We start from the raw sequence: 265,235 nt of genomic DNA, 5'->3' as shown, positions 1-265,235 counted from the left end.
TCTGCTTAGAAGTAATTCCACAAATTTGACTCCCAAGTAAGTGTGTTTATAACTGCTAAGGGGACTTTTGCTCTGATCCAGCAGGGCTCTCCTTATTTTCTTTCTCCCAACCCTGGTACCATCTTTAGTTAAAGATGATGATTAAAAGCATTTTTAACCCAAAACAGGGTCCCAGAGCAGCTTACAAATAGTTGTTGTTGTTTAGTTGTTCAGTCGTTTCCGACTCTTCGTGACCCCATGGACCAGAGCACACCAGGCACTCCTGTCTTCCACTGCCTCCCGCAGTTGTCCAACCATCTCGTCCTCTGTTGTTCCCTTCTCCTTGTGCTCTCATTGCAAATAGTAATGATTTGTAACACAACCCCTCCCCTCTGGTTCACAATCTGAAAGACACAACACAAAAGAAAAAGAGACGGGAGGGAGAAGGAAAAAAGTAAGATCAGATATTAGTCTTTGTAGGGACAGGCTAGGATGGAGAGATTTGAAGGTGAAGGGCCAAATGTTCCTGCTGGTCTCTCAGCAGAGCTGATGAGAAGATTCTGCAGTCCCAAAATAATGAGGACATCCCCCCACTTCAATTTTTTTCCATGCCTGATGTACACATGCAACCCAACACATCTGAAGAGATTACCATCATGCATGGAAATTACATGCTGGTCACATGTTAATTACCATATGGAACAAACTTTTGTAATGTGAGTTTCTGTTGCGAAAACGGAATACTGGTGATCATCCCAAGTGTTGGTGTAAAGAATAGAACAAGGAATATAATGCATGCTGTATGCTAAACATGTTTTGACACTAACAACTTCTTAATAAGACTAGGGTCAGGTGTGTATGTGACCAAATTAAGCAAACTCTTTCTCCCCCCCCCCCGATAGAGTAACATGTTATAATGTACAAAATGTCTACTATAGGTTGCAAGTTTATTGAAACTGTTCTTGAACTTGTAGAGCAGGATTTGATCTTTCTTCACAAGTAGTGGAAAGAGATTAGAATAGAGATTTTGGGGGCAGCAGCATTTTAGGGGTGCTCTTGTGATGCCAAAACCCAATGAAATGTTACCAACTTGGACATAAATTGTCCTAACAGTCACAGCTTCCCATATTTAACCTTTTATTGGGTTGCCAGAATCATGCTTGTCATTAATGCCAATCAAATTCCAAGGACCAACATCCCTGACCTGTAATCTTGCTGTGAAATCTGATGTTTATTTAAAATGCATCTCTGGGTTATTTGTGGGGCCTGCCTGGTGTTTTTACATGAGTGGAATGTGTCCTTTTATTTAAAGTGCATCTCTGGGTTATTTATGGGGTATAGGAATTCATTCATATTTTTTTCAAAATATAGTCCGGCCACCCACAAGCTTGAGGGACAGTGGACCGGCCCCCTGCTGAAAAAGTTTGCTGATCCCTGCTCTACACTGTGGGCCAAATGCAGCTCTCCAGTTCCTCATACCATGTTCCTAAACAGACTTGTTCCACACACTTCTGAGATACTTTTGTCTGTTTTCCATGAACTGTGAAGGTTCTTCTTGCTTAACTGGATTGAGAGAGATGGGTAGGAGCATAGAAACCTATGGCTTCTGCACAGCTGAAATGGAGTGCACGGTACAAAGATAAGAGTCACACTTGCTGTTCCACTCTTCTATGCCTCTGACCCTGCTCTATACTAGCATGCAACTCCTGGAAGGTTCCCTACAAGAGAATGTGGATCTTGTGCTGGAGAACACCCCATAAAACTGTGATGTTTCTCCACCCATTGTATAGAGGGCTATTTTTCAAACAACAACAACAACAACAACACTCATTTAAATCATGCTGAGGTCCATCTACCATTATGAGGTCTGAATAGATAACTATGATGTATCCCCAGCTGTTGCCATTGGCCGCAAACTGCTTGTGATGTCACAAGGAGAGGAAGAGATGAAGGGAAAGAGGGGGGCTGGGATCTACAGTTTGTTAAGAGTCCTTAGAGTTGTTAGGAGACCCTTATTCCCCTCATAGATTGATTGTCAAACCGCTCTAAGAATTGTAGGTCTGTGCAGGGAATAAGGGTCCCCTAACAACTCTCAACACCATTAAAATTCTTTGTGGGAAGCCATGACTGTTAAAATAACAGTACTTAAAAATGTACGATGTGGATGTGGTGTCTGAATTTTTGGAGAGATTCTAGCTGTGCTTGATATGGCTTTTCTCCACTTGAGGGCACCATTGATCTAGTTCAATATGTTAAAGTGAGGCATGTCACTGCTTGTACTTTATGCAACTGAGCTTTAAGTGCTTTAACCCATAAATTTCCACTGACTTCAGTAGTTTGTAAGGAGTGATCACTCATTCAAGAATAAATAGTACAATAAAGACCCACTAACAGCAGCAGGATTACATCCTTAAGTAAAATGTACTTAATATTTCAACATGCAATCTTGTATCTGCACAAATACCAAGCCTACTTTGATCTGAGCAATAAACAAATAACAATAATTTGCAATTGCAGATAACAAGAAGTAAGTATCTCCTGTGAGATTGTGTATCTTCTTAGAAAACAAAGGAGCACACTCTGCTTTAGAAGTTCTACAGGTACAATATGTACTGCAAATTCTTCCATAATCCTATATGCACCCTGTGCCATCTATCATGTGTGAACAGCAGGAAGTCAAAGACCAGCACTGGATGAAGTTTTAGATTCAGGGGGGCGGGGGGGGGGTTAAACAGGATGTACATCAGATTTACCCTTCAAAATTTCAGTCTGCAAATGCACCCTAAGTCTTGAAGGTGCAATAGGGTTTTGTTTTTGCAGCTGCAAATTAAAATGGCTTGTCTGGAATTTGTATTTAGCCTTCGTTTCCGCAGGTATTTCCACAAAGGTCTTTGAACAGAGGCATGATTTAGCAGCCTTTTGTAAGTATTGGACAACCACTTCCTTCATCTCTCTTCACAGCTGCATCTGCATGGAAGACACACAGCTCTCACTAAATCCAATTCACAGACACGACAGGCAACTGAGTGTTCGTTTGATGTCACATACAAGGGAATTTTACACAAATCTAATTTGTTTTGCCATGTTGCTTTAATGCAGTGGTTTTGTTTTCCCACTTCATGTTTGAAATGCATGACGGTTTGAATGTCCATTTCTTAAGAACACAGGGATCTACAGAGAATCTTTTACCGACCCTACCAGGAGATGCTGGAGTTTGAGCATGGGACGTTCTGCATGCAAAGCTGATGTCCTGTCACTAGGGATGGCGAGGAAATTCAATTTTGTCTGCATTTTAGTGAGAAACTACCCAATTTTCACTTATTGAACTAAGCGAACTAAAACAACTTTTAAAATTCACATTTCTCTGAATTTTGCAATGCAATTCTTCAACCAGTATTTATAAAAATGCATATATTGGTGGAAATAACATACAAGAATGCATTATATTTGAGAAAATTCCTTGCAAAAATATGTTTATTAGGACATATGAGGACATTAGCGCAAAATGCTGGTGAATTTTCAGGAGGAATTTTTAAAAAATAAATAAATCACAAATTCCTACAGAAATATGAAGAATTAAATTTAATATTTGAAAAATGAGAAACTAAGGGAGACTGAAATTGACAGACAGATTTGCCCATTCTTATCCATTCCCCTTTTTACTGGACCTGATATTCTGGCACACCCACATTATATTTGAAACGTACATTAACAAACAATTCCTTGTTTATTTCATAAAAATTATACACCACGTGATTGTTTTTTTAAAAAATAAGAAGCTCAAAGCCGTTGTTCTTCCTCTCTCTTAAATCTTGCAGAACAAAGCCACTTAAATAACCATGCAACCAGATATCAAAGCTGATCATTGGGGGGGGGGTCCAACCTTTTTTGTGCCAAAAGCAAAGTCCATAAATAGAAGACAGTGTCACTCTGTTCCATGTTCAGTGCTGCCATGGCCTTCTGTCAGGTCTATAAGATGGGCATCAGGCATCAGTTGAGCACCACAGAGCCTGACATTGTGCCTAAATCAGGTCCAGGGATCTTCCTTCTTGTCTTGGTGTGCCTGAAACCACTGATAGTCATGCTGCATTTTCTGTCAACTTAGTAGGGGCCAAAGCTATAATTCACCACCTTCATGACCTTTAATGCTTCTGGACATTCTTTTCTCTCTGATAACTTTTTTTGGAGCGAATTCATGCAGGTTAGCAGACTTTGCCTTTCCTTCTCCCCAAAAGACTCTCAGTTTTATTCTGCAAAGTTGACATTAGTTGCCAGAAGCCTCTCACCGCTTCGTCAGTATGGCCTGGATTGTGAGGAAGTGATCTTTTTATTTCGAGTTTGCAGAGATGAGCCCATTTCTGCTTTTTTTACTTCCTCCGGGTGCTTATGTCTTAATCCAAGACATTACTTGAATGACAAATTCTCTTTCACATACATTTTTCTATCTCTCAAGTCATTCTCCTCTCTGCAGGTGATCTCCTTCAACAGGGGAGCCAAAGCTATGAAGGAGCTTGCCTATACAGTGCTGAGATGGGTATTCTCTACCAGGAAAATTATTTTAAACTGTATTTAACAACTGAGCTTCACCATGGAGAGATTTGGCTAGGCTGGGATAGACTGACCTGAAGATTTCCAGTAAATATTTGTATTTGCACTTCTTATGCCATGGAAATTCTGTGGATAAATCTAGGGAGTATTTGGAGCCACTCAATCAGTCCATGTAACTACTGGTATTTGAAACCTAAAAAACGTCTAAAAATCTGTCTAGAAAACCTATGGTGGTAGCATTGCTTTAGAATCCAAGTTATTTCTGTTCAAGATTGAAGATTCAATTACACAAACATCCTAAGACTGTAATCTTTTGCACGTGTATTTGAGAGTAAGTCCTACTGAACATTGTTGGATGTCTTTTGTGAGTAGACGTGTCTTGGATTGCACTGAGCAATACCTGAGAAACAGTAGAAACATCTCATATTTCACAATTCAAACATGTTACTCCATTCTTCATTAGACTTGCTCCCTGATGGGTTGGAAGTCCTAAAAAAGCTTCCTATCTTCGGGGGAATGTCCAAATGTTGTGGCGGTAGCACCCGCTTTTCTAGATATTCTAAGATCCTTGATACTATTTCTGTTGCCCATTCTCTCCAACTGCACCTTTGACACTGAGCCTACTTACCCAAAATCAAGGATGAGAAATCTGTGGCCCTCCAGATGTTTTAGACTACAAGTCCCATTATTCCTGACCATTGTCCATGATGGCTGAGACTGATGGGGGTTAGAGTCCAAGAACATCTAAAGCAGGCATCCCCAAACTGCGGCCCTCCAGATGTTTTGGCCTACAACTCCCATGATCCCTAGCTAACAGGTCCAGTGGTTAGGGAATATGGGAATTGTAGTCCAAAACATCTGGAGGGCCGAAGTTTGGGGATGCCTGATCTAAAGGGCCACTCTGTTCCCATCCCTAAACAAATAGATCATTAACCCCAAACTTGCAATTTGATAGCAAGTTATATCCCCCTGATTTTGCTCAGCTACCACCTCTTGGCCCACATCTGGGGGCATTGCTGCCTATCATGCCAGAATCTTTACACTCGCCCCAATTGCATAACCATCTCTGCATGCCCAGTGGTGCTTTTAAACTTGTATTTTTCCTTCAGACATCAGCACACTTGATGCTGCATGGAAAGCTGGTTATGAAATTTGGGGAAGTTTCAAATCTGTTTTTCGTTGTTGGTGTATGGGAAGCTACTGATGAATTTTTTTAAAAAAAGGTTTTCAGACATGATAAGGTTATTTTTGGAAAAAATAGTGCTGAAACAACAGTGCTGTTTTTGCTTTCTTTTAAAGGAAGCACGAACGCTACTGGTACCAGATTTAGTTTAGAAAAGAAAAAGAAATTGGCGAAATGAAAATGAAAATATGCATTCCTTTCTACAGCTGACACCCAACAAGATGAAGGCATGCTGGCCTTCATCTTGGTCCTATCCTAGCCAGGAAAGGGGGTTTAATATAAGGGGTTTGATTTGTTTTTCTGTAGTTGAGTTTGTGGCATCACACCCCATGCTGGTTGCTAAAGCTGCCCCAAATTACTTCCAGTATTGCAAGACAAAATGTGCTGGGCAGTTTCACAAAAAAGTAGAACCCTCCTACACCACACAGGGAAGTGTTCTCTTGCCCCACGGCTTTTACAGCACAGCATGCTACCTTTCCCCATCAGCTGACCCAAGAAGGCCTTGTAATTTGCACTCTCCATGTTCTGCTTCAGCTCAAGTAAATCTCCATGCTTATGTGCTTCCTGTGGAGAAATCAGCTGTAGGCTGAAACGTAAGGCATTGAACAGGAGGGATTCTGGCATATGACGCTCCTCACCTTAGTCAAGTGTGCTTGGGTTGTCTCTCCCCTCCTCTCTGTTCTGTTTAATCTGGAAGAACCATCATATTGTGCTTTTTCTGCTATTTGAAAACAGACAGAACTATTAGGACAGATAAGAATGTAAGAAGACCCCGGTTGGATCAGGCTAAAGGCCCATCATAGTCCAACAACTCCTTCTCACAATTAACAGCAGTCTCCCCACTTGTAATGCCAGCAACTGGTTTTCAGAGGCTTCTTCTTCTTCTTCTTCGATCACTCATAGCCAAGTAAGATTGTCTTCCATGAAGACCCGTTTTTACCAGTGAGTCCATAAGTGACTGTGGAGGCCAATTCTGCATCCACACGTCCTTCCACAGTGGGGACATAGGTTTCCGGGTGGGAGCGGATCACGGTGAGGGTTTGCCAAGTGTTCCTTCCTCTTAGCATGTTTCTCCCTTTCGTCCTGAGTTTGAGCGTCTTCAAACACCTTTGGTAAAGGCTGTTCTCCAACTGGAGCACACGCAGGCCAGTGTTTCCCAGTTGTCAGTGTTCACACTACTTTTTTTTTTGGATTTGCCCTGAGACAGTCTTTAAACCTCTTTTGTTGACCACCAGCATTACACTTTTCATTTCTAAGTTCGGAATAGAGTAGTTGCTTTGGAAGACGATCATCAGGCATCTGCACAACATGACCAGTCCAATGAAGTTGATGTTGAAAAATCATTGCTTCGACACTGGTGATCTTTGCTTCTTCCAGTACACTGGCATTAGTTTGCCTGTCTTCCCAATTTATGTGTAAAAAATTTTGGAGACACAATTGATGGAATCTTTCGAGCAGCTGGAGATGGCGTTTATAAGTGGTCCATGTTTCACAAGCATACAGTAAGGTTGGTAGTACAATAGCTTTGTAAACAAGCAATTTGGTTTCCCTGCAAATGTCTGGTCCTCAAACACTCTGCACTTCAATTGGGAGAAAGCTGCACTTGTGGAGCTCAGGTGATGCTGGATTTCGGAATCAGTCAGCCCTTGTGGAAAGATAACTGTCCAGGTAGCAGAAGCGATCAACACTTTCCAACGTTGCACCACTGAGTTGGATTTGTGGCACTCCAGAGGGGTTGTTTTGTGCTTGTTGGTGCAGCACTTTGGTTTTTTGCATGTTGAGTGATAGGGCAAGCTTTTTGTAAGCTTCTGCAAAGATATTTAGGATGGTTTGGAGATCATCCTCCGAGTGTGCACACACTACGTTGTCATCAGCATATTGAAGCTCTATGACGGAAGTTACAGTAACCTTATTCTTTACTTTCAGCCTACTCAGATTAAAGAGCTTTATTCAGAGGTACAATGGATCCAACGCTGGAGGTAGAACAGAGCCATTGTGACTAGTAGCCATGGTAAAGGGACCTCTGACCATTAGGTCTAGTCATGACCGACTCTGGGGTTGCGGCACTCATCTCTGTGGTTTAACCCACAGAGCCACCCGCGTCCCTGGTTAGCCCTGTCCTAAATTCTCCAGCTTTATTGGATGTCCCTGTTGGTGGCCACACAAACTGCAGGGTGCCAACAGCCTCACATTCTTATGTATATAGGAAGATATGTGTAAATTAGTAATGGGAAAGTATTTGTATTGTTGATGTGAGTTGGCAGTGTTTATTCCTTTTGCAACAAAATTTGCAACAAAATACATATTTTTAAAAAGCAATTTTTCTTCATGAGCTCATATAGAGAAGCCAGGTGAAAGCACAGTATGGATCCTTACCTTCACTCATTTAATACCTTTGCTCTTAGATAAGAAAACAGGAAACACCTAACACCTTTATTCTGAAGTGTTTGGGAAGCCAATATGATGTCAGGGCTACCCAACGAGAGAAGAGCATCCCTATTATAATTCCCCATGTATGGCATACTTAGCAAAAGTTTTTTTTATATATCATCCTATCAAAAAGGAAATGCATTCTATTTTAGCCATAGGCAACCACCTGGTGCAAAATCTTCTTCTTCTTTTTGTAGCTATTGTTTTCCAAAGGAAAACTAATTAAGTAAATGGCAGCAACAATTAATTAAAAAAAATGCAGAGGAAGCATCCTGTCATCAAAAACTCCCCCTCCCTGCAACAGCTTTTACAGGAAGGATGGAGAAACCCTTTCTTCTGCATGAGTGCTTGGAAGGGGAAACATCAGCGTCACGTGATCAGAGGTAATTGTATTAAGACACTGGCCTTCAGCTAGTTGTTGGGATCCTAGAAAGAGGAACAGAAGAAGGTGTCCATCTAGCTTAGTATCATCCGCACTTACTGGTGTGAGGTTTCTAATGGGATCTCTACCACCAGCTCTACCTTGGGACATTGGCCTTGAACCAGAGACCTCCGGCATGAAAAACAGATGCTCTGCCACTGATGTGGGTTGGCATAACTGAGTGGTGCCACCAGCATTGAAGAAATAATATTGTAAGATAGAGAGAAAGAAAAAAAAGAGAGCAATAAAATGCAGAGGTGGACAGAACTCATTTCCAGTGCAAGTAGATAAATAGGTACCGCTGTGGCGGCAAGTTAAATGGCGTTTCCGTGCGCTCTGGTTTCCGTCACTGTGTTCCGTTGCACTAGAAGCAGTTTAGTTGTGCTGACCACATGACCCAGAAAGCTGTCCGTGGACAAATGCTGACTCCCTTGGCCTGAAAGAGAGATGAGTGCTGCAACCCCATAGTCACCTTTGACTGGACTTAACCATCCAGGGGTCCTTTACCTTACTTTTCCTAGTAATAGTTGTAAAGAACAGAGAAAGTATTGGTGGTAACATCGATTTGACAATAAAGCCGACCACCTAGAGGCTTGCAGGAAGGACTTTGCTTTTTATTAGAACACCGAGATATTTTATTAGAACACCAACCAGAGCCTAGTGTGAAAGGGAAATAATTTGAATCGAAGAATTCTGAGCCGAGGAACTTGTTTTGAGCACCAGGAGTGAACTGAGTCCACCATCCTTCCACAACAAATGAAACCAAGGTGACCCTAAAGTCCCCGTCCAAGTATTATGAGTTGGAGGCACGATCTTCCACTCCAGCCTGACATACCACCTGCCTAAATTCCCAGTACGGAGGATGGCAACCCTGCCTCCATGGTAATATAAAGTGTGCTGCAAATAAATCAATATTTGCACAAGATACTTTTTTTAATGGAAAAGCTCACTATGCGCACAAAAGCAAGTTGTCTCATACATATTCAGTACCTGGAGTGAAACTTGTTCAATTGGTAGGCAGAGCCCTTGCTCAGCATGTGAGCTGTGGCGGGATTGTTACCTGTGTCTGAGAATATTTTCCCCCAATTTTTGGTATGTGTGTGTGTCCACCCTAAAATACTGAGTTGTAGCTTAAAATGGGGCTGATGGAACTTCCAAGTTAACAGTTAAATAAGTGTACTATGTTGTTCTGGAAGAATGAATACGTTTCTAAAGGTAGCCTTATGGGAGAGAGGCACAAAATGTAGAACACAGAAGGATAGCAAGGAAAACAAGTAGCTCCAGATGTGAGAGACCAACAAGAGGGGCAGCAACTCACTTTGCATTCCTTCCTGCTTCCGAAGAGGGTGATAATGAGATTTTCTGGCAAATACTTGATAGACCCTCATGCTTTTGATTATCAACCACCCACTTGTCTTAACATGTGCATTTTTAGAAAAGATTGGTTTTGTTTCATCTTTTCTTTTCTCCTATACACATATTTTACATGTCAGAATATTTATATACAGCATTTAGTTATGGGTGGTGGTGGTGATAACCACTTTTTTGCCATAATTTTTTAAATTAAATTTTCATAACTCAAAATGGTGATAATGATGGTGATGTTTGCTTAATTAAACCAGCCCCATCCAGAGGGCCAGAATTGCAGGAAGGTGTCAATTCCTAACGGATGTGAATTCTCTTTTCATTTCCAGGCTGTGGGACCAGAGCAGCCATTAATATTCAGGTGCCCAGGGCTTGTTTCTTTTCTTATGTTACGCTTCTTCCTCCACAGAAAAAGCTCTTATGAGTAAGTGTGACAATGGAATGTGGACAGTCTCAACTTGAAAAGCTATGGCCAGTAACTTTCTAGGTGCTGGGGAAGGGTGAGTTGTGAAGGGGCTTTAAAGGTACACAAGTGATGGAGATTTTCAGGATGAGAAGATGACACACAGTTCCACAAGTTAGGTGAGCGGCAAAGTCAGAAGCAAGCAAAGCCAGACGACTGTCAGCATAATGGAAGGAAGTCTTTGGGTAAAGAAAGCATGGCATGGTGTGAGAACCACTTCCGACACAGCTTCTCCCAACTCAGATAAATACGCAGAAGAAGCAAGGCCAGTGACATGTCCCCCTTCCCCCACAAAACAATCATGAGGTTGGGAGGGAGGGGAAAGTTTCATTGGAAACAATGATGTCCCTTGCCCTGCTCATTTAGATCCTTCAAGCACTTCTTACCGGAGGTATAATGGCTGTGCGTTCACACCATATGTTTGAAATCTGAAGCACATTTCTCTCTCTCTCTCTCTCTCTCTCTCTCTCTCTCTCTCTCTCTCTCTCTCTCTCTCTCTCTCTCTCTCTCTCCCCAGATTCTTGAAAACTGTAGTTTGCTAAGGTGCTGGGAAATGCAGCTCTGCAAACTACATTTCCCAGGATTCTTGGGAGGGGAAACTGAGCTTTAACTGTACGGTGCTTATGTAGCTAATGTGTGCAGCCACAGGGAAGTGTGAATCAGCTCTGAAATCTAAAGAGTCCCAGGAAGTTGATTTAATGTTTCAGTGCACTAACACAGGTTGGCTGAAAGACAGGCACAGCCTCAGGATGCTGTTGCCGGCCCGCATGAGGGCAAGGAAGGAAGGAAAGTGGTCGGTTCAAGAGTCTCCTTGACTTTCTGCGGTGGCTCAATTGCAAGGGGTTTAATTCAGTGACGTAATGGAGGGCGGAGTGAAGTGGAGCACAGTGCTGGGACTTTTTTCAGATCATGAATGATGACATCATCTGCCAGACAGCCAAGGCAATTTGTGGATGTTCCTTGCTGGGGCACAGTGAACAAGGTGATAACGAGGCTTTCAGGTTTGTGACATATCAGAGCAGAATACCGTAATTCAGAGAATGAGAAAACAAGAAAGCAAGGTCTGGATACGTCTTTCCTTTGATGGGGTTCCTACTTCATGCTAGCAGCTTAAATGGCAGCACTTCTTTGGAATATTGTTTGCATGATTATCTATTATTATTATTTATTTATATGCTGCCTCTTCCTCAAGAGATTGATAGGATGTTTTTAGGGTGTTTTTACTGCTTATTATTTGCTGCCCTTGGCTCCTTTGGGAAGAAGGACAATATATGTATTTTAACAACAACAACAACAATGAAGAAGAAGAAACTAACTAAAGGTTGCAATTCAGCTGGCTGAAGATCCTTTTGTTAAAGCTCAGTGTGTTTTACAAGTCAAACTAGTGCCTTCAGAAGTAAGAACTACTGAATTGTGCTTACTCCCAAGAAACTATGCATCCTAATAAACTAGGTATTTACACTATGCGTTGCTTTAGTCTTTCTGTGTGTATGACAACTGTAGATCATCACAACTGACTCTCTTTGGGGACATGGCAATCTGGGTTGTCATGATCATATAATAGACTGGAATTCAGTGTAGGGCTAAGTGGGGTACCTGGAAGCAGAATGAGGTCTGCCTGCGCAGCAGGACTTTCCCCCCCTCTCCCCGCTCCCTCCAACCCTCCGGAACAGATTTAGGGGGCAACTGGGGGAAGGAGGGAGGAAAGTCCCATTGCACAAGCGGATCTTAGTTGAATCCCAGCCCCTAAACTCGATCACTTATCACTTGCATCACTTGGTCCATTTCTAGCCTCATAGGTAGCAGGATGAGACACACAGTTTGCATAGGCTTTGGGGTAAATTTTTAAAATTAGGTTTACACCTGAACAAAGAGCTGTCGGCACAAGTGTTACGCTGGCTGTGGGAAGGCTGCTGTAAATAGCATTTTTCTGGGAGTGCTGAAGTCCTTGGCTATAATATATATGGCACTATTCACCACTGCTGTCACATGTGAAGTCCCCGCATGCCGGTGGACACCAGAAATGCCCGAAGAATGTGGAGACTGACTCTGTCGGGGGTAGCCAATGTGTGGTGGCCTCCAGATTCATTGGATTCTAACCCCCATCAGCCATAGGCAGCATAGCACCATGCTGGCTGGGAATGATGAGAAGGCACCGCATTGGTTACTCCCGCTCTACGTAATGGTGTTTTTCCACGACTACATAGCTTTTAGCAGTACCACGATGCAAGAGAAAGACTTCTGTTTTCCTTATTTGCTTAAGAAATCTGAATGGACTTTAAGAGATTTACAGAAGATCTCTTCTGTGCTGCTGGGATCAAGACCCTGCTCTCTAAGGGTGGGTCTGCTTATCTGACGTATCTGCTTATCAGAGCAGTATCTACAGCTGAGCTTGAATGCAGCTATCACACCTTGGGCTGATTTCTGTAGTAGGGCAAGGGTTGTACAAACCTCTTATGCAAGTGTCACTATCATGCATGTGAGCAGTGGTTGTGCAATCCGACGAAAATAAACATCCTGAAAAAGACGTCAACTCATCTTCAGCTTGTTATGTGATCATGCTCACCTAACACCACGTTTGGCAATTGGCGTGAGATTATGCCCGATCAAGATGGGACAGATTTAAGTTTTAAGATCAGGGACAACAGAAAGAGACAGACAGGTGGTCCAGTTTTGACACAACAAAGTGGGTTTGGTGTCAGATTCTTTGGGTAACTCCAGGAGAGTGATTCCTGATTAGAGTGAATGAGGTGATAGCTCACTCCGATTTCTGCTTCCTGATTAGAGTGAATGAGGTGATAGCTCACTCCGATTTCAGCCGATGAGAGGAAATGCTTGCATCCTGAATGCCACCAGTGAAAACATCCTGCTATATTTTCACCTTCAGAAAACCATACAAAAATATTATGTTTTTGCTTTGAATATCTCTTGAATTTGCCAGAAAGCAGGAGCAGAAACCTTTGCCCTAAGAAAACCTTATGAAAATGAATGCTTTCATTTATAAAAGGGAGACCTATTATATTTATTTTATACTTATTTCGTTAACAAATTTTAAAACAGTAAAATCAAGAAAGAGTCGTCACACCCATACTTTGAAACAGAAAAAAGTTAAAATGCTAAAACAGACTTAAATTATTTCAACTTCCTTAGCAAATGATCAATCTGATTGTTGGGGAGTGAGTGATTTGCATTGCCATCAGGATTATTTTTGCTGCTGCTAAAATCAGTGGGGAGTTGGGGGAAGGCAGGGAAATTTGCTAGGTGATGAATGAATTGGCCCTTCTGTAGACTAGGCACCCCTGCATTATAGATATGCATTATGCAAGGGTCACTAGTCCTCAGGGGGACTTGCAAAAAGCTTTAAGAATGACAGATCTGCTATGCTTTATTCCTTATACTGTTTAACAATATCTAATATCCCATTTTGCTTGATATGTGTTTATATGCTTCCTTCTGCAGCAGATTTTCCAAGCCTCCTGCACACGATTTAATTTATTATCTGTGACTTATCTTGTTAAGGCTTGTGTGACATTTAAGAGCACGACTGGTTTGATAAAGCCTTGTCGTGTACTGAGTGATATCGTAAATTTAAGAGCATTGCTTTCATTTTTCCGAAGGGCAATATCTGCAGAAGGAAAGTTGGAAATCAGTTAATAAGGCAGAATGCCTTATTAGACTGCCTCTTGTGAGGTTGGCAAATGGTTCATGTAAATGTTTTTCATAGTGAAAAAGTGCTGAGTTCAAAGCAACAGATTTCAGGATTAAATTGAATACATTCACACGTCTAGATTAAAATGTATGGATTTCCTTTCCAATATCAAGGTATCCCTTAAAAGGGTGTGGCTACGGAGGAGGACAATGAAGCTGTATGTGGAGGAGCCCAAGAAAAATAGTATGCTCCTTTCATGCATTGAAACTAGCTCGCCTTGGCTGGTGCAGCAGAAAGGCAATGTAAAATGGCAAATGTCTGGTACACAAAGTTCTGATATAATGGCTGTCCACAGCAAGCAACCCATAGCAAGTAGCATATGCGACGTTCACACAGTATGCTTGAACATAAAATCTCTGTACAGTGGAACCTCGGTTTGCGACCGCCTCCGTTTACGACGAACTCGGAGAGCGACCGCTGCGGACCCGGAAGTATTTACATCCGGGTTCCGCACGCGCGGACGCGCAGAAGCGATCTGCGCAGCGCAAGTAGAAGCATGCCTTCAGCGAGCGACGGACTCGGGGAGCGACCGGCTCCCCGGAACAGATCATCGTCGTAAACCGAGGTACCACTGTAAAAGGATCTCACACTGGGTTATATCTGGAGTTAGCCATACTTAGAGCAGAGCATCTGAAGTTAATATCTTTTTGTCTAATACTCATATCATGTAACAGATTTATCCTCTAATTTTTTCAGATTTGTTGAGTTATTGAATGGAATCTCCATGGCCTTGGAAGTATTTTTCTCCAGTGTGTTACATCTGAAATGGATGTAGTTTCTGTAAACTGATTGGTTTTCATCTCTGAATGTAGATGGGCCACTGACACAACTCTTCTGTGGATGGGTTGGAATGACTGGCATGGCTTTTCTGTAGTATGGTTGATTGAGCTGCTTCTACAAGCACTTCATCTGCCGGTTTCTCATACTTCTCTACTAGTGTGCTAAAAAGGTCTCTTCACTAGCTTCCTTGTGTTATTCCATTACTCCCAACAATAAGTTATCCGGACAAGGCTATGATGGTTGTTCAACCATGGCAGGAAAAGGTGGTGGTGTCCAATTTTCTGTTTCCCAATAAAAGTATTGTTGATACTCAAATCCTTTTGATTTCTATTCTGCCAGGTTACTTTTGGTTTCTGTTTTTGACCACTGCCCCCCTCATCCTCTCAAAAAACTCAGCCAGTGCCAGCAGCACCAACATCCTCAACTCATCTCAGAGAGCACCCAAGCTCCAATGTGTATATATTGTCACTATTTTTACGGTTTCCAGATCTCGTAACATTTGCAGAAGTGGGATCATTAGGTCAGAACAAGCAGCATTTGTCTGAGCTGCCTGCTGGTCCGGCAAGTCTCCCCTCCAGAAGACTCGAAGTCTGGCAGCTGCATCCAATAGGAGCAATCTCAGAGATCTTTTTCCTAAACCTCTTGTTGGCTAGCTGCGTTTGTGTGTGCCTGTATACATTAAAATAAACAAATACATTTAGGATTCCCAGGGTGGGGGACAAGCTCCCCTGCAGACCCTCATGCTACCAAGGCAGAATTTAAAAAATTTCTTGCTCAGCCCTCCTCAGTTTAATGCTAGGTGAAAATGAAAGATAAAAGCCAGGAGAAAGGTTTAGAATATTTTAATGTTCCATGGGTCCTTTTGTTATTATTATTTTTACTTCTTTTCAAGTTTATATGGGTTTGGGCATCCCATGTGACTTCAGGCAGGATACATATGCTGCCTAACTTCTGCTTCAGCCAAAGAGGCATCCTTCCTGTGAGGAACTGCTTTGGTTTCACTACATGTTACTGATCTAGCAGGACTTCCATTTATGAAACCCCTTCTTTCTGCTTTATCAACCAGATGGTAGTCCCACTGTGTAAGCAGAAATCCTTGCAATGGAGGCATGCATTAGCCAGGTGCCGCTCATACGTACAAACTTACACATACACCATTTCGCCTTGAATAATGGTTAGTAAAAATCAATGGGAGAATTTATTCGTGACTTAACCCTCACAGTTGTAAGTTAAGTCATACTCACAGGAGTAGACCTATTGAAATTAATGGACGTGGCTAACTTAAGTCCATTAGTTTCAATGGGCTTACCTCAAGTAGAACATATTAGTTGTGAATACAACCCATTGATTTAAATGGAAATTAAGTGCAGTTTAGGCTGCAGTATTAACCACGACTACAGAAAAGTAGGTCCTAGTGAATTCAATAGGATTTCCCTATTCCCGTGCTTTCAGGTAAGTATTGTTAGGAGTGGGGCATTAGTCTGATTCCCACCCAAAGTTCAGTTCTACATTTCAAAATGGAAGGAAACAAGAATAACTGCACTGATTGAGCTCAGTTTATGTACAGTAACCCTGCAACTTACACACATTTAACTTGTCCACATTCAGCTTTAAGAGTGTTGCAAAAAATAGAATCATAGAGTTGGAAGAGACCACAAGGGCCATCCAGTCCAATCCCCTGCCAAGCAGGAAACACCATCAAAGCATTCCTGACATATGCCTGTCAAGCCTCTGCTTAAAGACCTCCGAAGAAGGAGACTCCACCACACTCCTTGGTAGCAAATTCCACTGCCGAACAGCTCTTACTGTCAGGAAGTTCTTCCAAATGTTTAGGTGGAATCTTCCCTCTTGTAGCTTGAATCCATTGCTCCATGTCCGCTTCTCTGGAGCAGCAGAAAACAACCTTTCTCCCTCCTCCTTTTATATATTTGAACATGGCTATCATATCACACACACACCCCAACCTTCTCTTCTTCAGGCTAAACATAAATACGTTTAAAAGGGCGGAAAGGAGGCAGGGTTATGGGGAAAATGGCTTTGGCAATCCCACCCACGACGGAACCCAGTGGGTTTTGACTATACAGTGGTACCTTGGTTTAAAAGGGCAATTAAAAACTTGCTTAAAAACTAATAACAGCTTAGTTTATGAAGAACTTGGATTAAGAACACTGCAAAGCTGGAAGCAGGTGTTTTGGTTTGTGAACTTTGCCTTGGAATAAGAACACGTTTCGCTTCCTTTCGAGTGTGTTCCATGTGCAAATTGAGTCCCCTGCTGCTATGGGAAAGCATGCCTTGGTTTAAGAACACTTTGGTTTAAGAACGGACTTCCGGAACGGATTAAGTTTGTAAACCAAGGTAGCACTGTACACAGTTTTGCCTTTTGGCATGATGATGATCCCCAAAACATAAACCCATGTAAGTTGTGTGCTTACCAAATTCAAGATCCAGGAACTCTAGGAAGCCAGTTCATAGAAGTATTTACATTCAGCGGATGAAAGCTTAAAATCATGACATAAATCTAAGACAGCAATATCTCTGTAAATCTCTCTTGCCAGTATGACATGCCAGTTTGGTCATGTGAATTGGCTACATACCTGCCTCTTTCATAAGGTTATATATCTCTCTCTGCAGCCCTGCCCTATTATGCAACTGTAGGTCAAGCTGAAATGGACTGACTTCTAACTGGCCCTGTAGCTCAGCTTGTCTTCACTTTGCACAATAAATTCTCAAGGCCTCTACTTAATGTTTATTCATTAACGTTTATTGAATAACCCTCTAGAACAGTGATACTTTCCCCAAGGGGCACGATGTGAGTCACTCATATAAACATGCAAGTAATTAGGTTATTGTTGGTATTTTAATTGTTCCTTATTTGGTTTTACTGCTTAAAGGCCCTACCTTAATCTGTGCTAGATGCTTCCCCAGCATAGTTCAAAGAAGGTTGCTTGCTGCCCTCAAATAATTGAGAGTTTCATGCAAGTTCATTAATTGAGAGTTTCATGCAAGTTCATACTTGGTGTCTTCTACTAGGCTGCCCAGGCACTTCCAGACTGTCACTATTTTTGGGTTGGATTCAATCACATGCTGAAAAATTCATGTTGTGCAGTTAGTTGACTGGGAGCTCTTGCACAACAGACCTGCTTCCCCCAAAAGGGGCTTCTTTGTGATAAGGAAAGTGTTGGGTCAACATTTGCTTTGATGCAATTTTGTCAAACCTCTTCGAAAACAGATCAGGGTGAATGCTCATTACCGGTATACATCCAGTTGTCTAATCTCGCTGCAAACAAGTCGGGATGAATGCTCAATAAGCTGGTCACTCTGGAACTACTACCCTCAGTTCACCCTCTCCTCCAGAACTGCTTTGCTGGCATGGGTGGAAAAGAGCTATCTGAAAGCTGAGAAGCAAGTGAAGCTAATAGGCTGCGTGGGGGAACCTGCAGCTTTTCACCTGAAAAAAACATGTCCCATTTGCCTATGATCTTTTTACCTGGCAGCTGCATGTAAGAATACATACCATTGCTGTTTCTTGCTTATAGGAGCAGTGATGGCCAAACTTGGCCCTCCAGCTGTTTTTGAACTACAACTCCCATCATCCCTAGCTAACAGGACCAGTGGTCAGGGATGATGGGAATTGTAGTCCCAAAACATCTGGAGGGCCAAGTTTGGCCATCACTGTTGAGGTATTGCAGCCTCTGTGACATTAGCCACCAGCAAATCCCCACCTCCCCCAGTTCTATTAGCATGTCTAGCAAGTAGTAAACTAGGGGTGAGGACCCACTCCAGATGTTGCTAGGCTACAGATCCCATCACCCCTGACCACTGGCCATTGTGGCTAGGGCTTATGGGTGTTGGAGTCCAACAAAATCTGGAGGATCACAGGTTTCCAATGCTTACAAAAACCTTACACTAAGGAAAGGGGCTATGACACCAGGAGGCAAAGGGCCAAGAGCTAATGGCATACAGAGAATAATAATTTAATAATAATAATAATTTATTATTTATACCCCGCCCATCTGGCTGGGTTTCCCCAGCCACTCTGGGCGGCTTCCAACAGAAAAATAAAATACAATCTATTAAACATTAAAAGCCTCCCTAAACAGGGCTGCCTTCAGATGTCTTCTAACAATCTGGTAGTTGTTTTTCTCTTTGACATCTGCTGGGAGGGCATTCCACAGGGCGGGCGCCACTACCGAGAAGGCCCTCTGCCTAGTTCCCTGCAACTTGGCTTCTCGCAACGAGGGAACCGCCAGAAGGCCCTCGGAGCTGGACCTCAGTGTCCGGGCAGAACGATGGGGGTGGAGATGCTCCTTCAGGTATACTGGACCGAGGCCATTTAGGGCTTTAAAAGGTCAACACCAACACTTTGAATTGTTCTTGGAAACGTACTGGGAGCCATTGTAGGTTTTCAAGACCGGTGTTATGTGGTCTCGGCGGCCGGTCCCAGTCACTAGGCTACTGCCACATTCTGGATTAGTTGTAGTTTCTGGGTCACCTTCAAAGGTGCAGCAATGGGCACAGCGATTCAAATTCCATATATCTGGGGCTCATTTTTCTAGTGTTTTTATAAAACAGTGTGCTGGTTCGTTATGTTCAAAAATGATACGCTTCTGATCTGATAACTTGGTCCAATGAAATTTATGGTTTTCCTGATTCAGATTTGTAACAGACAGAACGGCCACTTTGTAGAATGGCTCTCAAACAACTGCTCTTTCAAAAGCAGTATTTTCAGTGGAATAAGTTATTTGGCAACCACTCCCCCCCCCCTATAAGAACGTAGAGCAATTCTGGAAAACTGAAACGAGAGCTGCACGGCATGATGACAATATTTTCATTGGATACGTTTTCTTGAAATTCTTCATAGTCTCGTCAAAAGACACTCGTCCTATAAAAGGCTTTGCTTTATCACTCTCACTCTCTGGCAGCACTGCGGCAACCCTAAAAATGTACAAAACGTCGGTTTTAACACAGCAAACAGAAGTGAAAACAAGCTGACTTGCCAGTTGCAATGAACTGTGCACTTCAACAGCAGAGCATGATCCTGGCTGCAGACACTTTCACAGCTGAAAACCTCATGTTGGCAAATTAAACATTTTCCCTTTTAAAGCGAAATACCTTTTGCGCAAGCTATAAAATTCCCAGACTAAAGAAAGGATTAAGTGGGTCCTTAAGTTAAATTTATTGTATTTAAGGGGAGGGGGGAATCATTCTTACAGCTTTGAGGAATGTAGATTAACTAGGGGAACTATGGGGAACGTTCACCAGGTTAATAATGGACATTTGAAAACATTGATGATGCTTATGATTATTATTTTTTTAAACGCAGACCATAAATAAATGTACAGACAGAAACCTGCCTCTGTGTGTGCTTCTTCCTCAGGTTCAAATTCACCAAGTTCCTATGCTGTTGCTACCCTAAGAACCCTTCCTCATAAACAACTACAATATGCAAGTTCTTTGCTCCCACATTTTATGTAGATCAAAGACATAACAGGATGCGGGAGGAAGGCACTTGCCACTTAGTAGTCACATTGAAGCAGCAATTTTGTCAAGTGTCCAGCTTGTTATCCCTGCATGTGAAGGAGCAGTAGCCAACGCGTACACTTCTACACAGCTCTCCAAAGGTGCAAGAGAGCCCTGTTCCACTTTGCATCTGGTCACCCTGCAAGTGTAAAGGAGGCACTAAGAAAAGGATCCCCAAACTTCTTGGGATCTGCCCCGTCTCTGCTGTAACTACTGTCCTCTTTCACTTGCTTTCAGTTGCTCAGTTTCCCACTTCTCAGCATAAACAGAATGTGGAGGGGGTTGCGGGAGGGGGTGCTGCATTTACAGTGGTACCTCTGCTTAAGAACTTAATTCATTCCGGAGGTCCGTTCTTAACCTGAAACTGTTCTTAACCTGAGACACCACTTTAGCTAATGGGGCCTCCTGCTGCTGCCACGCCACCGGAACACGATTTCTGTTCTCATCCTGAAGCAAAGTTCTTAACCCGAAGTGCTATTTCTGGGTTAGTGGAGTCTGTAACCTGAAGCGTTTGTAACCTGAGGTACCACTGTATACCCTTCCTAGTTCCATGCTCTTATGTAAAGTGAGCAACCCACGGAGACCTGATTTTGCATCCCCACAGTGAGCATGAAGCTCACTGACCTTGGCCCAATCAATATCTCTCAGTTTAACCTATCTCACAGGGCCTTCTCGGTAGTGGCGCCTGCCCTGTGGAACGCCCTCCCATCAGATGTCAAGGAAATAAACAACTATCTGACTTTTAGAAGACATCTGAAGGCAGCCCTGTTTAGGGAGGTTTTTAAGGTTTGAAGTTTTATTCTGTTTTTAATGTTCTGTTGAAAGCCGCCTAGAGTGGCTGGGGAAACCCAGCCAGATGGACAGGGTAGAAATATATTATTATTATTATTATTATTATTATTATTATTAATATTATTATTATTAAAAATGGGGTCGCACAATGTACAGTGGTACCTCGTCTAGCATCCGCCTCATCGAGCGCCCATTCCATCAAACATCTGGGGCAAACCCGGAAGTACCGGAACGGGTTACTTCCGGGTTCGCAGCTCACGCATGCGCAGACGCACCACTTTGGCCAGCGACCGGGGCTCCGGAACAGATCCTGGTCGCAAAACGGGGTACTACTGTATGTCACCCTCAGGTCCTTGGAGAAAGAGTTAGATAGAGAAAAAGGACAGTGCAACTACTTTTCCACGGAAACTTACACTTAAGGACTTTTTATTTTGTACGTTAATATAAATTCCAGAATGAAAGCATACTTTTGCTGACACTCGACACTTTCAGACATTGATGACAGCACTTCAGCAACATTAATGGATTCCCAAGACGAAACCACCATAGTGCCAGGACACCGCTCCTAATTTTGGAACTGAAAATCATAAAAGGCCTTTTTGGGGAGCTACTCAGCAGCAACGTTAACAGAAAAGGTATCCACAGGAAACGGGTTGCTCAAGAAGCATTGATAGAGTGGCTTTATTCCTGCACCATCATTTCCTAAATTACAAGTTGCATCTCTCCCCCTACCCTACTTTCATACAGGCAAAGCTGATAAGGTAAGCTACATCTGCTTTAGAAGACACAGGATTCTGGTTCAGTAACAGGGTGGAGGTATACTCTGGGGTGAATGGATCTTAGAAACAGAAGCCAAATCTGCAAAGACTCTGTCTGAAATTATGCCTGTTTTGTATTTTAACCCGAGGCAAAGATGAAATGAATTAATTTTGAATGCTGCAGCGTCACTGAGAATGCAACAAAAAGTTTAATGAAATCAATCGCAAAGGAAATGAACAATTACATCAAGAGCCCAATTAGACCTGTTCTTCAGGGTTTACTCATAGCTTTCTCCTACTTGCTTGGGCCTGCCGCCAAAATTCTCTCCCAAGTACCTGACAGGTGCTTACAGTGCAGTAGTAAAGGCAAAATTAAGTGTGGAGACTGAAAAAAACAGGCCCCATCTTCGCTATACGTACATTTAAAGCAGTATCATACCACTTTGAACAGCCATGGCATCCCGCAAAGCATCCTGGGAACTGTAGGAGTCGAGAGTTATTAGGAAACTGCTATTGCCTTGGAAAGCTACTATTACCAATGGAAAGAAGTATTGGCTTGTTTATACCACTCTGGAAATTGTAGCTCTGAGAAGGGAACAGAATCTGGGTAGGGGAATGGAGGCATCACCATCCAAGGGGGCTCTGGAGCTCTGTCTGTTGGTGGAGGGACTGGGTAGCATGGTAATAATAAGTGTGTGCTGCCTCTAACGTGTCTGGCAAAGCAAGAAGCTTGATAGCGGCGCTGGCTCACGCTTGGTGGGGCCCTTAATGGGGAACCTGTGGCCTTCCAGTTGTTAAGAACCTAGGAAGAGCCTGCTGGATCAGGCCAATGGCCCACCTAGACCAGCATCCTGTTCTCACAGTGGCCACCCAGATGCCCCCCACCTGCATAGGACCTGAGCACAAGAGCACTGCCTCCTGTGGCTCCCAGCAACTGGTACGGTATTCAGAAGTGAGGCAGAGCCTCACTGTCATGGCCAGTAGCCATTGCCCAATCCTCTTCTAAAGTCATTTAAGTTGGTGGACATCACTGCCCCCAGTGAAAGCAAGCTCAACTATGCGCGAAGTATTCGCTGTTGGACTCCAACTCCCATCAGCCCCAACCACCACCGCCAAGGGCAGGGGGTGATGGGAGTTGTAGTCAGACTCCAGCACCGTCTTATGACAATGGTGCTGGAGACTCCATCTCCCAACCCCTTCTACCAGCCATAAGAAAATATCTCTTTGATGTGCTGAATCGCTACGCCTGACTTTGTAAAGCAATAACAAACTCCACCTGGGAGCACCTCCAGGAATATTATTTCTGCGTAGCGAGTTCTTGGCACACACCATCGCTGGCTGGCGTACAATTCCGCCGCTTGCGCACACCCACCCGTGGGAACACCCCTGTCGGGAAGGGCTTTTCCCCCACCGCGTGCAGCAAGCCAGGCTGTTTTTTTCGCTGCGCACAATGGGATTCTGCTGCAGGAGCAAGCGCTGCTTCTCACGATGCGTGGGCAGAAACAAACAAAACCCAACAAAACAAGCGCGCACGAGCTCAATCGGGGGTGGGGTGGATGTGGGAATCTCTCCCCGACAGGTTGCATCCAGCAGCCGTTTCCCCGAGGTGGCGAGAGCCGCGACGCCGGAGCAGCAACAGGGCGCTTGATCAAAGCCTAAGTTCACGCAGGGATTTGGAAACGGGCTGGCTGCGCGCAAAGCAGCTCCGGGTGACGCGCGCAGGCCACGCTCGGGAGTCTTCCTCGCTGCCTTTGTTTCTCCCTCGCCGCCTGCCGCAGTCTCCGAACTCCTGTTTTTGCACTTGGGCTTGTCCCGCCAAGGCGCCCCGCCCCGCCTCCTGCCTCGGAGCGCCGCCCTCGCCTCGGGGGCCGGCGTCGCCTGGCCGCGCGACCCCCCACCCCCTCCCGCTGGCTGCCCTCGCCACGCCCCCAGTCCTCGCGCTCTCCCCCTCCCTCTCGGGCGCCGGGACTTCCCTTCCCTGCTCTCGCTCAATTCAGTGCCCCTGGCGCTGCGCTGCGCTTGTCGCCGCCGCTGTCCTCGGCATGTCCCTGAGCGGCGCTCCGGCTGCCAGTGGGAGCTCGTAGGAGGCGGGCTGGGGAAGTCCTCGCCTTGCCGTGCGTTTCGCGTACCTCGGGGATGGAGGGCGCCTGAGCCGGGCGCCGAGCGTGAGGAGAGCGTGTTGTGCAGGGGGCAGCAGCCGGCTCGGAAAGTCAGTCAAGTCAATCGGGCAGGCAGGCGAGGAGGCAGCCACCCCGCCATGGAAGCGCAGCCGGCAGCGGCCCCCGCGGCAGCGGCCCCGGTAGCGGCGGCCCCCGGCCCCGGCGCGGCACCCTCGGAGCCTGCCAAGGATACGGACCGGCAGCTGCGCCTTCGGCTCTGCGTCCTCAACGAGATCCTGGGCACGGAGAGGGACTACGTGTGCACCCTGCGCTTCTTGCAGTCGGTGAGTGGCACGAGCGCGGGCAAGGGCGGGAGGGGGGCATCAGGGGCAGAGGAAAGGTCGCGCCGAGGGGCGTGAGGACGAGGGTCAGCTGAGCGACTGCGGCGCGCCGTGGACGCGCTCGAGCCAAACCGGACGGTTAGGTCGTGGAAAGGGTCGTTTCCACCCTGCGTGAAGCTGGGCTGCGCACGGCGCGGACAGACTTGAGAGGGGTCTCGGGTGAGGATTGGAACTTCGGAGGGTTGAGTTGCTGCCTCGCGTTGCTGCCTCGCGAGTTGGAGGATCAACTCCCTCTGGGTGGGCAGAAGGGATTGGTGGCCCCCCAAAGGAATTGGGAGTGTTCAGTGTTGGCCCCATCCTGTACACCGGCGGCTTGGAGGTGGGGGTAGTGGGTTCAGGCGCGCGCGGAGGGGTGAAACCCAGCTCTGGATTGGTGTGTTGGGTGTGTGTGTGCCGTGCCTTGGACAGTCACATTGCCCGAAGGCAGTACCGTATGTATGCCCCACCGCTCTTGCGCACTGAGATGGGGTTGCATGTTCTGTTTTGAGAAGGAGCTGAGTGTTGGGAACTGTGGTGGATACCGGCATGCAACCAGAGGACGCAGCGGAGCCTTCCTGCGCTAGTGGAAAACGAGTGGATGTTTTTTGCAAGCTGAGCTTGTCAAAGACAGGAGAGCGCTTCCGTCCCGCGGGTTTCCAGAACGTGCAGGAGACGCTCTTTGGAATTGAGGTGGTTGCTTGCTAGCCGTGGGCTTCCCGGTGGTTGACTAGTGGCAACAGCCCATGCTGGGAAAACTGAGCCATGTTGGCAGGCTCTTGGTGTGGTTTTTAAATCCTCCCTTTCAATATCCAAAGGCTTTCAAGATGTTTACACAGATGATCGCTCCTCAGATAGTTCATAAGGTGCCTGAGCTGGCAAAAGAGGGAGCCCTTTGCAAACAACAGTGACCTAGTACTAGTACGATTAATTTTTTTAAAAGAACAAAGTGATAAAATTACTTCCTGTCTTAAGCTTAAGCCTAAGGGTGGCTGTTGTTTTTTGAAGCTTCTATTGACATCATTCACTTGGAAGATGTTGAATAGGATGTTGTGTGCGCTTTATACTTTGCATCTTCTGTATCCCCCCCCCCCCCCAGACAATAATTGGGTCTCTGAGGCCCTTTTGCTTTTAATTTGAAAGTTAATTTTTCTTCTCACTCTTGCAACCTGGCTTCCAGCAGCCTTCCTTGCTTAAGTGTGGTTTCTCCCTCAGATCATGTATCTATTGCTTCATAATAGTAAATATAGATATGTGATTGCCTTGGGAGGCTGTCCACCCATGTGAGGGTAATTAGTTTCCCCATGCAAATTGAAAAAGTTTCAGGAAATGACTTTCCCATCTGGGTAGTTCTCATTTATTTTGCTGCCATGGCACTTGGAACTCATTAGCATTGCACCACACTTCTCCCTTTGCACAAAACACAACCCCTTTGTGGCTAACACTATCCTCCCACTGTTCCAAAGCTCTGAGAAGGAACAGTTGATTGTGAGCATTGCCTGCAAACATCCGCAGTTGTGCTAGCTTTCTTTGCATGGGCTGGGATAGCTTTTCCGTGAGTGCATCATGCCCATTCTGCACTGACATCACACGCTGTTCAGGCTTGAAGAGTCAGTACGCTGGTGTGTTTATGCACAATGGCTACATCTAGATAAGACAATTGTATTGTTTTCTACGTAGGGTTGCCTTTAAACACAGTTGGGAAACTTTAAAGCTGTGCAAGATTTGGCTGCCAGAATTCAACCTCAACGAGGCTTGGCAGTTTGACCAGATTGCACTGATTTGGATCAGTTGCATTTGTTACCCATTTGTTTCATTTTAAGTGCTAATTTTTGGTCTAGGGATGGAGACCCTGTGACCTTCCAGACTCTGTGACCTTCCAGATATCGCAACTCCCATAATCCCTGATCTTTGGGCATCCTGGGCCTGATGGGAGTGGCACTTCAAGAAATCTGAATGCCCTGAGATTCCCCATCCTTGGGTGCCTTAGAACCCAGTGTATTTGAAGAACTACATACCGGTATTTCCATATGAATTTGCCTGGGCTAGAAGTACCACTGAAGCTGATTGGTGCCAGGGAACAGGGCCTGCTCAGTAGTGGCACTACCATTCCCTCTGCTGGGAACTTTGGTTGGCACTGTTTCTTGCAACCAGATGGTTAAGATTTGTTTATTCTGCCAAGGCTTTTGTCAATTGTATTGATATATGTTTAATTTTTAAACTTAAGTGTTTTGTATCCCATTGTTTTGTTTTCAATCTTTTCACTGCAATGCTGTGGGGTAGATATAAAATATTCTGGGTTACATGCAACATACTCGAGGTACACCCACTGAAATCAACGGACTTAAGTAACATCAGGAAATATGCATCTTTTAGAGGGTTATTGTTTATTGGAAGCATTTTTACTCTGCTTTTCAGCAATAATAATGATAATAAAATTTACCAGAGGGGCATGCAAAATAATAAGACAGTCCCTGCCCTCAGGCTGATAGTCTAAAAAGCATGACATGAAAGGAAAAGGGAGTAGGAAAGAGGAGGAGAAAAGTAAATTCAGCCACTGGTACTTCTTTACAGAGTTCTTTAGTGATCATTGCAGACTGTTCTTGCTTCAGGTAATGCGTATAACCATTGTTCACAAGTTCTGCTTTTCACTCCTTAAAACAGAGATGGGGATCTGTGGCCCTCTAGCTGTCGTTGGACTCCAACTCCCATCAGTCCCAGCCAGCATAGCCAGTGGTCAGGGATGATGGGTGTTGTAGTCCAGCAACATCTGAAAGGCCATAGATCCCCCATCGGTGCCCTAAAATGTCACTACACACCTTTACTAGCTAGTAGTCTGAAGACACTACTTCCTCACTTGTCTACCATGGATCGTGCCCTGTGACAAGACGTAGATACTATCACATCATGATACGCTTGGTGCCACCCTGGCAATGTATTTTCAGCATTACCTGCTTGCCACAATCCATTTAATTTCCCAACAACTTTCTCATGTCTCAGTGAAACTGACAGCCTGGTGGTAGGGAAAGGCATGCCGATTTTATAAGTGCATTAGGGTATTACTTTAAAAATTAATATGTGTACATATTAAACTATTAATAAGTATACCTGGTCATAGTACCGTCCTTTCTTATACACATGCATTGCACATGCAATACACAAGCAATACAGGGCCTGCCCTTTCGTTAGTCAGAGTGAGGTAGCTGACTCAGGGTGGAGAATAATAATAATGATGATGATGATAATAATAATAACAATGATAATAATAACAATAATTTATTTATAACCCACCCATCTGGCTGGGTTCCCCAGCCACTCTGGGTGGCTTCCAGCAGAATATTAAAATACAACGATTCATCAAATATTAAAAGCTTCCCTAAACAGGGCTGCCTTCAGATGTCTTTTAAAAGTCCGATAGTTGTTTATTTCTTTGACATCTGGAAGACAGGACCATGTGTGTCAGCCACAGCCTGGTCTGCACTCTCTGAGCTAACCCTCACCCTTGGATGTAGCGGAGGATGCTACCATAACCCATTCCCAATGTTCAGGTAACATTCAACTGCCAGACCAGTCAGCTTTTGTACAGGGAACAGTGGACATGATATGCCCTTTGCTTCAGGCTGCAAAATGTCTTGAGCTGGTCTTGGTAGGGTGGTGGAGAAAATAGCCTTGCTAGGTGGCTGTGGTCATTGAAGAGAAATAAGGTCATGGCACACTATGAAGGAAATAGAAAACAACATCGCAGGAAGGCTGAAAAGCAGTTGTAAGTCCACCTTCTTGCTTGGTAGGGGTGGGGTTGTTGGGATCCCAACTCCCATCAGACCCAGCCAGCATGGAAAATGGCCAGGAATGTTGGGAGTTGTATTCCTACCAACATCTGGAGGGCCACAAGTTCCTACTTTTGCTTTATGGCCTCAGTCAATTTAGAAATGGGGCCAGTACATTTAAAACTGCATTAATGCCATTCACACATGTGCACTAACAGGGAAAGAGTAATGCATTTGATATTGGATGAAGTTGCCCCTTAAGTAGCCCCTTCTGTTTTCCTCAGATTGTTTGTAAGACCACGTCTGCTGAGGGTTACTGTGCAGAAAAGGATTTTCTTCCTCTCTGTCCCCACCACCACGAACTCACTGACATAACAGTTGATTGGAAAATTTATAGTTGCTTTAAGGGCTGACACCAACTTCAGTCCTTCCCTCTCCCTCTCTCTCTCTCTCTCTCTCTCTCTCTCTCTCACACACACACACACACACACACACACACAGAGTATGTAATCTTCCAAACCTCCCAATTACAGAGGCTGCTGGCTTTGTGTTCTTGAAGTTCTGTTTCTGTGGTATGTGCTGCTATAAAAAGCGCATGTCGCTCAACCATCAAGACTGCTGTCCCACCCCAGACAAACCAAACCCAAGTTTTTCTGTCCCAAGTATTGAGTGGTTTTTGTCATCCACAGGCTAGGCTACTGGCTATTGGTTGTTTGCCAGGAATGAGCTGAGCACATTTAACTTTGACATGTCACAGTTTGATAATACTTGTAGGATCATTCCTCTAACTAAGAGGATGCTTCTCATGTTCATCTGTGTGCGTGTGCATGCTAGAACGTCTCAGGAGAGAGTTGTTAAATAACCTGGATATTTATTGGGTCAACAGTACTGAACTACATGGAGCAATGGTCTGATATGGTATAAAGAAAGTTCCTATGTACCTGCGTAGGTATTCTTATGGATATATAATAATGCCACACTTACTACATGAGCCGGCTGATTCACATGTAGAACGACCGTGTCAGAAATCAGTGTCTTGGTTGTTGTACTGATAACTTGCTAACTCTACATGCAGAGGACCAGCTCCTGTGGCAAGTGGGTTTATGCATAATGATGCGCACGCAGAACAGTTTCACAGACAAGTACTGTTGTGCTGGTTTCTGCTCTCAACATCTCACCTTAGCATCCATTCCTGTGAGGCTCCACCTGCAGCCCGAATGGTTCATCTTAAACCTAGGTTATGGTCTCCACAATGGAACGTCTATTCACCGAGGGTTGGAATAAATGACCCTTGGGGATCCCCTTCGGGTGCTATGATTCTTTGATCTCAACTACATTGCTTGACTGTAGCTTGGTGATGTCCCAGTATGCAAGAAGGAGAAACACACACCGTGGAAATGGAATTAACTATGGACTAAGGCAGAGGTTTTTAAATGGTGGCTGCCAGCCTGGCACCCATAAATTTCCATGGGGTTGCAATTGAACCCATGCCAGTAGTAAACATGCCCTGCACCTGGGGGATTTCAGACTGCTCTTAGGGAACTTGGCTTAGGAGGGCTACCATATTGCCTTAAGTGGGAGAAGTACCGGTATGCTAGTTGTGAACAGCCCACAATATCTTGTCATCTTTTGGGAATTGTAGAGGTGGAAGGGACCCTGAGGAGATCAACTCCTTGCAATGCAGGAATATGCAGCTGGCCCATATGGGGATTGAACCTGCAACCTTGGTGTTATCAGCAACATGCTCTAACCAACTTGGCTAACTCCCTGGAGTGTACTAGTGCAGGAACAGGACTGGGGTGTGTGTGCCCCCGCAACACTCCAGTCAAGATCTCTGAGTGTTTTATTTACATAGGGCATGTATTTTGGTAAGCATAGAGTGGACCATTGGAAAAGGACCATTTGTAATTCAAAGCAGCTTCCGGATACCTGCATGCAGCTGTACAAGAGCATCAGTGAGGTCCAAATAGCTATATAGAGTGCCAGACGTTGATAGAGCTCCCTGGATTCAGACTCCACTGAGCCATAAGTCTGTTGGGTGCTCTTAGGCCAGCTGCTGTCTCTCAGCACAACCCCCACATTACAGGGTGGTTGTGTTGATAAAATGTGATAACCGCACGGGTGCCATTTTTGGAAGAAGGCTAGGAGACAAAGGTAATAAATAACTCTACCAAAGCCTTCACTAAGGTGCCCTTCAGATGCTGTTGGGCCACATTGCCCACCGTCCTTGTGCTGGCTGGAGCCGTGGTTCAGTGGCTGGAAGACAGCTGGTTGGGGAACGATGCTCCATTCTACATTACAACTTGGTTGGACATAAACCTTGTGCATGGCTGGATTCTTCCTTCCAGTCCTATTGTACTCAGTTTAAATCTCTTAACGTCAGTGCTTTTTTTCCTGGGGGTACGCAGGGGTACATATACCCCTAAACATTTTGTAAATCTTTGTACTTTTGTCCCATTTACTGTATTTATTTTTCTCAATTTGAACTATAAAATGGTGGTTTTCTTGAGTCAAAATGAGAGTACCTCTAAACTTTTTTTTTAAAGCACTGCTTAATGTAAAGCTCATATATGAACACAGTGCAAGGAAGCTTTTCGTTACTCGTGCAAGATTGCCATCCTTGTGGGAAGTGCAGGCTTTCCGTGCAAATGCTGGTGATGTGCGTCTGGATTTTGTGGTTTGGGCTGGTGCCCCCTTGTTAAATATTTACCATTCAATAATGCTAAAAGAAGCAAACAGCCAAATTCAATGCGTAGTGAGGCAAGAGCTTTGCAGGGGCTTCCGGGCTTCCGTGGTAATGTAAAAGAATCCTCTTCTGTGTTTGATGCTGTAGCCTTGCTTATAAATCAGACTGTGCTACTGGGAGCATTTTTCTTTTCTTTCTTTTTTAAGGAGAGAACTTTCCGTCGAAGACTAGCATGTGGTTATGGAGCAGTTAAGGGAAAGGTTTTCTTTTGTGTGGGCCTAGAGACCTTTCCCCCTGTGCTTGGTGGGGGTTCTCCCCCTCACACACAGAGGCCCCGGTTTTTTTTTTGGTTTTTTTTGGCTTTGTATAAAGGATTCCACAGCCTTTATTTTACTTCTGTGGGTCAAAAGGGGGAGTGAGAGAGGAAGGGCTGGAGGAGAGAGAGCATCTTGGAAATTACAGAATAGGACAATTTTTTTAATGTCCCCCGAAAGCCGCAGTCCTTGTCACAATGCTTTCCTGAGCAGTGCAGTGAAATGCACTTTTGTTTTATTTGCAATACCAAAATATTTGATAGGCTTATTTGCAGAACGATAAACAGTTTACAGTGCTGAGAAAGCAGGTCCGTGTTTTGGACTGTAAAAATTTGAGTTTTGAAAGGCTGCATCGTGGTTTTTATCCTTGACATGTTTCACTGAATGCCTGTTGCTGAATTCTCAGCAACTCGGTGGACGGCATCCAAACAGAAGGATGCATGAGTGAGAAGCAGTTCTGGGTGCTCTTGGGAAGGCAGGGGGTTACTGCTGCTCCCCACCCCGTCCCTGCTACAGTCTTCTCAAGCTGCACTGCCTGTTGTTTCAGAGGGTCTCCTGACTCTTGGAGGAGCTTTTCAGCAGGTGCAAGGCTGCAGTGGAAGGAAGGGTGAGGAAAGCTCCCTATAGGAATGGAAGGGCTCTGTGAATCCTAGCCAGTATGTCAGAAAGGAAATTTTTGTTCTAACAAAAATATTACATATTACTCAGTGCAAGCAGAACCTGCAACAAAAATGCTGCAGTGTGGAGGTGCTCCTGTTCTTGGTGCTAGCCAACCATGCTCTCTTCCTGGATATTCCATTTCTCTCTCTCTCTCTCTCTCTCTCTCTCTCTCAATGTTTTTCAATTCCATATGCCCTAGAATGTTTTTTTGTACCCTTGCCCTCTTTTAAATCTGCTAATATTGGGGTTTCCCAGCCCTGCTGTTAACCTCTCTCTTGTCCATGGATGGTTCAGTTTAGGCTATGTAAGGATAAAGGTAAAGGTACCCCTGACCATTAGGTCCAGTTGCGGACGACTCTGGGGTTGCGGCGCTCATCTTGCTCTATAATAGGCCGAGGGAGTTTGTCTGAATACAGTCATACCTCGGTTTAAGTATGCCTCGGTTTGAGTATTTTCAGTTTAAGTACTCCACGGACCTGTCTGGAACAGATTAATCCACTCCCCATTACTTTCAATGGGAAAGTTCGCTTCAGGTTAAGTACACTTCAGTTTAAGTACTCCACGGACCGTCTGGAATGGATTAATCCACTTTCCATTACTTTCAATGGGAAAGTTTGCTTCAGGTTAAGTACGCTTCAGGTTAAGTACAGACTTCCGGAACCAATTGTGTTTGTAAACCGAGGTACCACTGTACAGCTTCCAGGTCATATAGCCAGCATGACTAAGCCGCTTCTGGTGAACCAGAGCACCGCACGAAAACGCCGTTTACCTTCCCGCCGGAGTGGTACCTATTTATCTACTTGCACTTTGATGTGCTTTTGAACTGCTAGGTGGGCAGGAGCTGGGACCGAGCAATGGGAGCTCACCCCATCGCAGGGATTCAAACCGCCGACCTTCTGATCAGCAAGCCCTAGGCTCTCTGATTTAGACCACAGCGCCACCCGCGTCCCTGCTGAAAGAGATACTTAGATGATATTAGACGTTACATAGGATGTGTGGCTTTTACTGAAAACAACAAGGATACATAGTGCATAAAAATAAGTGCACAATTAGTATATAGGACTTGATAGAAATTATACTTTCAAGCTTATTTTACTGAATTTTTTTAAACCCACACCATTTTTTAAAACACCCCCTCCCAAGCATTGTTAAAATGCTGTGCATGGCTAGGATTGCAGCTTAACAGCCCCATTTTTGCCCTGTTTACTTGGGAGGGGATATTTTGGTTACAGTGGGATCTCCTTCCAAGTAGGCATGTTTAGGATCTCAACCCAAGTGTGTTTTATGTATCCTGGGGCTCAGCATGGATTGCGTTTGAGGTGTGCCAGATAGAAAGTAGAGTGGGCAAGAAAGACAAGCTTTATTGTAATACGGTAGCACATTTGGAAAAGCAGAAAAGGATTTTTCTGCCACCATTCAAGCTGGCTAAGCATTTTTTGCCCTGATTAGTACATGCAGACCCCTTTGTCAGCCCCATTTCTACAAGAAGAGAGGAGATATTACATTCATAAGGATTTCAGCTTAGGCCCCTTTCCTCTATAATACAAAACATGTGTGGGAAGAACTTTATTCTTAAGCCTGAGCATAGCCCTATAGGTGATGCTTCTGATTGAAAAGGTTCCATCAACACACCAAAATCTTTTATACAGTATAGGTTTAAAATACTGAAGGAGAAGCAGCAGCCCAATATGCTGACACAGATAAAGAAATCTGTGAAACAAGGGAAGAGATAAAAAAAGAAAACAAGACAAATGTCTTAATGTCAATGTTAGCGGTGGAATAAGATGCTTTTCAGTTAGACGTGGGATAGTAATTATTGCAATAGAAACATCTGGTGATATCCTAAATCACAAAGCCTAGAGAATGTTATGATCCCCTTACCCCCCCCCCTTTTTTTACAATCAACCAGGATTGAGTTTACCACATTGTTTTAGATTAAGGTTTCTGGATGTCTCTTACATTTTACTGTGATCTTTGCAGCACTCACTGTTTACCTAGGAGGGAGTCCCATTGAACTCGGCAGTACAGTGGTACCTTGGTTTACAACCAAAATCTTTTCCGGAGGTCCGTTTGTAAACCAAAACAGGTTTTAACCCAAGGTGCGCTTTCGCCAATGGGGCCTCCAGTTGTTTTTTTGGTTCGTAATCCAAAAAAAAAAGGGCTGTAATCCAAAAAAAGTTTGCAAACTGGGACACGCACTTCCGGGTTTGACGTGTTTGTAATCCAAAATGTATGCAAACCAGACTGTTTGCAAACCAAGGTACCACTGTAACTACTTTTGAGTTAGACATGTACAGTATAGGATTGTGTTGTCAGGGGCCTTGTTTGCGCGCAATGCTGCCAAAATGTGACTTGTCATGAAAGAGCTTGTCGCTTGTTCCTCACCTCCCTGGCAACTTGCTGTATGTTGACTAGAGAATCCATATTGTGAGGCAACTAATACATATAAATATCAACAACAACAAATAAATAAATAAATAAATAATAGCATCGTTTCCTTAAAAGCTGAGTCGAACAATGCTTAGGGCTAATATCCACAGGAAGAGTGTTATAGTTGTAGCTGCATCATTGTCTAATTACTATGTGGGGAGTCTTTTTGTGGTGGAATCTGCAGTTCTTTCACTACCTATTGTGTAGCACACATGCTGCCATCAGATAAAACAGACATCCCCAAACTTTGGCCCTCCAGATGTTTTGGACTACAATTCCCATCATCCCTGACCACTGGTCCTCTTAGCTAGGGATCATGGGAGTTGTACGCCAAAACATCTGGAGGGCCGCAGTTTGGGGATGCCTTAGATAAAATATACCCACCTCCTTTTGGCGTGTGTGTGTGTGTGTGTGTGTGTGTGTGTGTGTGTATATATATATATATATATATATATATATATATATATATATATATATATATTTCCAGGCACCCTGCTAAATATTTAGCTTCTTGGTATCTGCGACAACATCTGCATGTTTGCATCTCTTTTCAGAAGCTTCACCCGGGTCTGTGATTGGTTCCTGTGGCTGCTAAAAGAAATCTTTGGCCCGGTTGCTTCTGGGCAATGGTTTCCTGGGCCTTGCTCTGCCCTGTGCCTCTTTTTAGGTTCCGGAGGTGCTGATAATAAAGCTTCAGCTTGCCGGGGAAGGTTGAACCATCTGTTTTGTGTAAAAACAAGTTGTTTCTTTTCCTGCAAGGCGGAGGAAGGGAGGGAGGTGGTGAAAGAAAGAGAAGGGCAGACCTAAACGAGCCTTCCTGTTTTCGCGCTGTTGTCGGTCAGATGCATTTGCTTGGCAATTGCCACAAGGTGTCTGTCTGAACGGCAGCTGGGCTGGTGGTGTATTCTCATTCTGAAAGCCGGTGCTTGTTTTCTTAGTTCAAGATGTTTCCTTCTGCAACAGCATCTCCCTCCCTCCCAGCGCTCCCTTGTGTCTAGTGCCATGGGGAAAGAGACACAGCCGAAGGGAGGGTATGTCTCTAGGAAGCAGTTTAGCCGTGGGAGGCCAGTCATACATTTCCCTTGCGGAAAGCAACCTGGATGTAGGAAATGAAGGGAAAAAGCAGGCAATTTACTCCTTTGCATCTTTTTTCAGAAGCTTCTTACTTCTTACTTTTCAGAAGCTCCTTACATCTGATTGCTATTCTTCAATCAGCTCCAAAGCTAATTCATTCCTGCATATGCAGATGATGGCCATGGCTGCATAAGGATCCTATTTGGTTCTTTGAGCAGAAATCCGCAAAAGACTAGGGACGCCACAAACTTATCGGGAAGCAGGCCTCCATGAACATGATGGGGTTAATGTAAGGTTATCAGATGTCCCCGTTTCCCGGGAACAGTCACCGGATTTACAAATCAGTCCCCATACAAAATCCTATCATTCCTGCTGAAGTTGAAAAGAGTCCCCGCATTCACTGAAAAAATCTGGTAACCTCAGGTTAACGTCCAAGTAAACGTGAGTTCCAAGTAAACGCTCATAATTAAACAACGGAATTCGATTCCACCAGAAACAGCGATGCGATGCGAAGAGGATTAGAGAAATTCCTGGAGGATAAGGCTACTAGCTATAATTGCTGCTAGCCACAGTGGCTATACCTCCACTCTCAGAGGCAGCATGACCAGTTGCTGTCAAATCATAGCTTGGGAGGATGTCCTATGGCCACAGTGAGAACAGGATGCTGGACTAAATGGGCCTTTGGCTGGACTCTTATGCTATTTGGAGTGAGCTGCATGCCCAGATATTTTATTTTTAAAGGAGGGTGTGAATGAGGAAGTCAAACGCAAAGCAAGTGTGAGAACTTTATAAAATCTAGCATTTCCCCCTGCCCAAGGCAGACCACCTCTAGTTCCCGGATGATTCCTTCCCCTTGATATTTTCATGCCTTTTATTTTTTGGATTCTCCCTGCAAGGGGAATCATCCTTTGCAGTTCCGAGCACGATGGCTTTAATTTTCCTTTATGCAGCAAATAGTGTCTGTGGGTGTTAATAGCCCTGACCTCTCGAGCCCCATTGAGCTTGCAGAGCTGTGCTTTGGGGACTGATAAGGCCTCCTTAGCTTTATAATAACCACCACAGGCCTAGTTTATGATGCTTTCCATGCTCTTCCATTCACCACATTGGCCCAAAAGGGCATAGGAGTGCTTTGATCATGGAAGGATGTGCAACTTCGGGCTCCTGGGTGGTGTTGCCAAGGGCCTAGGCTAGATTTCCCCCTCCCCACCTGCCAAATGGGGCAGATAATAATCCCTACCTCATGCCGTGTTACGAGCTTTTGTTAATTAAGTTTTTGTAAAAAAAAAAAGTGCTGCAGGTTTCTCAGATTAAAGGGGAGCTGAGTAATGACTGCTCTGTAATAAAGTCGGATCTAACAGCCTCGTCTCGATGGCTATAAAAGCAAAGGCCCGCTTTCGAAAGGGAGATAATGATCAGTGTGATGCGTCCTGTGGTTTTTACGGTCGCCTGCTCAGAGCTGATATTGGGCTGTTCAGCTCGTGCCTCAGGAGACCTCTTGTGTGTACCCTCCCCAAACCACATAGAGTGCCCCCCTCCCCAGTTAAGATTGGAATGAGGGACGCTGAGCTTCAGCTTAATTGTTTTTGTGTTTAACAATGGCAAGGTCGACAGGAGCCATGTTGAGAAATTCTACAATTTTCTCTTGGCAGGGCTGGTCCAGTTCAGACGTTTATTTTGGCAGAAATGCTCACTCCCCCGACTCCCCCACCCCAATACTACAAATCAGTTTGGTCAGTTGTTTTACAGTGATTATGTTACTGTTCTAAATTTGAGTTCTTGTAAGGTTCCTTCAGGTCTACATGGAGCCACGAAAAATAGATAAATATGACTAAAGCACTGAGTTTGAAATGCCTTTCCTTGTCCTAGCTTTCTTGAGAAGAACTGGGGGGGGGAGTATAATTTTGTCTTGAGTGTGCATTTAAGCATTCATTCCAGTATCTCAGTCTTCATGGGAAGAAAGAACCATGCTGCAGTAGAACCAAGGAGGAAACAGATGTTGAGGCCTAGCATCATGACCAAAGAGAAATGAGATGTGATGCCAATATTAAAGTGGAGAGCTGTGATTGGAGATAGTGGGTTGGATCCAGTGTTAGTTCTGCTCAGAGTAGAATCATTGAAATTAATGGACACAACTAACTTATGTTCATTAATTTCAGTACTCAAGTCTTCTTTCAGTTGGATGCAGCTTAGTTAGATACAACCAAATACTGTACATTGTGTTGAGTTTTTCATTATTTATAGCCCCAGTGAAATTGGGTACAGAACAGAGGCAACCTGAGGTTCATCCTTCAATCTTTCGTTTCAGTTTTTTTGTGTGAACTTGAATTAAAAGGGGCACCTTGTATTCTGTATTTTGAATCCTCCTACCTCACATTGCAAGGCTTGAGCTGGTTGCTTGAATTAGACATTCAGGGTCATGTTTGATGGAATTAAACCACTTTACAAACTTAGAAATGGAATCTCAAAGGTGCCAGTAGTTGATACAAAGCCCCTCCTTACCTTCGTTTGGCCAATAAATAAACCAACAAGACCACAATTCATGGTGAAGTTGAACGTTGATCATGAGCACTTGCACCAGTATAGTGTTGTCTCACTTGTTAATTTTCCTTGGTCGTGTTGCTAGACTGCAACATCTGTTTGCTTCTTGCTTGTTTTGCAGCATGGCTGTTTGCTTGGCCTTTTCACTGGCTCAGGTTCAGTTTGAAACAGAGCTCCCCAAAGACTTAATGGTAGAAAAGCCTTTCTCAATCTGGCACCCTCCCAATGTTTTAGACCGCAGCTCCCATCAGCCTAGGTCCAAAACATCTGGGAGTTGCCAGGTTGGGAAAGGCTACTCCAAAATTTGCCTGGGACATAGGTGGCGTTGTGGTCTAAACCCCTGCGCTCTGGTTTCCATCACGGTGTTCCATTGCGCGAGTAGCTGTTTACTCATGCTGGCCACACAAACACCAACTCCCTCGGCCTGAAAAGCGAGATGAGCGCCGCACCCATGGTCGCCTTTAACTGGACTTAACCGTCCAGGGGTCCTTTACCTTTTTTACCTTTACAGGTGACATATAAGAATGAAGACAATTTGTAAGCCCTCCGCCCCTCCACCCCAGTTCCTCCTTTATATCTGATCAGGAGCTCCTCCAATGCCCATTAGGAAGTCTTGAGCTGCTGGAGCAAGCCATTTTCAATAGTAGTCTGCCCTTTGCCATTTGTTCCTGCTGCTGCAGCAGCCTGGCCACCTCTAAGTACCTCAGGAGTGCCAGTTGTCTGAGCATGTGTCATCATCAGCTTTGACTCTGGCAAGGGATTGGTGGAGCAGGGTGTGAGTTTGTGTTTGGTTCTTTTGCAGGCGCTCTGGTGCCTCCTTTGCAGCTGATCTCCTATGCAGAAGCCTTGCAGCAGCTGGAGGGAGTGCAAAGGAAGTGCAAAGACCCACATTGAAGAACCTTTACAGAGTTAAGAGAACAAAAACAGGCAGAAACACTGAAGCAAGGGTGCTGCTGGCTCCTTTCCTAGGGAAAGGATTTGAAAGACTCCTCTGTAGTTTTTGCAGTGGCTTGACAGTTCCTGACAGTTCACTGAAATGCAGTACTCACACACAGTCCTGAATTTAAGTAGCATTTTTAATCTGTTGTAAGCAACGATAAAACCCTCCCTACTGTTGTCACTGAGTGCACTCTGCAGAGTGCAAAACTCGGTGTGTTAAATTGGTTAGCATTGCTGGATGTGGTAAAATGTGGAGGGGAAGCCAGATTTTAATCTTCAGGCTAAAAGAACAGTGTGGAACTGTAGCCTTTCTTTTTGCAGCAATAAAGTATTGACTAATGTGCTCCATTTCAACAGTATTACAGCTTGGCAGACCAATTACATTTAGTTTTAAGTGCATGAATTTCTGTGGGATTCCAAAACAGAGAGATCCAAAGGGTAGAATTTGGTACTGAGTGTGTTCATCTGAACAGAGAGAATGCCAGGGTTTTGGCTTAAAAAAGTAAGAAACTGTGCTGTATGTATGGTCTGTGTGTTCTTTGAGCCCTTCCCTCCATCAGCAGGTGTCACCATTCTCTTTTTCCACACTTTTCTCCTGCATTGTTTTGATTTGCGTTCTGGAATCAAATTACTACAAACATAAATGAAACTTCCAGCCAATCTCAACATTGGCAGGAAAATACACTAATACACAAACTTTCTAACACTAAAATAAGGGCCCACAGCATATAGAAAAACTAAATAATTTGGGTGGTAGCCAATGTTAGCCCTACTTAGAGTAGACTCATGCAGATTAATGATGCAACTTTTTGTATCCAGAGAGCTATCCTAAGACTTCCTCTGTGTTATATAGTGCCCATCTGGTTTTATATAGAATAAAGGTAAAGGACCCCTGACCATTAGGTCCAGTCGTGACCGACTCTGGGGTTGCGCGCTCATCTCGCATTATTGGCCGAGGGAGCCGGCGTATAGCTTCCAGGTCACGTGGCCAGCATGACAAAGCCACTTTTGGCAAACCAGAGCAGCACATGGAAACGCAGTTTACCTTCCCGCTGTAGCGGTTCCTATTTATCTACTTGCATTTTGACGTGCTTTCGAACTGCTAGGTTGGCAGGAGCTGGGACCAAGCAACGGGAGCTCACCCCGTCACAGGGATTCGAACTGCCGACCTTCTGATCAGCAAGCCCTAGGCTCAGTGGTTTAACCACAGCGCCACCTGGGTCCCTTTTTTTATATAGAATAACAACATCTTTATATCCTTAGAGTGCACATTCAAAAAGTACTTACAGATAGGACTTGTGTAACCCTAAAATCATTTACCTGTTCTATACAGTCTCTTTCTCTAATGGCACCCCCCTTTAGGCACAAATACAGAGTTTATGCTTCCATTTCATGAATGTCCTAAAACTTGGGTAGTTGTTCTTACCCACACATTCAGAGCAGGTATGTTAAATGATAGGTGCCATCTATTATTTTACAATATTAAAGGCAAATAAAAGCTTTGGGAAGCCATATGACACCTGTGGGCTTTGGGGAAGGGACCACAACTCACTGGTAGGACACCTGTTTTTCATGCACAAGGTTCCCAGGTTCAGTCCCTGGGATCTCCTGTTAAAGGAGTCAGGGATCAGGTGACCTTAGACTGGCAACCCATTGCCAGTAACATGAGACAACACTGGCCTACAGGAACAGATAATCTGACCTGGTCTAAGGCATATTCTGGGTCCTTTATTAAGTAGGGTCTTCAGGTTCAGCTATCCATAAACCGGGTACTTTGTTTAGTCCCCTTCTTAAGAAGCTTTCAAAATATATCGCCAAATATACAGCTCTCCTCCTTGTCGATTTCCTTTTATTCCCTGAGCATATTTGCAAAGTGTCATTATTTCTTGCTACGAAACCGTTCACTGTCATGATGCTAAAATTTTGGCTGAGGGCTGTTTTCTGGCCTCCTATTGGAGGCCTGTCAGGTTCCTCCACTGCTGCCTTTTTAGCAGTGCAAAATCCAGAGCCTTTTGTTTGGGGCTTTGGATGACAGGAAAGAATGTGCAGTTCATTAGTGCTGGTCATTTACTTCCAACCACTTTTGTATTGGGGTTGGACACTTAATCCGTGTTTGCGCAGCAGTCTTTTCTGTTCTGAGCCCTGAATTGGCTGAGGATCTCTTGACGGATGTAGTCTTCTGGTTGGTACACCTTCAGGACACAAGAGAGGTTTAAAATGCTGGAATGCCACCTCAAGCTTTACACTGTTTCCTCCCCTATGGCGGTCACTGTTCCTTTCCCCCTTCTCTCCCCTTTGCAACTTCTTCCCGTGATTCACGTCTCCTCCCCATCACTTGCAGAGACGTGTGTGCATCTCCAAAACCTGGCTTTTGCTAGTTGAATGTAAACAAGGAGAAAGTCTGGCTTGGGCAAGCTGTGGCTGTTGCATGTCTTGTTGCTAAAAGACTTGATCACAAGGGTGGGGAACCCTTTCCCACCTGAGGGACATATTCTTTCTGGGGCAAACATGGGTGCTACGTTCCAGGGATGGGCAGGACTAGAGGCAAAAGCAGGCAGCTCTTTCTGTAGGCTATATGTGCAGTTTTTTATATGGGCTGGAGATATGAGATAGAGTGGTACCTCGGGTTAAGAACTTAATTCGTTCTGGAGGTCTGTTCTTAACCTGAAACTGTTCTTAACCTGAGGTACCACTTTAGCTAATGGGGCCTCCTGCTGCTGCTGTGCCGTCGCCGCACAATTTCTGTTCTCATCCTGAAGCAAAGTTCTTAACCTGAGGTACTATTTCTAGCAGAGTCAATAACCTGAAGCGTCTGTAATCTGAAGCGTCTGTAACCCGAGGTACCACTGTACAAGCTGATACTGAGCTAGAAGCTGCAGTGGAGTGACTGATGCAAAAGTGAGGGGCGGGGGAACAGCCCCAGGGCTCCCTCCTCTGGGAAATGAGAAGCTTTTCTAAGTAGGAACCAATCCCTCCCACCACACAGGTGATGGCCAGATGTCAAGATGCTGATAGCAGCTGATTGGCAGCTTTTGGGATGGCAAAGAAATAGGGGGTGGACCATTCTGGCCTTTGTACTTGTCCATGTGTGAAAATTGCACGCACCTCTGCAACATTTACAAGCCATTGGGAGGTAGTGCTGGGCTCAGCTTTTAGTTTCTGTATCTCTTGAGCTTCAGAGAAAAGCAAAAGGTCTTCCCAAGGTGACATTGGGAATGCCAGTTCTGTGGAACAACTTGTGTCCACAGCATCACAAGCAGAGTCTTGACTTGTAGATGAGTGTGGGACGGCCTAAGCTGTGGCAGGTTTTGCAATCCTGACCGACAGCCAGAAGCGTGGTTAGGTTGGGGAGGAGGGGGATTAGTCACTTGGCATGCCTATGAATTTGTCTTGTATTGAGTCTGGCCAGTGGCCCATCTTGCTGCAGTGGTTCTTCACAGTGTCTCCGGTGGAGGCCTTTCTGCCCGTGCTACGAGGGATCATTTAACCAGAAATGCCAAGAATAGAACCTGGGACTTTTGGGGATGCTGTTGAGCTTGCATGTGCTTCAGACAGCTGTTTGTCTGTTATAGTGTTTATTAAGAACAGGAAGGTGCACAGGAAGAGACTTCTGTTAAACAAGGCACTTCCCCCTTTCTTGTATGACAGTGAGTCAATTGTGCTGATTTCATGGCCAATGCAGATGCCAGCTGATGTCATGCTTTGGCACAGGAGCTGCTAGGAACAGCCCAGCATGGACATTTCTAGTTTAAAGGGTCAGGTAGCAGATTATGGGTAACATCCCTGCCTGAGGAGAGCTGCTGCCAGTCCAGAGTGGATCATATTGAGATGGGCCAAAGGCGTGACCTGGAATAAGGCAGTTTCCTATGTTTCTATGTTCCAGGTTTGGGGCGCAATGCATCAGCCGCACTGTAACCTGGATGCTGCAGGGCCTGGAGTGGCAATGCATTTCCACAGTCTTACAGAGGCTGTGTGCATGCGCACATGTGCAACCAAAGTGAAGCTTAGAATCTCCAGCTAGAGAAGTTCAAACACAGGTGCCTGAATTGTATGTCAACATATATCTTTCTGTAGGCAAACTTAATAAGAGCTGGTATAATTATTTTATTTATTTATTTATTTATTTATTTATTTATACCCAGCCCTCCCCAGCCAAAGCCGGGCTCAGAGCGGCTAACACCAAATATAAAACAACTGGTTAAAATACAACTCAACAACAGGACTAAATACATCAAAATTAAATATTAAAAATTAAAAATGCAGCCTCATACAAAAGGGAAAAACAGGGGGCCCCAAACTAAGGCCCGGGGGCCGGATGCGGGCCAATCGCCTTCTAAATCCGGCCGGCGGACGGTCCGGGAATCAGCATGTTTTTACATGAGTAGAATGTGTCCTTTCATTTAAAATGCATCTCTGGGTTATTTGTGGGGCATAGGAATTTGTTCATATTTTTTTTAAAAAAATATATAGTCTGGCCCGGCACAAGGTCTGAGGGACAGTGGACCTGCCCCCTGCTGAAAAAGTTTGCTGACCCCTGGGGAAAAAGAAAGGGAGAATGGGGGGGGGGAATCAGGTTGGCTCCAGGCCAAATGCCAGGTGGAACAATTCTGTCTTCTAAGGCTAGAACCCTTAGCACACTTGATTGAGTAGAGCTTATAGGAACATACCGTGTTTCTCACATTTTAAGACATGTCTTATATTTATTTTTACTCCAAAAAAAACACACCATGGTTTATTTTCAGGGGATGTCTTTTTTTTTTGTTAAGCTTTTTAATTTTTTACCGGTATTAAGCTTTCAGAGTTTTGCTGGGTCGGGCTCGGTGCGGCTGCCCTTGCCGGCTCCCGCTGGGTCGGAGCTCTCCCTCTCTGAGATAACTACTGTACGAGCTCTTCTCCTCCTCACCCCCCAGTCGTGACACAGCCGCCGCGCGGGCTTCCTTACCCGGGTTGCAGTGCAGCGGCGAGGGCGGCGTGGCGACGGGCGACGAGGGGGCCGGGGAAGGCTGAAGCAAAGGCTGCGGCGGAGGCAGCGGCGGGTCTTTGGGGCCGCCAGCGCCCGGCGAAGGTGTGGCGGGAGGCGGCAGCATGAGGTAGCGATGCGGAGGGGGTAGGCAGCGCACGCAGAACGAGTGGAGGCACGGCAGCAACAGGTTGAGCCGCGACTCTCCGTCGTCCCGGTCCGCGGGGCCTTGCCAGCTTTCAGCCTCGTTTTCCCCACCCATGGCGACAGGACCGGCCGCGGTGGGCCCTGCTCCCGCCATAGGCTCTTCCATTGTTCGGCGGCGGCGGCCATTTCAGGCGCGAAACGCCTCTCACCCAATGGCCGCTTCTGCTCTCACCCTCCCCCCGGCCTGCTCACGAGCGGAGCCCCGCCCCTTCACGGCCGCTGGGAGGAAGCGACGTCGGTTGCTCGTCGGTGTGATTGGCAGGCTTGGTCGAATTCAAGGTGGGGGATTCATTCAAGAAAGAGCCGGCAAAGACAGCTGCGTGCGCTGTGCCGAGCCCCGACTCAGCGGGAGCCGGCAAGGACAGTAGCGCGCACCGCGCAGAGTCCCGACTGAGCGGGACCCGGGAGAAACAGCAGCGCTCGGCGAGGCGCACGCTGCAAAAGCGCCATGCAGACCTGCTCCCACCACTGCTCCCACTCAGCATGTCTTATTTTTGGGGGATGCCTTATATTTTATTGCCTCCAGAAAATCGTGCCATGTCTTATTTTATAGGGACGTCTTAAAATGTGAGAAACACGGTAGGAGTATAGGAAGCTGCCTTATACTGAATCAGACGTACTGGTCTATCTAGCTCAGTACTGGCTACACTGACTGGAAGTGGTTCTCCAGGGCTTTAGGCAGGAAGTCAGCTCTACATGGAGATGCCAGGGTTTGGACCTGGGACCTTCTGCATATTGAGCAGATGTGCTACCACTGATCTACGACCCTTCAAGGTTCTTGTACTTCCTTCTGAGCTTAGGATTCGTTTGCATGAGTGTGAGCTGTGAGCCAGCAAGTCCTGGGTCCAAACTCTGATTCAGCCATGAATTTATTCAATGATCTTTGACAAACTGTTCTCTTAGCTCCAGCCGCCCCATCTTTGCAATAGGGGAAATATTCTTTACAGGTTTGCCATAAGCATTACTGAGATAACGTATATGAAGTATTCAGAACACCCCTCGAAAAACTATGCAATACAAGTACTGTATTGTCAAGAGCACCTAATATTAAAGCTGAGGCAAGAATTGTGCATGGGTTTTAAACAGAAAGGAAACGCCTGGTCCTTAGCCTAATAACCTTTCCCTTGAACCTTTGTCACAATTCTCTGCTTTGGCATGCCAGCGCTTGTGCTCTGCTTGGCATCTGTCTGCTCCACCTGCTAGAGACGGCGTTTTGTGCTGTTCTCAGTGAGTTCAACAGCTGTTTTACCAGGCAGCTGGAGCAGAATTAGTAGCTTGACTGAGTAGTTAAGCTTTGGAGCTCCCATGCTGGAGACTGGAGTTGCTGTGGCCTCATGTCACCTCTCAGCCGACTAGTTCACACAATAAACAGCACCTCCTTTGCCTCCAGTCTTCTTCCACCCCCTAAAACAGGGATGGGGAGCCTCTGGCCTTTCAGATGTTGTTGGGCTTCATCAGCTCCGGCCAGCATGGCTAGTGGTCAGGGATGATGGGAGTTGCAGTCCAGTGACATGTGGAGGTTCCCCACCTCTTGCTTTAAAACCACATGCAACCATGCTTCCCTTTCTGTGTAAGCTATTCTTGCAGTTTCCCTCTCATCTGAAAAACTAAGAGGTTGTGAATGCATGGAGCTTGTTTCCTCGCCACTTCTTTGGAGGCATTCATTTAAGATGTGCTTTTCTTTTCTTTTTTACTTTGAGGTTCTATCCCTTTCCCTTTGAAAACAGCAATGTAAAATTGTCAGGTTTGTTAAAACGCTGCTCTTTGCCCTAAAGCTTGTGCCACAATTGATTTCTAAAAGCTCTTCTTACGTTCTTCTCTTGATCAAAAATGTCTTTTAGAAAGAATTCAGAGGACGGTGGAGAGAGAAATCCATAAATGAAATCGATAATAGTGGGTAGGCAAATTGCTTTAGTGAAACTTTTCCCCCAGGTTCTTTGGCTTAGTTGAGCTGCCATGGCCAAACTATAGGATGATGATCGCCTGTACACAACTACCTGGCGAGGAATTATTATTTGTGCAATGACCTTTCCTCTCTAACTCTGGCCAGGAAGGAAATCTAGAGCCTGGGCAAGGTAACCCCAGTTAGCATCTTCTTGTCTCTAAAGGCTGGGGCAGCCTGCTGTCCCCACCTTTCCCCTAAGGCACAAGCAGGTAGCATAACTCTTGAGCAGCTTGGAAGGTAGATAGGAAAGGATTGAAGCATAAGGTGGCAGTCATATGTATGGACAATTACCTGATCTTACTTCTGAGTGGACGCTTTTAGGATTGGTACTGTCAAAGAAACACACCGTGCCTGCAAATTTCTCTTGGAGCTTGCCCCCACCTACCTGAATGAAAGTAGCTACGGTATTTATATTTCCATTTCCGCTTTGATTGAATACTTGGGTCCACTTCAGCTGTCATGATTGGAGTATCTTTGCTGGAGAGATGCATGTTCCCAAATGCCATTTGGTTCAATTAATAACCCTTATTCACAATGGTTGTCCCTTGCTCTGGACTATCACAGCACCAAAGAGCATGATAAATGGCACTCACTATATGACAATATAGTGAATTATGAAATATGCATTGAATTATGGTGCTGGAGGAGACTCTTGAGAGTCCCATGGACTGCAAGAAGATCAAACCTATCTATTCTTAAGGAAATCAGCCCTGAGTGCTCCCTGGAAGGACAGATCGTGAAGCTGAGGCTCCAATACTTTGGCCACCTCATGAGAAGAGAAGACTCTCTGGAAAAGACCCTGATGTTGGGAAAGATGAGGGCACAAGGAGAAGGGGGCGACAAAGGACAAGATGGTTGGACAGTGTTCTCGAAGCTATGAACATGAGTTTGACCAAACTGCGGGAGGCAGTGGAAGACAGAAGTGCCTGGCGTGCTCTGTTCCATAGGGTCACGAAGAGTCGGACACAACTAAACGACTAAACAACAACAAATATGACAATATAGTGGAACAGTCTCCCTCGGGAGGCTGTGGACTCTCCTTCCTTGGAGGTTTTTAAGCAGCGGTTGGATGGCCATCTGTCACGGATGCTTTAGCCAAGGTTCCTGCATTACAGGCAGTTGGACTAGATGAGCCTCAGGGTCCCTTCCAACTCTAAGATTGTATGATTCTAAGACACTTTGTTTTTTGTGGCACACACCACTGCGATATGCAGAACCAGGCAGCCTTAACTGGCCTCCTATCCATCCCTGCAGTTAATTGACATTTTGCAATTTCCAGACACCATTTGGGTATGTATCTCTCCTGTAAGGCATAGATATCTGTGCAATGAAATGAAGCACTTTAAAAATATTATCAGAATGTGCTCTTATTCGTTAGTGATGCTCAGAACTGTTTGCAGCTTTTCTGAAGCTTGCATTAACTGGCTTTTTTTTTAAGGGCTTGTGCAAAGTTTGGATCTAGCACCTATACCCACTATGTTTGTTTATGTAAACCACAAATATTATAAGCAACGCTGTATACAAGAGGCAGTTTCAGTCCTAACCGCAGCTTATCTGTATCTTACTGTACAACGCAGAATCTTTATTGCTTAAAGAGCAAAGAAGACGAGAACCCACCACTGATGGTTAGATGTTGCACACTGGAAAATTCTAGCTGTCTAAAGTTTTATCATATGTGTTTCAATTGGGGGGGGGAGGAGAGAAAAGTAATGTTTAAAAATGTCCTAAATGAATAATTCTGTCTGAAGCTGCTATTATGAAACCTTGAACCGTTCATGGTATCTCTTTGATGCTTGTTGCCATGCTTGCAAAGAAGTGAGTTTCGTTGACTCCAGGAAGACCTAGGCTAGCACAGAAGGTTGTCTCCGAAACTAACACCTCCCAGTCTCCTCTTCCTCCTGCAAAAATATGTGAAGGTGATGATGACACCATGTTGTGACTTTCCACTTCTCCAGGAGAAGCAGCGGACAAAGTGAAGTGGGTGGGGAAACTCTTGGTGCATGGAGGTCACAACTTACCAAGTATTTTGGCTGGAAGTTATATGGGGAGCTGAGCAGGAGGTAGGACCTTGCTGTTTTCAGTAAAAGCCACACATCCTATGTAACGTCTAATATCAGCTAAGTATCTCTTGCAGCAGGGATGCGGGTGGCGCTGTGGGTTAAACCACAGAGCCTAGGGCTTGCTGATTAGAAGGTCGGCGGTTCGTTGCTCGGTCCCAGCTCCTGTCAACCTAGCAGTTCGAAATCACATCAAAGTGCAAGTACCTTCCCCTATAGCGGGAAGGTAAACGGCGTTTCCGTGCGCTGCTCTGGTTTGCCAGAAGTGGCTTTGTCATGCTGGCCACATGACCTGGAGGCTGTACGCCGGCTCCCTCGGCCAATAATGCGAAATGAGCGCCGCAACCCCAGAGTTGGTCATGACTGGACCTAATGGTCAGGGGTCCCTTTACCTTTTATCTCTTGCAGCACTAGACATTCTACCCTACATGCCCTGATTGCATTGCCAAAGAGTTGGGTAGAAATGTACAAAATATATCTTTTTACAAGCATGTAGGCTCCCTAGCTTTGCAGTTTGTCTTTCCTCCGCTCAAGGGCTTCCTTCTTTTCTGAACAACTTGCTGGAGAAAAAGTAGTGTATAAATGCAATAAATAAATGACAGTGGTGGTCAAGCCAGAAGCAAATGTGGGCAGAGCAGTGAACATTAATTTTACTGTTGTGCAGTGCACAGCATTTTCCCACACATATACACCCCTTTCTATCTTCCACCCAGACAAGCAGGAAGCATCACTAGAGTTCAATGAGATTTTCTAGCCATGCAAAAACACCGAAGCAAAGCAGGTCTGGTGAGGAGTGTGGCTGCTGAAGGGTGTGTGGCTCAGGGAGAGTCCTGAGGGCCAGATAGAAAGGGCTGGAGGGCCACATTCAGCCCCCTGGGTGTGAGGTTTGCCATCTGTGCTCTGTTGAAATCAAAGGCACTTGATTCTGAGTAAGGACCAGGCTACAGGCTTGATTCAACGTGCAAGTATCACTGGGGAATGTCGAACCTTATACAGTAATGGTAGATCCACATCCAGGAGGACCCCAATCAGGAAACTGAAAAAGAAAAGAAAAGAACTGCCTCTTTAAATAGTCTTTTTCAGTGCATCTGATTCCCCCTGACTTCCCCTTGCAAAGTCCTTGCTCCCGAGTAGCTATCAAAACATAAAGAGCAACTCATTGCAACTACAGGTGAAACTTGGAAAATTAGAATATCGCCGAAAAGTGCATTTATTTCAGTAACACAACTTAAAAGGTGAAACCAATATATGAGATAGATGCATGACATTCAAAGCAAGTTATGTCAAGCCTTTATTTGTTGTAATTGTAATTATTCGTTGTTAGGCAGGTCAATGATCAATGGAATGTAATTAATGAAATGTAATGGCGATGTTTATTTTTGTATTATTGTAACTATTTGTTTTATTACTGTGGAATTTCCAAAAGAAAGCATTTGTAAAAATTAAAAGAAAAATAAAAAAAATAAATTGCATTACTGAACTAAATGCACTTTTCGACGATATTCTAATTTTCTGAGTTTCACTTATATACCCTCCCATGTATTTCTCGGCAACATCTCATCTTTTCCCAGTAGTGTTGGAGAAAAGCCCCCCTCCTCCGGCTCATTTTCTCTTACTCAGCCGTGGGTCCTGAAGAATAACAGTCCTATCATACTTCCCTCCCCACCATATCTTATCAAATTCCTTAACAATATTTCCCAACCATTCAATCCAGTGCAAGTTTGCCCTGTTTCGGTTCCAGTGAAGTCAATGGGAATGAAGATTCTTTCTCAAGCTTCACGCAACACATGATGTTTGGCACATCTCTATAAGTTTCCTGAAGATTCTTGAAAACTGAAAATAGCAGATGTGGGGAATTCCTGTCAGGATTGGGGTGGTGTGGGGTTGTGTGTTGCGGAGAATGCTCACTGCTTCTTCCCCATCGCAGCTGGATCCTGAAAGCTATCTGGTTGGCCACTGGGAGAACAGAAGGCTGGATGATGGGGTTTTGGCCTGATCCAAAATGCTCTGTTGTGTTGCATTCCTGATGGCTATTTCCCATTTGAAGCTGATATTTACAGTAGGATAGCAATTGCAAATACTGTAGCAATGTGTGGTGTGTCCCCCATGATGACCAGGGTGTGGGTGGAAGGGATAAAGCCCCATCCTTAGTCCTGATCAGCCCCCTCCCTAAGCTGTTGTTTGCATTTGTAAAAACATGCATGGAACTTAAAAGTGAGACACTTAGTGTCACGTATATAGCATCAGGACTAGCAAAATGACCCAGGAAGCAGCAGCATACCAAATGAATGAGTTGAATGACACCTTGACATATAGGAACACTCAATCAGATAGGAGATTCCTGGCCACTGAGCAGGAATTAGCAATGTTTTGTCAAAGATAAGCTGCTTTTTAGATTGTTCTTATACTGGTCCTTCAGCTACCATTCAGGATAAAGGCTCTCAAGGCAGCTCATGGAAATAGTAGTAAAATAATAAGGAGCTAATAACACCACAAGGCAATACTATGGAAATTAAATGTTAAAACAATGGCTAAGATTGGCAGCATTAATTATTATTATTTTATTAATCACCTTCTACACATGTGTCTCAAGGAGATACACAATAAAGCCAACACAAAACTGCCTAGATACATTTCAAAAACCAAACAATACAAAATAGATGCTCATGACAGAGGCCCATTTGTCTTGCTATGAAAGCCTGCCCCCATTTTTACATATTAGGAAGGAAAAGTCCATTGAAGAAGAATGTTGCTTGTTGATCGACATTGACTTTCCAAAGTCTCAGTCACGGGCCTAGTTCTCATGGTAGAGTAAGCCAAACTGTGGCTTACTGGGATCACGTAAACATGTAAACTTTCCTATATGCATCAGCTGCAGCCCGGTTATTAATAGCGGCCAGGTGGAAGGGGGACACGCTCCCAACACTCCAAGAGTGGCAAAGTAAATTGTCAGATATGGTAGAGCTGGCTCAGTTAACAGATAACTTAAGGGGAGTTACGAAACAGATGTTTACTAAAAAATGGGACGTGCTTAGGCGATATCTGCAAGAGAGAAATGGACATACTGTAATTTCCATGGCAGCCTTAGAATGATTGGCTTATAAAGTAATATTAGAACCTATAAGAATTGTCGGTATGATCGGATTTAGTGATGTACAAAAGAGATTATAAGAGGACGAAGAGAAAAGTATGTACTTTGCAAAAAAAGAAGAGTTGCGCTATGGGAGGAGACGGGAAGTCAACAGGATAATAATAATGTAAACAAATTTGTTGTCTGTTGTTCAATGATAATTTTGTGTGAGATGACAGTGGATTTATGTATTTTAGTTTGATATATTTGTTCTGTTTGTTTTGTTGTAAAAATTAATAATAATAATAAAAAAACATGTAAACTCCCGGAGAGGAGCTCATTGCCACTCCAAGTCCTTTTTACTGCCATGCTCTGCTGAGCTACCGTGTTTCTCATATTATAAGTCATGTCTTATAATTTTTTTACTCAAGAAAATAAGCCTATGGCTTATTTTCGGGGGGTGTCTTATTATTTTTTAAAAAAATTACAGTATGGTACCGTACCTCCCCTGTTGCGGCTCGGCGCCCGGAACTGGCTGCTGCTGTGCTGCTGTGCGCGTTGTCGGCACTTCAGCAGGGCACGCTGCTGGGTCCTGCCGGGTCGGGGCTTCACGCGGCGCGAGCTGCGGCTCTTGCCGGATCCCGGCTCGGAGCAGCGCGTGCTGCGGCTCTTGCCGGATCCCGGCTCGGAGCAGCGCGCGCTGCGGCTCTTGCTGTGTCCCACTGCCGGGTTGGGGCTTGGAGCAGTGCCAGCGCCAAGCGCCAACCCAGCGGCGGGACCGGCAGCGCGCGCTGCTCCAAGCCCTGACGCGGCGGCGGGACGCAGCAAGAGCCGCAGCACGCTCAAGCTCGGGGCGTTTTTCACTCGCACCTGCTTGGCGCCGAGCTCCCAGCAAGACTCACCGCCGCTGCTGCCTCCGCGCGCAGCAGTTCAAAGCTCCAGTGGGGCAGCCTCTTCACAAAGGAGCTCCGGGAGGGACCAGCGAGTGGCAGCCGCGGCGGCCAATGAAGACTCGGCCGGGAGTTTTTTGTTGTTGTAGCTGCGTCCCGCTGCGTCCCTCTTCTTCCTGTCGCGGCTCGGCGCCCGGAACTGGCTGCTGCTGCGCGCGTTGTCGGCACTTCAGCAGGGCACGCTGCTGGGTCCCGCCGGGTCGGAGCTCCACGCGGCGCGCGCTGAGGCTCTTGCCGGGTCCCGCCGCCGGGTCGGGGCTCGGAGCAGCGTGCGCTGCGGCTCTTGCTTCATCCCGCCGCCGGATCGGGGCTTGGAGCAGCACGCACTGCGGCTCTTGCCAGTCCCGCCGCCGGGTCAGCGCTTGGCGCGGTGCATGCTGCTGGACATTTTGGAGGGGCAGCAGCAGCCGGTTCCGGGCGCTGACAGGCATCTTCCTCTTCCATGGCGCCATCCAGACCTGCTCCCACCACTACGGCTTATTTTTGGGGTATGTCTTATATTTCTTCAACTCAGAAAAATCCTGCCATGGCTTATTTTGTAGGGATGACTTAAAATATGAGAAACACGGTAAGTAAAGGCTTATAGCCTAGGCTAGGGCATCATCCAAACTCAGGCTTGTTGTTAAGCTCTCTCCTTGCTAACCATGAACTGTAACCAAGAACAAACCACAAACAGTCTTTCCCAGCCCTGTACAGTGAGGTCTTGGAGACTCTGGAATATGCAACCTGCACCCAAAGCTTTCGCTGTACTTTTCATGACTTATGTTTAGGTTGGCTTGCAAGCAGTACAGAGGGAAGAGCTAGAGCACAGTTTGCTTTAGCCTTCTGGGACAGAGTTGCTCTGAGCTACTCTGCTTTCTTTCTCAGCCAGTTCACACATAGATGCTCATCACTTTATGACTGCAGTTTCAAGGGGTGAATGAGACACTAAAGATCAAAGACTACAGAGAGCTTTCATATCAAGCGTATAATCCCAAACATACTGAAGACAGTTCAGACATTCAGCTGAGAGCCAGCTGGTGAGGATAAGTCAAGTAATGTACATGGGTGTGTGAACCAGCTATTTGATTTGAGTCCTGAAGTATATTCCATACACAAACAGAAGCATATGAGGCAGCTCAATGGTTCCTGGGTGTTACCTGTCTGCATCTATTACTAAACTCCCATATCTGCTGAATATGTCCTACAAAGAGGTTCAACACCTGTCTTGGTTTTACTGTCTGGGTTTGGGTTGTTTGGCCTTTAGAAACTATGACTGCATGATTAAGCCAGGATACATAATCTGACTGTTTTACAAAGTCACTCTGATGTTTGCTTGGCGAGGCCCTGGGCCCTGCAGTTCCCACAGAAATAAACACACAGACACGAATATGTTGGGTTAATGGGATAAATAAGGCCACAACTTTATTGGTTACAGATGTGAGTGGTTTGGCTTAGGTAATTGGGTGAAGGAGACTACGGTATATCCTGACTCCTGCCCGTCTGCAGGAAGTCTCGAAAGGGTCAACCACCGATAGGGGGAGCCCTATGATATACATCAATTAAGAGCTCCCCCAGGGTCACCGATGGCGTCGTGGCATGACCCTAGCTCATGTCCAGGTTTTGGACAAGAACCACACCCCCGGATCCCTTTAACGGGATACCCTTAGCTTGGAGGGGCAGGTGGAGGCTACAGCCTCCCCACCCATAACAAGGCTTACCCAATGCCAACTTACAAAGTTGTGATGATTGCTCCTTGGTAGGTGAAAACCAAACGGCTGGTGCCAATTTGCCAAGTGGAAAAAATTCCTACTTTGCCCCAACAACCAGGCGGCTGAGATTAGTCATAGCAAGGCCATAGTCAAGCAATGCAAGCAAAGAGGGTGGGCAGGCTGAGAGATCCAATGAAGGAGACGAATGGAGGCTGCTCCTCAGCCGCGCTGCGGTTCAAACGGCAAGTTGCCACGCCCCCCGGCTAACCCGATTGGTCAGCCGGGGGGGGGGAGTGTGATGTGACTGGGAGTCCAGTGACATGGGCAGCATCCCTCCGGCCACTGCCGGGTCACTGGGAGGTCCCGAATCTCCTCCCGCAACGCAGCCCCCTGGAAAAGGGGAGCTGTCTTCTTGCTCATGGCTCGCAGAGGCTCCTTTCCATGCCTCTGCTTATCTCTGAGACCTGCCAGATTTTTACCTAGGCCAGCATTTCCCACTCACGTACATTCAGAACCACTACCCACCTATCTATGAAGAGGTAGTCTGCTGCATCCCTGCATGATTATTTGTTCTGGTTTTGCTTTTTTCAAATGAGCCTCCACTGAGGCAGCAACTGCACCAAATGTGGCATCGAATGGAGGGATGCTGCATAGTTAGGAGGATGCCATCGCATCCTTACATAAACAACTGGAGGCATGCCCAGATCATGCAGAAAAAAGCTCTTCTGAAAGCTGGTTGTTGCTGCTTTCCTAAACTCTATAAGTAAACCTTTGGGGGTTGGGGTGGTGGTGGTGGTGGTGGTGGAATATTTATCAACTGGTATATGCTTAACCGGATGTTGAAGAAACTCAGCAGGGAAATTTACACTTAGGTTGGCTCTGCTCCCATTTGTTTCTTCATTCTTATTTTAAATTTAAATGGCTTGACCTTGAAGCAAGACTATAGAAGGCTGTTTGAATGAGCTTGTCTCCTTGGCTCTGCTCCTATCCTGGAAGGAGGCTGGGTGGAGTTAATCTTTTGCTCAAGGAAGAAACTTTGCATCTTTCTCAAACCATTGCACAATGAAAGCTTTGGTCAGCAAAGCAGGAATCAAAGCTTTACTGGATGCTGTCAGAGGAAGTGAAATTTGCAGCAAGCTTTCGGAAATCTACTTCCTGCAGCAGCCCTTGGAAGTCACAGTGTCCAGGTGGGTCTGGTATGTGGCCATTGAATGAGCATGTGGAACAGCATGTGGCTTCGGGAGGCAGTTTAATTCTGCTGGAAAACAAAACTTTGGGATTTCTTGGACTTGACATGAACTTCAGAGAGCATTACCACTTTGCAAACCACTTTGAGTGCCTTGGCAGGAAACTGGTATATAAATCTAGTGAATGAATAATATGTGCAGCTCTGCAAGCTGGAAAGGCAAAAAGTGGGTGGAATAACCGGTGTGACCTTTCCTTTGGTACAGCAGCCCACATTGGTTTTGTAAACCGTTTTGAGGTTTTGTTACAATCCAGCGGTGCATCAGTTTTGTGAAATAAAATAGATAAATAAATTCCAGCCGTGCAAGTGTTGGAGGTTTGTACACCCCCCAATCTCTTCATCGAAGGAAGAGGCATTGTCTTGTCGTAGCTGAAGGACACGTTCCAGGAAGGCAAAGGCATCTGAGGAGGATGCAGAGCAGGGCCGGTGAGGGAACATGGCCTGCAGGAGAGAAGCCTGAGTGCCTAATTCATCCTCTAGATTCAAACAATGGCTCAACGCCATTGGCGCTGCTCCCATTCATGGAAAATGAAACCAAGGAAATGCGATTGTATGCAGGCAAAGTCTTATTTAGCAGAAGGGGAAGTATAAAGGGTAGCTTTATACATGTCTACTCAGAGGTAAGCCCCACTGGGTTCAACGGGACCTGTTCCCATATATGTGTGTATAGGATTGCAGCCTTAATTCTGACAGCTGTTTGGCAGTCTGTGAGAAACAAATTGGTGGTCTCTGCCAAATTCCCATGGGCTAAGTGTGGATATAACTGTTGGCATTAAATGACAGAGACTTGATTGTGGTTGCAGTAAAGAGGCCAATAAATGATTGGAATACACACACACACACACACTTCTTGGAATGTTACAGGTAGGTAGCCGTGTTGGTCTGAGTTGAAACAAAATTTAAAAATTCCTTCAGCACCTTAAAGACTAACTAAGTTTTTATTTTGGTATGAGCTTTCGTGTGCATGCACACTTCTTCAGATACATTCTTCTTGGTATGGTTTGTCCTGGTTCAGAGTTGTTAAAGCTTGCTTGGACAATAGTGTTGTGTTTTTTTTCCTTCTGCCCCCTATCCGGTCTCAAGAGTTGTTGTTGTTGTTTAGTCGTTTAGTCGTGTCCGACTCTTCGTGACCCCATGGACCAGAGCACGCCAGGCACTCCTGTCTTCCACTGCCTCCTGCAGTTTGGTCAGACTCATGTTGGTAGCTTCAAGAACACTGTCCAACCATCTCGTCCTCTGTCGTCCCCTTCTCCCAACATCAGGGTCTTTTCCAGGGAGTCTTCTCTTCTCATGAGGTGGCCAAAGCATTGTAGCCTCAGATTCAGGATCTGTCCTTCCAGTGAGCACTCAGGGCTGATTTCCTTCAGAATGGATAGGTTTGATCTTCTTGCAGTCCATGGGACTCTCAAGAGCAGGGTCCCCAAGCTAAGGCCCGGGGGCCGGATGCGGCCCAATCGCCTTCTAAATCCGGCCCGCAGATGGTCCAGGAATCAGCATGTTTTTACATGAGCAGAATGTGTCCTTTTATTTAAAATGCATCTCTGGGTTATTTGTGGGGCATAGGAATTTGTTCATTTCCCCCCAAAAAATATAGTCCGCCCCCCCCCTAAGGTCTGAGGGACAGTGGACCGGCCCCCTGTTGATAAACTTTGCTGACCCCTGCTCAAGAGTCTCCTCCAGCACCATAATTCAAAAGCATCAATTCTTCGGCGGTCAGCCTTCTTTATGGTCCAGCTCTCACTTCCATACATTTTCCAATTCCAACTTAGAATGTGAAATGTTGAAGAGAATGCCTGAGGTTTGCTTTCTTTTGCTGGCGTGAGCATCCATTTCCATGCCTGGCCCTGCAAATGGTGCATGCAGCTTTTGCAGAAGTTTGCTGAAGTGAGCATGTTCATTTCTCTGTTGATTTCTCTGTTGCATTCAAAAAATACATTTAGCATGTTTTAATCACACCCTCTCTCCAAGGAATTCAGATACGTGGTTCCCCTTAGCCAATTTTATCCTCACAACGATCCTGTGAGGTAGGAGAGGCTAAGGGTGAATTCATCAAGGGGATTTCAGTATTGTGTTAGTTTTCCTGGTTACAATGCATGCGAAATTTCATTCACAGTGTTGGGATGGCATGGGCATGTCCTCCCCCCCTTTATGCACATGAATCACCCATGAAGAAACTGTATGCTGGAATACCGCCCCAAGTTTCATCACATGGAACAAAATGGTCTCAAAGTGGTCTCTGAACCCTTTTCACAAGAACCTCAGAAATGAACCTAATAGGTTCAGGAAACTTGCAGGTTTAACAAAAATAAAACGAACAACTTACAAATGCCTCTTTGTAGCCCTCCAGTAAGATCTGAAGTGAACTTTTAAGAAAATGGATTATAGCTACTCCCACCCACCCTTTCTTTTTAATGAAGCTTTCCTTCCCTCTGGAAAAGGGTGTTGAAAACATCTTCTTTCCCTTCCACATTTACACATCAATCAATGCCTGCAACCTGTCTGCAGCTCTTCTCTAATCCTGTTACTGTTCTTGATGCAATCCTTTCAATCTTCTCTGCTTCTCTGGGGGATAGGTCTGATTTTAAGAGAGGGACTCAACTGCATAGCCGCATCAAGGTAATTGCTTAAAGTGGAGCCTAGGCACACCTAAGGGAGTTACGGTTAGTTAGTTATTAAATTTATATCTCGCCCTTTCTCCCAAAGGTATCACATCTTGACTGAAGATCTTTGAGTAGGAGACTTTCCATAGCTTAGGTCTCTTCTAGGCACTCGTTTTATTGCAAATTCATGGTGATTTGGGCTCATGATGATACTGGTACTAGCGCAATCACACGCGATCCTGCTTTTATTCCTGTTCGTGCCTGCAGAAATTTTGGAGCGGTCAGATTGCTTCCTCTCCAGTCAGTGCATATATATCCTGTAACTTCCTGCTAAAATCCTGTTAAGTTTTTGTACCGCAAATGTTCTGGTTTGTTTTTGCCCTGCTTTTGTTGTGCTGTAGCCTCTCCGGACTGCAGCAATGGACAGTATTGCGTTAGGGAAGCCATTGCAGAACAAATTAAAGCCAAAGAAATCACTGTTATTGTGTCAAGAAAAATGTTGCAGAGTGCAACACCAGGCTGGAAGTTCCCTTAGTCAAGGATCCTGCTCTCAGTGTCAGAACACAGCTCACAATTATGTGAAATGCTCCTACACAGTACTTTAAATGCAGGATCACATTTTTAAAAAACGCACCCTGTACCTGCTTCTATCTCATAACATATAGAGTGGCTATACAGGTTGGGTTTGTTTTTACCAGATATATTTCACACCAAAATTGGACCTATCCTTGGCTCAGATGATCTAACATGGGTGATTTTACATTTGTTTTATTTAACCGTGTTCATATAACACTTTATCATCAAAATCTCTCAAGTCGTTTACATTAAAATATACATTTAAAGCTACCAGTAATACCAGGTGTAAAAAAATAAAATAATGCTAGCTTGTTCTTTCCACCAAAATTGGCAATTTTTAATTAAAAAAATACATTATAAATAAATCGCTTCTCGGCCTTTTGGTGAAGATTGGGTGTCGTACTGATACATTATAAATAAAGCTCCATATTAGAATGTGCATGTCAAATGCACCTGTCTTGGTCGGCTTGCTTAAATTAGGTGAAAGAGTTTTCATTGGGTGCTGAAAAAAGCAAAAGCTCCTGCCCAATATCAATGGCCATGGAGCTCCAATCTTCAGGTGCTGCTACACTGAAGGATCGATTCCTTAAAGTGTGTGCTGCCTGGGAAAACACTCCAAAACGTGATGTGCTACAGAGTGGGATCAAATAAAAGACTGTGGTGCAGGGAGAAAGGCTGACCCTTTTCTCCTTGCATGCTGCATTCCTTTTGCTGATCGAAGGCTTCCCAGAACAGTTATTTTTAACTAACAAGTTATGATAGGTCATTTAGTTTTTGGTCCTTGGGCCTAGATGTAAGAAACTTCCCTTGGGATTTCGGCATGAGATTGGGGATTGGGATTGGGACATAAGAGATGCCCCAAAGTGACTTTGGCTGCAACCCCGTGTGAAATTACTTGGCAATAACTCCCACTTGGACCACTGGGACTTACCTCCAGGAAACCACAGGTAGGGTTCGGGTTGCACAACTAGCTGGGGAACCATTTTGGCTGAAGGATGGGTACATAAGGCTACAAAGCAAACAATAAATCAATAAGAGCACTCAGACACACTCCTGTGCTGATGATCTCAACCTGCTTCTTTCTCTCTCCTGCTAGGATCTTGTCTGCTGCGACAAATTAGTAATGCTGCTTATCCTCACTGCTCTCTTCAGTGGAAGAAATTTTCATTGGGCGAGGCCAGAATATTTATTTCAAACATTTTTTTTAAAAAAAGACTGTCTCAGATTCTGATGAGAAGCACAACTTTACAGCAAGTTCTCTTACCACATCTTTCTTTAATCAGCACTGAAATGAGATCTTCGTTAGATGGGTATATTCCTACATTCCGGACCTCCCAACTTAGCCAACACACTCTCAACTAGTTTGAAGCAAAACAAGTCAGGAGTGAGGAAACTATAAAGCTGAGAAATAGCTGCTGTTTTAGGCGGGATGATTTCTTTTGGTTTTGGAAAGATACCTAACGTCATACATGTATTTTTTCAACCCGCGGTTCCAGATGCGGTAATACTCGGAAAGGTCAGCTCTGAGATACAAGGCGCCTGAAGTATACCTGCATTTTCCAACAGCTGGATAACCAAACTCTGTTTCTCTCCCCTCCCCGGCCCCGTATTTAACAGAAGAGAGAAAGACAAACTGTTAAAAGGAAGTGTAGTAATATCCTGCTGACAAGCTCATAGTGTTGTTTGCTACCAGGATGAAACTAACGGAACATGGGGTCATAACAAGAGACCCGCTGGATCAGACCAAAGGTTCAGCCAGTCAGGCATCTTGTTTCCTACAGATACCAGCCAGATGCCACGGGAAAACCAGGATACTGCTAGGGATACTGCCCTAGCAGATGCTGTTCAGGGACAAACTAGGAAGCTGCCTTATACCAACTCAGACCATTTGGTCCATCTGACAGGCAGTAGCTGCCCAGAATTTCAGATAGGGGGTCTCTCACAATTGTGGATTTTTGAGGGGATATTTACTGAGACCTTTCATGGAGATATGAACACCTGCGGGCTCCATGTTGGGGACTCCTGCAATAAGGTGTAGGGCCTAGGGAAGTGACTCAAAGGCTTCCTGGGTGAGGTAAGTTTTGAGGAAGGACATAAGTGAACAAGGGAGCTGGTCGCATGGAGTTGCACCAGGAGGCTGTTCCAGTCACAAGGGGCAACAAGGGAAAATGAGTGAAGTCATTTCAGGTTGCTGTAGATTTTTGGGTAGCTGTACACTGGGATGCATTACAATTTGCCTGCAGCCGGTTCCATAATGCATTGCTGCCCTAGTCACTGCCTCAAACCCGCAGTAGATCCCAGAACTGTCCTCTTATTTGAGACTTCTCAACCTGCAAACATATATTCTGTTTAAATTCCTGTTTTTTCTTCTCCAATTTTATGTCTTACCGGTAGGTTCTATAGGAATATCCATCACTAAGGTACCTAATTAATCGGGCCTTTTCCAAACTATTAATATCCATCTCTGCTGGGTTTACATTGTCGCCATAGCTTTAGATGTATAATCCATTGATGTGCAACTCCAACTATGAAAGCAGAGGCCAGTTTCCTGGGCCTGGAATGAATTTGTTGTTGTTTAGTCGCTTAGTCGTGTCCGACTCTTTGTGACCCCATGGACCAGAGCACGCCAGGCACTCCTGTTTTCCACTGCCTCCTGCAGTTTGGTCAAACTCATGTTGGTAGCTTCAAGAACACTGTCCAACCATCTCGTCCTCTGTCGTCCCCTTCTCCTTATGCCCTCCATCTTTCCCAACATCTTTTCAGGGAGTCTTCTCTTCTCATGAGGTGGCCAAAGTATTGCAGCCTCAGCTTCAGGATCTGTCCTTCCAGTGAGCACTCAGGGCTGATTTCCTGAAGAATGGATAGGTTTGATCTTCTTTATGGTCCAGCTCTCACTTCCATACATCACTACTGGGAAAACCATAGCTTTAACTATACGGACCTTTGTCGGCAAGGTGATGTCTCTGCTTTTTAAGATGCTCTCTAGGTTTGTCATTGCTTTTCTCCCAAGAAGCAGGCGTCTTTTAATTTTGTAACTGCTGTCACCATCTGCAGTGATCAAGGAACGAATTATGAAGGGTAACCATGCATACTTTGTCTGGAGCTAATAATATACATGCTGCTACCACTCAGTCACTTCTTACTTACTTTCTAAGGGTCTTGCTCTGCCTGTGCAGGGAAGCTTTGAATCCAATCATGTGCCCCATCCAGAGCTAAGATGTCTCTTAGTTTTGGGCGCACAGAGAAGGGAGTGACTCGGGTGGGGCATGGCCAACACAGTTGGAGAGGTGTTATTGGGTAGAGTGCTGTTCTGCTGAAGCAGCTGATATCCCACCTTTCCTTCAAAGAGATCACGGTGGTGCTTATGGGTCTCCCCCTTCTCATTTTATCCTCACAGTGATCCTGTGACGTAGGCTAGGCTAAGGGACAGTGACTGGTCCCAAGTTGTGCAGTGAGCTTTACAGCTGAGGATGGGATTTGAGTGCTGGTCTCCCAGGTTCTAATCCGACACGGCTAACTACTATACCATGCTTGCATTTTTAAGAGACAGGCTATATAGAAATAATTCCAAGATGAGGAAAGCATATATAACAGCTATTGCATTACCATCGTCTTCATTACTAATCTATCTCCCAACAATCTGACTCCCTGCAGATTCTCACGAGAGCATCTCCAGCCCTCCCAGAGCCAGCGCAAGCAAAGCTGAGAGCTTTAAAAGCTCCTTTCACACCAAGTGAACCCAGCACCAAAGAGCTTTTAAGCTCTTGGTCATACTTGGGACTTGACTTGCGCCACTTCAACCAGCCTGCCCTCAACCACCAATGGTTGAAATTGCATAAGTCAAATCCGTGTCAGATCATTGAATCGTACAATTGTAGAGTTGGAAGGGGTGTCTAGTCCAACCCCCTGCAATGCAGGAATATGCAGCTGTCCCATATGGGGATCGAACCTGCAACCTTGTCATTTATCAGCACCATGCTCTTACCAACTGAGCTATCAGTTCCCTTTTAATATGAGGTATTACTGCATTATAGAATCATAGAATCATAGAGTTGGAAGAGACCACAAGGGCCATCCAGTCCAACCCCCCTGCTGAGCAGGAAACACCATCAAAGCATTCTTGACATATGCCTGTCAAGCCTCTGCTTAAAGACCTCCAAAGAAGGAGACTCCACCACACTCCTTGGTAGCAAATTCCACTGTCGAACAGCTCTTACTGTCAGAAAGGTCTTCCTAATGTTTAGGTGGAATCTTCTTTCTTGAAGTTTGAATCCATTGCTCTGTGTCCGCTTCTCTGGAGCAGCAGAAAACAATCTTTCTCCCTCCTCCATATGACATCCTTTCATATATTTGAACATGGCTATCATATCACCCCTTAACCTTCTCTTCTCCAGGCTAAACATACCCAGCTCCCTAAGCTGTTCCTCATAAGGCATCGTTTCCAGGCCTTTGACCATTTTGGTTGCCCTCTTCTGGACACGTTCATTGTCCCAATTTACAGTTGTTAGTAAAATGCCATGACCTGTCCCACACCACTGGGGCAGAGTGTTTATAAGGAATTCTGGATATGATCTTCACTGCATTTCCCTCAGCTGTCAATTCCATGGGGGGAGGCGAGGTGGCAGATCTGTAGGGCTTACCCTGTAGCTTCAATAGCAAACCATTATTTGTCACCCAATGATATTTCTTCCCCTTCTCCCCTCCCAGCAGTGGCCGAGGATGGGGTGCCCTGATGCATCCTGGTATCACCCATGGACATTCTTTGGACAGGGGTTTGAGGTGTCCCACTGCTCTTTTAACTAGAGGAAAATGAGGAGGCCCAAAGAGCACACAGCAATTTCCCGAAACAAGCAGGAAAACGGCGCTGATGTTGTTGGCAAATCTGAAAGAGGGGAAACAAGGAGGGCAGCCACAAAGACAGAAAACTGCAAAATCCAATAATAACCTAAATCTAACCCTCTTAAATTAATGGGACACCTGCCTTGGTGTTGTTTTTTTTAGAACAAAAACTTGTGGCATTAATAAAACAAATCATCTTGCTAGCACATGTAAAACATCAGCCCTCACCAACCTGGTGCCCCCCAGATGTTTGGGCTACCACCGGCCCCATCTAGCGGCCTGTAATACGTTATTTAGTAATAAAGGGTTGGCTGTGTCTGCTTCATGTGTTGCCACAAAATGCTGCCATATGTTGCCTCTTCCTGTCTTTCACCATATTAATTATGTGGCAAACCACTTTTTTTTTTTGCAGGCTCCCCCTCCCCACTTCCCTTAATCCTTCCATGAGGTCTATAAAGAGCACCACACGGGAGTTGTGCCTGCTCACTTACAGAATCATAGCATTGTTGGAAGGGATCGCAAGGGTCATCCGGTCCCAACCCCCTGCAATGGAGGGATCTTCCTTTGATTTGCTTGGTCCTGCAGTTTAGGGATCACTGAAAACCACAAGCCTTGCAGACTGCTCATCTTGAGTCTCGTAGTTCAACCTGGAATGGCTCAATCATTCCCTCCCCCCCCAGTTTTATAGAGAGGCCCAAGGTGAAACTACCAGTTCCTCCCATCACTTGAAAATTCCCCCACAGCACTTTCGTTGTTGTTGTTTAGTCGTTTAGTCGTGTCCGACTCTTCGTGACCCCATGGACCATAGCACGCCAGACACTTCTGTCTTCCACTGCCTCCCGCAGTTTGGTCAAACTCATGTTGGTAGCTTCGAGAACACTTTCCAACCATCTCGTCCTCTGTTGTCCCCTTCACCTAGTGCCCTCAATCTTTCCCAACATCAGGGTCTTTTCCAGGGAGTCTTCTCTTCTCATGAGGTGGCCAAAGTATTGGAGCCTCAGCTTCAGGATCTGTCCTTCCAGTGAGCACTCAGGGCTGATTTCCTTCAGAATGGATAGGTTTGATCTTCTTGCAGTCCATGGGACTCTCAAGTGTCTCCTCCAGCACTTTTGGGCCATTGTAATGTAGCAGTACTAGAAATTGCCAGGAACAAATCCTTGCTTCCCTGCCGGTGTTTGCTTCAGAATACACCTGTGCCTCCGTTTCATCTTGAAGCCCGGTAATTTCCAGTTTCCACCTATGCGCTGATCTTTTTGGACGATGAATGGCTGCCCGATGGATCAAATGTTGAAAAAGGAGGGTTCTTGGTGAAGGCGGGACCTGAAAAACTGTGTTTCTGCTAAGTAGAAGATGTAGAAGATCTGCACAGCAACAAGATCAGCTGTTGTAGCTCTGTGTTCAAGCATTCTAATCTCTCACGTTATAACCACTGAAGTTGGGAGCCTTTTCTAGTTGTCGCCAGACTCCCAGCTCCTATTAACCTTGACCAGACTGGAAATGATGGGAGTTGGAATCCATCAGCATCTGAGGACCCAAGGCTGAAGATCACTTGCTACGCTGCCTATGCCATTTTAGAATCCTGATCTTCAAGTAGTTCTAAATCAAGAGTGCAACAGGCTGCCCACTGCAGACTCAAAGTTGTGCAGAGCTAAAAAAAATAGTGATTGGGGTGAGGACAGAGCTACTCCTCGCGCTTGCTCTTTATCATGCTGTTCTAATCACATGGGTGAATTAGAATCCCCAAATATGGCTCATCTGTCTGATAAAATCAATTTTTATTACGTTGCAAAATTTCTCAGCCAAAGGACACAAGGTTTTGTGTGTGTTGTTTTTGTTTTTTAATTAATAACCCTGCCTTCTGTCAAGGGAATATGCCATAATTACATTCACATAATTTTGCTCTTATACCAGTTTATATTTTGTGTGTGTGCTTGTAAGATTCCTCTGACTTTGGACCACATGACCGGAGAGATACTACAGATAGATTGAGCAGGGAGTGTGGCGGCTGATTAGTGCTGTTATGGAAAAAGAGAGAGACCCTTTTAATGTTCTTTGGGACTGTCTTTGAAGGGGGATGTGTTGCACACACAGCTAAGTGGGTCACGCTAGCCAGCATTTATTATCTATTCCGTTCTAATTGGTAGTAACAGAGGCCATTTATTTTAGGGAACTGTTGGGTAACTACTAATACAGAAGTGCTTATTTTCCTCCTCTGAACAGGCACTTCTGTTAATGTTGTGTTAGCAGACCATGAGAATGGGTCTACCTTTGCCTCTTGATGCATTTCTTCATATTTCGACATATTGTCCTGCTGCTAGTTCTCATGCACTTCCCATACCTATGTTCTTAACCTGCCTTAATATAATGAGCTGAATTTTGGCTCAGATTAATTTGGGGAGGAGGGGAAGGAGGTGATATATGGACAGCTTGTTAGATCAGATTGTTAGATAGTTTGCCAAAAATGAATCATACTTTTACAATGGAAGTATAATGGCCAGATTCTGTATTGGATTTGGGGACATCATGTATTGACTTTGCAGAGTGGAGCCCCCTGTCCTTCCTCCAGAGTGGAGGGACAGGGTTCAGGATGTGACTTGGGTTGCCCAAACAGTTTGCGGCATGTACTGATATATTGGAGGATATCAGCATACTCTTGAAGGGACAGGTATGTGCTAATGTAATGTGTAGTTTGGCCTTCTGACAGAGACATCCACCAACCCATCCAAGTCTTGTCAGATGAAGAGGGGAAATACTTCACCTGCTGAGAGATCATATATTTCCCTAGATCTTTGTGACCCCTGCACCAGCTGTCTTGCACTCACTACTACATTAGAGAGAGGTTGAACACCTTGAGAATATTAGCTACCATAACTCCATGAGAACTCTCATTTTCCTGCTAGGGACATTTCTTTCTTTCTTTCTTTCTTTCTTTCTTTCTTTCTTTCTTTCTTTCTTTCTTTCTTTCTTTCTTTCTTTCTTTTTCTTTTGCAGTGTTGATACCCACCAGTCCACTTATGTCAGCCACAGGCATTTCCTATAAAAGACCACAACCCTATAATTGGTTGCTAACCAATTACAGGGGGAACATGTTCTCTTTAGAATACTACTTCTTTTTGATTTGATTGATGGATTATATTTTACTTTATTACACAGTCCTTCTTCACTGGCCGGTCGGCTCATGATAATAGTCTGGTAAAAATCAAATTGCAAATCAATGCATACCATAAAGCAGAAATGGGGAGCATGTGTTGACGAACTTTAACTTCCAGCGTCCCTGAGCATTGGCCATGCTGGCTGAGGTTGATGGTAGCTGGAGTCAAAAAACATTTGAAGGGCCATAGGTTTCCCAGCCCTGCCATAAAGTATTATTTTATGGAAAATCAGTGTGATCTAAACATCAGGTGTAGAACTAGACAGGTGTTGGTTCAAATCAGGCTATGGGTTTTACTGAATATTTGGAAAGATTTAGTCTCTGGTTGGTTCCAGTTGATTGATTCAGCGTATCAGTTTTCCAAGTCTGCAATATTATACACATTTGTTGTCGTTTAGTCGTGTCCGACTCTTCGTGACCCCATGGACCATAGCACGCCAGGCACTCCTGTCTTGCACTGCCTCCCGCAGTTTGGTCAAACTCATGTTTGTAGCTTCGAGAACACTGTCCAACCATCTCGTCCTCTGTCCTCCCCTTCTCCTAGTGCCATCAATCTTTCCCAACATCAGGGTCTTTCCCAAGGATTCTTCTCTTCTCATGAGGTGGCCAAAGTATTGGAGCCTCAGCTTCAGGATCTGTCCTTCCAGTGAGCACTCAGGGCTGATTTCCTTCAGAATGGATAGGTTTGATCTTCTTGCAGTCCATGGGACTCTCAAGACTCTCTTCCAGCACCATAATTCAAAAGCATCAATTCTTCGGCGATCAGCCTTCTTTATGGTCCAGCTCTCACTTCCATACATCAATACTGGGAAAACCATGGCTTTAACTATACAGACCTTTGTCGGCAAGGTGATGTCTCTGCTTTTTAAGATGCTGTCTAGGTTTGTCATTGCTGTTCTCCCAAGAAGCAGGCGTCTTTTAATTTCGTGACTGCTGTCACCATCTGCAGTGATCAAGGAGCCCAAGAAAGTAAAATCTCTCACTGCTTCAATTTCTTCCCCTTCTAAGTGTCACAACAGATATAGGTGGAAGGATGGGGACAGAGCTACTCCTCACGCTTGCTCTTTATCATGCTGTTCTAATCACATAGGTGAATTACAATCCCCAAATATGGCTCATCTGTCTGATAAAATCAATTTTTTTTACGTTGCAAAATTTCTCAGCCAACCGACACAAAGTTTTTTTGGTTGTTGTTGTTGTTTAATTAATAACCCTGCCTTCTGTCAAGGGAATATGCCATAATTCCATTCACATAATTTTGCTCTTATACCAGTTTATGTTTTGTGTGTGTGCTTGTAAGATTCCTCTGACTTTGGACCACATGACTGGAGAGATACTGCAGAAATGTTTTAGACTCTGTTTTCCTGGATTTATTAAGCATTAGTTTAGGAGATATTCTGATTGCCTCTGTAAAGGGCTGATTGGTGATTCAGATGCTGAGCCAACATGAGGAGGTTAGATAAAGCATTTGGAAGAATTGCTTGGAAGTGATAGTTTAATTAGGTCAGGCAAGGTGATATAATGGGCTTATTTTGCTTTGGTTGGTACTGATACAAAAGTATTTCTAGCTTATGGTGGGAATTTGCTCTAGGGCCATAAGGCTTTGATTTAATACTCCTGTATTTAGGCATAATTTTATATTCCATGCATTATTAAAAAGCAATTAAAAATAGATGTTTTTCTTGCTGCCATATAAAGGATTTTGTCATGACGCATTTCCACAATGCAGGGAAAGTAATCTGTACTGTAATACTTTGCTCTGTTTACTAGAGGCATACAGAATTCCATGTCCCATCAACTGTTGCTGAGCCATTTGAATGCACATGCCATTGCAGCACAAAATAGGTAGGCTGATTCTCTTTTAGTGACCCAAATACTCCTGGAGTAATATGTTTCATATGTTTCATACAACTTTTAAGTTGGCTCCACAGCTTCTGTGTCTGTGATCATGGTTTGCAAAGCCATCAAACATGGCTCTACTCGGGGGGGGGGGTCCAGGAGCTAAGGAGAGGGGGGATGGACAAATCCAGCTTCAAAATGGGCTACCTTCGACTCGCAACACCCGCAGGATCCACTTGTGGCAGAAGGGGACTTGTGGGGGGAGGGAGGGAAGGTGGACAGAAAATGTTCTTTTTTATGTCTTGTTTTTTGTGTTATTATATAAAACTAATAAAAATTATTTTAAAAAACAAACAAACAAACATGGCTCTACTCCGACAGAAGATAGTCACCTTCCTCCCCTCCCTTTCTCGGGTACCCACAAAGCTACTGTTATGAAGTAGGCATTCTGTGCACTTGCAATTCTATCATATCTTCTAAATCAGGCACCCCCAAACTGCGGCCCTCCAGATGTTTTGGCCTACAACTCCCATGATCCCTAGCTAACAGGACCAGTGGTTGGGGAAGATGGGAATTGTAGTCCAAAACATCTGGAGGGCCGAAGTTTGGGGATGTCTGCTCTAAATGATGAAGTGCTATTTTTTTCCATGCATGCACCATAGCTGATGTGTACTGTATTTCTGCATTAGCAAGTGCAAGTGGAACCTGCAGCTAAATGATGCAGTGCACCCTTGCCTCCTAGCTGGAGTGCTCCAGTCAGCTAGCAGTGTCCCTCTTTCCTTCAGGATACTATAAGCCAGGGGTAGCCAATGTACTGCTCTCCAGATGTTAGCCTGAAATACCCACCAGCCCAAGATAGTAGAGACAATGGTCAGGGATGCTGGGAGTTGTAGTTCAGCAACATCTGGAGGACACCATGTTGGCTAATCCAGCTGTGATCCGTAAGGAGCTCAAGTAGGTCACCCCACTTCATCTTCGTCACTGACCATTTGTTTTTCCCTCCAACTGATGCTCAGTATCCACTGGCTTGTCCACGCCTCTTTGTGTTGTTTTGGAACTTGTTGCTCCCTTAGTTGCTATGTTTATGTAAACACTTTTTAATTATGCAAACTTCAGAGTTCACATTGTTTTTTCCTCCATTTCTGGACCCATCTGAGTGCTATTTGAGTAATTTTTGCACCATTATTTTTCTTCAGCAATTATTTCTTAAATATCAGTGAAAAGAGGGATGCCACCTGGTTAATAATGCCTGATAAATGAACCTGCTGTTTGACAAAAATTCTGCTGTACTTTTACTTTGCTATAGGGCAGGAGTGCAGGACCTTTTTTGTGTCAAGGGCCACATTCCATCAGGAAAAGTTCTCAGGGGCCACATGGCTAAAGTGAGTGGGGGCAGAGCCTAGTGGTGGGCCACCTATTTCTCTCTCTCTCTCTTTCTCACCTAGAACTGTTAGGAGAGAAGTTCTATTTGTGCAGATCAGTCTTTTACTTCTAACCTGAATTGTCACTGGGGAGTCTTATGGGTGGGAGGGGATGAGAGCAGAGGAGGGAAAGGTTATAGGGTTACATTGCAGTAGAATAAAATTAATGAACCAACACTTTGATGTCCACCCAAAGCCTGGCTAGAAGTCCTGCACTCTCAAACTTCCCAGAGCTGGCGGAGATGTTGCCGCAACTGACTATTTATGAGAATAAATAATAGTTCCTGCAAGTGGTCTGCTCATGTGAGTGATGTTTTGTCAGGAGAGCAAGCTCACACAAGATCGCTCCTTCTGCTCCACGAACAGGAAAACCACAAATTGCATTCCCCACCCCCTTACGCACTGTTTTTCCTCCGTCTGATACCCCCACCAACTTTATAAATACATCTGTAGCGCTACCATCAGCCAGCCTTCCTGGATGGGGTTGCAAAGCTGATCCAGATGGTGCCGCTTTCTACAGTCTGTTTCTGAAATCTGCTAGCCTGATATGATCTGGTGCAGCAGATGCCTGGTCATTGGCTTTTGAGAACATCTCACATTTCGGACCTGTGAGTAGTGGCACATTGTCAAATTCACGCTTCTTCAGGGTAGGATTCTCCTTACATCTACTTAGATCGCTTTATTTTCCAGAATTCATTTGCTGATACATTTGCCCACAATAATTTTCAAGTGTTTTCAAAATGATAATCATTGGAATCATTGGAAATAGCAATGAGTAGCTATCCATACATCTCAGAAGCCTATGATTCCAAGAAATTCCCCTGTGCAGTTGGTCAAATTGCATTTTAGTAAGCCTCTTTTTCAATGACAGTATCTTGATATCCCATATTAGGTGTGAGGGATTGCTGTGCTTCTGTTACTCTCCTGTTTAAATTTGCCTAGATGTGCATTCTACCACAGGAGAACGGAGTAGGGGACACAGCCCGCAAAGTTTGTGTGTTTGTTTTAAAACAAAAGGTACCCAAAATGGCAGGCTGGTGCTTTAGAAGAGAGAGGGGTCAGCATTTTTCAAATATATGTCCATGTGTCACATTCCACGAGTTGCATCACAAGTGACATTCTGTTTTCATATAGTCACAGTGCAGCAGTCACAATAGCAATGAACCCATTTGCTGGAGGAAGAATTGCACATTCACAGGTGCAGAATTTCAGAGCTAGGAAAACAGGACATCCCCACAGGAGGAACACAGCCCTGAAGGAAGATGGGCAGATTTTGCACAACAAATAAGAAGGCACTGTGCAGTCAATAAACCGATTGCACCAAAAGGGTTTTGCAAGCTATATAGAGAAACAAATAGGATCTCGATTTTCAGACAGTGTAGCTGTCTTGAATGTCACTTCCAAAATGAAAGTAATTTCTTTAACAATGCATGCACTGGGGCTGGATGTCATTATGTCACTCTGAGATCTCTTCCCCTGGACTCTGTGCCGGCTATCAGCTCACACCATATCCATTTCAGTCTCCTATGCCAACCTCTCTCCAAAGACAACTCGGTGTCTCTTTGCCATTCTCAATATCCCATCCAGCTCTCTTGTTTTGTTCCTGCTGTCACTCTTTTTTATTCTGGAAGAGTGCTTAGTTCACTTGGCAGCTCCTAGCCACCAGGTTTGGCTTTCCTTGATAGAAACGTAGGAAGCTGGCTTATACTAGTGCTGGCTATTTGTTGTTTTCGGCTGGTATCATCTACTCTGACTGGCCGTGACTCTGCAAGGTCTCAGGCAGAGGCTGCCTAAGTCTGTAGATGCCAGAGATCGAATCAGAGACTTTCGGCATGCAAAGCACATACGCTACATAAGAGCATAAGATCCCTTCTGTATCACGCTAAAGAATTATCTACTAGACCAGCATCCTGTTTTCCACAGTGGTCAACCAGAAGCCAACAAGGCGGTGACTCTTTTCCATTGTTGCTCCCCAATGGGCGGCATTCAGAGGGTATGCTGCCTCTGATTCTGAGCCATGGGCCCATTTTTAAAGCATCCTCCACCATCCTATACCAATCCTCACTGCTCTTGGGTCATTCCTTGAGCTTTTGCTTCACTTTCGTCCAGTCTCTTTTAAATTGTAATCCTTGTAGAAAGCAAGCCCCATTAATCCCGATGGGGTGTACTTTTGAGAAAACATCTACAGGATTGCACAACTAAATGGTAATCCTGGGCAGTGAAAAAGGATACATTTGTGAGATCTTTTAATTTATGCAGAAGAAAAAGTCTTGTTTTTTGGGGGGGGCGCGGGGAAGCAGCTTCAAACTTCCATAATTTGGATTCGTACCAAAGAAACAGGATCCCAAGCAAACACTGTAGGGTATTAATAAAAAAATTCCTTCAGTAGCACCTTAAAGACCAACTAAGTTTTTATTTTGGTATGAGCTTTCGTGTGCATGCACACTTCGTCAGATACACTGAAACAGAATCAGTGTTTCAGTGTATCTGACGAAGTGTGCATGCACACGAAAGTTCATACCAAAATAAAAACTTAGTTGGTCTTTAAGGTGCGACTGAATGAATTTTTTTTATTTTGCTTCGACTCAGACCAACACGGCTACCTACCTGTAACTAGAACTGTAGGGTATATTATACTTACTAGTTTGCAGGAACAACTTGTTACCATTGATTAACAAATGCAAGGTCAGTATTTTAGATCATCTGTTATGTGACGGCCGTATGAGGAGAGTAGAGAGACCTTCTTACTGGTATAGTTAACTACCTTTATGACATCATTTATTCAATCCTGTAAACCTGAACCCAGTCTAAGGATCATCGGGAACACAGGCTGTGAGAGGCCGGCCACCAACTTGGATGACTTTAAAAGAGGATTATTTATGGAGGAGTGGGACGCGGGTGGCACTGTGGTCTAAAGCACTGAGCCTCTTGGGCTTGCTGATTGGAAGGATGGCGGTTCGAATCCCTGTGATGGAGTGAGCTCCCGTTGATCTGTCCCAGCTCCTGCCAACCTAGCAGTTTGAAAGCACGTCAGTGCATGTAGATAAATAGAGTTTCTGTGTGCTCTGGTTTCCATCACAGTGTTTCATTGTGGCAGCAGTGGTTTAGTCCTGCTCGCCACATGACCTGGAAAGCTGTCTGTGGACAAATGCCGGCTCTCTCGGCCTAAAATCGAGATGAGCGACGCAACCCCATAGTTGCCTTTGATTGGACTTAACCGTCCAGGTGTTCTTTACCTTTACCTTTTTTATTTATGGAGGATAAGGCTATCAATGGCTTTTATTTAGCCATGGTGGCTATGTTCTACTTCCACTTTCAGAGGCAGTATGCATTGGAAAGTGGGGGCATTTCTCCGGTCCTGCTTGCACATTCCCCATAGACACCTGGTTGGTGACTGTAAGAACAGGGTGTTAGGGTCTTCCAATTTATTGCCAGGAGATTGTGCAGGCTTAAAACATGCTATGAGATGGACAAAAGCTTAAGAAACTGACAGAAGCGAAGGGCAGGATTTTACATACCATAGGTTTTGCATTGAATAATTAATGTTTGCACGCCAGATTTACATGCCAGATTGAAAAATATTAAGATGTTGTGCTCAGTGTAAATATATATCAGAGCTTTGCCGTATTTTTCCGTGTACTGTATTGGACAAGGTTTCTTGACTCAAAAATCATGTCAAAAAACTGGGGTCGTCCAATACACGGATAGTGGCATGGGGAGGGGGGGACAGAAGCGCTGCCAGCCAGTCAGTGGGCGGGAGTGCGGCTTCTGCCGATGCCACAGCAAGTGGGGAGCCATCTGGGGGGTGTTTCCTGCCGACAGCTGCGTGGGGGGGGGGAGAGAAGCTGCGCACCGCCAGCCAGCTCGTTGGCAGCAGCGCAACTTCAACTTCCCCTGATGCTGCTGCACGCGGTGGGCGCTCCCTGGGTCGTTTCCTGCACACGGTTGCATCGGGGGAGGTTGTGCTCCCAACTGGCTGGCTGGCGGGAGCACAACTCCCCCCGATGCCGCTGCACACAGGAAATGATCTAGGGGGTGTTTCCTGTCTGCATCTGCATGAGGGGAGAGGCTCAAAAACTTTGGGCCATCTCCCCTCATTTTCTTAAAATTGAGTCCCCCCAAATGGGTGTGTGTGTGTCTTATACATGGGGGCATCTTACAGTTGGAAAAGTACGGTATACAGTGGACACTGGGGTTGCGAACGTGATCCGTGCGGGAGGCACGTTCGCAACCCACGTCTGCGCACGCGCGGGTTGCGACTCGGCGCTTTTGCACATGCGCAAAGCGCGATTTAGTTCTTCTGCACATGCGCGGCGAAACCTAGAAAGTAACCCGTTCCGGTACTTCCAAGTTCGGCGCAGAGCGCAACCCAAAAAGCCGCAACCTGAAGCGGCTGTAACTCGAGGTATGACCGTATTTTTAAGTTAAGTAGATTCTTCAGGGCAGTATATGCCTCTGCTATAAGTTCCTCCTGAAAGCATATTTTATCTGTATCAAGATCTCAGTCATATATGGTAAATTTGGAAGCAAGGAACATGAGTCAGACAGGAAGAGGCCTTGCGATTTACGACTGTAGCCATATTGCGGGTGGTGTGGAGAGCTCCAGATTGACCAAGTAATTGAGGTGCCTTCCTGGGCTTTACTCCTCCTGAGACTGTCAGTTGCAAATAATGGATTTGCCAAGGAAGGATGCAGGAGAAAAGACAAATGTTACTTCTATGTTTAAAATATTGCTATGCATTATTGTTGGAGGATATATACTGTATATATAATCTGCCTGGTTTATTTCAGTGGGAGAAGAAGAAGAAAAATAACCAGAGAGGATAGATGGTGTTGGAATGTATCCCAGACGTCTGCTTCCTACTATTATTGCTACAATTATGACAATTATTAGTTGCCCTATGCCAAAGCCTCTAGGTGACACACAAGAATAATTCAATCAAAATATCTGCTGTAGTCACGTATAGCTAATAAATGTATGTGCAAACCCACAATCATGACCAAACAAAACTAAAAAAGCTACAGATTCTTCACGGCAGCAGGCAAAAACCCTGACAAATTACCTTCAGGTTAATCACAAACAAGTAAATGATGCCAAATTAATTAAATTAAAGACCCTGGGGGGAAAGAAGGGCCTTCACCAGGCAACACATAGATATTGTTGGTGGTGGGGAACCAGATGAACCTCTTTGGGAGAGCATTTCACAAGCAAGAAGCCATTACAGTACTGAAAAAGGTCCTCTCTTGTTGCCTCTCCCATACTTTAGAAAAAAGGAAGCACCTTTAAAAGGGCCTCTGTGGATGATCTTAGGGTCTGGGTAGGCACATACAGGAACATGTGTTTACTGAAGTTCTAATCCATTTCAAGATTGGCTAAAACCAACACTTTGAATTGGGTCTGGAAATACGCTCGGATCCAGTTCAAGAATGTTCCAGCCTGAATCCTAGTGCTGTGCTTTATGAGAGATGCTCCCCTATATAGTTTTCATTATTTATTATGATTCTTTGCCGGTAGAAGAGCTTTTGTGCACTAGGGAGCATTCAATAGCAAATGTTCCAGGAGCGAGAATTTTTCCAGAATTCCTCGTTTCTTTAGTGACACGTAAAGAGACGCCATGAAATATCTCCTGTAATGCTCTTGGTAGGATAGTCCCACATCAATTTCTGAAAGCTACTTTTCATATCATGATTTCAGCACTCTGGAGTCCATATCACTGTCCAGGAGACGTATTGCCTGAAAGATCTTCTGTTCATCCAGACCAAAGGCAAATCTCATCAGTGGCATAACACCTGCTTTATATGGAAAACACCCCAGGTTCAAAAACCCTGGCATCTCCAGGAAGGCCTGGGAAAGACCCTTGTCTGAGCTGCACAAGACAGCATAAGCCAGCTTGCCACAATGTGGTGTCCTCCAGATATTTTGGACTACAATTTTCAATCATGATCTTTAGCAATGCTGGCTGCAGTTGATGGGAGCTGTAGTCCAAAACAGTTGGAAGGCACCAGGGTGCTGAAAGCTGGTGCAGACAATACTGGCCTATTTTCCTACAAAACGATCCTCGCAATGTTGCATGTGCTGTGTTTTAGGCAATACATCTGCATTTATTTTCCTGTATGGGTGGGAGTATCTTGCAACAGTACTCCTGAAATTGCAATATGAGATGTAGCCCTTTTTAGAAGTTCCCCTGCTTCTTAATGTTCACTTAGCATTCCTTGGGCAACAGTGGAGAGTCTTCCACCTTTCCGAAGGCTCAAAAGGCCTTTCCTTGATCTCTGCTCCTTTGTGCAGAATGCATTGTTGTCTAATTCAAGTCTGAGCTGCCGAGCCACTGAATTACTGTTTGGCACGTAAGCATGCACTGGAGCAATGTTTGATAATTGCATTGTTCCAAATCTCTGCACAGGGGGGGGGGGAGAGCATTCCAGCAGAAGCCCGGAACAAAGTTTTCTGTTCCTTTCTTTTTTCTTTTTTTAGACAAGGGGTTAATTTTCTAAGCCCCAATATGCCTTGTACATATCTACAGTTTCAGCAAATGCAGCTTTTGCCTTAACAAGACAAATTAAATCAATAACAGACATTTGGAGGGGGGCAGGGAGAGAAAGAGGGACAAGGGAGGGGACAAAGAGATTGGAGAGAGAGGATGGGGGACGCTTGCCTCCATGCACAGAGAAAGACAGGGAGTCAAAATGTGGACAGAGGAAGAGCTGTTTGCCTTTCCAAGGAAAGGAAGCCTTCAAGTGAAGATTACTAAGTTCAGCTATACAGGGCAGTTAATACCCATGAACTTGCAATTAAATGCGGAAGTAGCAGACAAGAGGCGAGGTAAAAGAAGATATTGTCAAATGCTCTGTAGCTGAGGATGCAGGCAGAAACTGGGGGAGGCGGGAATCTGCAGAGCTAGAGTCATGAATAAACACTCAGTTTTCCTGGGATTTACTGTTGGTGAGATTTGGGGGTGGGGCAGTTGGAGGACTCTTGTCATTCAGAAACTTGCAGCCCTTTTGTCCTTCCCTGCTGGACAGGGCCACAAAGGGAAGCTTTATTCGGTTTCCATGCTGCCAAGCCGGCCGGCCTTTTTTCTACCAGAGGGGGTTACTTCCCCAGGCCAAACTCTTGAGAGCCTCTGTGAAGTCTGATTGTTGTTTGGCTTGGAAGTGCATTGTCTGCAGCTTGAATTTTTCTTGATCTCTTGCCTAGATAGGCTCAGCTGGTTCTTTTTATTATTTTTTTAAAATTGAAAAATACATGCACAATGTGATGTGGGTTGTTCTCTCCCCTCTCCCCTCCACTGATCCCCCCCAACCCCATTCTCCCCCCACCCCCCATGTGATGGAGACACTTGGAAATAATCAGTCTTGTTTCTTGGCAGGCCTCCTTCAATGTTGTTGTATTTTGATTTAGGTCAGAGGGTGAAAGTTGAGGGTTTCTGCCTCCATTGCAATTGGCTCAACACTGTGTGTGTCCATAGTAACTTCTACTGATGGGGAGTGGGGTGAAATTCTCAAGCATTTTCTTCAGGCTCTGCCTACCAGAACAGATACGTTCATTGTTTTGCCATTGGGCAAAATTGGGCTCAGCTTCTTCTTCTTCTTCTTCTTCTTCTTCTTCTTCTTCTTCTTCTTCTTCTTCTTCTTCTTCTTCTTCTTCTTCTTCTTCTTCTTCTTCGGACAAAGAAAGAATTTTAGATTTATCCTGCATCTTGCAAAACATAATTTGTTCAAATCGGAATGAGAGTGTTAAAAATCTAACATTCAGGGTTATAATTCTCTGCCAACTTTTAAAGTACCTTTTTCTAGGAAATTTAGAAACAGTAGATTTTTCAATTTCTCCCCAACATTAGTATCTATGTGAACAGCTATTAATAATAATATGAAAATTCACCAACATCACCTCGTGTTCTGTAGCATCCTTACAGCACAATCCTTTGCCTGTTTACTCTGAAATAAGTCTCACTGCTATCACCAAAACTGCATGAGATTTGTTGAAGAGGAGCAAAGGCACCATTTCCCTGGATTTATCTCTGGTTTTCATTATCCACTTTATCAGTTTTCCTGCCAAATAACCCCTCTTAACCCTACCCTGTTCCCTTTGTGGGGTGCAGCAGAGGTAGAATTTAGCAGGTGGCTTATTTTCCCTGTGTGCCTTTCGAAATACAACAGGGGAAATCATGATCTGCTGTTTTTGCTTTTGAGGTGGTCAATGTCCTTGTTCCAGAGAGGAGTTGCAGGAAGGAGCTGCCTTATCAATAGGATTTTTGCTGTGACAGTCCCATTTAGGTTACTCATTGCTGAGAAGGAGACTCTTAGCTGCCTGTTAACAATTGTCAGTGAGTTACTTGCATAATGTAAGCTGCTGTCTGTCAGTGTTGCTTACTTGCTTACTTGCTTGTGATGGAGCCAAAGCATGCAATCTGCAGTTAATTTTTTTTATTTTAAAAAAACTAGCTTCCATCATCAAAGCAAGTATACCAAATGGTTAGAAAATTATATTAAAGGAGATGAGTTTTGTTGTTGATTAAATGATGCTGGAGTGTTTGGGGGGAAACCCACTCAGTAGTGGAGTATATGCTTTGAATGTCCAAACCTTGCCAGTCTTTGGCATCGTTAGTTGAAGGAAGCACCTAGCAGGTGATGGGAAAGACCTCTGCCTGAGATTCCAGATAACCACAGCCAGCAAAAGCAAGACAGTACAGTGTTAGATAGTCTGCTTCAAAATGTAATGTAATTGCTAAAGCAAATCACAATGAAGGGTAAGAGGATGGCCGGATAAAGTTAACAGTGTGTGTGTGTGTGTGTGTGTGTGTGTGTGTGTGTGTGTTTATAGTGCAAAGGCAAAAGCATTGAACAGTTTTTGTTGTCGTTTAGTCGTGCCCGACTCTTTGTGACCCCATGGACCAGAGCACGCCAGGCACTCCTGTCTTCCACTGCCTCCCGCAGTTTGGTCAGACTCATGTTAGTAGCTTTGTAAGCCTAGTAAAGTAACTCATCATGCGCTTCGGGATATTGTCAGCAAGTCACACACTGAACTGCATCTTGAGTTGTCCCATTGAGACGCCCTCCCTCCCACGTCACTGGTCAGTCACAGCTGAGCAAGTTGTTATGAAATCAGAGCCTGAAACTCTAGCAAAGAAGGAAGGCATAGTGAAGGAAGGTGACAGCGAATCCACTTCTTTCTCCGAAAAGTGGATATGGAGACTTCCAACCACTTTGTACCAATGAACAACAACAGCAACAACAACAACAAAAAATTATTATTATGTATACCCCGCCCATCTGGCTGAGTTTCCCCAGCCACTCTGGGTGGCTTCCAACAGAACATTAAAATGCAACAATCTATTAAACATTAAAAGCTTCCCTAAACAGGGCTGCCTTCAAATGTCTTTTAAAAGTCTGGAAGTTGTTTTTCTCTTTGACATCAGATGGGAGGGCGTTCCACAGGGCGGGCGCCACTACCAATAAGGCCCTCTGCCTGATTCCCTGTAACTTGGTTTCTTGTAGTGAGGGAACCGCCAGAAGGCCCTCGGCACTGGACCTCAGCGTCTGGGCAGAACAATGGGGGTGGAGACGCTCCTTCAGGTATACTGGACCGAGGCCGTTTAGGGCTTTAAAGGTTTAGGGCACACTTTGAATTGTGCTCGGAAACGTACTGGGAGCCAATACCTGCTGCTGTTGCCTTTTGCCTTTCCTGTGGTCTTCCCAGAAGCATCTGGATGGCAGCTGCTGCTGGAGATGGTGATCTCCAAAGCGCTATTATATTACTTCAACAGTGATGGAGAATCCGGGAACTGTAGTATATTAACTCTGCTGGGAATTGTAGCTCTAAGGCCAGCTTCCTTAAATTGTCAATGACTTTTAAAGTGGTATAGCAGTGGTATAAATGTAATGGTTGACCAGTATGTCAGCATAGAATTTTGATCTGTTTCACTAAGGAAGGCTGCTTTTAACGTTCTTAACTTGCATTGTTGGCCACTCAAGCACCATATCAAGGTGGGCATGGGAAAAGGCCTCCCCAGCCTTTTATAGTCATACCTTGGTTTAAGTACGCCTCGGTTTGAGTACTTTCAATTTAAGTACTCCGCAGACCCATCTGGAACGGATTAATCCACTTTCCATTACTTTCAATGGGAAAGTTCGCTTCAGGTTAAGTACAGACTTCCGGAACCAATTGTGCACTTAAACCGAGGTACCACTGTACTGCTGTTTTTCAAAGGCCACTTTTGTTTTGACGCTGGTGCCAAAGCATTTATGAAGCCATCACAAGTACCCCTGGTGTTTGCTGCAGTCCAGGAGATCTGTCTCGCAAAGGACAGAGTATTATGCCATCCCTTCCAGAGTTCGTAAAGAAAATAAGCTTGTTGGTGGGAAACCTCATAGCTGAATAGTTCCAATATCTCTGCCACTAAATCCATATGTGAACAATGTATACAAGCCAGGGCAATTTTTCAAAGCGGCTTTTATGTTCAGTGGGTTTGCAACAGAATCCACTGTCTCCATAATCTGGTTAGCTGCATAGATCAGTGGTGGGAAACTTCTGGCTCTCCAGATGTTGGGAGTCCAGCTCCCATTAGCCCCAGTCAAGCAGGAACCATGGTCAGGGACTGTGGGTGGGAGAAATCAGTTCGCATTTAACGGCATATTATCTATTTTGTACTTTCTGAAACAATACATGAATTGAAACACAGCCACCCTCCAGATTTTGCAGTGCCTTTCTCCAGCTAAAAAACATGTGCAAAAGTGCATATACTAGGGTAAAGTATGCAAAAAATAATAATAATAAAAATGCACATGCAAGAATATTGGAGCAAATTGCTTTGCAGAAATGTGTATGTTAGAAAAAATTTGCATAAAGAACCGTACATGTTAGGAGAAAATTAAGGGTTAAGCTATATGAGATGCTAAATGCATTTTAAACCCAATATTTGGAATTCCCCTTTTCTTTTTAAAAATAACAGCTGCCAGAGGGACTTGATCCAGACTGAGATTGTGGGGTGGAAGATGGGGTGTTTACCCTTGTACTACTTTCCTTTAAAACCACCCCTCCCAAGCTGCTATTTGTCCCTCCAGTTGCTGCTATTAGCAGCTTGCGTATCCTGCATTGCTTCTCCATATAATTTCTTAATCCAGGTTCCACATTAATCCTGGAAGTAGCCTTATCTAGCCTCCTCCAGGGGCGAATTTGACCTCACTGTGCCTGGGCAGTGACAGGTGGCCGTGCATCCTCAGCAGAAGTGAGGCTATATCGTTTTACCTCCTCCGGTGGCTTATAGAAATTGATAACCGCACATCACATCCTTTGTGCGTCTGATGAATTAATGGCCCCTGTGCTTATTGGCAGGTTTTGCACAATTAGGAGAGTTCTCATTATGCAATCCTGTCACTGTAGAGAAAGCTTGATTGCAGGTTGGTGTTGGTTTTTTGTTTTTTTGTTTAAGAAGTCCTACGTTTGGCATAGCTGCTGTCACTTGAGGCTGTGATGATGCCAGCGTTACCTCCGTTGTGAAGCAAAGTAGTAATTATTTCGTATGGCTTATCTTTGACAGACAACTGTGCAACTGTTCTCTAGGAACACATGCCCTATCCTCCTGCCCTCCTGATTAGGAACTATGCAAATGGTGCTATTTGAAGATCTGGATCAGTCATTCTCAAACTGTATGCTCAACAGTGTGCTGTGAGATGACTGCTAGTATGCCAGGATATACAAACCTATTGGATAAGTAGCATGTTCATTTAATTTTGCAGTTCTGTATTAGGACAGGCACCCCCCCCACACACAACTTAAACACATTCCCCTCTGCGTGACCGAAATCCAAGCTGTGCAAATTTCTCTAACCGGTTAGGTATATTTTGGAGAGATGTTAGGAGATCCCTCACAGAGCTACCATTCCTAGCACCAATAATAAATTACAATTTATTAAATTACAATTCCCAGGATTCTTTGGGGGAAACCATGACTGTTAATGTGGTATCCTATATAATAAAGTCCCTGTGTCTCTGCGTCCAGTCCCTGTGTCCATGTGTCCGCGCTAATGCGCATGTGCCCCACGGACACAGGGACTGGACGAAGAGGCGGGACATACACACGCGTGCTCTCTCCCCCCCCCAACCCTCTGCCTCCCGTTCCCCTGCGGCGGCGGACCAAGATGGCGGCATCGGGCTCCGGGGCCGCGACGGCGGGTCATGTGGCCAGCATGACAAAGCTGCTTCTGGCAAACCAGAGCAGCGCACGGAAACGCCGTTTACCTTCCCGCCGGAGCGGTCCCTATTTATCTACTTGCACTTTGATGTGCTTTCGAACTGCTAGGTGGGCAGGAGCTGAGACCGAGCAACGGGAGCTCACCCCGTTACAGGGATTCGAACCGCCGACCTTTTGATCAGCAAGCCCTAGACTCTGTGGTTTAACCCACAGCATGCATATATATATAAAGCATGGATATGGAGGAAAATGACTAATGTGGGAGGATTGGGGGTGGGGGAGGGTGTGTGTGAGGGAGAAGCAGAGAAGACCAAATGAGCCTTAAGTGGCTTGTGAAAACCATGTTATTTTTTTCACCTTTCTCATTATACAGCTTAAAAACGGGTTGCAGACTGGATATTGTTGGCACATTTTCTTATTTGAAAATTTGATTATTCAAGCCTTTCATGTAAAACCTCTGTGTAGTTCTAATGCTCTAGATTTTAGAGTGACACGCACAGTCTTGTTGAATATAGTCGGATATTTGCTCATCTGCTTTCAAATCATCTGTCTGAAAGGAGACCCCCCCACACCCGCAGCCAGTGCGAATGAATAAAGCAGTACAGATTTTCAGGAAGATTAAGCTGCTGCCTCTTTCAAGGAACCAATTAGTACCAGTCAGAGTTGCTAAACTAGGTTACACAAAAGGTGTTTACTAGTGAACATAACTTGGTTGCAAGGATGCAATGGTGGCTAGATATTGGTGTGTGTTCTGCTGTTGCTGCTGAACTATGCTGTATTTTTACATTTTAGACCATTGCTCTGCCCATCACAGGAAAGGGGTTGATCTATATCTGGTTCGTCTTGCTGGGGCTATTCAGAATGAGAAGGTTTTAAAAAACTGCTTCCAAGTTGCAAAGTTCTTACTGTCTAATGCAGGCACCCCCAAACTGCAGCCCTCCAGACGTTTTTGCCTACAACTCCCATGATCCCTAGCTAACAGGACCAGTGGTCAGGGATGATGGGAATTGTAGTCTCAGAACATCTGGAGGGCCGAAGTTTGGGGATGCCTGGTCTAATGTAACATAAAGAAATCTCTGCTGACCGCATTTGGCATGAAACAGATGCACCAGCCATGCCAATTGAAGAGGAGCCCACTCACCAGACCCAAAATATACAAGAAGGTTTTTAAAAGACAAGGTAGAAAAAACAATTCATCTTCTTTCTTGAGAAGTGGCACAGTGTAATGGCCAAATGCGCGAGGTCCCTGGTTAAAGTTTCACCCTCTGTTATGAACTCACTGAAGTGCCCTTAGCGCAAGCTAATTTGTTCCATCATCTACAATGCAGGGATAATAGTATTGGACTACCTTACAGGGCTGTCGTAAGGATTACTGATATTACTTGCTTGAAGCCCTTGCTTAACCCTCAAAGGTGCTATGTAAAGTTTCTAAACTACATGTTACTACAGCAGATCTGTATTAGAATGCACTTTATAATAGACTGTGCACTAGAATGTAACTTAGCTTTGAAGCGGAAGCAGGGAGATAATTTGGCACAGAGAGGGCAGGGATTGAACCCTTTTGCTGCCCTCAACAACCCGTTCCTCCGGCTCCTTACCTTGTGGCTGGGCTTATTTTCAGCAGGCCTGGAGCCAGTGCTTGGCATGGTTAGACAAATGCTAGGGCTTATCCAGGCTATTGCCAGGTCCTGACATCACCTTTTCCTTTGCTTTTTTGCATGGTGGTTAAGTGTACAGTATAGCAATGTGCTGTCTGAGGGTGCAGCACAACACCCCCACCCCCCGGGCTTCATTTCCCCAGAATGCCCCTGTCCCTGCTACATTATGGCCCAAAATCATTCTGGCATTTCGTACAGGCAACAACCATTTTACGCGTATTCAGTATGTGCGCAGCTGCGCATACGCGTGTCGCCACAGACTAGAAAAAAGGGCAAAATTGGCCCTAAAAGAGTACAGAAAGGGCAAAAGCAGCACGAAAATAGCGCCTAGCAATCCCACAAGCCTTTGCAAATGCAATCTCAGGAGCCATTGCACCGACCATTGAGGCCTGGAGGGAGTGATTGCTACCATTTATGCCCATCTGGTAAGCGATGCTGGTTTTTTAAAAAGGGTTTTCTAGCAGTTTCCGAGGTATAGAGGTTGTTTTTAGTCCAACCCTATGCAGACCTTGGTCTTATCATATTCATAATCCTGCTCATAACCTTCAAAATCTCAATAGTTACTGTGGGACCTGGGTGTATTGGAAATAATCTTTTTCTGTATGTTTATCTCCATATACTCCCATCGTCATCTAAAGCTCATGAACTAGGGAGGTGAGGCTGCTGTCAACTAGGAGCAGGACCTTTTCTGTGGTGGTACCCAACCTATGAAATACCTTGCCTAGCAAGTTCTGTCAGGCCCCATCCCGATGCTACTTCAGGTGGTTGGTGAAGACTGTGCTATTTAAAAAGGCCCTAGATTAATTAATCACACCCACCCACCCACCCACCCGCCACTGGCTAAGTCCTTTGTTACTTTTGCGCCTGTTGGATCTGTTAAACAGGCGGAAAATGGTTAATTTATCAATTTGACTGTATGTTGCAAGTTTTTTTAGGGATTATGTTTGTTTTATTCTGTTTTTATTGCTTGCCTTGAGCATCCTTGCAGGAAGTGGCTGAATAGAAAACTTTAAAATTAAAATATTTATTTGGAAATCAGTCTAAACATAATAAATGCAGCATACCACCAAGTAATTGTGCCTAGGAGGCAGCCTTAGACCCTTAGAGTTGTGTGTGTTTCTAACATGTCGCAGAGGGATTCTTGGTGTATGGGATGAACAGGAATAATCATGCTCTAATGTTTGTCATTTCTGCAGGTGGTATACAAGGGGCAGGGTTATCCTTTAAGATCTGAACTAATAACGTTGAAGCCATTTTTTATACCCGATGTGCATGTGTGCATGTAGGAGTTGTCTGGCTCACTTTCTTAGATCAGCTCTTCCTGTCGCCCATACTGCTGTTGCCACAGGTAGAATTTAATTGCCATCAAATTTCACAGATCTCAGAGCTGCTCCAAGGGTGGGACGGGAGCCAAGGCCCCTGGCTCTCCACCAGGACCTTTGCCCCCCTATTCCTTACATAAGCACACAGCACAAAGCAGAGCAGGTCTAATTGCCGGAGCAGATGTAGCGGCTTGTGCTGTCCTCAAATGTGCTTCTGCTTTTGGGCACTCATGAGTATATTTAAGGCCACGTCTAAAGCTCAGTCGTAAATAGAGGTGTGGCAGCTTCCAAAGCTTTGCAGAACCATTTTCAGGGGAAAGGAATGCCCTTAGTAGTACTATACTGGATACCACCGGCCGTGCCTGCATAATATATGCAAGCCAGAGACAACAACGAATGCTTTGTAATATAGGAAGTGCAATTTTTTAAGTAGATGCCATGGATTTCACAGATTGTGGTGGTTGCCCTCTGTAAGATGCTAAGAGAGGGTCTGTAAGGGGGGAATGTGTAAATTGGCACCTAGGGACCATGTCGGCAATGGCTCTGGGGGTAGTATCCTAGCATAATGTTGTTCCTGCTTATGCCATTCATTTCTTACATCTTTATTCAATTTTTCTTCCTTAGAAACTCAAGGCAACATGCACGGTTCTTCCTCTCTTTCTGTCATCACAGCCACGCTGTGAGTTAGGTTAGGCTGAGAGATAATGACTGACTCAAGATCTCCCATTGATCCAAATGGGCAAGTGACTTGACCCAGTTTAAGGCACCTTCCCTTTCTCTATCCATGGCACTATAGTATCTCTTGGCTAACCAGAAAGGCAGCCACTCAGTTGTTGTTAGGGTGACGGAACCAAGAAGCCACTCTGGGTGAATTTGTGTGCGCAGCACTTTCAGCACCTTTGATCCAAAGCACGATAGTTTTCACCTCCATCCTTTCTGTGGGATGGCATATTGCCCTTCGTGGTTTCCCCAGCTTCCTCTGGAAACAAGTTCCCACGCTCAGCCTGCTGCTGCTAGCTAAAATGGAGAGAAGGTCCAGAAAAGAAATGCTTATGAAATGGATAAGTGAAACATGAGTAAAACAAAATTATGAGATCATGTCGGCAAATGCCAGTGCTGTCTCAAGTGTCTCTACAAGGTTTCTTCATTTTTTTTTAGTAGCACTTGATTTTTGTTTGGGAGGCCATTTCCAAAAACAGTTGAGAATGAATGAAAAAGATAAAACTAGTAACAGACCGCATGGTGGGGTGATCAGAACTCACGGAAACGCCGTTTACCTTCCCGCCGCAGTGGTACCTATTTATCTACTTGCACTGGTGTGCTTTCGAACTGCTAGGTTGGCAGGAGCTGGGACAGAGCAACGGGAGCTCACCCCGTTGCGGAGATTCAAACCACCAACCTTCCGATCGGCAAGCCCAAGAGGCAGCGCCACCAGCATCCCCCCTGGAGGAGCGAGGTAGCAGGAGGTTAGCACCAAAGTGTTTTGGGTGCCATTGGAAGAAGTGGTCTGCAGTGATTCGAAATGGTGGACCAATCTACACTTCTATATAACAATTTATATCTATATCATACCAGTTTAATTGTCCTGCCCTTCTAGGCATCGAGAGCAAGAGATACCTAGTCCCCTTCCCCGTCTCTGAACTGCAGTTTCCTAGGAATAATAATAAAAAAAAAACTTCATGTCTGTAGTGACATTCCCAGAACATATTCCCAGGCCAAGGAATTCAGTGGAAGAACATCTGCTTTGCAAACCTAAGATCCCAGGTTCAATCCCTGGCATCTCCAGGAAAACTGGGAGAGACTCCTGTCTGAAATCCCGGAGAGCTTGTGCCAGTCAGTTAAGGCAATACTGTTGCTAGATAGATCAATGGTATGGCTCAGTATAAAGCAGCTATTTGTTCGCTTTACATACTCTTCCCTGCCACCAATGCAAGCTTCTCTGCTGATGTAATTGCATGCTGGGATAAGGATTCTAAATGGGACTACAGTGAGGGGCAAAGGGTTAAATTATCCTTTGTCACCCCTTGCATTTTGGATACTGCTTGGACTCCCCAAAGCTGGGTTGTTATTGTTTTTAACATTAAAAAACAAAACAAAAACCATGCACCCGTTAATTGCATTAGCACGTTTAATGCCACAACTAGTTTGGTTCTTTCCCTGATTCTCCACCGGCATGATCACGTTGCGTACAAGAGGATTCTGTTCTCTTTACCTCTGTGCAACACCCCTCCTCCTGTTCTGGAACAGGCTTGGCAACAAATCTCTGCTTCTTCTGCTTCTTCTTTAATACATTTAAGTGTTCAAGACTAACCTCATTGTTCAGCTCCGCTTGTAGCCTACTGAGACCTGTGGGCCATCGTCAAGGGCAGCTGCATTTGCTCATTACAAGAACCCTAGTCATTAGTGCATCAATTCAAAGCTCTTAATACAATCCCTAGTTCGCAATTATAAATCAATCTAAATATCTTTTCAAGTGAAACTGCAGCACAACTCGCCTGGGTGTATTCGTCCGGAGGGGATGCTGTGGCTTCCAGTCAATGAATATATTTGCAACAGCTTTTTTTCCTCTGCCCCACCCTCCCCTGCTCTCAAAAAGCACTACAGTACCGTACTCGTTTTTTCAGATTAAACTGTGGCAAGATTGCACATCTTTCCAATTAAGGGTTTTCAGCACTAAATAAAGCAAAACTATGAAATACATGTTTTAACCAGCTGCTTCCTGTGGAATTATTTGATTTCCTTCAGACAACCAATTGACTGAGCAGTCATCCTCATTTGCTTGCAGAAAGCTTATGCAGTGGTTAGACTGTGTCCAGTCTTTATTGAGCATTTGTTTTGATTTGTTTATGGGGAGGTTATACAACAATGAGTGTTTGTCCTGTGTTCATCCTGATTTTCTGGCAGGGTGTTTATACATCTTCCTGGTAGTCACTTGTCCCCTCCACTTTCCAAACCATATACTGTAGTCTAATTCTTATTCTAAAGTGGATTTCTTGTGCTTTAATCCACTTTAATTGCAGAAACCTACATTTATGGTGTGAGTTTTAATCTCTTCTGCAAAACAGTAACCAGTCTGGAGATATTCTTGGTGAGTTTTATATGTAGAAATCTTTCCAGTTAAGTACAGTATATTTATATGCGCTGCGCGTCTTGGGTCTGAGAGAATGAGCAACCCCAAAATTAAAGCACACCAGCACCAACTCTTTTTTAAAGTGTAGGTTTTGTTTATTTTTAGGAACTGAAAAACTGAGCAGCAAAAAATCCCCCCTTTGGCCTGCCCTTGGGCTTTTAAAAGGAGCTTGATCAGCAGCTCTCCAGGACATGGACATAAACAAGCATCATAATCAGCTAAAGACTGCCGACTGAGCTGCTGTTTAAGGCAGAGGAACAAAGCCTGTTAAAAAAAGTTGGCAGCTCCATTGTTTTTCTTTTTTAAAAATATATATGTTATCTCTCCATATAGATTACTTGAGAGACCATTATATATCCTTTGTATAAGAAGTACCGTAGATCATTATTTTCTGACCCCAATATACCCTAAATACAGTTCCTGAAGCCCACTCCACGGTGACTTGGAGCAGAGCTTTCAGTATAGCTGCCCCTGTTCTGTGGAACAGCATTCCTGGTGCTTTCCAGAAACAATTTTCTTTCAACGAGCTTTTTCAGCTGGAGGAAAAAGTCTCTGTCTATATGTTCATTCTGCATTGTTATTTAAGCCTACACTTGTTTTTGTGTTGTTCTTAAAATTATTTAGCTGTTTATAAGGATACGTTTGTAAATTACTTTGGAAGGTGAGTTACAAATTAATAAATAAAACTATAATAATAGGAGTATGTCTTCCAGCTTGGTAGCTACAATATGTTATGCAAAAAGTTTGATGGCGCTTGGTGTTTGATCAATTAGAGTCAACCCAGTGAGATCAATGGATGTATAAGTTATTGATGACTGACTCTTCTCCCTTTGATATTAATGGGTCTACTCTGAGCATGGCTAAGCCTGGATCCAACCCATTATTTCCAGCATTTCTGCCTTACCTTTCCATTTGCAGCACAGCTAAGGCAACTTACAAACCGTAAAAACGTTAAATCAAACTGCAGTGCCCCGACAATAAAAAAGGATCAAAACACAATAACGTCACAATATTTAAAGCAGCAATTAGCAATTAAAAGCCATTTAAGATAAGGAATACCCTGAAAACACCCCCTGGAAAAATAACGGCTTTCAGTGATTGTCTGGAAGCAAGCAGTTGTGGGCATTTGGGTGGCCAAATGTGAAAGTGGAAAAGGTTCCCTATGCATTTAATAATTCGGTGAAAGGGGAAATCTCAGCAGGGGTACCTCACTATGCTGAAATTTCCTGTTCCACACAAGTATTAAAGATGCAGGGACAGCTGGCACAGTGAGATGGTGACACGACCCTCCACACAGCAGAATAGGGGCTGAACACAGGTGAACTGGCAGAGATAATTCAGTGCCCCCCATCAGTGCAGCCCTGCAACGTGGCACTGCCCATTCCTACAGGGGCCCTGTCCTCCTAGCTGCCATTACTTAGGAAGGAAATTTGACTGGTCCTCACCATCTTTCCAGGATGTATGCTCACAGATAAAACAGGTACCGGTAAGAGGAGAGCTAGCGCTGGCTCTCTCTTCACCAGCCGCACAATTGTCACTTCTCTTTTAACTGGAGTGATCCCAGGCTAATGCTTCTGGAAAACGCAAGTGTTTCAGGAACTACTTAGGGCGACCGCTTTCCTCAGGACCTTGAGGACCTGCCACCTGAAATGTTTACACCCACTCCCTATAACATTTCACATTAATTCCAAGGATCTTTTCATTATACTAGGCTGCAGTGATTAAGCCTCTCACATGCATCTTGTCATCTCAAGTGCTGCCTCGTGCCGTTTTGATTAGATTCACCCTGGTAAGCCCTGGTGATGACCTTGAAAAAAGTCGCAAGCAGAGCATTTGCTTACAAATGCAGAGAATTCACAACCGTATTTGTCGGAGTTGATTGGTTTGGCCCTCGCTTCTATGCTTGACCACCATGCTGAAGCTAAGCAGGCCTGGGTCTGGTCAGAGCCTGGATGGGAAACTTCCTGGGAAAGGACCGTATGAATACTGCCTTGAAGTTCCATGATAGAAGAAAGGTGGGTTATAAAAGTGAAAAATAAAATGTAAAGATAAATAATAAAATAACTATCTTGAGCAAACGTTACTGTAGTGGTGATGTATGAGCGGTTTTGTTCACTCAGTCTTGGAAGACATATATGACAAAGCATGACAGGAGGCCAACATTTAAAGCTCTAGTAAGGTAGAAAGTGTTTGTGCTAATCCCTAGTCATAATCTAATTGCTGCGAGTCTTCTAATCCCCCTCCCCCAGAATTCAATTTACAGCTGGCATGCGTGAGGGATGTTATCGGGCCTGAGCTGATGTGAGTGATTGATTCTCCTTTCAAGTTTGCTTCTTTTTTTTGTTGAGATTTATAATACTCCATTCTCTGCTAATAAGCAATGTACAACATGGGAAAAAATTTGATTGATTGAAAATGGATTAAAACCCCCAAATCACAGTAACAGTTTAGAACAAAGCAAAAAAACAAAACAAAAACAAAAACCCTTTTATAGTTAAATCACTAACTATAAAATCAAGCAACTTATAATAAAAACACAGCTGCAGAAATGGTAATAAAATTCAAGCAGTAAAAGATAAGCTACTTTAGAAATCTTTCCCTAGCGCTAACACCACGAGTCTGCCTAGCTTTCTAGTCCATTTACCTTGAGTGAGTAAAAAGAGCCTGCCGACAATCGGACAAGGAATCTCTTGAGAGAAAGTGAATGTATTGGATACTGTATTGGATGAATGGGTTCAAAGCCCACCCTGTCATTATCAGCATCGACAGATGTATTATGAAAAGAGATATGACAGTTGTGTGAACCAGCAGACCAAAAGCTGATTTGTCATTCTTGACCTTCCATGTTTTCCCATTTGGTCTCTGCTGCCATGACTGCAGGGTTGCAGACCTGGGAGAAGAGGCAGGAGTAGATGTAAGTCGAGATGGCAAGGCTCACCCACTTGTGTTCAATGTTGTCTCTGGAAAAGAATAAGCTGACAGCTAGTTCTCAGGGCTTTGAGCTCTTTCTTTTTCTATTACATTTGTCTTCAGCCTGAGTGGCCTTTCTCAAAGTTTTTGAGCGAACATGCAGATAATAATATTTTCTAGCTTTGGGAGACTCTCCTTATGGTTACCGTATTTCAAAAATTGATGTCACTTAAAGCTAATGTTCCTTTGGCAAAAAAGCATTTCTTTCTTTGTCAAGAGGATATGAGCTGCTGGCATTCCCCTAAGCTGGTGGATACTTTGCAGGAGTGGAGAAGTTAGGCTCTATATCCCATTCCTTCACCTGGCAGATCTTTTAAAAAACCGCATAGTCGTCCTCTCCAGTGCTGCAGGAATCTGATTATCTGGATCTCATTGGCTTCTTTGCACACTTACTTTGTAGTAAGCCCTGTTAAACTGAGTGAAACTTGCATCTGAGCAAAGATGCATAATATTTTACTGCTGGAAGTATCTGTCAGTGGTGGAATTGCCCCACTTGGAGACATGTTTGGGGAAGAACTGTAGCTCAGTGCATCTCCAGCATCTCTTGGTCAGCTGAGGACAGGGAAAGCAGGTCTGCATTTTCCTGGGCTCTGTAGGAAGGAAAGTCCTGAATCCTTAATGGTGTTTCATGTGGACACATTAGTCAATAAAACAACACCCCTTCTTTACCAAGTAGTGACTCATATACAGAAGCTGTTGGTGAACCTCTTTCCCATCCCCATCTACCCTAAATCAAAATTCAGTTACCATCAGAGAATACCATAACAAAACACTGAGAAAGGACAGGCAGTATTGATGCAGAAGGGAGTGATAAAGTTTTAAACGTCTGTTGAACTTAAGTGATTGAGGTTTGTACAAGTGATGCCCTAGGATCAGTTGGAGGCAGAATCTGCTTAACCCCCCCCCCCACAAAACCTGGCCCAACTCTATTAATTCAACAAGATGAATAGTCCCTACTTCTTTTATTGCTGAATCATAAAAAGACTGTGCCTCAGTCGTCTACTTTTTATTTTTTTAATTGCAAACATACTACATGTTATTTTCCCTTTCACTCATTTCATTTCATTTCATTTTAAAGAACAGATGTGTTTAAAGCTCAAAACTGTTGCAGGGATTTTTTTGGGGGTATGGGTGGAGGTGGGGTAGAAGGAGAGCCAATTCCATGCACCAATTCTTGGTGACAGCCAATCCATGCACAAACTGCAGCTTTTGATCCAAAACTGCAGAAGTATTTTTGGGGGGTTCTTTTTCTGCAGAACTCGTCCTTGGAAAGGAGAACTCCCAGCCCCCGCCCTGATGCACGCATCTTGCACATTTTATAAAATAAAGGTTTGCTGTGAGATTTGGTTAAAGGGCTCTGACTTTGTATCATCGTCATCATTTTATTATTTTATCCCGTTTCAAGCATTTCTCTGTTTTGCTGGGCTAAGGAACCTCCCTTTGTAGCTCTCGCCATTTCTTGACTAAAGTGCAATTGTAAGCAAAGTTTGCTTTCCTGACATGTTGGTTTCTTTTTGGCGTTATTAAAGCTAAATCAGAGGTTATTTCCCCTCTCTAAGCTCATCAAAGAGATGGTACATTTTCATTTTTTTTAAAAAAAAGTTGTAACTTGACATTGGAGAGAAAAATTAAACTGTTCAGAAGTTATGAAATTCAACCCTTTTTAACATTATGAAAGCTTTATTAAAATATTTTCTTTTTTTGTTAGAGAGGGGATGAACTCTATGAGGCCTGTTTGGCTTCACTACCAACTTCTTACAATTATAAGAGTTAGATCAGGGGTCCCCAGACTTACTGCGCAGTGGGCCGGAGGGCGGGGGAGTGCGCGCCCGTGCGCATGCGCACACGCACACGGGCGGGAAAAATCGCCGAAAATCGCTTGTGTGCATGCGTATGGGCCTCCCCCGACCCGGAAGTGCATCGGAAATGACCTCTTCTGGGTCGGGAGAGGCCCATACGCATGCACACAAAGGATTTTCGGCGATTTTTTGCCGATTTTTAAGATCGCCGCCGCGCCGCGCGCCGTCGCGCGCCGGATTGGGAGGCCGATTGGGCCGCATCCGGCCCGGGGGCCGTAGTTTGGGGACCCCTGAGTTAGATTAATTGTAGCAGTGCTGTTTTAGAAGAGGAATTCTGCCTACTCTCTCACACAGAATAGGGAATGTCTACTCCAAGATGGCGACCACAGTGATATATGCAAGCATTGCTGAAAAACAAAGAATTTCCCCCTTCTAAATTATTTTTCAAAGTCATATTTCAGCCAATTAATTAACTGAACTAATTAATTCAGTGTACTACTACTATGAACCTAATATTGTACAGGTTTAGAAAAACTTCTACTGTCCAATTGTAAAGGTTTTCACACATACAGGCCCAGATGCTTTTGGAAATCCAGTGAGTTAAGAATTATAGACTTGAGTAATGAATATGAATTAGTGGCTTTAGTATCTTTTGTGTTCTCTGGGCCCATAAATCTTGGTTGGCTGTAATGACATTGTCTAGGGTGGGGGGTTTTGCGGGGGGGGGGGGGGGGAGAAGAGTTGAATTGTGTTTCTTCCAGGAATGCACCAAGGCCTGCCAAATCTCCGTCAGTGGTGCAGCTAGCACAGGAGCAAAGCATTAGCTCTTTTTTCTTCAGAATTTTAGAATATGGGAAATTACTTATTTATCTTTAAAATGTACAAGCTGCTTCTCTTTGAGAAATATCTGAAACTATGTACCAATGATAAATACATACAGGACTCAAATAGTCAACTAAAAAAATAAATCACAAACCAAGAACCGAAATACCACAAGAAAAAAGAAAGCCATCAGCCCTGGAGAGGGCCCAAGACCTGAGGCAGGAAATCAAAATGGCCACCCTCCAGGTTCAGTAAATATAGAATCAACAGATTACAGTAGTAGTTGACTATTTATTTTCCCCTGATGGAGTCCCCAGTTGGTGGATTGATGCTGGTTTTTTCCACCCCGCCTAACAGTATGACCTCCTCTGTTCTGTATTTTGAAAAGCCTCCCCCTCAAAAAAAGAGTGTTTAGTTGGTACTGAAATGCTTAAAATGATGGCACCATTTTAATAACTAAAACGGCTGTTGCCCCAACCGAAAAGGCTCTGACCTGTTCCATTGCAATTATCACCTCAGTAAATGAGGAAGGCCTTACACCCTAACCTGAAGGGGAGGTAGGCATATCTTGGAGAATGATAAAATATATTCTTCATCATTGCAGTGCTTTGCCTTTATGAAAAGGGGGACCTGTGATCTCATCATCAGGAGACTTTTTAGGGCTGACATTTTGAAATGGGAAAGGATTTAGGGATGACCCTCTTGCCTGCTTTAAACTTGGCAGCCACCTCCTGGTGACAGTCATGATAGAATCAGTTCAGCAAATACCCAGGGTATGCCACTGCCGAATCATAATGGGGTTGACGGGAATTTGGGTGAGGCTTGGTTCCCAGCAATCATACAAATGAGAAAGGCAACGATAACTAGAGTTGACTGGGGGGGAGAAAACTAAAAACCACACCGTAGCGCCAAAATACAATAAAATTCTAATGTAGTCGAAAATACCCTGTCTGAACAGCCTGGGGGTATTCCAATAACTGATGAGTAATTCGTTTCAAGTGGTTTTGGCATGCGGATTTATGTACTTGGGAGAGATGGTTTCAGGAAGCAATACAAAATAAAGAAACGGGGTCTATAAGTAAGTGATCTTGATTAGAGATATTGGGGGGGGTGCATGAGGAGACACCAAATCCTTGAAATTCTCTGTGCGTTTTAGTCCCAAATTAAAGTCATTGTATACAATTAAAAACAAAAGATTGGCTGTAAACGTGAAGCTCCCTAAAGACTGCTGATTTACTTATTTCTTGCTTAGAGGTATACCTAGCTGCAGGGAAGCTCTATTGCGTTAAGAGGTGTGGCAAAAAAGCATTATTGAAATCTGTCCCTTTTTTCTTCTTGATTTTAAAATCCTAAAATTTGGAGTTTTGCTATTACGTTAACTTATAAGGCCTTTCAGCAGCCTCAGTTGTAAGGGATCGAATAGCAAAGAGCAGCTCCCAGTCTACCTGAAATGTTCAATAATTGACTAAGTAGCGGAAGCGACACGATGAACGCTGTGTAAATTAACACTATGATAATAAGCATCTGGCACTGTCAAAGGGGAAGGAACAGTTACCTCTGCGGTTTGAGGTCAAAGCTGTCTGAGATCGCCAACACTGGCCTAGATCACTCTGCAGGTTTTAAATATTGATCCAGCATTTAATTATTGGTAGAAAGAGAGAACATCCAAGCCAGTGACCAATATTGATAGGAGGACTTCTGTGTTGGATAAACATTGGGGAAGGCAAAAATGAATCCCATTGAGAGTAACTTAAGCATTACAAAAACAAAACAAAACAAAACAAAACTGTATTTAAGAAGAGCCCAGTAATTACTTTGTATAATTGCAGCTGTGCGTAATTATATAATTGGGTGAGCATGTAACAAACGGATGGTGAATTCTTCTACTGAATTATCCTCCAAGGCAAAAAATTAAGTGAGTTCTTTAAAACACTCTTTAAAAATGCTGAAATGTGCATATAGAGATTATACGTGAAAAGCACACATTTTGAATTGTCTGCTCCAAAAATCTGTTTTCGATTCTGCAGCATTTGTTGCTCTCACATTCTCAAACTTACTTCTGCAACTCTTGAGGGCCAGAAACATAAAACAAAAATAGGGCTTTCAGAATTCTAACAAGACTTAACCGACTGCTTAGAAATACCTCTTATTCCTAATAAGTTTCCATGCCAGATTCTGTAATTCTGACGAATGCAATGGTGTTTTGGTTTCTTTTCACAGAATCATAAAATGACAGATGAAATATACTCAGAGTCCTGTAGCGATTTCATGCTCTTTATTGCAGCTTGTAAAACAGTGAATGAAACTTCCCCTAATGTCCGCTATATATACAGTGGAACCTCGGTTTATGAACACCTCGGTTTACGAATTTTCGGTTTACGAACGCCGCGGACCCATCTGGAACGGATTAATTCACTTTCCATTACTTTCAATGGGAAAGTTCGCTTCAGTTTATGAACGCTTCAGTTTATGAACAGACTTCCGGAACCAATTGTGTTCATAAACCGAGGTACCACTGTACATTATTTACACAATGGCCCCCGCGTGATTGGCTAATTCCGGGCTGCTCCTGTAGGCCAATCAGGTTGCGGATTCACTTCCTCCAGAAGCCTGATTGGCTGCTCCTGCAGGCCAATCAGGTCACTGATTCACTTCCACCTGGAGCTGGATTGGGTGGCTCCTGCAGACCAATCAGACTGCTGCATTCTGGATCCTATTGTTCTAGGATTCATCTCAGTACATAACAGCAGAATTGGAAGGGATCCTGCGGGTCATCTATTCCAATCCCCTGCAACATAAAGCCCGATACATAATTCTGCAGAGTGCGGCATAGTGATTTTATTTCTGTTGTAATCCTACAAGATCTGCATAGCCAATCCACACAGGCTATATAGATGGAAGAGGGCTGGGTGAGAGAAAAACAAAAGTGTGCTGTCTCTCCCCCCCCCCCTTGAATGACTATACCGTGTTTCTCATATTATAAGACATGTCTTATATTTATTTTTTCCTCAAAAAAACACACCATGGCTTATTTTCAAGGGATGTCTTATTTTTTTTTCTCCTCCTCCTGCCATGGCCGGCATTGCTGCTGCACCTATCACTATGTCTTATTTTCGGGGTATGGCTTATATTCCTTGAATGCTTAAAAATCCTGCTATGGCTTATTTTATGGGTATGTCTTAAAATATGAGAAACAGGGTATATACACACCAGACACAGAGAGGGATAGCATGACTTTCATTTCCTGTCTTATAGGGACCTTGTTCAATTTCACTTCTGCTATCTAAAGTAGGGAAGTAAAGTGACAAGGCTCTTTGCATACATCTGTACGGTGGAAAGAAAAAAAAAGAGAAGCCTCTTAAATGGGGGGTGGGTTTTGCACAAGAGAACCAAGAATATGTCTTTCACTTTCCGCCCCAATTTTGCCTTAATAATAATAATAATAATAATAATTTATTATTTATACCCCGCCCATCTGGCCGGGTTCCCCCAGCCACTCTGGGCGGCTTCCAAAAAAACAGAAATTCTAAAATACAGAAATCCATCAAACATTAAAAGCTTCCCTAAACAGGGCTGCCTTGAGATGCCTTCTAAAGGTCTGGTAATTGTTCTCTTTGACCTCTAGTGGGAGGGCATTCCACAGGGTGGGTGCCACTACCGAGAAGGCCCTCTGCCTGGTTCCCTGTAACTTGGCTTCTCGTAATGAGGGAAGCGCCAGAAGGCCCTCGGAGCTGGACCTCAGTGTCCGGGCAGAACGATGGGGGTGGAGACGCTCCTTCAGGTATACCGGACCGAGGCCGTTTAGGGCTTTAAAGGTCAACACCAACACTTTGAATTGTGCTCGGAAACGTACTGGGAGCCAATGTAGGTCTTTTAGGACCGGTGTTATGTGATCTCGGCGGCCGCTCCCAGTCACCAGTCTAGCTGCAGCATTCTGGATTAGTTGTAGTTTCCGGGTCACCTTCAAAGGTAGCCCCACGTAGAGCGCATTGCAGTAGTCCAAGCGAGAGATAACTAGAGCATGCACCACTCTGGAGAGACAGTCACTGGGCAGGTAGGGACTCAGCCTGCGTACCAGATGGAGCTGATAAACAGCTGCCCTGGACACGGAGTTGACCTGTGCCTCCATGGACAGCTGTGAGTCTAAAATGACTCCCAGGCTGCGCACCTGGTCTTTCAGGGGCACAGTTACCCCATTCAGGACCAGGGAGTCCTCCACACCCGCCCGCCTCCTGTCCCCCACAAACAGTACTTCTGTCTTGTCAGGATTCAATCTCAATCTGTTAGCCGCCATCCATCCTCCAACCGCCTCCAAGCACTCACACAGGACCTTCACCGCCTTCACTGGTTCTGATTTAAAAGAGAGGTAGAGCTGGGTATCATCAGCATACTGATGGACACCCAGCCCAACCCCCCTGATGATCTCTCCCAGCGGCTGCATATAGATGTTAAAAAGCATGGGGGAGAGGACAGAACCCTGAGGCACCCCACAAGTGAGCGCCCAGGGGTCTGAACACTCATCCCCCACCACCACTTTCTGAACACGGCCCAGGAGGAAGGAGCGGAACCACTGCATGACAGTGCCCCCAGCTCCCAAGCCCTCTAGACGGTCCAGAAGGATGTTATGGTCGATGGTGTCAAAAGCCGCTGAGAGATCCAGCAGAACAAGGAAACAGCTCTTACCTTTGTCCCTAGCCCGCCGGAGATCATCGACCAGTGCGACCAAGGCAGTTTCAGTCCCATGATGAGGCCTGAATCCTGACTGGAAGGGATCCAAATGGTCCGCTTCTTCCAGGCGTGCCTGGAGTTGTTCCGCAACCACTCGCTCAATCACCTTGCCCAAGAATGGAAGATTTGAGACTGGGCGATAGTTGGCCATATTGGCCGGATCTAAAGATTGTTTTTTAAGAAGCGGTTTAATAACCGCCTCTTTCAGCGGGTCTGGGAAGGCTCCCTCATGGAGAGAAGCATTTACCAACCCGCGAAGCCCATCGCCCAGCCCTTCCTGGCTAGCTTTTATAAGCCAGGATGGGCAAGGATCAAGGAGACAGGTGGTTGGTTTCATTCGTCTAAGCAGCCTGTCCACATCCTCGGAGGTAACAGATTGAAATTGATCCCACAAAACTTGACTAGACAGGACTCTAGCACTCCCCCGCCCCGGCCCTGCTCCCACGGTGGAGTCTACCTCTTCCCGAATCTGAGCGACTTTATCTGCAAAAAACTTTGCAAAATCATTGCAGGAGATCATGTGGCCCGTACTGGGCCCGGATGGAGCAGGTGGTTCCGCTAAATTGCGAACCACCTGGAAGAGTCTCCTGCTGCTGTTTTCTGCAGATGCGATGGAGACGGTGAAGAAGGTCCTCTTCGCCGTCGCCATTGCCACTTGGTAGGCTCGAAGTTGAGCTCTAGCCCGTGTCCGGTCTGATTCAGGTAGCCTTCCTACCTAAGAGAATTTAAGTAACGTGGATGGTTTCAATTTCTATTGCAGAATTGGCTGTCATGAAAAATGCTATTTGGGGAAAATATGGAGAAGCTCTTTTCACTCGGAAACTTTTTAATAACCTGCACTTTCTTAAAAGAGAGGGGAGGGGAAGAACAAGTCATGAACTGGCAAAGGCAACAAGGGATGGGAGTTGTTGCATCCCCCATCTCCTGCCATGTTGTGTAGGCGATAACTGGGGAAGTGTCCTCTGCATACTTCTTTAACTGTTAAAGTAAGACACACTCAACCCTGCTTCATATCTGAACAGAGTAGGCATGTGAAAATAAGCACATATTTACCACCATCCCATCCAGCTCAGCCCTGAACATGAGGCCAGGAATATGGAGCTGAGCATATAGCATGCAGGCTATTCACCCTCCTACCCCAGTGTTTATTACTATATGACTCCCCAGGGTCTCAAGTAAAGGTCTTCCCCATAATCTGCAACCAGATCCTTTTAACCGGTGATGCAAGGGATAGAGCCTGGCCCTGGCTGCATGAGAAACAGGTGACTTTCCACTGAGCTAATGTTCCAACAAGAGTTCTAGCCAGTGCTTTTTTCTGGGGGGACGCAGGGGTAGGCATACCCCTAAACGTTTTGTGAATCTTTGTACTTTTGTCCATTTACTTTATTTCTTTCCCCCGATTTGAGCTATAAATTGGTGATTTTATTGAGTCAAAATGAGAGTACCCTAAACATATATATATATATATATATATATATATATATATATATATATATATGTGTGTGTGTGTGTGTGTGTGTATATATATATATATATATATATATATATATATATATATATATATATATATCACACTGGTTATAACATACCTGCATTTTCCACCTTAACCACTGCGCTCTAGAATTACCGGGAGAGATAAAGCAATCGGAGACAGGGAGGTTTCAAAGTAGCAGAAACTGCATGCAGGATGCTGTTATGAAACAGCTTTTGCAGAGTTCATAGGTGGAACGCTGCAGCTAGAACAGGGAGCATTGTGTCATTGTCGCTGTGCATATTCAGTCAAGGCTTCCGACTTGAGAGAAATGGGTCTGGCTATTGTTTTGCTTCCTTGTAAATTTTTTGTTTTCATTCTGTTTCTGCTTTGATATACACATGCATGCACAACTAGGGGAAGATTAATTTTATTCCTCAACTTTAGAGAAAGTCAGATGGAGGGTGGAAGAATTTTCAAAGGGAATATAGTATATTTTTAAAGGGGGAGAAAATAGGGTGGCCTTTTTTGGGGCTTTGAAATGTTCTCCAAGTTTGAAACTTCATAACAGGGTCAGTAAGTGTGATCTTTTTTATTTTTGTTTTTCTCCCTCGGATCCCTATTTATAGCTTTCAGATGTTGGCAGGGTGGAACAAGTTATCTCCTCCAGGACGTTCGTTACAGGTCTGTAACGAGAACCAGTCAAGCCTGCACTGACCTTTAAGATTGTGTGGCATTGCATCGCCTTGCAAACTTCACTCTCTTTAATAAATAAAGAAGCACTATAGGGCTATTTGTGCATCTCGCAAAGAGGGACAAAAGGGTCTACAGTTTAAAGTACTCTTTCTGCTTCAGTTGCTGAAATTCATAAAGGGTGCATGTGGTCATCTTCTGAAAGTGATCATTGCTGTGCCGTGGTTTGGTTTCAGAAGCTTTATATCTGACCAAGAAAGTGGCACTATGCTCCTCAGTGGAAGTAAATGGGAAATGTTTTCTAGCAAATGATTATATATACATATTTGAGACCTTGCATCCAAAGTGTAAGTTACTTGTTTATTATCACGGTGGGTTACAACAATAGAATATAGAGTGACAAATACAGTTAAAACCATTACTATTAGAAAAAAAGTAAAACCGCTCAAAATGGATTGGGACAAATTAAATTCAGCAAAAGAGGTGGGTTCTACAAAACAAAATGCCTTAACTGATACAAACCAGTGTGTTGAAACACACATGCGCACAGAAGAAGGATACTGACAAGCTGGAATGTGTGCAGAGGGGGGCAACCAAAATTATCAAGGATCTGGAAACCAAGCATTGTGAGGAACAGTTGAAGGGGCTGGCTGGGTATGTTTAGCCTGGAAAAGAGGAGATTGAGAGGAGATATGATCGGAGTTTCTCATGGAATAGGGAACAAACTTGTTTTCTCCTGCTCTGGAGTGTAGGACTCGAACCAATAGCTTCAAGTTACAAGAATGGAGATTTTGACTAAACATCAGGAAGAACTTTCTGACAGTAAGAGCTGTTTGACAGTGGAATGGACTCCTTCTGGAGGTTGTGGACTTTCCTTCCTTGGAGGTTTTTAAGCAGAGATTGGTTGACCATCTGTCTTGGATGCTTTAGTTGAGATTCCTGCATTGCAGGGGGTTGGACTAGACAACCCTTGGGGGTTCCTTCCAACTCTACCATTCTATGATTCTGTCATATATGCCTGTAAAGGGATTTATTTTATTAGTTAATTTATATCCTGCCCTTCCTCCCCAAGGAGCAGATATACAATATGAAACAAAAACAATGCAAACAATACCGTATTTAAAACGTTCTAAAAACAATTACAATTAAACAAAAAAACAAAACAAAAAGCAGTTACAGTTATAAATGTAAGAGCAATTTACACTTAAAAACACTTCCATCCAATGATCTCGAGGTTGCCAGGAATGGTATTCATCAGCCACTAAACAGCCGGGTAAACAAAAATATCTTCAAATTCCCCCTGAAATTTGAAAACGATGGAGACAGGCACAACTTAGTAGGGAAGACATTCAACAACTGGGAAACTGCCACTGAAGAGGCCTTGTGTGGGGCGGCTGAAGTGCTCCTCCTGGCCTCTCTTGACAATCTTAGGACTTGCCCTTAGTCACATCCCTCACTGGCCCTGATCTGCACCCTCCTGAAGTGCTTTTGTCTGGCTGAAATGTGTCCAGCGCAGCCTCTTTACCTGCCTGAATGGGGTAAAGGTAAAGGACCCTTGGACGATTAAGTCCAGTCAAAGGTGACTATGGGGTTGTGGCGCTCATCTCGCTTTCAGGCGTTTGTCTACAGACAGCTTTCTGGGTCATGTGGCCAGCATGACTAAACCGCTTCTGCTGCAACGGAACACAGTGACGGAAACCAGAGCACACGGAAATGCCATTTACCTTCCCCGCCACAGCGGTACCTATTTATCTACTTGCACTGCCGTGCTTTCGAACTGCTATGTTGGCAGGAGCTAGGACAGAGCAACGGGAGCTCATCCCATTGCGGGGATTCGAACCACCAACCTTCTGATCGGCAAGCCCAAGAGGCTCAGTGGTTTAGACCACAGTGCCACCCACATCCCCTGAATGAAGTATGGGGAGACAGAGAGAGGCGAGAGAGAAGAGACATCCAGCTTTTGCATGGCTTGAATGTCGCCATCCATTTTATACCTCTGGGCCTCCCAGTCTCTGGCACATAGGCTCAGATTGCCCACAAAGAAGGTCATCCACCTTTGATATACGTGAACAGATAGGCTAGCTTCTGTGCCTGAAATCTGCTGGAATTTATTTATCCCAAAAAATATACATCACTTGATTGTATTAAAACTCCTAAGTAAAACCTCTAATACTTTAACCAATAAGTTCATTGAGCGTTTCATAGGGAAACTTTCCAAAGGAGTTCAGGAATCCACAACAAAACAGAGCAGGTAATGCTGCTTTAGGCTTTACTGTATTCCTTCCCGTCTTGCCTGTCGCGAGGCATAGAATGAAAGATGTGAGCTATAAAATGAGCTCTGCTCTAATTGTCCAGCCTTGGTCCTGCTTCATGCTCACTTTGGGAGGTGGGAGGGCAACCAGCTGGTGGAGAAGGGTCCCTCGAGTGCTGCAGTGCGAGCCAGATGTGCATGCAGCAAGCGGGTTGGGGATAGCATCTTTTTGCTCATTTGTTGCAGCTTCAAAGCATTGTTTATTTCTGCCCTGTTTCCTTTCTGCTTTGGGATGCCAATTTCCAATATCTGGTTTGTGGTCACTCAGTGGTAGATAACGGCAAGCTTTTGTTTGCATATTTGTGGTGTGGTATCTGCTCTGCAGAGCAAAGGCCTGAGTAAGTCTTGCTTTCTGAGATCCCCCACCTTTCCCCAATCTTCTGCCTGCTTCTGTTTAAACTCTTTTGTGAAGACTTTAGGCAGGGCTTCCTTCAATGCTGTGCACCTATTCAACTGAGCCTATATCATCTGTATCACTGTAGCTTATCCTAGATGAGGGTCAGCAACCTAAGGCCCATGGGCCAGAAGCGGCCTGCGGAGGTAGTTTGAACGGCCCACGAGCCGCCCCCGAACTGAGCAGCCTGCTCGTGCGCTGTGCTAAACCGGTGCAGTGCAGCGTGGGGACTCACTTCTGCGGCGCCAGAAATCGCATCTGCGCATGCACAGACATTGAAAATCGCAGACGCGCGCGCTCACGCACTTGCACAATCTGGCCCACAGAGGGATCTCCGTGAGACCGATCCGGCCCAGGCAAGTTAAACCTTGCTGAACCCTGTCCTAGATAACTGTTCAGCTTGTCAAAGGCAGGATGAATAAGCAGAGAGTTGAAATACACCCCCCTTTGAAATTAGGATGGTGTTAGCAATTTGTTATTTTAAGCACCTCCTTAAGTCTTTTTAAAACTATTATTCAGCCAGGCTTTTTAAGCTTAGCATTTTTTTTTGTTATTGTTTATGCTGCTTTTACTGATGGATTTAATGCACTTTCACCGTCTTAACTTTGTATTCTATTTCTTTTCTTTTGTACACTGCCATAATGTTTCTGAATGGTAGATGGCTTATACATTCTTTAAATAAACCAAACCAAACCAATTAGGGTTTGAGTGTGTGTGTCCTCTTGAACAAGGGGCTCCAGCAGCCAGCCTTCAGTGTGTTGTATCTTGCACTAGAGTTCGACCAGGCTAGGTTCTATAGGTCAGTGAGGTCGTGCCCTGTTTGACAAATAGAGGGTGCTGACTTAACTGCATGGTCACCAAGTGTGAAGGTGATCCATAGATGTAGACTTGTAGTTAATTTACAGTAGCTAAGCTGTTCTAAGAACACATGTTTAATCTTTGTTGTAATACCTTCTCTGGTAAGGCACAGTTGCTAATTTATATGACAAAAGAAGGTGCTAATTGAAAGAGAAGGTCACACAAACAAGGAGTAAGTGGCTAGGGATTAATGCTATACTTGGAAAAATACTCATCAAGTGTGGAATTCTTTAGGGACTTGCACCTTCCAGTTTCAACAAAATCTGAGGTCAATTCAACATTTGACCCTCCCAGGTGCCCTGGAGCCCTGAGTAGTGTTGGATAACCTAGTGGAAGGTGGTCAGCTGATCTCCCAAAACAACAGGGATGTCATACCCTATAACAGGGGCCAGCAAACTTTTTCAGGGGGCCGGTCCACTGTCCCTCAGACCTTGTGGGGGGCCAGACTAAATTTTTTTTTGGGGGGGATGAATGAATTCCTATGCCCCACAAATAACCCAGAGATGCATTTTAAATAAACGGACCCATTCTACTCATGTAAAAACACACTGGTTCCCGGACCGGCCGCGGGCTGGATTTAGAAGACGATTGGGCTGGATCCGGCCCCTGGGCCTTAGTTTGCCTACCCATGCCCTATAACATCCTTTCTTCTAGGCTAGTGTGACAGTCTCAGCTTCTAGCCTTCCCTTGTTTTATCTGTCCAATCTGGCATCTGACCACCAGCCTGTTTGTGACCAAACCTGCTGCCTCCATGATCGTTGACTTACCTATGTCACACCTGGATGCTGTGCAACCAGTTAGTTGCAGGCTGGCATGAGCATAGGTGAGCCTGATGGGACCAGGTGTCCTGAAAGTGCTACAAAAGGCTGCCAGTGAGCTACTGGGCCCTAAAAACATTTAAATATCGAAAAGAGCACCTTCCCCAATATTAACCATCTCTGACCCTGTGATCGGCAGGTGAGGCCTTGTTGGTGGTGCTGCCACGGGAGACTGCCTGATTGGCATTGCTTTGTGACAATGCCTTTTAAGTGGCATTTCCCCACTTGTGGAATGCCCTCCCTTGTGGGGTGTGTCTGTCTCCTCTGTTGTTGACTTTGAAGAGGAATTTTAAAGCATTCCTGTAAACCCAGTATTTTGATGGCAGAAAGATGCAGTTTTTGCCAAGTTTCTATCCTTAATTAGATAGCTTTTTAAAATGTTGTGGTATTGATGTGCTTGCCACCCTAGGCTCTTTCAGGAGGAAGGGTGGTATATAAATTGAATAGATAGTAGTAGTAGCAGCAGCAGCAGCAGCAGTAAAAATGAATGGATGGGTATTGGAGTAAAGGAAAGATATGGAGTAGAGAACTTCCAGTTTCTCAGCTAAAATGATCAATCATGACTCAGGTAGCTTTTAGAGGTAAACAGTTCTTCTGTGTCCACCTTAGTCACTCAGGAGATGACAATGGAAAAGTGGATGTAGACATTTCTCCACAGTTCCTGTCCTTGGTTGGTCCTTTGCACTACAGATAAAGTTCTGGTTTTGATCTGAGAGTGCAAATAATTGGTAGATTGCACATTGACTTGCAGTAGTTGCTCACTGGTGGCAGATTTCACTAATCTGTAAGATAGCCAGTACGTTTCCAGTTTAATTGTGGGAAGTGATATTAAACCAATCTACATACTGCTCTCTGAACCTCATAGACCAGGCATGAGGAATATGTGACTCTCTGGATGCAGTTGGACTCTAGCTCACATCAGCACCAGCCAGCTTAGCCAATGGGCAGGGATGATGGGAATTGAAGTCTAACAACATTTTTTAAGATCCCTCCACTCTGTCAGCAGGGAATTAAAAATATCCTTTTCATACCATAAGACTGGGTAAAAAGGAATATTTATTATGCAAAGTGTATTATATCAGAAATAATTAGGACTCCTACACCACAGTTAGAATTCAAACATTAGGATTTCCCAGTAATTACACTGATTTTTTTTTAAGATAAATTGTCTTCCACAGACTGGAATAGATCAAACTTAAAGAACAGAAACACAAAAGCTTTCATTCAACAGACAGCCATGTGCATTTGACCTCAAGTATTGGTGGACAGGGAATATAAAATTCCCCAAAGAATTCCACACTTGCTAAGCATTTTTCAAATTATGACATCAATCCCCAGCCACTTACTCCTTGTACGTGTGGTCTTCCCTTTCAATTAGCACTTTTTTTGGCCTACTGACTAGCAACTGTGCCTTGCAGGAAATGTATTACAGTCGAATGGCTTTCCTAGAAAAAGGACTGAAAATGTGTTCTTAGAATAACTTAGATAGCGGCTGTAAATTAACTAGAAGTCTAGTTCTAGCTGCAGCCGTACCTCCAGGAATTAATGCCCTGCGCTTAAATTAGAACCCTCTGTTCTGCAAATGGAGCAGAACCCCACTGACCATATGTCCTCCTTCTTTACAGTTAAGGGAATGCAAGCCCTGCTAGAATTGGTTCCACTTGGAAGCTCCAGATCAGAGCTCTTGAGCGGAGCTGATTTCTGCAGAAAGCGGGGCTTGCAGTCGGCAGTAAGTTCAGCTTTAAAATTGTTAAATCCCCCATGCAAACACACACACCAACCTATTTGAAAACACTATTACACTCAATTGATAGCTGGCCTCTATTGCAATTAGAAGCAGTTCATTGCTTCCATCTATTCTGGAATCTTAGCAGAACTGTGATGTGCGAACCAAGCCAGAGGAAAAAGAACAAAAGCCAATGTGTGTGATATTTGTGGAAGGGAGACCTTGTTTGGGTTTAAAATATGAACATTGCAAAACCTTTTTATAGAGGCTCTGTGATAGGATGTACTCTTTTTCTACAACTTTTTATCCCCCCCCTCCTCTTCCAACTGCCTTGCAGTAAAGCGTGGTAAGGAGTGACTTCAGCAAATCAAGGCTGTTCAGGCACACAGGAAATAGGAAAAGGGTTGATCATGATAAAAGGACTCCTCTTGGGCAGCTGTACCTGCAAAATGGAAAATAAGACTGTGTCCTTTTGAAGGAAAGCATCTCTAGACCATTCCTGGCTCCAGGTCTTATCTAAACTGACCTGCCAGGATTTCCTGCAACAGCACAGGCAAAAGCAGTTCCAGGCTACCAATACTGTGTTTGTGTAAGAGTCATTCAGACAGCAGGGTAGATTTCTCTTAATATTGTAGGAGGGTTGTGCCATTAAAAAAAATCACCTTACTTGTCATTTGAGCCTACTGCTTAGATCTTCACACTAGCCACATCATATGCAATGCATTCCTCTCCCCCAGAAAACACACCGTGATTTTATTTTTTAAAGCTACTGTATCTTTCAAAAGGAAGCTTAGAATAATTGTTTAAAAAGGATTATCATAAAAATAACGACATATTGTTTTTAAAGATCATGTAGCAAAAGGCAGCACGGAAAGCGGCTGCAATCAAATGCAGGCATACTTTGTTTTATCACACCGCAGATATTGCCCCCTGCTGCCGCCCCCCCCCTTTCTAGCAACAGGATAGGAACTGGCTAGGTCTAAAGCTGGGTCCCCCCCCCCTTCCTGGAGCCAGGAGGGCCTGGCTTAATAGACTGCAGTATACTGCAAACATAACTTTTATATTTACTGGGAAGCAAAAATATTTGTGTGACTCACTTTATTTGCAGTTTTCATTTATTGCTGTGGTCTGCAACTGAACCCACAACATCTCCAAGGTATGCCTTTAAAATACTATTAAAACCTTCCTCCCTCCCTCCCTCTCCTCCTCCTCCACCCCTGGGTGTCAGGACTTGGAAAGGGAGTTAATTTATTTTCTACTTTTGCTGCCTGCCTTTTCTCCAATGAGCCCACAGTATGCAGTTCTTAGAGGAAGAACTTCAGTTTATCCTCACAACAAGCCTGTTAGGCTGAGAGATAGTGACTGGCCCAAGGCCACCCAGTGAGTTTGTAACTGAGTGGCAGGGGCATCCTAGCCTGGTACTCTGCCCACTACCCCACACAGTTCCATAGATGGGGTACCACCACTGAGAAGGCCCCGTTCCTGGCTGCGACTCACCTTTCCTCAAAAGGAGCACCTAGAGCAGGGGCTCAGTTCAAAATCATAACTGTGGGGAGGCTTGCATGGAAACAGGTACTCCTTCAGATATAAGGATGAATGTCTTTTAATGGCTTTATAGGTTAAAAATAGCACTTTGGATTGCACCTGGAGTGGGGGAAATATGGTACAGATAGCAGAGCACTGGCAAAATAGGATCGGTTCTAGCTGGCTCGGTTAACATGCCATTTTTCTGAACTAGCTGAAAATATAACTTCTGTCTTATCGGCAATCAGGTAGTAATGGCATTCTCTGAAATTAAGAATCAGTAAGCAGCGTTCTCTGAAAGAGATTAAAAATCTATATACAGTTGAGACCTCTAATCAAAAGGAAGAGCAAAAGAGAGATAACTTTTCAAAGAGTCCCTTGACCCCCAGACATGTACCCACTCCCCTCCATCCTGCGCAAATGCAGTTTTAAGGAGCGTGCTTTGGGCTCTAGTTCTGCCTTCCCTCTGCTTCTGTTGTGCTTTGGCCTTGTTTTCAATTCAAAAAAAGAGGAAGCGATTGGTAAGCTTCCTAACAACTAACTGTGAATACCCCTTTTCAACCTGGGAGTGGTTGAAAAGCTCATCTAGTGGTTGCAAAGGCAGCTACCCATTCCTCTTGCATCTTCTCAAAATAGCGACACCTTGTTCTGGAATTGTGACCTGTGTAGGTTCTGTGTGTAGGTTTGCTGCATGTGTGATAGCTGGGATAGCTCAGTAGTAGACCGTGAGACTCTTAAATCTCAGGGTTATGGGTTCGAGCCCCACATTGGGTAAAGGGGTCTTGCATTGCAGGCGATTGGACTAGATGACCCTCGTGGTCCTTTTACAACTCAAAAATTATGTGATTCTATGAAATAATAGTAATAATAATCTGGCTGGGTTTCCCTAATTGCTCTGATGAGTTGGCGAAGGGCAGTGGCTCAGTGGTATAGAGCATCTGCTTTACATACAAAAGTTTCCAGGTTCAATTCCTGGCATCTCCAGGTATGGCTGGTAGAGATGAGTAATGAGCTAGATGGAGCAGTGGCCTGAGTCTGTACAAAGGAGCATCCCTGGCCCCTGTGTGAAGTTCTTGTTCAGAGTCTATCAGAGATGCAACTGTATACTGCTCTCCCAATTCCTGGCACTCGTCCACAACATGGGTGTCATGAAACAGGTCTCCCTCGTAGTCCACTGTCAGGTCTAATCTCTGCATATTCCTACACCTTCAAATGTGTTTCAGTCAGTTGAACAAATTTATTCAGGCATTACATTGAAAATGTTGGGACTTAATTGGAGCTGTCCACTGGGAAAGGTTCCACAGTGAGACGGCTCAGGGGAAAACAAGCTTTATAGCATCAATTCATCACTCCAAAATTCTGCTCGCTACAGAATCATTAACAAATTCGGTCCAGACTGGGGACCTGTGAAATTGCTCCAACTTGGATTGCTGCTGCTTGTGAATTACAAATTAGCTCAGACCAAGTTGTTAGTTTTCTTTTAGAGGAAACTTATTTGATTAATCATGTGAATATTAATTAATGAGCTGATCAGTTAAAGAAATACAAATAATCCCAAGGGACAATGAATGCTTTTTTTTTTAGATTATGGAAACATTATTATTTTTTATTAGAACATTTATATCCCATAGTTCTTCCAAGGAGTTTAAGCTTCTCCCCCCTCCCTTCATTTTATTATCACAACAATCTAGGGAGATAAGTTAAGGGCGACTGTCTCAAGGCCACCTAGTAAACTTCATGGCTGAGCAGGAATTTTAACCTCCCAGGTCCTAGTCCAGCGCTCTAGCTGCTACCACAGACTGGCTTTCAGTAAGCAGCATCTTGGGGCCAAAGTATATGTGACATTAATTGTGTCATTTGCTGTTTTGCAAATGCTTTTTAAAATAGTAGTTGGCATTGGGGTGGGGTGGGGATCTGGGTTGGGACAACAGCAGACGAGGAAGTTTTTTACCCTTTCCTGCCCCACTGTAGTCCTGACAAAAATTGCCCTCCTGAAGCTGCTGTGAGTCTCAGGGTAAATAAAACCTCTTACTTACACCAATGGGAACATCGCTCCTGGGGGGTTGTTTTCATTGGGAGGGTAGTGGTGGGGAAGGAAGAGGTTAACTCCACTCTCCCAGTACACTGTGGTTTCGATCCTCATTCCCTCCAATGCCTGCAACTTCCCATTTTGAAAACAGTCAAGAACTTCAACAGGACCGTAAGGGTTATAGCCTCAAATATAGCAAATAGCAGCACGCTAAAATTGGTGTGTTTAAAATTGGTGAATTATGGTGCTGGAGGAGACTCTTGAGAGTCCCATGGACTGCAAGAAGATCAAACCTATCCATTCTGAAGGAAATCAACCCTGAGTGCTCAATGGAAGGACAGATCCTGAAGCTGAGGCTCCAATACTTTGGCCACCTCATGAGAAGAGAAGACTCCCTGGAAAAGACCCTGATGTTGGGAAAGATGGAGGGCACAAGGAGAAGGGGATGACAGAGGATGAGATGGTTGGACAGTGTTCTCGAAGCTACGAACATGAGTTTGACCAAACTGTGGGAGGCAGTGGAAGACAGGAGTGCCTAGCGTGCTCTGGTCCATGGGGTCATGAAGAGTCGGACATGACTAAACAACTAAACAAACAAAACAAAAATTCCTAGTCATTAAATAACTATAAAATAACGTGTGCATGCACACGAAAGCTCATACCAAAATATAAACTTAGTTGGTCTTTAAGGTGCTACTGAAGGAATTTTTTTATTTTGCTTCGACTCAGACCAACACGGCTACCTACCTGTAACTATAAAATAACGGTTAAAAAGGACTTTAAAAGATAGCAGCAGGAGGTAGAACATTTGGTAAAAAATGGCACTATAGTACACCACCACCACCACCACCACCCATAAAGCTCTCCTAACAGCCAAGAAATAATGGGTCATATGTATTTCCTGGGAAGAGTATTCCAGAGATGTGGAGCCACCACACAAAAGGCCCTGTTTATGGTACTCACCTGACAGCTATGCACTAGAGAGCAGGCATCAGATGCTGTCCTTAGAGTTTGGACAGTTCCATAAGGGTGCACACAGCCCTACCAGTAATAATGTATAGAGTACATAGGGCAAAAGATTCCTGTATTGGTTGGACCAGATGACCATCGTGGTCCCTTCCAACTCTACAATTCTATTCTGCCAGTTTCTACAGCAGGGTGGCACAACTTTTCATTCTGAGTGTGAGTTCTTCGACACAGAACCTGCAGGCTGCACTCTGCCTTGTCACATGGGATGGGGAGTGAAGCAAAAATTAGATGAGCCTACCACCCCTGGCCCCTGCCCTGGGTAAGTGGGGCATTGGGGTTTGGGAAGGAGGCATGAGGCTTTGGCAGGGTCCTAGAGCCCTCTCATCTCCTTCCCAAAGCCCAGCACCTCCCTCACTCTGCTTTGGGAAGGCTGTGCAAGGGGCTGACAGGGATTTCAAATGTTCATGTGGCCCTTGGGCTGCGTGTTGGACCACCCTAGGTAGTCATGTATAGTTTGGCATGTCCCCAAGAATGTGAGAAAAGAGTGTAATGCCTCTTTGAAGTTGGCATCACAAACGTCATGCTTTTGCATTCTTATACCAGATACAATTAGAATCCCTCCCTCCAAATCTGCTAGTTGATCAATCAAATGCAACGTATGATTAGATCAAAATCTTTTTTTTACTTGGTTTCATATAACGTAATCTGACTCTGCAGTCCCGAAACTTGCTGATGCCCTGAATGCATTATTATTATTATTATTATTATTATTATTATTATTACTACTATTTTCATTACAAAACCATTTATTTAGCTGGCTGTGGCTGAAAAGCTTAGTTTGATGGAGGGAATTCTGAGAGGTTTGGTGGATATACCACACATCCTTGGCAATCCCAGAGTGTTGCTTTTATTAAATTCAGGGGCATTTTCCCACTCTAAATATTTCATTACAAATAAAAGCACCGCTGTGTGTGAATTTTCTGTGGCTGGCACTCGGCTGAGCTCACAGCTGTGATTAGGAGGCTTGCAAAGGCTACATTCAATCCAGTGTGCAAATTGGGGAGTGAAGTGTTAAATCAGCTATTTTCCTTGGCCTGGGAAGCTCTGGTGGGAGATCTGGGGCTGGCAAGACTATCTGGAGTTTCTTTGAGGCTGGGAGGCCAGGTGAAGAAAGGGTAGCTCACGGGGGAATGTACTGTGGGCGGCATTTGGGAGAAGATGGGGGGGAGCTGATAGTTGGAGAGGTAGTCTGAATTCTAGGAGCGTCAGCATCAAAGGGGACTCCTTGTGTTCATTTATTGGCCAGAAAGTAGGTGCTACTTGTCAGGAGCTAATGGAAGGACAGCCAGAAAGAACACAGAATAGAAAGCTAAATGAATAGGCAGCTTAACACAACAAGTCAGCTCAGTGGCACATTATTAGACTGCACAGTTAATGTGCTTTTTGCAGAAGGGGCTGTTCTGTATGCTGAAGTTGGAGAAGTTGGATAATAGCCCTACCTTTTAAAAATCCGTGGCTGTCAAGTAGCCCGTTTTCATGGCAAAAGATTTCAGTTTCTAGAGACCTAAAAACAGAGAGGCCCTGAACGGCTGCTATGCTTACTGTTCAGAAAAGAGTGCCATAGGTTTGGAAGAGCAGAAAAGTTGTCATACCTTTAGACCGTGGGAAGGGGAAGGAGAACTTGCTGTGCATTCCAGTCAAGGCCTAATAACTTTTTGTAAACATAGCTATATTGACTCAGAATAATAATTCCAAAATCCACATTAGGGCAATATGTTTATTTGGCCAACCAAAATGTGACAAAATGGTGTGCCTTTGAGTTCCCCAGAATTGGAGAAGTGCCTAAAATGGGTGTTGGTATTTTTCTTACCCAGTTACCTATTGTAGCTTTAGAAAAACTGCTCAACCAGATCAAGTCTCTCTGATCTTGAAGGCTTCTAGTATCATTCTACTAGAATGCAGGCAGGACTTCCATGATTGCATGTTCCCAGACGCAGAGAAGATTCTCTTGATATAGAAAATTGGCATTTCAAGGACAAGGCTAGATAAGAACCTTTCCCCCCCTTCTATTTTTCATTGTGGAAATCTTCTCCTCTTTTTTGCATAGAGGATTATTCAATCATGTGAGTCCCAACTTGCAGGCTCAAGTTCTATAGCCTCAACTCAGGTTTAACATTACGAAGTAGAATCTCACCCCAGCATTTTGCCTTATGTTTATTTTGTGATGCAGAGCAATGTCTTTTTTTCACATTCATGCATAAATTGCAATTGCATGGGTGAAGTGCCTGGCATCAGATAAGCATAGCTCAGTGATATAGCACCTGCTTTGCATGCAAAAAGTCTCAAGTTCAATCCCCACTATCTCCAGGTGTGGCTGGAAGAGACCTGGAGAGCTGCTGCCTATCTGTGTAGATAGTCGATGGACCAGTGATTTGACTCAGGCATAAGGCAGCTTCCTGTGTTCTGATGAGTACAATTGTGGTTTCTTTTACTGCAGTGGTGTGAAGCATGTGCCGATTCAAATAAAGCCCTGAAGAAGCGCTGGTGTATTCTGAATCAGTAATTTGCGCATGCATCCCATAAGGGTGTATGAGACTTGGATTCCAGACTGGCTCCAGTGAATCACAAAGGCTGTGAAGTCACAAAAGGAACGTTGGGCTCCCTGCCAAGACACCAGAGTAAGCAACCAACAGGAGTTCCCAGAATGAGGCCAAATCTATGGGAATGCTGGAGAGGGTAGATTCTTGATTAGCATTTCATTGTAATGTACACTAGCGGGCTTCTTTCCTCTTCAACTTCCTCTTCATGTTTTAAAAAAGAATGGCCTGATTCTTTTCCCTGACCCAGAGGAAACTGGCATTTGAGGCAGCATGTGATACGATTGTGTTTTTGCAAGAGCAGGCACTCGGAGGAGAAATGAAGAGAGGGAGGATAGCTTTGCTTTAATCCCTTGAAACAAAAGCAGTGCAGGGTACCGGGAAATGATTTAAACGATTTAAACAAGGAGGAGCAATGTGGAAGCGAGAGCTAAGCTGTGCATTTTCTTAATGACCCTTGTCCACCAAAGTTACAAAGGTTGTCCCAGCCAGTCATTGGTTTCCTACAGCCCATTTAGACTCAGAGGATCTATGACAGTTGACTTTGATCCTATTCTCACCTTCTGGTTGTACTAGGATTTCTGAATGGTACTTAGCACCATTAGTCAACGCTGGCTCCCTCGGCCTATAGAATGAGATGAACACCGCAACCCCAGAGTCGTCAGCGACTGGACCTAACAGTCAGGGGTACCTTTGCCTTTACCATTGTCACCAGCCAAAGATAGCAAAGCCAAGGGACCTGAAGCCGGCTATTCATGTGCCTTGCAAATTCCTGTCACCCAGAATTGTCTGTCCATTGAACCAGGCATTAATTTGAAACTCAAGGTGCTTGTTTTTGAAATTTCAGTAGCATACTGTATTCTTGTCAAGCACAACAGGCTGTTAGTAAGATTTTTGAAGATGTTTTATCACTTGCTCTTTGCTGCCTTGGTCTCCTTTGGGAGGAAGAGTGGGATATAAATATAATAGATAAAGTACCTGGTAAAAAAAAGGGCTGTAGCTCAGTGACGTAGAGCATCCCAGGTTCAGTTTCCAGGAAGGGCTGGGAGAGACTGTTGTCTGCAATCCTGGTGAGCCCCTGATGGCTTTGCTTAGTTGAGGGACTGCAGGTCTCTGAGTTTATACCAAGGAGCAGTTACTGTATGTCTTGACTCTGAGGACCTGAGCTATGATGCACAACAGCACAATCAGACTGAATTGAGCCCCACAGACCCTGAAGATTAACTGCCCAGTCACCTTGTTCTTTTCCCCCCATTCATTCATTCATTCACATTACCCTTCCTTACGTCCCAGGAGCTCAAGGGAGCTCCTGAGATGTAGGTTAGGGTGAAGTGAGTGGAGAGATGGGCCCAGGATCAGCCAGTGAGCTTGAAGGATGAGCAGAAATTGGAAGAGGAATCTCCTCAGTTCTGGCCTGGCATTGCAGTCATTACATCACCCTGGTTAAAAGCAAAGACGTTGACTGTAGGATCCTGACTAGGCCTAGGACTTATTCCAGCTTCAAAAGCTTGAGGCTGATGAAGAAGACTCTTGGGTTTGGGGGTGCTTGGGTTTTTTTTGGAGGGGGGGTTGTTGCTGTTGTTGTTTTTTGTCATTTTATATCTTGTGATTTACGTGGAAATGGTTCAGCTTGGTTGTGTATTTTTTACAAAATGTTTTATTTATTGTTTGTGACTACTTTTGCCATATTGCAGTTATGTATCTTCCCACCGCCACCCCCCGGGTGTTGTAAGCTGCCTTGAGCATTGCTTGACCTGTGGAAAAGCAACATACAAATAAAATTATGTATTTCTGTCTGTCTGTATGGTTGTGTTGAAAATCCTTGAGTGTTAGTTGTTCTGCACCAAGGCTGTACCGGGTGGTGAATGTTTCTTTTTAGTATTTATATATAAAACAAGAAAAGCTCATTTCCCAACGCAAGGATATATATATATATACATACATACATACATACAGTGGTACCTCTACTTACGAATAACTCTACTTACGAATGTTTCTACTTACGAACGGAGCTCCGTCCGCCATCTTGGATGTGGTTTAGATAGGATTTTTTCTACTTACGAATTTTTAGATAGGGTTGCTTCGACTTACGATTTTTTCCGACTTTCAAATGTGCGTTCGGAACGCATTAAATTCGTACGTAGAGGTACCACTGTATATATTACCAGTGAATGAAGAGATTCATATAATAGCTTCTTTTGCGCAGTAGCCTGGATTTTGATTGCTTTCCCATTTACACTTAATGGGTCGATCTTTTAGCTTTCAGACACTCATACATAAACTGATTGCTGTTGTCTGCCAGTTTTCTGAGGTGGAAGAATCCACAGCAGGGCGATCTCAGTATGCATTTGGATTGCAGCCAAATGAACCATATTAAGGATACATTATCTAATAAGAGAGAGAGGGGGAAAGGAAGGTATCAGGTTCTAGATTTTCTCCCTTCAACCAGGTAGAGGATGCTCCATAATCCTAGCATTGAGAAAAGAAACCTTTATTTCCACATTAATAAAGTTCTCTGCTGCTTTGTGGCATATCTTTGGGAGAAGAAATGGCTAAGGAGTAAACCCTACACAGATCTGGAGTGGAATCCCTAAGACAGTTGGGTGGTGCCTTGTTCACCGCCTACCGGCCACTCTCGCCTCCAAGCTCCATAATAGCGATGGCACCATCGAGAATATACCCTTTTGCCAGCTTGGTTAAAATCAGATGCTGGTATTTGGAGCAAGGCTGGCTTTGGAGACATTAGTGGATTTGAGGTTCATAAAGGAGGATTCTAGCTATCCTTTCTAGCACGCAAATTTTTCATATGCAGGGAATTTACGGGAGTTGAAGGACTTTTCAGCTAAGGGAGCTCTGCCTTGCCTCCATTCAGAAGATGTGCCACCCAGACATTGAGTTACCACTCCAGTGGTCCAGGTCACATACCACAGTGAACGAATTACTGTGAATGCACCTCTATGGACTGTTTGCTTCCTCCCTACTAGTGCACAGAGGCAACAATCCTTGCCTTAATGCTACACCTGTACCAGGGATAATGGTGGGGTTTTTTTGTTCCAACAAACCACAGTCACTAAGCCAAGAACAAACGAAACCACCCTATGCAAAGCATTGATGCTGAAGCCCCATTGAAATGTATGGGATGTGCATTCATTTCAGCGGAGCTTGCTCAAGAGAACTAAACTAGTGGGATTGTGCTCTAAAGTCAACATTTTGCTGAACAAAAGATGGCGAACAAGCCCCTATCTGAATGTTGACCAATGAATGTTGGTGGAATATAATGGTTTCCACATAATTGTGTGTGTGTGTGTGTGTGTCCGCCATCCTCTGCTTCTGCCATCAAATTCTTAGTAATCTAGCATTTCATTTCCTTTTCAGAGGGTACACCGGCTCTTAATAAAGATAAGCCGCTATAGCTGATCTTTGAAAGTAATATAATGCACAGGAAGCAAGGAGAGGAAAAGGTTCTCATTCTGTTTCCTGTCATAAATTACCCAGCCTTTTGCAACCTCGTGCCCTCCAGATGTTGTTGGACTCCAACTCCCATAAGCCCCAGCCAGCATGGCCAGTACTGAAGGGTGATGGGAGTTGTAGTCTAACAATATCTGGAGGGTACCAAGTTGCAAGAAGCTGGGTAACCGAGTCCATGCTGAACATATTTACAATCCTAAACATAATTTACTTGGAAGCAAGCACGTTTTTTTCCACAGGAACCTTGCAGATAGACTGGTTTAGATAGAAATGCTTTTTAGCAGGTGTCTAAAACAGTAGAACAAGGGGGCCTGCCTAACGTTTATGTAGTATATTGAAAAATATATACTAATGATAATATCATACCAACACAGGACACTAAAAAAAACAAATTAGGGCAGATATTGCTAGCCTTCATTTATGAAGGTGAAGTAATTTTGGACTAGTCTAGTGCCTTAACACTTCTCCCTTGAAGTGCACTGGAGATCACCCCCACCCCCCCACCCCAAGCACTGTCTTCCTCAGATGCAAATCTGTGCTGGATTGCTAATTAATTTCTTGTATCCATGAACATCCTCTTCCTCTGAGACCTGGGAGGATGTTCATTAACATTTTTCCAGTCGAAACAGTGGCAGAATGAGCCAGAGAACAAACAGGGACTTTATCTGTACCTCAATCGTATCTTACTCTGTATAAAAATATCATATGCCATCGCTTTGGGTGGGAGTTGGACAGAAATTTGCAGTTAACAGCAAACAGGGGTGTTTGGCTGCAAATACTACTCCATACCTGATGAAAATGCCCCCAATACCTTGGTTTGGTTCACCTAGATTTCAAAAGTACATTTGGTATGCATGATTCACAGATACATGGCTGCTCCCTGCAGCGAGTTAGCTGATTGTAGGTTGTGTCCAGGTCAGTGGACCATTTAAGTGCCCCCCTCCCCCCTCCCCTTCGTGCTCTGCGTTGACCTTGATGACAGGACCTAGACAACAAAGGATGACTTTGCTGAAGACCTGAAAGCAATGCACTTAGCATTGACTGTGAATAAACAAAGTCAGGGTCGCTTCAGATTAATCTTTCCTAATTAACTCTGTTAAGAGCAATGTTGAATTCTCTGACCGAAGGACTGTAGGCCCCAGTTCATATATTCAGCTGTGGGCAGTGATGAAATACAAGGGTTTCGTTTTTGTAAGTTGCTTTAGGTCCCTATTTGTGAAAAAAAGCTCATAAGAATAAGAATAAATATATAGTGGAGGAATGACATGAGCCCACGTGTTCAGCTGTGGGCAGTGATGAAATATAACGGTTTCGTTTTTGTAAGTTGCTTTAGGTCCCTATTTGTGAAAAAAGCTAATAAGAATAAGAATAAATATATATAGTGGAGGAATGACATGAGTCCTTCCTGTCCACAACACAGACTCCAGTATGAGCTTTGTCCTTCCTCTATGTCAGGCATCCCCAAACTGCGGCCCTCCAGATGTTTTGGCCTACAACTCCCATGATCCCTAGCTAACAGGACCAGTGGTCGGGGAAGATGGGAATTGTAGTCCAAAACATCTGGAGGGCTGACATTTGGGGCTGCCTGCTCTATGTGATATCCTGCTCAGACTGAGGTACATAGATTGTTGTTGTTTCAGAAAGTTTTTAATGTTTGATGTTTTATTATGTTTTTATATTTTGCTGGAAGCTGCCTAGAGTGGCTGGGGAAACCCGGCCAGATGGGCAGAGCCTAACAACAACAGCAACAGTAACAGCAACAGCAGCAGCAGCAACAACAACAACAACAACAACTTGGGGCTAGGGAAAGTCATATACTGTATACAAATAGTGAACTCAAGTGCACCCAAATAGCCGAATGGGGACTGAGCATGCTCGGTGACCACAGAAAGTTTGTTGGGGAAGGGGATGGAAAATTGAAAGGTAGGTGGACTGGGATGTTCGGAAAGAAGGCATGGCAGCCGACAACACTGAGCAAGACCATTGCACATTGCAAGATTTTGTTGCAGGTCCTTCTTATGTCCACCTATTAAAAGGTAAAGGGACCCCTGACCGTTAGGTACAGTCGCCGACGACTCTGGCGTTGCGGTGCTCATCTTGCTTTACTGTCCGAGGGAGCCGGCGTACAGCATGTGGCTAGCATGACTAAGCCGCTTCTGGCGAATCAGAGCAGCGCATGGAAACACGTTTACCTTCCCGCTGGAGCGGTACCTATTTATCTACTTGCACTTTGACGTGCTTTCGAACTGCTAGGTGGGCAGGAGCAGGGACCGAGCAACGGGAGCTCACCCCATCGCGGAGATTCGAACCGTTGACCTTCTGATCAGTAAGCTTTAGACACAGCACCACCCGCGTCCCATGTCCACCTATTAGGAAGTCCCTATGTTTAGCATATCCTGCCTGGATGATGGGATGTGGCAGCTGGATTCAGAAGGGTTTAGCTAACTGCTGAATACTTTCAGTTGCTGTTGAGACCACCCAATGGAAAGGAGGGGTAGATGCTGTTTGGATCCTCTGGGGTTCTTCCCTCTGTGCTAATCAGAGAACTGTCAGTTTCGCTGCCATGTGGGGCTTTCATTGTGATGTAACTGATGTTATGAAAGGGAGTGATGGCCCAATAGCTGGCAAACGCTGAAGAAGATTGACGGTTGAAAACAGCAGGAACCATCTGTGTCTGGCAGTCTCCTTAGTCTGTAAATTCACAGTTTTTATTTTATTTTAAACCCATTGTTTGATCTTGGCGGCTGCTTTAGATTTCTTCTGTGGAGAGTAAAACAGGGCTGCTGGTATGGGTGGGAGCCTGCCATCAGTTATGTGTTGGCAAATCCCGCTGGCTTCAGTGCCGCTTGTGCATTAGAGTTTCTAGGCGCAGGATTCTAGCCTTTCAGGGGATGAGAGAAGGACCAGAATGGGGGAGGGGGAGTTCTTTGTAGTTCCTGTGTGAATTGGCACCCCGCCGGAAAAGTTTCAAAGCAAAGTTTCAAAGCTTGTTGATGAGCACAAAACTCTGTTGTGGTGCTATGATGTCTGTTTATTGTATGGCGATGAAAGCACAGTTAATATGTAAAGAGAAAAGCAGATTTAATACGTAAATAATATGCTACTCTACCAAACTAATCCTATGCAAACGGGATTGCAAGCTCTTTTAGATATGTGTGCGGATGGTTGCGGGGGGGGGGGGAGCTCACCTTATTCGAACCTGCTAATACATTGCAATATGTGCAAATTTGAAATTATTTTGTAGCTCAGCTACTTAAAGCAAGAAGGAAACTTTGTCCTGGAGGATTAAATCAAAGATTTGCTGTAAGCAGGCTAAATTTCAGTTCTAATGCAATACACAGGGGAGTGGAGAAGTATTTCTCAAGTGTTTTGAATTTGCTTAAATTTATATACTTTTTTTTAGTTCTGTGTATGTTCCGTCATCTATTTTCTTGGTAGATGAGTGTGTATGGATATGGCTTTGCTTTGGGCCAATGCCTTGAGCAGAATGGTGGCCCCTTTCAGTGATTCCAGCGATGAGGAGAAGGTGATAGTGTTCATTCTAAAATAAGTCTTTTCAGACTCTTGCACAATGCCACAAGCTCTGCGTATTGGAATCTTACCACCTCAAACTTCATTTGACACATGAATTCATTAAGTAGCTTAGGTTCAGCACGAGCACATGCACAATGTGGAAATGATCAGATTGGCCTACCTTATAAGGCTATTGTATTTATTTTTAATGATTTATTTATTGATTAAAGTATTCTGAGGCGCTCAAGTTAAGAAACAGTTCCAAGATGGCTTGCAGTACATTCAATTATCATTCATAGTTGTGCTAATAGTAGTAAGTTAAAAGTCAAGGACCCCTGGACGGTTAAGTCTAGTCAAAGGTGACTATGGGGTGTGGTGCTCATCTTGCTTAAGGCCAAGGAAGCTGGCATTTGTCCACAGACAGCTTCCAGGTCATGTGGCCAGCATAACTAAACCGCTTCTTGGACAACGGAACACCGTGAGGGAAACCAGAGCGCACGGAAACACTGTTTACCTTCCTGCCGCAGCTTGCATCTACTTGCACTGGCATGCTTTTGAACTGCTAGGTTGGCAGGAGCTGGAGCAGAGCAACAAGAGCTCACCCCGTCGAGGGGATTTGAACCGCTAGCCTTCTGATTGGCAAGCCTAATACTGGTTTAGATCAGTATTAGAATTAGTATTAGTATTAATACTATTATTATCAACATGTTTATTATTATAAGTATTAATATTATTATTTTTGTTTTTGTTATTATATTCTCATATTATAAAATATATCCTATATTAAAACTATTATAATATCATTATCAAATCAGGAAGAACTTTTGGACAGTAAGAGCTGTTTAACAGTGGAACAGACTTCCACAAGAGGTGGTGGATTCTCCTTCACTGGAGGTTTTAAGTAAAGGTTGGATTGCCATCTGTCATGGATGCTTTAGTTGAGATTCCTGCATTGCAGGGGGTTGGACTAGGTGACTCATGGGTCCCTTCCAACTCTATAGTTCTGTGATTCTATTATTTTTAGACTGCCCTTCAACCAAAGTTCCCTGCGCAGTGTACAAGAATTACAGTAAAATGCAACATAAAAATCAAACATGGAAGCCATAAAATGAGCAAAGAACACAAATCTTCCCCAAATTACCAGTAGGATGCTACTTAAGCTGCTGGAGACTCTGGAATGCCTGGTGGAAACAGGGGTGTCGCAATATGGGGGCGGTGGGGGCAGGGCGCCCCAGGCTCCACTCTGTGGGGGGCAGCGCAGCGCCCCATCGCCACCTCCACCAGTGGCCGCGATGGGCACCACCCCGGCAATACGCTCCATACTGCGCATGCGTGAGCAACCCGCTTCATCGTGCGCATGCGTCGTGACCGGGCAGCAGAGAGGTTGCCGCCCCGGGCAGCAGAGAGGCTCTGTACGTGCCTGGGTGGAAAGCAATGTAGTCGCTCCACTGACAGTGTGGAAATACAATATGTTTCAGAGGGATGTTGGGGGTGGCCTCATATACACAAGATCCTAAGCCCATGACATGCCCGAAACGGGCCCTAGAATGGACTCTGCCAATAGAATTGGTGTAGTTAGTTCCTTCCCATTGTCTGCAACGGAAGGGAAAGCGGGAAGGAAAAAATGGAGGAAGGATGGAAATGGAAAAGGGAAAGCTGCTCCCCTCCTGCCCTGAGTGCAGCAAGCCAGCTGTGCTTAGGCAGTGGAGATAGCTCTGCCACCGAATCCCCCCTCTTCAGTGTGGTGTAGTGGTTAAGAGTGGTAGACTCATAATCTGGGGAACCGGGTTCGTGTCTCCGCTCCTCCACATGCAGCTGATGGGTGACCTTGGGCTAGTCACACTTCTCTGAAGTCTCTCAGCCCCACTCACCTCACAGAGTGTTTGTTGTGGAGGAGGAAGGGAAAGGAGAATGTTAGCTGCTTTGAGACTCGGGTAGTGATAAAGCAGGACATCAAATCCAAACTCCTCCTCCTCCTCCTCCTCCTCCTCCTCCTCCTCCTCCTCCTCCTCCTCCTCCTCCTCCTCCTCCTCTTCTTCACCACCACCATTGATAGGGTTGCTTTGTAAATCAAGGGCAGGTAAATGCCTTCATCTTAGCACAGCTAAAAAGCTTTTGAACAACTTCGAAATCATAATGACTGCTGTGATGCTTGTGAAAAGCCTTAAATAGTTAGGGAAAACATTAGATTCCTACTAAGTATTCTTGGTGATTTTTTTTTACTATGGTACTTAAATTGATGACGCTTTGCCAAACATTGGAAAAGCTCTTTCAGTGTTTGCTTTCATTTCTCAATCAGTTATTTCTTATTTTCTCTCTCCCCTGCCCCAAAAGGCCATTACTCAAGATTTGCAGTAGTATTTTTCTTGTGCACTGTTACATACTTGACTACATATTTTAAAAGCACATTACTGATTCCAGGACTTTCTCTCATTTCTCTCATTTTCACTCTGGTGTGTGATATTTGCTTTTTCTTTTGAGGAGCACTGTTTTATTTTATTTATTTTGGCAAGATCCTGCCTTTATTCTCTGTGTTTCACTGGTGGTGTAGTTTGAAGTGCAAGAATGGTACTCCTGAAGATAGATCCCACTTCATTCATATATTTTTTTAATTGCAGAAAAATTGAGTACCGGTATTATGTTTTACAAAACATTGTGTCCTTGACAGCCAGGTATTATGCAGGCTGCCCTTAGTCCCCGGATTTTCTGAAGACTCGTCTGAGACTTCTCAGGCATTTACGGTACACCTTGTATAAACATGGGAGAGAATTAGCTCTGTCTGTGTCAGTTGGGAGACTGGCTGTACTTCGGAGCAAGTTGTAATGCACGAGTAAATATTATATTATTTCAGGAGTTAGTGAGGTTTTAAGAAAAACAGACCTCCTTGTTTGCCTTGCAACTGGGGCATACACACAAAAGTGGAGGTGTAGTCAATGTGGTCATGCCCTTCTGTATGCTGGCTGAGGCTGATGGGATATCTCCAGATCGAGTGAGTCTTATGTACGGTATATTTTCATAGTTAACGTAAGAGGAAGACCTACTGTCTTAAGTTTAGAATTAGCCACTCACACCACCACTTTTATTAAGTAAGACTTGACTCCAGGCTTCAAGACATGTCTCACCCAAGACAGAGAATTGAGATGCATCAGCCATAGTACAGTGGTACCTTTGTTTGCAAACAGTCTGCTTTGCATACGTTTTGGATTACAAACACGTCAAACCTGGAAGTGTGTGTCCCGGTTTGCAAAACATTTTTTGGATTACAGCCCATTTTTTTTGGGATTATGAACAATTTTTTTTTTGGAGGCCCCATTGGCGAAAGCACGTCTTGGGTTGCAACCTATTTTGGTTTACAAACGGACCTCCGGAACGGATTATGGTTGTAAACCAAGGTACCACTGTACTGTAATGCATTCTCCACAGTGGATGCGGTGGTGCAGGAAGAGGGCAGTGGAACAGACAAATATCCATATCACAATGATTTGCAGGACCTGAATTTATAATTATTTATTTGACATCTCTCCCACCTTGGAATTCAGAAGGACCCCCAAGGTGGCTTTCATTAGAAACTCATCAAATGCCATTGCATGGAGCTGTCCCCTGCCAATGAGTGCTGGTTGTGTTGCCAGAGTAAAGATGAGTTTGTCTAGGAACAGGGGTAAGAAACAATGGTTTGTGCTTCTGTATAGGGGACAGCTGCAGAGGAGAAATGCTTACATAACTTGGCACCAGCCACCTGAATCCCCGGCCCCCTGTATTTTAAAACAATTCATATGTAAAGTGTGTGTAAAGCTTTTGAGTTTTATGCTACTCTTCATCATGTCGAATGTAAAGGTAGCAAAATGTCAAGGGTACAGGTGAAAATCAGAAAATTAAAATATCGTCGAAAAGTGCATTTATTTCAGCAATGCAACTTAAAAGGTGAAACCAATATATGAGATAGATGCATGACATGCAAAGCAAGATATTTCAAGCCTTTATTTGTTGTAATTGTAATTATTTGTCGTTAGGCGGGTCAATTGTAAATGGAATATAATTGATAGAATGTAATAGCGATGTTTATTTTTGTATTACTGTAACTATTTGTTTTATTACTGTGGAATTTCCAAAAGAAAGCATTTGTAAAAATAAAAATAAAAATAAGAAAATAATAAGTTGCATTACTGAAATAAAGGCACTTTTTGACAATATTCTAATTTTCCGAGTTTCACCTGTATATATACGGTAGAAAGGACAACAGGATGCAAGAGGGAATACAGCCACAGCACAGGTAGTGTGAGCTCTTTGCAATCCATAAACAAGTTTCCACACCAAAACACAATTAAATTTGATTTACAATACTTGCTGCAAATAAAACTGCCTTTGCAATTGTTGGTTGCACCAAAAAAACAACTGCACCCCAAACCTTTCCCACATGGGAGTAAATAATCTCTTTTGCCCATACACAATTCCTTTAGGGCGTGGTACAAGTTCTTTGTGTAGGTGTCAATTATACAAAGCAGTTAATGATGACAGACAGAAAAAGTGACACTCCTCCTGTTATGCCTGGATTATTTTAATTGATCCTAGCGGATTTTCTCCTTGATGGGTTTATCTGATTTCGTTTTCACTTGCTATCTCTTATCTCCCTTCCCTACAGAGAGAAGAGGAGGGATGTAACATTTCATCTTCTTAGTCCCATAATCGCTACATGCTATTTAGGGTTTAATCTTGACATTGCAAACCAGCTTCTCGAATGTCACAGCTGGTCCAATGCTTTGTTTGTTCATTATTAAGTATCCAGAGCCTAGAAATCTGAAGGGAGACCTAAGCATGACCCACCTTTTACTGTGTAACAGAAAACGACAGTAGAAGAAACCAATAGCCAACACTAGATTTAAATAAAAATATCTAAAACTAATTCTCACTGAAATAGTCTGTCTCTTAATGTTCTGGCAGCTTGCAGTATTATTAATTTAGTAATGTAGTTTCTGAGTATTCAAAGGCGGGGGGGGGTTCCCTGAGTATGAAAAAGTGTGTAAGTTGGTGATGAAAGGAAAATTAAGGGTAGGGGGAGAGAGGGAATTGGCACAGTCCCTTAAAAACTAGTAATAAGCATCTTTTGTGGAAAAATAGGTTAAAAACAACAACAGCCCTTCTTTCCTTTTAGAAGGGGTGTGGCTCAGTGGTAGAAGGACCCAAAGTTTTATCCTGGGCATCTCCAGGTATGGCTGGGGAAGAGCCCATTCTAAAACTCTGGAGAGCTGCTTCCAGTCATTGTACCGAGTCAGATGGACCAACGGTCTGACTCTGCATAACACAGCACCTGGTATTCCTGTGTATACACTGATATTTCAGGAGGAAGGTCAAGAAAAAACGGTTCTTTTTCTGCTCCAAACAATTCCATCCCCACTCCTCTATGGGGAAAGAAGTTAAGAGCCTGACTCAGACAGCCACCAGGGAGAAAATCTGCTGGGATCAATTAGAACAGTCCAGGTGTGAAAGGAAGAATCGAGGAGAGGCAGGTTTTTGTTGTTGTCATCGCTAGCAATTTTCTATAATTGACGCCCACAAAAAGAACTTGGCCCAGGCCTCGGAGGAACTACGGAACAAGCAAAGGAGAGTTTCCCCCCCTCCCATATTGTGGATGAATGACAAGGGAAGCCCATTTCCTTCACGCTCCTCCGCTTGTGAGATTCACAGGAGCATCTGGCTGGCTGCTGCTTTTGAAAAACAGGATGCAGGACTGGATTGGACCTTGGTCTAACCCAGCACTTATTGCAGTCATATGTTCAGTGTGTGTGGATGAACTCGTGTTAAACAAAGGCACAATTGAAAGCGAAGTGTTCGCGGAGGAGAGACTACAATCAAGTGGCTGTTCATGGGTCATGGGTGTCACCTCTCCAACATGAGGGTAAAACCGGGCAACTGATTCTTAGCTTCAGTATGCCTCTATTTCAGGGATGTGCCTCCTCCTCTTTCCCACTCTTGCTTTGTTGAGCCCTTTCGCCCTTCTTCCTTGACATACATCTCTTTACATGATGAGAGCCAGGCCTCTTGCTTGCCTAATCTAGTCAAACCAGTTCCGTTTCTAGAGGAAGAAATGGGAAACCTTGGAAAGAATAAAAACATTGCTGTCCTTTGGTGTGCCAGTGGTACTAGGTATCTGTCAGGGGTAGACCAGGAATCAGCGCGGAGCCCCAGTGGAACGGTGCCTGAGCGCCAGGATGAGATGATGTCAGTTCTGAGTGTCAGTCTGAAGGTGGTGTTGAGGCTCTTGCAGTGGAGAGGGGAGCGGGGGATGCTGACAGCTCACAGGAGCACTGGGGAAGGTCAGAAGTGTCGGACCAGAGTATGGTGGAAGGGGAGGCGTTGGAGGCCAGGGAACTGGCTTGACAGTTAAGCAGTTCAGGGGGAGAGGGGAATATGCCCACCCCTTCACCCCAGGTTCGTAGGAGGGACAAACGGTGGGAACAGAAGCGCAGGCTGAGAGTGCCAAAGTTCCTTTGTTGGAAACGTTCCTGCCAAGTGGCACTTCCGGATTCTGACTTGGACTAGACCAGGGGTGTCAAACTCAAATTCATCGGGGGCCGCATCAGCAGTTTGGTCACCCTCAAAGGGCCGGTTGTATCTGTAGGACTATGTGTCCACTCTTTATTATCATAAATTATTGTCACTGCATTCAATTATTACTGTTTTTTGTAATAATGTAAGTAATAACTAGCTCTGAAAGCAGAAACATAGTCAGAATAATGGCAAGTAGATATTCAAATGTACAATTATTGTACAATTTATTGAAAAATGATTTTTGGTAACTGCACTGGGTGGTGGAGGCTCGCTAGGGTTTCATGCAGGACCTTTGCAGAGCTACTAGTACCTGGAGATGCTGGGGTCCTTCTGCATGCAGGACAGATGTTCTGCCAGTGAGCCACCACCCTTCACCAAAGGGACTGGCTGAGGTTGACTCACTGGAGCTGCTCTCCTGGTTCCAGGGTTTAAGGGCCAGAAGTATAAAGCAGCATCCTATGTTTCTGAGGAGAGGGAGAGGGAGGGGAGGGAGGAAGGAAGGAAGGAAGAAAAGAGGGAGTGGGAGGGAGAGAGGAAGGAAGGAAAGGGGAGAGAGAAAGAAGAGTAGGAAATAAGGAAGGGAATAAATAAGGAAAGAAAAAGAAAGAGGGAGAGAAGACGGAAAGGGAGAAAGAAGGAAGGAAGTAGAGGGAAAGAAAGAATAAGAATGAGGGAGAGGAAGAAAGATGGGAAGGACGGAAGGAAGAAAGGAAGTAAGGAAGGAAGAAAGAAAGAAATAAAAGAGGGAGCAGGAGGGAGAGAGGAAGGAAAGGTGAGAGAAAGAAGAGTAGGAAAGAAGGAATAAAGAAGGAAAGAAAAAGAAAGAGGGAGAGAAGACAGAGATAAAGAAGGAAGGAAGGAGAGGGAAAGAAAGAATAAGAACGAGAGAGAGGAAGAAAGAAAGGGAAGGGGGGGTCACCGCCTTGATTCAGCGCCAGAAAAGAGCGCGAAGGGACCCAGGGGCAAAAAGCATTTCCCGTGCAGTGTGAGGCAGCGGGTGTCCGTTTTAGGAGAAGTGCGTAAAGCCTCAGAGTTGCACGTTCGTGAGGCTGAGCCGCGGCAGGAGGAGGAGGAGGAGGAGGAGGTGAGGCAAGAGGAGGAGGCGGAGGCGGCGGCTTGCCGGGTCGGTGCCCGGCAGCGCCGTGCGGAGAGTCCCGAGCCTCTGGGACGCAGCAGTGCTCTGTAGCACTTTGAATCCTCCTCTTCCTCCACACGGCGCTGCTGGGTGCTTTGTCTGTGCTTCAGCAGCAGCAGCAGCAGCCGTTTCCAGGCGACGAGCCGTGGCAGGAGGAGGATTCAAAGTGCTACAGAGCACTGCTGCGTCGCAGAGGCTCGGGACTCTCTGTGCGGCGCTGCTCCGGCCTCCTTTCTACCCCCCCGGCCCCAGCTGTTTGTCAGCGCTTTGTCGGCGCGGCGCTTCAGCAGCAAGGTCCCGCTGCTGGATCCCGCTGGCTGGGGCGCTCGGCGGGCCACATGACGAGGTCTGGCGGGCCGGATTTGGCCCCCGGGCCTTGTGTTTGACACCCGTGGACTAGACGGTCATGTTCTTTATTGCTCTGTCTTGTACATATGTATATAATAAAACTCTGTAAAAACCAATTACGGAGTTTGGAGCGCGTTACTCATGAGAAAGCAACACAGCGCCCTGACAGTATCTAAGTAAAAAGGGACACGGGCGCTGTTTCTTGCCAGTTGGAACCCAAACATTAGTGTCCCATTAGTGAAGCAATGCATGTTTTGATAGTTTTGAGCATGCAATGTGATCTGCCCTTTGTACCAAGAAGCCTCATATTTGTATCTTGATGATTGGATGCTAACAAAAAACCCAAAAGATAGAAGCCATATCTGTTCATGGTTGCTGGTGCTCATTATGACATTCCCAAAAAGGCAGGAGTCAGGGAGCTCAAACAGTAAGTGGATTCAAAGGCAATGGCAGGTAAAGCCAACCAATTTGGAGTTTTGTCCCCATTATCCTTCCTGCCAACTTCTACTAGGGCAACGCTGAGACTAAGGGAGAGGAACTGACTGCCAGTTCTACTCCCTGGACTGGGTGTAAGCAGTGTTATTTTTAGTCAGAACTCGCTGGAACTCAGTTCTGGCACCTTTCAGGTGGGCACCATTGACATTCTAAGAGAACAAGGGTGAGTTCGTGGTGAATTCTGGCACCTCTTTTTCTAGAAAAATAGCACTGGGTATAAGCAGGAAGACAGGCAGGTTGGTGGGGGCTGGCTGAGGGCAGACTGAGATTGGTGGGGCAGTATCCCATTCGCCAGTTATCTGTTTGACACTAACCCACTTTCCCCCTTTTTGTTCCCCATAGGCGTTTCTCCACCGAATTAGACAGAGCGCTGTGGACAAAGCTGAAAAATACATAACAGAGGACAACATCAAGGTAAGTCTCTCAGAGTAGCAATCTCTTTGTGAATTATTTAGAGTATGGCAACAGGTTGGGTTTGCATACATCTGGTCCATGAGTTGTTAGCCACTGCTGATGAAGGACTTCCATGTTATGTTAAATGCACAGGCATTTTTCACCTTTGAAAGATGCAGGTAGAAAGAAACAGGTAATTTTCCCCCCTAGCATGGAGATGCAGCAGTGGGGAAATCTTTACCTTAGTTGCTGCCTGTTACGTAGTTGTTGAAAGTTGGCGGGATAATAATAATAATAATAATAATAATAATAATAATAATAATAATAATGTGTAGCAACCCTAGGCAAACCTTTGCTCCCAGGGACCAATGGGAAGGTCTAGCTGGGTGCACCTATAGTTGCCAATATTTAATTGGTAGGCAAAGTCTTGGGGTTTCTACTGATGAATGAGCCATTTCTGGATAAATTGAGAAAATTATTGGCTTGATCTCAGCCAATTCAAATTGATGTTGATGCTATTGTGTTCCACGTCAAGGATGCAACAGGGTCCAGTTATCCTACCACTATGAGACTCAAACCCTCATCCACACCACCTAGTTAGATAGATGATAGATAATCTTTATTGTCATTGCCCCATACAGAACAACGAAATTGAAAAAACTCTACATCAGACATTCAAAACCAACAAGCCTGCTATCCCATCCTGGTTAGCCCCCACAGACTCTGGTACCCCATAATTAAATACAATATACTCCCATAAAGACTACCTTACACTTCATTTAAAACCAAAATTGCATTTGGATAGAAACTGTTTCTCAGGAGGCTAGTCCTAGTCTTCATAACCCTGTACCTTCTTCCAGAAGGCAGAAGCTGAAAGAGATCATTTCCGGGGTGCGCAGTATCCTGCGCTATCTCTGCAGCTTTCTTATGGCACCTGGAAGTATAGATTTGATCCAAGGTGGGAAGAGTGCACCCAATTATTCTCTAGTCTGGCATTAAGAAGTTGCAATAAGGCAACTTGGAAGGGAGGTCTCTCATCCCTCCGTTTCTTGGTGTGCAGCTCCACATGCCTGGGAAATACAGTAAATGAGTAGGTAGAATGGAGTTTGGAGGAATGCTAATGTGCAGGGGCTTGTGGAGAAGGGTTGAATTCATCTCTGCTTGGATTAAAAACCTGAGCTAGAGAAGAATTTGAGGGGTCATAACACTCGCTCTCTTCTTTGACCAAAAATTTAGAAGCCTGCATTTCCAAGCTGGGAGATGTGAATCCTGGGCTACATATCTAGTGGTTTGTTTCCTTATTTTGATCCTCAGTCCTGTCGTTTACCCCTTCTAACCATATGCTTTGAAGCATACATAAGCACAGTCCTGCAGGTGCAGGCCAAGAGCCCATTTAGTTCAGCATCCTGCTCTCACAGTGGCCAACCAGGTGATTGTGGGAAGCCTGCAAGTCAGACACAAGTGTACCAGCACTCTCCCCTCTTGCTCTTTCCAGCAACTTGCATTCAAAAGCATAAGGCCTCTGATTGTGGTGGTGGAACACAGCCATCATGGCTAGCTGGTAGCCATTGCTAGCATTATTCTCCATGTACAGTGGTACCTTGACTTACGAACGACTCGACAACCAAATTTTTCGACTTACGAGTGGGGCTAATGGCCGTGTGCTTACGAATGTCTCGACATCCGAAAGGAAACCGCGGCGGTTTTAGATAGGGATTTTTCGACTTATGAATTTTTCCGTTTCCAATGCATTCCTATGGGAAATCACGTTTCCAATGGCACTTTTCGACTTACGAATTTTTCGACCTACGAAGGTGCCTTCGGAACGGATTAAATTTGTAAGTCTAGGCACCACTGTACTGTATTTGTCCTCTTTTAAAGCCATCCAAGTTGGTGGCCAGTCGGAGTAAGTTCCACGGCACTTTGTTTTGTTTATCTTGATTATCTGGCATTCAGGTTCATGAGTTCTAGTGTTACAAGAGAGGGAGGAAAACTTTCCTCTATCCTCTTTCTCTGTGCCCTCCTCTGGAGTCATACTCACTAGGGAGGGGAAGAAAGGATCCAGGGGGAAGGAGGGGAGAACTGCAGCAAAATTCAGTGTGCATAATTTAAAGGCACACATAGACTCTCTTGAGATTAATAATAATAATAAATTTTTATTTATACGCCGCCCTCCCCAGCCAAAACCGGGCTCAGGGCAGCTCACACCAACAAAATTACAATAAAACATAAAAAGCAATTAATTAAAATACAGATTAAAATACAATATTAAAATTTAAAATGCAGCCTCATTTTAAGTAGTCCATAAATCCAAGCCATGAGGGAGGAAAACACAGGGGTCAGACTAAGTCCAACCCAAAGGCCAGGCGGAACAGCTCTGTCTTGCAGGCCCTGCGGAAAGATGACAAATCCCGCAGGGCCCTGGTCTCCTGTGAAAGAGCGTTCCACCAAGTTGGGGCCAATACTGAAAAGGCCCTGGCCCTAGTAGAGGACAATCTTGCCACCTTATGGCTCGGGATCTCCAGAATATTGTTGTTTGTGGACCTTAAGGTCCTCCGCGGGGCATACCAAGAGAGGCGGCCCCATAGGTACGAGGGTCCAAAGCCGCATAGGGCTTTAAAGGTCAAAACCAGCACCTTAAACCTGATCCTGTACTCCACTGGGAGCCAGTGCAGCTGGAGTTTCTGGGTCAGCTTCAAGGGCAGCCCCGCATAGAGTGAGTTACAATAATCAAGCCTGGAGGTGACTGTCGCATGGACCGTCGCACTGTTCAACCCTGGATGCTGCTATTTGCTTATGTTGCTGCTATTTGCTTATGTTGCTGCTCAGCAGCTAGTGAAGTTCATGCTTGCTTCCTCTCCTGGAGAGAGGAGCTGTGCATGCCATTGATGGCTCTAGGGTCAGTTCTGGGTTGGGTGGGCAACATTTTTCTTGCAGGCCTCATTCAGCTGCCTGGAGAACAAGCAAAGGTTCAGCAGGTGAAGCTTTTTTTCCTGGTCTGCTCTTGCAGCAGATGATAAAATGCTGATGGATATTATTTCCATTGCTTTTATTCCAAATGATTTATCACCTCCAAAGGTGCTAAATATATCTGTCACCACAATCACATATTACATCAGTTCATTTTCTGTTCGCTACTGATTGAATGCATTTTTTGCTCTTAAGCCTCTTTGTGGGTGCAGAGTGATGCTTTTGGTCTATCCCTTTGCTGAAGCACAAGGAGGATTTAAGAAGCTCTTATAAAAATAAAGGGTCTTTATCACTACTAGGTCATTGAAGCAAGAGGCTAACCTTGCCAATTCCATACAAGGTTATCAAGGCCCTCTCCCCACTCCTTTGGCCAGTGCTTGAATTGCAAAAGGTTTTGCAAGGAGGGGGGCAGCTCTGCTGTTAGGCAGAGTGAGGCACCCTCCCCAGGTAACACCTGCTGGGAGACTCTTAGATACCTCTGTACTCCTACCTAGCCTGTTGACCTCAAGTGAAGTAGAAGATGCTGTCCCTTTGCCAGTGTTGAAGTCATAATCAACTACCAGTCCAGTTGACTTCTGTATGTAGAATGGGACGGTGTTGTTGTCTTGACTTTCGTCTCAGGCGGCAAAATATCTTGAGCTGGCTCTTTCGGCAAATGCAACGTCTTTTCTCCCAATTGCCCTTTTCTACATCTTACTTCCAATATCTGCAATATCTTCTTTGAAGTGAATCAAAGTACAATGTACTCCTTAAGTATCCCCGCATCATAGACTCATCAAATGGATTTATGAAACTTGCTGTTTTACTTTCAATCCCCTTTCTTCATCATATTTAACACTACATTTGGCTCTACCCCCTTGCTCTTTGGCCGATGAATAATACTGCTATTTCTTTTTTCATTACTGTCATTTTCAGTGAGCTCTGCTTTGTGCTCACAAGATTAGCTTCCCCAATTTTCATAACCAATTTCAACTCTGTCGAAGTCGGAATTCTTTGTTCCAGTTCTTTGTTAACGACTGTGTACATATTTACTATTGAATCTGCCATTCTGTATCTAGTTTATCCTTTTGAAACATCAACTTTAGATAGCTTTACAAGGAGACTATACTCTCCCTCTCCATTTATTTATTATGGGTGAGATTCAAGTAAATTGTTGCATGCACAGAACAAGCTCCATTCGGGCAACAGGCTTGTCTACCTCTCTCCTCCCTTTGTGCCCCCTAAATCTGCCCTGGGGGATTTGAGGAACAAGTAGGACAGGTTTATTTATTTATTTCATAAAATTTCTATAGTGCTTGATGGAATCCTCGCTCCTCAAAGTGCTTTACAAAAAGCAGTTTGGGGGGTGGCCAGGGAGAGAAAAGCGAGGGGAAGTGAGGACTTTCATGAGTGCATACCTGCACTTAGCACTACATTGAATTCCCCCCTACATTTTTAGGGCACTGCACATAGATCCCCCTTTTGTTGTCAGAAGAGTCCTCTAAGGTAGTTAATTAAGGCTGTAAGATGGCTATTGGGTCCAGGTCACCCAGTGAATTTTGCAGCTGAGCAGAGATTTGAAAGTGCATCTCTCTGCTCCTCATTCAATTTCTAAACCACACAAGGTATCACATTCTTGGGGGATAAGTCCATCAGTGAGTGTTACCCATTATCACTAAATGGAACCTCAATGTTCAGAGGCAGTGTATCTCTTAAGAGCAGAAATAGTGTTGGACTGTTACTCTTGTGCCCTGCTTGTGACCTACATATGACTGCTCACTCTTTGACACAGGATGTTTGATTAGGTAGATCATTGGCCAGTAGGACTTTCCTTGCATCCTAATGCTCTTATGATTAACATTGACAGAACTGAGAGTGCTGAATGGGTTTGATGATGGAGGAACATCTTGACCTGTTGGATCTTTTTCTGCTCCCAGAGGTCTATAAATGTGGTCCCTTACCAGACAGAACATAACCTTTTGAAATAGGCAACCAAACACTTTATTCTGCCTTCTGCCTTGGTTATTTCATAATCTGAAAGTGAAACAAGCAAACAAAATGCTTAGTGCAGATCTCTGCTGCCCAGCAGTTACAATACTAATGACATAAAGGATGACAAATTAGATTTCCCTAGGGCAATCAGAACAGGTTTTAACTCCTCATTAAAACCACCCTGGTAAACACAACGCCATCTCTGGCTTTGAGACAGCTGGCTGGATTGAGGATCACCTTCAGCAGGAAGCAAGCAGCTGAGGATAAGACAGAAGGCAGTGCGTGCCAGACAGATAATTAAAGCCCATCAGAACCCATTAACATAGCTGACCTCTGCTCTGTGGTCCAGTACATGCTGAGAAGGGGATTGCAGATATTACAAACAGTAGCATTAGAGAGGACAGTTGCTCAAATCACACATCCAGCTAAACCATGCTTAAGGAAGCTGAATTGACATATGGTTGTTTGTGATCAGGTGGCAATCCCTGATTCAGATCATGGGGTGAAATGGATTTGCAAACCGTGGTTTATTGCTTACTTTAGTTTGTTGGGATGTCTGCATTGAGAGGCAGTGAGTAATAACCACAATTTCACCTCCAGAGCCGCTGTAGCATGAAGAAGGGGGTGCATTTATGAATTTATGAATGCTATGAGGATAAATAACAAAAGCATAAAAAATGCTCCAAGCCATGGTTTGCCAGCTTTTCATGTGGAAACTCAAAACCATGGTTTGTTTTACCAAGAAGTCTAACTCTTGGCTCTGCTTGCCTTTTAAGTTTGAAAATTGATGTCTTGTTACCTCCCATGTCTTAGTGGCTTTTTGTGGGGGGTCGAGGTCAGGTCAGGAAGTCTGGATAAACTCCAGAATAGTGGACAACAGGAGGAGAGTGGTATAGTTCTGTCTGGCAAGCTGCAATACTTGCTCAGAATGAAATGTTTGTCATAGTGTGACATTGAATTACATCCTATGCATTTATTTAAAAGATTTGTGTGCTGCTCTTCTGCTATGAATGGCATTCAAGGAAGATAAACAGCAACTTAGAAACAACAAAACACGCAAACAACCATAATAAAGCATAAGAGAACAGATGAAATATCAGGATGTGCTTTGCAAGGGCACCTGACAAAGGACTTCTGAGTATGATCTCAGCTGCTGGGCAGGTGCATATGGGGACAAGTGATTTTTCAAGTACCCTGAATCCAGACAGTTAAGAGTTTTAAGGTCTGTGACTCCGCTCAGATGCCACACTGAACAATGAACCATAGCTATCACAAACCATGGTTTTTAGACCCGCTGCAAACTATGGTTTCTGTTTGTGGTTTGCTGAGCAATCACAATCCATAATTTGTCAATTCAGCATTTGTGCTAACTCATAATTAAATAGGTACAGTTTAGAGTGATGCCTCAGCTGAGTTTGTATATCATCATCATCAAATAGTAAGGATAATAAGGATAGTTTGGGATGGATGGATCAGAATAATATTTTAAGACCTTATCATATCTTTCATTAGCTATTATTAATGGATACTTCTTTATGTTGCAGATTTTATTTTCCAACATAGAAGATATACTTGATGTTCACAAGGACTTCCTGAAAGCTCTGGAATATTGTTTGCATCCAGAACCTCAGTCTCAGCATGAACTGGGAGAAGTTTTCTTAAAATTTGTGAGTATGAGCTAAAATACTTATTTGCAAATGTATCATTTTGATAAGGTACTTTCTCATGTCTTCTTCTTCTTCTTCTTCTTCTTCTTCTTCTTCTTCTTCTTCTTCTTCTTCTTCTTCTTCTTCTTCTTCTTCTTCTTCTTCTTCCCACACCACACTCACAGGGGTTCAAACAAGTGACCAAAGAGGGAAAGCTCTAGTTTCCTTTAAAATTGGATCTCTCTACTTTCCCCCCAGACTGTCTTTCATCCCAGAGATGCTTCTTAACCCCAAAGCACTTTGCGATAAATTCAAAGAAATCTTTTGGTAAAATCATACATGAAGAAGCAGGCTTGCCAGACAGATACATAAATAAATTGGCAAGCATATTTCCCATTGTTCAAGACATTCTGCAGGATGCTCTCTCTGAGCAATTATGAAGCACAACCCAGTTGATAAGATTGAGATTGCATTAAATATTGCATGCCCTTGATGGCCATGTATAATGCAACAGATGTGTAAATTGTGCAGGCCGTTTTAAGGCACCAGGCTTGTGTGGCCACCATAGATTCCCACTGCACTGAGCTGCCCACATGTAAGTAGCATTGTTGTATGTGGTCATCTGCTCACATGTGATCCTGTAATTCCTCCAGCCTGTTTGGAGATATGGCAACGTGTGAAGTGGCCCTAAGTCAATGGGGGAGAATTTCCCGAATAAGAAAGGTTCTGTTTTTAGATAGCTACGGTTAGTGACCATGATACACTTGATAAGTGCAGGTTCAGATTTCCAGGGGTAGCACCTGCAATTATGTAACGGATAATTTCCTTATCCAGCGAAGGAACCTCAATGTCATCCAGAGAGGAAATTAAACACTTCAGGCACCGGGTAATTTGAAAGCATAGCTTTCATACTTGTGGCTCTTATGCATGAAGGGCAGCTGGGAAAGTCTTGATGAAAACCCTCTGGCGTGTATATAATTATTGAATACATTGAGCTGAGTTTTGCCAGGAGATGTCATGGTCTAAATTTAACCTCTAACAATACTGCCAAAGTCACAGAGCTGCAATCACAATTGACAAATCGACATTGGGTCCTGTCGCCCCAGTGTCAGCTCTTCTCAAACGGAAAGAGTTCAGTGATGCTGAAGGATGATATTTAAAAAGCCAGTTTCCCTGTGCCCTGCTCATAAATATACCTGGAAGATGTGCATAGGGCAAGTGTCTGGGGTTCTGGGCAGCCTCGCTCACCTCACAGAGTGTTTGTTGTGGGGGAGGAAGGGAAAGGAGATTGTTAGCCGCTTTGAGACTCTTTAGGGTAGTGATAAAGCGGGATATCAAATCCAAACTCTTCTTCTTCTTCTTCTGGGACTTGACTGTGCTGAGACCAGGACTTAGCAGGTCCAGCCCCACCTAACATGGCCAATGATCAGGGATTAAGCTGTAGTCTTAACAGCGTCTGCAGGCTGTATGTTGCCCACCCCTGGTCTAAAGAGTTATTTGGGCTTAACGTAAGACGAGTCCCATTGGTTCAGATCAAAGCTTTCTAGTCATGGTTCTTCTTGTTGTTCTCATAAACGCTAGAAGAGCTAAATGTTGCCCTTGAGGATGGGTGAGATCGAACCAGCATTTGATAATGACAATGGTCCTGCTGGATCAGGTCGCTGGCCCATCTAGTCCAGCATCTTGTTCTCACAGTGGCCACTCAGATTCCTGGGGGAAACCTGGAAGCAGGACCCAAGCACAAGAGCACTCTTCCCTCCTGTGGTTTCCAGACACTAGTATCCAGAATTATACTACCTCCAACTGATGGGAGGGCATTCCGCAGAGCAGGTGCCACTACCGAGAATGTCCCTGATCTCCCTCTCCACCTATAGTTGAATATTACTCAGCAATATTTTAGGCTGCAATCCTAACGATGTAGGCTTGCAGGTAAGTCCAATTGAATTCATTGGGGCTTCTGCCCAGGTAAGCGTGGCTGGGATTGCAGTCTTACTCATCAGTAAAGCTGCTGACATACACTTCTTAATAAACTACCAACTCTGTAAATGTTGTTGTTGTTGTTTAGTCGTGTCTGACTCTTCGTGACCCCGCAGACCATAGCACGCCAGGCACTCCTGTCTTGCACTGCCTCCCTCAGTTTGGTCAAACTCATGTTCATAGCTTCGAGAACACTGTCCAACCATCTTGTCCTCTGTCGTCCCCATCTCCTAGTGCCCTCAATCTTTCCCAACATCAGGGTCTTTTCCAGGGAGTCTTCTCTTCTCATGAGGTGGCCAAAGTATTGGAGCCTCAGCTTCACGATCTGTCCTTCCACAATCTGTAAATAGCTTTGGTCAAGTAACCCCCCCCTTTTTTATTACTATTCTCAGAAATGAAGCCTTCAGCCTCTATACAAACAAAAGCAGCCCTCTTGCCCCGCTGAACTGTTGTCTCTCCCTATACTTCATGAAGTGGTATTTTAAGAACAAAAACTGTCCTGTTCTGTTGTGTCACACACACACACACACACACACGCCCCCAAAGCCATACAGCTTCCTGCATCTGGTCACCAGGATCCTTTTCCTTTATACTGCTGCAACCTTCTGCTCAAATTTGCCTGAAACTGAATAAGCAGCTGCAATTCCAGATGTGTAGTGTAGCAAAGGATAAGACCCAAGAGCCTGCCACTTTCCGGCTTCTTTCCTTAATCTTTTCGTGGCTGATACTTTTATTTCCCATGGTCGTTGTGATTGGATGGAGAAACAATGTTAAATAACGATAAATGAAAAGGCAAAAACAAATGTGTAATTGGATTATACTAAACAGAATCTTTAGGGACAACAAAAGCATCCCTTTTTAAGTGGCCTCCAGTACTGGTTATCTGGATCCTGCTTTGTTCTTTGTAGACAGCGGATCCCTTCCATTTGGTAACAGGAAAGGAATTCACGGTTCATGGAATGTATGATCTTCTAATGAAATTGATTGGCAGTCGTTTCGGGACAGACAAAAGAAAGTACTACGTCAGGCAGCCACGTAGTTTACTTTCAGAATTTGCTGCCTCAAGGCGCAATGATGTCTGCTGCCTTTAAAGGGGATTTGACAAATTCATGAAAGATCAGTTTGTCCGTGGCTAAATGAAACATCCAGATTCAGAGACGGCATACCTCTGATGGGGACTGACTGCAGCGGAAGTTGACTCCTTTAATGGGTTCCTGGGAGGCATCTGGCTGCCTTGAAACACCATGTTGCACTGGTCCAGGGATGGGAAAGCTGTGTGGACCTTTGTATGTTGGATTCCAACACCCATCAGCCACAGCCAGCATGACTATTGATGATGGGAACTGTCGGACCACATCCGGAGGGCCGCAAATTACCCATCCCTGGATTAACGGCTCAGGACTGCAATACCTCAAGGGCCTCCTCTCCCCATATAAACTCTCCCCAGGGAGGCTCACCTGACGCCTTCATTGTATATCTTTAGGCACCAGACGGAAATGTTCTTCTTCAACCAGGCCTTTGGCTGATGGCCTTTTAAATGTGTTTGTGGGAGGGGGCAATATCATTTTGTTGCTTCTGCTTTAGCTATTTATTTGTGCTTCTATCTTTTATTTTTATATTGTGAACTGCCCTGAGATCTTTGGATGAAGGGTGGTGGTATTATTATTATTATTATTACTACTACTACTACTATTAATATAACTGAACTCAGGATCAGTGTTGAGCCTGCAGCATTCTTTGGCAACTGCTAAAGCCCTAGTTATAAAAGTTATGACGCTGGAAGATGAGCCCCTCAGGTTGGAAGGCGTCCAACATGCTACTGAGGAAGAGCGGAGGACAAGTACAAGTGGATTCAGATGAAGCGGCTGGGCCAAAGCCGAAAGGTTGCTCAGTTGCAGATATGCCTGGAAGCAAAAGGAAAGTCCAATGCTGTAAAGAAAAATATTGCATAGGAACCTGGAATGTAAGACCCATGAACCTTGGTAAGCTGGATGTGGTCAAAAATGAGATGGCAAGAATAAATATTGACATCCTGGGCATCAGTGAACTAAAATGGACGGGAATGGGCGAATGCAGTTTGGACAACCATCATATCTACTACTGTGGGCAAGAATCCTGTAGCAGAAATGGAGTGGCCCTCATAGTCAACAAAAGAGTGGCAAAAGCTGTAATGGGATGCAATCTCAAAAATGACAGAATGATCTCGATACGAATCCAAGGCAGACCTTTTAACATCACAGTAATCCAAGTTTATGCACCAACTACCGGTGCTGAAGAAAGTGAAATTGACCAATTCTATGAAGACTTACAACACCTTCTAGAAATGACACCAAAGAAGGATGTTCTTCTCATTACAGGGGATTGGAATGCTAAAGTAGGGAATCAAGAGATAAAAGGAACAATTGGCAAGTTTGGCCTTGGAGTTCAAAACGAAGCAGGGCAAAGGCTAATAGAGTTCTGTCAAGAGAAGAAGCTGGTCATCACACTCTTTTCCAACAACACAAGAGACGATTCTACACATGGATATCACCAGATGGGCAGCATCGAAATCGGATTGATTATATTCTCTGCAGCCAAAGATGGAGAAGCTCTATACAGTCAGCAAAAACAAGACCTGGAGCTGACTGTGGCTCAGATCATCAGCTTCTTCAGGCAAGCAAAATGTGAGGGAGATAGTGAAAGATACAGGAAATTGAATGCAGATTTCCAAAAAATAGCAAGGAGAGACAAGAGGGCCTTGTTATGAGCAATGCAAAGAGATAGAGGAAAACAATAGAATGGGAAAAACCAGAGATCTGTTCAAGAAAATTGGAGATATGAAAGGAACATTTCGTACAAAGATTACCATAATAAAGGACAAAAGTGGAAAGGACCTAACAGAAGCAGAAGACATCAAGAAGAGGTGGCAAGAATGCACAGGTAGTGTGGTTGCTGACCTTGAGCCAGACATCCTGGAGAGTGAAGTCAAATGGGCCTTAGAAAGCACTGCTAATAACAAGGCCAGTGGAAGTGATGATATTCCAGCTGAACTATTTAAAATTTTAAAAGATGATGCTGTTAAGGTGCTACACTCAATAGGCCAGCAAGTTTGGAAAACTCAGCAGTGGCCAGAGGATTGGAGAAGATCAGTCTACATCCCAATCCCAAAGAAGGGCAGTGCCAAAGAATGCTCCAACTACTGCACAATTGCACTCATTTCACACGCTAGCAAGGTTATGCTTAAAATTCTACAAGGCAGGCTTAGGCAGTATGTGGACCGAGAACTCCCAGAAGTGCAAGCTGGATTTCGAAAGGGCAGAGGAACTAGAGACCAAATAGCAAACATGCGCTGGATTATGGAGAAAGCTAGAGAGTTCCAGAAAAAACATCTACTTCTGCTTCATTGACTATGCAGAAGCCTTTGACTGTGTCGACCATAGCAAACTATGGCAAGTTCTTAAAGAAATGGGAGTGCCTGGTTACCTCATCTGTCTCCTGAGAAATCTCTGTGTGGGACAAGAAGCTACAGTTAGAACTGGATATGGAACAACTGATTGGTTCAAAATTGGGAACGGAGTACGACAAGGCTGTACAGTGGAACCTCGGTTTACGAAAACCGCCGTTTACGAAAACCTCCGTTTACGAAAACCTCCGTTTACGAACACTGCAGACCCGGAAGTGGTTACATCCGAGTTCCGCGGCGTCATATGCACAGACATGATTTGTGCAGCTCGTGCATGTGCAGAAGCGATTTGCGCAGCGCTGTGTGCGCAGACACGCTCTATCGGCACTTCACGCACGCGCAGAAGCGTGCCTTCGGTGAGCGAATACCTCGGCGAGTGGACGCCTCCGCGGAACAGATTGTGTTTGCAAACCGAGGTACCACTGTATATTGTCTCCCTGCTTATTTAATTTATATGCAGAATTCATCATGCGAAAGGCTGGGCTGGATGAATCCCAAACTGGAATTAAGATTGCTGGAAGAAATATCAATCAACCTCAGATATGCAGATGACATAACCTTGATGGCAGAAAGTGAGGAGGAATTAAAGAACCTTTTAATGAGGGTGAAAGAGGAGAGCGCAAAATATGGTCTGAAGCTCAACATCAAAAAAACCAAGATCATGGCCATTGGTCCCATCACCTCCTGGCAAATAGAAGGGGAAGAAATGGAGGCAGTGAGAGATTTTACTTTCCTGGGCTCCTTGATCACTGCAGAGGGTGACAGCAGTCATGAAATTAAAAGACTCCTGCTTCTTGGGAGAAAAGCAATGACAAACCTAGACAACATCTTAAAAAGCAGAGACATCACCTTGCCTACAAAGGTTCGTGTAGTTAAAGCTATGGTTTTCCCAGTAGTGATGTATGGAAGTGAGAGCTGGACCATAAAGAAGGCTGATCCCCGGGGTGCCGGAGGAGACTCCTGAGCATCCCATGGACTGCAAGAAGATCAAACCTATCCATTCTGAAGGAAATCAGCCCCGAGTGCTCTCTGGAAGGACAGATCCTGAAGCTGAGGCTCCAATACTTTGGCCACTTTAAGAGAAGAGAAGACTCCCTGGAAAAGACCCTGATGTTGGGAAAGATTGAGGGCACAAGGTGAAGGGGACGACAGAGGATGAGATGGTTGGACAGTGTCCTCGAAGCTACAAACATGAGTTTGACCAAGCTGCGGGAGGCAGTGGAAGACAGGAGTGCCTGGCGTGCTCTGGTCCATGGGGTCACGAAGAGTCGGACACGACTAAACAACTAAACAACAACAAAGCCCTAGTATGCTAGCAGGGCCCATTGTTGACACCAGCGCTGTTCTCTCCCTCGTGCCATTTTAATTCTGGGGCACTGTGGGAAATTGAAATGGAAACCTGACCCAGCCACTGTTAGGGGCACTATTGCTTTTAACCTCCAGCTAAGGCCCATTGATGGAAGAGGGATACAACTCCAAGCAAGTACTTAAGTGGTATAGAACTACACTCAGCAGCGTTTGAAGAAAGTGCACGCTTAGGTCCTAGGATGTGTACGACTTGAAGTCACATGAAACTTCCACCTTGCTTGTCTGGGACTGGATAGTGCCTGGAACGGTGGCTGCCTGGGAACCATGTATACACTGGTGCCTTGGGGTCCATGATGGAAGAAAGCTGCAATATAAATGCAATAAAATAAAACAAATAAAGAAAAGGCAAATGCCAGGTGACAAGAAACTAGATGGATATTCAGTACCTGGGACCAGCTCTTTATTTTTCTACTGAAACTCTCCTAGCATGATTGCTAGCTATCTTGCTCATCTCAGTCAACCATGGAAGGGTTTGTTATTCCATGTCTGATTGATTCTGGCATGGAGATGGTTTTACAGCTTGTCTGAGAAACCTTCTGTGCCGATTTGCAGATGACTGTGTTTTGTAACAGGCTTAGCATGTCTGATCTTCATTCGGGGGGACCGGGGGGCTCTTATTGCCAACTTGAACTGTGACACAGAAAGTACATCATGTAACAGCGATGGCCGTTGTATTTTGATGTTAGTATGTAGAGAGAATTTATTTCAGCTAGAAAATTGGAGTGTTTGCTTCTACTGTAAGCTGTTCATGTCTCAGACATTTGTAGGGTCCAAATATTGTGTGTGTGTGTGTGTGTGTGAGAGAGAGAGAGAGAGAGAGAGAGAGAGAGAACGAACCCAGAAGGCAGCTTCATTTTTTTCTTCATTTTCTCCTACCTACAAAGAGGCAAGCCGTATTTTATACTGAGTTGTGGCATGTCTCTATGGCTCTGGAAACTGCTACATCAAAAACAAAAAAGCTGTGTCTGCAGCTGATCATGTAGTCCCCACCCCCACCCCAATGTACACATAACAGCTTTGGATCTTGGCTGTATGATGCACTAAGATGCACTTACGTTTCTCTGGATCTCTCACAGAGTTTGCATATATTTATGAGGGTCTCACTTTGTGTGTATGTGTGTGTTGTGCCTGCATAAAATGAATTTGCTTCCCACCCCTTACACATCCTTTTTCTACCCTTTTCATTTACATCCTGTGATTGTCCTTTGTCCATTTCCATACATCATGCTGAACCTTTGTTTAGTGTAATGTGAATCAGCTTAGACTCATGCTTGCCTTCTCCTTTCTCCCCATGCAACTGGTTGGAGGTGTTCGGAAGCGTTTACTTCTGTTTTTATTTAGCCATAGCTTGTTGTATCATTCATGGCAACAAACTGTTGCTAACATTAACCGTGGTTTGTATGAAACAAGCCAACCTGGAACAATATGCAAAATGGGTTTATTGTATGTAACACATGACCCTTATATTGCAGTGTCTTTAAACAGACCTATCTTCTTTGAGACGTTTTTCACTGAAAGGTGTAATATTTAATAAGTCAATCCAGAAACCTTGCTGCAGTACAACATGAACTTCAAAATGCAATAGATGACACCTCCAACAGTTTGCTCATATCTCATAATTTCCAGTGTACGTCACCTGTACACCTTTGAAATGAAATTTGATTTGTACTAATTTGAAGTAAAATGCAAAACATAAATGAGATGCCTGTAATTAACGTGTGCTTCCCCCCCCCCTCACCTTGCAGAAAGACAAGTTCTTTGTATATGAGGAATATTGCAGCAACCATGAAAAAGCACTCAGACTCTTGATGGAACTGAACAAGATCCCACCTGTGAGAGCATTCCTATTGGTAAGCATTGGTGGTACCCAAACTGCACATGATGCTCAGTTATAGAAAGTTTAAAAATTCTGTATGCTTACTGATAAGAACCTGTGCTTTTTATGCAGAAGGTCCCAGGTTTAATCCCCGGCATATCCAGGTAGGGCTGAGACAGACCCCTGCCTGAAACCTTGGAGAGCTGCTGCCAGTCAGTGTAGTAAGCACTGAGCTAAATGGATGGCGCTGTGGTCTAAACCACTGGGCCTCTCATGCTTGCCGATCAGAAGGTTGGCAGTTCGAATCCCCGCAACGGAGTGAGCTCCCATTGCTCTGTCCCAGCTCGTGCCAACCTAGCAGTTCAAAAGCACGCCAGTGCAAGTAGATAAATAGGTACCGCTGTGGTGGTAAGGTAAACGGCGTTTCTGTGCACTCTAGTTTTTGTCCCTGTGTTCCGTTGTGCCAGAAGTGGTTTAGTCATGCTGGCCACATGGCTCGGAAAGCTGTCTGCGTACAATCGCCGGCTCCCTCGGCCTGAAGTGAGATGAGCGCCGCGACCCCATAGTTGCCTTTGACTGGACTCAACCAGAAAACATACATTGGTTGAAACTTGTTCAAGGGCTATGATCTAAAATGCACTGCCCTCCAGATGCTGTTGTGCTACAGCTCCCATCATCCCTTACCAATGGTGGCTGAGGATGATGGGAATTGTGGAGGACATTAGGTTACCTCCTGTTGGTCCAAAGACATATTGATATACAGTGGTACCTCTACTTACAAATAACTCTACTTACGGATTTTTCTACTTGCAAATGGAGCTCCGTCCGCCATCTTGGATGCGGTTTAGATAGGATTTTTTCTACTTACGAATTTTTAGATAGGGTTGCTTCGACTTACGAATTTTTTCTCCCAATGCATTCCTATGGGATTCGACTTACAATTTTTTTCAACTTACAAATGTGTGTTTGGAACGCATTAAATTCGTAAGTAGAGGTACCACTGTAGTAGCTTTGTTGAAGGTAAGCATGTTTGAGTCTTGTCAGGTCTGGGCATCCTTTGTATGCTACTTAAGAGTTAGAAGATAAATAATGAAAACAAACTAACTGGTTCAGTTGTTTTTAAACTGTTTGAGGCCTTAGTAATTTTTTACTAAGTTTGGTGTGCACCTTTTGTGGTGTCCTCTTCTGTTTGTTTCACAGGCTGATCCCTTCTCTCCACCCTCTTTTCAGTTCCTATTTCCGAAAAGCCTTACTTCCCATTTCTGATCAATTTGATCTGCCAAAACGAGTCACTTCTTCTGGTCTCTACTACAGGCCCTTGTGTGCGGTCTGTGATAGTATTGTGCATAGATGGAGAATTCCCTGCAGTAAATTGCTGTGACATTATTGTTGGGAATCTTAGGTGAGATACCCACGTAGCTGAAGTTGGCCCCAGTTCCAGTCACCACACAGAGACAGTGTAAGGTCCAAAATAGTTTACTGCTGCAGAAGATCAGGCTTCAGTAATACAGTTCCGGATGTTGATATACAGTATACCGTACAGCTTGTAGGCTTTGGAGATACAGATACAGATATATACAAGTTGGAAATATTTCTGTTGCTCCAAGACTTAACACATACTCCGACTCATGGACAGACTCACCTACTGACTAATGTGCTGACATGCCTTAATCACTTATATAGATGGCACTGGGCCATTGCCATAGTAACTGGCTTAGCTGACCTTGCACCTGTTGGCTTTATCTCATACATGGGGTGATTTGAGCCCATGAAAGAAATTAACCCCTTCCCCTATGTCTCCAGATTGCTGGAATATCTAGACAGGTAGCATACCTAAGAAGAAGGTAGTAGACTGCTGCTAACGTGCCTCAGAGAACCTTCCTTGGAAGCTATCACGTGTCAAGTTCCTCTGGCAAAACATAGCTAGAGAAGTTCCTCTTGTTCCATTTGTAAACATAAGCATCTCTGTTCAATTTTAGAGAGAGAGAGAGAGAGAGAGTGAGAGAGAGAGAGACTTTGAGTGCAGACATCATTCTAGAATGTTCTCTACATCTACTAATTGGACTGGCGGAAAACAAAACTTTTCAGCAATGTCACCTCATCTTTCCGACTAGGCAGGAAGGTTTATAGACAGTGGTGCTGTTTCGTTTGTCCAAAAAATGAGATTTTGTAAGACATTTGTATGTAGGGAACATGTGGAAGGCTGGTATTTCCTTATGTCAGCGTTTCTCAACCGCTGTTCCGCGGCACACTAGTGTGCGGCGACGAGAAGGGCAATTTGCACTGTCACGTGCCTGGTGACCGCCAATAAGCAGCGCTGACCCGCCGGAAAGCAATATTTCTCCTCCTCTTTCCCAAAGCTTAGTGCAAACGAGCCTGGCGGCCGCCAATGCACAACACTGATCCGCCGGAAAGCAATATTTGGCAAGTGTTTCTTACAGTCATAATTATAATATAGGGCGGCACAGAGTTATATTTTTTAACCTTTTTAATGGTGGTGTGCCTCGTGATTTTTTTCACGGAACAAGTGTGCCGTGGCCCAAAAAAGGTTGAGAAACACTGCCTTATGTCAACCTCCCCCCATTTTTCACCCTGCCCCCCTTCCCCAATCCTGCCCAGCATAATAATGTCCCCATCTAATGAGGTCAAATGAGAAAATAAAAGAGTTTCTTGTGTGAGTGGAATTGGCCCTGGTGCTCTCACAGTGGCTGAAATAGAGACCTGCCTTAGAAAATGTGGGAAAACTCTGTGCTGAATTCAAAGGCCAAGACTGGAGAAAACAACAAGGGGGACAAGAATGGTTTATGATTCACACAAGAACCCTGGAAAATGGGAACGAGAGTTTTGGAAGGTAGTGGCCATCACTGCCAGCCTGAAACAGTCTGAAAAATGTGTGCATCGAAGCCAGACTCTGTGTCTATAGAGGAAATCTAATTATTGGTGTCTGGTGAAAACATCTTTGAAAAGTGAAAATGTTCATTGTGCAAAACTCATAAGCAGTTCTGGGCAGCTGTGTCAGATGATGCCCTGGAGATCTCATGAGAACCCCAGATGGGCAAAAGCTGGCAGGCTCAGGACTTGAGAGTCCAGTATACCTGAAGGAACGTCTCCTCCCCCATCGTTCTGCCCGGACACTGAGGTCCAGTGCCGAGGGCCTTCTGGCGGTTCCCTCACTACGAGAAGCCAAGTTACAGGGAACCAGGCAGAGGGCCTTCTCGGTAGTGGCACCCACCCTGTGGAATGCGCTCCCACCAGAGGTCAAAGAGAACAACAACTACCAGACCTTTAGAAGGCATCTCAAGGCAGCCGTGTTTAGGGAAGCTTTTAATGTTTGATGGATTTCTGTATTTTAATATTTTGTTGGAAGCCACCCAGAGTGGCTGGGGGAACCCGGCCAGATGGGCGGGGTATAAATAATTTATTATTATTATTATTATTATTATTATTATTATTATTATTATTATTATTATATTGAGAGGCACCAGTTGTTACCTGAGAGGTACTTACTAAGTAAGAATAAGACTGTGGCAGAGACGGGGGACTAGGTGCTCTCAAGAGGAACACCACCCCCATTGTTTAAAACCACTCTGGGAACTGAAGCTTTGCCATGTGCCCATGAGGATGTTCAGGCTGCTGTGAAGTGTGCATCTGGTCTGGGTGCATTTCAGTCTGTGCTACTGATTCCCTCCCTGACACTACTCCTGGCAGGAAAAGAGGGTTTTGTGTTCCAAACGGACACATGATTGAGAAACTATGGTACTTGCCCCAAAGTGCAATTTTATGAAGCAACCCCCTGCATGGGTTCCGGCATCATTCTGAAGTTCTGTGGAGCTTCAGGGGAAGGATAGGATGATCACATGGAGGAGGAGGAGGATCTGAGTGATAGAGGGAATTAGGAGTTAGAAGATATCTATTACTCAACAGGTACTCCACCTTCCACTTAGACCGCTAGCTGTCTGAAGTAGACAGCAGTACAGGAAACTCATCTTCCTCACCAAGGCTTTTAGTGTCTCTCTGGAGACTCTGGTTTGGCAAGTGGAGCTGGAGAACTTGACCCAGATGGAATAGAGTGCAAGCAGCAAAAAACAATTGTGATTGCTGTTATGCTCCATTCCAGGGGCCTCACACTTGCAGGAATCTTGGGTGATAGCCGCTGTTACTCATACTTAAAGGGACGTGGGTGGTGCTGTGGTCTAACCCACAGAGCTTAGGGCTTGCCGATCAGAAGGTCAGCGGTTCGAATCCCTGTGACGGGGTGAGCTCCCAGCTCCTACCCACTTAGCAGTTCAAAAGCACGTTAAAGTGCAAGTAGATGAATAGGTACCGCTCCAGCGGGAAGGTAAATGGCGTTTCCGTGCGCTGCTCTGGTTCACCAGAAGTGGTTTAGTCATGCTGGCCACATGACCAGGAAGCTGTCTTCGGACAAACGCCGGTTCCCCCAGTCTGTAGAGCGAGATGAGCACCGCAACCCCAGAGTCGTCCGCAACTGGACCTAACGGTCAGGGGTACCTTTACTTTTACCCTTTTACTCATACTCAAGAGTAGATCCATTGCAATGAATTATTTCAATGGGTCTACTCTGCACATGACTAGCATTGGATGTTACTCGCTGTCAATACTTTTGCATATTGAGCATCAGAGTTTTTAAATTGCTGTCTGCTTCCAAAGGGACAAATTGAACTAATTAGCAAAAATCCAACCAGTTTGTGCAGAATCTTGGCTTTCTTGCAGTTTGATCCTATTCATGCATGCTCATAACAGAGTATCACTGAATCTAAAAGGGCCATTTATTTATTTATTTAGATGTGGTAAATAAATTAATTAAGTGGATGCGATAGGATATCTTTGCCTTCCCATCCACCCCAGGGACACGTTATAAGGATGAGTGGGTGGGTTCTGCTGTTCACATATACAAAGGAGCATGTGATGGAAACCAGGAAAACCCCACCTTTACATCAGCTTTACCTGGCGTTGCTCCATTGCTTAGAGTAGAAGCCTGGCTTCGATACTGGAAATGAACTGGGTGAGGAGAAGAGTATTTAAAGCAATGGAGTGCAGTGAAGTTGAGTGGGGCAGGGGAGGAGAAGGGTTGCGGTCTTTGTGGTGGTGTTCCTTTTCATGAAAAGTGAAATACACTGACATTATGGTTGCATTCAGGCATCATACTAAAGTTTAAACCATAGTTTAGCATTAGGTGAAAAGTCCTAGGCAATCCTGAGGCTTGCATATTCCATGCCCTGACTGTGAGGAAGAGCTCAGAAGATTTCACTTCTCTTTTCCATTAATGGCAGTTTAGTGCTTTTGGCTGAACCCTAAACTATGGTAGATGCTAACCATGGTTTGTTTAAACCAGCCATCATCATCATTTATTTGTATGCCACTTTTGCATAGCAAACCATGCCAAAGGCAGCTCACATAGTCACTGTCAGTGAATTCATGGTTTGGAGTTTGCTTCTTTTAAACAAACCCATAGTGACATTAACCTCAGTGTCAGTGTAGGCAGTAAGCCAAAATGGAAGCAAAAGCTGCCAAACCTCTCCTTGCAGTTGCATGATATGTGAACTTGAGGCTTGTCCAGCCTTCTAACCAATGGTTTAGCATGGTATCATGTAGTTTAATGTGTCTGCCCAGCCACATCTAATTTTAGTTATGCATAGGATTACAATGTAGATTTTGAAATTCTTAATGCAGAAGCCATATGATGCCATGAAGCCAAGCTAGTTTAGGCTTGGTCAGTGCCTGGTTGGGAGACTTCCTTGAAGTCTGTTAAAGAAAGGAAATGAGTGAATTTTTTTTTAAAAGGAAAGGAGTGAATAAAATGTTCCTTCATTTTCTTCCATACATTGAACTGATCCTCATTTTTGGAACTCACTGAAAGTCCCTAGGAGCTTTGAGTCAAGGGTAACATTCTTTTTATTTTCTGGTTACAGAGCTGCATGCTTTTGGGAGGCAGAAAGACGACAGACATTCCACTTGAGGGTTATCTTCTAACTCCAATCCAGAGGATTTGCAAATACCCACTGCTCCTGAAGGTAACACACAAAAAAAGCATTTGTCCTGATTTGTAAGTTGAATACATGGTTCTGACCTGTGTTTGTGGAAAGTTAACATGCTTGCAAGTTTGGGTGGAAGAAGACTAGTCTGTTGTGATGTGCTTGTATAATGCTTGCTTGGAAGACCAAAGGTGACCTTTGACCATCCAGAAACTGCTGGACTACCATTCCTATCATTCTTGACCATTGGCGATGAGGACAGGGGCTGATGGGAGTTGGCGTTCATCAACATCTGGCGAGCCACAGCTTCATTATCACTGGAACAGACAATGGATCTTACTGAGTGATCTTAACTTACTTTTTAAAATTTCACATGTATTATACTCTGGGACAGATATGATCAGTGGTGAGGTACAGCTTCTCTCAGCATGATCACACAGGAGCCTTATTTCTGTGATTCTTCCCTTTTTCCTTTATCCATGCCCAGGGCCAAATCATAATGAAGGTTATCTGCATGAGGGAGGGAGGGACTGCTGCTCCTCTTCCTTGCTTCTGAAGAACTGCCTGCAGCTGAGTCTATGAGCTGTAGTTTGATAATTGGCCAATTGCGGAATCATCATTTGTGCAAAGCAGCAGAGCACTTGAACTCAGCTTCTAATCTGATTGCAAATAAAAGTGCCCTTAAGGGTAATTTGAGTTGGTCAGCTGACACAACTGGGCAATTTCCCCCCATGTAACTTCTTGTGCTCGAATCAGGACTCACTTGGTTCATTGATGTTTACTTCTGAATTGGATTTTTTTTTTTAGGGACAGACATTCAAAGTACAGTTCCCCTATGTATGGTTAATTATTATTATTTTTTAAAAGAGGTCTGTAAGGCCCCTGCAAGAACACAGAAAATGTAATAAATAGGCAACAGTGACTACACATAAGAATGAATATGATTGCTTACCTGGCTTCTGGCATAGAAGGGAGAGGTTGCTATTGTTTGTTTTTGTATTTCTTGTTATGTTCAGTTTCCATGTCACCTCATACAATATGTGTATCATTGAAATCCAAATCAGATTATTAAAATTAAGTGGACAATTAGTATAGATAGTAGGAATGCGGGAGAAATTCAATTCATTTCAAATTTAAAAGTGAATATGTCAAATTCACAGTTTCCAGAGGTGCACAGGTGTACAGAATAGATGTACAGAAACACAACTTTCCTTCAAATTTTGCACTTATCCAAATTTTGTGATGCGGTTCTCCAACCAAATAATGTTTATAAAAAGGAGGTGCCTTATATAAGGAATATTTGTTTGCAAAAATGTGTCCATGGGTCAAAACTGCATACAAAAATGTGTTTATTAGGAGAAATCTGCAGTAAGATTCTGATGACAAGTTAGTACCTGGATAGCAGACGGTGCAGGCACACAGGGCACCTATGGTCACAGTGATTTTTATTTAAATTACAGCTGTTATTTCTAAATATGAGTATGTATAACTTACATGCACTTTCTTAAAAAAAATAAATGCACAAGAACCCACCTTAAGAAGAAATGAGCTCCCTTTGACAGCCGTTAGAGCAGTGTTCACTGTCAGGTGCATAACCAGTGAAAAGCTTATGAGCTAGCAATATTGCATCAGTTTGTATTATCTCAAGTAGACTGGTCCTGCATGCAGAGGCAGATTTATGGGAGTGGCGTGGAGCCTGGGGGGGGGGGTGCGGACAAAATTTTGGCATTGCACGGGGTGCCACTGAAATTTGAGACTCCAAGGTCCGCCACTGGTGGGTGGGGATAAGACCCACAAGAGATGTGTGCAAAATTGCCTTTTTGGATGTCGACCTGGACTTGTATGAATCTATGTTTCTTAATGTTAATGAGTAGCAATACTTGAGTCGGGATTTTAAGTCTAGGAGTCAGGCTGTGACAAATTTAGCTTTTCTTAAAATGCCGCGTCAGCTTTCACATCAAGTATGAAATAACCCTGTTCTGTGTATTTACATTGGCTCAATGTTAGTGAGGAAGTTGAAGCCTGTCAGTCCCGTGGGTTTGCATTGGGATTATGTGTGACACTTGGAGGACTTCTTAAACCTCTAGGATGGGCCAACAGGCCAGAGGAAATAGGGATTTGATAAATGTGGTTTGTATACATTCCTCTCCAAGGGCCTCTATAATGTTTATGCTTCCTTATATATCCACATTGGGTTGGGTTGCATAGTTGGCTTTCTGTTGCGTTTATGGGAGTGTCGAAACTCAAAGTTGAACAAACGGGGGAAAAGGAGATTCTTAGTGCTGACCAGAGATGGGGGCCTGATTAGGTTGCAGAATTCTGAGGTAGGGAGAATGAACCGGAGGATGGGGGGGGAGGGACAGAACACGGTGGGGGGAGGTGGGAGGAAAAAAACACATAGTCTAGGGGAAAACAGACACATCCTCCCCCTTTCCTGGGAAACAAGGACCCTGAGTCAGACACAGCAATGCATCATGGATCGTCACAGGGTGGGGGCAGCCACAGGGATAACCCACAGCAATGCGTGGGAGGGTCAACTAGTATATAAATAAAAAATTGTCCAAAGAATTGTTTGTTCTTGGTATGAGCTTTCGTGCATGCACATGAAAACACATACCAAGAACAAAGTTAGTTGGTCTCTAAGATGCTACTGGACAAGAGAACCAGAGTTTTCCAAACCTGGATCCAGCTTTAGGCTAGATGCCCTTCAGGACTTAATCTGAGCAAAGGCTCAGCCTTAGAACTTATTTTCCATGCTTAGGATTCAGGGTTTTTGTTTGAGAATAAGAATGAGTGCTCCTGAGCACAAGCGGAGTACTGTTGAGTTATCATATCCAGCTTTCTCAAGGGTTTCAGGGTCAGATGACCTAAATTTACTAACGCCTGGTTTGCATTCAGTGCTAAGCCATACCATGGCAAAGCATGGACTAGCATGAGCATCAGAGAATGAAAGTCATAGCTGCTTTGCTCCAGATAAACCACAAACTGTGGGGAAGGACCCTAGCTCAATGGTAGATCATCTACATTGCCTGCACCCAGTCCCAGTCCCTGGCATCTCCAAGCAGGGTTGGGACTGCCCTCTGTCTCAAACACTGAAAATCCCTTGCCAGTCAGTGTAGATGATATTGAGCTAGATGGAGCAATAGTCTTAACTCCATATTGCTATGTAGCCAAGATTTCAGTAGTTTGCTGGCATAAGTGTTAATCCAGCCCTGGTTCCTTCTACACTGTGTTAATGCACAGTGGAAATTGAAGCCCAAGCACCAAAATAACTCTTTCCCTTTAGAAAGGGCAACTTCCATGAGCTCAGGTGGCTGGTGGTTGTAGTGGTGCAGAGATCATGTGTTAATCATATCCTTAGGGTGGGAATTAAATGCATTTACCTCTGTTCTCTTGCCCCCTAACATTATCAGCATATGTAGGTCACAGCAGCACACCCTCAGAGTCACCTGATTGATGGCTTTGTGGTGTGGGGATTATGGATGCTTGCTGTGATTCTCTCCCCCCCCCCCACCCCGCATCCAGGATTTTGCAGGTATCTGGCCACAGTTCAAGCGGTATTATTTTGGTTTCCATGCCCTGCAGCAATATGAGCCACTTGAAAGCCACATTTGATAATTATAGGCTGCATCCTTGGTTGGGAGATTCCTGTGCTTCTGAGAAAGGATAACCTGGAGGCAGGAGCTGAGCTGCCAGACTCCAGATCCACTTGAAAGGTAATGCAAAACAGCATGGTGCTTGCAAGCCTTAATGATGGTAGGTGTCAGAAATTTGAAATGGAAAGCAGTGCCTATAAGAAGTGTGATGGAAATCTGACAAAGTGCCCTTTCTTCCCCCTTCGGGATTGTTAAAAGAGGATAGTGCTAATTAGCTGGAGGTTAAGGTGCTAAAATATTTCCCAACTCAAGATTTATGGTGAAGTCTGTGTGTGAGCTCACAGCCCTATAGGAAAATTAAAACCTGCCTCTTTTTCATTCTTAAAAATCAGTTTTAAGCCTAAAATAATACTGGCTTATTGTTGAAGATAGCTTAACTGGGAGAGCAATATTTTTTGCATGGAGAAACTGACAGGTTTCATTCCTGCCTTCTTCATGGATGAAAGCTGATGATGGGAAAGACCTATGCTTGCAGGCCAATCTACAGAATATATTGTCCTTTCTTCCTTCAAGTGTGCTTAAATTGGCTGCATTTACTTTGAAGCAATTATGGGAGCCTAATTTGAAACTTGTTGCCTCCCATTTTAGGAGGCATGGACTGTGGTGGTACAGGAGAAGCAGGGCTTCTACTGTGTCATCACATCTGAGAAGCATAATGTGACCTCTTCAGGCTAGAGACATGCTGGCATTCTAGGCTCCTTTGGGTGCAGGAACTGGTTTTGGGCCAGTTTAGGAATGTCAACATCAGCACCATTTTCCAGCTGGCTTTCGACAAGTCGGTGGCATTTCAGTGCCATGCAGGGCAAAGCTGGATGAACCTGTCCAACTTGCAAAGCTCCCCGGGACATAGCTGTTCCTATGGCAAATCATTAGGGCAGGGGTCGCTAATTTAAGCAGTCTCTATGAGGCAGAGCCTGGTGATTCAGCCTGAAAATGGGGAGAAATCGTTTTCACATGATTCCAGCCGAAGCCATCATCTGGTATATCATAAGGAAACATTACCAATTAGGAGCTCACAACAACATGTACTGTACCAGTATTGTTGAAATAGTAAATGAAGCAATGCAAAAGATAAATATAAAAAGGTTATCCAAAGCATGGGAAGAAACACAAATCATATTCATTGCTCTCTGTTTATGAACATCTGAAGTTGCCTTATCTGGAGTCTTGACCATTTGTTCACCTAGCCCAGTCATGTCTTTGCTTGACAGGGGCTCTCTAATAGCACCTCTCACCTGTGCTACTTGATACCCTTTTAACTGCAGAGGCCATGGAGTGAACCTCAGACTTTGTGTATGCAAAGCATGTGTTTTATCACTGAATTACAGGCTCCTATCTAGGATTTGTTTGGCTATGCCCTGCTTGGATTGATTTCCAGAATCTGCATTCTGCAGCCGGACTCATTAAATTTGCTGTTAAAATACCCCACTGCACTCATGAGGATGACAAGAAACGGGATTGATTGGTGCAATCTCTCGCCTGCTATTAGTCCTAGGTTTTCCATAAATCTGTTCTGCAAGAACAAACTGTGTTTCATTATGCAGAGTAAAAAAGTCAAGAGTTAACATTCTGTTGTATAAAATATCTCACAGGCTTTCCTCGAAGGGAGTGTTCCGAAAATTCAAGAGGTGGAGCAAGGGAATATTTTTATGTGGGTTGTTGTAATCTTCATCAGCAAAAGTATGTGCTGTGCTCCCTGTTTTAAGTATACAAACAAAGATGTTTAATCTGGTGTGGAGGATAATGAAGTGGGCGGTGGCAGGGCGGTGAGATGAAAACAAGACCAGTTTCTGTATAACAACATCCTTTCTTCGAGGAAACGCTAGAGCTGGGTTTGGTTTCAAGATGTTGTTTTGTAAAGATGCGCTGTTCTTTCCGTCCTCTGTATTCTGCTGTGTGCTCATTTCTGTTCTCCTGCCATGAACAAGAAAAGGCCTCTTTGCACTTCAAATCTGCTGTCAAGAATGTCACCTGAGCATTGCTCTGTTCTTGAGATGGTGCAGGTCAAGTTTGGACCTTGGTACATTTCAACCTATGTCCGTGTGTGCATACTTCAGTTGCATCTTAAACCCTCGGGCTAGCACCTTGTTGCTCTGGGCTTAATTCTCCATACTGGGCTTAATGTTTACACACCCACTCCTGCCCACTCGCCTGCTTTCTCATCTTGCCTTTCCCTCCTATCTCATAACCACACACCAGTTTTGCTAGGCCATCATGTCCATACCATTTTCCTTGCTCATTTCATATAATGCTGACCTTGGCCTGACTATAAAATTGGACGTTTGCAGGACTGAAATTGATTTGGGTAGAATCCATCTGAAATATGCATGCATACCTATAATTTCTTAGACTGTCTGCATCAAATGATGCAGATACTTGTTTGCAGTACCTCCTCTCTCAAGTATGTAGTTCTGTGCACCCTTAGTCTCTGAGCAATGAGAGGGTTTGGACTCTTAAGCAGTCTTTTTACTGGCACAACCCAGTTTGCAGGTATAAAAATCCCAGGATATCAAAGCCCCTTTAATCTACTCCAGGCTCACTGTTCTCCTTCCAAAGAGGTCCTGTTCACCTTCCAGTGCTGTTGTTTTAAAAACAGGTCCTGTAAGACACAGTTGAACATATTACAGTGGTACCTTGGTTCTCAAACAATCTGTTCTGGAAGTCTGTTCCAAAACCAAAGCGTTTCAAAACCAAGGTACGCTTTCCCATAGAAAGCAATGCAAAACAGATTAGTTTTTTTTCTTACCTGCACTGATGATAGTCATTGTTTGGATGGAGGGCTTTTATCCATTTCTGCAGATCTATCAGTAGCTGAACTGGGTTCCACACAGTCACAAAATAAATTAACTAAAAATGCCTCAAAAACAAAAATCCAAAATAAATAGCAAAAACAAAAGCGCCAAACTTAATCCATTCCAGAAGTCCGTTTGACTTCCAAAATGTTCGAAAACCATAGTGCATCTTCTGATTGGTGCAGGCGCCCTGGAAACAAAAGCTGACAGCCGCATTGGATGTTCGGCTTCCAAAAAATGTTCGAAAACCCGAACACTTACTTCAGGGTTTTCGGTGTTTTGGAACCAAGGTGTTTGAGAACCAAGGTACCACTGTACAAGATTGAATTGCCCATGATTAAAAGTACATACTCACAGCACAACCGTGTTTAACAGCCCTAACAGAAATCTGTATCCCTGTTCAAACCTCCTCGAGTCAAAACTAAAGTTCAATAGCACCCCTTAGGCTTCTTCTTCCCTGGTTCTCACAGACACTTTAAAATTCTCAACTCAAAGCCATTCCAACCTTCACCCTCGGAAAACCTAAACATTTGTGTTGCAGTGAATCTTAAAACATTCCTAATCCTACTTCAGAAAGGTAAAGGGTGAAGGGACCCCGACCATTAGGTCCAGTCGCGAACGACTCTAGGGTTGCGGTGCACATCTCGCTTTATTGGCCGAGGGAGCTGGTGTACAGCTTCCGGGTCATGTGGCCAGCATGACTAAGCCACTTCTGGCGAACCAGAGCAGTGCACGGAAACGCCATTTACCTTTCTACCGGAGTGGCACTTTGACGTGCTTTTGAACTGCTAGGTTGGCAGGAGCTGGGACCGAGCAATGGGAGTTCACCCTGTTGCGGGGATTTGAACCGCCGACCTTCTGATCGGCAAGCCCTAGGCCAGGGGTCCCCAAACTATGGCCCCCGGGCCGGATGCGGCCCAATCGGCCTCCCAATCCGGCCCGCGACGACCCCCGCCGCCCGCTGCCGCCGCCCGCTCTTACGGCGCGCAGCACGGCGACGATCAGAAAAATCGGCAAAAAATCGCCGAAAATCCATTTTGCGCATGCGTATGGGCCTCTCCCGACCCAGAAGAGGTCATTTCCGATGCACTTCCGGGTCGGGGGAGGCCCATACGCATGCGCACAAGCGATTTTCGGCGATTTTTTCCCTGCCCGTGTGCGTGTGCGCACGCGCACGGGCGCGCACTCCCCCGCCCTCCGGCCCGCTGCGCGCGCACTCCCCTGCCCTCCGGCCCGCCGCGCAGTCGGCGCGGCGGGCACCGGCCCACTGCGCGGTAAGTCTGGGGACCCCTGCCCTAGGCTCTATGGTTTAGACCACAGCACCACCCACGTCCCTTTCAGAAAGCTATTAGGGCACCTCTTAAAAAAATAGCAAAACAGTCTCGCCTTTAGCAATACAGAGAAAACAAAAGCAATTAAAAAAGCAATGTAGAAATAATTCCTAGAAACCAATAAACATTTCTTAGTCTTATCATCCCTAGTGGGCAAAGAAAACAAATAATAAAACCAAAAACAGTGATACAGAAAGCAATATATTAATCTCGAACCAGATCCAGAGATTAAGCCTTTGTAATGTACTTGGGTGTTATTCTTTTTGGTCATCTGGGCCTCCAGATTCAGGCTTCAGTTCTGCAGCAATCCCTGTGAATGTACAGAAAACTTCAGTGTGCCTCTCCAAAGACAATGAGCGAAGCTTCCGGTCATTCTGTTGCTCTGTGTTCCTTCCCTGGAACTGAGTTCTGGGCTAGTCCTCTGTACCCCCTGACTCAAACTGCAAATCAGAGTTGCTGAACCATTCATGCTGGCAGCAAGAAATGTCCATCTGTGCTTCAAATGGCAATTCTGGATCACAACTAGGATTGTCTTGATGGTCTTGCCCTCATTTGATATGCTGCAATGAATGAATGAATGATCCTATACTATTACTATGCTATGCTATACTATGTTATACTATGCTATGCTATGCTATGCTATACTATACTATACTATACTATACTATACTATACTATACTATACTATACTATACTATACTATACTATACTATACTATACTATACACTGAAATGCTTAAATGTTTCAATTGTCCTCTCCTACCATACCTGTGTGGTGCGTCACACCTTTTGATAAACACTACTTGAAATGTATGATTGAGCAGTAAGGCAAACTTTGCAAGATTTTAGCTGCTGGGTGAAATTTCCCCCTGAAATGGTTATCATAGAAACTAGCTGTTGGGGTTGCAGCTTCTAGGAGCCTGCAGGTTTCACTTTGTAAAAATTACATTGATAAAAGAGGTCACTTTTGTTTTCACTGAAGAAGCAGAGAGCATTCCTAACATTTAATCAAAACTAATGCAGTCCTTGGTTTGTATTTTGTTGTTGTTTATTTCTTTCCATTATCAGAAATATAATGTGCTTATAGGAGGAGGGGAAGGGTGTTAGGTTTTTAATTTTCCTGTTTTAAGCATTAAGAGGAAGAATATAATTAGAGGCTCAATAGACAGTGGTTGCTGGGTTATTGCTTTTCATCACTTTGCTCACTTCTGGATTGAACATCGGGTTTCTCAAGTGAGGTAGAAAGCCCCAGTGCAGGATGCATGTTGACTTAGGCCAAACAAAATATGTCATCTATGCTATTAAGGTAGCAGGATAGTCACATGCCAAGTGTGACACATCTGTACTGTTGATGGATTGTGATACCTTTTCCATGCCCTGGCAGTCGTAGCTTGGCTTCACCTTGCATGGCCTCGCGATCTGTTGCTCGTTTTCTTTTTTAAAGTGCTAGCAAAATTTAGCTGCATTTTAAAAGCTGGGGGTGGGGAGCTTTATCTGACTCCGGGCAGATTTTGTCAGCTCTTTCCCAGAACCTAAAAAAAAATATGGTTCAGGCAGTTTTGCATGCCTATTCCAGGTCGTTGTTTTTCAACCTGCAAAGGTTTAATAATAATCATGTGATATATGTTCAAGAAGAGTTTCTCCTGATCTGGACAAGGAGAGCTCATTGCAAGCAACTTGCTTTGATGGTATCTGGGAGGCAACTGAAACCTTGAGAGCCTCAAGCACCCATGTTGGGTGGTCCAGTAGCCACTTACTGAAATACCACAGTTGTGTGTATATGTGTCTTTCCTGCAGAGTCTACACCCCTAAAGATACCTACAATACATGAAGGTTGGGGAGCCTGTGGCTCTCCAGATATTTTGGGATTCCAGCTCCCGTCAGCCCCAGCCAGCATGTGGTTAGTGGCCACTGATTATGGGAATTGTTGAGGGCTGCAGGTTCCCCACCTCTGAAATAAACCTTCACGCCCATCACAAAGACATGCATTTTGCTAGCGATAAGTGAAAGAGCAACACTAAAGATCTGCTTGACAAAGGTCTGTTATAGAAGCTTTAATTTAACCTGGGTGAGAATCAGAGTAGCAAAATGAAACAAGCAAAACCTGTACATGCAGTCATCACCATGCGTTTTTTTAAAAAATCATTATTAAATTTTTATTGAGGATTTTCTTGGTTTACAAAGGTAATGCAGTGTCTCATAATTATTCCGTTGTTACACATCAATCTTGCTTGTTGAGTCATTAGGAAGAAGAGGGGGGAAGAGGGGGCGGGATGGGGGAGTGGGTGGGGGTGGGGTGTCTATGTTTCTGTTTTCCTTGATATATGTAGGGGTTCGGAGTCAGCGTTGTTTACGCGGGTTCTCTGTTGTTCGTTTGTGTTCCTTCGTTGGTGAGAGAGGTCGGGGGTTGGCGTAGGGTGTGATTATTCATTTGTGGATGGCTGTGGTGGTCTTTGGTTTCTTGTGTGAGTGGGGTGGGTGGGTGCTTTTGATTAGTTTAACCATATTGATTTGTATGCTGACGGTGGGTTTGTGTCATTGTCTTGTTGGGCTGTGTAAGTGATGAAGGGGAACCATATTGGGGTGAAGGTGTCTTCTTCTGTTTGTCCCCGTGTCATTTTCAGCTTACTGGTTAGTTTTTCTAATAGGGCTGTTTCCCATACTGCTTGATACCATTGGTCCAGGTTTACTCCTGACAGGTCTTTCCAGTGTCTAGTTATGATGTTTCTGTTTGCTGACAGTAGGTGGGTTATGAGTTCTTTGTATTCTGCGCGGGCGTTACCATGCGTTTTGTTGACAGAATTAGCCGTTTCTTGGGACAGGGGTTGATAACCTTGACTCAGAAAGAATGTAGGTTCCTTTTCTCTCTCTCCTTCTTTTATTTACTTTATGCTCGGAAAATACACCAGCCTGGTTACAGAACTGGTGCTGCATTTCCAGTTGCATTGAAACTCACTCCATTTAAGCTCCCTCTCTGGAAACGTGGAAGGAGGCAGCTGTGCAGCGGTTTTGCCATTGGGTCACAGAGCTAAAAGCTATCAGAGCTAAATATAAGAAGCAAATGGGAGTACTGGAAGAATGTGAAACATTCCAGACAGGCTAAAAATGTCACATTTTAAACACCCTATTATGTACCAGGAGGAAACGAACAAGTTTAGTAAGGCTTTATTGAAAGGATCTTTTATCCAAATGGGGTTGGCTGTAAAATGTTATTGGTCTGAAAAAGATGATTAATTTTAAGTAGACATGGGCTACACTCTTTGCCAAACCCAGGCCATTGTTGATTACCATCTGTTTCCAGAGTCTTTCCAGAGTTGCTTTTCATAGGAAACCTAACCTAGTTTCTCTGCTCTGGTCTGAACCACACAAATTGTAGTCTTATTCTGGTGTTTGGAACCATTGGGAACATGCAGGACTAGCCACCAACACTGCCACATGTGCCAGACTTGTGGTCCAGCCAGTACATGATTGATGTCAATAGTTTGACGACACCTCTCTAGCCATATATACCTGCAGCTTAGGAGAACACTTCATACCCTAATAAACTGAACCATAGTCTATGAAAACTAATACATAGTGAATGCATTGGCCGTCAAGCTGATGCAAGACTATTGTTTTTGAGAGTTGAGTTTGGATGAATGGTGGGAAATAAGACTAGGGTGCAGGAACCTGATGTGTTCACTGGCAGGCCCTAAAGCAGAGTGTCCTATTCTCCCTGGGCTTCTGAGAAAACAGTGGACCCACCAGCAACAACTCGAATGGTGCAGCAACAAAAGCAGTACCCAAGGCTGATCCAAGGGCAGAGTCTAAGCCAGCAGAGGCACAACAAAGGGTCATGCAAGAGGCGCAATCAGAGCAGCTGATGGTCACCCTTGGTCAGCTTTGGCACAGGCAGGACTTCCACTACCAAGCAGGGCAGAGAGCTGGTACATAGACATTGTTCTTGCAGCTCTCCCAGCCCAGCCCTGGGGTTTTTGATCTAGAGCTGCTGGAATCGTGGCCAAACCTCTGCAGACTCCTGTCAGCTCCCTTTTCTATAGAGGTCTCCTTGAAAAGAAGGTCTTACTCCTAAGGAGAGCTTTCATATAGTTGGACACTTCTCCTGATTGGTTGGGTTTCCATCTGGCATTTAAAGGTGCCATCTTTCCCTCAGGCGTGGGACCCATTCAGCCTTAATGTCAGAGGCTGAGCTCACTCCAGGACCCTCATCACAGGATCCTGGCTCGTTTCCCCCAGATGGAGCCCGACCTAGGGCTTGATGTAAGGCCTCCTGGTCCTCCTCTGTTGAGGACTCCCCTGGCTAAGACATGACACAGTGCTGGCCCTCCAGTTGTTGCTGGTGGTCATGCTGCCTGGGGATGAAGGGAGAGTCCAACATCTGAGAGGCCACAGGTTCCCCATCCCTGCTCTAAAGGTATCACTTCCAGGATTATAAGCATTTCAGCACTCCAAGAAGAGACATTGGAGGGTCTTCTTATCTTGCAGTGCTTTGACATCATTTGAGCCTAATAGCACAGTCGGTAAAGCATGAGTCTCATAATCTAAGGTTTGTGGGTTCGAGCCCCACTTTGGGCAAAAGATTCCTGCATTGCAGTGGGTTGGGCTAGATGACCCTCTTAGTCCCTTCCAGCTCTACAGTCCTGATTCCACAATTCTAATACCTTCCTTTGAAAGCATCAGTGGGGAATCTGTGGTCCTCTAGGAATTGCTGGATTGCAGCTCCCATCATCCCTGACTATGGGCCAGGCTGTCTGGGGCTGATGGGAGATGGAGTCCCAACAGCAAATGCAGGGCTATAGATTTCCCATCCCTGAATGTGTAAACAACTTTGCTTTAGCACATTCCTTGATGTTGCGTTTCCCATCTCCATAATATCACCTGAGGCTATCTTGTGCCGTTGGAAGTTGATTTCTTTCTCCCCCTCTTCTTTCCTTCTAGGAGCTCGCCAAGAGGACACCCAGTAAACATGCTGATTATCAGGCAGTGCAGAACGCATTACAGGCAATGAAAGCAGTGTGCACCAATATCAATGAGACCAAGAGGCAGATGGAGAAGCTGGAAGCCCTTGAGCAGCTGCAGTCTCACATTGAAGGATGGGAGGTACGATGGCTGGAGGAACAATGAGCCTGCAATCTTTTACATCAGGGATGGCCAAACTTGGCCCTCCAGCTGTTTTGGGACTACAACTCCCATCATCCCTAGCTAACAGGACCAGTGGTCAGGGATGATGGTAATTGTAGTCCCAAAACAGCTGGAGGGCTTTACATGCTTGTGTGCGTGAGTAAATACCATTGAACACTATGGGACTTTCATCCAAGTGCACATGCATAGTTTGGGCTGCGTGACATTGTGGCAGGTTTTTGCAAATAGTGCATTCTGTTTTTTGAAATGCCACGTATGGATTTCCCCCTCATTGGTCTTAAGTGATGTATGGTAAGATTAAATGGTTGTAAAAATTACACTAGAAAGTTTTTAAGGAGAGCTGTTTTCTTAGTGTTTTTTTTCTTCTAAAAGCACAGCATTCCATACAAATTATGACAGGCAACATTGCACTAAAATGTACTATTCATAAGATACTAATAAAAGTAGAAAATGAAGATTATTCATCAAATGGAAAATATTAATTCTATCTGAGTATGTATTTCAGAACCATTCTAGGTAAAAAAAAAAAGGTAAAACCATCATATCAACCATTATATAATATAATGATATAACCATTATATCAATGATATAACCATTATATCAGAACCATTATATCAAGCACCAAAGAGGACAAACCAAATCCCTGTAGAAAACTATACACTATCTCTAAAATGAATTCTAAAGTTAAATTTAATAATCTTAAAATGATCTTTATTTTACATAAACATTCATTTATTTTTGGAATATATATATGTTGTGTGTGTGTGTGTGTGTGTGTGTGTGTTTTGCTAAAATCAACTACATTCAAATGCAGGGGAACTTTTTCATGTGGTCGACAGAATCACCTAGGGTTCAGCATTAGAAGAGATAAAGAGCAGGCACTTAGATGATTCTTTGTACGGAAAGAGGATGAAATTGGGGTGCATGTTATTGGCCTGGGGTTCTGTTTGCATAAGGCAACCTCTGCCAAACTGGTGCCTTCCAGGTGTTTTGGACAACAACTCCCATCAGCCCCAGCTAGCACATGGTGAAAGCTCCTATAAGTAAGTGCACTGATGGGATGATAAAGGAAAATAAAGACCTTTCCAATTTGCAAAAGAATGTTCCCTGCCTGATTGCCTAGAGATGCTTCACCACAGGAGACCAAATGATTGGCTATTTATAAGCTCGACAAAGAGGGAAATTTAGCACAGATGCCTCTTGTGATAGAAGCTAGTAATCAGGGGTGCAGCCTTTAATTGAAATTCAATTAAAAGCCTTCTTTATAAGCTGGAAAATGCATCCCTAATTAAACAGACACGATTTTAAAAAGTGTTGCATTGTTTTTAGAAGCATTGGTAAATGCCAGCTTAGAAGTGGCATTCTCCTCTTCTTTCGAGGGGGAAATTTCTCTAGTTCAAGGATGGACAACCAGATGTTGTTGGATAACAGCTCCTACCATTCCTAACTACTTGTCTGGGGCTGTTGAGAATAAGTCCAACAACACCTCGAGGGTCACATATTTTTTCTTCTCTGCTCTCGTTCTAAGACAGAGCCTGCCACAATCGATGCATGTAACATCTAAAAACAAATATTCCCCCCCTTCAAAGTGATTACTTTAACTATATACACATTTACGCATATTTAATATGATTAATGAAAATGTATTTGATCAGTATTTCTTTGATCAGTCCAGCTAGTAAGGGATTCTGCAAACGCTTGGCAGATATGGAAGTTGGACATCTGTAGCAGAGGCTGTTAGTGGAAGTAGAGACTTTAGGGAGAGAAGAGTACGTCTTTTATTCTACTATATGGTGCTGTGATTGCTAAATGACTTCATAGATGTATTGGTGCCGGGAGAACAGTGGGCCTGACAGTTAAATTATCCAGCCTGATGGTTGCCAGCTGAGGATTCCTCCGCTAAAGCCATCTTTCAAGAGGTCATGTAAACTTCCTCATATTCAGACTATTGGGCGTACTCCACAATTGCCATTGTTGTTTTGTTTTAAGGCCTGCTCGTTTTTCCCTTCAAAGATGTTCTTGGCATCCAACTTGAGCCACTTGAACAGCCCAAGATATCCAGCTGTGTGTGTTTTTGGATAGCCAGCTCGGCAAACAAAGCTCAGAGGCCATGTTTAGTGCAGCAAGACTCCAGGCTCAGTTGTAATACCATTCTGGACTTGATATGACTTGGGGCTTTTGAGGGGGGTGGTGGTGGTAAATTGTGCTGGAAGTCTCAAACCTCAGTTGCCATTTTGCCAGGACATCCATGGGAGGTGGTGTTTTATAAAACAAAACCATGACCAGGCTTGATTTTGTAGGGTTGAAATGTCCCACAGTGAGCATTCTGGGAACGAAAACTGTTTCTGATATGTTTATTGGTGTTATTTTACAAAAAAAAAGGCTGTCCACCGTAATTCATCCTATTACTTGGAGAGTTCAAAAGGTAAAACTAGCATTTGTCACCATTAAACAAAATAATCAAAATGTACATCTACGTTTGCCTCTATTAGGAGTTTATCTTGGGTCGATGTAGTTTTGAAATTGTTGTAACCCGCAGGTGACCTAGGAACATATAGGCAAAGGCCTTCCAAATGTTGTGTTTGCATAATAGTCTGATTGCTTTTAAAAAGTACTTTTAAGAGGTCTGCAAAACAAGTTGCAAAGATGTGTAGATATGTGTGTTGCCCTGGGAGTTAATCATAGTAATTAAATTGTCTCTACTCCTTTGCTTTCTCTCTAATCATCTCTTCCTTTTGCCTCACTTCGAACATGATCAGGTGCCAGCACAGCCTTCCACAAGCTGGTGCCCTCCAGATGTTTTGGACTACAGCTCTTGTCAGTCCCAGTAGGAGCTGTAGTCCAAACCAGAAAATTATTTACTGATGTGGAAAAGACCACAGAGATAGCAGCAGCCAACCTCTCTGGGAGGGTGCCACTACCAAAGAGCCCCACTCTTTAGCATTACCTTAATCATTAATATTTAGGCTTTTATCCTCCTCTGAGTAAGCCCACTGAAATAAATGTAGCCCAATTAGTGATATCCATTAATTTAAATGAGTCTGTTCTGAGAAGAACTAACATTGGATACAACCCTTGATCGTCAATATTAAAATGGTGATCTACAAGGATGGGAAGTAGTTAGGCAGTTCGCTACAAGCAAACATGTTGGGACCCAGTGTGGTATAGTGGTTAGAGTGTCGGACTAGGTCTAGGACCTGGGAGATCAGGGTCCAAATCCTCACTCTGCTATGAAGCTCACTGGGCGTCAGGGACTGTGCTGAGGAGGGCTGAACTGAGGTGGAATGATGGGAGCCTCCCCCACCTCCTCCCCCTGCTCCTGATTAGGATCCTCAATCTTCCCAGGAACAGGAGGACAGTATAGATTTGGAACAGTGTGCTTGCAGAGGGACATAGTTCAGAAGGCAGAAGCTGGTAAATACTGGATGGGGAACAGCTAGGAGAAGAAGCACTGGGAGAGAGAGTTAACAGATTCACTCTCTCTGGAAAGCATTCATCTGCTCAACCCAAGGTCAAAAAGAGCTGATAAGGTGGCAGCACAGAAAGCACCGTGGTTACAAGCACAGTTTATAATATGTGGTAGTGGGTGACCAGGGAGGAAGTGGGTGGAACCCTTAATTGGGAGCACCGACATTTCTAGGAAATGGATTCTTTGTTCTCTCACTGTGACCATTAAAGTTTCTAACTGGTAACAAGACCCCTTTTCCTTTGTTCTGCTTATCTACTGCCAAAGGGGGGGAGGAAGCCAATTCCCTGAACCCTAACACTGCGTGACCTTGAGCCAGTCACTGACTCTCAGCCTAACCTACTTCACAGGGTTGTTGTGGGGATCGGGGGGGGGTATATAATTTTTTTTTTAAAAAAGCAAGAGTTAGAGGGAGCTATTTGTGGCACAGAGGCTTTGAAGCTGAATTGTGAACTTGGAAGCTCCCCTTTTTAAATCTCCTTTCTGCCATGAAGTAGTTGTAGACAAGCTACTATTTCTTAGCTAAGGGTTTTTGAGATGATGTATATGTAGCACATAGCACTCTAAAGTTCTATATAAATGATGGTTATTATTACTACTCTTATTAGATTTGTTGAATTGTCTATACTTTGTCTTCCCATTACCATTCTGCTGCTGAAAGTGTGAAACTGATGCAAATGTGGGCGCAGTGAAAATGGAAAGGAAGCTATTCTGCTGACAATATATGTTTCACAATCCCCAAATGGTTCTCTTTTTTTATTCTTCCCAGAAAGACATCAGTAGGTCAAATTATCTCATTCACTTCCTTAGTCTGGTTTGAACAGCAGATAAGGAAGTCACTGTTAGCATCTCCCTCCCTCTCAATCACACCACAGAGCAAGAAATATACATACAAGCACACAAACAGCACATTTCTTTCTTGTGAAATGTATTTGCCAGGTGATTTGCTGGGTGTTAGTCATTACAACTTGGAGGATTACCTGTGTACCTGTGTGTTTCTGCCCTTGGGAAAGCATAGCAAATGTACAAAAATAAAACTGTTTCATTGGATCTGGTAAAATTTTCATTTCAATAGTTTGGAGTAATCATGGAAACTTTGCATCCGTTTTTCACTTATGCCTATTGACTGCATTTGCATGAAAAAGCAAACCATGGTTTACTGTTGCATGCATGAGCAACCTCGGGCTCCTGGGCTCCTGCCTCCTCTTCTCCCGCACATGCAGGGAGATTTGAAGCTTCCTTTCCTTTCCTGGTTAGTGTTAAACCATAGTTTGCTTCTGTAGCTAAATGTGACAAACCATGGTTTACAAAAGCCATAGTTTGCCCACATATAAAGATTATAACCAGGACCTTCACATTTGTGGAACTCTCTGCCCTGGGAGCTTGCCTCCTTTTTTGTTGGTTTTCTGTTACCTTTTGAATAATTGATTTTGTTTCAGCAAGCATTTGACCTGGCAACAGTGTGATTTTTTTATTTATTTGCTCCCTCCAAAAATGTCTTTTGTCGTTTAAAGCAACAGCAACAACAGTAGCATAATTTTGCTTCTGTTGTTTTTGTTGGAACTTTATAATTATTTTACTGCTATGATTTGCTTTCATCTGCTAGGCTAATCGCATTGAATGCTGTGTTCTGAAGTGGAAAGAGGGGATACAAAACTCAAAATACAAAATGGCATGGTTTACAGTTGTACTGCAGTGTCTGAATTTACTTGGTGTACATGCGGTACAACACTTGGCTATTTAAGTGTGCAGCAAATAGTGGGTTGTATCCACCCTCACAGGTTACTCCCTCCCTTGGACAGACAGAGAAAACACACACACACACACACACACACACACACACACACACACACACACACACTTTTCCATAGGGCCATGCCAAAAGTTGGATGCAGTAGGGTCTTGTTGAATTTGCAGGGGTTTTTTTTTTTAAAACTGCCATCAAGTTAAAGCTTTCATTGGTATACATCGACTTCACCGCAGAATTCACAGATCCCATGCTTGCAAGCATCATCCCTCAGCTTCTAACGTGTGCTGACACTTCTCATCTCCTTTACTGTTGTTGTGCCCAGAATGGAGATCCAGTCAAAATTCAATGGGGAATGGAGATACATTCAACTTCTGAGACACATTTATTGGGCAATTATTGGACTCTGAATATGTGCTCAGCGTCTCCAAGACATGAGTCGTAATAAATCGTCGGGAAGGGCTGTCGGAACTCCCTAGAGCTGCGTGCCCAACGCTGATGGGAGAGACGGGCTGGATTCGTTCCTGCATTATGCCTGTGGACATAGCTGCCAAGTTATCCCCTTTTTAAAGGGATTTTCCCTTATGCTGAATAGGCTTACTCGCGAGAAAAGGGGAAACTTGGCAGCTATGCCTGTGGATCATACCTGCCCCCGGCTGACCCGACAGTGCTCTTGTGTGTAAGTCCTACCTACGGGCTTCCCATAGGCATCTGGTTGGGTGGTGTGAAAACAGGATGCTGGACTGAATGGACCACTGTTCTGATCCCACAGGAATCTTCTTATTGGTGGGTGCACTGCCACCCATCGCTGTTGCGTTGGCAACCCTGACCTGGCTTCTTAAAAAATGGGAGAATGCTTAGCTCTGACGATTGCTGAGAAACCACATAAAACGGGGACATGTAGCATCTGGTTTACTGCAGTAATGTCACCTTGCAGCCCTCGAGAGATGGATGTGATAAGCATATATAAGAGTGCTAAGTAGAAATGTTGATTACCACTTCAATTAGAGGGCGAATTGATGACACTGTGGTTTTTTTCTGCTTAAGGGATCCAACTTGACAGACATCTGCACCCATCTCTTGCTCCAAGGCACCTTGTTAAAAATCTCAGCAGGAAACATCCAGGAGAGAACCTTCTTTCTCTTTGATAACCTCCTTGTTTACTGCAAGCGGAAATCCAGGTGAGCAACACCTGTCTGTGCTGCTTCTTAAGTTCCATGAATCTTCTGAAATACAGAGAGTGACAGAGAGAGAGAGAGAGAGAGAGAGAGAGAGAGGACATAATTGTGCTGTGTTATCTCTGGGTGAAAAAGGAGCGGGTAGCTAACACTTGTGCTTCCTTAAGGAAGACCCACCTCATATTTTGAGAACTAGGGCTGTAGATATACATGCTGATCAGAACCACAGAGCCTGCTGGCCTGGCATTCGTCATTAGAATGATGATGCATTGCAGAGTCAGCTCCGTGCTGGAGGTGAGGTTTACTGCTGCAGCCTTCTCAGAGCAGGTGGGTTTGCAGGAGCACGAGAAGCCGGGCACATTGCCAATGACAATTTTGAGGTTTTCCCAAGCATGGCGTGAAAGAAGGGAGAGGGATGGCAGAGGGATTCCGGTGAATACCTTAGGCAAAGAAAGCAGATGCAGTGTGTGTGTGTGTGTGTGTGTGTGTGTGAGAGAGAGAGAGAGAGAGAGAGAGAGAGAGAGAGAGAGAGAGGGGAGAGGAAACAAACAGACACAGTGCGCATAAAACAAGGAAGAGGTACAGCTCTATCATTTGTGAAAGTAACGCTTTTTTGCTTTCCCTTAAAAAAATCTCCAATAAATATAAGCTTTTGCTGTCTTTTGAAAGAGTTGGGAGCTGAGATTTCAACAGCCACTTCACCAACAAAAGCTTTGCCACAGTTAGCAAGGATTGATACTGACAAATTTCCTGATTAGTTTTTGTATTTCTACCTTTTCTGTTTTACCGTGGTGTGTCCTTTGTTTTCACATTCAACTACTCATGTCCTCCTTTATCTTGAACTTATTTCCCATTCCCCTAGACCACATGCAACTCACTCTGTTTGCTAACCATGAGCACCTTACAATTAATTCTTCAACTCCTAACACCCTTCTTTCTGATCCCGCCTATACTCTTTCCCTTATTCTTTGAGTCTTCCTGGTTCTGTTTGTAGTTTGAGTTCATGAAACCCCTCCCTTTCTGCAGGCATTTTTCCCGGAACACTAAGTTTTAGGAAACAAAATGTTCTGTTGCCTTTTGAGAGTGTGCTCTTGTTTGTACAGAGCAGGCATCAGTGAGCAACTTTTCTATAGTTTGGCTTGGAGTCGGATAAGACGGCTCTGACACTTTCAGCTCCCCGAAGAATCTGTGTTTATATTTCCCTAATAACCATAGCAAGCACTGCCCAGTTCTCTGGAATCTGATTTTCATTAAAAGCTAGGAGAGTCTGCAGCATGTTGCCTAATAGTGAAGGATATATTTAGACATGGCAAAGCTACTTTAATTTTTTGATGGTTCATCTGTCTGGCTGCTATTTAAATTCTGATCCAGAATGGAAATAAATGTCTGCCCACTTGTAGTAGCTGTCCAGCTGCAAGCCTGAACAAGTGACACCCTAATAGGATGCAGCACTGAAAGATACAGCTTTAACATTATGCTAATAGAATACAGCTTTCCCCTGTTGCAGCTGTGAGCTTATGCTTTCACTTAGGCTGATTTTTAGTTATCTTGCAGCCTGTCATCCTTCAGGCATCCCACTCTGAGGCCTCTTTCACATATATCCACAGCAGTAGGCATATTCAGGCATTCACATGCTCAAAGTGTGCAGGGGGGCGGGGGGGGGAGATACATTCCCATAGGCACCCTTCCTACCTGACCACTCCTCAACCTTCCCATGTTGCACAAGGAAGTTCCCCATGGTGCTTCAAACAAACCATGGCCTTAGTCATAAATAGTAAACAGGATTCTGGGCTAGATACACTTAGATCTCAGAGTCCTCTTCTTCTTATGTGATTGGTTCGTGCTTTTAGCACCCGTAGCATCCAGGACTACTGCCCAAATCAGCATTCCTCAATGTCCTCCAGATGTTTTGGACTACCAACTCCCATCAGCCCCAGCCACCATGTCTCTATAACATCAGGCCTTCTCCTGTTGATGCACTGTACATTTGTGTCACCAACTATTCATGTGACATCTGCCATTCTTCCCCCTGTTATTCATATTTTCTGCCGCAACGGAAAATGTCACAACATTGGATAACTTAACTTGAGCAGGTTTAGGACACTGTATAAATGTAGGTACCGTATATTAAACTTACAAGCTGCCCAGTTCAAATTTCCTGGGGTGTGTGTGTATTCTAAAATAATACAAATGCAATAAAGCACAGTGTAAAATTAGCAGAGAAATCATTGAAGCATGAGCCGCAGCGGATCAATAAAACCCAAAGAAACCATGCAGCACCAATCAAAATCAGCTACATTATATGCTGGGATGCCTAGGCACGTAAAAAAAGTCTTCGCCTTGTACAAAAGATGGGGATGTTAGAATTATTGTCAGCCAGATGAAAGTGAGAACAGTTTACATGGCCTGAGAGTCATGGGGAATGTGACAAGCAGTTTGACGAAGAAAATTTATGTGAGCTCTACACTAAAGACCACCAAGTGATGTCTTTGCATCAAAACACCTGGAAGGTAGAAAATTTATTACTAAAGTGATACAGTAATATGGCAGCTCGTTGGAGATGGGGGCAGAGTCACTGTTGCTTACTGGAAGGGAGCAGGGCGAGGTGATGGGGAAGTTGGAGCAGTGCAAACACACCAGCAGGACCACTGGGTTGGCTCCGCTGCTGTGTTTGCACCACATCAATCTCCCTGCTGCTACACCCCTCACCTCTCCCTTTTGCTTAGCAGCAGCAACTCACCTGCTGGGAAGCTTGCATAGCAGCTCTCCCCCACCAGGTGAACCCCCTCTGCCTTCGAGAGAGTAGCTCTGTCAATCTTGAATGACTTCCCCCTCAAATATAGCAAGGAGAAACTTAGAAAATTGCCTTATCCCAAACCAGACTCTTTGTCCATGTAGCCCAAATGTCTGGTTGGCATTGGCTTTCCAAGGTCTTGGATAGAGATTGAACCCAAATCCCTTTTGTGCCCCAAACATGCGGTCTAATACTGTGCTATGGTTCTTCCATTCAGAGCACTAAAGCTTAGGAGTGAAGCAGTTTAATGTTGCTTAAAACTGACAACACAGTACAGCTTTTATTGACGTGTAGCCCAACAGAGGCTGCATGCCTCATTGCAGAAATTGATGTATTGGTTAATTGAGTTGTTGCATACCCACAAAGTGCTAAATATAACTTAATTGGCATGCAGATTTTTTTTGTTTAGTGGGGCAGACCTATTGTCCCGGAATGTCTGCTAGATTGAAAGCAAGATATATACGGTATCAGCTACTTCCCTTTATTTTGAGGTTGTACTGGCAACATTATGAATCAATCAGTTCACTTGTGCCACGCTAAATTAACCTGCAAAACAATGTTGCTTGGCATGTTTATAGTCTAAAACTATAGTAAAAATGCATACAAGCATCTTTAAAATGTGCAATGAATCTTTATTCCACTTCTTGATTCTGAAAACTTGGCGATGAATGGGACATTCCCTAGGGATGGTGAAGAAGTAGAATGAATGTGTATTTGTGGGAGAAGGCACTATTAAAGATAATTAAAAAAGCACATTTCTATTTACATAGTGAACAGACATTTTTCTTAACAACACTTTTCCTTACTGCAGAGTTGCTGGGAAAAAGACATCCAAACGCACAAAGTCCATCAATGGCTCCCTCTACATCTTCAGGGGCCGAATAAACACAGAAGTCATGGAGGTTGAGAATGTGGAAGATGGGACAGGTAAGGAACCAAAGAACCTTTTCTCAGAGAGAAGAGAGCACAGTTGCCTTCTTTATTGGATAAAACAAGAGTAGGCAGACTTCAAGCTTTGTGATATCTCTGTTAGTCCCCTACCCCCTGTGGTGCAGACATAGACATAATTAAAGAACAGGGTGCCTCTCAGCTCAGGGATTTATATTCAATACCAAAATGGAGCTTAAAGTCCTTTCACACAAAAAATCAATTTATGTTTTTTTATTTTTATTTCAGCAGCCTAATTTGAGCGAGGGGGTAGTTGTTGCTTTCATTAAAGAATTGGGAATTAGAAGTCTTCGTTGATATGCAAGTTGCATAGAGATCATAGCTGCCAAGTTTTCCCTTTTCTCACGAGGAAGCCTATTCAGCATAAGGGAATTTCCCTTAAAAAAAGGGATAACTTGGCAGCTATGATAGAGATGCAACAGTAGATCCCAGTCTACCTTCTCAGGACCGTCTCAAGCAGGTCGGGCGCCCTGGCGCCGGAGTGCGGAGATTGCTCCGGCACCCTCGCCCTGGTGGGTTGGCGCAGCGCAGCTTCCGCATGGCTTCGCTGCACAGCGCCCCCCCTGCCAGTCCGGCGCCCTGGCGCCCCGCGCCACCGCGACTACCCCTAGAGCCAGGCCTGTACCTTCTGTCCATTCCTGGAATAAGAGGCAATGGGCCTTATGTCCTCATCTTGCTAGCCAAGTCTCATAACTTTGCCTCCATGTAGGAAAGGGCATTTGTGTGTCCTTTATACCTATTGCAAAGTCTGTTAACCGATTTGAAACATTTTGTAAGACTTTGTTAATCCCTGGATTTGAAAAGAGCAAACAAACTAGAGCGAACCTTTTTTTGCTGTGTGAATAGAGAGCACCACCTCCCTTTCCTTCCCCACAGCATGGCATGCATCTTGTTTCAACACTACTTGGCCTCAGCATGCGCTGCGCTTCAAGTCTCACTCATCGTTGAGAGGGAGGGAAAGGTACCACGTCTATCTGGATGCCCTTAATCGTCATTAAAAAGGCTTACTAACTGTAGCAGTAGATGGGAGGGGATGCTTGCTAGAGTATATGGAAACTCCCAAGAAGGATCAGTCCAACATTCCTGATCAGCAGGTAGTTTTACTGAAGGGTCACTTTGAGAATATGCCTTGTCATGTGATGGGCGACAGGTCAGAACCTGCACTGCCATGCTTCTATTTTGGAAGCATGATAAAATCCAGTGTTCATTGCAATTGTGGTCTTCAGTCCCTGGCTCAGTTGTCATAAATATCACCAGAGAGTGTCCCAGCGGGAGACAGGAGCTTAGAAATGCTGATGGAGTTTTCACAGCAGATACAATTTGCTGGCTCTGACATAAAGAAAAATGTCCAGTGTTGTATGCCAGGTGCGCATGCCAGGTGAGTTTCTTTTCCATGAAGGCTCAGGACTTTCCACTCACAGTCTTGGCTGTACTGTTATGTATTTGCAGCCGATTACCACAGCAATGGTTACACGGTGACAAATGGCTGGAAGATACACAACACTGCCAAAAACAAATGGTTCGTCTGTATGGCCAAGACAGCAGAGGACAAACAGAAATGGCTGGATGCTATCATCAAGGAAAGGGAACAGAGAGAGAGTAAGTTATTGACTGGTTTATTTTATGTGCTGTGTGAATAATGAGACCGACTGTGTATGTGTCTGCGATTGTGGGGTTATCCATCTGAGAGAGGAACAATTATGGTTTCTTCAAGTGTCTGGGGTCGGGTTCTTAATGCATAACGGCTAAAGGAGAGAGAGAGTTTTTGCAGTTGTGAAGGAGCGACTTCTCAGTTCAGTGCTTGGGCACTGCAGTTGCTCATGCAGCAGCATAGTTGCAGGAGTCACTTTGCCAGCTTCTTTTGTGCACCGAAGTATTTTAAAGCTCTGTATTTGCTAAATCGATTTGCAAGGCTCCAGTTTATAAATAGAACCCATAAGGAAAATAAGGCCTTTTCTCAAGCATTGATGTCATTTCTCTTTCTTCTGAAGAGAGAACCTGTATCGTTCTTGAATAAAATTGGCAAATGAAACATCTTATAAACATCCTGCTGGATCATTTCCTGCCCTTTTCATTCTTAAGGTGTCAGTGGAAAAACCCTGCCATGGCAGAAGTGCTCCCCACCACTTCCAATAATCACTGTTGTGATTAAAATTGTAATGTCGGCATAACTTAGCCTTTATGTCTGCATCTGGGGCTATGTGGGGACTACTATATATGTGGAGCCAGAAGGGGAAACTGATGGACTGGATAAAGGGCACAAATGAATTCTTTCTGATTCTGGGCAAGACTAAAAAATTATAATCAAAGTGTGGTAAGAAAGTTTTCTGACAGTTTCACTCCTAAGGGGAATCTGTTTCCCAGTGTTGGACTATATGACCCTCGGAATCCCTTCCAACTCTACAATTCTTTGATTTTAAGAATAACCTATAATAATAGTTGTTCGACATATAGTACAAGGGAGCACATATTAAAGAGTTGCAAGTTAACATGAAATCCAAGAACGTCTTTTTTTTTAAAAAAATATGCCTTGTCATGTGTGAGGAGTTGGTTGCTAGCCAATGACAACAATGGAAGCAGCTTCAGTACGGGAAGCAGCCCTAGCATGAATGAAGGATGCTTCATAATTTCTGGCTTGATGCATTTAAGAGAAAGAAAGTCCTGCAAGGCAGGCAGATCAAGGGTTCTCAGTCTGTAGAAGCAGGGCTGAAGAATCTTCTCCAGCCCAAGACTGCATTCTCTTCTTGGCACCCTCGCAAGGGTCACATGCCACTGGTGACCAATGTCAGAGGCAAAAGTGGGCAGAACAATGAATGTAAATTTTACCTTTGTGCAGTAGGGTAGTTCCTACATATTGCCCATTCTATTCTCCATCCAGACAAGCAAGAGGCATTTTCAGAGTTCAAGGTCAGTAAGTTTCTAAAGTAAAAAGGGAGGAGAAAAGCCCCTTGGGTAGGGTGGGCAGTAGATGAAAACGACGGTTTCTTACACTTAGACTACAATCCTATGCCATCTTCCCTGGAATAAGCCCCACTGTTGGCTCTGAGTGGACACGTGTAGGGTTTCCACTGTTAGTCAAACTATCTAGTCTGTTGTCTCTTCTGACTGGCAACAGAAATCTCTCTGATCCTTGCTATCCTTGCTATCCAAGATAAGTTAACTGGATCACTAATCCAGTTAAACAATATCATTTATCTAATATCGCTTAGCTGGAGATGTCAGGGAGTGAACTTTGGACCTTCTCCATGCAAAGCGTTTAGCATACCACAGAGCAACGGGGATTCACGTAGTCTCCTGGAGGCAATTTTTACTCGCCAGAGAAGAGCAATCAATCAGTTAGATTTTAGAGGCAGATATTTCAGGCCTTTGTTGAAAAGCTCCTCCATCTGGATTCATGCACTTCCAGCATCAAGCCGTTATCAGTGCTGAGGCAAGAAAGATTGGCTTTGTCCTAAAACCAGCTGAGTAGGGGATGCATTGTAATCTTTTGCTTACTTCAGAACTTGGGGAATGTGATGATGTAGCCACAAATGTGTCCTATTACACAGGCTGCTTTCTCTCCCAACCTGACTTTGCAAATTACCTTTGGCAGAACTTGTCAGCAAGTATATTTGACTAACATCGTGGTATGGAGGAAGATGGCAATCAGCCAGGATGTTTGCCCTGCCAAAATCTTTTCACCAGGCATTGGATCATGAAAACAAATGAGGGTTCTGCAAGGCAAAACATTGCATATTCTTATTTCTCCAGGCAGAGCATCAAACATCTGAAATCTGTACCATAGACTGGACTCTAGTGTGGTGAAGATTATATGGTTCTAGTTTTCATTTGTCAAAGATCTTGTGAAGCAGGCAAAATAGTATGTCTGGGTGTTCATTGGGTGACTCATTTCTTTCTTTTTTTTTGCTTCAAACCTAAAAATGAGAGGTTTTTGGCCTATTGATTATTTTTCTCTTCCCGTTTATTCCATCTAACCTTCAACGTGCTTTTGGTATGCTCATCCTGAGTGACACAGTCAGGGTTGACCTAAGTAGATTTCCAAGAGGATTAGCATATATATATATATATATATATATATATATATATAGGGGGGATATTTAGTAACCACTGAATTTTATTTGATCGGTTCTCTTTGTGACTGCAACATAGATAAGTAGCAGAGGAGTGGGGCATGCATTGAGTTGTGAGTGTGTCTGTGTGTGTAAAAGAGCAAATGCAGTGGGTGTTAAGCAGAAATAATGCACGTGTGTGTGTGTTTTGCTGCATCTTCCCCATTTTATAAATGTGGAATATGCCTCAGATAATGGGTAATGTAGCTTTATACGAATGCAGTTTTAAAATAGTAGTTCTAGTAAAACACATTCATTAAAGTCTTATGTCACAACTGGTCTCCCAAATGGCTTTTGAGCAGTTTGTGGCTGATCCACAAACAGGACCCATTGAGTATCTAGAGTCCTGCCTGTAGACTCATTGCAACACAACATTTCCACACATCTGAGTCCAGGGGGACCCCATGAGCAGTAATCTTTATGGCAGAGGGAACTGATAGTGGCAATTGGGCCTCAAAATAAATTTAGCCAGAAACTAGAGTCATCATTTTGTCAAATCTGCCCCTTTCAGCTGTGACAAGTCTTTACTTGCCCCACACCTGACAATGTATATGACAGGGGTACTCAAGGTGTGCATGGCTTGGCTGAAATGGCCTCTCGGGCCAAATGGGGAGGCCTGGTAGACCTAATTAGGTCTGTGGCCCAGAGGTCCCGCACGCCTGCCAATGCTCCCCAGTCCTATGAAGCCCATGTCAGCAATAAGGTCACTGAAGGGTCACCTTGGATAGGAATGGTGGATCTCTGCCACTAAGTGCCATTTTTCCAGTATCTGTTTTCTTCCCCCGGCATCCTGTGGGTTGGCAATTGGGAGAAAAAATCATATACCTCATAGGTTTGGATTTCATCCAGAGGCCTCCAATTTCTGAGCTGAAGTAATAAATTAGGCAATTCCCCAAGTTTTCCCTACCACGTTTATTAAATTAGTTTCCAGCAAGGGCGGGTGGGGTGGGAACACGACTTGTTGGTCTTTCAGCAAATCCTTTCTTTCATCTGAGAAGCTTTCGAGGGAGACCCTGCTTCTGTATTCTAGGTCTGAAGTTGGGCATGGAGAGGGATGCGTACGTCATGATCGCCGAGAAAGGGGAGAAGCTGTATCACATGATGATGAACAAGAAAGTGAGCCTTATCAAAGACAGGAGAAGAAAATTAAGCACTGTTCCCAAGTGCTTTCTTGGCAAGTAAGTGGCTTTTGGGTTGAAAAGGCCCTTTCATTCCAATTAACGGAAAGGACTGTGGGTTTTCTGTGGACAGTATTGTGAAGCCAAATCAGATGTGCTTTGATGGGATTTAATTGGAAAGGTCTTTAACCTCCATTACAATTAGTTTATTAAAATTAATCATTCATTCCTGCTTAATGCTCTTGGACTACGCAATGGCAGAAAATTCCAGTGGGGGTGGGTGGGTAGTGGAAGACGACTTGCAAACATCAATCCAAATCTGCAGGGAGGTTGAGAAATTACGTGCGCAATGCACGGTTGAATTATGGGTTGGAAATGTTTTTGACAATCCATGATCTTCCTTTGTTTTGCACGGAAGAAAATGCTTTAAAAGATACCCTTACAGGACTCACTTAGAATTGTCGTGACCTCCATATCAAACCCAGATGCATAAATTTAACAATGAGGTGGGACAAAGGATTTTTCCTGGACATTCAGAAGCAATTTTGAATAGTGCAGATTTCAGCCTTGGAAAGACGTTCGAGGTGGAAGGGGAAAAGAATGCAGACAGGAGGCATTTGACAAGAAGAGATTAGATAAGATATTCACACCACCAGTATGCTTCAATGCCCCACATGAACTGGAGAGTTACAGGAAGTAATCACAGAGGACATTTCCAGCTTGGCCGATTAATACGGAAATGATCAGCCAGGAAGTTTGTTTTCAGGGGCATTTGTTCCATCTGTGTTAGGTTCCTCTGAACAGTTTCATGGCCATACTGTTGCGGTGTCCTTGTGCTTGATTGATGGGCAGACTTGAAGGAAGGACAAGTGTTTCTAGCATGTCAGAGAAACAGCTCAAACATTGGCCTGTGGCTTAGAAGGAGAGATATTTCCAACCCTGCATTGACAGGGTTAGCACCCTGGGTCTTCCCGAACATGCCAGCTCCTCCCTGGTTCTTTTAGTTTAGCATAGCAGCTAAACCATGGTTTGTCTTAGCATGTTGCTGAACCTTAGGCTTGTGGCTAAGCTCTCCCCTCTTTGGCCATGAGGTGTAGCCAATAACAAACCATGGTTGCAGCTTGTGGTTAGGAAGGTGAGAGCTTAGCCATGAAACCTACACAGTGGTGGTTGTTAGCCATTGGGTTGGGCAGGGCAGAAAGCAAAGAGCATCAGCAATAGGTAGAGCCAGAGCCAATGACCGGCAGAGCCACCCCCTGATTGGTTGTAAGTGAGGTGATAGGCAGGTGGGGCACTGGCCGAGGGCAGCCTGAGGTTGGTGGGGCAGGGCCTCATTCACCCATGTGACTCCACTGAGATAACAATATGCAGAACTGAGCTAAAAGGACTGGTGAAGAACAAAGTGGTTGCCGTCTCCTACTCAGTAGCAGGGGCGTACCCAGGATCAAAACTAGGGGGGGGGCAAGGGGCGGGGCCAAGGCGCGGGAGGGGAGGGGCCACAAAGTGGGAATGTGGGCGGGGCTACAGAGCCCAGGTGAAATCAAAATAAACCTGAAGCGACGGCGGCGAAGGGGAGAAAACCAGCGGCCGCCTAGAGGAGAAGAGGGAAGTCTGGGGGTGGGCGGGGGGGGGAGAGAAGGGAACCAGGCTTGGATCGGGGCCTCCGCGGAGGTCTGGAGCAAAGCCCCGGCCTCCGCGAAGCTATCCGAGGCTCCATTGCTGCAGCGGTCTGGCAGGCGCTGAACGACTCCCGACGTTCGGGAGACCTTTGAGCACAGCCGCGCTGTGCGCATGCGCCCTGCACGGCGGCCGCCGGAGTCCACAGCCGCGCTGTGCGCATGCGCCCCGCTTTGCGCATGCGCAAAGGTCTACCGAACGTCGGGAGCGTCAGCCCTTGCCCCCTCCCACACAGCGCGGCTGTGTGGACTCCGCACGGCTCGGGCACAAGAGACTGCTGCGGGCGCCGAACTCGCGCTCCGCTGGGCTGTCCTCCGCCTCTGCCCACCAGCCCCGCCGGCAGCGCCACTCTTGCCCGCAGCTGCCCGACCGGCCCTGCCTCTAGAGTAGGGCAGCGGCCCCTCCCTGCCCCGCGGTGGGTACGCCCTTGCTCAGTAGGCCACACATTTGCACTAAGCAGTGGCTTGGCTTAGCATTGCATGTGGACATGACCAATGTGAAGAGAAGTCTCCGTAGTGTTGTATTCTCATAACTGTGGGAGGAACAGGGTTTCTGCTATAGGTTTTGCCAATTATAGTGACATAATTACTTGTCCATCCTGCTTTTTCATTTGGATATGATATATATATTTCATAGTGTATGCTGCTCATTTTTACCAGCCCAGCCTGGCAACAGCAGTAAAGAGGTCAATCTGTGGCTGGCTAGACATTTTTTTTTTTTTGCCACAGCCCTGACCCAAAGCTTGCTCCTTTCCACACTCTTGTTGCAGATGTGCATCGTGAGCTATCAGTGTGCTTTAAGCTTCCCCTGAAGCAAACTTGCTATTTTAGCCGTAGCTTCTTAATCCTTCTAAGCATGAAAAAGAAAGAAGAAAAATCTTTGTGGATTTCTAACTATAGCAGCTCTGCTGCTATTCTGGTCCTGACCACCCAGCAGGGCTAAGCCAATGAACTTCAAAATGCACTATTGCAAACCTGTCATTTCATATCTGACCTATTCTTAGACATTCCCTCCACTTCAGACTTGAGCTGCACATGTTTTTTTGCTATTTGGAACTCAAAATATCAAAGACGTTTCTTGTCAAACATGTCAAACTGTGCTTTTATAGTTTGTTTTACAGTTCTGTGTGTATGCAGAACTGCCAGCCTCACTCCTTTCTTCCTTGACCTTACTCATGGATCAACTCAAAAGTTCTTTCTCGTGTCATATTTTGCATCCTCTGCTGCATGTCAATCAGCTCCCTGTTCCTCCCTTGTTACTTTTCATGAGTGTTGTTGTGCTGTCAGGTTAAGTTCCTAAATGAAGTGCTACTAGACTTGAGTAGTACAAATATGGACCATTTGCTAAGTCCCCCCCCCCCCTAACACAAATAACATTGGACAGGCAGCTTGCAAGCACCCTTGGGATGGATTATCAGTGGAACATTTCTAGGGGCAATCCTTTAAACAGTTGCAAAGTCTCCCATAGAACACTGAAATAATTCCCTCCCCCCCCCCGAACAGTTGCAGTAGTAAGCCAAACCACTTTTTCATATACAAACAGCTGGTTATCGGGAGCCTTTGTAGTGCTGCACAAAGTGGAGACCCAGCATTAAGCAGGATCACTCCTCCTTCATATCAGCCAATGTGAAGGGAGATTGATCCTGCTGAATTCAGAACTCAGCCCTAAGCAAAACCGCCTCGTCCCCCATTGGGACAGGAGGCAATCCTGCTTACTGCTGGCCCGGGTCCTTTTAACATCACTCCAGCAAAGTTTAATGGAGTGGGTTGCTCCACTGCTCTCTGAAGCACCTCCCACCTTCCATTGAACCTTGCTGGAGCAGTGTGTTTGTGTGTGCTTTCTGTGGCCTGTAAAGTCTGTTCCAGGGTGTTTCAATTTTCCAACACATTAGAAACCAATGAGAGATGAATCAAATTAATGAGTAGGTTTTTCATTGGAAGCTCATTTGTTTTAATTTCTATTCATTTTAATACTGAAATGAACAGGGCTCGTTCCTTTCATTTTTCATTTATTTTCAGAAAAACGTTTGCAGACAGCTGGAATACCCCGTTTTACAAGCTGTTAAGCAGCCTTTAAGCAGCCTGGTTTCAGATGTACCCTTATGTATTCTCTGAGAGCACCAACTTTTTCTGCTATGCTGCCTGAACCAAAATACCCTGGTGCTACAAGTGCATGCTTAAGTATTTCAGCACACTTCTTTTTCGAATTGTAAATGAAGAAGCACTTCACTCTCTCATTCTAAAAAGCAAATGTTTGATCTGTGAAAGAGTAAGGATTAGCTGTGTTCAGACAGTGGTGGAGCAAGCCAATCGGGCGCCTGGGGCGGCGCATGTGCCCTGTGTCCAGGGGCGGGGCCAGCTGCCTGGGGCAGGACTCTCCGTGGGGCCTCTGAGGAGTCTGCCTGCCACCTTCCACTCAGCCACCTTACAACTGAGGGGGAGGTGGCAGGTGGACCGTTTTGGGGCAGTGTGGAGCCTGCGGGTGCCCAACCTACTGCGTCACTCCCAGGAGAGACATGTGGCTTGGGCACACTGCAGGCCCGCAGTGAGTGCCGCCCGGCATTTTGTCACCTCTCAGTGGTGACACCCTGGGCGGACCGCCCCTGTGTTCAGAGGAGCTCTGCACTTCTGCAGGTGTTAGTGTTCTGAGTGCATCACTTAGTTGGAAAGAGGAGAGTGTGGCACACTAGCACAGCGACTCATGCAGAGATGCACCAGTCTTTTGAGATCAGGTAATTTTGCTGTGACTTTGCACCAGCAGTGATCAGATATCCAATGCAGTGATGCAACAGCTAACTGTTATGAACAGAGCCTGATTGAAGCAAGGCTAACCAACAAGGACCAGGTACTTTGAGCTCCTATGAGCTGTTAGTTCATTGATCTGTCTCACAGTGCAAAAGCAGCACTCTCATGGCACACAGTTTGGTATTTACTAGTTGAAACAAAGTTTGAGGTGGTGAATTTGTGTCAAGCTGTACAGCTTCACACTCTAGGTGGAGCTCAGATGATTAATTGAACCTCCTTTATCTACAAATCAAATCCTTTCATATAGAGAACTAGTATGTAAGAAAAAGGTGTTCCGGCTTTGCCATCTTGACACGCTACTTTTCTGTGTGTATGGGTCTTATCTGTATGGAGGAGCATTCAAAGGCAAAGCCCCAGTCTAGCTAGACTTGATTGCTCATAAAGTCAGCTTGGCTTGAAGCAAGCTGGTCACTCCCATCATGTGCTTTTGAATGTTTTGATTTCACAACCAGCCCCTTTGTTAGTTTACCCCTCAACTTTTAGAACACTAGCCCTGTAAGTCAGTTTTATTTCCTGTTTTGTGCTTCCCTGCCATGGAGTATTGAAATTGATTGTGAGAGCCATTAGCAATGAAACACTGGTTATATGTAAGCCCATTTGCCACAGCATAAAGCAATAAAACAGGGGCCAGCACCATTTTAAAAGGCATTTAAAAGTATTCCACAGCTTCCAGAGCAGCAGCTCTAAAAAATCTGGTGAGTGGTGGTTATCATCTACACATTCCAGTGCAGAGTTATGCCAAATTTATAAAGTCTGATGTAGTTTTGTTAAGTCATACGGGTCTAAAGGTGCAGAAACTACTTTGAAAACCCTTCATTTACATTCACCTAACCCAAGCTGAATCAACTGTAACTTTCCCTTTTCTTCTTTTAATGAACTACCTGCGGCTTAGATGAGTCAACTCTTCCTATATACAGGCTGAAATAGGGCACCCAAGGCCATGTAATTGGATGCATGGATGCTGGTTTTTGATAAGCAACAAACCTACACAAACTGGAAGAGTTACAGCTTTTTTATTGAACCCAGATTTCCACTGCATTGCTCTGCCTTTCAGAAATCCTTTTCATGTTTGATCTGGATTTTTGCGCAGTTGTAGAATAATTGCTGCTCAAGTTGGCAGACGGCCACATCCCATCAGAGCACTGACAGTGCCCCATTCATCAAGTTTATTTCTTTCTGTAATAATATTCTCTCTCTCTCTCTCCTTCCTTCATTCACTGTTGCATTTGTTTGTATTCTGTCCAGATTTGAGTCCTGGTTTGCATATTACAACACTGCACTGCAGTCATTCATTCAGAATTAGGGTAGAATTACACCTTATAAGAAACACAGGGATGCCACCCAATATGTCAATCCCATGTTGAGTTTCCATCTTCCCCCTATAATGTGTAAATTAAAACAACTTATCTCATGGAAATCTTGTGTTAAATGTTTTTAATTATTGTTGCAATTTATTGTACAATTGGTTGTGCTTTATTTACTCGTGAGTGAATGTGGTCTCCTAGGTCCTAGTCCTATACTCTAGCCACTTACACTACACTAACCCTCATGTTGACATGCGTTGCTTCACTTAGTCAGTTCACATCTTGTGCGTTTGTCTTCTTGGCCAAAGGGAACAGGGAGTTAATTGCATTTGTTGCTCCTCTTCTCTCTACAGCGAGTTTGTATCTTGGCTCATAGAAATGGGGGAGATAAGCAAACCGGAAGAAGGGGTCAACCTGGGACAAGCTCTGCTGGAGAACGGCATCATTCATCATGGTGAGTGCTTTGCACAGCAGCAAAAGATTGTATCGGGTGTAGTAGTGTACTGAGAAGTAGTGACTGATTTTTATTTTAAGAGCACCAACCACATGTTATTCAGGCCTCAGCAACCAATATTTCAACCCGCGTCTCAACTTTGGGATTTTTTTCTTTATCTAATGGGAGGAGTTTTCTTGACATCAGTGAAATCAACACATTACAAATCTGTATTCACTCTAAATATTTCAATGCAGGAGCAGACTCACAGGTATGTGTGGCGTGCACAGAATTAGGGCACTCTGCAGCTGAAGGACCCCCAAGTTGTTAGTACAGGTGCTGACCATTTTAGGCACGTCCAACTGATGTGTGAATGCCAACGTGTGGGTCTTTTGGGTCCTGAAGAGGGCGAAATGGGGGCAGGGCACACTTAGATTGGACCCCCCATGCAAAATGGTCACTGCCTGTACATTGTTAACTGAGAGGATGCATTTGAAACTGTGACTACAGTGAATTGCCATCGCTGAATTCTATTATAAGAGTTGGTTGCATTGTTTCCACTCAAGAGTGGAATATGAAAAGAAAGAGTTATAATAGGATTCAGCTTTCTGAGTATATGTTTTGTGGCGAGATCAGGGCTTGCTTCAGAGTAATGTGTGAAATGGTACCCTGCTTGTTTATTTGTAGGATGACCAGATTGCAGGGTTTTTCTCTTTAAAGACGGGCTAGTTTTTTTTTCTCTTTTGCTTTTTATTACTATTGCAGAAAGCCATACACCCTCTTGTCATTTATGCAGCAGGGATTCCTCTTCCATCCCTCAGGTGCACATGGTTAGAAAACGCACTTCAAAGCACCGGAACTTTTTCTACCTCAGGTCCCAAACCGTCAGTTGCCACGATTTCAGAGCAAATGATCTCAACCCAATTCTTAACTGGGCAGCCATTTGATTAAGCTTGTCTGATGTCTACGACAATCTTTTTTGTATTATAATGTCGGGGTCCCCCCCCCCTAACTGTGTGAAAAAGCAAGTGAAAAGTAGTTGCTGCCTTCATTTGCTTCCAAGTCATTGCCCCAAGAACAGAATACATTACTTCATAGTTGGGGGATTTGTGGTCCTTCAGAGATTGCTGGATTATTGTTCTGCTGCTTCAGTTTCAGATAAGCACCAGTTCAAGAATGAGCAGGTGATGTACAGGTTTCGCTACGATGATGGGACTTACAAGCCAAGGAGCGAATTGGAAGACATCATGTCCAAGGTATGTTTCTGGGCTGACGTTGTGGCATAGCCAGAGTTTGTTATAGCAATGAGCTTATTCATAATCTGCTTTGAAGCACTGGTCAAATTGCTATTCTGGGCCCACTGCAACTGCACAAGATACTAGGGGAGCTAGTGGATCCTGAGTCAGCTCAACCCTGCCCTTGGAATGCCCTTTTCAGGACTTTCAGTTGGTCCTCACAGGCAGGGATGCTTCCAGCAGGCCTCATGCCCTTGCATCTGGCAGAAGGCTGGCTGAACCAGATAAACTGGGATGAAAGAGCCTTCCGCCCAATCCATTGCTCTGGGTTGGATTGCTCTTTAAGAGACCAAAGAGATCCATTCCTTTCCCCCTCTTTCTCTATGTATATTTGACTATCTCAATCAGCAGGAAGAACCTGCAGCAAGTTTTATGTAGCTGTACACAGAGATGTTCTGTACAGTGTATGCTAAAATAAGGTCAGATGTTTTAGAGTGGAAGACTAGGAATAGAAAACTTCATGGTCAATAGCTGAATGAAAGTAGCTTACTTTAAAGTGTGTGTGTCAGAGAGAGGACTGGCAGGAAGCAGACCTCTCTTCCGACACGCACAAACTGGCAAGACGGGACAGAGAGCAGCAAGGCAGGAAGGAGGTTCCAGGGCTCTAGCAGGATCCTGGAGCCTCGAGAGATAGAGGAAAGGGGAAGGAGGTTCCAAGGCTCTAGCAGGATCCTGGAGCCGCAACTGCAGTTGGGAAGCAGAGAAGAAGGGGGGGGGAGCCAGCTTCAACAGAGGGTGGAAAGGAGGGGAAAGAATCAACAGCACCTGAGGAGAAAGGTTTGACACAATGGGGATCCGTAGCGCTGGTAGGAGGGGCGTTTTGGGGACCAGTCTTAAAGGCTGGGTCCAAGGGCGTACCCACCACGGGGCAAGTTAGGGCAGCTGCCCTACTCTAGAAGCAGGGCTGGTGGGCAGAGGCGGAGCACAGCCCGGAGGAGCGCGAGTTCGCCATTCCCGCCGCGCCGCGCCGCACCCTCCCTCCAGCTCCCTGGCGCGCCCTCAGGCAAGGCCAAGCGCGGCGGGGAACCAGGGAGCGCGGCGGGGTGGGCGGGAACGCTGAACCCGCGCTCCGCTGGGCTGGGCTCCGCCTCCGCCCACCAGCCCTGCTTCTAGGGAGGGGCACAGCCCGGCGGAGCGCGAGTTCGCCGTTCCCGCCCACTTTGTGGCCCCTCCCCTTCCGTGCCTTGGCCCCTCCCCTTGCCCCCCCCCAGTTTTGATCCTGGGTACGCCCATGGCTGGGTCAGAGCCCGCCAGACGCCATTGCGGGCTTCTGCTCCACGCTGAGCAGACATGATTTGAGACATCTCAGCACTGTATATAGAATGCACAATAAAACTCTGAAAATCTATGATGTGTGTAGTGCTTACTCGGGAGTAGCCAACACCCATCCGTGACATGTATGTTTGTGTGTCTTTATATATAGTCAGCAAAACTTATGTTTTTACATTTAGTATTGGTATGCAAAGGTCAGCAAACCGTTGCTGCATTTTAATTGTTCGTTTGCTGGCGCACGATATTTTTATCCTGCCCTTTTGACCGTAAGATCCTCAAGGCGCAGTATACAAGTCAAAACAGTAATGTAATAAAACATCACAAAAATCCACAAGCTTCATCAACCACCGGGTAAGAATCAGTACAAGTGCAGCAAATAAACAGCAATAAGGTGCCGCTAAATGCCTGGAGAGAACAATTACCCAGACTCACTGCAGCAAGGTTCCTCCGCATGTGTTTTAGATAATATTATATCTGTTTTGAAATTTCAAGCCTGCGTTCATTTCTCTCTGCAGGGTGTGAGGCTCTACTGCCGCCTCCACAGTCTTTACACTCCGGTGATAAAGTAAGTATATTATCACAATGCTTTCGTATTTTGCCTGCTGCCTACATTGTCTTGCTGCTGCCTACATCACATCAGCTGAAATCTCTTCCCTTCCCTTATGTAAATGTAGTGAAGCCCTTGTCTGCTTGGGAGATCCAAGCTCTTCTGCATGTTACTCTGAGAGGTGCGGATCAGGGTAGCTCACATCCTTGGAGGCAGGTTGCCACGTGGGACACCAAAGTCATATTCCGACCCCTGGGAATCTTATTCAAAAAAAAGATTTTGCCACCACAATTGCAAATACACATTCATAAGGGCATCAGAATTGCTTGGGGGAGGGGGGGGGAGACAAAACCGAGATTCCTAAGAATTAGCCACTTCATAGGCCCATCAAGCAAATCTCTTTATCCTAGATTTCACTAGTCATAATGAGCAAGGATGTAGATCCAGGTCCTCAAACTGCAACACCTGGAACTGATTCCACAGGCTGTAGCTAGATGATGCTCCAGGGACTTCCAGTGGACCTGTGCGACGTGAGAGGTCCGCACCTTACGCCTTTTGTTTTCAAACCTCTCAAATTATAAAAACCGCTATTAGGGATTTCTGAGGTAACACTAAACCTCTCTACTCTTCTCTATAATCCCTTGTGGGTTTTACAAATAAAATGAGAGTACTTTTCCAGCCCAAACGTGGCCTGGTATCTTTTTAAGCTCTGGGGTGAATATGAGACTATTCTTAGTGTACACACCAGTAAGGGGTTCTCCTCACTTGAGCTTTCCCCACTGTGAAGCTTTCCTCCCTCCCGAGGAAACTTTGTGTCACCCTTGAACCAGTCTCCCTCTTCCTCCCTCTCTCGGTGCACTCAAGGGACAACAAACTATCCTTTCTGCCTTAGATAAGGGTTTTGTCCTTTTAATGAGTATCCCCACCAGATGAGCAATAGGTACCTCTGCTGGAAAGATCACACCGACGATAGTTTAAATGGCACTTTAACTTAACATTTAACGTCTTAAAATCTTAACGGTTGCATTCAAGTTTCATGTGTACAAGCATGTGGTTTCAATAGAACTGTTCTTGTTAATCATATAATTACAAACTTAACCAATTCCTCATCTACACCTACTCTAGTAACCTACTCCACAACCTCCCACACGCTCCCACTCCCAAAACCCTCTCCCCTGATTTAACGGCTACCCATCCTCTTTAAACCCGCGGCTGTCCCGCCCCTCATGGAATGGAATGCCGTCAATCAACTAAGAGGCTGGGTTTAACACTTAACACCCTGGAGTTCTACACAAGCCAGCCCAATCCGTCACAACCTGCACTAACTGTGGCATCACATTCACCATGGATGATTGTTGTTGTTTAGTCGTTTAGTCGTGTCCGACTCTTCGTGACCCCATGGACCATAGCACGCCAGGCACTCCTGTCTTGCACTGCCTCCCGTAGTTTGGTCAAACTCATGTTCGTAGCTTCGAGAACACTGTCCAACCATCTTGTCCTCTGTCGTCCCCTTCTCCTAGTGCCCTCAATCTTTCCCAACATCAGGGTCTTTTCCAAGGATTCTTCTCTTCTCATGAGGTGGCCAAAGTATTGGAGCCTCAGCTTCACGATCTGTCCTTCCAGGGAGCACTCAGGGCTGATTTCCTTAAGAATGGATAGGTTTGATCTTCTTGCAGTCCATGGGACTCTCAAGAGTCTCCTCCAGCACCATAATTCAAAAGCATCAATTCTTCGGCGATCAGCCTTCTTTATGGTCCAGCTCTCACTTCCATACATCACTACTGGGAAAACCATAGCTTTAACACCATGGATGATAAATCTCTCAATTGTACCACACTGGTCTGAATCCAGCTGATTTACCAGTCTGTTACACCTTTGCTGTGCAGTTCCCTGAGGAATATGTTTCCTTTGTCACCACCACTGCAACATAGAATCATAGAATCGTAGAGCCAGAAGAGACCATGAGGGTCATCTAGTCCAACCCCCTGCATTGCAGGAATCTTTGTCCAACGTGGGGCTTGAACCCACGACCCTGATATGAAAGAGTCTTGTGTTCTACCAATTGAGCTATCTAATGGTAGGCTCATACCTGTGTTTGATCAAACCTCTGCTCTAGCTCAGCCTGGAATGCCTCAGAAAACCAAGGAGCCTTCTGGACTCCCTACAGCTGGGAGTTGTGGTATCTTGCAAGTCTCCATGACTCCTGGTTGCCAGTGATAGCTAGGTGCCCACAGCCCTGGGGGTTTCCCATGAGGACTGGACCATTCTGGGCAGTGTGGAGCTTTGAAGGATTCTCCTTCAAAGTAAGTTATGAACACTTAGTCCTGTGTCCTCTACATTAATAGGAACAGGTTTAAGCTTTAGGTTCCAGTTAGCAAGAGTAGCTGTGCCAATAGGTTTTGTATTTTGTTTCGTTTTAATAAACTTCATTTGGTTCCGTGGATCTCCAGATGTTGTTAGACACTCATCAGCACAGCTAATGGCCAGGGATGCTGGGAGTTGCAGTCCAACAACATCTGAGGACCATGAATTCCCCATCCCTGTTCTAGGACACCACAGCCATTATGTCGGTCATTCTTTTGTTCCTACCCTCTGAGCACAGAGTGAGCTACTTGTACAACAAACTGATTTGTGTTTATGACATACACAATTATTTCCATGAATCTCCAAGCAACTCCACAGCTTGATTGGCCTCTATCTTATTTCTCATTGAGCATCCTGACTGCCATTTACCAATTGCTAGTCTTTTTAAGCACTAGGATCTCAGACACGTTACCAGCTTGTGTTGCTGAAATTCAGCTTACTTTCACCAAACATGTTTGGCATAGCTGTCAACCCTCCCCCCCCCCCAGGAAACTCCCTTATTCCAAGCCACAGCTCTCAACCTTCCCTTTTTTTGCTGGAAATTCCCTTATTCCAGCGCCGTTTCCCGCTGCTATCCTGGATTGTTAGATATACCATAGACCAGGCATCCCCAAACTTCGGCCCTCCAGATGTTTTGGACTACAATTCCCATCATCCATGACCACTGGTCCTGTTAGCTAGGGATCATGGGAGTTGTAGGTCAAAACATCTGGAGGGCCGCAGTTTGGGGATGCCTGCTATAGACTGTCCCCGGGACAGGTGAGGCTGCTGATCCCTTATTTTCAAATCCAAAAGTTTACAGCAATGATGTTTGGTAAGACATGTTTTCCTCCTTTTATCATAACCATACTCCAATTCAGTCAGAAACTAAAGCAACTGCTATATAATATTTATGGAATAAATGCCAGATCATTTCATTTGGTAGAACTCCAGGAATTGAGATACAATTTACTGGGTCAAAGTGAAATAAAAAAAATATAAAAAATAAAAATAAAAAAAATCCTTCAGTAGCACCTTAAAGACCAACTAAGTTTTTATTTTGGTATGAGCTTTCGTGTGCATGCACACTTCTTCAGATACCAAAGTGGGTCAAAGTGAAACATTCATAGGAGGTAATCTTAGAAAATAATTCTTACTTTGGCACATTGTTTAAACATTCTCTCCTCATATGTGTAACATTATTTGTAAAACATTCTCTGCTTATTTGAAGTATTGAAACATAACGATTCCAGGTTTTGGCTTTCAGATGGGCACTATAGCTAGCCATGCTTGAAAAAGGGGATACATGGTCACATGATCTGTTTGTTTCTTAAACCAAATGCTGCTGGTCACATAAAACAAACTCTTATGATGAGGAAAACAAGCCTTGTTGCAATGCTTTATAAAAGGAGGAGGCTGCAATCCACCACCCCCTTTTGCACTTGACCTCTTATTCCCCAGTTATGGAGCAGATGTGGTGTTGTGAGTGACAAATCATTGTCATGCAAATAGAACCTAGAGCACAAAGGCATTTTTCATGAATCGGAATTCTGTTTAATTGAAGACACTGTAACCCCAGGGGAAAGTGGTGCTGGAGTGTGTTTGTGTGTGCACACTCATGCTTCCACACATGTGTATTGCATCCATTAAGCAAGTGATTCATACATACTTCAAAAAATGATAATCGCTTCAGCTGAGAAAATGTTACTGACCTTGGGGCATGCCATTAGGGGCTTCTTTTGAATGCATCAGCTCCCAACAGCGTTAAGCGAACAACATGCAAGAACAAGTATTGTTTTCCGTACAAGGAAGGTGGGTAGAAATTAGTATCCAGGGAGGACTGTGAACCAAACTCTTTATTAGCTAATAAATAATAACAGTAATAAGTGTACATACATACCAACAAATGCTATACATACCAACAGATTTAAGACTGGTATGAATTGCCGGAGTTCACTGGGAGCATCCCAGTAATGCCTGGGATTCCCTGCCCTGCATGGAATGTCCCTGGGAACTGCCAAGAATTTCAATGTGGTGATCACATTAGTGGGAACTATAAATTACATAGAGAAATTTCCTTTCTATAATTACTCTGTCTGCCAAAGTTACGGCATTGTTCATGTTACTAACAACCATGTTGTTAATGAGCTTTCCATTTTTCTTTCTGTAGAGACCGAGACTACCACTTGAAGACCTACAAGTCAGTGATCCCAGCAAGTAAGCTGGTGGACTGGCTGATTGCTCAGGTAATGACAGCATATGTATGCTAATGTTTTCCTGCTTGTTTTGCTTTCACAGTTTTATTACATCAAAGCATCATCCTCACTAATGTGGTCCAAAGGAAAGCAGAGAATAATAATAATATTAAAGTACAGGAATCCATCAAACATTAAAAGCTTCCCTAAACAGGGCTGCCTTGAGATGCCTTCTAAAGGTCTGGTAGTTGTTCTCTTTGACCTTTGGTGGGAGGGCATTCCACAGGGTGGGTGCCACTACCGAGAAGGCCCTCTGCCTGGTTCCCTGTAACTTGGCTTCTCGTAGCGAGGGAACCGCCAGAAGGCCCTCGGCGCTGGACCTCAGTGTCCGGGCAGAACGATGGGGGAGGAGATGCTCCTTCAGGTATACTGGACCGAGGTCGTTTAGGGCTTTAAGATACTTGGCACCAGCTTGGCTGCAGGAGCTGCCAAAAGGAGGCATCACAAGGCGCCATCCAACTGTCTTAAGGGCTCTACTCCGGATTTACATAGGGTTTACTCTATAGCCTTTTCTTCTCCTGAAGATATCCCACAGGGCAGTAGAGGTTTAGGATCAGAGTTTTCCTTCTCCTAGGTGGGCTACCTTCCCAGGTTGACGTGCCCCATCTGCCCCTCACTTCCCTCTGCAGCACATGCACAAACAGTCTCCTTCACTGTTGGACCCATTATTGGTCTCATCCATTCAATGCACCAGAGCCTGTCTTTGCATGCAGAGGAAGTCCTGCACTGAGGGTTTGAAACCCATTGGCTACCCTCACCTGGTTTAGCCGGCCAGTCGAAGCCATTCTCAGGGTGTGGCCACTTTCGCATGCTGACAGCTTATAGGAGCCACAGGTGAGAGCTGAGTGTAGGGTGGGGACCAAAGGTGGACAAACTACCTGAGAAGAAGCACGGTGTGTCCCCCCCCCCACCGGAAGTACTAACACCCCATAAACCATACACATCTATAGTGGGCTAATGCCATAGTAACTATTAAAAATCTGCTTCCAATAGAGCCATTTTTTGATACTGAAAACTATGGAACATACTATAATTTTTGACCCAAACTGCAGTCTTGTGCAAACTTACCTTAGAGTAAGTACCAGTGAACACAGTAGGTCTTACTTCTGAGTAAGCCTTCATATGAATCCAGCACAAATAAATATCTTAAGTTTTCATTTTTCAAATAAGTTAGCCCTATACTCGTTTAGATTTAATTGCCTGGCAGAGTTTTGAAGAACTGTTCCTTCTGTTTGTGATTTGGGCTCAAACAGCCAAGGAGATCACTTACTAATGGAAAAGTCTGGTTTTCATTTCCACATCAATATCTAAAGATCCAGAGAAGCAATCATGTAAGAGACACTTTCTGCCTTATTGAGTATATAATTTTCCGTCCGTATTCACCCCCTCAATGAACTTGTTGATTTTTGTGTACTGTACAAGATATAGCCAGAGTTGAGAGAACTTTTGAAAGCAGCTATGTAATGTGAGATGACAGGGGCATCTTCTCTGTGCTTAATTTCTATAAGAGCACAGAATGGGCATCAAATATCATTAAACATGTTGGCAATTGAAGTTGTAATATATTACATAAACTTAGCATTATGTAATGTCCTCTTATTCAGAGGCTTAGTAGGGTTAGCTGACCCATTGGAGTGGCCTCATTACAGTTCATGTTGTTAGCCTAACACAAGAAAGCGCGTTCAGCCACTGCATACTGATGATGTGGGAAGAGAAAAAGAGAGAAATTTGGCATAGGATTGTAGCAACATCTTACCAGGTATAGACTATCTGAGCTGCAAGATTTGGAATTTGAACAGTTGGACCATTAATGGCCAGAGTTCATTCTTGGCTCAACCAAGTTCCAATTTCTCAAGGCTGTAAAATTGGGTGAGTGTCCCAGAGTAGAAATAACTTGTTATGACACTATTTTTTTGGACCAATATAGACTGTTGGCCAGTCTTTGTCAATATTGTTGCCACTTAGTGACAATAGTTCTCCAGAATTTCAGGGAATCATAGAATCGTAGAGTTGGAAGGGACCACAAGGGCCATCGAGTCCAACCCCCTGCAATGCAGGAATCTTTTCGTCCAGGGTGGTACTTCACCCCACAACCCTGATATAAAGAGTTCCATGTTCTCCTGACTGAGCTATTCAATACTGTGTAGATGGTGGACAGTGTATAGCCATTGGCCTGGCTCAAAGCAAGTATGTTGGTATGTTCTTTTCAGTACTTGCTGACTTACATAGATACTGGAGGGGGAAAAATAGTTCAGTAGTCAAAAGAGAAGTGTCTGACCCCTATGCTGTGGCTAGAAATATATATGAATGTGCTGCATATGTAGCAATAAGTCCTGTAACTTCTAGAAGCAGGAAACATAACTTTCCTGGAGTTTCCTGCTGTTGTGCCTTCTGGATACTTTGGTGTTCCCACATGGCCTGTAGAGTCAGCTTTCCCCTTAAATATATGCCTCCCACTCCTATTGGAAACAAGATACGTATTTATGTTCTTGGCTTCCCCTTTCCATTTTCTCACGGATAAGTTCTAAAATGTGCTTAATCTTTAATAATAAAAAAGTGAGTAACCTGGCAGGGCATGTATTGCTATTCCAGAACAAGATCACATACAGTGGTGCCTCGCTTAACGAATGCCCTGCTTAACGAAATTTCCGCTTAACGAAAGGATTTTTCGAGCGGAGGTTGCCTTGCTAGACGAATGCGTTTTATGAAAAATTCGTCTAGTGAATCGCGGTTTCCCATAGGAATGCATTGAAATTCAATTAATGCGTTCCTATGGGCAAAAAAAAAAATTCAATGCATTCCTATGGGATTCACTAGACGAATTTTTCGCTATAAGAAAAGACCCGTGGAATGAATTAATTTCGTCTAGCGAGGCACCACTGTACCTTTATTTTAAAATGGTGTTATATGGTCCTGCCTTTGACTTAGCAGGCAGATCAAGCCAATCAAGCTCATTTGGATTGTGGTGTCAGTCCTGTATGCCAAGCATTGGAGAGAAAGCAACATTTTCCCATAATTGAATAAAAGAATAAGATGCTTCTTAGATGCCTACCAGCAGAATATGTAGGCAGTAGCCCTGTCCTGTTGACATTCCCAGTAGCTAGCAGTCAGTGGCATACAGACTCTGCAAATAATACAACAGCACATTTTTAATCTGATTTTTTTTTTAAAAAAATGTTGTTGTTGTTGAGGCTAAACATTTAGAGACAAGTATTAAGATGGTATCTACTGCACTCGTTCCATTACTGCAAGGATTTACCCTTGCACAACAGAACTTTCCCTCCCACTCCTCCCTGTGCTCTTCTGAGATCTACTTCGGAGGCTTGGGAGAACTCCCAGAAGAGATTTAGGGGTTGTATGGTGGTTGTGGTGAGTTCTGTTATACAAGAGAAATCCTTGCACCAACAGAACAAGAGGCATAGGTGCTACATTGGATACAAGCCTTATCATTCAATATTATTCCAAGTATTTACCGGTATATGCCACTTGATATTCAGAAATTCTAAGTGGATTTCTAAGTTACATGCTCCCTTTGCCATGTAGTCTGCAACTCCTTTGCCAATGTTCCAGCCATAGGCCCAGACTGGCTTCCAGCTGTGCTCAAATGTAAGCCATTCAAATTCTGTTATCTGAACCATTCTTAAACTTTGTTTTTGTTCTTCTTCTTCCCATTTGGGAAGGCTTTGTATGGTATCTGGAGTATGCAGAGAGGATTTGCAATGTTTTATTTTTAGTCACCTCTTTGACCTGAAAGTTGCTGTTTTGCAAGAAATAATGTCCGAGTCCAAGCTGCATTATGATGACTGCAAGCCAAGTTTGCTGGATAAGTCATCTGCTCTAAGACTTTACGTGCAGTTGCTTGTAAGCAGATTGGATTCCCAAAGGCTTGCTTAAGAATGGTGTCAAAAACCATTTCCTCTTCGATTTAAACACAGTTTGGGGGTAGATAGAATGACATTGTGGCCCCTTGTGGATTATGAACTCACCATTTCCCCGTTTAACTCACAGCGAGCCCTGGGGTAGGAAATTGTATTGGGGGGGGAATGTAAGTTAAGCCTAGAAATTATATTGTCAAAAAGTTTCATGTAAAGATTGATAATACCCTCTGGTTTGCTTGCACTACAGGAAAATTGAGAAATAGATCTGGTCAACACTTACAGCATTTTGTGATGTTTGTCCTCTAGGAGTCAGCAGTAGTTTCTGAGTTTGTTGAAGCTGAAAGCAGTACTGGACTAGTCTTATTGAATAAAGACAAATACAGCCTAGTCTCAGTTTTTACATATTACATCCATGGCAGCTGCTACATATATCTAAGTTTCCATGCGCTTGTTGCAGCTATTGGTTCTAACAGCTACTACAGGTACACATTGCATACCTCTCCCCGGCAAGGAGAGAGTTGCTGTTGTCCATTCACCTTTCAAATAGTATTTTTATTTCAGCAGCTAGAAACAAAAAAGGGAATTGAGAAATTGTTTTGCTTCTTTTTGCATTGTGGCTCAGATGCTTTCCCCTTCTCTCAGTTGCAGGGAAAAGGAAGTGCTTCAACGAAGAAAAGGGAAGCAAAGCAGTCCCAAAACTTAATTTATGTTTCTCTCCTCTCATGAGGTGAGAAGTTTCTATAGCAGCAGCAGTTTGTGCCAATAACTAAAACAGGCAAGTTTGGTGCACAGTTGTCTCAACAAGAGGGACGCAGGTGGCACTGTGGGTTAAACCACAGAGCCTAGGGCTTGCTGATCAGAAGGTCGGCGGTTCGAATCCCTGCAATGGGGTGAGCTTCTGTTGCTCAGTCCCAGCTCCTGCCAACCTAGCAGTTCAAAAGCACATCAAAGTGCAAGTAGATAAATAGGTACCACTACAGCGGGAAGTGTGCTGCTCTGGTTCGCCAGAAGCGGCTTTGTCATGCTGGCCACATGACCTGGAAGCTGTATGCCGACTCCCTTGGCCAATAACGTGAGATGAGCACCGCAACCCCAGAGTCGGTCATGACTGGACCTAATGGTCAGGGGTCCCTTTACCTTTTACCTGTCTCAACAAGAGACATCATTAGATCCTCAGACTGATGAGATTGAGATTCTCTTGTGTGAACTAGTTGCTGCCCTGAGCTCACCCAGACCAAGGAGGACAAACAGCTGGTAGTTTAATTCTTTATTGACAAAGCGAACATTCACAGTAGCCTATAAGAAGCCTGCAAGCAGGGCATTGGGACCTGTGGGCACCATGATGGTGACCCCCTGAAATAAAGCGATCAGTCAGATCTTAGACCTAAGCAAGAAATATTCATGGATAGGTTGTAGCTATGCTATTGACTGTTCCAATACAAAATATGTGTATATTATATCTGTTAGGATAGGAGTTAAGTTTCCTTAGCTGTGTGACATAGCTTTTGCTATCACCGTGGAAGGGGAAAGTATATCCAGGTTTAAATGGGAATGGAGCAGGAAGAAGAATCTCTTTCAATGGGGAAGGGGAGTTCACTTAATGGGAAAAGGCTCGTATCAACTGCTTCCTGCATGGAGCTACCGGTATGCCGGTGTGGTTCTATTTCAGTTGAGTACCCACACAAATCAGGCACCAAAACAAACATTTTTGTCTGCTTTTCCAGGTCAGCCAGAAACACCCATTGCATCATTCCTGGAAATATTGTACACTAACATTCATTCAATTAATGTGACTGGCAGGGGTATGGGTTATTTCTTTTTAAAGCAGACATGATTTTCTCTGGGGGGGGGGGGGGCTACAGTGTCATATAGAAATTGTATTAAAACTGACCTTTTGGGAAGTCTGAATAAGGAGTCTTCACCCTCATTCCATCATGGGTTTGGCTGCCTCTTACTCTAAAAGGGTGTTTATTGTCTGTAGCCAATGGGCATTAAATTCAGACTATCGCAATTGCCAGTTAAAGGAGGACTCTGCATTGAGGTAATGTGCTGTGTTTGTACTGTTAAAACAGCTGCTTTCCGGAGCTCTGGTCTTTGTGCTTCCAATTCCTGTGGGAGGCAAGAGGCACTATATATAGGAATGAATGGGATTCAGGCAAAGGGAGTCCCATTTTAATTGCTTACTTTTGTTTCTTTGCAAAGAGTGCCACACCAATTTGAGAGCTGGGACCCGGTCACAGACTGGGGGAGAAGTTCTGTGAATTAGGAAGTGGTCTGAGGTGTAACATTTGTCCTCTCTTGTTACCAGGGAGACTGTCAGACGAGGGAGGAAGCTGTTGCGCTGGGCGTTGGATTCTGCAACAATGGCTTCATGCACCATGGTAATTCATCAATATCCCTTTCTCCTATCCAATTAACAGGGACCTCACATTGTCTCATTAACCAGGAAATGTGGCAGAACCTTCTACTGCATAATGTTGCCACCAGTGCAGAGTACGAAACAGCCATCGAACCGGGCCTGTAAGATGGAAGGAGAGCCAAAAGCCTTTAACAGACAAACCGTTTTGCCATCTATATTAAAATTGCAAGGTGTACACAAACCTGTAGGGTATCTTCTGCTTCATGCAGAAGATTATGCAGCTGGAAGAGACCAGGGGGAGGGCCTCTACTCACTGGTCCTGAATGGGGTAACTGTGCCCCTGTGCGCAGCCTGGGAGTCATTTTGGACTCACAGGTGTCCATGGAGGCACAGGTTAATTCTGTGTCCAGGGCAGCTGTCTACCAGCTCCGTCTGGTACGCAGGCTGAGACCCTACCTGCTTGCAGACTGTCTCGCCAGAGTGGTGCATGCTCTGGTTATCTCCCGCTTGGACTACTGCAATGTGATCTACGTGGGGCTACCTTTGAAGGTGACCCGGAAACTGCAATTAATCCAGAATGCGGCAGCTAGACTGGTGACTGGGAGTGGCCGCCGGAACCATATAACACCGGTCCTGAGAGATCTACACTGGCTCCCAGTACGTTTCCAAGCACAATTCAAAGTGTTGGTGCTGACCTTTAAAGCCCTAGATGGCATCGGTCCTGTATACCTGAAGGAGTGCCTCCACCCCCATTATTCAGCCCGGACACCGAGATCCAGCGCCGAGGGCCTTCTGGCAGTTCCCTCATGTGGTGAGGTTACAGGGAACCAGGTGAGGGCCTTCTTGGTAGTGGCACCCGCCCTGTGGAACGCCCTCCCAGCAGATGTCAAGGCAATTTTACTTTTAAAAGACAACTGAAGGCGGCCCTGTTTAGGGAAGTTTTTAATGTTTGGTGCTGTATTGTTTTCGGTTGGAAGCCGCCCAGAGTGGCCAGGGAAACCCAGCCAGATGGGCGGGGTATTAATAATAATAATAATAATAATAATAATAATAATAATAATAATAATATACAGTATTATTATTATTATTATTATTATTATTATTATTATTATTATTTATCACCATCATCATTATTATTATTATCACTGGCTCCCTGTCCATCACTGTGCATAAGCAAAGGGCAGTTATGGCACAGGAAATTGTCCCCTGAAAATAGCCTGCAAATAAATATAGATGACTGATAAAGGCAATAGACCTCCCAGGAGTTGGGCCAGGGCTCTTCTTGTAGGCCAGAGCGAAATGCTCTGAGGAGCTGCATGGCAAAGAGGGAGTGGCCAAAGTGTGTAAGTGGGTGTGGCTTAAGTGTAAATATGGCTACGTTCAATTAAAACAACTAAGGACACATTTTGGGTGGATTGGGGATCATGACATCACAGCAGGGGGCCCACAGAAGCAGTCAAATCCAAAAATAAAATAGAAATATAACAATTTAATAAAAAATATAATGAAATATAATGAATTCTTTGTTTTCAAAATCACATTTTAAGATAAGATATCTTTATTGTCATTGTCCCCTTGCGGGAACAACGAAATTACTCGGTTGCTACATCCACTCAGATAAAGCATTCCGTATAATCCAAAATTACTACAAAACTTAATTAAAAACAGTAAATACAATACAAAATAACAAGTAAAATAAGAGGACTTCATCTTATTTTCTGGGGGGGGCGGAGAGGGAGTTCCTCCCAAAAAAGCCCTCTTGGGGTCAGGGGCGGAGGAAGGGGGTGCGGTGGAGGCAGGCTGCCCTGGGTGTCACCACTGAGGGGGGTGACAAAATGCTGGGTGGCACTCACCGTGGGGCCTGCAGCATGCCCTAGCCATGCATCTCTCTTGGAAGTGACGTGGTGGCTTGGGCAGGCTCTACGCTGCCCAAACAATCTGCCCGCCGTCTCCTCCCCCTCAGCTGGAGGGCGGCTGAGTGGGACGAGGCAGGCAGACTCCTTGGAGGCCCCATGGAGCATCCTGCCCCGGTTGGCCCCGCCCCACGGGCAGCAGGCCCCGCCCCTGGGCTCAGGGCACACGCACCGCCCCAGGCGCCCGATCGGCTTGCTCCGCTGCTGCTTGGGGGACGCGAGTGAATTAATGTGGTCTCTTTGCCTTGCTTATCCCCACCTTGCTGTGATACCCCCCAAGGCCGTCTTAAGCGACCCTGGCGCCGTGGAGCGACGGATCCCTCCGGCGCCCCCCGCCCCGTTTCCCAGCGCGGTGGGCGGGCGCCGCGCGGCTGCTGCACGATGGGCGGGAAGGCACAGTATGGTTGCCGTGGGTGCAGGTGCACGGCGAACCGGCAGACCGGCCGGCCAGCGGGCGGGCGCAGCTCGCGGCGCCCTCCTGGTGGGCCGGCACCGTGGTGCCCTGCGCCACCGGGGGTCTACCTAGAGCCGGCCCTGATACCCCCTAAAAAGGGGTAAAAAGCAGGAAGTAAAAACAGGGCACCGCCACTTCTAAATCATTTGGTTGAAGTCTCTGAGGGTTGGGGTGTGTGTGTTAAATCAAGGTAGAAAGGAATTACTAATTAATAAGAGAACTTATTTTTATTGTTCAGTTTGTTTCAATAATAATTTATTGAATTTACCTCAGACTTCACTTCTTCTGTCTTGGCCTCTTCTGTAGACTCTGAGGTAGATTTTGATCAGATCCTCTGCCTGTGCCGGGGCATAACAGTGCTCCTCCAGTCCATTCCAAGCAACTGATAAAACATTTCTCTTCAAGTACATAAGGGGAGCAAATTAGAGGAAATAGGCCTCATATACACAGACACACAAATGCAATTTGCAAGCAATGCCCTGTATCCTGTTTGCTTCCCATTCAGTAATGAAAATCTGCCCCCAAATGAAAGCTGATCTCCCCACATCCAGCCATTTCCCTACACCTTTCCTTTGTTCATGGTGCAGCTCTCAGACCCTGAGCCCATTGTCAGGCAGCTTTGGATTAATGTCATTCATTTCCCTCTTCTTTTTCTGTTCCCACCCCTGCTATTGTATTCTAGACATTGAAGTGGCCCCAGACATCAATTTGAGAGCTATAAAAAGAATGCTGTTTCTAAAAAAGGCAAACCCTACAATTTGAACCTCCGTGTGTGAAAACTTAAATCATTTTTACTCTTCCAAATGTTCTCTTTGAATCAAGGGCGTGTTTGTGTCTTTGTGACTAAAGCTCTACATGGCTTGCAGTATGTATACTTTAGTAAGAAGATAAGCAGGTAATAGCTGAGATTTAGTTTTTCTACATCAGTAGTGGGTGGAGTTCATTATGTATGATGTTATTGTATTAGACCACTGGTCTTTCCTCCTGCTCTGAAGGGTAGGACTCAAGCAAATGGCTTCAAGTTACAAGAAAGGAGATTCGACTTAACATTTGGGGAAAAAACTTTCTGACAGTAAGAGCTGTTTGGCACAGACTCCCATGAGAGGTTGTGGACTCTCCTTCTTTAGAGGTTGGGTGGCCATCTGTCATGGATGCTGTTGCTGAGATTCCTGCATTGCAGGAGCTAACTCTTGGGTCCCTTCCAACTCGTAAGATTCTATGATTCTGTCAAGTTGCATGCACAGCCATGTTGGTGTAGTTTGGAGCATCCCAGACCCCACCTCTGGATTCTGTTTAGAGTTAGCACATCAACTGCATTGAGTGGCTTAGAATCAGTCCAAGGCTAAATGCCTGGAGCACGACTCATCCACCCTCCCTTTTTCTAAAGAATGTGTGTATGCAAAGGCAAGGCTGCATTCTGCATCATTGGCAGGAGTGTCAGGTATTCACTGAGAAGAGGTTTTCGGCTCATTGCAAGGGATCAGCAGAGAACCTGAAGGTTACATGCTGCATGGGTTCAGTATAGCATGGTGAGCTAGCTAGGTAAAGTGCTAGTGGATCTTTCTGTATACTTCTGTATACAAGGTTTACTTCTAAGACCAGAAGAACTTTATTATACAGTCGTACCTCGGGTTACGACCACCTCGGGTTGCGAACAATTTGGGTTACAAACTGCGCAAACCCGGAAGTATTTTCGCCCCGCGCGCGTGCGCAGAAACGGCATGTGCGGTTTGCGCATGCGCAAAGCGCGAAAATAGCGCTTTGCGCATGCACAAAATGGCGCTTCGGGTCACGTTCGGTTTACAAACTTTTCGGGTTACGAACTGCGATCCAGAACGGATCGTGTTCGTAACCCGAGGTATTACTGTAGTAGATTAGTTCATGGTGTACCAGCATCTCTTAAAGTTAATGTAGCTAGGGTGTTTATGCTTGTCCTGTGCATGAGACAATAAACACTTTATACTTTGAACTGAACTGATATACCCTCCAACATTTCTCTAATGAAAATAGAGCTGTCCTCTTCAATAACAACAACAACGTTATTATTCATACCCTGCCCATCTGACTGGGTTGTTCCAGCCACTGGGCAGCTTCCGACATACAGTATATAAAAACATAATAAAGCATTGGACATTAAAAAACTTCCCTATACAGTGGTACCTCAGGTTACAAATGTAGGAACTTTTATATAATATAGCAGACTTAAACGATTCCTTGTTTGAGTTTACACAGCAGCAAGCGGATTGCTAACTCATTTGAGTCCTTTTAATAATTATGCCTTCTACCTTCCTGGTTGATAATCCCTTTTGTCCCTCTTAAAGAAAAATACCATATTTTTCGTTCCATAAGACGCACCTGACCAAAAGACGCACCTAATTTTTTAGAGGAGGAAAGGCGGAAAGCCCTGGTTTTTATGGAGTTCAGCTCACAGTTGTGCAGCTTCTTTAGGAAAGGAAAGGGAGCCATTTCTACAGATAATCTAATCAGCCAGTCACATGTCGCTGGGGAAACACAACAATGGAGGCCTGGGCAAGGGGGCTGGGCCCGGGAAGGGAGCTAGCTTCTCTTATCTCCCTCCCAATCTCTTGCAACCAGCTGCTGAGCGGGTTCTCTTTCCCTCTTGTTAGCCTTTAGCTCTTTCTAAACAAAGCACAATCTGCTTTTCACCCCTGGGCAATTCGGCTCCAGGGACCATGCATTCGCTCCATAAGAGGCACAGACACTTTCTCTTACTTTTTAGGAGGAAAAAAGTGTGTCTTATGGAGCGAAAAATACGGTACACATGAATCTGAATGATAATAACATAAACTACTTTACTGTCAGATACACTGAGTACATACTTAGGTTACATAACATATAAACTATATACTAGATATTAGTGAGTCCCAAAAAGACTCCATCAGAGCATTTACTACTTAACACTCCTATCAGCAGCAGACCAACTGACCAACTGACTGTCACATGGAGGCAATTAGTCCTCTCTTAGAATGTTGGATTTGACTGACATATCCCACAACAAACACCTCGGGTTACAAATAGCCTACTTTGGGTTACAGACTCTGCTAACCTAGAAGTAGTACCTCGGGTTAAGAACTTTACATCAGGATGAGAACAGAAATCACGCGCCGGCAGTGGGAGGCCCCATTAACTAAAGTGGTACCTTAGGTTAAGAACGGTTTCAGGTTAAGAACGGACCTCCAGAATGAATTAAGTTCGTAACCAGAGGTAACCACTTTACAGGGCTGCCAACCTTCTAAAGGTTGTATAGTTACTTATCTCGGCTCGGAAGTCGCATAGCTGCATATCCTCCAACATTTCTCCAATGGAAATAAAGACATTCCAGGATCAAATCAGAAACTGGGGCAGCTTCTGTAAATCCCTGTAAAATAGGGACACTTGGAGGGTCTGAACTGAGTGGGAAAGGAGTTTTCTCAACTGAGAATGGATTGGGAACTGACTACTGGAAAGCAAGAAAACTCTGATGTTTTGCTGGACCCATGCATACTCTGCTGATCACACTGGTCCAAATGTGGTGCAGTATCAACAACAGATGGTGGCCAAAGTTTAGCAGGATATGGGTCAACTGACTTCTACAAGTCTAGCAAGCCATCTGCAGATTTCTATTATACTTCTTCCACACATCAGCTGTTAAAGCTGTTAAAGATGAAGGAGTATATTAGGACATGACCTCTCTGGTTCAATGAATTCCAGCCAAGAAAATAGTTAAACCAAAAACAAAACACTGCTGAAGGAGAAGAGACACAGCTGAGAAGTTAATGTAGTTCTATGACCATTCTCTTATCTTTCAATGGAGTTGGCTGGCCTTTGGAAACCTCACAATGGACCTATGTTTACTAACTGGAGTTCTTCCAAGACGTGGATGAAAAGCAGCAGTTGTTTTGCATCCTCTCTTGGATATTTCAGATTCTGTGTCAGCTACACACAGCCTAGACTCATGCCCGTCTGCAGGGACAGTGTGTCAGACCTACTGCAGAGGAGAGCACGTTTGTCCTACTGGGACTAGCAGGATAGGGAAAGCGCTATCAGAGAACTCTGTGGAGGTGTTAAGAGTGGAGAGATGGGATTCAGAGGGAAGGGGTCATGGCTCTTTAGCATCCATCTGGTAATCTTGTTTGCCTTTTTCATATGCAAAGCAAGGTGTGGTTTTTTTACAGTGATTTTTCTTTTCTATTTTATAAAAAACCCTATTTATTGCCCTTTCAGAAAGTTCCCATTGATGAGACAAAAGAAAAAAGCTATGTGCTTAAAAATGAGTTGCAACATGTCACCTTTAAACCAAAAACAATTCCATCTATGTTGCAAGAGAAAAGTGGATATATAGAATCCTACCATGTAACTTCATGCATTGGGAGGATCAGACTAGTGGGTTCAATAGCTGTAAGAACAAAGAATATACGATTGTCTGTTGCTGTTGGTGACCTGTTTGTTGTTATTGTTGTTGTTTTTAAATGGCAATGTTGCTTTTATATTCCTGTTGTGCTTGGCGTGTACTGACATATCTACCCGCTTCCCACTTTTTGGTTTCAAGTTCTGGAGAAGAGCGAATTCAAAGACGAGTCTCAGTATTTCCGCTTTCATGCAGATGAGGAGATGGAAGGTACAAGTTCTAAGAGCAAGCCATTGCGAAATGACTTCAAGCTGATTGAAAACATCTTAGCTAAAAGCTTGTTGGTAAGGAAGAGCTTCTGATACACTTATTTCCTAAAAAAATAATAATGCCCATCATTATGACTGTGTGTGTATGTGTGTATGACTAGGTTGAAGCTCTTGGGGGAGGAAGCATTGTTGTTGCCAAGAGACATATTGCAGTTTCCTCTCCCTGCAATGTTAACTTGTTTGTCTGATTCACATGTTATCTGTGAATTGGCGGTCACATGAACAAGGAAGAGTGCTGCTGGTCCTGTCCCAACAGTGTATGTGCATCTGCCTCTGGCCCTTGATATCCATGCTTTCTGCAAGGGGTGCCTGCATGTGATCCACTCAATCCATTTAGGCTTTCCCCATGAACAAGCTTCCTTTCCACATGTTTAATGACTCATTCATAGGTATCCCTTTGCAGACATCACACTGAATGGAGCAGTACTGCCAGGGCAAGTTACTTTTGGAGAAGGCTCTCTCCTTCTCCAAGGAGTGGCCTTATGCATGGATAGTGGGTGCACAGGACTGTGCTCAGGAACATATCTGGAGTGGTAAGACTCCCTAACCCCCTTGACTTCATACAGTGAGAATCAAGTCTATGCATTACTCCATCCAAAGTTATGTGTCTTGGTCATTCTAAAAAAAATCCTTCCAGTAGCACCTTAGAGACCAGAGACCAACCAAGTTGGTCATTGGTATGAGCTTTCTTGTGCACGCACACTTCTTTGGTTTAAAGGTGACATGTTGCATGCACACAAAAGCTCATACCAATGACAAACTTAGTTGGTCTCTAAGGTGCTACCGGAAGGATTTTTCTTTTGTTTGTTTCAACTACGTCAGACCAAAACAGCTACCTACCTGTAACTTGGTCATTCTAGAGTGTGTCATGGAATACTGACAACTGATAAACAGATCCACAAGCAGCTCCATAGGATTGGGTTGTTAATGTCTCTTAAACCACTTTTAAGTGAAAACAAGATTATTTTGGAACACAATGTGAGGCCATTTGCACATACAGAACTGATGTCAAATGTGTTTTAGTGCTTCTTAACCATGTGTGCAGGAACGCAGGTGGCACTGTGGGTTAAACCACAGAGCCTAGGGCTTGCTGATCAGAAGGTTGGCGGTTCGAATCCCTGCGACGGGGTGAGCTCCCATTGCTCGGTCCCAGCTCCTGCCAGTTCGAAAGCACGTCAGAGTGCAAGTAGATAAATAGATAAATAGTTTACCTCCAAGCGGGAAGGTAAACGGCGTTTCCATGCGCCGCTCTGATTTGCAAGAAGCGGCTTTGTCATGCTGGCCACATGACCCGGAAGCTATATGCCGGCTCCCTCAGCCAATAACGCGAGATTTGTGCCGCAACCCCAGAGTCGGTCACGACTGGACCTAATGGTCAGGGGTCCCTTTAACTTTACCTTTAACCATGTGTGCACAAAGCAGTGACTTCCTTTCCACTTGTTTTCTATTCGCATCTGTATTTCTAGGTGTCTCACGTCTGTCATTCTGATTCTATAAGCTCTTGCTCCATTCTGTTGCACTTTTGAGTGGATCATTTTATAAGCCTTGATTACTTTTCTTTTTCCGTCTAAACAAGCTTATTTCCTGACAGTGGGCCAGAGCCTGTGCCACTCTCTTTGCGGATAATAGCAAAATGGAAGAGCAGTAAAGAGTGCTTAGAAAAAGCATGGGAAAGGATCCAGAGTTCCATTAAGGAAAATAAGTGTATCCCAGTGGATGGCTTCAGCTGCCCTTATGCTGCTGCTCTCGATTTTTCTTATTGCAGCAGACATGCATATCCGCAGTGTTGTTTCTTTCCCCACTGCTTCCTTGCCTCCGCCCCTCCAGCCGCACTGCTGATTGCAGCTAGCAAAGAGGAGGAAAAAAAGAGAGTTTTCAAACTTGCAGTCTGTGTACTGTATCGTACTATTTACTGCTGAGTCCCTTAATACCTGGGGGCTATTAAAAGAACAGTTCCACAATGGCCATCCACCCTTCCCTCCCAATTTGAAAAAAATAGCAGACATATTTCCTATTTTCTATGCATTGCCTACAGATCTGATTTATTTGTATATGTTTAAAAAATATTCATTGGCTGCTTTTTAAAGCCAAACCCATGCATGGTGTATGTAATTAAAACCATAAAACACCAAGAATGCAATTGAAATACATATACTGCGACAGAATATAACCATCATTTAAGAGAAGGCTTTTGTAAACAAATGGATCTTTAGGGCATACTTCAAAGTCTGCAGTGAAGTCGGGACCCATTGGGGAGTTCAAATGGAACAAGAATTTCACAACCATGAACCTTTTCAACTGATGCTCTGTTTTGCCAATTATCTCTGCAGGTTCTTTAAATGATCTTTGGTAGTCAAGATATGAGGGAAAATATATTTTTTATTTGGACAGAATAGGAAAACCTTCTCAAACAGCAACAACCTCCCCCCGTCAGTAAACCTTCTTACAAGAAATAACCCCAAGGGAGCAGTTCCCCCCACCAGACTTTCACCCACATACACACCAGATCAACCGTGGGAAACCTCAGCAGCATTTGGTCCATCATTCTCTCTCTCTCTCTCTACTCTACCTTGGCCTTTGCCATTTGTACCTGCCTCAACTAGGTGGGGCTGGATGTCTCTTCAGCCGCCAGCTGTGCCAATTACGGCTCCTAATCTGGGCAATCAAGACCCAGCTGGGCCACCCTAAAGGGTATGAGTGCTCCTGCAAGGACTCACAGGAAAGGTTGGCTGCGTAAGCCAGACCTACACCACCTCAGTTTTTTCTACCTCATTTTCCACTACATGCTCTTTTCTTGCAAGGATATTATTTACTGCATTTATATCCTACATTTCCTCTAAGGGACTCAAGGTTATAGACATGGTTCTTTGCACGTGCATACTGTATTCTCTTCTCTGCAACGCTGTGTGTGAGGTTGGTTAGATCGAGAGTTGGTGCCTAGCCAAAGGTCACCCACTGAGTGGACTTCATGGCTGAGTGGGGATTTGAACCCTCACTCTTTTGCTCTGCTAGGTCCTTGACCAAGGCTCTGACCACTATGCCACACGATATTTTCTTCAGTACTCAGACAGAACTACAGTGTCACTGGAAAATGCGATTCTTCCCCTAAACACCATATTCAGTTATTTTGTGATTACTGTATGTAATGTGTCATGTGCCCGTCAGTTATGTTGTATTTTTTAAAAAATATTCCTACTAAAAACTCTTGTTCTATTGAAAGAGTTTTCTTCTGCCTTTCCAGCAAACTGAAATTCAGGGCAGTTAATAAAACAGCAGCAGCAGCAGCAGCAAATTGAAAGACTTTAACCGTGCCTTTCCAGCTGCAATTCAGGGCAGATTAAAATAATTAAATAATGAACAAAAAGGCCTGTTCATATAAGCAATTCAGAGGATTTATTGACCAATTATTTTTAGTCAGGCTTTTTGCAAACAGGTCACAAATCCCATTTTGTGCCATCTCACACATTACCTTTTCAGGTGTGCACCTAGGACATGCTAAGGATGTGTCCTAGAACGTAGACTGTGACAATCGGGTATTTGCAGGCAAACATGTTTGAAAACGTGCTCGTCATATACTGTAGGTACATCACCAGAGAGCTAATTTCAACTCAACCCTGTTGAGTTGCATACTCTGTGGCAGATCTAGTTTGAAGGTCATATGTGAGTCTAAAGAGTCCCTTGGCAAAGTGCACTCTGGTGTGTCCTCTCCAGTGGACCCTGCACAGGAAGGAACAGTTAGAATTCTTTGGTTTCTAGGCTGGGATGCTGCCTTGCATTGCAGGAACCTTCACAAATGTGGTGCTTTCCATAGCTGTGCTCGCTGGGGCTGATGGCAATTGCAGCCCAAAACATCTAGAGCAGGCATCCCCAAACTGGCCCTCCAGATGTTTTGGCCTACAACTCCCATGATTCCTAGCTAACAGGACCAGTGGTCAGGGATGATGGGAATTGTAGTCCAAAACATCTGGAGGGCCAAAGTTTGGGGATGCCTGATCTAGAGCAGGCATAGGCAACCTTGGCTCTCCAGATGTTTTGGAACTACTGTACAACTCCCATGTTCCCTGACCACTGGCCCTGTTAGCTAGGGATCATGGGAGTTGTAGTTCCAAAACATCTGGAGAGCCAAGGTTGCTTATGCCTGATCTAGAGCAGTGTTTCCCAACCTTGTGCCGCCAGATGTTTTGGGACTACAACTCCCATCATCCCTAGCTAGCAAGACCAGTGGTCAGGAATGATGGGAGTTGTAGTCCCAAAACATCTGGAGGCACAAGGTTGGGAAACAATGATCTAGAGGATACCAGGTTGGGAAAGGATGAATTACATCATCTGCACCTTTATCCATCACTACGTTCCTTCTGAATTTTAAACAAGATGGATTGTCTTAGTCGAGTGGCTTTTGAAATGCACTATGTTTTTGTTTTTTGTTTTGCAACAGATGCCAAATTGCATAAGGAGAAATCGACTGCCTCTCTATTCCCCCTTGTCTTTTATCCTCTGTTCTGACCTAACACTGGAAAGAACAGCTGATGTTTTCTGCCAAGTGACATGTGCAGATGCCAAAAGGCAAATTGTTCCAGTGTGAAGCAAACACTCTTCAAACAAATACTTAATTTCGTTTGCTTGTGCAATTGTTTCTGTTCACTGGCATGAAACATGAAATGCTGGAAAAACATACAAAATTCTCTACATAGTTCAGGAAAATTAAATCTTAGGCCTAATTCCAGATACTAAAAATGTACCAGTGTTAGGATATCTCTTTTGTTGTTCATAAATGATGGCTGCAAAACTGGAATGTAAAGACTCCAGGGTTGGTCTGGGAAGTTTCATGATGAAACAAATAGTCAGACCTTCAACAGAGACGGCAACTTATGAAGTATCCAGTAGCCCTGTTTATTTTTATGCGTGTGTTTATTGAAAGCACTTACGATCTACCATTTAAATTAAAATACTGTAATAATAAGCCACCATAAAATATGAAGTAAATCAGCAAGGTAAAACCACAATAGAAAAATAATTCAGAAACAGAGTGTATTAAAGAGCCTCACTCTTAATGATTTTTTATTTAAAGTATGTGCAAATACAGTGGAACCCTGGTTTTTTGGAACTTTATCCATTCCGGGAGTCCATTCAACTCCTGAAACAACAATCTGAAGCCGCAGAAGCCGCACCCGATGTTCAGCTTGCAAAAAACGTTTGCAAACTGGAACAATTACTTCTGGGTTTGCACCGTTCGGGAGCCAATTTGTTCGGCATCTAAGCTGTTCAACAACAACAACATCATCATCGTGCCTGGGCGCAAGTCCCATTTAAGTCAGTGGGGCTGACTTTTCAGTAGACATGAATAGGTTGCGCTGTCAATCTCACAAGACAAGGGAGGTGGCTAGTGAACAGCTCCTGCAGCAGCGGCACTACATTGCAATGGAGATCAAGCCAGGCATTTTGGCCTGCTTCAAAACTAATACGCAGGATGGCAATGCCCTAGGCCCTTGATCATGCACCAGTCTTTTGGCGCTTTACCTTAACCTTCCGTAACCTGGTGCCTTCCAAATGTTTTGAATTGCAACTCCCATCAGCCCCAGCCAGCATGGCAGGGTGGGGGAAGCTGCCTTAGAAAGTATCCCTACAACCTGACAGCAATTTAACACAGAGTTTGTGCATAAGGAGAAGACCCTTAACAGATGTATGGGTAGAACACTGAAAAGCAGATTGATGGTTAATCAGCAAAACTTATTTTTTTTTAAGGGCATAAGGATCTCCCAACACCCCTACGCCTTGGCGGAGGACCTGATAAAAACCAGCAGCATTACTCGGCCTTGTGGAGAATTGCTTTTCCGTTTTAACTTCATTTTTAAATGTAAAGAGAGGTTAAGCTGTTATTTTCATTGAAACTATTTTAAGCCACAGTAAATGACCAAGACATAGTATTAAAAGTACTTTGCTTTGTTTAACTTGCCCAAGGGTCAAGGTTTCCTGGGGCTTTCCCCACATGAATCCAGTCAAATTGTAGAGCTAATTACAGCTCTCGCATCCCATTGCTTTGAAAAAACACTGTTGTGAGCGTGCTTTTTTTCCAGGCAGGCAGGCAGGCAGGCAGGCAGGCAGGCAGGCAGGCAGGCAGGCAGGCAGGCAGGCAAGCAATCCCCCTGTAGCCTCTCCAAATGAAAAATGGCAAGCTGGAGCAGATGAGTCCTCCATCCAGTTTCAATTGGCTCCAGAACTTATGGGCACAAAGGGTAGATTGTATTGGAAGATGAAACCTGGGCCACTTGTAAGGCCAGTGAGCGGTGAGCTCTTTGTAGTGAACAGACTTTCTCAGTGTTGTTTTGTAAGCAGGGTTTTCTTCTTCTTCTGCACTTTCTCCCCCTAGCTTCACTGTCTCCTGAATCTTTGTCTTGCTTGTTTGGAGCCATAGGTAACTGAGAGTGTTGTCTTGTATATTTCAACTCCTGCCAGAAAGGAGTCTTAGTTTCCTTAATCTTCTGCCATAATGAACTGCCGCAACAAAAGGAAACTGGTGAGCTAATAGCACTGATCCACAAGTACATAATAGCCTCTGTATCTTCTAAGCACTGCAGAAAGGAATTGTAGCAAGTTCCTCCGCCCAAACCCTAACCCAACATGCTTGTGATGTTTATTACCTAGCAGATCATGTAAAGGTTTGATGCAATTTTGCAAATTTAAATTTTATTTCTTATTGGAATTTTATTATCTGAAAGATGGTTCAACCAATCCTGCTAGGCACACAACAAAGAACATACTATTTTATTATTTATTTGTCTGTTTATGTAACTTCTTAGTAGCTTAACACGAAATTAAAAAAAAAAAATCTAAGCAATTTGCAAAAAAACTGAAACAGAATAATCACCATAAATTAAGCCACCTCAGGTTAAGATTCAGTCCAACCCCCCAGATACTGCTGGGTAGAAACACTAATGCTGACATTTTTATGGTGCTGTGCTGCTAATATTCTCTGTGGAGAGAGTTTCAGAATGTGCTGGAAGTGCCCTGCTTATCCTCACCCTCAATTTCACTTGCAGTCTTAAAGGTTAAGAGCGACACCTTGAAAAATATACAGAAATACATTGGGAGCCTTTTCGGTATGAAAACAAGCAGTTTGCCTCATTTTGAATAAATTGAAGTTTCCAGGTAGTTTTCAAGAGCAGCCTCACATGGGGGTGGACGGGCGGGCAGGGAAGGGGGATTTGGTTGGAAGTTGAAACATACATGAATGAGAGATGTTGAGACTAGATCTGCTAGTGAATTTCTTCCTAGCCAAGATTGAAGTGGAATTTGGAGTCTGAAGCATACCACAAAATCGAAAAGAGCTTTAAAGGTGCCAAAATTTTCCTTCTGCTCAAATTTTGGATTTGAGCTTGTGGAGAATCCCGCTGCCATCTCCACCACCCTCCCGCATCTCTCAAAGTCCACATTTCCTTCCATCTACAAACACAAAATTACCCTTCCTTTCACTCGGCAGGAACAACAGCAAAGGCAGATGCAGAAAAGAAGAGAGAACATTACCCCACTCCTTTGTCTTCCTCTTCTCTCCCTGTTACCTCATCATACTTCCCAATACCCTGGTGAGGTCCAAGGGGTCTAGAGGAGGTTCTTACCCCTAGTAACTCTGTCACCCTATTAGCAAGAGAGAGAGAGAGAGAGAGAGAAAGCCTCTCCCTGCTATTGTATCCATGAACCTTCACTATTGCCCCCCAATGAGACAGTGAAGAGGGGCAAAGTGGGACAACATGTTTATGAGAAGTTTTCCTGACTGTTTACTTTTTGTGTGTGTGATCTGGCAAACCAAATGTAACCTGCTGGGTGTTTGAGTATCCTGCCTGTTTTTCCAGGCTCAGGCAGGTGAGGCACAATACATGGCTAGTGGGCTGCATTGGGCTTAGTGGTCACATTGGCTTACAAGTCAAAAGACTGAAGGCCAAAGCTAAATGGGGGAGGGCCAATAATCATATGTGTACCCTTCCCACATGTGAAGTCTGTGTACATCTCTCTCTCTCTCTCTCTCTCTCTCTGTGTGTGTGTGTGTGTGTGTGTGTGTGAACTGTAAAAAGACTGTGGGGGAGAGCGGTGCTAACCATTCTCCCTCTTGTGCCTTAGGGCTATCTGCGGTTAATTGCTCCAGATGCAATTCTCCATTCTGTGATATAATGCTGGAAATGAGCCAGGATTGGAGGAAAGTGCTTTAGGCAATGGACTCAGGGGAGACAAGTGGTGGGAGGGCAAAAAGTTCCACACCTTTCTCCTTTGTGCTGCTTTTGCTATTATAATAAGACCTATTCGCCTCCATGTTTCAGTGAAGCACCTATCTGCCACTGTTGTATCTAGTTTGGTCCTCAATCTTGGGTGCCCATAGATTAATCCTGCATTTCAATGCATGTTGTGTTGCAAGAACAACTGTTGGCATTTCTTTCTGTGTTAGGTCTCCACGATTTATGTATATATATTTTTAAAAATTACCATGATAAGAACTGGAAATAAACAATATTTTGTTTTCAATTCATGTTAAGGATCAGGACGAAAGAAGACACTGGCTCAGTTCACATGTCACATTAAACCATTGTTAAAAACTAACAATGGTTGAATGTAAACATTCAGTGTGATGGTGCTACTGAAGGGTTCTTGCTGTGTTCCTACCCCACTACTGCATCACTGGGAAACAGACCAGAGTTTAGTTTGTCGTGACATCCAAACATAGATTCATGGTTTGTTTGCTTTCTCCAAACCACAAGTGGTCCAAGGTCTGTTCTTGGCTTACTACTTATGGTTTGTTTTGAGGAAACAAACCATGAGATCCAGTTTAGATATTACAACGAGCCAGCAGAAGTGGAGTGCGATGAGAACTTTTCAGTAGCATGCAGCAGCAAGTTGTACGTTCACATTGAACCATAGTTTGTTTTAAACAATGGTTTGATGTGACATGCAACCAACAATTACACAACCTAGGTCCAAACTCATTGGTTGATGAAACAGCTCACAAGTTATTTCTCTCTCTCTCCTCCTCCTTTCCAAGGTTTTGCCAGAAGAGGATGACTATGGCTTCGACATAGAAGACAAGAACAAAGCCATTGTGGTGAAGTCTGTTCGTCGAGGGTCACATGCAGAGGTGAAACCTCCTGACATTTGTATATATTCGCCTTTTCTGCATTAGGAGGTGCTTTGAAATGCCCCCAAAATAACATACAGGGAGTTATTTCGTTTTAGTAGCATCTAGAAGGCCACCGAGGATCTTCTGTGATTCCTGTTGCAGGAAACTGCTTTTGTGTATTGATAGGTGTTTAGTTCCTTTATATGGCATTCTTTCGGTGTAATTTAATTAAGTGATAAGACAGCAGGCTCCCCTCTGGCCCAGAGCGGCATACTGTGTTGCAAGACATGAAGCTAACCACAGGGAAGCTGTTTTCAGATCAGCATCAAACAACAAGCATCTGCACATGGCTTTTTTCCTCCTGCAGAGCTAATAACTTGGGATGGAATTTAGGTCCAGAGAACAGTGCAGGATGAAATGGTTAAACACCCCCAATCCAGGACCAAATTAACAGCCCTTCATAGCTGCTTTGAAGTTAAAAACAACAACAACAACAACAGGAGATTCTGATCCCATGCCACATCTAGTTGATTCCTCAAGGCAAAAGCATTTATGTCAACTGGAAATTAGTGTCTTCTGTGTAATAGCACTATTTTTATCTGCCTTTAACACAAGACCGCACACTAGTGATCTGGACAATAAATTAAGGAAAGCCCAACACGGGCCATGTTAAGAAAGTGAGAGAGCAAAAGTGCAACACAACTTATGGAGTAGTACATTTTGGTCAATAAAGGTTGTAATTTCCCTGCTTCCAAAATCTCACTAGCAGTGGCTGCAGAAATACCGTAGATTAGTGGTTTAAATGACACCTCTAAGATAGAGCCATGTTTGTGAACATCTGTGTGATAGTGATTTTTTTGCTAGGATGCACATTTATAACAAACATGTGCAGATAATATGGTCTTTTAAACACTGCCACCATAGTTGCCGAGCAGGAGGACTATGTGCACATTGCCAAAGCATGGTGGCCTGGATTATGAATGGGAAGAGGAGAGCTAAAACCTTCAAAGCCAGCCATGCTATCAATCTGTAGTTTCACAGGATGTTCACAATAAAGGATATGTACTTACTGACAAGAGTGGATTAATAAAAGTTGGGCAGATTGATCCAGACAATATATGGCTCCTTAACTCAAGACCAGCATTGTCTGCCTTTGCCACCCACATAGTGCATTGGTCTGATGTATTCAGGGGGAAATGTACATAAGCCACCAATTGTTCCCATATTATGTGAACCCATTTAGAGGACAAATTTCATAAATCCACTCTTGTAATTTTGCTGGTACATGTTCACTGTTTGCAAAAGTCGCCATTCGTTGGGCAGATATGCAAGTCTACATAGTGCATTTACCCTGCCTTCGTAGATCTAAAAGCAGCCTTCGATACAGTCTCCAGAACCAGACTCTGGGACAGACTATAGGGTGCTACTATAGATAGAAGGCTTCTGTTAAATAACTTAGGATCCTTTCTGGGCCTGCCTTCCTCTGCTTTCTCCCCCTTTGAGAGAATTCAATCAAAACTTCTTAGAGCTCTCCTACAAGTCCCCAGATGCGTTTCAAACACATGGGTCAGACTAGAAACGGGGATGATGAGAGTGGAGGCTTATATCTGCCTAACATCAATCTGCAAATGGCTGTCATCGAATCTACTCCCCCGAGGAATAGCCCCACTGATCCTCTGCAACCAGTTCCAGTCAGGCTGGCAGACAGCAGTCCTGAACACCCTTCAGAAACTGGGTTTTGCCCCTCAAGCCCTTCTAACTCTGGGGTTGAGCCAAGCAAAAGCTATGGTTAAGGCAAAGAATCATAGACTCTGAGAGCCAACAGGATTGCTCAAGGTGCCCCGACTATAAAACTGGAGAAATCGAGAGAGAGATAGCCGCACGGGCAGCATATCTCTTCTTTCTAGTATCCAAAAATGCAAGAAGGGCTTTTACTCTCGCCAGAAGCTCAGCTTTGCGCTCACCGGTCCTGGAAGGATCCTTTAAAAAAGTCCCATATGCTCACAGAATTTGCGCCTGTTCATTGGGGGAGATAGGAAGCCCAGAGCACTTCTTTTTTAGATGTCCCTTTTATGAAGAGGCACGTAGTGAGACCATTGATCCCCTGCTGGTGAGGCTCGCCGACCTCCCGGAAAAGCAAAAATTTGATCTCCTCCTGTTAGGCAAAGATCAAAAGAGGAATCATAGAATCATAGAGTTGGAAGAGACCACAAGGGCCATCCAGTCCAACCCCCTGCCAAGCAGGAAACACCATCAAAGCATTCCTGACAGATGGCTGTCAAGCCTCTGCTTAAAGACCTCCAAAGAAGGAGACTCCACCACACTCCTTGGCAGCAAATTCCACTGCCGAACAGCTCTTACTGTCAGGAAGTTCTTCCTAATGTTTAGGTGGAATTTTCTTTCTTGTAGTTTGAATCCGTTGCTCCGTGTCCGCTTCTCTGGACCCGGATGGTCACCAGATTCTGTGTACAGATCTATAGGCGCAGACCATCCCCCGATCCAAACTAGTTTGTCAAGAAAATCCCCAAACTCGGTCCCTCGGGTGATTCTGGGTCATGTCTCTGCGGTAGCTTATCTCAAGGTTTTTAGCGTCTATACGCTTATCACATTTATAAATGTTAAATTTACTGTTGTTCAATGTTTAAAATGTTTGTGTTCCTTTTGGGGTTGTTCCACCAAGTGTGTTTTATATGCTGGTCTCCGACCGTAATAAATTATCTATCTATCTACATAGTGCATTATATATTGGAGGTAGTCGCACAGTGTAAATTGTGATGGTTGCTTATATGCTCAGGAACAACTCAAAGATATTTCTAATTCTGCATGCTTGCAGCTCTCTCTCTCCCTCTCTCTCTCTCTGGCAAATGTTCCTGTATTGCAGAAAGTTGCCAAATTTGCATTCCTTGTTTGAAACTCAGTTCTGAGCCTTGAAACTCAGTTCTGAGCCTTGAAACTCAGTTCTGAGCCTCAGTTCTGAGCCTTGACTTATTCTGAATATTTTGGGACGTAAAGTATGTAAATGATACTAGGCACAGGATATACAGGTGCAGAATCAGAATCATAGGTGTGCTAGAGATCACAAGAGAGGGAAGAAATAGGCAAATTAAGCAAAAGTGTTACATCCTCGGAACACTGGAACCATTTGCAAATACTAGCTCTATAGTTTCAAATGCACGCTACAGAATTTATTTTATTTTTATTTTTGTAAATACCAGTACTGACTACATTTAAATGTTTCACTAGACCGTGATTTAGCAGAATACAAGCCTCTTGGTAAGCCACTGCCTGACTGACAGATAATCCCTTCGTCATTTCCTTGGAAAGCTGCCCACATAGAACATTTCAGTGTTGGGATGGGGAGGGAAATCTCTCTCTGTTTTGAGACTACAGAAGCACACAATTTGCAAAGGAATCTTTGTCTTGACCTTCGAAGAAAATCTTGCTTTGACCATTTGCCCTTCTTTCCCATTTGGCCTTAAGATACTGCTTTAAATATGAACCCAATCCGAATCCTGGTGAACAGGAGAGCCGTCGGCTCAATTCACAAAAGATTTGAAACCTAGCAATAATGCCTTTTATTGCATTCTTGGGCTCTTTAATTGCTTTTTGATACTACAAAGCTATCCGGCATATGGTTCCAGGCCAGCACAGCAGCTGCAGACCATTTGGAAAACCCTCTGGTGGCCTGATGCTCTCCAGGGAGGGGAGGGATGGGGAGAACAGGGTGTCCAATAGAAATCCATTTTTGGCTCGCTCTCCCCCAGTCTTTATAGTCAGTAATGAGCTAGATGAACCAATAGTCTGAATGTGGTGGTGCCCACATTCCTATTGCTGAGCTTTTAGATTTCATTTCATTTCACTTTTAATTTGTATACCACCTTCCTATATTACACGATGATGGTTTACGCCAGGCACAGGCAAACTCGGCCCTCCAGATGTTTTGGGACTACAATTCCCATCATCCCTGACCACTGGGTCCTGTTAGCTAGGGATCATGGGAGTTGTAGTCCCGAAACATCCGGAGGGCCGAGTTTGCCTGTGCCTGGTTTACAGGCTGAAGACACAACAAAACAGACAGCAAAGATCACAACCTGATAACAATCTGATCCAATACAAAAAAAGTCAAGGTAAAAGCATAACTTTAAAACAAATGACATAAACAAAATAAAGCAATATTCAGTAATCCATTAGAATATAATAGTAAACATGGAAAGCATTTTGAGCCGATTGAGTACCGTAATTCGCCTTTAATGCTGGAGTAGCTAGCCTTCTTCGGCCCGCGGGCCACATTCACCACTGGCCAACCCTCTAGAGGTCACCTGCCAGCCGTGGGTGCGGCAAAAGGCATCCCATGCTCTCTCTCACACCAGTGTGCATGGAATACACATAGGGTGTGCATGTGCAGGCACCATTCAGATCAGCTGAGGAGGGTGGTTATGGTCCCCTCTCCACTCAAGTGCTATGCCTGCTTTAATTTTTGTGGGGTTTTTGCTGCGACAGCCAAAGTCAGTGGGGTCTTGAGGGGCCAGGAAAATTTGCTTGGCAGGCCAGCTGGGGTCTCCAAATTGGGAGTCAGCCACTCTCACTTTAATCACAATAAACGTGATGGAACAGAGATAAGGTTTCATGTGTGTGGCCTAATTATAGATAGGGTAGTCCGCCCTAAACTAAAACTCAGCACCCAGGCAATCTTTATGCTGTGCCATAAGAAGTTCTGTGACCTGTGCAAATTATCTCAACTCTGCAAATCCAAATCACTTATCATTTATATTTCTTACTCTGAAATGGTTTCCCCTCCCCATTATTCTGCATAATTCTGGTTTTGTTGGCGAAGGGAATGGGCAGGCATTGGAACCCCAGTTTTGACTGAGTATATTTTATTCAGTATTATTCTGGCTTTTGAAAGTTCATCAGGCATTGCTGCACATTTTCAAGCTTGTCTTTACAGCCTCAAGAACTAGAAATTATTTTATTGTTTTTAAACGAAAGCTGGCATTCTTTACCTAGTACCACATTCTGCAGTTTTTCTGCAACCCCTTGGCACACAAATTAAACACACATTCAAAGGATCTCTTTACTGCTTGCTATGTCACTCTGATTCTTCCTAATCATGCCAGGAAGATTCTTCCATAATATTTTTAAGCAATGGAAGAGTGAATATGTAAAACGTTATTTCACAATGACGAGGGCTTTTCAGGAAACATCTCAGAAGTTGACTGCAAAAAGTGTTTACAGACTTTTTGAATGAAATCCATGCAGATTTTACACTCATGACATTCTGTTTTGTGTTTTTCCAAATGTGCTTCTTCATGGAGCAAAAATGTGACATTGGAAGTGACCCTCAGATTGATATCAGCCAACTCTTTGTTCTCATCTTCAGTTCTGAATTTGTTAGGAACAAATCGGCTTTTATACAAATACTATTTTCCTGAAAAAACATCTAGCCACTGTTAAAGGCCTACTATGATTTAATATATGTTCAGCTTCGTTAAGTTAGTTCTGAGTAACATCTACTCATTTCCTTTCTGAATCTGGAAGAATTCACATATTTGTACAGTAGGCAACCCATCTTCCCAAATTCTTTGACCTCTTGATCCATTGGCAACTAAAAGCATCTAATCTGATGGAATGACTTTTCCTGTCACAAACTTCCTGTTTCTGTGCTTTTCTTCACTCCTTTAATTTGAGGTGTTTGGTCTGGCTAACCACCTACTTCAGGGCCGGCCCTAACATTAGGCAAAAAGAGGCAGCTGTCTAGGGCAGCAGATGGTGAGGGATATGAATTGATCAGGTTACACAAGTAAATCTTAATGGGTAAATGCAGCCAAAAAAGAGGAGCAGGAGAGAAAGCATGTATAAATCCATAGGACAAACTCCAGATGTTTTGGGACTACAACTCCCATCATCCCTGACCACTGGCCCTGTTAGCTAGGGATGATGGGAGTTGTAGTCCCAAAACATCTGGAGGGACAAGTTTGCCTATGCCTGGGATATACCGTGCCTTCTAGCAAATATTCAGTTAGGGTCCTGCCTCAGTTCTTTTGGGTTTGAGGAACTCATATGTTGAGTTGAGTCCTTTGGAAAGAAGAGGCAAGTGAGCAGTAGTGTAGATTATGTTTGGTCTACCTACCGATCTGAAACAAAATTCTCCTTTAAAGCCAGTTCTGTGCTTAATCAGTAGTACTAGGAATATTGTCTGAGTTTGCGGCGGTGGTGGGCAGCATTTGCTGCTCCACCTCAGGTAGAGCTAAATAATGTTGGGCAGGCCCTGAGGATGATCCCTCAGTGCAGCTGAGCTGGATAAGACCACCACATTTGGCCACTGACTGGTGAAAGCCACTGTGTGTTGACGACCCCTTAATACAATTGTCCTGAGGTGACGTAGCCTAGCACACTGTGCACTATTATCAGTTTGTCCAAGGGAGTGCTCTTCCTTATTCCTGGTGTGCACAATTTGAGAAAGGAGTAGCAATGAGGTGCTGGTTGGATTGGATTATCTGCGGCACCAGTGGCAGGTCCACATAATGACACATAATGAATTGAGCAGGTCTTACCTCCCTGGAGGTAGATTTTGCCACCACCTCCTGGCATGTACCACTGACCCATTTATCAGCCCTGTCCTGGTAGCGGGCCACTTTGTGCCCCTTAATTAACCCTGCACAAGGCATTCCCCCCAGCTAATTCCCCGCCTGCAGCCCTTCCTCCTAGGCATCTATTGCAGACTGATGATTCCATATGTGCTGGTCCATTGCTGAGTGACATCATGGTGACAGGTTCACCTGTCAGGATTTCTCAGTAGGCTGGGGAACCTCTTCTTGCTACTGCAGCAGCATATGAAGTCTGGGTATCCACTTGTGTGTGCAGCTCCTTTATGGGGGTGCGTTAAGCATCCCATCTCCCTCCATTCTGCCTTCCAAAGGTTTTGGGAGAGAAGACCCAGAGATGCAGTATTGTCTCCCTGTGCTGCCGTTGCTTAGCAACATTAGCCTGCTCCCATCTGCATAACCAAAGGCAACAACAGGCAGGTTCTGCAGATGCAAGTGATTAATCTAAAAACTGGGAATTTGGCAGGCCTCATGGTTATCTGGAAACCCACAAAGATCTTAACCAAAGCAATCCTTTTTCTTAATGCGCTAGCTTATTGTGCTGGACAGGCAGACACGATGGGTATATGAGGTTCTCTTACACAGATCTGAATTGGAACTGTTCTGGACCATGTTTTGCAGTTCTTCAGGTGCCAGAGAATATAATAACAGCATTTATGTAGCACTTAGTACTTTTTACAGCAAACCAGTAACGGAGGTGAGTATTGTTATCCCTGGGTGTCTGAGGCCCAGATAGAAATTCAAGACTGTGAGTGACTGCAACTCACAGCTGAGCCATTTAAGTATTCTGCTCCTTCCATAGGCCATGCTGGTATATATCTGATGCATAAAAATGTTAGCACACCTGTGTTCATATGCACCACACAAAAAGTGATGGGCATAGAGGCATAGGGCTCAATGTTCCATTATTTCCTGCATCTCTCACTCACAACTGGACCCTGCAGCTCATGTCATAGAATCATGAAATCGTAAAGTTGGAAGGGATCCCAAGGCTCATCTAATCCACCCCCCCTGCAATGCAGGAATGTTGCGTCCTGATTCTTTCTTTGGAAAATAGGGGATATGTAAGAATTGGCCCCTTGCTGCCAATATATCCCTTTAACCCAAACTAATCAGTCACTTCCACAAGCTTGGCTGTGATGTTATTCTATACCAAAACAAGTTTTTTTAAAAAAATCAAAGCTCTCAATCAAGAAAACCTAAATTCAGACATCTGATGCAAATCAGGAAATTTTGCCTGTTTTGTAAATTTTGCCTGAAGCAGTCTGCTAGTTGTGTAGCTACAGTATATAGGACATTGAAGTCCTGGCTGTCAATTTGTTAATCTTATTCTGTTTATCTCATTTCAAGAGACGTTCCCCCCACAAAATTTCAAGCCTAGGAATAGTCCCGGTTGTTCAATGGGAACAAAAAGAGACAATCTAATTCTGCGCATTTTTTGAATTGCAAAATGCTTATTTTGCATTTGTCCATGGATCAAGGGTTGCCAACAGGGCCGTCTTAAGCGCCCCTGGCGCCGTGGTGCGCTGGATTCCTCCGGTGCCCCCCCCGCCCCGTTTCCCAGCGCGGTGGGCAGGCAGGCAGGCACAGCGGGGGGGCCGTGGGCGCAGCTGCACGGCGGACCGGCCGGCCAGCGGGCGGGCGCAGCTCGCGGCACCCCCCTGGCGGGCTGGCGCCGTGGTGCCCTGCGCCACCCAGCCTGGCCGTAGGGCCGGCCCTGGTTGCCAACCATTTTTGGGACCATGATCACATGCACAAACAAGAGAAATTGTTGTAGGCACCACATCCATGCAGCACAACGTATTCTATTGGCCACAACAGAATGCTTGCTTAATGTCTAATTTCAGTGTGGGAAATGGGGGAGGGGACCCCGTGGGCATCAGATATGGCCACTTTGGGCAAATTTGTGCCCATGGGCACCATGTTGGTGACCTCTGCTGTAAATTGCTTTAATTCTATTTGAAATTTATCTACAACCAGGGTGGGGAACCTCTGACCTGGGAGCCAAATGCAGCCTCTAGTCTAGACATTTCTGTCTGGCCCTCACGTCTGTCTTGGCCACCCTTCCTAATCCTCCATCCTCAAGTGCTCTTGTCTCTTGATTGACCAGATCAATATATAAGTGCATGTGGGTAGAAGCCTTTAACTTTGGCAAGAGTTACACCTGTTACTCCACCCACTTCTGCCCCTGGCTCCACATCCTTTGCCACATGGACTGAACAAGGTTCCCCATTCTCGCTCCATATGGTAGAATAATTCTGTGTTGAAGGTATTTATTGCAATACTTCATCTCTGCATGTTTTAATTCTGGAACTAATTTGTGATTGATACAACCACAACATCTCAGGATAGAGCGACAACAAAAGCATTCTTCCATTGGGAGGCATGTTTACTGCCATGCTTTGAAGGAACAATCGACAAGCAGATGTCTGATAATTCGCTGAGCTGTATCCAAAAGCATTTTGGCCCTTGTCCAATCGATAGATAGCTCTTGCACAAAGCCAGCATCTCATTATCCAGATAACTGTGCTCGCTTATAAAGAGTAGCAAAAGCAGAGGAAATACAGAAACCACTGTAGATCATTACTCTCATTTGTTTAGGTTTTATCTCACCCTTTGAAAGAACATTCAGTAATCCTGATTCATTAAAAAAAAAGGGTTCTGGTGTACATTTATAGGCAGCGCTTGGCTTAATAAAATCATAGTTTTATGGGTTAGGGTTGATAGGAACTGTAGCTTAGCAAGATCTGGGGGACCAGAGGTAAATAAAAAGCCAACTTTGTGTGGCCTAAAACACACACAGTTGACCTTGTGCCCTTCTGCAGTTGACCTTGTGTGATCTAGAACACACCCAGAATGAATCACCTGACATTCTCCTATAGGAAAACTTGATAACCTTCTAAGGAACTCCTGGGCTGCCCAGAAAGCAGCTGTAAATCCATTATCTCACATACCGCCTGCCACATGCTACTCAAATGATAAAGGATGGAATGATAAACGTGGAGTGGTTTATAACTTATGTGTGTCATTTCAGATGGCTGGGTTGCAGGTTGGGCGGAAGATTTATTCCATGAATGAGGATCTGGTGTTCCTGCGTCCATTTCAAGAGGTGGAGACGATATTGAACCAGTCTTTCTGCTCTCGGAGACCTCTTCGGCTTCTTGTGGCAATCAAGGCAAAAGAGTAAGTGGCCAGAAAAATCCAGGCGTGGCCTTGGTTGCTCTTGGAAGCGGATTCTGAGCAGTTAATACTATATATATATATTAATGCCTATTATAATGAAGGCAATGTAAACATTTTACAATTCTACACTCTAGTGCAGTCTTGAGAGCAAACGTACACATTAAACCACTTATTATAAAATCATAAATCATGCCTTTCTTTTTATAGTTAATGTTCATTGTATGCCTCATGCGTCAGAGTTAATAGCTTTAGCATACAAATGATACTGAATTAAGGATAGCATGAATTTACTAGTCATGAAAAACTCCCCAGCGTGACATCCCTGCTTCTGGGAGAAAGAGCTTTTAGAGCTGCTGGATGCCGTTTCATTCTCATGTGATCTTATGAGGTTTTTCCCCCCTGTCTGACTGCTGAGCTGTGTTTGTTTGCCTATAGTCACAGAATTCCCCTTAGAATCCAAGCCCAAGACATTACTTAATAAGTGATGAAGAATAACTGCATGTGTACAGAATACCAGTGATGTAACTAAGCAGGACTGTTGTCATCCACATCCCTTTTATTTTTGACAGGATTATCAAAATCCCAGATTGCAGCGAAAAGCTGTGCTTCCAGATTCGGGGAGCTGCACCACCATATGTTCATGCTGTGGGGAGAGGTGAGAAAGGGGGATGTGAAATGAGCTCTGAACACAGAATAGGGGAGCTGTATACAGGTAGATGAGCTGTATCCTGGATAACAGGAGTAACATATAGGATGAATCGTGCCCTGTGTCTTAATTATAACACTAATAGCCTTTTAAAAAAATGTTAACAAGGTACATTAAAACAAGATGCTATGTGGTGGATTTTGCTAAATTCTACAGTTCACATCAGATGTGGGGAACTGGACCCGATTGGTGGGCTGGATCTTCCGTGGGCCATGTGACAGGTGGGTGGGGCTGTCCACCTGTCAGTCACTGGGAGTTAACTGTAGGTTTGCTTCCGATACTTTATTCTTTATTTGTGGCCTTGGCTTTAGTTTAATCCAGAGCTGCAGAGAAAGAGTCAGCTGTGCAGCTGTGGCTTGAATTCAAGCTGCACCTGCAAAGATTCTTGCCAAAAACTGGACCCTCACATTTTGGGCAGGGGTCAGCTCTACTTGGGAGCTCCTAGGTGGAACAAAATCCCACCAGGGCTTGTATTGGTACCGTATTTAAAAGGCACAGAATGCAAGCCCCATTTGCTTGGTAAGCTCATGGCTGGGTGGAGGGTCACTGATGTCAACCTAGCTGAGGGCTTCTTCAGATCTGGAGCTGGTATTGTCAGGCACAGAGGCACCTAGAGGTCATTCCCTACTATGCTGCAATCTCTGCAGCATCGGTCCCTACTATTAGCAGGCAAGATGCAGCCTCTTTATTAGTATGCCTGGTATAAATACTGGAAGCCTGGTTAGGGTTGCCAGACTCAATAGAGGACAAGACTTCTGTGCCTTTAATTGCCCTGCTCTCTTTTGAGTCTGGAAACCTTAAAGAGAAACCAGCAGACCCTTTGTTTAATTTCCAAGCAAAGGGTGTGCTGGTTTCTCTTTAAGGTTTCCAGACTCAAAAGAGAGCAGGGCAATTAAAGGCACAGAAGTCCCGTCCTCTATTGAGTCTGGCAACCCTAAGCCTGGTCTGCTATGTCTGGATAACAGAGCAGGGCCTTTTCGTTGCTCCATTTCAGGCTCCTTATTCCAGAAAAAGCCACTGACATTGGAAGGTCTAGATCTGATTCTAGCTTGCCGCCCCCCCCCCCCCGGGTCTTAAGATGTGTAAAGTACTGTTGGTAGGAAAAGCAAGGTATAAACTTATTGAATGTAGACAATCTAAAACAAAAAGTAGTTCAGTGTGCAATCCGATGCGTGGTCATTCAGAATAAAGTCCCATTGAGTTTCAGATAAATGGGTATAGGATTGGCCTTCTAAACATATTGTAGGATCATTAGTAAAAGAACTAACCTTGCTCCTTCCCAGGGACGTAGGAAGATAGGGGGGTTAGGGGCGGGCCGCCCCGAGCGGCGGGCTCCAAGGGGCACCATCGCGGGCGCCCGCCCTGCCCCCAAAATGTGCGCCTTGCCCCCGGAACGCATGTCACGCCCCTCCAGGAGGCGCGCCCCACCCCCCGGAACGTGCGCCCTGCCCCTCCGGGAGGCGCACCACGGCTCTGGAACGTGTGCCCTGCCCCTCCGGGAGGCATGCCCCGCCCCCAGAACGGGCGCCAGCCCCACCCCCAGTGCCGGAGCATGAAGCTCCGCCACTGCTCCTTCCTTTTTGAGGGAAAGGTCTGTAGTTCAGGGGTAGAAAAGAGGGTCCCAGGTCTAATCCCTGACATATTTTGTTAGGGGTGGAAATGTTCCTTGCCTGAAACCCTGGAGAGGTCTGACTCGGTATAATACAGCTTACACTAGAACAGGCACGTCCAACTCCCAAGAGATTGTGATCTACTCCCAGTATAAAGAAACTGGCAGTGATCTACCCATTGTCATTGGAGGGAGGAGGAGCGTGCATGGGGTGGGTGGGTGGAAAGGGAGAATTGAGCAGAGTTGTTGAGTTTTTGTGTGCAGAGAATTGCCCTGCACAGAGTTGTTTAGCTTTTTTTGGGGGGGGGTGATCCCATGATCTACCAGGATCAACCAGGGATCTACCGGTAGATCGCGATCTACTGGTTGGACATGCCTGCACTAGAAGAACATAAGAAGAGCGAATGGCCCATCTAGGGTTGCTTCAGAAAATCTGTCATATCCACCACTCACTTGACCAGAAATATCTTGTTTATTTTATTGCTTACTCTGTAGCTGTGCTTTCTAAACCCCTCTCCTGTCCACCTCTCTTAAGGATCAGATGCAAGTGCTGTGGGGCTTCACCCAGGACAGTGTGTCTTGAAAGTGAGCGGGAATAACATGATGAATGAAAATTACACTGAGGTTCTGGAGCACTTTGCGGCATACAGGAACAGGCAGCAGGAATATCTGGTGAGTGCATGGGTGTGAGAAACTGGTTAGGGAGGCAGTCGTTTTCTTATAATGTTTTTAGAGGGTAAGAAAACACTGTATCAGGCTGTTGTGCAACTGTTCTGCTGAATAAATCAGCTTTGAACTTACATCCCCTCATCAACCAGGGAGGATGCTTAGAATTCACACCAAAGCAGAACTTTGCCTGTTCAGATGGCAAAATATGCCTGTTCAGATGGCAAAAAGCAGCTTCTGTCAAGTTAGCAGGGACAAGTCCAAATACTAAATTAGATTTGGTTCTAAGACCTGAACACTCCCCCTTATAAAATCTCTTGATTTTTGTTGTATCCTAGTTTTAAAAGCAGAGCTCTTTCCTCTAGATCCAGAGCTGGTTTTGAATGTTAACATCCTTCTCATGAAATTCAGTGCATTTTATAATTCTTAGTAATTGACTTCACTCCCAACCCTCTTAAACCAAAACTGGGCTGTGGCTCTAAGTATGGGTAGACTAAATTTATCCAATAGGCCAGTGTTTCCCAAACATTGGGGAACCCCAACAAAAAATGTCATATATGGGTATTTTTGCACAATCCTCTCAAGCCTATCTCTATTCACTGAGGACAAAAATAGATAATATCTGAAATACCTGTATGCACTTAATGCAGCTGACTTTCGTTATTTGAAGAGAAGCCATAGGAGGAAGTGTTCAAGATTGGGACTGTGGCATGGGGTGGGGCATTTGTCTTGTGTGTGGTGGGGGTTTAACCCCTATTTTTCCATGCTACAGTCAAAATGAAAATATATCCCCCCCCCAGCTGCTATTGCCCATATCAGGTTTCCCTCTGGGGCAAACAGCAGCATTGGAGGGAGGCAGTTTTCACACAAGATGAAGAAAAAGCAGTCCATGGACAGAAGACTGGAACTGGTGAATAGAGGGAAAATTCCCTGGGGTGATGGGGGATAATGCAATGCCTTTTTACTTGTTGCACTGCCGCATAAAGGACTCTGGTGGACTCTGATCTGGAAGACAGGTCCCAATCCCTACTCAGGCACAGCTTTGCAGGACCACTCTAGTTCTCTGCTTCAGTTCCCCATCCTTAAAGTCATAATCCCACAGAATTACTGTAAAGATGACCAGGTTAAAACACTATATTAGAAAGAAAGAAAATGTATCCCAGCCTTCAGTAGTACCTTCTCAGTGCTGTTTTAAGCAAAATCAGTGTGCAACGTCATGCTGGAAGCAGCTACACACATCTGTTCCACCTTGCGTCCACAATGAAATGAAATGGACACGTGCAGCTGTTTTAAATACAACGTAGTACATGCTTAATCTGTTACATTTGAAGCACAACGGTGAGTATTGCATGTTGTGATTTCACAATGCAAGAAGTGGCTGGAAGAAGGACTGAAGAACAGAGAGATGATTTTCAGGTTGCCAAAATGTATTTTAACAACCACTTCCCCCCACCCCACCCCAAATATTTTTACATAAATAGAGTGGGAGCTTTTACTTTATAACAGTAAAAGGAGCTCACAGAAGAGGGAGGAGTCAGCAAAACAACTATTCTCCTCCATCACAAGGCTCTCTCTCCATCCGCTATATTAAAAAGGGATACCATGGTACTGTCAGGGTCAACCTAGACAATGCATTAAGCACCTCTATGCACTTAATGAACCAGACTTGTTATTTGAATAGCAGCCATGGGTGGAGGGAGGGGCATTTCAAGGTGAGGTGGATCTGGTCTGTGGCATGTTGGGAGTGGGGATTTAACCCTTTCTACTAGTCCAGGCCTCCTCTTTTGCTGCAACCGTTGGAGCTAATAAACTGTGACTACTGCCTCTCCCTGTTAAGCTAACAGAGAGGTCATGTTAGAATCCCTACACAGTTTTGGCCCAGACCCATATGAATCTGCTCAGTTATTAAGATCATCATCTGAGGCTTTGCTTCATATCCTGCCTCAGTATGAGGCATGGTCAGTAGTCATGTGGGACCAGGCCTTATCAGCAGTACCACCCAGGTTGTGGAACTCCCTCTTCTTGGAGGTTCATGTGGTCCCCACATTGCAAGCCTTTCACAGAGCTGTGAAGACTGTTCTTTTCCACAGGGTGTTTGATCTTGAGTAATTCTGGCTCTATGTTGGTGGGGTTGTGGTTGCTCTGCTCAGATGTTCTCTCTAACTCTATGGATTTCAGATACTGTATTTTTAATGAGGTTTTCTCACATTTTCTGGTCCTGTTTATCATTCTCCTCCTCTCCCTGATGTTCCTCATCACCCCCATTGGCCATCCATCATTGGCCATACTCATCCCATTATCGGCCATGCTCGTCCAGAACATCTGGAGCAGACCAGGTTGCTGATACCTGTAAATCCATCCAAAAGCCAATGTGCAGTGAAACTTGGGAAAATGTCTCTCTAACATCCCTGCTTTCTTTGGAAGGGTTTTTATCAATGGGTGTACCGAACACATGAAGACGCAGAAGAGGACAGAGCTCGGCAGTCAGCTTCCAACTCATACCTGAATGGAAGTCATTCTGAATCTTGTAAAGGAGATCTCTCAATCGAGGAAAATGATCCCCTTAATGACAGCCAGCAAGACGAAGGTAAGACATTCCTTGCCAGTGAGGGAAATGATCTAGGGCCTAGGCAGTGATCTGTAGCTGTCCTCTGATGGGGTTGGGGTGGGGAGGGGTAGCTTGGTGATGCAAAAGGCCTCCTGGCCCCCCTTCTTAGTAGGTCTATAAAATAGTAGGTCTATAAAAGACTTTCCTTGAAAAGCCACTGCCCTCTAAAGTACTGGGCTAGATAGACCTATGATCTGGTTCATTATAATGCAGTTTTTCGTACTTTACATCAGTAGAATGGGAGGTGGATATGCCTTTCTGGTAAGGCAAGGTGGCAGAGACAATAATTGATACCTGAATCACTGTGGGTGTTTAATTTGGAACAGGGGTTCTTTTCTTGTCTTCAACAGACAGTCTTCAAGGGTTGCCATTCAACCCTTGCCTATTACAGGGACTGGAGACTGGGCATTTCCCCGGACCGTGTCAGTTTCCTGCTTTGTGCTATACAAGTGTGAGTCAGTGGGTGAGGAATCTGGTAGATCACTCAGGATGCCGCAAGGAGAAGCCTATGTGCAGAACTTCATTCCTGCATCTCCTCCTCTGTGGTCTCTCACACTGGTTTCATATATACAAACTTTGTCTCCAAAACAGTACATCTGTTTTTATTGACCTCTTTAGCTGTGCACTAGAGAAAAATCACTGAGCCCCAGGATGCAGTGTTGTAGGGAAATTGACTTGGCAGCTGCAATGTCAAGCCACAAACCCAACATAATTACACAGTGCCTTGGCTTGTGGTTGACATATATCACACTGGGCAGTGTTTTTATTTTATATTTTACTGAATTGCTTGTATCCCTTGTGCCACGTAGGATGCCAGCTCAGTCTTTCTCTCAACTTGTTACCCCAAATTGGATGCGACTGACTTGTAGCTAAACTGTGGGATTCTTAATGAGAATGTTATTGAGAAAAGGGGATTGTGGGATTCTATTTACTGACAATGCTATATTTGGCTGAAGCTGTAATGTGGGGACTAACCAAGATGGCAAGAGATGAGAGTATTAAGACATCTGAGTCCCATTTGATATTTTGCCTATGTAGCTTCTCTTTGAAAGGAAGTATGCTTTACTTAGCCGAACTTTCCCCACTGGGTTACTGTGAAGATAAAACTGGGTATAGCGTTGAGACCTTGAGTTTCTTCAAGCAAGAGTTGGGTGCAAATATAAATAAAATTAATACCTTAATAGGATGTTGCATAGCATCATATTTCAGCAAAATAATGAATGAAATTAAAACGTGCTTTAAAATTGAGACTGAGTGTTTGCTCAATAGGATCCTAAGAGGTTTGAGAATCAGCCCCACCAGTTGTGTCTAGTACTACCTGTCAGTGTCGCCCCCTCTCCCAAGACATTTCAAGACTTTTAACTTTTAACATTTCTTTTGATGGCTTATAATTGGCAGAAGCATCACTGCCAGAATTTCAAGTAATTTTGTTGACTGAGCAGAAGCGAGGAGGGCTTTTAAAGTTCATCAGTGATAATCACATTTTTAAAAGCTTTTGAATATTCATATTTGCATTGTGTGCTCTTGGCTGACTCGCAGTGTGATGGCATGTGCTTTGACTGAATGATTGACAGTGTAATCCTAATCGTGCCTGTTCAGAAATGAGCCGCATGGAATTCAGTGGTACTCACTCTCAAATAAGTGTAGGGATAGCATTGTAGTCCTTGCCAAATGTTTTAAACATCCACCTCTCAACAATCCCAGGTTTCATGAGGTCAGAGATTATGGGAGTTGCACTTCAGATACATACACACGCCTTTACTGTGGTCTTTGACACCTGAGATGTGTAGTTTCATGACCCACCCTCTACCTGTGACTGTAATTTGTTGTAGACTTGGAAGGGACCCTGAGGGTCAAGTCCTCCTTTGTGCTATGTGGACACACTCGTGAGATGGTTTTTGTTTTTATTTTTAATGAACTCAGTAATATCACAGTGTTCATAAATGCCAAGAGGGCATTTTAATTATGGCATGTTCTCACTCCTCCTGTGCATATATGGCTTTTTGTGCTGCTTCGGGGATCCTGAGAATTCTTTTGATATGATACATCCATCTCTGTGCTCTTCTAATGACTGAACTTTGCCTTGCAGAATTGGCCCTTCAGACTTTTGACTCCCCGTTAATCATCAGAGAAGACACTTCTCTTATTAGCCTAACGGTGGACAATGTTCACCTGGAACATGGCGTCGTGTATGAATACGTCAGCACTGCTGGAATCAGGAGTTTTGTCCTGGAGAAGATCATTGAACCCAAGGGGTCCTTCAACCTCACAGCAAAGGTTTATACCATTCGGTGTTATTCTTTAATGCATCAACCAGGCATCCACTTTTCCCTGTCCCTGAAGCTCAATAGAGTAACAAATGTATATAAAGGTAAAGGGACCCCTGACCATTAGGTCCAGTCGTGACCAACTCTGGGGTTGCGACGCTCATCTCGCGTTATTGGCCAAGGGAGCCGGCGTACAGCTTCCAGGTCATGTGGCCAGCATGACTAAGCCGCTTCTAGCGAACCAGAGCAGCACACGGAAATGCCGTTTACCTTCCTGCCGGAGCGGTACCTATTTATCTACTTGCACATTGACATGCTTTCGAACTGCTAGGCTGGCAGGAGCTGGGACCGAGCAACGGGAGCTCACCCCGTCGCAGGGATTCGAACCGCTGACCTTCTGACTGGCAAGCCCTAGGCTCTGTGGTTTAACCCACAGTGCCACCCACATCCCAACAAATGTATATAGAAATGTGTTAAAATATATTGAAGTATATTAAAATCCATTTGCAATGAAAAAGGACCCTCTGTTGACGACAGACAACCTAATGGGAGATGGTGTACAATGAGTTAAAGAAAATATTTAAATGTACCTTTCCTAAGAAACCAGAAGCATTTCTTCTAGGTGTAATTGGGAATGAATTGCCTAAGAAAGCCCACAACCTATTCTTATACGCAACAACCAGCAGCAAGGATAGTATATGCAAGATGTTGGAAATTAAGAGAAATCCCATGGAAAAAATAATGGCTATGCAAACTAATTGAATATGCCAAGCTTGCCAGTATGACATCTGAAATAAGAAACCAAGATGACTTGGTTGTGAGTGGGAATACCAAGGGGGATATTTATTGGACCTTAAATATGACTTCCAGGTTAGGGGGTGCTTTGTGGCCAACAGTTGACATTATAAAAGATAAGAGATTGTGGAAAATTAGGTGAAGAACTAGTGTATATGCAGCCAAATAATATGTATAAAGAACAGTCATGAAACGCTGGGTGGGAAGTCAAATAGATTTATTGTATATTGTATGCAAAAGGAGATGTAACTGTAAAACTAAAGAAACTAAAAAAAAAAGTTAGATGGCTGCAGAGATGTTGAGACTCGCTGCAGATTGCAGCTGGCAAAGTTTTTTTTTAAAACAGTGGGGGGGGGGGACACACCAAGGAAAAACCTGTCATCCAACACCTCATTACTACATTCTGTTAAGTCAACCCCCACCTCTTCTAAAACATTCTTAGAAATCTATCTACTTTCCACAGAAATGAATTTCCCTCTCACTTTTTGTGGAATGAGGGTTCCACAAAAACAAAGAACAAAATGTGAGTCACCACTTGCGTTACAATTTGCCTTTCCAAAGTGTTCCCTTGAAATACGCCAGGAAGCATGTCTACCTGCCCAGTTGTCATGTTTGTTTGCCTTTGGAATTGTGCAGTCCCGGCTGATGTTGTATTTCCAATGTTTCATCTGCTTAGAGGCTTGCTTAGAACCAAGCAAGGTAATTATTTTCTCCTGCTTTAGATTTTGGAGACCTTTGCTACAGATGACAGCTTCTTTGTGAAGAACTGCAGAAGGCTTATGTCCCTCAGCAATGCTGTGGTCACCATGCCACAATATGAGTGCCGGCAGATTTGTGACACAAAGTTGGAGAGCATCAGCAGAAGGGTTGCCAGCTATCAAGGGGTGAGATCATTGTGCACAACAACATCATGACACTGGAGCATAGTGATGCCTTTAGATTTCAAATCCCCTTTCAAGGAGGTTGCCTGGGTATAGGTGTGCATTAGGTTACGTGCTTTCAACTTTTAGATGGCTTTCTGGTTTTATTGAGATTGCAGATTGTGAAACACTTGAACCATATCTAGTTAAGGGCCTTCTTCACACAGAAGCAGGCTTTACAATCTGACAGTTCAGACTGGATGCACACAGCTCATTTTACAAAGCCAAGATATGACGCCTGCAGATCAGACAGGAAGCAGGAGTAAGGGGCTCCTATCTACCCTCCTCATCAAAAATCAGTGGGATTATGGTTTTAAATAAATAAATAAATAAATAAATAAACGAATAAATAAATAAATAAATAAATGAGTAGCACATATCCAGAACCCACAGCTCCATGCACAGTCTTTTGGAACAGAGCCCCAGTTTACATCATGGGATGTAAGTATTCACCTGCTATCATGGACTATTTTCTACATCATTTCTGGTCTCTCCTGTATTCTGTGAACATCTTGAAGCATACTATACATAGATTTATGTAGTTACAGTGGTGCCTCGACATACTAATTTAATCCATTCCGAAGGCACCTTCGTAGGTCGAAAAATTCGTAAGTCAAAAAACGCCATTGGAATCGCGATTTCCCATGGGAATGCATTGGAAACGGAAAAATTCGTAAGTCGAAGCAACCCTATCTAAAAATCCCTAAGTCGAAAAATCCCTGTCTAAAACCGCTGCAGTTTCCTTTCGGATGTCGAGACATTTGTAAGCTATTAGCCCCATTTGTAAGTCGGAAAATTTTGTTGTCGAGTCATTCGTAAGTCGAGGTACAACTGTACTTAATAAGGAAATACATTTATTGGAAAGAGGGCCACAGAGTTTTTTTTTCTTTTGTGGGTGGAGCTGCTGATGGAAATGGGGGGGGGGAGCAGCTGTGGTAGGTAGTTCGGTTTATTTATAAGTGCATAGACCCAGGGGCAAGTAGTTTGTGGATTAGTGTGCTAGTACAATTGAAACATTTTTCTTTCTTTCCCTAGTTCGCAGATGAGTTGAAAACCAAGGTGAGCCCACCCTTCAAACGAGCCACAACGGAACTTCACCCTCTGAGCAGCATGGATTTCTGCCCCACCAACTGCCACATTAACCTCATGGAAGTGTCGTATCCCAAAAACACTACCTCGGTGGCTAGGTCGTTCAGCATTCGCATCGGACGGAAGCCTTCTATTATTGGCCTAGATCCAGAACAAGGTGCTCACTATCTCTCTTAAGAGCTTTGCATACCCATTGGAGCAACACCCAGTTGTTGTGTCAAGACCTAATTCAAGAAGAATGCTTCTACTAAGATGCCCGATCCCCTTTGAAGTTTTTATGAAAACATCTGACTCTGTCATAGGGCACAGCATAATAGTAGGAATAGGGTGGGTGGGGATGAGCATGGCTATCATCCTGCACATGACAGCCAAGCAGCCTTAAGCAAATTGCCCCCTTTTCTGTATAGAAGGGATGGTTTATTGACTGGGAAAGAAACTTGAAACAAGAGATCCATCACCATGCAAATATGTTGTGGCTGCAAGGCTTGGCAGCTGTAAGTAGGCAATTGGACAACTGAGATACTGGCAACAGGGAAAGGAAGGCCAAAGGTCTAGGACTAGGTCATGGTTGCTGTTCTTGCCCTAGTATTTACAGAATTTGACAAGCTTGAGTACAGCTATTAGCCTGCTGATAATTCCAGATAAGTAAATAAATTTCATAAGGGACCCAGGTGGCGCTGTGGTTAAACCACTGAGCCTAGGGCTTGCTGATCAGAAGGTCGGCGGTTCGAATCCCTGTGACGGGGTGAGCTCCCGTTGCTTGGTCCCAGCTCCTGCCAACCTAGCAGTTCGAAAGCATGTCAAAATGCAAGTAGATAAATAGGAACCGCTACAGCGGGAAGGTAAACGGCGTTTCCATGTGCTGCTCTGGTTTGCCAGAAGCGGCTTTGTCATGCTGGCCACATGACCTGGAAGCTATACTCTGGCTCCCTCGGCCAATAATGCGAGATGAGTGCGCAACCCCAGAGTCGGTCACGACTGGACCTAATGGTCAGGAGTCCCTTTACCTTTACCTTTACCTAAATAAATTTCATAAGCATAGTTCTAACCTTTAGGTAAATTTTAAAGGATTTCTCTACGATGACTACAAAGGGTCTTCTGGGGCAGGGAAATTCTGCGCAATTCCTTATTTCTTCCCATCTGTCACTTATATCTTCCCCCTTTTGGAAAACAGTTCAATAAATAACAAACAAAATAATTTGAGGTTGCTCCTTAAAAGAAGCTTTAAAGACAAGTGCTTTTTGTAACGAGCATTTTCAAATGTTTAACAGGAAGCTTAAATCCAGTCTCGTATACTCAGCACTGCATAGCCAGCATGGCTGCACCGTCATGGAGATGCTTGGCGCCAGAAAATGGGGACCTCAACCCACATGGACAATACGATGGTTGCTATGGCCAAGAGAATGGAGGAACTCCTCAGGAGGAGAGAGGTCTCACCTTTCTGTTGAAGCAAGAAGATCGGGAGATACAGGACTCCTACTTGCAGCTCTTCAACAAACTAGATGTAGCAGTTAAAGAAATGAAACAATACGTCTTTCAGATAAATAAGTGAGTTGGGTTAACATCTTGCCTTTAGAAATATTTGTGCTCAGTCGGGGGGGGGGGGGAGATTGAAGTTAGAATTGAATTATAACTCTCAATGTGCCTTTAGCTTTAGCATGCCTTAGAGCAGGGGTGATGCAGAGCCTCGATTAAGGTTTAAAAGCATGGGGAGATTTACAGAGCTTCAGCCTACAGGTGTCCCCATGTATCTATAGCAGAGATTACACTTCTGACTCCTGGAGCCCTTGGCTTGTTTTTCTTCTTACCATGATACATTCTGCATCTGCAGGCTTTTGTCCACCATTACTGAACCCACGGCAGCAGGATTATGCGAGCTTCCCTCCATGGAGGAGATGCCCGCCACATCCTTGGTCTCGGAAGAGAGCGATATTGACAAAGTAGAGCATGGGATGAAGAAGGTTTGTTTCAAAGTGTCTGAGGAGGACCAGGAAGATTCAGGACATGATACAATGAGTTACAGAGACTCATACAGGTGGGTTCAGTGAGTCGCACTGATCGGAAGCCATTTCACTTGGATACTGAGAAGATTATACGTCCATGTATAATCAAATGAATCACATACTGCTGTTAAAACTGGTGATATCAAGAATCCTCATGTTCTTCTGCTTGATGGTTTCATCTAGTAGCAGACTTGGGTAGTGGAGTACCTATCAGGAAGTGAAAAAAGAACCACCTAAAAATAAGTTTTTTGCATCCTTGGAGAACTCCCAGAAGTATATTTGTAAAATAAAAGAAAATTATAGAGAGCGAGAGAGCAGAAACAGAGAAGGAAGCCCCTTGGCAACAAGATTTTAAGAGCATACAGGGTGATGATGGTAGTTGAGAGAAAGAGAAATGTCTAAAGAATTGTACTGCCTGAGCCCCTGACAAGTTATGAAAAGGGTCATAGAAAGAGGGGTGATTAGGGTTGCAGGTGTGTGACCCAGGGACCCCTGACAGCTTGTTATAACTATCCTTGAGAAGAGAGATTGTGAGTTGGGTGGAAGGAATGTGGGCCATGAGATCTAAAAACTCCCCACAACCACCCACTCTGTACATGGATGTTTCAGAAGGGCCGCAAAGCAAAAGGATTCATTTCCCTTTATTCATCCTCCAGAACTGCACCGGCCCCATATAGCTTTGAAATGCTCAAATTTGGGCCCAGCAGCACAGCTGGGGAAAATCCCTGGGGAGCAGGGGAAAATTCACCTTTTTTTCTCTTTCTGACCGCTGAAATTTCCCTTTCCAGAGATCAGTAGTTCTCTCTGACTGAGCCCACAGAATTGTATTGCAGGTCCTAGTTATTAATGAATGCATTTGAGAACATGCACTAAGCTAGAAGTAGAGGCGGTTTTAGTGTAGTCCCACACTGGGTGCTGGTATTGCAGGGGGTGCTGCAACAATGATGTAGAACGGAGCACGAGAGGCGGGGGGGGGATTTTTAGCATTGCACAGGGCACCACTGAAATTTGAGAACCCAAAGTCCACCACCGCTAGAACATGACATATCAAGAAGGATCTCTGGTATATCATAGCCCCTGTGCACATTTTGTGATGCCTATAATTCTGCTTATTACATGCAAGACATGCCTTTTGGGCTGGCACACTTCTTTATGTGTCACCACAAGAAAAATGTTTGTTGCACCACAATCTGTGAATCCATTCCAGCAAATGTTAACTATGGCTAAATTAGGAGATTAGCCACAGCTAACCTTTATTAAATTTGTGTCCTTTGTTTCTTTAAATTGTGTCCTTTGTCTTATAGATATAGACACCTACCAATCTTACATTCTTACTCAAAGGGTTCTTGCACTTTGATAATAGAGCAGAATCATAACCCATCTATTGCCCTTCTGGTTTGCTGGTTGTTTGTACATTACCACATTTTATTCTAGAATGACTTACCATATGGGAGGCCACTTGTAAGATTTACAAACAAAAGTTAAATGTTTTGTGCAGTGATGCAGGATGAAGGGAAAAGCAATGGGGAATTGAAGTGACTCCAAATAGTTGCATTTTGACTAATGCTGTTCTCAGTGACACAGAATGTTCACAGCAACAGCTACCCACTAGCTACGGTAGCAATACCTTCTTACTGTTTAGTACATCTGCATTGCAAGGTAGGAGGAATTTGTCCCTCTTCATAGGAAGGACATTCCATCACTCCAGACAAATTCAGTTGATTTTCTCCATGGTTTTCCTAATCTCATCTGCCCTAACAAGCTAAAATCCACATGTTTTTAAATCTTACCAATTCTTTCCCTCTTTAAAAAGCACTCTGTGCTTAAAATCTGCTAACAAATGGATCATCGCTCCTTATATACTTAGGACTGTTCCCAAATGTACAGTAGAGCACATATGACATGGGCCAGGCCCTAATCATTACTTGCACAGTACGAATTTAAGTGCATCCAGTCCAGAGTTCACAACAATTTGACATGGTGCACATGTCAGTCACAGGATCAACTTACAGCAGGGCCTCAGTGATCAAGGCAGGTCAGGTGAGGTCAGAGGGAGGAATTTTCCTCTATCCAGTGAAGCATCGCAACTGGGAAGAGGGAATCTTTTGTGGGTTTTTCAGGAGTAGACGCCTGTTAGCTTCAGACTGGTTCTGCAGCTGTTGTTTGCAGAACTGTTAACTTGTTGTCTTATGTGTACAAACACACAATCCACAGAAAACACAGACTAATTGGACTTTATAACGATTACATCTACAGCAGGATTTTTTTTGCATTACTCAGATCAGCAGGCACCAGTCTGAGGCACATGGAAGTAGACTGAATTAACCACAGCCCTGCTGTTTGGAAGATCTCACAAGAGATTTCAAGTAATGCACTTTTTTTTTTTACTTTGTGGTTTTGTGTCCTAAGTGGAACAATTTCTGGATCACACATGAGAAGGATAGGAGAGAACAGAATACGCTGTTTTTGAAGGGGCTGCCAACCAGCTAGAGGCTTTTTCGCTGCCTGAATCATAGCCCTTCGATGAGGGCATTACGAGACTCATACCACCACCACCCCCAGGTGAAAACTGACAAGTGAAAGATAGCTTGGTCCCTGTCCACTTGTTCCAACAAGGGAATCTAAAGATGCAAGGAAGTTGCCCACTCCTCTGTATTGCTGATTGAAGGAGCAAATAAGCTAAATTAGGTTCCAGCAATACAGAGGATACAAAATGGATTTAGGCCAAGATACACAAGGCTTTCCTCTAATAGTTCCCCCTCTTGCCAGGCACATCAACAACATGAGGTAATTAATGGTGACGACGGGGCAGGGGGGAGTCATTTCATAGTAGTAAAAAAAACCACAACCAGTTTGAACTGGCTCTTCATCTCAATTGATTTCAATCCAATACCAGAGCTAAAATTCAAATACTCTTTATTTAGTGGATCATAACAATAAGGAACTAAGGCACCTGTACTGCAGAACAGAAATTCCATCCAACCATTCTGCAGGCAATGCTATTTTGAAGAGACCTTTTTAGTCTAATAGGAGCGGATTTATATATTGTTCAAATATCTCCTGACTACTCCTGTCACTATGGAAATGAGTCTCGCAAATACTCAACGACTTTACTATTAGACTGCTGTAGAAAGTCAAGACTGTCTGAAAAACAGCTTTGTGCATTTCAGTTCCTCAAACGTGGTTCCCTCACTCCCCACCCCCACCCTCTGCCATTGTAATATAACACTATAAAACCACAGAAGTTTTCAGGTAGCTTGGAAGCACTTCTAGTAGCCGCTGTTACAGAGAAGTCTTTCCTATTCAAGTCTGTGAACATTGTGTTCCCAGAAGACTCAGAAGGGGAAAACAGTAAAAGAATAAAAGTTCAGGTTTCCCACCCCCTTACCCTGATTTCTTGTTTTTTCAGTTGGTTTCAGAAAACAGAGATCCAAAATATTTGTGTCTGAAAATCTTGTCTTAAGGCATAAGTGGCCAGCTGCTTCTCATGGCATATATGTCACCTAGTGAAACATCACACCGTTCAAGCTTTAAAATGTTTATGTACCTCTGTGTGTGTGTGTAAATAAATCTTGAGCAGTGCATAGTGATACCTCGGGTTACAAATTCTTCAGGTTACAGACGCTTCAGGTTACAGACTCCACTAACCCAGAAATAGTGCCTCGGGTTAAGAACTTTGCTTCAGGATGAGAACAGAAATTGTGCTCCGGCGGCACAGTGGCAGCGGGAGGCCCCATTAGCTAAAGTGGTGCTTCAGGTTAAGAGCAGTTTCAGGTTAAGAACAGACCTCCAGAACGAATTAAGTTCTTATCCCGAGGTACCACTATATAATATAAAATTTATTTTTTTTAAAAAAAACAAAGACGATGAATCAGTATAAAACCCCAAAATAGTGATATTTTGACAGATCACCCTGGTTGGTGCTAGAAGGGAAGAATAAAGCCCAATAGGAAGATCTACATTTGAACTGCATTTCCTGCTGCAGTGATTCAAGCGCTGGTAGCTCTTTCACCCATACTGGACTTTTTAATCAGGGGACCCCTTCCTCTTAAACATGTAATTTAATTGTGTTCATTTCCACATACATGTCACGCCTTAGGATTGTTGTGAGCGTAGTGATCCAGGTACATTGAGTATTTCTCCTGTGTTGTTGGCAAAGGAGATGGAATTTTGTGTGAAGCAGAGCTCTCAACATGACAACCAACCAAAGAAAGCTACTGAGCGGGAGCCAAAAACTGTCAAATGCTTGTAGAAAATCCCCAGCGTGTTTTGCAACCTGTGCATTAAAGAAAATAGGCCATGGCAATTCAATTAGAAGTGCTATTTCTAGCACGTCAAGATTCCTAGTCACAGGAATTAGCATCATTTATTTCCTCTAAGAGCCGAGCATTGAACATGTAAAAAGCACATTTTGCATGGTTTAAATCCTCAGTTTTGGTTCCATAGAAAAGCTGTTGGTGGGTGGTAGGCTAATCTTTTGCTGGCAGTGTATCTTCAGGGTTTGTTGGTTTGTTGTTGTTGTTTTGTTTGAAAAAACCCTACCTACTCACAGTGGAATTTGTTTTAATGCAATAGAAATAATTTTATTCAGCTTTTCATATGACTCCTATTCCTGTGCTGGGTTTTGTTTAATGGGTTCTATAATTGAGCCTAATCTGCCCTAGATGACACAGTGAGATCAAAGGCAGATTCCCAGTGGGGCTGTCACTTCTTTCAGAATTTAAATGAAAGATGAGAGAGATTGTTCAGTCTTACCTCTTTTAGACTCAGACGATTGAGCATACATAACCTATATAATAGCAATTCAAGAAGGAATCAAATGTGTTTTGATTGGTTTTGGTCAGAAAATGGATATGCCGGGGTTTACAAGAATGGGTAAAGCACAGCTAAGAAGATACTTAGCTGGCATTAGTCATGGTTTGTTGTACGAGATCTGATTCGGACAATCAGTTTACCTTTCATAGCCATTTGTCTCTTCCCAACATTCCTAAACATAGTGTAGTATATCCCTTTCAGAAATTAAGAGAAATAGATACCTTTGAGAACAACTTATATGTTGATAGCAGAAATCAAGTGGAGCATTCTCCTTCATCCCCCCCCTGTCATTTTGATTAAGATGAAACAGCTCTTGGATATCCTGTGCTGTTAAGATGCAGCAACTTGCAGATCTACACAGACAAAAGTATCATGTCATATTATTCTCCTGCTCATCATTTTTTAATCCCCACAACAACCCTAAGAGGAAGCCTAGGAAAGGCTGAGATGCAGTGACTGGCCCAAGGTGAACCCACTGAGCTTCATGGCCAAGTGGGGATTTGAACCCTGGTTTCCCAGGTCCTAGTCCAACACTCTGGGTATGTCTCTGTATCCAAGGAGCTAACAAGTTCTCATAAGGGTCTATTCCATAGCAAAGTCCCCTGTGGTAGCCCAGGGTATGGAGCATAGCTGCCAAGTTATCCCTTTTTTAAAGGGATTTTCCATTATGCTGAATAGGCTTCCTCGCGAGAAAAGGGAAAACTTGGCAGCTATGGTATGGAGTTTCAGACTTGAATCCCACATACATGTGAATTCAGGTATCACCAAACTCATGGGCTTGTGGTTCCCTGGACCTTCATTTCCCATTTTCAACACGGGAGCAAAAAAGACTTCCCTTATGGAAGCATAAATTATATCCCATTTGGAGCATATTTTAAAGACTGCAGTGTTCATTTCAATAATGTTGCATAAATTATATCCCATTCAGAGAAGGTGCCTCCAGTCGCATCTGATTGGTTAACGTTGTGGCACATCAGGACCAGAGGCCAAATGTGGTCCTCCAGACCTCCCTGTCTGATCCTTGGGATTTTCCCTAGGCCACACTTCTCAGGGCCTCCATAAATGTTTTTGCCTGGCCAGAATGTGACCTTGAACTCTCATAATGCCTTCTTGCTCACCTTGGTGGACAATATAGAGGGGTGTGTTTTGAAACAAACTTACTGCACAGATGTCATATTTAGATTGATTGATTGAGGCATACTCTTGCTTCTTTTCACCATTAGCATGTGACCCATTTTGACTCCTATGTAAAAGAGTAAGAATAGCTAATAGAAAACTTAGGATAGTTACGTTAGGTCGGGAAATTGGAACTCTAAAGAATTCTGCTGCTGGTTCTGCAGATTATGCTCTCTAATAAAAATGTATGTTTATGTTTAAATCTGTGTTCTAGTCTGGGTAGATTCTATGGCAATTGTATCTCACCCGACATGCTTTGTGTAGATGTACTTGAGTATGATGATAAAACCAGAGTCCTACTCCTTTTTTTAAGTCAGAAGGCGGCAGTGGCAGGTAGTTTTAAGGGAAGTCTGGACTCAGCAGAATAGCTGAGTGACTGTCCTTGTGACCATCCAGGGATACACCTGGAAATGTCACAAAACAGGTACCGAAAACAGTGTTCCATCATTGTGCATTCTAATAAAAAAACAGTGTGGTTTTAAGTTAAATCTGAACTTTAGAGTCAAGCAACAGAACATGGAAGCTCAATGACGAAGTCCCTGTGGTCAAAGAATCAACTAAATTTGGGTTAGAGTTTGAACTTCTAACCCTCGTCTTTAGTCACTGAGATGAGCTCTGGTAGCAAAGAGTAATGCTACAGTTCTGCAATCTGTCTTCATCAGTGAAAGATGAAGTATTCTAGGACAGAGTTCAAAAGTTTGCTGTCACTAAAGGATGGTATCCTCTTACTGTGTTGCCCATTGTACACCACATTAAACCCTTGGAGACAGGCAGGAGAGAAATGAAAGAATGCCCTTGGATATCCCCTCTCCCCCAAGGTGCTAACTATGCATAGCTGAAATTCTCCATATGAAGAGATTCTTAGTTTCTACACATTTTTCTTCCAGTGAGTGCAACAGTAACCGGGACTCTGTGCTTTCCTACACCAGCGTACGGAGTAACAGCTCTTATTTGGGCAGTGATGAGATGGGATCAGGTGAGTGAACGCTGTGCTTCTATAATGAGACCATTAATAAAGCAGGGTTCAACAATGTGTGGACCATGAGCCAATTCTCCAGTAGATGCCAGTCTATTATTTAGCTGCTCACTTGTGTTTTCTTAGTGTCCCCATAGCAACCACCCTCCTTGCAGGCTTATGGAACAAAAAAAGCCCATGCCATACGCTATGTTCAAGTGGAAAGGGAAACTTCAAAAATCAGTTGGGTCATCTTGTTCATCTTGGTTCTTAGAGCACTTTCAGTTCTCCTTCTTTCCTTTTCACCCCTTCAGACAGATACCGTATAAGGAGGTGGTTGATTACAGCCTAAAGTAGTTGTAATTGATATTGCTGTTGTCATTATATATTAAATTTCTAGATAGGCCTTTACTTCTGACATTCTTTCCATTGGAATATGTTTGCATGAAAACAAGCCCCAAGTTTTACTGTTCCCACCATTAGGTGATGAACTCCCCAATGACATGAGGATACCTTCAGACAAACAAGACAAACTGCACGGCTGCCTCGAGCATCTATTTAACCAGGTGAGTGACACAAACGCTTATTATGTAGAACAGTGATCTTCACTGCTTTTGCCATACTCTCATAGAGTGCGTGCTCTTCCAGATGCTTAGGAACCAGTAACGTTGATTAGCAATTGGGTGCTCTTTTCTTGACATTCTCTGTGATGGGGTTCAACAAATATTCTGTTGCTCATTCAGGCCATGGCTCATCTACTTGGCTTCATCTTGAGTGCCTCAGAGCATGACAGTTGTCTTCGGTTGTTCGCCCACAGCACTTGGTGTTCAGAAATATACTCCTTCTGGTCTTGGACCAATTTAGCTATTGCGATTTGGGGAGGGCATGGGGCACACATGGGGGAAGGAGTTGTGTAAGCAGAATTTCTTGCACTGATGAGATATGTTACCGCCCATGGTTTCCCCTAGAAAAATAAATAAAAAAACCACCTCTCTGGAAACTCTTGAAGAATTTTCAAGACTCACTAAATGTGCTTCTTTGCAGGTGGATGCTATCAATGCCCTTCTCAAAGGACCAGTAATAAGCAAGGCTTTTGAAGAAACAAAACATTTTCCAATGGACCACAGTTTACAAGGTAAACTTGCCAGAACATCATGTGCCCAGGATAATCTTGCTTTTCTCAGAACTTTACAGCTAGGTCCAGACGCAACTTGCTCAATCTCCAGCCGTTCCCCTTCTTCTTCCTCCTTCCTTCCTTCTGATGTGTGAATTCGCTTCTCCTTTCTTGAGAGAGGGGATAGGAAAACCTGGAATGTGATTGACATCACATCATGTTACAGGGGAGACAGAAGGAAAAGACACTGTGCTGCTGCTGTCAGTGGTAGCCATTAATTCCTCATAAGTTCCAGTTTCCAGCCCTATTGTATGTTTGACTTATTTGATGTAACTATATGTTTGCATTGTTTCAACGCAGGTTAGTTTTGCTGCTCTGTACAGACGCCCAGTTATGTTGTATTTTAAAATAACAATAACAATAATAATTGCAGCTTTAATTTTTCATCAGAGCCAACTTTTCAGGGGGCTTAGTTGGGATTAGCACAGTATGCAGTCAGGTACTGTTTTGAACTACTCTGGCATTGTTCAATTGCTCAGCCTAAAGTCCCTCTTCTTCTGCAGAATTTAAGCAGAAAGAAGAAACCACAATTCGGAGCAGGAACAAGATTCAAGTCAGCATCCAAGAAGATCCCTGGAACCTTCCGCTCCGAATCAAGAACCTTGTGGAGACCATACAGAAATACGTGGAAGGTCTGTGAAAAGGGATGCTGGCGGAAAGCTCTTTGGTTTATTTTCGTATTGTGAAAAGGGTAGTAGAGGGACCGGGGATTGATCTGGGCTACCTTTATTGCAAATCTGGGTTTCTACCCATTGGACTGGATCAGTTTTGGGTGGGTTCACGTTTTTGCACTGACATGAGCTGAAAACATTTCTGATGAGACATAATTGGCCTGTGTTTGGCAGATGGAGATTTCTAACAGATGAGATTTGTTCCCTATAGGCAATCCAAGTTGAGATCTTTTGATGTCCCTCAGGAGGTTGTGAACTCTCCATCTTTGGAGGTTTTTAAGCAGAGGCTGGATGGCCATCTGTCGTGGATGCTTTAGCTGAGATTCCTGCATTGCAAGGGGTTGGACGAGATGACCCTTGGGATCCCTTCCAACTTCTACAATTCTGTGATTCTACTGTATATCTGAAACTGACAAACCTCATAAGTCAGGCTCACAATAATTCCTTTGTTAGATTCCATCTAATTTTTCACTGGAATATGCTGCTCAGACTTGACCATGTGAATTTCCCCAGCAAAATCCTCCGTCAGAAGAGGAAGTGCAAGGGCAGTTCTGGACAAGCACGCTGGCTGCCGGATAATGTCATAATCCCTTGACGACATTTGTTTTTTTTCACATTGTGAAGTAAACTTGGGGAGTTCCCATCTTGAGCCATTTCACTGACATGGAAATGGTCTGTGCTTTAGTTTGAATAAGGAGAGTAGTTGTGATCTGCTTTCATTAAGAAACGCAAAGATTTCTTCAAGCTGAAGAGTTTGCTGAGTCTAGAACCCCCTTGAAGCATCCATATGAATGTGTGATGGCGTGAACTGTCATTGGGGGCTGGGTATGTCTTGCCCCCAGCATTCTGTCTTCAACACTTTGTGGGCAAGAACTAGGTAAGAGGCATAAATCAGAATACAGAGCAGCTTCAGGTGTGTTTGATTCCAAAATACTTGTGCAAACTGTACTTATGATGGGATGTTTAACCTTTGGACCACCAAATGTTGTTGGAGTCCGGGTCTCATCAGACCCACCTTGCATTGCAATGGTGAGGAGTATTGGGAGTTGTAGTCCAATGTCTGGAGGACCAAAGATAGGCTCCGCTGACTTAAACCACCACTTCTCCAATTTTCTTAAGTCCTCCTCAAACATTAGAGTAACTACCTAAGGGCTTAAACAGGGGAGGGGTCTGGGGTGTACGCCTGCCCTTGGCCCAATGTCCTGGCACACTGACTCCACTTCACACACTGAGCTGGACATGCTTAGAAGCTTCTCCACGATCAGGAACTTGTAATGCACAAAGATCTAAAGCATAGCTGCCAAGTACCCCGTTATCCTCGGGAAACCCCCGTATTTTCTTACCGTTTCCCGCAGGTGTCCCGAATGGCAAAATACCCCATATTCCCCTGGATTACGGAGCTCCTGCCAGCGGCCATGTTCTTCTGGTGCCGTGCCGGAACTGGAAGTCGCTTCTACGCACTTCCGGACATGCGTAGAAGTGACTCCCAATGCCGCTGTGCCCATTTCCAAAATGTTCGCAGCGCCAGAAGTCACTTCTACGCATGTCCGGAAGTGCGTAGAAGCAACTTCTGGCGCTGCGGACATTTTGGAAATGCTTCTACACATGTCTGGAAGTGCATAGAAGCGACTTCCAGTGCTGCAGCACTGCTGATCCCGGATTTTTCAATCCGGAACTTGGCACCTATGATCTAAAGTGCCACCAGCATGCATAGGGACATTGAGGGTGGGGCTTGTATGTACAGTTTGCTACAGTATTTTAGATTTAATTAAGCACACTTGGAGCTGGCCATGATGTCTGACTTTTGCCCCCTTCCTAGTTTGTGCACGTGAACAATTGTTTTCTTGGAGCCAAGATTTGTCAGGGCTCCAAGTTGCTGAGTGCTGGAAACTTATGAAGTAATTTCAAAGAGTATGTGCAAAGCAACTTCTCCTTCCCATTAAGTAACCAATTCCAGCCCATGCATAATAAAAAAAAAATTCCTTCCAGTAGCACCTTAGAGACCAACTAAGTTTGTCATTGGTATGAGCTTTCGTGTGCATGCACACTTCTTCAGATACAGTGTGCATACCAATGGCAAACTTAGTTGGTCTCTAAGGTGCTACTGGAAGGAATTTATTTTTTATTTTGTTTCGACTACGGCAGACCAACACGGCTACCTACCTGTAAACAGCCCATGCGGAGCTGAGGAAAAGGGGCAATGCCTTCTAGATCAGTGGTCCCCAAACTTTCATCCTCATAGTCCACTTGAAAATGGCTGGGAGTTTTGATGGACCACATAAAAGTTTTTTTCATGCCTGCTGCAGCAATTGCAATTGCTGTATTACAATTCGAATATATGGAAGAATTCAACAGAATTCAAATTTTAAGTGCTCTTCACTGAAAAGCTGCATACGAGCTAAATGAAGCTTATGGACCTCAGTTTGGGAACTCCTGTTCTAGGCTAAGGGGTGCAATTTCCAAGTCTGCTTGTATTCCAACATCTCTTACTGGGACTCAGCACTTAGTTAAGTGGCATGTGATTATGCTCACTTAAAAAATTTTTTTTTTAAAAAAAATATTTTTCTTTCCTTTCTAGATGGAAAGAACCAGCTGCTTTTGGCGTTGCTGAAATGCACAGGTAAAGCATCTCCTTGATTTGCTGCTGTTTGCAAATGACCCCTTAGGTGCTATAGGGGGGAAAGTCATTAAACAAATGTTAAAATTTGATAGTGCTTGGCAGGTGTTGGCAGAACAGCAGTTATTATCCTTGCATATCATGTCAGTGATACTGGACACCCCTTTTATTGGCCAACAGTCCTTCCGTTCCCTTGTGCTCTCTGTTGTGGGAAACTGAGCATTCCTTTGGGGGGAAACATGAATGTAGGTTGGAAACACTGTTTGGCATTGGGCTCATGCCATGAAGCAAATGATAACTCCTGATTCCTGTGTGTTCTCCCCTCTCTCTCCCAGACACTGAGCTGCAGCTGAGACGAGACGCGATTTTCTGCCAGGCTCTGGTGGCTGCCATTTGCACGTTCTCCGAGCAATTACTGGGTGCTCTCAACTACAGATACAATAACAACGGGGAGTATGAAGAGAGCAGCAGGGAAGCCAGCAAGAAGTGGTTGGAGCAGATAGCGGCCACGGGGGTGTTGCTCAACTACCAGTCTTTGCTCTCCCCCTCTGTGGTAAGGGTGGAATACAGTTTGCTAATAATAATAATAATAACAACAACGAACTTTACAGTCTTCTTCTTACTCATTTCCTGACCAGGTTGTTATGCCTGCCCTGGATATATTTGCTGTATATTATTGTTTCCTTTAAACATAAATGGGCCCACTGCCCTGGGAATGCTCTTTTCCGCTACTGTGAAGGAGGCCCGGCCCAACTTTCGGTTCAAAATCTCTGTCGACTCGCTTAAGTGCTCCTAAGATGTGAGAAATATAATAGGCATGTACATGTCCTGTGAATTTCTAGACGGGGTTGCATGTTGCTCATTTACGTGGTTGTTCCATAGAATATTTTCTTCAGAACCCACATGCATTCCAATCTGAGGTGGGTTGTAATTGCGACCGTTTTATTTGTCCAGGGTTTGTCTGAGAGATGACCAGCTGCAAAGCAGAACAGAGTTAACTTTTAATAGTTAAGAGGGAATTTTAGCAAATGCAGATCAGTGGAAGAGTGTGTGCTTTGCATGTAGAATGTCCCAGATTCAATACCTGACATTTTGAGGCAAGTCTGGAAGACCTCTGTTTGAAATCCACGAGAGCCACCAGTCACATGGACCAATGGTCTGATTAAGAATATGTCAGTTCTTACATTCCAAACCTTTAAAAAAAACACACAACAAAACCCTGCATTACATACTTCCATAATTCCCTAGTCCATGAAACTATTAAAAGTACAGGAGGCCTGTCTCGCCTGGCTTTGGGTCACCTCTGGAACAAAAGTAAGATAGATGCACATGTGCGGTTAGACTGAAAGTGGACCCCATGTTGCAGGTAGTACTAAAAGGTGGGCCCTGCATCTGGAAAGGTTGAATACTGGTGCTGCGTAGAGAGCACTGCAGGAAAGGCATTGGCGGGTGGAAAATTGTGTGGCGTCTTCTGTCCCCTGCTGGCGAGAAGCTGTATCATGTATTGCATCAAATGTGTGTGCAAGGGAGAAGTACAGTACACATCAAAAGCAGTAAGAGGGAAGCGGGAAGCAGGGTTATGCTATATAGATGGGATATATGGAAATGGAATCCATTGAAAAATGATGCTAAAATTATGGCTGGAAGGATAGTCATCGTGTTTTTTGCATAGAGATTAGTACTTCCTTGTTTGCTGGAATATTTTTCATTTTAAAAGAACAGTAATGTAGGGAAATTAAATATGCAATGTGAAAGATGGGATGAGATGCAGCCTTAACCAAAATAATGTGGCAGAAAACACCCTTCAGCTGATCCTTGCGTTGCTTAGGTTTTTTTGGGGGGGATCTATCTATCTTCTCACGATTCCTTGGGAAAAGGGGCCTGTGTGTTCTTATTTGCAGCCCATCTAACTTTCCCTATTTATTTATTTACTTATTTTCTCAATCAGAAAGAGGAACGAACCATGCTGGAAGATATTCAAGCCACTTTGTCAGAGCTGGACAAAGTTGCTTTTTATTTCAGGCAACTGGATGAGTGTTTTGTTGCAAGTGAGTTCATGCCTTTTCTTTGTCCCTTCTTTCCCCCATATCTTTGTACTTCTTCCTGCAGGGCACTGACATATCCCCTGTGTGTCCCATTTACTTAGTCCACTAAGACTTGGACTTGCACTAAAAACTTCAAAAGTTGCCATTTTGGCTGAAACCCAGCAAGAACGTTGCTAATCTTTTAATGTACCGGTAATTTAATTCAACTCTTTGCTTTGTTTTGTTGCTGGTTGTTTTATAATGTTCCTACCATAGTAATGAAGTAGAGCGTGAACAGGGCATGTTTTTCTCACCCCTCTCATATGAGTTGGATTAGGGGGCAGTAGGTTTTTGTTTTTTGTTTTGTTTTAAATGCTTTATTATTCATTTTCCATATATATACAACATGTAGTCATCTTCATTTCAGTCAGTCCAATAAAGATATCACAGAAGATACATACAATTTCAACTATGTGCTTTCTACACGAACCTATGACTTCCCATCCTCTCCATATTTTCCTTTATATTAAACATCTTGCTTTAATTTATCATTACTATTTTGTAAAAATTCTCTTTTCTATTTCGATACCGTATTCCATCATACAGTGGTGCCTCACTTAACGAACGCCCTGTAAGACGAAATTTTCGCTTAAAGAAATCACGGTTTCCCATAGGAATGCATTGAAATTCAATTAATGCATTCCTATGGGCAATTTTTTTAAAAAAATAAATCAATGCATTCCTATGGGATTCGCTAGATGAATTTTTTGTTATAAGAATAGACCCGTGGAACGAATTAAATTCGTCTAGCGAGGAACCACTGTATGTATTATTTACAGAAATCATTCAAAGGCAACTACCGTGTTTAGATTACAGCTGCTTTTCAAATAATTTTTGAAATTATCCCATTCTTGAATGAACTCCTGTCTGGGCTGAGGCAAGAGTCATAAGACAGAGGATGGAACTTTCTGGAGAGCTTAAGCCACAGTACCTCTTATTGCACAGTGACAACTGGTCGTTTTTTAAAACAGTTCTCTCTAAAAGCTCATGCAGTCTCCAACACCTGTCTTTTTGTTTCCCCAGATACCCATGTCTTCTACCATGTTGAAGGCAACAGGCAGGTTTTGAAGGTCTTCTTTTACTTAGACAGTTACTACTTCTCCAAACTGCCTTCCCGGTTTCAGAACGGGGGGAGTCTGAAGCTGCATGCTGTGCTCTTCACAAAAGGTAACAGGTGAAATTCTGTTTGTTCGGTTTTTTTCCTTTAAGCCACTGGCTATAATGTAATTGGGGTGGACGATGCTTGTAATTGGGCCTTAGGTGATAAAGATGAATGTTGCCCCCAGCTCTTGGCTCTTTCGCAGCTTATTAAATCTGCAAGGCAAAGTCCGAGACAGTGGAAATTAAGTTTAAGGAAGCTTAAACCTAATCGAAGCAGGTAAATTAGAAAACCGTTTCACAATGCTGACAGGATGAGGGTCAGCATAAGGTCAGGCACATTGAGCTTGTTTTGTAACCTGCACATATTATGTCCATGTTATTGGACTCTCAGTCTTGGCACACCATCTGTGAAATGGTGAGGGAGAATAACGATCAGGATTGTAAACCACTTAGCATTCTAAGAAGTGTCGTGTACTTTTACGTTGTATAATAGCAGGCATCCCCAAACTCAGCTCTCCGGATGTTTTGGGACTACAACTCCCATCATCCCTAACCACTGGTCCCGTTAGCTAGGGATGATGGGAGTTGTAGTCCAAAAACATCTGAAGGGCCGAGTTTGGGGATGCCTGTATAATAGTGATGGTGACAGAAGAAATAAGGAAACGGGTGAGCTTTTATAATGAATACATGATGTTTTTCATGAAAATCATTACAGCCCTTGAAAATCTGGAAGGCCAGTCCCAGCCAAATGGTTCCTCTCTGGAAGAGCTCCAGCAGCAAATTAATTCCACCTCTCTTGAGAAGGTGCAGCAGTATTATCGCAAACTCAGGTATTGTGACATAAAAAGAATGTTGCTTGTTGGCAGCCTTTGTACTCAACATTATTATTGTTATTAAGATTTTATCAGTGTGGGTGGTTCTTTACATGGTAGCATACATGAAGGCTGGTCCCTGCCCCAGGGTGCTTGCCACCTGAGCCTGTTCATTTGAGAGAAAATCCATACATTTGAATTGAGATTTTCTTACTTCAAGTTTTGTTTGGGTATTAAATGAAAGAAAGAGAACCTTTTTAATGTATATACCGTGTTTCTCATATTATAAGACATGTCTTATATTTATTTTTTCCTCAAAAAACACACTATGGCTTATTTTCAGGGGATGTCTTATATTTTTCCTCCTCCTCCTCCTCCTGCCATGGCCGGTATTGCTGCTGTGCCTATCACTATGTCTTATTTTCGGGGTATGGCTTATATTCCTTGAATGCTTAAAAATCCTGCTATGGCTTATTTCATGGGTATGTCTTAAAATATGAGAAACAGGGTAGTACAAAAAGAAAGAAAGCAATTGGAGATGGGATGCAAATGTTCTAGTAACCGATTCTGGCTTCATATGCTGGTTTGTAAACAGCACTTTAAACCATCATTTCTGAATTTGGATGGCATGCCATAGTACCGTATGGATTGACAAGGCCAGGATATAAGCATCAAAGCCAGATGCCGGAAGGGAGAATGAAAAGTGAGGGCAAAGCTCATTCTCAGGCCAATAAAACATGATTTATTAGTCCCAAGATTGTAATGTGTGAATGGGGTCATAGTTGTTTACCTGACATTTTGTTGTGTGGGGAAACCCTATACCATGAACCCTTTAAAATAGTAGGAGAGGCCAGTGACAGCTTCTAACTATGAGCCTGGCCATGTTTAATGGAAGTAAGGTAAAGGTAAAGGGACCCCTGACCATTAGGTCCAGTCGTGACCGACTCTGGGGTTGCACGCTCATCTCGCGTTATTGGCTGAGGGAGCCAGCCTATAGCTTCCAGGTCATGTGGCCAGCATGACAAAGCTGCTTCTGGCAAACCAGAGCAGCACATGGAAACGCCGTTTACCTTCCCGCTGTAGCGGTTCCTATTTATCTACTTGCACTTCGAGGTGCTTTCGAACTGCTAGGTTGGCAGTAGCTGGGACCAAGCAACGGGAGCTCACCCCGCCACAGGGATTTGAACCGCCGACCTTCTGATCAGCAAGCCCTAGGCTCAGTGGTTTAACCACAGCGCCACCTGGAAGTAAAGCATCTTCTAATTCTGGCACCATTCCTTAAGCCACAGAAACGTATTTGATAGGCCACATCTAGCCTTCCATTGACTTGTTCCTCAGCCCCTTAGAAAGAAACGTCTTATAGGAATGCTTGAAACCAGATGACCACAAGCTAATACAGCTTATTTATTATTTTCAGGACTTTTTACCTTGAGAGATCCAACTTGCCTACAGATTCCAATACCACAGCTGTGAAGATTGATCAGGTACAGAAACATAATAATAATAATAATAATAATAATAATAATAATAATAATAATAATTTATTATCTGTACCCTGCCAATCTGGCTGGGTTTCCCCAGCCACTCTGGGCAGCTTCCAACATACATTAAAATGTCACAGATTAAAAACTTCCCTGAAGAGGCCTGCCTTCAGATGTCTTCTAAATGTCAGGTAAAATAAAAAAATTCCTTCAGTAGCACCTTAAAGACCAACTAAGTTTTTATTTTGGTATGAGCTTTCGTGTGCATGCATATCTGATGAAGTGTGCATGCACACGAAAGCTCATACCAAAATAAAAACTTATTTGGTCCTTTAAGGTGCTACTGAAGGAATTTTTAAATTTTGCTTTGACTCAGACCAACACAGCTACCTACCTGTAAATGTCAGGTAGTTATTTATCTCTTCTAGGCATATGTGCGATAAGTGCAAATTTCCAAACCAAGCTGAGGTCAGGAGCAACCAGTTCTCCTTATTTCTAGGAGAAGCTGGCTGTGCACAGCGCTGGTTGGCCGTCCCATGTGGCAGTCACAAAGCCACTTCTCTCCTTCTGTGTAGAGTTGAGGTGAGCAGGCTGCAGGTGTATGGGATCTGCTTGGTTTTTTACTAGCATCGTGAGATCCATTATGCTTGCCTAGAGCATGTAGAAGGGCCATAGGAGTCCACATTGGAGTCAGAGCCTGGAATATATATGATGGTAGAGGAGCAAGGACAGAGGGAAGCAGACTTCACACGCCAAAAGCCACACCTGGAGGAGGTCCATCTGCCTTAGGCAGCCCTAAATGTAATATGAGCCCCATTAGTTCAGTCTGCAGTTTCTCAAATGTCCTCTGGACCTCCTCACACATTTAAGTTTTTCAAGTGTACATTTAAAAATGTAAAAGGTAAATTAGACAAACGAACAGTAGCCACAGACCCCTACTGAGTGTAGACTCACTCCCCATTGCTTTTACCAAAAAGAAAACTATTCTGGGAGTGTCAGTGTAATGTATAGTTTGGCCTTAAATCCCCTGCAGCAAACAACACATTCCGACTTACCATTTTGGAAGTTGCTCTGATGAATGGTTGTTGGCATAAGCATTTAGACTGGGTATAACTGAGGGCAGGGGAGCCTGTAGGTACAGATGCTTCACTGATGCATTCTTCCTTTGTATTCTTTTGTAGCTTATCCGTCCCATCAATGCAATGGATGAGCTTTGCAGACTAATGAAATCTTTTGTCAGCACAAAAAGCAGCCAGTCGGGATATTCCAGTAGTTACGTAGCAGGGGCTGGACTGCTGCCTATATCCTCTGAACTCTGTTATCGCCTCGGAGCCTGCCAGATTGTAATGTGCGGCACTGGAATGCAAAGGTGAGAGCTTTTAAATCAAAACAAATGTTGCGTTCCTCTGGAATGAACATTTTTTAAAAAGTGACCTACTGGTAGATCCCTGGGCTCTGCCATTGCAAGTGGGGATTTGCATGACTGAATGCTTCTTCATTCAAAAACAGAGACAATCCCTCTGCATATAAAACTTGGATGTCAGGGAGAATATAGCATCCAGTTTTCTGTGTTGTTTGTTGTTTTTGCACGGAGAAATCATGTGAGTCACCATCTACAGACACATGTTTCAGCACTGGATCTAAGTTATTTAGGTTCATTTTCTGCTTCTCAGAGGAGGTGACTCTGGAATAAATTAGTTTATACCTTCATCTTTGGCTTGCTTGAACTTCGAATGCATGGAGTACCTTCAACATACTTACGCGATTATTTGTTTCCAGTACTTTACCTTTCACTTGGCTTGTCCAGAGTTCCACATTTTTGTTTCCGTTTTGCATGCAAAGTTAAAACGCTCACCATAAAAACTATCACGGAAACAATATAAAGCAGGATTAAAAACAGTAATGATAAACTGTAAAGCTTTGCCATTTAAAATAGAAATAAACCAATGCAGTTTTCAACTGGAACTCAGAGAAAGCAGGACCTTTGAAATGAAAGAACGGTTTTGAAAATTGGTTTTGCTGGTGGGTGGGGGTGGGTGGAACCAACAACCCTCAGATGCAACAATCCAAAGGGACAGGGAGGAATGAGGTGCGGCTTTTTTATATGTGGCATTTTGCAGCCGGTTGTCCTTTGAAAATAAACTGCACCAGCTACAGGGCTTGCATAGCTTTTCTCCAAAACTCGGGAAGAACAGGGGGCTGTTGAAATCTGCAGATCCACAGCCCATCCTGACATGCCTCCTTTTTGTTCTATCTGACATCAGAGTAGAGAGTGGTGGATGTGTCCTGGATGTAGAAGAGGGTTTGTAGGTAGGAGCCTTGCAAGGTCAAATCTCCCTGAGAGGAGACCTTTCCATCCACCCTCAGATAGGGAAAGTCAAAAGTCCTGTGGCCCAGGGACCATAGGATCGCACCCTGTGCCACTTTATACGAATAGGCATTTGACTTCTGGAAGTGACATTCTTTATGTTCTGTTTTTAGGAGTACGCTGAGCGTGTCCTTGGAACAAGCAGCTATATTGGCTCGAAGTCACGGACTCCTGCCTAAGTGTATCATGCAGGCAACAGACATCATGAGAAAACAAGTAAGCCTTTATGAAGGGTTGATTGAAAAAAGGAAAACAGGAGCTGCAAATATTTCAAACAGGGCATTTTTGTGTATATCCAAAGGATGCAGATTGTGCTTAAGTCCTAAGCCCTTAGATTTTCACATGCAGAATGTCAGTATGTTCCATTATATTAATGGTATCCAAAAACAGGCATAGTAGAAAAATAAGCCCATTGCAAATATTTATGCTTAAAGGGGCAGTGGTCCATACTATGTTTGTGCTCAAAGTCCTCTGCATGCTGTCCATATTCTTGTTTTCATTCTGTTTAATAATACTAATACAGTGGTACCTTGGGTTACGAACGCGATCCGTTCCGGGTCGCAGTTCGTAACCCGAAAAGTTCATAACCCCAAAATGCCATTTTGCACATGCGCAAAGCGCTATTTTTGCGCTTTACGCATGCGCAAATGTGCGCAGCGCTTCTGCGCACACGCACGCGGCGAAAATACTTCCGGGTTTGCGCAGTTCGTAACCCGAGTTGTTCGTAACCCGAGGTGTTCGCAACTCGAGGTACGACTGTACTAATAAATACCCCGCCACTCCGGGTGGCCTACAGCATATATATTGTGATAATCTTACAGTGTTGGGCTGGAGCAGTTGCAGAGTGCTTTGGGAATCCTTTCATCTTAAGTAAACACAGATGACTAATGGACTACCTTGGTGCTTTCCAAAGCTGGTAGCTGAAGCTAAAGTGCTTTCAAAGAAAAATAATATATTTGTCTTTCAGGGTTTTTCTCCAGGGTTGCACTCTCTCGCTCGTTCTGCCAACACACCACCTAATGTTTTTTGTTTTTTGATTCTTTAGGGACCAAGAGTTGAAATCTCTGCAAAAAATCTGAAAGTGATGGATCAGATGCCACAGTCTGCACCCCGGTAGGTGACTCTATACAGCAAGGATTTCACCTGAAAAAATGCATCTTCAACTTTTTGTATACACACACACATGATTCTATGATATTAGGGAAAGGGGAAACATTCATTCATTTCCCTTTTTACTCCCAGACTTTCCTGCGGATCAAAATTCAAATCCCAGTTGGATTCCTCTTTCATATTTTGCTGTGTAGTTTCAGTGCAAAAAAGAGAGTATTTTTCATTAAGAAGCACACAAAATGTGTGCTTTACAATGAATGCATTCAAAAATGTGCTTCTTACATAGAGATATGTACAAAATGCATGCAGCTTAAATGAAGGGCTTTGTACATTTTTTTAAAAAAGAAAACTGCAGAAACAAGGAAGGAATGGATCTCTGAGTTGAGCGCAAGTGACATGGGACGTGGCAACTCAGTCCATCCCTAATATTACATAGGCATTTAACACTGACCCAATCTAGTGTATACTGTGCTTTACAGGTTGCAGCAGGATTTTTATAGCTGTTGTTCAAGTCATCTCACACTCCTCCTAGCCCTTTTGGGTAGTTCCAGGGCTTGTTTTCAGCCAGAACTCAGTTCTGGCACCTCTGTTTCTAGAAAAATAGCAATGGGTAGCTCCATTTTGTATAAAATAAATTTGTGATGGTTATCTTGCGGCTGTCAGGGCATTGTCAGCTGCCTGAGGAATGGTGAGTTGCTACAATAGCAGAACTGACAACTGATAAGCAAAGATAATTCATAAGCTTTGGCTATGGGCTACAGCAAGCGTTCTAAAAAGCAGTCTGATCATTAAAATGATTTAGCACACAGATTTTGGACTTACAGATGTTTAAATGCTGAAGGAAGGTTACCCAAAACAATATCAGAGGGCTGAAGAATGGTTTATCCAAAGCCACCACTCATGGCTTACAAAACCCAAGAGATCTGGAGTGGAGAGGATTGCCTGTCATACTCTTCCTGTCACCAGTCCCATCCTCCTCCTCGTGTTGGCAGTGTCACTGTTGCCCTTAGATGACAATCACTTGAAATTATTTTAACTACACAGTTATTATTTGAAATTATTTTGCTACACAGTCGTACCTTGGATCCTGAACGCCTTGGTACTCAGACATTTTGGCTCCCGAACGCCACAAATCCACAAGTTTGCAAACGTTCTTTGGAAGCTGAATGTCTGACAGGGCTTCCGCAGCCTTCCAATTGGCTGCAGGAGCTTCCTGCAGCCAATCAGAAGCCGCACTTTGATTTCCACAAACGTTTTGGAAGTCGAACGGACTTCCGGAACAGATTCTGTTCGACTTCCAAGGTACGACTGTATTCCATTGGCCATTAGTGTCCCTTTTGTAATATCAACTTTTTTTATGTCACGCCTTTACAGAATCTACAAGTTGTGTCAGCCCCCTGCAGATGGAGATTTATAGAAGTGAAGGAAACTCCCATATCCCGGAATCACAGAAGTGTTCAGCAGAGAGTGATGCTTCCTGAGCACTGATCCTACCTTTTGCCCATGGTGCTGAGTCCAGAAGAGAGAGGAGGGTTGTGGGTTCTGTGCTTCTAGGCAGTCTGGTGCACTAAAACTGCCTTTCCATGCATCTCCTGCTTTTTTATATAGGCAGGCCTGGTTACTCTGTTTTGCGGTTGGTTGCTGCAGGAGTTCTGAAACCGAGGAATGACTTCTGCCCAGTACCAGGAAGGATATCACAGGAGGACAAAACCCTGCGATAAGGAATTGATTGTGGTGCTGACTGGACATTGTGGACTTAGCAAATCTAAGTGAAGCACATCATCTACCTGTCATGCTGTTTTGGACTGTCATCCTGTTTCCTGCACAGTGTTGGCTAGTGGCCTTGAACAAGAGCCTCACAAACACTCTTTTTAAAAAAGAAAACCCACCAACTTGCACTTTGAAATTGTGAATAGCACACACCTCTGGTTTGTTCAAAGGATTTCTCCTGGAGCCATTTTCCACTTCAGCCCAGTATGAACCAGATTCTACTCCGCAGAGTGCACATTCCATAGGACTTTCTACGAGAATTTCCTTTTAACTTTTACTGTAAAGTTCAAGGTTTGCAATTAACACTTTTTACTAATGGTCCATTATGTATTCTGGAAATACAACAATATATTTTACAGGGCAGATTTAGCAATGAATGATTCTTTCTGAAATGGAAAGATATGATGAAAGGGGAAGCAACCACAGCCCTGTTTTCCAATAATTTGAACAGCTGAGCATTTTTGAAGCAAGGACAAAACTATACTTATTTATGTGGAATGGAGTATCTGTTTTGGAACTTTTTCCTTATATACAAGGTTTAAATTTATGAAGTATTTGTTTCAAATGGGGCCAATAATGCTGGCAGATACGTAGTAGATCTCAGTTCACTGAAAATATTGTTACGTTATTTAAAACCTTGCAGTATTTAAGTAGTCTTTAATACATTTTTTAAAGAAAAGAAAAGAAAATAGATTACAGTGGGTTGTAAGTTAAAATGAAATCATGGTTATGTATATAATGTACTTTATTTTTCCCTGTTTTAGAAATGTTTTCTGTTTGATCAGTATTATCATTAGCAGAGTAATTTGTTTCCAAATTACTTGCTACAATGTAATGAAAAATATCAGCAATCTCAGGCCAGAAGTAACATTATTTTGGAGTGAGTGCCTTAAATGAATCATCCATGTTGACCCAGATACAAAAAAATTAAGGGGCATAAAGACAAAACTAACATTCTTCTATATCATAATAAACTAAAAAGCCATAGTCTCCTCTGAAATGCTTTTCGTTGGGCATGCATAGAAGTTCCTTAGAGTGGCTTCTGTATCTAGCACACAGAAGAGGGATATTTTGATTTTGGCTTAAAATAGGGCATTTAATAAACTCCAATGTTTCCTAACAGTCCAATCCTTCATTTATTGTGTTACATTGAAAACCGTTATGTTCCTTCTCTGCTTGAGGAAGGCATTTAAAGCAACAGCAGCAGCCTTGACTTTTAAATGATGGAGAATGGTTACTGGAAAAAAATGAACATTCAACAATAAATGAGCCTGAGACCCTGGCTTATTCCGGCAATCTCGTTGATTCCAAATAGTACAGTACATTAAAAGTAAAATAAAAAGGACTGGAGTGGAGTCAGCAACCACCAGGTGGCAGCCTTAGGCTTGCCAGTGGAAATTTCTGCACAATTCTCCTAGCAAGGCTGAATTAACAAATATATTTAGCAAACTACCCTGTGAGGCCCAGCTAAAACTAGTAGAATGATATGCTGCATTCCTCCCAGCAAATGTACCCACCCTGCTTGTCACATCTTGGATGCTATTATTAAAAATGGTGGTTTAAAATAGCTTCAGCAGCAGGAGAACAAATGTAATAAGAGATTTCACAGGGAGCGTGTATTTGGGCGCAAAGTGGAGATGGAGGCTGTCTATGAATGCTGGGATGGGAAAAAGCATCTTGACTTGCACCCATCTTCGATATTGCTTGGCAACCATGAATTGACCTCAGCTCTTTCCATTTCATTTAGACCTTTGTGAAGACTTGAGTCATATTTTTAATTTCAGGATCTTATTTTCAATCCGTGGTGATGGTTTGTCACCGTCAAGCATAGTTTGTCATGTTTCTCAGCGACTAGACCCATTTCTGTTGCTCTTTGTTACGATTAAAAGCAAATACTCCAAGATGGGGTCCTAGGTGCAGCACTGCTGTTGCATCTCCCAAGAAAACAAGCTCTGCCTCTCCTTAACCCTGTGCAATCATTATTTGATTCAATGTCAGTTCAAGGCATAGGAGCCAACTCCTAGGGGCTGTGCGGGCTTTGGCCCCCACAATAAAATACTTGTGGGGGCTGGGCCCCCAGAAAGTAGATGGGCATTCCCATTCAGTTGGAGTTTGTGCACTGCATCATGTGATCGATTGTGTGGGGCAGGGCTTACCTGGGCTTCCGCAATATTTTATTGTCACCACTGGTTCAAGGTGTGTTTTTCTTTGTGTGTGTGGGGGGGGGGTCCTCTTGGTCAAAACGTCCATGGGACCCCATCCTCACCGCCAATGTTGCTGCCTGTCTATTTGTTAATAAGCACCACATCTTGGACAGTGAGGACAAGGTATGTAAATGGCCACACTCATCCTTGTTCCTTTCCGTGCTTGTTTACTCAGGGTGCAGGTGAACTGGCAGCAAGAGTGAAGCACGGAGGAAGCACAGAGGAAGCTTGGCAATGTCTGCACTAACTAGTGGTGACTCTCCAGAATTTCAGTCAGGGGGTCTCTTCCAGCCCTACCTGGAAATGACACGGATGAAGCCTGTTCTTCCAATGAGGAGGAGGAGCAGAAAGGGTCAGGAAGTTCCAGGGATTGGCATTGAGTCCCTTACTGGTCTTGACAGAGTCCAAACTATGCCACCTCCTGACACCAACCTTGCTTTGGCTCCTTAAGAAGTATAGAAATAATGGAAGACTTCACACACAGCCAATCTCACAATAAGCTGCATGGGAAATGGGTGAAACCTGTTTTCTTTACATTTCAAGCCAGATGTTCCTCTGCTATCAAAAAGCAGTGCCCATATAATAATCCACTTTATATAATAATCCACATTTTCACTCCCTTATTCTTCTACGAGCATGATGAGAGAACAAAAAACTAGTCCTGCCAAAACCTCTGTGTGGAAAAGAATGACATGGTGGAGGCAAAAAAAATTCACATAAAAAAAGAATTGACAACCCAACAGAAAAGTTATCAGTGATTGAATGCAGATTGGGTGCATTAAAAATCAGCTCTGCTTCAGCAGCTCAATGGGCCTTCAACATCTCGCTGTGTTAGATCTGGCATTTGGTTCAGAAGCTGTATATCTGAGATTTAAGATTTATTTTCAAAAGCCCTTCTCACCAGATCTGCAAGTATCTCTATCACTCACTGCAGGAGAGCTACATTGAAAATGTACAGCCATTTGCCTAGATCAGGGGGCTGTGTGCAATTATATACACACCTTGCACATTATTCTTGCACATTATGTCATCCCCATTCAGCTCAATGGAGAGACCTGCAGTGGCACATGGCTACTTAAAAGTGAGTCCCATTGAGCTTAGTGGTATGTAAGTATGAAGCTGTAAGCATGAAAGTAAGTTTCAACTCCCAATTTAAGCGAAACTTGCCCATCTATTAAATGCTAATGGCATCACTGAGCCAAGACGAATTAAACATCTGATTTAAAGAAGCAAACACAATTTCCGCTCTCAGAAATGTAGTTTTACACCAGGCATTTAATTCTATGCTTGGTTTTGGATATTTCCATCATTGTTTTAATGAGCGGAGCCGAGAAGAACATTTTTTAACCATTAAACAACAGTCTGCATCCTCTTGCCAGGTTGTTTGTTTGTTTGTTTGTTGCCTGCCCTTTACCCTCAGGTCTCAGGAAGGGTTACATCAAAACACAATATTAAAAAGTTTAAAACTACTTACAATCACAAAAATAAGGTGGGTCCTAAAAAATATGCCCCTCAAGTGTCAAAAGACACTATAGTTCACTCAGGAAAGTTGCTTCCCACCTGCGCAAAGGTATTTGAAATGAATAAATATGTGCAGATTCCTCTAAATGTTTGATTTTCGAAAAATAAGTGTATAAGTCAATGCTTGGGTGATTTCTGGATGCCACTTAAAATGAAGCTTGCTTCAGAAGCACTCTGAGGCCTTTGAGCAGAGGGAATCAGAATCATTTCATTAGTTTCAAATTACTTACATGACATCTCCAGCAATCGCTTTTTTGATAATTAAAAAAACCAACAGTTTGATGTGGCTATATATCACTTACCAGATGTAGATATCAAAACAGTATGTACAGGGTACGTTAATTTAGTTCAGCTGCGAGAAGCTCTCCCAGCCTGATTCCAGAAACTCCTGTCGGGAAACAAACACAGTTTGTGGCAGAGGGTGGCTTCTGTCTGTGTGGGAACCTCTGAGCTGTCACAAGCCATTTGCTTGTGAAGGGTTGGCACCCTCACAACATGTTCCTGCCATCACCAAACCAGATGTGCGGGGCATTGTAGCTTTAAAGAGCTGTTGCTTGGCCCAAAAACATGGTGTTGCAGAAGCAGAATGAGGGCTGTGGGCTGGGTAATGCACTCTGTTTTCCATTAGTTATCCTCACACCCTGTTTTCCATTACTTAACTGCAACTTTTTAAAGGGCGTGCGAAGAGAAAGAAAGATGTCCTCGTCGTCCTAATGGGGATGTTGTCCCCAAATCCATGAAGGCTAAGACTGTCAGTGTCTACTATAATGATGATGATGATGATGATAACAATAATTTATTATTTATATCCCACCCATCTTGCTGGGTTTGCCCCAGCCACTTTGGGCGGCTCCCTGTCAGGAGTATGGGCAGGAGTCAGGCTCTGGGGCCTGTAGTGCTTTGCAGGACTGGAGCCTGCCTCAGCTTGTGTTGGAGAAGCAAGGAGTGGCCACTCAGGTGAGGCCACTTGATACCTCACTGCACCTGGTGGCAGGAGCTGGGAGGGATAAAAGCTCAGCATTTCCCTTCAGCTCTTTGCCACAGCAACGCTATCCCTGCCTGGTTGCATCTGGCCTCTCGCCCCTTGCTCCTTGGACCCTCGCCTTGCTGATGCCTTGATCCTCGACCCCTGGACCCTTGCCTTGCTGATGCCTTGCTCCTCGACCCTTGGACCTTTGCTTTGCTGACGCCTTGCTCCTTGACTCCCAGACCTTCGCCTCTGCCTTGCTCCTTGACCCTGCGACTGCCTGCTGCTGGACCCTCAGCCCTGCACCTGTTCCTGCTTCTACACCACCATCTTGCCTCTGGTCCTGACGTCCTCAGCCAGGGCTTCAACCACCCGCCGACCGGACCGTGACACCGTGACACGATAAAACATCAAACATTAAAAACTTCCCTAAACAGGGTTGCCTACAGATGTCTTCTAAAAGTCAGATAGTTGTTTCTTTCCTTGACATCTGATGGGAGGGCGTTCCACAGGGAGGCTGCCACTACCAAGAAGGCCCTAGCCACAATGGCAATGCTCTGCCTCTGGTCGAAACGGCAATACTTCTGAATTCCATTTGCTGGACTCTGAAGGAGGGGGGGGGGCTCTTGTGCTTGGGTCCTACCTTTGGGTTTTCCATTGGTGTCTGCTTGGCAGCTCTGAGTACAGAATGTTGGGCAAGGAGCCATGGATCCAGCATGGTCTTCTTATCCTCTTACTGCACTGTGGGATACAGTGTTTGGATTTCATGGCTTCCTTAGCACCTCACATGGTATTATTGCCCCAAGGAACCCCTTGGGTTCCTCATCCAGCTTTTTCGCTCAAGGAAGTGTAACATTGTTCAAGCAAAGATGGAAGAGCAGAGTGTGGGT

The 265,235-nt window shown here is 44.2% G+C and overlaps 1 protein-coding gene across 1 annotated transcript; it reads left to right on the top strand.

Annotated features, from left to right (window-relative positions):
• Nucleotides 1–23,946: 23,946 nt before the first annotated feature.
• PREX1 (phosphatidylinositol-3,4,5-trisphosphate dependent Rac exchange factor 1) lies at nucleotides 23,947–264,314 on the top strand. The gene is made up of 40 exons (XM_035122595.2): nucleotides 23,947–24,391; nucleotides 129,244–129,315; nucleotides 135,780–135,902; nucleotides 144,414–144,518; nucleotides 150,415–150,516; nucleotides 163,194–163,355; nucleotides 169,658–169,791; nucleotides 173,394–173,509; nucleotides 174,980–175,129; nucleotides 178,670–178,817; nucleotides 184,896–184,996; nucleotides 186,128–186,231; nucleotides 188,058–188,107; nucleotides 192,603–192,678; nucleotides 198,874–198,946; nucleotides 205,841–205,983; nucleotides 214,994–215,086; nucleotides 224,708–224,856; nucleotides 225,426–225,511; nucleotides 227,707–227,843; nucleotides 230,262–230,424; nucleotides 232,535–232,722; nucleotides 234,230–234,391; nucleotides 235,463–235,673; nucleotides 236,788–237,064; nucleotides 237,348–237,551; nucleotides 244,398–244,486; nucleotides 244,949–245,031; nucleotides 245,510–245,600; nucleotides 246,143–246,271; nucleotides 248,889–248,930; nucleotides 249,263–249,480; nucleotides 250,876–250,975; nucleotides 252,035–252,178; nucleotides 252,828–252,942; nucleotides 254,342–254,408; nucleotides 255,587–255,774; nucleotides 256,887–256,989; nucleotides 257,819–257,886; nucleotides 259,258–264,314. The coding sequence occupies exons 1-40, from the start codon at nucleotides 24,206–24,208 to the stop codon at nucleotides 259,298–259,300; spliced, it is 4,995 nt and encodes a 1,664-aa protein (XP_034978486.2). The 5' UTR covers nucleotides 23,947–24,205; the 3' UTR covers nucleotides 259,301–264,314.
• The last annotated feature ends 921 nt before the right edge of the window (nucleotides 264,315–265,235 follow it).

Source organism: Zootoca vivipara, chromosome 7 (assembly GCF_963506605.1).
Source record: "Zootoca vivipara chromosome 7, rZooViv1.1, whole genome shotgun sequence".
NCBI lineage: Eukaryota > Metazoa > Chordata > Lepidosauria > Squamata > Lacertidae > Zootoca > Zootoca vivipara.
The sequence above is the reverse complement of the archived record's forward strand: the minus strand, read 5'-3'. Positions and strand labels throughout refer to the sequence as shown.

What these genes read in the sequence shown, in the direction of transcription:
- PREX1 (XM_035122595.2), top strand. Translation starts at nt 24,206, where the DNA reads ATGGAAGCGCAGCCGGCAGCGGCCCCCGCGGCAGCGGCCCCGGTAGCG. An exon ending in TGGAAGACATCATGTCCAAG is followed by an intron (nt 186,232 to 188,057) that starts GTATGTTTCTGG and finishes TTCTCTCTGCAG; the next exon opens with GGTGTGAGGCTCTACTGCCG. An exon ending in GGGTTGCCAGCTATCAAGGG is followed by an intron (nt 234,392 to 235,462) that starts GTGAGATCATTG and finishes TTCTTTCCCTAG; the next exon opens with TTCGCAGATGAGTTGAAAAC.